At 35.5% G+C, this 252,558-nt stretch overlaps 5 protein-coding genes across 15 annotated transcripts; 3 read left to right on the forward strand and 2 right to left on the reverse strand.

Moving 5' to 3' along the window:
• The first annotated feature begins 3,991 nt into the window (after nt 1–3,991).
• Nucleotides 3,992–25,524, forward strand: LOC138705681 (general odorant-binding protein 84a-like). Its single transcript, XM_069834261.1, has 7 exons — nt 3,992–4,060; nt 5,288–5,363; nt 7,021–7,082; nt 8,871–8,906; nt 13,975–14,098; nt 14,835–14,893; nt 25,360–25,524. The coding sequence occupies exons 1-7, from the start codon at nt 3,998–4,000 to the stop codon at nt 25,384–25,386; spliced, it is 447 nt and encodes a 148-aa protein (XP_069690362.1). The 5' UTR covers nt 3,992–3,997; the 3' UTR covers nt 25,387–25,524.
• A 2,511-nt stretch (nt 25,525–28,035) lies between these two features.
• LOC138706243 (general odorant-binding protein 57c-like) lies at nt 28,036–49,948 on the forward strand. Its single transcript, XM_069835294.1, has 6 exons — nt 28,036–28,112; nt 39,866–39,962; nt 45,012–45,112; nt 45,324–45,432; nt 47,310–47,374; nt 48,959–49,948. The coding sequence occupies exons 1-6, from the start codon at nt 28,059–28,061 to the stop codon at nt 48,998–49,000; spliced, it is 468 nt and encodes a 155-aa protein (XP_069691395.1). The 5' UTR covers nt 28,036–28,058; the 3' UTR covers nt 49,001–49,948.
• A 63-nt stretch (nt 49,949–50,011) lies between these two features.
• On the reverse strand, nt 50,012–103,709 carry LOC138706242 (zinc metalloproteinase nas-13-like). 2 transcript variants are annotated; one of them, XM_069835291.1, is made up of 6 exons: nt 103,626–103,709; nt 66,616–66,768; nt 63,512–63,676; nt 61,476–61,781; nt 57,070–57,203; nt 50,012–55,076 (listed from the first exon to the last, which is right to left on the reverse strand). In XM_069835291.1, the coding sequence occupies exons 1-6, from the start codon at nt 103,627–103,629 to the stop codon at nt 54,975–54,977; spliced, it is 864 nt and encodes a 287-aa protein (XP_069691392.1). In that variant the 5' UTR covers nt 103,630–103,709; the 3' UTR covers nt 50,012–54,974. The 2 variants fall into 2 exon arrangements, with proteins under 2 accessions (XP_069691392.1, XP_069691394.1); XM_069835293.1 differs by lacking the exon at nt 103,626–103,709 and adding an exon at nt 92,780–92,890.
• A 6,974-nt stretch (nt 103,710–110,683) lies between these two features.
• Nucleotides 110,684–213,863, reverse strand: LOC138706245 (CXXC-type zinc finger protein 1-like). 9 transcript variants are annotated; one of them, XM_069835298.1, is made up of 13 exons: nt 213,709–213,863; nt 171,322–171,452; nt 153,332–153,460; nt 132,453–132,574; nt 131,545–131,635; nt 127,271–127,403; nt 124,038–124,201; nt 121,232–121,456; nt 119,325–119,462; nt 117,698–117,859; nt 116,555–116,713; nt 114,496–114,633; nt 110,684–111,483 (listed from the first exon to the last, which is right to left on the reverse strand). In XM_069835298.1, exons 3-13 carry the CDS (start codon nt 153,419–153,421, stop codon nt 111,268–111,270), a joined length of 1,638 nt encoding a protein of 545 aa, XP_069691399.1. In that variant the 5' UTR covers nt 153,422–153,460; nt 171,322–171,452; nt 213,709–213,863; the 3' UTR covers nt 110,684–111,267. The 9 variants fall into 9 exon arrangements, with proteins under 9 accessions (XP_069691399.1, XP_069691405.1, XP_069691398.1 ...); XM_069835304.1 differs by lacking the exon at nt 153,332–153,460; XM_069835297.1 differs by lacking the exons at nt 171,322–171,452; nt 213,709–213,863 and adding an exon at nt 162,634–162,779.
• On the forward strand, nt 164,413–243,411 carry LOC138706244 (probable G-protein coupled receptor Mth-like 3). 2 transcript variants are annotated; one of them, XM_069835295.1, is made up of 8 exons: nt 164,413–164,718; nt 167,398–167,683; nt 173,274–173,402; nt 174,747–175,044; nt 220,266–220,344; nt 236,434–236,621; nt 238,963–239,134; nt 240,323–243,411. In XM_069835295.1, the coding sequence occupies exons 1-8, from the start codon at nt 164,459–164,461 to the stop codon at nt 240,636–240,638; spliced, it is 1,728 nt and encodes a 575-aa protein (XP_069691396.1). In that variant the 5' UTR covers nt 164,413–164,458; the 3' UTR covers nt 240,639–243,411. The 2 variants fall into 2 exon arrangements, with proteins under 2 accessions (XP_069691396.1, XP_069691397.1); XM_069835296.1 differs by lacking the exons at nt 164,413–164,718; nt 167,398–167,683; nt 173,274–173,402; nt 174,747–175,044 and adding an exon at nt 197,797–198,767.
• The last annotated feature ends 9,147 nt before the right edge of the window (nt 243,412–252,558 follow it).

Genomic DNA, 252,558 nt, shown 5'->3' on the forward strand with positions numbered 1-252,558 from the left:
AGATATTGACAAATTGATCAGTTGTGTATTTATTCGTGCTATGTTATGTGATCACAAGAACCAATCACAACACAACGAATTAATATTATTTTTGGGATGAGAAACGGGTTTAATTTTGTACGTATTTAAGTTATATTAACCTTGAACTTAGCAGCTGATACTTTCTACAATCTTCTCTCATTAAGTGGATGCATAGAATATCTTCTACTGATAAATCAAAATGTTCGCTTCCCGCGTTCTCGTTGCTCCGATATGAACACTCGATTCTTTGATAATACCAAAGCGTCGCTAGATCGTTTCTCTTTTCGTTTATCGTTGCTCCAACGTTGGAGCGACGATAAACGATAAAAGAAGCAGCGATGCTATATCAGAGAGAATTGAAGCATGCATTGACATTGAGGTGTGCATATTGGAGTAACGATAAAAGCGAAGATACACGATAAAAGCGACGAAAAAGAAAAATTCCACTTTCTTCTCTCTTGTCGTTCATATGATCTCTGATTAAGATAATATTATTATGTATAAAGACCGGTGGTTATCAATATATTCGAGTATTAATCGATTTATGATTATTTCGGCATATTAAATTGATTATTATAGATATTGGCAAATTCATCAGTTGTGTATTTATTCGTCCTATGTTATGTGATCACAAGAACCAATCACAACACAACGAATTTATGCTAGCTTTGAGATGAGAAAGGGTTCAGTTTTGTACGTATTTAAGTTATATTAACCTTGAACCTAGCAACTGATATTTCCTATATATCTTCTTTCATTAAGTGGATGTATAGAATATCTTCTACTGATAAATCAAAATGTTCGCTTCCCGCGTCATCGTTGCTCCGATATGAACACTTGATTCTTTGATAATACCAAAGCGTCGCTAGGTCGTTTCTCTCATCGTTTATCGTTGCTCCAACGTGTACGTACCCTTACAGATATCATATCAGGTGTACCTATCCTCATCTTCTTTCCTCCATCTTCTGACCCCGATTTTTCTTAAATTACATTAATTGATCTTCAGAAATTGCCATTAGGGTTCGGTGTGATTTCTCTAATCGTATATTCCAAAGTAAGATTAAAGGAAGTGGTGGACAGAGGATCTCCTCGTCTCAAACCATTGCTTATTTTAAAAGATTTCGACAAAGCAATCTGTAGTCCATTCTAACTCTACCTTCATTATTCCTTGAGTGAAATTTTGGACAATCATTTATTTCCTGAATACAACTTTCTTTTGTATAATAAAGACCAGTATTCTTCAGTATTTCAGAAGAGAAACATGCTAGCGAGGGAAGAGAAACGGGACAGAGCGAAACTACGAACAAGGACAGAGAAAGATTACGGACTGGACAGAGAGACACTACGGATGTGTCAGCAAGACTACGAACGGGACAAATCAAAACTAAGGATGAGTCAGTGGGAGTTTAAGGACGTGACAGTGCGAGATTACAGACGGAACAGACCGAGACCACAGAAGAGACGGTTTGAGACTACATGCGGAACAGAGCAAGATTACATCCGGGATAATTCGAGTCTACATACGGGACAGAGCGAGACTACAGACAGACAAGAGCAAGACTACAACCGGGACAGAGGGAGACTATAAACTGGACAGAGGGAGACTACAAACGGGACAGAGGGAGACTACAAACGGGCAAGAGGGAGACTACAAACGGGACAGAGGGAGACTACAAACGGGACAGAGGGAGACGTCTACATACGGGACAGAGCGAGACACATACGGGAAAGAGCAAGACTACAGACAGACAAGAGCAAGACTACAACCGGGACAGAGGGAGACTATGAACGGGACAGAGGGAGACTACAAACGGAACAGAGGGAGACTACAAACGGGGCAGAGGGAGACTACAAACGGGACAGAGGGAGACGTCTACATACGGGACAGAGCGAGACTACATACGGGACAGAGCGAGACTACAGACAGACAAGAGCAAGACTACAACCGGGACAGAGGGAGACTATAAACTGGACAGAGAGAGACTACAAACGGGACAGAGGGAGACGTCTACATACGGGACAGAGCGAGATTACATACGGGACAGAGCGAGACTACAGACAGACAAGAGCAAGACTACAACCGGGACAGAGGGAGGCTATAAACTGGACAGAGGGGCACTACAAACGGGACAGAGGGAGACTACAAACGGGCAAGAGGGAGACTACAAACGGGACAGAGGGAGACTACAAACGGGACAGAGGGAGACGTCTACATACGGGACAGAGCGAGACACATACGGGAAAGAGCAAGACTACAGACAGACAAGAGCAAGACTACAACCGGGACAGAGGGAGACTATAAACGGGACAGAGGGAGACTACAAACGGAACAGAGGGAGACTACAAACGGGACAGAGGGAGACTACAGACGGGACAGAGGGAGACTGCAAACGGGACAGAGGGAGGCTACAGACGGGACAGAGGAAGACTACATCCGGGATAATTCAAGTCTACATACGGGACAGAGCGAGACACATACGGGAAAGAGCAAGACTAACAGACAGACAAGAGCAAGACTACAACCGGGACAGAGGGAGACTATAAACGGGACAGAGGGAGACTACAAACGGGACAGAGGGAGACTACAGACGGGACAGAGGGAGACTACAGACGTGACAGAGAGAGACTACAAACGGAACAGAGGGAGACTACAGACAGGACAGAGGGAGACTACAGACGGGACAGAGGGAGACTACAGACGGGACAGAGGGAGACTACAGACGGAACAGAGAGAGACTACAGACGGGACAGAGAGAGACTACAGACGGGACAGAGGGAGACTACAGACGGGACAGAGGGAGACTACAGACGGGACAGAGAGAGACTACAGACGGGACAGAGGGAGACTACAGACGGGACAGATGGAGACTACAGACGGGACAGATGGAGACTACAGTCGGGACAGAGGGAGACTACAAACGGAACAGAGGGAGACTACAGACGGGACAGAGGGAGACTACAGACGGGACAGAGGCAGACTACAGACGGGACAGAGGCAGACTACAGACGGGACAGATGGAGACTACAGACGGGACAGAGGGATACTACAAACGGGATAGAGGGAGGCTACAGACGGGACAGAGGGAGACTATAGATGGGACAGAAGGAGACTACAAACGGGACAGAGGGAGGCTACAGACGGGACAGAGTGAGACTACAGATGGGACAGAAGGAGACTACAAACGGGACAGGCGAAGACTACAGACGGGACAGAGGGAGACTACAGACGGGACAGAAGGAGATTACAAACGGGACAGAGGGAGACTACAAACGGGACAGAGGGAGACTACAAATGGGACAGAGGGAGACTACAGACGGGACAGAAGGAGATTACAAACGGGACAGAGGGAGACTACAAACGGGGCAGAGGGAGACTACAGACGGGACAGAGGAAGACTACAGACGGGACAGAGGGAGACTACAGACGGGACAGAAGGAGATTACAAACGGGACAGAGGGAGACTACAAACGAGACAGAGGGAGACTACAGACGGGACAGAGGGAGACTACAGACGGGACAGAGGGAGACTACAGACGGCACAGAGAGAGAAAGCAGATGGAACAGAGCGCGTTGGCAGCCAGGACAAAAGGAAGCGAGGTACGAGAAAGAGCACATCTAGAGGGAAGCATTCGAAATCCATAAGTTGGGTTTTAGATTCCTAAAAACTTATTTTCTGTCAATATCTGAGTATGATATGAAAATTAAAATTGGAAAAACCCATGCTCGCTGTTACATAAAATATCCTTTGTTACGTAAGGAAAAACTGGCTGCGTGCTCTAATCTCTTTCCACAGGAAGAACTAAAAATAGGGAAAATTGAAGCCATAATAACAGAGATATCGTTATTGAAACAGAGCAGCAGTTCAATAGAAATGGAAACAAATTACATCCGAAAACATTTAAGCAATTCATGCATAGAAGGTCAAAATTTGCATATAAAACAAGATGATTCTCGTCGAGGCGACAATTTAGCAAAATGGCCATGCTGTGGTTTTTGGTATTCGTGGCATCATCTCAAATATTGCTGGCAGTGAACTCTGTAAGTAGGTCAAGGTTGTGTAAATTTGGGCCAACATATGGAAAATATCATTAACTTTTTCTATAAGTTATGAGGTTTAGGAGTTAATCTGATATAAAACTTTATTCACAGATGTTTTATGAATATTTAATCAGTTAAGATCTCTTTAGGTTACGGATAAGATGATGCGATAATCATTGCCTTTCTTAAAGCTTCTTTTAGGTTACAGAACTACTGAAAGATGATAAAATTTTGACTACCCGTAGGCCTATATCCTTTCTATAGATTTTACTAATACTGTGGGACTGTATTTATTATTCTTGTCACGTTACAGGAAATCTTCAAAGATTATAATTTCAATAGCCTAAATTTGCTTTGAACTGCAACAGAATTTTTCATAGTCGATGAAGATGATGTAACAACATACTAATTTTAAATATCAGGAGTAACCAAAGTAATTCGAGAAACTTGATCCAACCTACTTTGTGTAACATAAATCTCAGGATATAGGCCTATCGTAATTTAAATGCTAATTATTTTAGTAGAATGCTATCAGAAAGTTGACTATTACATTCAGGCTGTAATTATTGTTCTCAACAGATAATTTAAATGAAAAAAAAAACTTATTGTGTTCTTAGCCATCACTGTAAAATTGTGGAATCAGTAGGAGAACTTCGTTTGATCCCTGGTATATTTTATAATATTTGTGGAAAATAACTTTTGAAGAACAGATTACTTCCCCTTTCCCTTTCCCTGCCGTTATTCAATGGTCAGACTTCAACCTGTTATGCAGGCGGTCCTGGTTCGAGTCCCGGTCAGGCCTGGAATTTTTCATCCAAAGTGACACTTGTGGCGGAAAAGGTCGCCGTTTTAGTTTTCCTCGGGGTTCTTTCGCTTCCCCATATTAGGCATCTGCATCATTTCGTCAACATTTCTCCATTCCGTCATCATTCCATAGCATTCCCTGAACGCCGGATGGCGACGCACGGGAGGGGGAGACTGGCCTAGAGATGAATGGTGTTACCTGCTCGAACCTGAGCACGCAGCGAACCTTAGTGTAGTCAGCCGGTGTGGGTTTCTGAATGTGCCTAGCATGCAATGCTGGGTCGTAGTGCCTCCCTGACGAAATTACATTCCATTCCATTTCCCTTTCTCTTTCTCTTTATTTTCATTTAACCATTATTCTACCTTCATAACATTATTTCTGTAGTTAAAAAAAGTTTCATTTACGAATATTATTCTTCATAGGCACCGGCAGCTGATGGAGAAATGGATATGAAGAATATAATGATGAAATGCAATGAGAGCAACCCTATAGATCCTGGTAAGTAGAAATAGTCTAAATCCACAATGGAATTTAGTCACAATTCAGTGATAATAATATCGGAACAAACAAAAAAGCAACCTTTTACAGTGCATACATTTTTTTTCCTCCGCTTGCGAATGTACTGTACGTAGAGCCGACGCGGTAGTGCACGTGAAGAAAAATCCTAGGACAGTTTTTCCAACAAATGCACGTTCTATAAAAGTATTCTGAACACAACATTCTCCGAATCAGAAGATTTTCTTTCTATTGAAATCATCTAATGGCAATTGGTAGTAAGCAGAATTGAATAGCAGCTTATAGTTATAAAAGAATATGAAAATTAGGTACATACTTCACCTTATAAAGTTTGAACAGGAAATTTAAAATTTAATAAATAGTCTGAGACAAACAAAAAATATTCCAACAAGTTAAGAAAAATAAAATTAAGTTTAATTAAAGTGTCATTTGAAAACACATTTTCAGTTAGCAAAATACTTTCGAATACTTGCAGGCCCCTAGGGATCCGTGAACCACAGTTTTCGAACCGCTGTTTTAAATGACTGTAATGGATGAAAGTAGATGTGAAACAACTGCTAAATGGAAGCATTACTCTCAAATTTTTACTTTGTACTTACTAAAGTTTGATGTCAGATCCTCTAATAGACCGGCAGACATCTAAGCGGTAATCCAATTCCTGCAGACGACCAAAAACATCCGGAGTGACGGATGTGATAGTTTCTCTAATTTGTACTTTCAAATTATTAATGTTGTTAATGGGTACACTGTGTGTCCCTTGCTTAACACAGTTTCATAAGTGAAAGTTCAAACATTGAGATCCGGAGATAGTGGTGACCAGGAATTCCTGTCTCTTTTTCGATCCATCTCTGTACGAATGAAAAATGTAGGAATTTCTTAACTAAGCCAGAAAAATGGGAAGGAACACCATCTTGCTGAAAGAATACATTGGAGTTTGGAATTTAGGTCACTGCAAACAGTTGAAACATATCAAGGTAATTACGTGTAATGTTACAGAGAATCCCGTGAAGATGGGACCAACGATGTGCTCTTGGAAGAGACAAAATCCAGCTATTACGATCATGTTCAACAATACCATATGCGATCTTATTTCAACGTTGTTGACTACAACAAAAACACTCGATCGTTAGTTAACCATGTCAAACATGATAAATAGAAACCTTGGAGAGTTGTTCTCTCATAACAATTATAACACTCGATAACAATTCATCGGTAATAATCATGGTAACCATAGTAGTACAAAAACTTGTAGAGTTTATTTTTTCATTTAGCGACTGTTTCGGATTACTATAGTGTTTCATTACAATATTGTATAACAATTTAAAACTTCACCATTACATTACGAACACAGTGTATTAATTTAGTGAATATTATTTGTATTAAATGCAACCATACTAAGTTTAGGTTATTTAAAAATAAGTGCACCTTCTTCTGAAATGAAATACACTTATTTAAATTTGTTTCTTTGCTTTTTAATTAATGTTGATAATAATATGTGAAGCCTTTATATATTTACCATCTAAATAACGGAATTTAACCTGACAATCCTAGCACTAATTCTGGAAAAGAATTATTTTATTATACTAACTGGCACTGGAAACTAATCGGTAATACACAATGTACAATTTTTATTTTTCAGAATTTCTAAAGCAACTGAATATGACAGGCAGTTTTCCAGACGAGTCGGTGAGAACTGCGAAGGTGAGCTGACGTTATTTAACACACAAGTCTATTACATCTTATTATATTTAACAGGCTTTATTCATATTTAAAATTAAATGAGATTAGAGTAACAAGCTCATTAATAATAATATTGTTTTACCTTTAGAATTTCTACGAATTTTCTTCAGGTGCACCAAAACACGAAAGTGACACAAATTTTGGGACTTAATAGGTTTGCTAAATTTTGTTCACCATTAATTTGTAAATAATTAATATAAAGTATTGGGAATAAATTTTAATAAGGAACGAAAAAAAATTTCCTTCCCAGGCAGGATTCGAACCACAAAAGTCTTAGGGCCGTATTCATAGACATTCTTAGCGCGGGCTTTCGGTGGATGATCAGCGAACTAACGTTTTAAGTATTCATAAACCAGTGTCAGCGATATGATATAATATGAATCCTCTAGATTCAAAACCCTCTAAAGACCATTTTGTTCACAATTGATTTATGCCCACATATTGCTTGCTAAAAATTAATTCTAATGAATTATATAATTTGAATTCAAAAAGTAATTAAATTTAAAGAAAATGGTTTGTTAAAAGTCACTATTAAGGTTGAAAATTCCCTTTATTTGCTACCAGTTACTGTTAAATTCTTCAATTTGTGAAAGTGGATATAGGGGATTTTGAAACTATAGGATTCATATGAATCCTGTTTAGCACGCTCGTAGCCCGGTCTAGCGAAATGTCTATGAATAGCACCCTTAGTTACCAGTCTATCGTGCTTTGGAGTGAACAAGGCTCTGAAATCAGCTACAAGGGTCGGTCCGGCTTTTTTTTGCCACTACTGTACATAGGCCTAGTGCTTATCAAAAGAGGAAAAGACAAAACAATAATGGTATTACAAATATGAAATCAGTAAAGCTAGAAAGTGAAGAAATCTGGGTGCGGCTGTGTCGGGGAAACGGCCGTGGGTTTATGTGATTATGTCCAGCTTAAATCGACAGAACTAGACGAGATCTTTTGTTTGGTATCAAAATTAGAACGCTAGCACGTCGAAGTAGAGAGATACACTATTGGGAAACATTCGACCTCGCCTAAAATGGCCGCCAGTCGCCGTGGACCCCACCCGACCTGGCGCATGCTCGCATCGTAGTCGTATACCTATCCAACGAGATCACATTTATTTCAAATATGTTATTAGTCACGAAGTTAGACTTTCGGAATAGGTCATCCTGCAAACTGTACACCGTCGTTTCCGTCCTGGTACCCCATACGTCTACCTGATTTTAAAGACGTATTCACATCAAATAGAGTAAAAGAACGTATGAGGCAACAAAGACAACGCAAATAGGAACGACTACCAATTTTGTAAGATGTAGCAGTTAACTTATAAGTATCATGTATCTACAGTATATTAATGTAAAAATTTTAGTCATTTTAATAAATATATATATACATATATATCATCTTTCATCATTTTAATAAATATTTCATTAACAAATTTGGTTACATTTGCAATGAATGTCTATGTGACGAGCTTTGGCATGTGTGTGAACTTAATCATACACTCGTACGTACCAAGAATAAAGATGTTTCACGCAATCCAAGGCATTCGTAAATCTACTGTCACTTTTTCTTATTGCATAAGAAAAAGTTCCATGGATGAAAAATGGACATGACCGAACAAAAACAATGGTTTCTATTGCAATAACGTTCTTTGTCATAAATATGGTTCAATTTTATTGCTATGTAGGCTATTTCATACGGTTGCATATTAAATTTGTTTATAAATATAACTAACGTTGGAAATTGTGTTTGTTGCAGTGCTTCATCCGTTGCATGTTCATGGAAACTAAATTGGTAAGTTCTTCCTTAAAATTTAACAATTCACGATTCTTCTAATTTTACTATTTATAGTGTAAAACACGTTATTAATTGGATACTTAACAGCAGAAAGGTTCTAAGTCCCAAATTAAAAAACAGTGACATTTCAGTAGAATGGTGCAAAGTGCCAAAGAGCATTACATAACAACTAGCTAGCCCTGAAGTACTATGGACCGTCTGCTACAGTGCTCCCTGTTTCCCCCTTATCTATTTATCTTATCTTAAAGCCAATTCCTCCCTTGCTTTGTCTACCTTTCAGTTCGGACGAGACCTGGATCTCGAGAATTTCACGCGGGTTATCTCAATTTTGTCTCAAGTGATATTCCGTTCAGTTTATTTGAAGCGGTCTCACAGATATATTATAGTAGTTGCGTGTGTTTATTTCACATACACGTTTTCGTTATTTCTTTTAATTTTTTCGGATTGTTGTGTGATATAACTGCCATCTCTACATGTAAACAAGACGGAAAAAGCAGGACATTCTAGGCAACGTGGTTTCCACGTATAAGAGAAAAAAAATATCCATGCTCTCGATGTGGAGTTCCTATTTGCTTGGAGTGCTTCAGGAAAATTTGCACGAAGATTGAGTGCTCCTATGAAGGAGTGAAGTGTTATAAAAAGTGTTGTGCTGTTTAATTTAAAAAAAAACTGGAGAGTGAAAAGTATGTTTTTCATACAGTAAATATTTTCCGTTCCAGAAAATTGAACAATAATTGAACAAAATATTTCATTGACATGTTGAAATGTAGTAAATATTAGCAATATATTCTTAATTCTTATTATTTTGACAATATAAAACATGATAATAGTTTAATAAGATTAAAAATGAAAACTGTGGGAAAAGTAGCAAGTCATTATTGCATTTTTTTGTTCTTTCTATTGTTTGTAACTGTTTTAGACTGTTTAATCTCTAGCCATGTATCAATGGTCAGTATTCTGGAGATGTTGTAGGTACATAATAAATTTTAATGTTATAAATACATAAAATAAACAAAGGTCTCATAGACCTCTCTATAGTAGTTATGTGACAATAGTTGTACATAGTACTCAAGGGCTAGGTCGACAGAAGATATTAAAGTGTTATTAGACCTAAGACAGTGCTAAGTTGCCAGAGCGTCTCATAAGAAAGATGCGATGTACCATTCGTTTCGAAGTCCCTCCATTGCTTATTTGTGATGTTAATGGTGAAGTTCAGGCAAAAGGCACTGTTGATTATAATACGTAGTGTTGCATATAACTTAATACACAGGTAATGTAGGGTTGTGAATTACATAGAAACATAATGTATTACCTCTAGATGACACAGCTGGTATGTTTTAAACTTGTTTAAGTTTTTCCATTCCTAGTGTTAAAAATTAAGAATATTGGGGAAATATAATTAAATTAACACTGTTTCTTTATTGTAAGCATATAAAAATATAGATAAAAATCCAGTAAACTGACGACTTAGTTGAAAATAGCTTTATTTTCTAAGTACTACGACCAAGATTATTTAACACAACATTTCTGACGGGTTTCTTTACTGTCATACCAGTACATCATTGTCGACATGGAATGTATGATAATCATGATGAATGTCGGCGATTTTCGGTTCCAAATATTGAGGATGATCTACTTCCAGTATGCAAAACCACTTTAATTAAAATATTGCAGTTGGAAAACAGCTAGAAATGTAGGTGCAAAAGGAACTTGGAAATACTACGTTCACTGTCCAACAACTTATAGTGAAGTTGATAGAATAAGTGTAAAACAGCACAAAATGTCATTTCCTTTGGAAGTTAGCCATTACAGCAGGGCGAAATCTAACAAAGTTTATTTAAACCCGGACCTGAATATATCCCAAATGTATTTACACTTCAGAAATAAATTTCCTGAGACACATAGTTCCATGTATTATCGTAGCTCAATTTTGAAAGAATTTCGTCACCTTTTATTTCAAATACTTAGGAAAGATGCCTGCAGTACCTGTGATCAATTGAATATTGGAGCAAAAGCATGCTCTCTATGTCACAAGTAAAATTAAAGATGCAGCGGTAAGGTTGGGAAGGGCCGCATCTTTGACTCAAGTGTTAGATCTTTTATCCATATGGCCCGGGTTCGATCCCCTGCCAGGTCGTGATGAAATTTATGGTCGGGAAAAGCAGACGTTGTAGGGTTTTTTTTTCGGAGTATTTCCGTTTCACTCTATAATTCCACCAACACTCTCAACCCCCCTACTTCTGTCATCTGCATTTGATTGGGCTGAAGTTTTGAAGTCTGATGCTAACAGAGAAAGGGCTTGGGTCTCGGGGCACTTGGGGCTTGTTAGGTTACTTGTCTGTGGATGTGACCTGGCTCTATCAGGAACTGAGGCAGGATGACCCACCTGCCAGCGTTGGTTTCAGCACTCGAAAACCAAGCCAAGGCTGAGAAGGCACATAGCCTTTTTTAAAGTGGCATCAGTCCATCTCAGCTCCCTGACAGTTTTGTGGTTCATGTCGAATGATTTACACCAAGTTATGTATGCACCTACATTGACAAACTCTGAATGTTCTATGGCCTCCAGTTATCTTGTTACAACTTCGTTGTATCTGTAGGTGATACACTGGACTCATATATGCATGTGCAAAGAGACGTGATTGGTAGGAGCGGAAATGTAATTTCATCATGCACTCTGAAAGTAATATGGGCATTACGAACAAGAAAAAATCTTATGGTTTGGAGTATGAACTAAGATGCCCAAAACAAAAAAATCTTTGATGGTGTAACTATTTTTATAGTGGCACTTGGGTTGTTTTAAAATATAGACTTGTTGAAACTGCATTTGTGAACCTCGTTTTAATCGTGACAAGGCTTTTTATTTTTTTTAAGCATTCTGATTGTGTTTCTGTTTTGTGATAGCCATCGGCGTGGCCCAGTCGGTTAAGGCGCTTGCCTGCCGGTATGAAGTTGCATTCGGGCGCGGGTTCGATCCCCGCTTGGGCTGATTACCTGGTTGTTTTTTTCCGAGGTTTTCCCCAACCGTAATGTGAATGCAAGGTAATCTATGGCGAATCCTCGGCTTCATCTCGCCAAATATCATTTCGCTATCACCAATCTCATCGACGCTAAATAACCTAGTAGTTGATACAGCGTCGTTAAATAACCAACTAAAAAAAGTTTTGTGAAGGATTTTAGATAAGAGCGCAAATAGTCATAGTAGCTGACGCGCCCTTTTTAAACCCCACTAATTAACTAAAATATAGGACAACAGTTTCTTGCTTCCTTGTGATTCTGAGTTTGCTTTTATAGAGAAAATGAAGACAGTCGGAAAGGTATATGTGAACTCAGTTATCTGTATAAAAAGTGAAGGAGATTAGGGTATAGGTATCCTACAAGCAAAACTCAGCTCGGACTCCTCGCGGCGCGCATGCTATACCCCTCTCACTCCCCTGCAGTAGGCGTGAGAGCATGCTAGGAACTGGAGGATACGTCATCTGCGCGAGACAGTCACGACCGCTGGTTTCTGCTCACTGAGTTTTCCTTGTTGGATGCCTATGGTAAAACCATTTAAAGTAGTTCCTATGAATGGTTGAAATTGCTATGATATTCAAACTGTGGCAGATCAGATCATCACTACTACCTGAATACTTCGAAAGCTGTCAGCATCACCTATGATTCAACAGATTTAATAGCATGTGCCTAGGTGAAAGAATCTTACATAGAGAGTGAGAGTATATTACTGTATAATATATGAGCTTTGAAAGAAGGGAAACACCTGAAAAATATACGATCAGCAATGTCTGACGTTTGCTTCTCTCCGAGTTCTACGTCGGATGATAGAAAGAAATATTTGAAGGCCATAATTCCATATTAGGCCAAAGAAGAAAGTAATAAATAATATTTGCAGATCTGTGGATAACAAATGGAACGTAGCACCTACGAAATGTTTATGGGACTTAGCACCTTTCATAAATTGTGAAGTTTGTTCGTTCCTCAGTAATTTCAGTAGCATCGTCAAAAGATTGATAAAAATTGGTCAAAAGTTGTCATATGTGCCTTTAATTTAATTCTGAAAAATAAATTCTCAAACTTGTTTAAGAGATAAAGCGTTTTATTAATAAATCACTGTATGTCCAGTATGTGCTCTACCAGGTAGATCTCAGAATGGAACCCACTGCCGACATTGTCGGAGTGAGAAAGCAACACTTGCTCACATTCTGGGAGCCTGGCCTCATGGAGAACTACTTAGGATAGTTCGTCACCACAAGATTCGATTCCTCCTAGCATCGGCCCTACGAGTAAAAAATTACCAAGTAGAAGAGGAGCTCCATGGTTTGTCCACAAATTGGTCTTCAAGGCGCATTGACATCATCGCTATCCCGACAAGATCAACAAGCGGATGATCCAACTGTAAGGATGGAAAAGTACGAAAATCAACCTACTTAGGTACATCAGGAAAAGTGCGACATATACGACCCCACTATACCATATTATAAGGAAAGATATCATCTAACGTCAGTCGAAGTTGCTGGATTACTGATTAGGGATAGAGGGACCACCACAAAAAGATTCGCGCATTTTTGCAAGCAGTTTGGTCTAGGACAAACTCTTGGCACTGAAGTATCTATGTCTGCAGTGAAGGGTTCTATAAAAATCCTAAGAAACCATCTGTACACTTAAATACATTGATCTCTTTCATATGGCGATCTGCTCACTTAAGTTGGGTCCTGCAAATAGTGCTAAATAGACGACTGTGATCAACTGATAGCATATAGGACAGGAAATTTTATGTTTCTTCTGGAATTAATGATGTTTTGTTTAGTCGTCGTCAATTATTTATAATTGTGTTATTTCTTTTTTTTTTCCTTCTCCATTGTTTTCTTTTTTTCCATTATAATTGTTTACCTACCATTTACTAAAACAACAATTTTATGGTAAGCTTTGTCTTCTATGCAGCCTTCACTTGGAGGAAGCTAAATAAAATGTATTCAAAATAATTTGTCACTTAGCACCTTTCTACTGTTGAGTATCCAATTGTGCTGAACCCCCAAAGAAATATCAGTTTTGTTATGGTCGCAAACAGATGGATGAGAATGGGCAGCTGCTTGCAGACAAACTAAAGGAAGCATTCAAGGGTTACCAAGGTCCCGCAGCTATAAAAGAAGCTGACTTGGACATGTTCGTGGATAACTGTATCGCAAAAGACGGTAAGTGGCACATATTTCCCTATTTATCTTTGTATATGGACGTTGAGGGAATTTTATTGTTTACATCCTGGAAGCCAATGTCATTATAACCTCCAATTAACTGTTTTATAAAACTAATTATTCTGTCGTCTTTCAAAATCATATAAAAATATGTTACACCTATTCTTCTGCCGCTCTTACTAAAAACAAGAGGCAATAAAAGCACGTGACATAATGTACTCCTCCCTAAGATGCCGCTTTCTATTGGCTTTTACATTCGCGCGCTATCGGAGTAAACATTATTATATACTTACTTACTTACAAATGGTTTTTAAGGAACCCGGAGGTTCATTTCCGCCCTCACATAAGCCCGCCATCGGTCCCTATCCTGAGCAAGATTAATCCAGTCCCTATCATCATATCCCACCTCCCTCAAATCCATTTTAATATTATCCTCCCATCTATGTATTGGCCTCCCCAAAGGTCTTTTTCCCTCCGGTCTCCCAACTAATACTCTATATGTATTTCTAGATTCGCCCATACGTGCTACATGCCCTGCCAATCTCAAACGTCTGGATTTAATGTTCCTAATTATGACAGGTGAAGAATACAATGCGTGCAGTTCTGCGTTGTGTAACTTCATCCCTCTTAGCCCCAAATATTTTCCTAAGAACCTTATTCTCAAACACCCTTAATCTCTGTTCCTCTCTCAACATGTAATAGCTATAACTATACGTAATTATATATTTATTTACAGCTGACGTGACTTGTCAATGTGAACGAGCATATCGCTTCTCCAAATGCCTGATGACAGAGGTGAGTACAAACAAAAAATAGGTTATATCAAAACCCTAATAAATAGTTCATCAAATATTTTCATTTAAATACGTATTTAAGAGCATTAATCCACAAACGATTTATTCTAATATCGGTGAAATTAAGATATGCAACATGAAATTAATTATAATAAAATTGATTTCATAAGACTATGAATTTATGTTAATCTTGAATTTTTTGTATTAAATCGTTGAACGATATTTATATGTTAACAATTCAAATAATTTTATCCCGACTCCATACAAAATTTCAGAATCTTACAATCTTTCAAGTTCTATGCGGCAGTTTCTGCGTGACGCTAGTCTCACAGATATAGAAATTCTCTATACTAACTGTGGCTAGTCTCGTTCTCGCTCCATATGTTTTCTTGGCCGTCAATATGCAGTAGTTTAAGCCTAGATCATATATATCCCAGATAGGTCGGCCTTATAGGCTTTGACGTTAACAACTTTTGTCAGGTTTACTACGCTGCCATCTAGTTGTTACATAAGGAGTCACATCATAATTCCCATTTGAATTGCATTAGCGACTGTACTGCCATCTCGTGTTCGTTTACGGCGGACGGGTGGCGATCCTGGCGGTTGTTCTCTTCAAAGTGCAAACGATTTTAACATAGCGATGACCTATCTGTTACATACATGATCTAGGGTTTAAGGCAGTGATTTTCAGCCGGGAGGTCGCGGCTATTTTGTGGTCCGAGAAGCAGTTGATGAGGGGGGCGATAAAAATATAATAAATTGTACAACAGTTTTTCTACGAAAATATAAACATGCAACCATGCTACGTTAAGTAAAAATATAGCCTAATTAAATTGTTTTTTTTTTTAGTTATACCAAATTTCATATTACTAAATTAAAAATGTTTAAGAATTACTGGTTTAAGGTGCCCTTCGGATTTGAAGGAATACGCTTATCAACAATAATCTCACTAGAGGTTTTGATTTATCTAGAGAAAATCAAAACTCGAGTGGGATTTAATTGACTATTACACGATTAGAAGAAAGTATATAAAGATTATAAGTAACGAAATACTCCAATACAATAAAATATTGACTTACGAAAATACAACTGCCTTCAAATGTATTATTGTACCATCTCAACATTACAAATATTACGCTAGATGCATGCTAGATGGCTGTAATGAGTTATGATTACTAGCAATGCCTTCTCGTCGAGAAGTTCTCGATCTATATCACAATGGCAGTGTTACTAGTCAAGAAGGCTTTGTTGATTCAGTTTCATTTTTATTAAAACAGTTGCATTCCACTTCAATTATCTGAATCCCAGTAATCAACGTCACTTGACAGATGATTTTCAATAAATCTTAATATTAAACAATCTCTGATACGTGACTATCCATAATATCACATAGCAGAAGGTATAACATAACCTAAATAATATACACAAGTGTTAGAAAAGTTTTAATTAACGACGATGACATAAAAAATAAATATGAATAATTTTAAAAGGAATAATTATTGAATGTACAATTTTCAAATTTGAATGTGGTTGGTGGTTCAATTGCTGTTATATTGGAAGTGTGCGTAATAGATGTGGAACTAGTTGATGTAGGCCTACATGGTGTATTCAACTTATTCAGGATTTCCGAAAGGTGCTCTTCATTTATTTGTAAATAGGATTTCAGAAGATGCATAGGTATGATCAGTGATTTTTATTAATTCTTGTTCTTGAATGCCAAAGCGAGTCATATTTGAAACTGCTGTGCATGGACTGGAGTGGTTTGTAATTTTCTATTTTTTTTTTTTTTTTTTTTTTTTGACGTCCAGACCAGCGCAGTGTGAAATGTTGGCAAACAAAGAAACAAATGCTAGGGACGCGATAAAATTAAACAAATGCTAGGGACGCGATAAAATTGTGCGATAAGCAGCTATGATTGGTTGAAAGACGTCCTTTCGTACCGTTTTATTGGTCGAAAGTAGTGTGACGTAGTAAAAGTGTAATACTCAACAGTAATCTCACTATACGTTTTGATTTATCTAGAGAAAATCAAAACTCGAGTGGGATTTAATTGACTATTACACGATTAGAAGAAAGTATATAAAGATTAGAAGTAACGAAGTACTCCAATACAATAAAATATTAATTGACTTGCGAAAATACAACTGTCTTCAAACGTATTATTGTACCATCTCAACATTACAAATATTACGCTAGATGCATGCTAGATGGCAGTAGTGTCTTTATACAGACACTGTAATGGTTACTATTCAATAAATCTTAATATTAAACAATCTCTGATACGTGACTATCCATAATATCATATAGCAGAAGCTATAACATAACCTAACTAATATACACAAGTGTTAGAAAAGTTTTAATTAACGACGGTGACATAAAAAATAAACATGAATAATTTTAAAAGGAATAATTATTGAATGTACAATTTTCAAATTTTAATATGGTTGGTGGTTCAATTGATGTTATATTGGACGTGTGCGTAATAGAAGTGGAACTCGTTGATTTAGGCCTACATGGTGTATTCAACTTATTCAGGATTTCCGAATGGTGCTCTTCATTTATTTGTAAATCGGATTTCAGAAGATGCATAGGTATGATCAGTGATTTTTATTAATTCTTGTTCTTGAATGCCAATGCGAGTCATATTTGAAACTGCTGTGCATCGACTGGAGTGGTTTGTAATTTTATATATATTTTTGACGTCCAGACCAGCGCAGTTTCAAATGTTGGCAAACAAAGAAACAAATGCTAGGGACACGATAAAATTAAACAAATGCTAGGGACGCGATAAAATTAAACAAATGCTAGGGACGCGATAAAATTAAACAAATGCTAGGAACGCGATAAAATTGTGCGAAAAGCAGCCATGATTGGTTGAAATACGTCCTTTCGTACCGTTTTATTGGTCAAAAGTAGTATGACGTAGTAAGAGTGTAATAGTCATTATAATAGCTTCAATATATCTGAGATTATTAACACAATAAATTGAATAATATAGAGTATTTTAAAAGTAATTCCTCACATTTTCTCCATTTCCTACACTATCTTTAAAATTCCGACACTGGCTTTTACACAAGAAAATGGAATTTTTGCATCACCGTGAAAACGAGTAGACTATCTTTGTTTCTGATTGTCCTGATGGTCGTATTACCAGATATTAACCCAGTAGATTATTGGTTATGGAACTATATGAAGGGAAGAATGTTCTTGAGAAAACATACGACAATTGATGAGTTGAACTCCATCGTACACATTGTGGCAGATATTCCAGAACACGAACTCATAGCTGTTGCGTACAGGATTGAAGAGAGACTGTTCCTTGTACAAGCTCAAAATGGTGGACACATAAAACATCTACGACAGCGGTGACCAAAACTCGAGCTGCAGTGATTAAATGCGACAGATAGCCTATGAAGTAAGGAGACGGAGGTAAGGTACTTGGCATGAAAACTACAACCAGTGGTAGTTCCTGTACTAACATCTTGATCAATCCCGCGGATAGAAATCTCAAGCTTTGCTGTATCAGTAATGTCACTGCTGTCATTAAGAGCCAGTGAATAATATACGATTCTTCTTGCTTCTTTTTCTAACCTACCTCTCGAATATAATCAGATAATTTCTAAATTCTTCTCTCGATACTTGGCCGAGAAATTCTAGTTTTTCAAAATTAAAACTTCTTATGGACAAGTTACTTAAGCTATTTTAATCATTACTCTGTCGAGAAATTCTGTTCTATTAAAAGACTTTAGAGCACGATATATTTCAAACCCCATTAGGTAGCTGATTTCCTTACATTTATTTATATCATCTTTCTCTTCCTGGCTATGATTTAAAACATGCCAATTCCTGGCGTTTAACAGTTCTTTGGCACATAATATTGAATCAGTTTTTCTACAATATTATTATTATTATTATTATTATTATTATTATTATTATTATTATACGAATAACTAATAAATAGTTACCCTAATCTAAAGATTAAGAAGATTGAAATTGAGATAAAACCTAATAATTTTATCCTTCTAGGGAGAAGGATCTAAAAATATCAGTATTCATGCACGTACAGAAGAATGATAGAAACACATACTTAGTGGTCAATAATAATAATAATAATAATAATAATAATAATAATAATAATAATAATAATAATACACTATACAGCGTGGCAATTAATGTTTCTATATACTCCTAATTGAATCATTGAGCAAAGTAAACATAGGTACAATTTGTCCGAGAGAACAACAAAAAAGTTCTCCTTCTCATTCTTTACGAAACCATCTCTTGCTGCTTGTAGAGACAGAGTTTGTAGAGCGACATGATACCGCCATTGCTTGGCTTCAGTACGTGAATGAAACACACAGCAATGTACAGGAAACTCCTCGTACCCGTTTGAATGTCTGTGATTACACGATGTAATCACGACACCCGCTTTGGTCACCGCTGATTCTACGAAGTTATAGCAGTCGGTGGTAATGCGAAATATATCATTTACTATGTAATATTCCAGTGCGAATCATAACCGAATAAGAGTCGTAGAAATAAATATATCATATCATATCATATCATATCATATCATATCATATCATATCATATCATATCATATCATATCATATCATATCATATCATATATCATATCATATCATATCATATCATATCATATCATATCTTATTCAGCAAGTTAATGAACACAGAAATATTTGGCTCAGGATGATAAATAATATTATTGGTTCTTGAGTGAAATATGACAAATAAAATTTATAATTCTTGATGACGACGATTTCTTAGCCCACATATTTGTTGGAAATTCAGAATTTGGTGTTATGTATGTCTCTATTATATAGGCTAATGACAGAACTGTTGAACTCTTCTGTCATTTGGTTGCATTGCCATTAAATCATCTGTAAAACAGTCGTTCACATCTTCTGGCGATGAAAATGGTAGTCCAAAAAATAACTTAAGGAACTGTCCTATTTCGGAATCCTATCTGTTTTCTTGGCCGGACTGAGTTGATATGCTATCTCATCGGTGGCACAGGAAATGGAACTGAGTTGAAGTGCTGTTATCCTATGCGCCGGGACTATAGAATTTGTTCCCATTGCATGAGTGTCCGCCTTATTCACGTTCCATCTTGAACGAGTTTTACTGTAATAGAGTAAATGCGACAGAAAAGGTTCATAGAGAGAGAGATAAGGACTTAAACCCGAGATTTATGAGAGTACAGTATTTATATAAATCATCATATCCAAGGACACGATATTCGTCGGGATGGAATGTTTTTGAGAGAAGATGACATGTTGACTGTATAGAAAGATAGGTCAAGATGGCTACTGGTGCTTCACAGCCGGAGATGTTCGGACGGCTGGAAGTGGAGAAAGCAGAGGACAGCATCGGGGAGACAATACAGAGCTTCCTGCAAGACATAGGTGCGACCGTGGCCAACATCGTGGACCAGTTCCAAAACGTGGTCGCTGCCGTGCTGTCAGGATGAAGACAAACCCAACTCTTGGCTTCGTTATAAATGGAGCTCTTATTCAACGCACTGGAATTAGTGTCTAACCGTGTTGCTTAATACATACTTATGAACCATGTTAGCAAAAATGTCCTATTCGCTCATATTGACACAAATTAGTAAAAATTAGCGATTCCAAAGCAAAGAAAATCTTATGCCAGAAATGTTCCCTGTTTTTAAATAATAATATTAATAATCATAATAATAATAATAATAATAATAATAATAATAATAATAGACAATACCATAGAATACTACTACTACTAACTTGCTACTACTACTACTACCACCAATAATAATAATAATAATAATAATAATAATAATAATAATAATAATAATAATAATAATAATAATAATAATAATAATTACCATTCATACGATGGGTTTGTAAGTTTGAATAACATTAATTTGAAAGAGGAAGAATGTAACAAAGAGAGAAATTAATATATTTACACTGGATAGAATCGCGAATATAGGTATGGAAAAATTCCTAACCATAATAATGGTAGTATAATAATATTAATAATAATAATAATAATAATAATAATAATAATAGTAATAATAATAATAACCGAGCACAGTGGATTACATTTAATATTGGTGAAAGTATTGAACCTTTGACACCGATATATGCCGTTCTTTGTATAAACATAATAGTTTTATTTCATTTTATATTCTTACGGATTGTAAACTTAAAAAACCTATCAGTATAAAGTACAGGCCTAACTTGTTTAAATTTATAAGTTATCTGGGTGCGAATTAACGTGGGGGGATGGGGGCTTTCCTCCCTCTGTTGGAAAGTTAGTCTCCCCTCATAAATTCATATTAACATCCCTGCCAGGGTAACTTCTATCCCTTCTCACAAAATATAATTTTTTAATACGAGTATATGTACTTTATAAAGTATAAAGTAAGCAAAGAAAATAATATTAATGTATTATCATCACCGGCAAATGACAACAATCAATAACATACAAATTACTCATCTTAACTTAAGCCTGCTCATGGATATAATTATTATTATAATCAAGATGCAAGACAAGCAACTCAGTGCGACCAAGCGTTGAGCCGTATCGAATGAGCATAATAATAATTTTATGTATGGTATTCTCTATCTAGGAATCTATCCCCACTCATCAGAAATCTTAATTCGCACGCTGTAAGTTAGTACTGCAAAACAAATTTCATTACATACCGTATATTCACAAAAAGACTCTCTCGTGGAACTGTGGTGCCACTAGCCAAGACTTTTTAAGTTGGAATTTGTGCATGAATTCTACTGTCAGCCTTGCGAACTAATGATTGTTTTCTGATTCCCGACAATTTCCCCGAAGTCAAATAATACTGGATAACTGTATACGATGTCTGTAACATTTGTGTGTGATAAATACAGTGAACCCTATAAATATTTACTATGCTATTAGTGTGCTCTGTAAGTGGAGTACTGTAGGCCTAAATACAGTAGAACTATTAAAACGGCATGTCACCGTGACATATTAAACACGTCAATCCAGTCTTAGCTGAATATGATTATACTACATTTACGGTATTTCGGGATTGTTGGAGGTACATTTCATATTTCAGAACGTAAACTAACAATTTTCTGTCACAGAAGTACGGCCTCAATATTACATCCAACTATGAATATGAAAAGTACACAGAAAAAAGATTAATGTCACAATGCTCTTAAGGGTGATTCAATAGATTACTACAAAGTTTAGTGATAAAAAAGGAGAATTATCATAACGGATAGTCACCATTTCCTTAATTTTTTAGTATGAACAGCAATAAATTTTGCATTAATATATTGAATCAGATCATTATCTCACCCTTAACAGCACTGGGACATTTATCTTTTTTCCACTGTACTCTTCATATGTATTTGTAATTACGATGTCGATCAAACTCTACAAACATTAAACTTTAACATGCATAACTATAATAGGCCTACTAACTCTTTGCTCCAATGTCCAATATACAACATAGACTCGGATCAGGGGAAGAAGGAAATATTAATACGAAAAATTACAACTTTAATGCTAAACTTACGTTTCATTTTAACTCCAGAAATATCACGAAATCCAGAACAAAACGCAGTAAAGGAAAACATGTAGCTACATTATACAAGACATGCCAAATTGAGAACCATAGTAACAAGAACAATGTGACTACAATACTTCGTAGGCTTGCCGCCGTCGTATAGCTCCCATGCAGTCAATTACCTTATAACTTTGCTATATTGTTATACACGGCTGAGATTTGAATTTTATTAATCATATTAAATTTGTAATGGATTGGATAAGCAATGTGTTACAATGCAATCGGAATGTAGAAGTAGAGTATCGGAGAGAGACATAGTAGTCATAATTTAATTTGCATAAGACGATGATAATGCTCTTTCTTGATGATTCTGAAGAGCTTATCGCATAATATCTCTTCACTTGAAGTCCTTTTATTAGGTTATTATCTAGCATAATCTGTCGCCATGTTTGGTTCGTTTAAAAGGTTAAGTAGCACTTTCAAGTCATGCCTGTATCATACTTATCATCGATAATGCATTAAGGATAATATGCATTTACAGTTAGCTTCAATCTTACACTTTTTTCATTATAGGTTATTGTACATATCGGCACTAACAATGACATCTATTGGAAATTCTAGTAACAAATATACGATGCAAACCTAGGGATAATTCTTAAAATCAAGGCGACCCTCTTCTTTCAAGAGAAAACTAGGTTTTCTTCGGCCTGGTATGATTGTGTACGATGTGATTTAACAAATTTCATAAACGTTGCAGGATAAAATAATTGCCTTTCAATCTAAGAGAAATCTTACAGTAATTCAGATTTTTTAATTCTCATTTTCACTAATATTTTGTAATATTGAAAATAATTTATATTTAATAATTACTAATACTGTTTAAGATAAATAATCTAAACAACGTTTTAACTTTTACAACAGTTTTACGGCTAAATATAGATATAGGCCTAAACATAAACTATGTCTCATAACCAGTCAGCGACACTTGTTGCCCGATGAAACAGATTTGCTGTTCCTTGACTGTAGATACGGGTTTGTTTACTTGCGCGTGAGTAGTAATGGTCAGCGGTGGAGAGGGATTGGTAGAGACCATAGATCTTCACTTAATGACCTGAAATGTAGAATGAATATTATAATTTCTGGTAATGTAAGAGAGTCGGTAGGTAAATTAATTAATCATTTCAGTTTTGACTTAAAGATTGAAATATAAGAATTATTTAAGCATGTCAGTAAACTACATAGTGATTCATAAAATTGAAAAATACGAGTTACAAGATTCATATTCATTGTTTCCAAATTTAAATTAATCATTCAACCCAGCAAATATTGTACAGATAAATGTTAATAATGTTAATGCACTCAAAGAAAGATTAAAACAATGAGTTACTTGAAGGATATAAAAAGTACTGATTGCAGTGCAGCGTTTCTTAAGTTGAAAGAAATAATTTTGAAACAAGCGTTTCTTACCTTGACAGAAATAGTTTTGAAATAATCATCCAATACTTTCAATGTTAAAGTTTACGTGATTGAGGTGTTACGAGCTCTCATGTTGAATTACCCTGAATTTACATCATCTGTGTTGAAATGTGTCTGGGTTCCTGTTGACGCAGAAAGGTTTATTTCAAAGTATAATTTAATTAATGTTAGTGACCGTAGGCTCAGATTGAAAGAAAATAATATTGTCACTTCTGCTACACTTTCATTCCACAAACAGAAACAGCAGATGTTACATAATACAAATAATATTTTTTTCTCAGTATTATAAAGTTGTGTTTAATTTTAATATGTACAATAAATTGATGTATGAAACCCTTTTGATCATTATTTTGACGCCTAATACGTGATATAGGGTTTTTGTTACGTAAAAATCTTTTTCCAATTTGTACGAAATTATTGCAATTATTTTACAACTAATTAGGCGATAAAACGCGAAATATAATATTTCTATCATGAATTTTTTTTCGGAATTAATACGAAATTATATGGTCTCTAGCCCATGTTGTAAGTTACCTGTCGCAGATGATAAAGCGTCTTGAAATAACTGATTTAAAAAAAAGTTACTCGTCGACTGCAGCACAAAGCAAGTGAACAGCGAACAACTAAGGCACAGTAGTTCAAGGTGGTACGACCCACGCCTCTTCTATTGCACACAGTAGAGGGATTCTAGAATACAGTTAACCAGAAACTACTCTCTCCCATCGGGCACTAAGTTTTGCTCCCTGATCACAACTATTGATGTGTATGCAGATGTGGCCACTTTACTGCAGGAAACAATACAGTTGCAGTAAACTAATATGCAATACTTATGATGTATTATATCAGCTAACTTTACAATTTTTTTTACAATGTCAGTTTTTATTTCCACCTATGCTTATCATAGCATAGGTGGAAATAAAAACTGACATTGTAAAATATTAAGCTTATCGGCATCCCCAAAATGAAACTAACTTTACAATGGTCTGTCTTATTAGTCTTACGCATTATGACTGGTACAATTCATTCCTTTAGGTAATAGGTAACTATTTTAGACATAAAATATGCATTTATGCGAGTATTATGAATTAATCAATTCTTAGCCGTTTATATTCAACAACTTATTTTTAATTTTGTTTATTTAAGACACTATATTTTACATTATTTCACGTTTTTGTCCATTTAGACGATATATACAATTTTAAGATAACGAGAAGGTAAAGTGACCATCCTAATCACAGAATATTCTATGACAGAAATACTAGCAAAATATCTTCTAAAATAATAAAATAAAAGGCATGACTTAAAAATATGTAACAAATCATGTTTACAAGCTGATATTAAAAATATATTTTACTGCTATAATTTGGCCACATCTGTAGCTATTTCAAAGTGAATATGTCTTCCTTCAACATTTACACATTTACCTTAACATTCTTTAACAGGAAATTGGAAGCGCCGGGAAGAAATAATAGTGCTGACAACACCTGACCACGACCTTCTGTATAAACATGGAAATGCAATGTCTGGAACCTGATAAATATTCATCACATTGTAATCAATATATTGTTGGACATTAATGTACTAATAAAATCATTTCATTCATTGTTCCTTGGTGTTATACTGTTTTACCTGAATGAAGCCGCTCCCACTTCAAAACTGTAGCACTTCTGTGAATTCACTCAACCCAGCATTTATAAAAATAGCCCCGTTAAACAACTAGGTCTTTGGTTTACAGAGAAAGAATGCATAACGAGATGGAAAACGAGTCTCTTACCTCTTCATGAACTATTTGTCAGTGTCCCACCACCCTCTCTAGTCCAGAAGCCCATTGTCAAATGTGCAAGATACAGTACAGTAAGCTCGTCATTCGTAACAGACTACTATAATATTTGTCACTGTACAGTAGTGACGAAAAAAAAGGACCGACGGAATAATAAAAGTCCCGGAAATGAGCCATTGCGCATGCCACGCCAGCATTCACAAGATAGCGAGTAATCTACTGAAATTGTTGTAGTTTCGACTGCTGACGTAGCCCATTTCGAAAGCCATTAGAAAATAAGCTGGTAAAATTCATGTTCTGGGAATAATAAGTTAATTAAATAGTAAAATATCGCTGAAATCGAAAAGTATTGGGAATAAATTTTAATAAGGAATAAAAAAAAGTTTCCTTCCCAGGAAGGATTCGAACCACTAAAGTCTAGTTACCAGTCTATCGTGCTCTGGAGTGAACAAGGCTCTGAAATCAGCTACAAGGGTCGGTCCGGTTCTTTTTGCCACTACTGTACATCAAGCAAGTCAAACTAGCGACTCACGGGCCACATCAGGCTCTTAACGTTTTATTTTGCTGTCCGTCCCGCATCCATGGAAAAAATAAATAAATAGAATTGCTACAGCTTAATTTCGTATTTACCGCCAGGACCCCAGTCAACCTATCGGAGTCGCTGTAATGTCACTGCTCTCATTCTGTCGATAAAAATTATTATGAATGAAAACTGAAGAAAAATTTATCTTAATGAATGAGATCCTTTCTTCCGTTTAGTTTTCGGTAGTAAGAATATTTTATTTAAGGGGTTAGGTACAGCTTACAGCAGTAAAATTTTGGAAATATTCAAATTTTTTTCCTCCATTACCGTATCTTGTACAGTAATGAAAATTAGTATGTGTAAAACACTGTCCTTCTGCTATAAAAGAAATATTTTTAAGATTTAAAAAAGATCATTTACATTTTTTTTTTTTTCAAAATTCATTTCACTGTGCAGTGATGAAGCATTTCTCACATAACTCAAAAACTATCCAACATTCTGTGATAAAATGTTTTGTGTGTATTTATGCATGTCATATCTAAAATGTGATGCAAGATCACTTCTCTATCTTTGATAGATTGTCTCATAAAAATAAATTCATTTAAAAAACTGTCAAATGTCAGTATTTTCTTCTAACACAAAATAAAAAAAATATTATTTATTAAGGAATGTAAATGAAAGAGCATGATATTGTAAACATGAGTTTCAGCAATAAAATAAAAGAGAGAAAATATGAAAAAGTTAACAAGTTTATGAGTTATGAGGGAAACACTTCTTCACTGCATAGTGAACGACCTACCACCATTATGAATTTTGAAAAAAAAAATATATATATATATATTTTTAATCGTAAAAATATTTGTTTCATATAGCAGAAGGACAGTATTTTACATATACCAATTTTCATTATTGTACAAGACACAATAATGAAGGAAAAAAATGTTGAATATTTCCAAAATTTTACTGCTGTAAGCTGTATCTAACCCCTTAAGGACGCTTTCAACGTGTGCGAGATGTGGCCGAAAAATGTTGTCTCTAGCGCTCTGTCAGAGAGAGGATTCTTTTATGTACACAAAATAAAGACATGGAAGTCAGAGCTTCGAACTTTGCTTCTCTTCAGGACGACTCCATGCTAAGGATTGCATTGTTCTTTAAAATCAATAGCCCTCGGCAGTGTTTGGACGTGTGAATCTCAGATCCAATCGCAAGACCACCGACGACGACTCCATTTGGTTACTAAAAAAAACTGTCTCCGATGTCCCTTGTAATTCATTTTTGTACACAGCATAACCATCTTGTAAGAGGCGAGGACATTACATATCATATGACTCATCGCAAGCACACAAAGCCATAAATCACATGTAGAAAGTTATTTAATCTATTTTCGACACAAACATTGTGTTTTGAAATCCCATAATGCTTTTAATTTACATAAATGGGCAATAACTCAGAAAATTCGCAGTAGTGCAACAGCCTAACACGATCGTCTCTTGTTTCGGCGTGCTATCTCTTCCGGCATTCCTGGCTATCTGGAGACTGTATTCATAATTCTATGATAACCTGATTCCATGTCAATTGCCGAACAATTAGCCACAATCACAGCTGCTCTGTCGCTCAACTACGATTATAAAATGTAAATGAACTTTATATCGCATCATTTCACATTTATTATTAAATCCAGTCGTTGACATCATGTATCCTGTGTAATTTTTTTCTTCCTGTGACGTCAATATATATATATATATATATATATATATATATATATATATATATATATATACTCGCATTTAATAGTCCATTTCAAGTATCGTACCATTTTGTCTTGTTGGCACTACAAAATGTCCACGACTCTCGTGTGTTTTGTTTGCTGCTTAGCAATGGGAATCGTCACAGTAAGTAATTGATGCACGTTAATAAGATTGTCATTTCTCGAATTTTTAGGGATATAGTATTTAATAATTATTTAACCTGGTAGAGATAAGATCATCAGGCCTTCTCTTCCCCTCTACTAGGGGATTACAACTATGATATTAAGAATACAATTAAAATTATAATTACAATTAATATTACTTTTACAATTAAAATCGAAGTACTAAAAGATCACCTGCTTAATGAAGGTTAGATAAATTATTGTAGAAGTTAAGAACAAAGAAAGATTTTTTTTTTTTACTGAAGCACAAATTAAGAACAGAATTATTATATATGGATGAAATTACCGGAGAATTAAATATTTTATTCTAGAATAAGATAACTATTTACAAGAACCATGTCTGAACGAATGTCCGAAATTGTATTTTAAAGCCTATTTTGATGATTCTATAGTCTATTTTATGTGTCTAAAGTTGACTTTTAAAGCCCTAAAAATTCGAGGTCTAGTTATGTCATGTACCCGATGGAGTGAAATAAGGAAACAATTTTATTTTATAATATTGATTAACGCCTACATTCACAATAGCTGCCTACTAGTTGGATAACTTTTTCTGCAAAATATGGTCTTGATGAATATTATAGCTTCAGGTGGCGTCACAGCAGTGAAATTAATACACTTAGGATTGAAAAAAACGTATGAATACAAAACAAAGTTTTTATTCTTAATTTATTAAATTCTGTATCTACAATGGCGACTGATCGTTTAAATAAGAAGATATGGTGTGTAACGTTTTACACCATTTTCACGTGGCGCTAAACCACTAGATTTAAAAGAAAAACAGTTTTTCTGTTTGTCTCAAATTGATCCTCTTTTTTTTTTTGTACGGAGGAGGGACCCGAAGCCTGAGGCTTATTGTGCTTACCACTCCTATTCTTGTGAATGATTGAGTAGCCAAACGGCCGCGCTCTTGAACAAGTACAGCATGCTGCACCGTACAATAATGAGATTTTAAACCCATACCACAAACGCTCGCTAACAGCGTATTCCGAATCTCACCGGACCGGTGGACAACAATGACGTCACGCTGCAGCGAAATAGGAACAAAACTGCTGGAAGGATCGATGGCTGTCATGGCGACTGTATAAGTTGTTGTCTGTGCTACTCTAGCAAAATTTTGCGAACTTTCCGTACTGCCATCTCGTTCAAAGATTTATTTCCTGAACCGGTAGTAATAACTGGTCCGTTGAGATGTTCTCTCATAAGCCACTAACATATTGCTTTTACGTTGTGCTCATTACAAACAATACAACAGAACTAAAGCAGAACACACTGCCATGACACAACAGTGCACGATGATATTTGTCTGCTAATTCCCGCCCTATACAAGAACCAATCAGATTCACTGATGGCTGCTGATGGAGACTGCCACTACCTCTGCAAGCTGATGGCACCAGTGTGACACCGGTGGAGCATCACTGATGCCATCGGTGAAATTCGGAACACAGTGATGCCATCAGATTGCTCAGCGCTGAAATTCGGAATACGCTCTAAGGCTTCAGTTATCATTTTTATAATGTCCCTCAATTGCTTGAAAGTGACCGGAAAAGTTGCCAATCTCCATGATAGATCTCAATATCATCATCCTTTCAAGTTCATCATCCTTCAAATTTTGGATAATTGGCGACTCGTTTCAACATTCATCTTACCAATTAATTAAGTCTAAGTATTCTTGTACATCAAAATTCAATTTTGACTCTTCGAATTGACGTATATTCGAGTGCTGCTCTCCGTTTCTTGGCTCTATAATACACCTTATTGCTACAAATTCTGTTAAAATTATTAAGTGTTCGGATGGATTTTCAGTGGTAGTAATTAGCCATCTGCAGTGGTCCTCTTTTGGCCACAACTGGTGATAACTTATCTTTTGAAATAGCAAGACAAATGTTGTAAATATATTTATATCGCTACTTAAAACCTGCAGGTCAACACTGGACAATTCTAGAGAGATTGCACTGAAATCAACCACTTTTAGGCGCTCACAATAATCATGATTCTGATCAAAATTCTTCCAGAAAACTGATTTGGACTTGACGTCTTTCCATCCAGCTCTTTAAATAAATGTCGGAGTGTGAATTCTTTGCAATTAACTAACAAATGAACTAACGTTCTTACGAAATGTTTTAACTTTGATATCATCTATTTTTTCGTTCCTGTATTGACTACTGTGTCATCAGAACCAGTCGCAACCAATTTACTTAGGATTATGTTATGGTGAAGAAAGGAGTAGAACGGAGAAAAATTGTCTCCGGCACCGGGAGTCTAACCCCGGTTTTCAGCTCTACGTACTGACGCTTTTTCCACTAAGCCACACCGGATTCCACTTCCGATGCCGGCTTGAATCCTTCTCAGTTTAAGTTTTACCTCTCTGTTCCCCTTTGGTGGCCTACCCTCATGTACTGTGTCACAGAATATGTGACAGTGGCACAATGTCCAACACTATGTACAGAGGTGCACTCATTACGAGTAACTAAGTGGCCGGGGTCCGACGGAACAACGCGCCGTCACGAAGTGATTACTTACACTTATCATATTTAATGATGTACTGAAGCACATATGATATTTCCGTGCATGAATTTTTCTCTGTTCTACCCATTCTTCACCATATGCTAACGCAGAATTCATCCACGGAAATACTGTATCATAGTAAATAAATAAATTAGGAATATGTGATTTTTCAGAAAATTAAGAGTGCATTTGCTAACGTTTTCGGCAGAACCATTGTACGGTATCATGCGGCTCATACAGAACGAACCAGGTTCCGATAAAAATAACCACGTATTCATCCTTCATAATTCTTCGATGAAAATGCTTTCCTCTATTTTCTTCTTCAATAGTATACTATCTTTTCTACCGTCAAAATAAATACTCAAGGGTTCTGATGGTATCGAATATTTTGTAAATTTTTCGCATTCTCTTCCGTATTGTTTCTCCACTAGACGCGCCGAGTAGAATGCTTTTAAAATTATGTATCACTTGTAGTGTCGTAGGTAACTTAGAATCTAAAACTTTAATCTCAATGCGCCACCTGAAGATAATATTTCCGATCAAAATCATTTTGGGGGATACATTTAGCTGTCCTTTGGCAACTATTGAACATATAAGCGATCAAAAAATTCAGACTTCAATTTTTCATTTCACTCTAATTTATACATACATTTTTGCTTCATTGCAGACATGTGTCGGATATTAGTATTTCTAATAATATTTTGTAGGCTATTTGTAAATTGTCTTACTATTAAAAAGTAACAATAGGTCTATATCAATCATTGTATTAATAATGTGCCTGTGATATTTTGGAGACCAATGCTGTCATTCAACTATGTAACGCACTGCAATCAAATAAGTAAATGGTGGTGGTGGTGGTGGTGGTGGTCGTAGCAGTAGCAGTAGTAGTAGTAGTAGTAGTAGTAGTAGTAGTAGTAGTAGTAGTAGTAGTAGTAGTAGTAGTAGTAGTAGTAGTAGACGTAGGTCTAGTATTAGGCCTAGTAAGTATGTAATTTTATTTTATTGTATTTGCAATTTATTTCATACAAAATTTTTCTACTTATAATGATGGGTTTTGTGTACAATTTACTCCTATACTATCTACTGTCTATTATGTTGTAAAATCAATTTATTATTGTCGTTAGGTCCGAAGACAGGTCCGAATCTCACAAATGATACCCACAAGGCACCACTTTTGAGGCAACTAGGCTAGGATATAATGGGATAGAGTGACTAGGTTTTTCCCCCCTCCATTGCATACATCGCCGATTAGCTACATATGACACTAATCAGACTTCAGATGGATACAAACAATTGTTCTTCCTCTGACACATACCGTCAAGTGAGATGTACTGCCTGATAATAGATGTACACATCAACTAGAACCACAATCAGACGATTTATTGTTGTTATTATTATTATTATTATTATTATTATTATTATTATTATTTTATATTGCATTTTGGCATTTCATGTGACAATTTTATTTTTCCATAGTTATGAATTTTGTATTCCATTACTGCTCTGCTTATCTGTATTTTATCTACATGCATAACTATTCATTATCCATCTCCGAATATTAAACTCGTCCCATTATTTCCAATACGGAAATGCAGTCCAACAGATTAAAACAACACGTAGTAAACCATATTTTCAGGTAAAAAGTGATATTTAGAACAATAATTAAAAATAATACACCATAATTATTTTGCGGAGTTTCCCTCCATTATGCAGAGAGGGAACGTTAAGGAAAGTAGGCCAGAATAGACTAATTTACGTGTTGCTAATACTAAGAACAATACTTAAAACACAAAATTACAGAGCAGCATTGTTTACTGATTCCATTGCCCCCTCAACGCATGTTAAATATGCCTGATTACCACAACTGTTATTAGAGAACTCTCTGCATACACGCATTTGTATAGCCTACTTCCTGCTGGCCACGTAAACAGCACATATAGCGAAAGAATGATGTTCATGTTGCCTTGTCAATACAGATGCCCTCATGATTCGATTCGTGTGGTGGTAATTACGTAATAGAATAAAAGGTTAAAAACTATTGATTTCAAGCCATCACAGGTGGCAGGTGATGCTAAGCAGCAGCTATAGAGCGTTCTGAGTTTAGAAAATGCCATTAGATATTATAGGCGTCTTCTCAGCGGACATCCCCATTCTTTGTAATATAACTAAAGTTATTTACATACAGTATTTCCTAATATATATATATATATACGAGGGTGCTTCAAAAAGTAACGCAACAAGAGCTCTCATGGACAAACTTTATTTCATAGGCAAATACACTGATATACGGTAGTATGGCACTGGTACGCATTACTTGTCCAAACACTTGTTCCAACAGTAGACTAAGGCATCGATGCCGGTATAGAAGAAATCTGCGTCAAGTCCCTGAAGCCACGTCACTACGGCTTGCTGAACGGCCGTATCGGTGTTGAATCGCTTACCACCCAGGTTCTCTCAACTTTGCCCTCGAGAAAAGTCACCATTATTTAAAATTCAGGTGTTCATTAATAACTTAAGAAACTAACTTTATCTAACTTGGTAAAAAAAAACACACATAAGAGCCTCTCAACATTAAAGTGTATGAGAATAAGGATTGGACAACTTATGTCAGTGATTGGGTGGTGGCAATTTAAGTAAATATGTCGAAGGAACAGGATGTTCAAATTTAAAGTTGCCTTATTTACGTAGCATGAAATGGTAAAGTCAATATGGTTCTTCTATTAAGAATCACTGATATGAAACAAAATGAAGCTTCCTTTATAATTTCCAACTTCAGGTCCAAATATCAAGAAGGTGTTTAATTTCTTTATGTAACTAAAGAAATATGCAAATAGAAAATTTGTTTATTGCAATATACGTATAATTATACAAACAACTAAATGTCTGTGAAAGTATAACTTAATTGTCAAAAAATTCAAATTTTATGCACGTTCGAATACATCACGTGTAAGGTGAAATTTTCAGGCCTCACATATTAAATTCGAACTTTAGTAGAGCCTACTAACTATAAAGGCCCATTCACAATGAAAATTAAACATAACCGTAACATAAATATAGAAGTTTGCGGCCAGACTACCAAATGGGATCATTCACAATGATTCACATAAACACTGACATTAACATTACCGTAAGACGTTAACATGGAAGTTTGCAAACTCCAAACTTTTATGCTTATGCTTACGTGATTTGCAAACAGAACACAATCGTGGAGCGCTGAAATATACGACAGAATATGAGGAAATGGCGTCGTTATGTTTCCATGGTTACTAAGTATGTTTGCTGTTATGTTTATGTTCCCAACGTGAATGATGGTATGACTTCTTGATTTTACCGTAACGTTTACATTCTTAAATTAACGCTTACGTTATGTTTAATTTTCATTGTGAACGAGCCTTAAAAGTTAAGTTTTAATGTGACATACAACTTGATAAATAAAACAGTTCAGAAAATAATTTCGAAACACAAACATCCGTGTAAATATTAAGCTTTAATAATAAATCTGAATTTTACTTTCAGAATTTCGATATGTATTGTGTATTAGACATAATGATAGTATCTTAATGATAGTACGCTGGTCTTCAATCCTACAGACTTGGGTTCGATTCCCGGCCTGGTTGTGATGGAATTTATGGTGGATAAAGCAGACATTACAGACGGTTTTTCTCGCGGGATCTCTCCACCTCCACCTTCTCCTCATTTTATTTATCATATTCTGCAATAGTAAAAATAAGCTGGGTTAGTGTTGGTGGTAGTAGGCCTACGGATTTCCGATGCTCATATAGGAAGAGCTTGGGGCTCAAGACCCTGATGATTATCGTCTTATTGTGAGAAAGAGACCTGGCTTTGTCAGGACTTGAGACAGGATGGCCTACTTGTCTGCATAGGATTCACGAATGCTATCCAAGCTACCTATCGCATTTGAACAATCATCGGATGTGTAGGATGCACAATGGATCAACGTTAATATAAGTGCGAGGAACCATTTCGGGTACGGCCAAGTACTGTACCTTAGTGATACCACAGTCTAGTATATACAGTCACGAAGCTTGAGTTTATGATGGTACTAGGAACAATAGACTATGCAGGTACTATTTAGCATTGTCTGTAACGAGGCGATAGTAGCGATCCTAGTGGTTAGCAGCTATCTATGAATGCATATTTACTACGTATTGAGCTTCGTTACTGTATACACTAGACTGTGGTGATACTGTTCGAAGTAAAAAATTTACATTTTAATGTTTACATTTCGAATGTAATCTATAAAGCCTCTGCATGAATAAAAACTTCACTATTAAAAATATGTGACTTCTGTCCCTTTAACACCCAGCGACTGAAATATCTTCTTAGTATACGAAAATTATGCAACACAGAATTCCATTGATCGATCAGGAAGACATTAAGCTCATTTCCTACTTTTAACACGTCTTTGTAAAACGCGGAACAGGTTCCGTGGTAATCCAGTTCCTCTACAAATTGTGTTCACACGGAAATGAGGTAATGTGATCATTCATTAACAACGTAAATTAGGCCTATTAACAGTAACATTAATAATAGTAGGACTATTAGTAATTAATAATAATTATTACAATATAATAATAATAATAATAATAATAATAATAATAATAATAATAATAATAATAATAATAATAGTAGTAGTAGTAGTAGTCTTCCTCCGCCAAAACAAGGATTTGGGTTAATTTCCATTCCGAAGTAAGTGGAACTGTTGAAGTCAAATTTCACTACTATTAGCTAAACTATGCATTCTATACAATGTTAATTTTAAACCTCTACTCGTGTACGATACTTTCCGAAATGTCTTTGTACGCATTCCATTTAACCTGTTCTATTTCTGTATATTTTCTTCTACGTCAATGCTGTAAGGAAATGGTACTACTTAAGTATTTGAATGTGTTTACTTGATCAATTATCTTATTATTGTCTATTATTGTTTTACATCTTTGTATACGTTTACCCTCTGCAGCCATAGATTTCCTCTTGTGTGAAATTCCTAAATCATAATCTTGTAGAATGTTGTTTACAAGTGTAGTATTTTTCGTAACTAATCTTCTGTTGCTGGAACATGGTAGAGAATTTATTACTACTCCATATCTCACTTCAGTATCACTTGGGTTCCTACTTCTCCAATCCCCCAATATCCTATTAATGTAGAGTTCGATATATTGATTTCCTTCCATTTTAGTTAATTTTTGGGTATTCCATATTCTTCCATAATTTCCCACAAATTTTGCGGTTTATTTAGTCATAAGCTTTATTGTAATTCAAAAGTAATAACAATAATAATAATAATGACAATTTTTACTTGGTTATTTAACGACGTTGTATCAACTACGAGGTTATGTTAGCGTCGATGGTATTTGGCGAGATGAGTCCGAGAATTCGCCATAGATTACCTGACATTCGCCTTATGGTTGGAGAAAACCTCGGAAAAAACCCAACCAGGTAATCAGTCCAAGCGAAATAGAACCACGCCCTAGCGCAACTCCGGATCGGCAGGCAAGTGCCTCAGCCGACTGAGCTACGCCGGTGGCCTAATAATAATAATAATAATAATAATAATAATAATAATAATAATAATAATAATGTGACTTATCACTAGGTCCGCTGGGCAAAGTAAATGAGTACAGTAAACTCTCAATTTGCCCTGGGTAATGAGTAGGAGATAGACTAACTTTCGAAAAACATGGATAATCCAATTTAATACTCATTTTTTTCCTATCCCTAACGTCCACTGCAGAGAGAGTCAAAAGTCAGAATCCATCGTGTTATTCATTTCAGCTTGCCTTGTTTGTTTGATAATGCCCTTCAGCAAGGCACATGTTCAGACGACGCTCCCAGTTCTTCAGAAAAGTAAGAATTATGACAGGAGGTATTTGCGCAGGCGTAGTCCATTATCTTCGCTTGCAGATGGCGTAGGCCACGAATCATTGCCTTCAGATGGCCCCATAGGTAGTAGGCCTAATCCATTGATATGAGGTCAGGAAACCTCGCGGGCCACTCAACGGGACCTCGCAGACCTATCCATCTCCCTGTACGATTAATCTATAATGCGGCGGCTTACCATTCTGCTGAAACATTACAGGGAACTCGCCGTCCTCATTCAGAACTGATGACAAGACACATTTAACAGTCTTGTACTCTTCGGCGATCAGGGTACCATCGAAAAAAAAAAATGACCAATGATCCTGAAGCACACATTCGTTCAGTGGTTCCTGACTTTTGACTCACCCGGTATTTCATAATATGCTGCCAGTTTAGTATATGATTTTCTAATCTCAGATTTCTCAATCACTTGTAACTTTATATTTTATTATTAGAACCGTTTCCTTCAGTTTCCAGCCATGACAAGATACATGACACCAGATAGAATTACAATCGTGCATACTGAAAAAATTACAAACAAAGAAGTATCAGTTTTCCACACGTGGAGCAATCGCCATTCCTTATCTTTCCAACCTGCCGAAAACAGAGGACTTGCGTGACAAGCGAATCATAATAAGAGTTATCATGAACTGAATGCGGGTTGTGTGTCCTATATATTGCGTTATGAAAGCTGCCGTTCGCGTTGCAAGTAAAGGCACCAGTAATCCTATATAATCGAGAGTTTACTGTATCTCTCATGGATGGGATAAATAAATGCTTTTTTTTTCGTGTCAGTCATCTGATCCGTGCATACTTGCAAAACGATTTTGTCAGTATTTCCTTCCATGAATGACAGATAATTGATAAATGATTAAATTGTAGCAGGGGATACAGGAGTGCCCGAGGAAACCTCCTCCAGTATCACCTTTTTTCTCCGCCATTTCGAATCGGACTCACCGAAATTTGAATTCATGTTTCTAGTGTGGGTAGATGAAGCGTACGTAAATAATAATAATAATAATAATAATAATAATAAATAAATAAATAAATAAATAAATAATAGCTAAAATTTATACAACTCCAATAGAAGCTAGATGTACGTTCCTTATATTGTTTTGTATTTATTGTCTTAGACTGTATTTTTATGCATTGCTAATCACATAATACTCTTACTTATGAAGTTCGGCTCTTTACAAACATCTGCTAGATTCAGAATAAACTTCACAGTACTGTGATGAATAATTCAATGTTTTAAAATTGATAGTGGCAATTATTGTTATTACAATAACAATAATAAGTTAATAATAATAATAATAATTTTTATTTATTTTATTTATTTATTTAGAATATTAACGTGCAAAAACAACAGCACAGGGCCAATTAGAGTTTAGCACGATACAAAACAGAACAAAACAACAAATGATGATGAGAATGAATGATAGAAAATGGCAATGAGATGAAATACAAACAATATAATAGTCTACATCAATCATTGATCAAATAATAATTATAAAATTATAAATTAGTACAATGAGATAATTGAAATAATGGAATAATCTACATTAATCAATTGACCAAATGCAAGAAATAAAATGGATAAATAATTATAAAATTAGATCAGTGAGTTAAAAACTCAAAGATATACTACACATTAAATGGATCCAAGTTGAATTCATGCAAATTAGCATATTTAATGCATCTGCAGACCGGAGAGAGAGATTTAGGATTCTTATTATAAAACAATTTATGAAATCTTAAACCATTAGCAGGAATACGAAGACTGATTTTGCTTATGAAAGATTCACAATCAATATCACCTTTAATGACTTTGCAAATAATAATAATAATAATAATAATAATAATAATAATAATAATAATAATAATAATAATAATAATAATAAATATAAATCAATTAGGAAAGCAGGCCCCGTGACCTGTTTCGATTCCATAATGCATCAATCTAGAAGTCTCTTAATAGATCGAATTTGACTACTTTTTCCACAGGGATAGTAATTCATTATTAAATATTTTAATCTGCCTCTGCCCGTTCCAAAATAAGTTGATTGTAATGATGAAGGAATTTATTTATTCTATCCAAAACTGGTCTGACTTTGAGTTCTGATAATTTATTTTTTGTAGACTTACCAAGTGTATTTTGCCCTTTTTTTTTCTTAAAAATGTAATCTCTCCTGTCCATACCTTGGATTTATATTGTTCTCTTATTGCCCAAATCTTACATCCATATAAAAGTGCAGATATAACCGGAGTGTTCTATATTTGCAATCTTCTATGTTTCTGAATTTGGGATGATTTTAGAATTCTGTTAGTCTAATAATAATAATAATAATAATAATAATAATAATAATAATAATAATAATAATAATAATAATAATAATAATAATAATAACAGTATTACATTACATTACAATTAATATTATATTATATTATATTATATTATATTATATTATATTATATTATATTATATTATATTATATTATATTATATTATATTATATTATATTATATTATATTATGTTATATGCTCGACCAAGCCGAAATGTTGTAATTATACACCTGGTAGCAGCCCTTTAATGGACCTCATTAAAGTACACCTATTCATTAAAGTTCAGGTTTTCCACCAATCAGACAGCACCACTGTACCAATATTAAAGCGCAATTATCGATTATTCTCGAATATGCAATCGAAAGACAACTAGCAAAACGTCACGGAGGCTGGAAATCCAAAACTGTACCAGAAGGTTATGTTCTGTTACTATAATAATTAGCGTTAATTGTAAATAATATTCAAATAAATTCAATTTGTCATCTCGTTTTTCAATGTCTAAATCAATTTCCAGGTTATATCAAGATTAATGGTCATTTTACTCTCTAGATTATATCAAGGTCAATGACATTATTTTGTTCCTCGGAAAAAATCAATACTTTCGCGTCTGCGCACATCTCACAATTTAAGAGATATTGCACAGGGTCACTTCCGCTCCCCAGTCAGATAAGAATAATATGAATACTTATGAATAATTTCAAGTTAGAAATATGGTCTAGCATAAAAAGTCGTATGAAACTTGCCTATAATGGTAATTAAGACGCTAGTATGAAAATTATGAAACTCACTTGCGCTGGTTTCATAAACATACTCGCGTCTTAATTACTGCCATTATAGGCTCGTTGCATAATGTACTAACATTATATTATATTATATTATATTATATTATATTATATTATATTATATTATATTATATTATATTATATTATATTATATTACTGGGTTCCTCCAATCTCCATTTTCACTAGAATATTTCTGATATTTCAGGGAAGAACAATCTACTCTGAATCACCCAGTATTTCCGACATGGACAACGACCTGGCGGTAATAAAATTCTGTAACATGACGTCGCCCATTAGCTTGGGTAAGTTGTGGCAGTAATCTACATTCATTTATCTGTCAAGTCACATGACGCAAATCAAACATCACCATCCTTCGGAACTGAAGAACGAGATAAGAAAGATGACGCAAATATTTTTTATTCTCTTACCATTTTCAGTTTTATTCTTCTCCTCCTCCTCTTCATCATCATCATCATCATCATAATTATCACCCTTTTTATCATTATATGAAGTGTAATAAAAAGGTATGTTGATGCTGTAAAATCATATATTTCAAAATTTTCGAGGCAATACGAGATTTTTATCATCTTTGATAACCTAAAAATTAATTTTGAATTCTGTCTGCCTTTATATAGGCCTAATCTATAGTTATTTCTTCTGAACTATCGGACGAATTTTATTCATATTGAATATTTACACGCTTAAATTCAACCCGAAATGATACACATTCAGTAAGTATAACAATAATTATTATTTATTAGCAATTTTACCATGAAGGCGTATCCTCAAATAACAATACAATTTTTTAATATTGTTGCTAAAAATTTTAATATGGAAATCTTTGTGGGAAAATCCAAAATAATGGCATTCCATGATAAAAATCCTGTCTAAAGCAAAATTTGCATTGATTATAAAATTGTAGAAGAAATTAACACATTTAAATACTTAGCCTATATCATCTATATGAACAAGAAAAAAGACAAATTTCAAAATTAGATATTTTGTAAAAAGAAAACATGAGAATTATTAGTTCAGTTTCCAGCGCCATACCAGATTCATTTATTCATAGTTTTCTACTAAAAGGCAGGTCTTTCACTGCAAATCCAGCATTCTCTAAACTTTTCTATTTTTCCCCTTCCTTTTAGTCTCCGAATACGATCCAATGTTAATGTTGTCTATCATCTGATATCTTTTCGGCCCCGAACTATCGTCCTTTCGAAAGACAATTTATTGAAAGACCCTTAAAAAGGCGGTATGAAACAATAGAGACCGCAACGAATCACTAGATCCAATACTTGAACTGGATGTCGATGTTGATAATTTATTGATGACAAATTTAACGAGTCCCTATTTTAAATCAAATCTCAAAAGCCAAATTAAAGCAACAATTTTCTTCAAGATTTGTTGTATTATTTATAAGAAATTGACAAATGGGAAGAATTATTATTTACTATACAGATGGTTATTTGTACTACTTCTTGCGAATTCATTGTAAGTTTTACGTTAGGGACCAGAGACAGGCACTGGAAGTGAATTTATTTTAAAGATACGGAAGAGTAGTAAAACTAAGGTGTTATTTGTGGGTGAACCAGTGAAGCAAGGACTTATAAGTTTGGATTTAAAAGAAATGATTCTCATTATGCCACTAAAATATCTTAACATTCTTATCCGAATTTCGTAAATGGAAGTAATTATATGAATTAATAACGATATGCCTTGACTTACTTTTTGTAAATTAAATTATTATTATTATTATTATTATTATTATTATTATTATTATTATTATTATGCGCATATATGTCCATAACTTGTAATGGCAAATATTATCGCTTCAGCGGTGCGGTCAAGAATTTGCGCATGCGTGCTAAAGTTCTTTATCCGCCACAGACGTCATTTGGAGACAATCATGTCGTGTTAACGCATTGTTATGGGACTTTAAAATCTTCTATTGTACACTGTGTAATTCAAAGATTAAAAATCAAACATTTTATGTTTTTAATTATAAATAATGTATTTTGTAGTCACTCTGAAGAAATAAAAGTCCATTATTTTATTTGGGTGCATTGAGCGATTTTAATTAAGTATGTATTTCAAATAATAAGCTTAGTGGAAGCAAATAAATTATAATTAGTAATATACCGTACTATATGCAACATATGAAGGATCTGAATTGTTGCCACAATCATAATACTCTTGTATATAATATGGGAATGAGAGACTCCTCCTTAACACTTATTTATTTCTTTTTAACGCTAACTTCGTCAGAATATAATTATTTTATTTCATTTCATTTTTTTATGTGGTATTCTGTTATATTTCATGGATCTATAGGAAATAATTTAGCTACAAACTACAATAAGATTTGTAGTAGTAGTAGTGGTAGTGGTGGTAGTGGTGGTGGTGGTGGTGGTGGTGGTCGTGGTGGTGGTCGTGGTGGTGATCGTGGTCGTGGTAGTGGTCGTGGTAGTGGTAGTGGTAGTGGTAGTGGTGGTAGTGGTGGTGGTGGTAGTGGTAGTAGTAGTAGTAGTAGTGGTAGTAGTGGTGGTGGTGGTGGTGGTCGTGGTGGTGGTCGTGGTGGTGGTCGTGGTCGTGGTCGTGGTGGTGGTGGTGGTGGTAGTGGTAGTAGTGGTAGTGGTAGTAGTGGTAGTGGTAGTAGTAGTAGTAGTAGTAGCAGCAGTAGCAGCAGCAGCAGCAGTAGCAGTAGCAGTAGTAGTAGTAGTAGTAAGTAGTAGTTAGTAGTAGTAGTAGTAGCAGTAGTAGTAGCAGTAGTAATAGCAGTAGTAATAGTAGCAGCAGTAGCAGCAGTAGCAGCAGCAGCAATAGTAATACATTTTCTATTTCATTTAATTTGCTTTTATTATTTAGAAAAACCATAAAGTCGTTATAAATTACAATGAGTTTTTAATTCACTGGTACCTATTAGCGACTATATAGTAATACATAACACTGAGTGCAAGCCTACTTCATATAGCGTTTTTCAATTACGGACCAATAGAAAATCATTGAAGATACAATAAAGAAATGTAACAAACTTTTAATAATATAAATACTAACAGTAAATTCATCACAACTGACCACTTCATATTTTCGAAATGTTTCGTACGATTTTTTATGTAATGTCTTTTGAAAATAAAATTTTATCATATAGACCAGGGGTCGTCAGCACAGAGCACGCTGGGGCTGGTCTCTCTTACCCGTGGAAAACGCAGTGCACTAGGCTGCACTCCGTAGCTGCTAGCGGGTAAGTTCTCTATCTCTCCCTGTTGCTCAACAGTGCACACGGGACAGTACCGCGTACCCTTTGCACATTTCAGCGAGTGCTGACTACCACTGATATAGACCTATTAAATTAATTTAATAAACCAAACTTTCCTAAGTCCTTCATTATTCAGCAAATAAACATATTTATTTCGTTTAGGCAGGAAGTAAATTGTGGACGATGATCTTTTTTTTTTTTTTCAAGGAACAAGCAATGTGTGGCATTTTGAAATAAAGTCGTAGACTCTAGAGCGATGAAAGGGAGATGGGAATCCTCAAGAGAACTTGTATTTTTCAACCATACATGCCGAGATTTCAACTTAAATGTCTTGTTTAATGAATCAGAGCAAATACGTGCTACTTATGTCGTTCCTGTATGCACTCAAACTCGTTTCTGGTCCCCTTTGAAATATGTAAATAATCAAGTTTGCCACTTCATGCACCGGATATTATCGGAAGGCTTTCCTAAAGTGTACCTAGCAACCAGGCCGCTTTCTGAAGGAAGAAGCACTTATTGGTTTAGTTTACACTGTTGGCTTGAGGCAAACATACTAATGATTCCATTTTGTACAATTTATCTCCAAAATTGTTAACAAAATATTTGCTGAGTAGTGTTTGCAGCTCCCACGTTTCGTGTACTTCAATTCCGACTCGTTTGTGAATATTCATCCGTTATCAGTGAAAAATATTGAGTTATTTCACATAAAAAAATCAGGAGTCATACTGATTCGATATGAAATTTCCTCGATGTCTATGTGATGTTCAGATTTTAGAAATGCTGAAAGAAGAGAAGGTCAGACACTGTCAAGCGAAAACAGACTATAAAGAAGTGTGAGACGAAGTAGAGAAATAAAGCGGGAAATAGAACAAGAAAAATGAGGAAAAATAAAAATAAATAAAATTTTGACTTCCTGTAACTTTTCTTGCTGTCTTCTTTTACTAAATATCTCAATAATTCTACGTTTTATATATTGCTAGATATGTTTAATTAAGTTATTATGAGTATTGTATGAACTTCATGTTCTTTAAGTTATTCTTGAAATTTCCTTTATTTCACGTTTTCATGTTCTGTTTTAAGAACGGTTGCAGTTTTCTCTACTACAAGCTTTCATGTTTTGTTTTAGTAGTTATTGCATTTTCTTCACTACAAGCTTTCATGTTCTGTTTTAATAGTTTTAGTTTTCTCTACTACAAGCTTTCATGTTCTGTTCTTAATAGCTGTTGCAGTTTTCTCTACTACATACTTTCTTAATAGTTTTTGTAGTTCTTTCTACTACATGCTTTCATGCTATGTTTTAGTAGTTTTTGTAGTTTTCTCTACTAGATGCTTTCACGTATTGATTTAATAGCTGCTGCAGTTTTCTCTACTACATGCTTTCATGTTCTGTTTAATAGTTGTTTCAGTTTTCTCTACTACAAGCTTTCATGTTCTGTTTAAATAGTTGTTTCAGTTTTCTCTATTACATGCTTTCATGTTCTGTTTAATAGTTGTTTCAGTTTTCTCTACTACATGCTTTCATGTTCTGTTTAATAGTTGTTTCAGTTTTCTCTACTACAAGCTTTCATGTTCTGTTTAAATAGTTGTTTCAGTTTTCTCTATTACATGCTTTCATGTTCTGTTTAATAGTTGTTTCAGTTTTCTCTACTACAGCTTTCATGTTCTGTTTAAATAGTTGTTTCAGTTTTCTCTACTACAAGCTTTCATGTTCTGTTTAAATAGTTGTTTCAGTTTTCTCTACTACAAGCTTTCATGTTCTGTTTAAATAGTTGTTTCAGTTTTCTCTATTACATGCTTTCATGTTCTGTTTAATAGTTGTTTCAGTTTTCTCTACTACAGCTTTCATGTTCTGTTTAAATAGTTGTTTCAGTTTTCTCTACTACAAGCTTTCATGTTCTGTTTAATAGTTGTTTCAGTTTTCTCTACTACAGCTTTCATGTTCTGTTTAAATAGTTGTTTCAGTTTTCTCTACTTCATGCTTTCCTGTTCTGTTTTAATAGTTGTTGCAGTTTTCTTTATTACATGCTTTCATGTTTTATTTTAACAGTTGTTACAGTTTGCTACATATTTTTACATTCCGTTGTTATTGTTGTAGTTTCAATGAACTCAGTGTTGGTAAACAAACGGCTGTCAGGAGTGGACAACGTAGAGGGCTTCAAGTGTTTCCTTCACTGTCTATATAATAAATATAATTGGGTGAGTGAAGTAACGAAAATATAATTGATATCAGCACACTTTGCCAAATGGCCAGCTTTAAAGTGAAAGAACACAGTCATTGAGGATGTATATTTGAATCACTGAAGCCTACAAATAAGTAATTAAAGTGCAATGCTTTTCCTATATCCATATTTGTTTCTTTTTTGCGCAGTTACTTTAATTTTCTAGCACAGTCTCATATTGTTTACAGATGGACATGGAAGGTGGATTTCTGTTGGCCAACATGAAGAGTTCCCTGGAAGCAACGCATATGAATGAGATCGTCTCCGATTGGGTCATCTACAAATGTTCCGCTGTCGGTCAGTAATCACAAGAATGTAGTTCGAAAATTGCATATCAGTGACCAGTTTGCTACATATTACCATTTTTGTTTCGATATTTTACAGATCCTGATTTCATGAATTATTTGTACTATGTCGGTTTGCTGACTAACTTCTTCTTTTTTTAAGATCCTTCAGTCGAAGTTCTTGTATTTAATAAAACAGTATTCTGTATTATCATTAAAGTATTGTTTACTGGCCTCCAGAAATGTATGATCTTCTGACGGACATATGAGTTTCCACTTGTTGTTAACATGACATTTGACAAAATTGTCAAGTCGGTTATCAAATTTGCGACATATCAATTGCTAAAACACTCTACTTTGATCTTCTGGTTATGTATACTGACGGTAAATTTATTTTATTATTATTTTAATTATTATATCTATCAAAAACGCCCTTTCGTCAATTTTTGTCCATTATATCCAAATATTTCACTTGTCAATATACTTCTATTCCAGGACACCTTTGCTGAATCATTTACTATAATCTTGCATGGATTATGTTGATCATGTAGTATTCATTCATTCATTTAGTGTTCTGCCCAAGGGCAGGTCTTCCACTGCAAACACAGCTTTCTCCAATCTTTCATATTTTCTGCCTTCCTTTTCGTTTTCTCATATGATCCATATATCTTAATGTCGTCTATCATCTGATATCTTCTTCGACCCCGAACTCTTCTCCCTTTCACCATTCTTTCCAGTGAATCCTTCAGTAGGCAGTTTCTTCTCAGCCAGTGACCCAACCAATTCCTTTTCCTCTTCTTGATCAGTTTCAGTATCATTCTTTCTTTACCCACTCTTTCCAACACAGCTTCATTTCTTAATCTCTCTGTGTGCACTTCACACATTCCATTCTTCTCCATATCCACATTTCAAATGCCATGTAGTATAATCGATTAATAATAAATATTTAAATGAGAAAATTTGGCTATCTTGTTATGACTCTATTACTTTATAATCAAATTATGTCATTGACATTTTAACATTTTATCTGGCGGTAAATGGAATTCCTAAAATTTCAGTTAGGAACGAAGACAGTAGGAGCAATAATAATAATAATAATAATAATAATAATAATAATAATAATAATAATAATAATAATATCAAAGAGTGACAATAACGATTGATTATAAATTGAAGAATGATTATATAGCCAAAGTTTCATTCTTTGAAATATTTTATGTTAACTAATAATATACCATGTAATCAATATAATTAATGCAATATATTAGAAAATGATTCAGTAGAGCTACTGGGAAACGACATGTGGAAACAACTGGATATAACAGACTAAAATTAACAAAAGTGTTTTTTATATGGATGAACGATTTCCTATTCAAAAATATTTGTTCCAGTCGATCGATTCCATATGTTGCCGTTATAAGGAAATATTTACAATATTAATTAATGTATCAATAATACTATTTACATTATATGATTGTAAATATTTTGCTACTTAGCGCAATATTAAATTGAGAGAAGTTAAAGCTAGTTCAGAACATACCTGAGGCAAGGACTTCTACCACAATGGTAGGGTTGGCTTAGTCTCACAAAGCCAGTCAATTCCTATTAGACATTTCTCTGTCGTACATTTGCTTATTACCGATTATACCTATACTTAAAACAAAATAATGCTTAATAATATGTTATTTAAGATTTATTTTGATAGTACTCTGTTCTAGCATTTATAGACCATATTGACTATCGTTTTAAATTCGTTAGACTATCTGTGTCTTGGGCGTCTCTTGTTCCTCTTCCTCATTCTCGGGTCCCATACAGATGACGTAGGTCCAGCTGTCACGTTTCATCCCCGGTAGCACAATAACTATATAAATAATTTTTCCTCCATTTCAGACTCTTCGGACAGATGTGAGAGAGCCTTCAAATTCACCGAGTGTTTCTGGGCGGAAACCAAGACAGTAAGTGAGACAAAACTGCTCATAGCACCTATATGAGTTCTACTACATTAAAGTAGATGTAATTCTTGTATTATAATGTGGTTGGATAGTCACTATAGCAAATACTGTTTACAGTAACAGTCATTCGTTCGGTATTCATTTAACTAAGTCTTTATAGAGATAATGTGACACAAATGTAAATATGAGTTTTATTAGTCATTACTAGACAGCGGAAAAAAAGTCATTCGGATATGAAGGCAACTATAACGCGAGTAGTTTGTCTCGTCAGAGGATTGTTGTTTACATAAGCACGATAGGCATACTAGAGGAGAGTGCAGGTAAGAACTGTTTTCGAATCGATGATTCAGAAGGTGCCTAATATACTTTTCTATAAACCCTTTAAAGTGAGGATTGTCCAGCGTTTTGAATGGAATATTGCAACTTATCATCATTCGACACAAATCCTGGCAAAAGTCATATTTCATATTTGAGGCGGAATTTGAACTTGAACCCTTATTTTCTTCTAACATAGAGCTACATTTTTCACGTGTTTATATGTATTACATTGATGTTCTATAGGTTGTTCTGTTATCTTTTTTAATGCAAACATATTTAACCCACATTTAATTCTTTCACCAGTATCACTGCTAAAAATGTGGACACCATATTCTTGTATTAAAGAATACACCCTATGTTTTTAACATCTGTCTTCGGCATTACTGGGTGTTCAGTTCAAAGTGTGTCATGGCTCGCTGTATGCCGTCATATGGCTAGCCGATGAGCCTAGGGAATTCAATATTCCTACACTTCCGCAAAGGTGTATTACCTAGGAGGCAGAGAAGTTGCCTAGCAAGTACGGCGTTCATTCTGAAGAGTACGAACCGATGCGTACGATAACGCCGGTAGTGGCAGGAATGTGAACTGTTTGGAAATACGTACTGTCGGGATATGGGGAGAGGGTTAAGACGATTACTTACGTATTTGATGACATTAACTTCGACGGTCAACATGGACACGGAGTATTTGATTTGTGTTGTGGAATGTTACCGTACGCAACCGATGATAATAAATACCCTGCGTACGACTTGCCGGCGCAAAACACAGTTCGAAAGAAGTTATGGTAGCACACAGACAGTACAGACCGCCATCTGTTGCTACGACGTTCAAGTTATACCGTACACGTTCTCAAGTTCAGATTGAAGAACGCCTTGAATAATAGGCAACTTCTCTGACATATAAGCTGAAACTCGCTTCAAATCGATGACTCAACAACAGTGACGTCATGACACACTTTGAAATGAACACCTAGTATGATCACTTTACCGAACACACGCTTATCTCAATGTTCTCTGTTCACGTACGGACGAAGACTGTCTGAGAACACAGAGTGGCAGTTGTTTTCGGTGTTCGCGCGGTGCTCTCTGCGGACGGTACCGTGTTGTAGCTACCTACTTGGGAAGCGTGCACACCTCATGCCATAGTCTATGCGTACAGTACTTGTAAACCGTTAACATGACTTTTATTTGACTTTTTTTCATGCTGTCTACTCATTACACTAATTACCAATGAAAGTGTATGCTCACTTGTTTTTTTTTTTTGTTTCAGTTTCCGGACGATGATGAATCCACATTGTACAACGCACATTAATTATTATTGGAAGCAGTTTGTTCATAATGCGAGTAAAGTGACACAATAAAAAATATTCGCACAAGGATATGGTGTAATTCAAATAAGTGAACAAATTTAAACAGTGTGTAAACACAGAGTGTTAGAGAAAAAGTTGAAGCAATGAACTATTTAATGGTATTTCCAATACTGTGTCAAGAAATGAACATCATTTTTTATGAAAATAATTTACAGTAGTAGCAATAAATATTTTTATGTGCCATTAAGCTCACAGAGCAATTAATTTTAAAGAAAATACATAAAATTATTTCCGAATATTGCTAACTACTTAAGTTTTGAAATTAATTTCCAAAGTGCAGACAGACAATTACTACAATATAATGTAGCCTACACAGTTGTTGTTTCAGCTAAAATCGTGATAATTCTGAAATTAAATATTATTTATTTTTGTTTAAATACTTCGTTTTATATAATTACTAAACCTGTCAGAAATTTGTTATTATGTGTAAAAGCATCAATAACATCCCCTACTACGCGTTCATTGCCACATTACCGCTGAGCACTAATGTCGCCACTGTGATTTTATACAAGATATCTTGGGCGATTGCGGAGCGAGGGGCATTGAGGGGATCAAAGTATTCGTGGAGGGATATGACGCACTTTGCTAGTTGGTGAGATTAACACCGGTAAATTTACAAGGGGCGGGTAGTAGTTTCTTATGGTATCAAAATATAAGCAATATTGTCTATTATGTTCAATCCAGCACCATAATCAACATCACTGCCGCCACTGTCACCCTTATGAATCAAGATTTAGACACCCATGCCAGTTTTGAATACATGTTCTTTGTATTATCTCTTTTCATAATTTTCATAATTTTCGGTGTTCTTTAGAATTAAATAAATATGTTACTTTCTCTCACTATATATGTACATCTGACTTTATAAATAAAAAAGTATATGTAATGTACATTGCACTGCTTCTTTTCTATACTTCTAAATTTCCTGATCACAATAAATTAGTTTTTCACAGTAAGAATTAATAATTCAATTTTTATTTGTGTTCAAATATCACAATGAAACAATATATAAAATATAATAAATAATAAGTAGGCTATGTTAGTATAAACTGAATAAACATTGTTACACAGGGAGTTTGAAAACATCACTTTCGTAACATTTAAATGTTTTATTCAAACACCCTATATAACAGTGAACATAATATATTATCAAATAAGTTAGTAATAAATAAGATTTATGAAATAAATACATTCAAATACGAAAACATTCACAGAGCAATAATACTCAACACAAAACACAAAATGAGATTTCACTACTATTAATTGCAAAGCTACAGCATGCAATTCTTTAATTACTGATCGGTAACTGAGACAACACTCAAATATTATGTAAATGGAAGAGAATTTCATTTCTTCAATGTTGGTATCAATGTTATAACTATTATCTCCTAACATCCTGAAGGTTAGATAAGCAAATTCATACAAAGTTAATTATTTAAGATCATTCTCATTTTACAAAACATTAAATAAGAATGAATCAACAGGTTCAGATGATCCGCAATTTCACACAATTTTCATAATTTGTCTTTTCTCATTGGACTGCGTCAGATGATTCTAATTCTACTTTTTCCTTCCTGTTTCTCCTTAAGGGTTCCTTTCTGTGTTTCTGCAATATCTGATGTTCTGTCCTATGGACATGTTCGATCCATTTTCTCTACTTAATCTCTCTCTAAATAGCATTTTGCGACATCATCTTCTACAAATACGTCTTTTAAACAGTCATTGGTTATCAGATTGCCATAAAGAATCTTAAGTATCTGTTTGAGTAAACTTTAAATGCCTTATTGATATCACTGTTGCTTTCCAACTTTCACACCCATGTAGTGAAACAGACTTCACATTAGTGTCAAATAGTCTCATTTTAGTTTTAAAAATATATCTGTATAGACTTCCTATGGAAACTAATTCTGAGAAGGCAATTTTTAATTTTGTAATTCCGGTCTTTATATCCTCACCCGACTTACATTTTTTTGTTATAATACTGCCTAAAAATATAAATTAATCAACCCCCTCTATTTATTATAACCAGCTGTAACCCTGCTTTTGTCGTGTTGTTTACTCTCACTTTTTAGTTTCATGTTAAATTATAGCCAAGCTGTATAGTGACAGACAAAATTGTGGTTCTGATGTCAATAAGTTATTACATGAACTCTAGTGAAGATATCATATTGTGAAATGAGTGTTTCGGAATGTAAACTCGATAAGTTCAATTTCCCTGCGTTGATTCCACTGTCTGCCACCAGAAACAGCTAAAGAAAATGGCGGCGAGTGGACAGTAAATGTTGCAAATCCCAACAGATTCCTCTAATTCCTTTTTAAAAATGTTAAATTCATGTGTCTGTACACATATCAATCAAAATTATCATGATCCCATGTAGAGAAACATAAGTTTGTCGAACTGTAAACTATTGAAATGATTAATGGAAATGATACTAATGAAGGCGAAATGAGTCCGAGGTCCAACGCTGAAAGTTACACAACAATTCTGCTTCGAGTGGTTGAGGAAACACCTCAGAAAAAACCCAACCAGATAACTTGTTTCGACCTGGATTTGAACCCGGGCCCGCTCGTTTCTTGGTCAAGAAAGCTAACCGTTACTCCACAGTGGTGGAGTACATAATTACTTTACATATTTTCTATAATTTTGACCTTCGAATTTGTTTTAACTTTCGCCATATTGCTTGTTTTTTTCAATGAATCATATGCATTGGTAAAATTTAATTAATGTTAAGTACGAACAGTTCACTAATCTAGTTTATTAATTTAGAACTATTATAATGGAATAGTATTTTACGTTATACTTCAAAATAATTTTTTGCCTATCACTTGGTCAGTGTTCACAAATGTACCAACATTCAATAGCGATTTCCACCTGTTGTTGCTGAGGTCCCCACGTCAGTATTATTTTCATGTCAGTTTTTTTAATTTAAGTAAAATTAAATTACTTAACGTTTCTTGATGCCAAAAATGTTGACACACGAAAAAATCACACACTATTTCGATGACGCAAAACAATTACCTACTAATGTTAAAAAGACGAGTACTGTGCTCGTTGGAAAAAACAAAATCAAGTGGCCACACCATAGGCTATTATATTGTTTGACAAATTTCTTAGCATACTGGTAGTGATAAAGATGATCATTTCTAATATCACACTGCATTACTTCACGAACTTCATTTTGCTGCGTAACAATGTAAGAGACCTGAGAGATCTTAGTATGGTGACTTATTTCTCAGAGGTTTTATCAACAGTAATCTCACTAGAAGTTTTGATTTATCTAGAGAAAATCAAAACTCGAGTGGGATTTAAATTGATATTATACGATTAGAAGAAAGTATATAAAGATTAGAAGAAAAAAAGTACTCTAATTCAATAAAATGTTAATTGACTTACTGAAATTCTATTTCACTAATGTTAGCTTCACCAAAATGTTTGAACGGATCCGCCATGTTCAGTTGACTGTCTATGCTGTAAAGAAATGACGATCGCAAAGCATGTTTTATAGTACCGTAAAGAATTTGCAGTTTGAAATATTCGCAAACAAAGAAATGCTAGAATAATGATAAAAACAAACAAATGTTAGGAAAGCGATAAAATTAAACAAATGCTAGGGAAGCGATAAAATTAAACAAATGGTAGGAAAGCGATAGAATTGTGCGATAAGCAGCCATGATTGGTTGAAAGACGTCCTTACGTACAGTTTTTTTGGTCAAAAGTAATATGACGTAGTAAAAGTGTAATAGTCATTCCAAATAACTATTACATGTTATATATATTATATTCAGAAAATGCTCGGTTGTCAGTCCAGTGTCTTCCGGTAAAGGAGGAAACACAAAAATAAAATTTATTGTATATCTGTCCAACTCATGGTTACCTTTTTGTAAAAGTTGTCCTACTGAAGTTAATAGAAAGAACAAAATATTATGTACAACAATTGTAATAAATACGTTGCAAATTATTTGAATTTTTGCACCATACGTTAGAAGCTACGTATGGGCTACATCACAACGAAAAACAAGAAGGAACCTATTTGTTGGATCCGTTAACAAAAGTTATTTCCTAGGGTAGTGCTGGAAAATATCCGTACTTTCCGAAAACGAACCAAACATATACGATTCTGTATATGAACTTTCGGATTTTCTTGTGAATATGTTTGGAAATATTCTTCTGGAGGATAAACTGGAAAATTGGTGTGTAACCGCCGTTGAACAGTGCAGTTACGATGGCGACCAAGTACATAACGCCATCAACATTAAGGAACATTATAGGTCTACATAGCCCTTATAATATTTGTGTTTCGATAACTGATAAACTTCGAAAGAGCGGTAAATATGGCCAGCTACGAGTATTTTCGTAAAAGAAGAGCTATTTTCCTTGGACCAAAAATACAACGCTAAATCAGTCATAATTATTGTTTACTGTTTTGGCGAAATCTGCTCCCAAATTTTCCTTCGTCGATTTTAATCAATATTCCCTGGACCACATCATATTTCTCCTTCATTTCGCTCTGATAACATATTATATATTTTAAAATCTATATTTCCATTTGGTGTATTCAAAAAACCGCCATTATGCTCGTTGAACCTTGCACTTAACTACTGCAGTCAATTCCTGAACAATACAGTCACGAACGTAAAGATTAATTTTTGGTTCTACAGAATATATATGTTATGGTAACATGATTATTAGAGGAGGAAAATTCGCTCCGGCACCGGGAATCGAACCTAGGTCCTTGGTTCTACGTACCAAGTGACCTAACCACTGAGCTACGCCGAAGTTCAATCCACAGCACCGGATCGAATCCCTCTCCCCTAGTGTTTTTCCCTTTGTGGCCTGACTCCAAGTTCGACATATATTAAGTCAACTGCCATTAATAATAATCTGTAGTAATGTCACGAGAGGTCTGGGATTTCCCGATAAATTCACGAGCGAAGCGACTGGCTTTATCTGGGAAATCTCAGACCTCGAGAGGCATTTATTAGGACTATTTCGTGAATAAAATAAAAATAATACATCCCTAAAATTCGCTCGCAAATTATTAATAATTGTATATTTACGAATACTTAACCTATTCAGACGTTGTAAAGTCGAAATTGATAGCGATAAATCTAGCTGCAGAAATAATTGCGATGTTAGACTGTGATTGGTTGGAATTCGAAATTGCATTACATTTCATTGGTCGAAAATGGAATGACGTCATATAAACGAAATAGTAATTGTAATCATCAAAGTACAGTCACGAATTTTACTAGCAATATAGCACTTCTCTTTTACGTCACTTGGCGCGGTACGGCCCGGTCATAAGTAGCGAGCATATTCGGTGCTGCTGTACCACATGCATTGTCCAGTTGTTCCCGTTTAGTTATTCCACCGTGTCCTTAAACAATATTTAGAATGTCTCGAAACATGGTCCATCATCAAGGCAAATAGGTAACACTTGAGGAGTTGCCTACTTAATCATGTCTGGCTAACCAGCCCAACAGAGTAGGCGACTTTCCTAGTCGTGTCTACTTACCCCGATGATGGTACCTACATGTAGCCTAGTTCCAAAAAGTTGGAAAAGTTAAATTCCAGAATACGATGGAATATACAAATGCCTACTTCTGAGGTACATTATTATTTTCTTGCCTTTCCAGTGGTGAGACAAGGCAATATATCTACGACACTGTTCAAACACCCAAAAAGTTCACACTACGCAGAACACTGTGAAATACTAAAAGAATTATAACGTTACAGTAATGAATTCTTAATCTAGTTATGAATGATATGTTGGTGAATTGTAAACAAATGTTCATGGTAAAAGTACAGCTAAATAAGCTACATAAAACTACAGTTGTTAATATTTAGAACATGCTTCCCCACATGGAATGGAAAACCTTCGTGAGAGTAGAGATGGTTTCCTTGAAGGCCTCATTTCATGCCCCGGGTCGGCGGACTTTGCAGTCGTACATGTGTCTGATCTTCTGGACGTCCCCACGGCTGAAACCATCCCGCTGTCCGATTTTTACGCCCGAAATCTAGAGCACAACCAAACAATTATGACTACCTGCTACAATAAGACGAACACAATCCATATTTTCTAAATACCGGTAGTGCACTTAATACTAAGGCTGAAATAAGTTTTAGAAACAAATCTACAATCTTCAGCAACATAGCTTTGCGTTCACCTCTGCATTTCAACGAATTGGCAAGCAGACCAGGAGGAGAAATTATAAAATATCGGAAGAAAAATGTACAAGAATGTAACAAAGAAGAGAAAAGCTGGAGGAGAAATAGAAATAATAGATAGTGGTGATGTTAAGTATAATATTAAAAAACAATGTCAGAACTTCGACCATGAAGAGGAAGATAAACAAGCCTGAATAAATGCAACACTATAAAAATGGGAGTAAATTAATGTAGGAATGTAAGAGGAATAAGATGTATAGGAATAGAGGAAAGAAATTAAACAGAAGCGAGCAAAGGAGATGGACAAAGTGTAAGTGAATATTGTGATTATGTTCAAATCGTGACTGACAAAGAAAAATAAAAAGAACAAAGAGAAAGATGGGGGTAAAAAACACTGACGGCGATTGTTGCATAGAGGACAGTAGCGATGTCTGTGTCATTGTGGGATGGTAGTTACTAGAGTTGAACAACGATCGAGAAAGCAATACTAACAGCGCCCGCAAAGCCGATAACCCGCACGACAATGTTGTCTACGTCGCGTCGTTAACAAAGACTGCTTGTGAGTGTTTCAAGACTTCAGGACTTCGAGAGTGATCAACTCTCTAACATCAAGCAGCCTTGAATAGTCACAGTTGTTTATACCAGACTGAACTTTTATCTACTTTGGCAACTGTTATATATGTATAAACAATTAAGTAGCCTATTTGAAACATCATCTCTACCTTTCAGTGTATAATAATTCGTTCCCCAATCTTTATTTAATTACTAGGCCCTTATTAAAAGGCTAGGAATTTCCTTTTCCATTATGTTTGAGATCAAGTATGAAATTTCAAGTAAAAAAAAAATTAACGCTTTATTTAACGTTGTTTCTTATTGTTAGAAATGCAAATTGATTTGAGATTTTTTTTTTTCTATTTATATAACCATAGGTAATGTCGTATAATAGAACCAGAACATTTTGATAATTAAGATACTGTTTTGTTTTGTGTTTTTGTATCAATTAAACATCTCTAATGTTATTTATTTCAATTATATATGTTATTCAAAGTTACGAAATCTTTCCAAGCCGACCAAATGCTATTTCGAGAATGATGAGCAAGACTCTAAGCGCACGAGACGAGACGAGACGAGACGAGACTCGAAAGACAAATGCAGCGAACACAGCGAGCGAGAGCGGCAGTTAGTTTTGTTCATCTCTAGTAGTTACACAGTAGCTGCAGAGATGATGGTGATGGTAAATATGATGATAAATGTGTTGATGGTAATCATTAATATCGCTGTGATATTGGTAGTGGTTATGATGGTAGTATTGGTGATGGCGAAAATAATTATAATGGGAATGGCGATAATAACGATACTGAGAGTGAAGCTAAACGTAGCGATGATGATGATGATGAAGGAGAAGAAGAAGCAAAAAAAGAGAAAACGGAGGGAGCAACGAAGAGGAGTAACATGGGGATAAAGAAGAAGGGAAGTAGTAGAAAGAAGAGGAGGAGGAGGAGGAGGAGGAGGCGGAGGAGGAGGCGGAGGCGGAGGAGGAGGAGGAGGAGGATGAGAACTATGAAAAGAAGAGTGGGAGAAGGGAAACGACGACGACGTGGACGACGAACAGCAGGAGAATGTAGAATGGCGACGAACAGGAAAAGAATAGTGAAGAGACGAAGATAAGGACGGTGAAGATAAAAAAGTAGAGTGAAGAAAATGATACAGTTGGAACAGGAAGAAGAAAAAGTGGTGGAGATAGAAATAAAATTAATAATAAGTATAACAAAAGAAAAGAACAGGTTGAAAAAATAAAACCTTTCCTCGTCCGCATATCGAAGAAGAAATTGAACTCCTCACCTTGGGCACGATGGTAGGTTTACCATTCTTGGAGAAGGCGTTAGCGGAGTAGTGCATGACACTGCGGTAGTCGTAGTCCACGCCTTGTCCGTCTGTCTGCCCCTTCTTGGCTTTTTCGAAATTGTTCTGGCGCCCTGCAAAATCCAGTTGAACGTATTCAACAACATTTAATGAAGATCCGTCCGGAACTGCATCTCCGGCGGTTTTATTTATAACTTAATTTTAACAATCCATTCACTAATGAGCCCTGCATTCACTGCAATCTACTAGCTTAATGCGTCAGCACTCATAAATTCCATATTATTGTATCTTTTTACATAGCTCCTCGTATCCCGCCAAGTAAAGAAATAAACACAGAAAGGTTGTTTCCCTATCCGCGGGGAATTCACTCTACCGTCTAGTGGAAGAGAGCTAACAATGGGAGGGCAGGTGATAGGACAGGCGAGCAGCACAAGTTATTCATAAACTATTAAGGCCCGGCACATGGAAGCAATATGAGGCAGTCTGGCGGCCAAACAGCTGTTTAGTACGTGTTATTCGCATTGATAGGAGCACAATGTATCATTCATATACTAAAAGTTGACTTTGCAGTCAGGATTGTCCTGTTGCAATTCATGCACATGCGTTGTCCATATGGCTTCAATTTAAGTAACTTCCTTGAGACTTCTGATGATTTAGATACACTAACCTCCTGCGTTAAATGTCTGATTTTCGCCGAAAATGTTCAAACCTAGCACCAATTCCATCAGTGAAAGCTCTACAGCGTGACAGAAGTTTCTTATTAGTTATTAATTAAGAAGCTCTTAATCCAAAAATATTCGCATATCAAAGCGACTTTCTCCATAAAAAAAACAATGCAAACTCAGATTAATTCGTTTCACATTCTTTTATTCATATAATATACAGTATAATTTACGTAAAATTCGATACAACAGTGCAACACAAATTACTTTACTGTATATTGTATTTGAGTGTCTTTCACATGTTTTACTGCTTGGTAAACTTATTGAACATTTAAAGAAAATATTTTCACTAGCCTATCACTAACGGAAACACTTCTAACTGCTTCACTGGAATCTTTTGCTTTGACTAAGAACCTATCCGATGACACATCTGCTTTTGTCTCGATTTGAGGATTTTGCGGAAATGTGACATTCCGTTGTCGTTAAACAGATTTATGGCACGCATTGCTACAACTTTATCAGGGTGGTGAATTTGAACAAAATTTTGTACCGCTTCCCACTTTTTACACATCTGTTTAATCTCATTTGAAGAAAGGAATTCGTCCATTCTTTTCTCCTCTACCTCCTCAGACGAGATCCTCTCCATTGTCTCTTGCTGTTGTTCGCAAGTGAAGCAAGTTACGTACAAATCGTGATGCTCGTATTGCAAGACATCGCTCGTTTATCAAACAAAAATGTTTCCTCATTGTTCGCTCGTTTTGCTAAATACTCGCAAACCAAATTACTTGTAATCCAAAGTTTTACTGTACATGAATTTTTCGGAATCTTCTTTTCGCTGTTGTTACAGAGATCGTTTACATAATATTATTGCAAATAAAAACTCGCTCTTTTAACATGCATCTGTTACAAGCCATCTGACAGTACAGTACCTAGTTAAGATGTAGGGCCAAGAACGACCTGTCAGTATACGAATAACATGTACAAAACCATTTACCTGTCAGACTGACTCATTTGCTTGTATGTCGTGAGAATTACTCTTTGAACAATATGTCCTGTTCACCCGCTCGCCCATCCATCTGTCCTCCTATTACTGCTTCTGTGTGGCTAGACGGGAGAGTGAATTCCCCGCGGGTAGGGAAAAACCGTCTCTGTAGTTATCTCATAGCTAGGAGTAAAGGGATGTTTTTAGAACATGTAGTGTGGGTTAACTGACACAGCTTATTTCTTTTCACATCTCATAGCACTCCCCAAACTCTGTAAACCAGTACTGTCAGAGTTACAAGCTCCAAAACCGGTTGTGGAGCTAGAGTCGGAGCGTGAACTTGCTTATGTCTGTGGAAACACCGGAGCACGCAACAAGTCATAGTGGAGCGCTCCGCTCCGTTTAGTCTCTGTCTGACAACGCTGCTGTAAACAATAATTACCGCACGACAACTGACAGAACGAATGATCTGCACTCAACCACATCCAAACGAACACAGTCACTGTCGCATTCGAGAATTCCCTCCAACGGCGGGTGTGTAGGAACCTATCGGATAAGCGACCGACCATTTCTCCGAACTTGATGTCTCAGACTAGTGTCGTGCAAAGTTCGAACATGACGAGGGGATAGATATTACAAACTTCGCCTTACTCTATAGGCATCCAACAATGCGTAAAAAATGGAGCACGTAAAGTAAAATAACCAAACTCGTAAAAAATCGGTAAGAGGCCTTATTTTCGGTTCGGTTTGCCTGGTCTCTGTAGAACCGATGTTAGCTTTGCTTTTGTTCAATCTTTTTCCTTCCTTATCTTCGGTGCCTTTCTCCTCTAGTGCGCTTTTATGCTTTAGCTTCATAAGGATGTCAGGCACATGTCTTGCGAAGTTATGAATAGTAATGAGTACAGGAAATTTTTGTTGTTATTAATATGACAAAACATTCACAAAATATATATACATAAGTAAATAAAAATATCTTTTAAAAAACGCGTACATTCGTAGTACCGACTACTATCGTGCAATTTTGAAACACGTGAGAGGAAACCGACATTACAAACTTCGTCTTAAACCATATGAAAAACTAGTTACAAATAATGTCCTCAGATCATTAAGGGGTTTAGAACATGAGGGACGGAAGGGAAGGGCAGCGGATACTTTCATAATTTGGTCGAACAAACATGACAGGCTTCATCCTGCAGAATGAATATCAACGAATTATCGAACTTCACCATACTCAACAAAATTAACCGAGCTTACTGTCTGCCATACACGACGATAATGTGAGTATGAAAATGAAATAATTTCATCATCTCTATCCAAGTAATCGAAGTACAGTCTATTCTATCTATTAGCCCCCCTTCAGGGGAGAGCATGGAAGAACTGTTCTCGCACGCAGGCCACTCGAGTGGGCCCAATGTACTCGTACTACCCGGGATGGAATAGTGTGCATGCCCTGAGGCCCCCCACGTGCTGCCTCCGAACTTCCCTACACCCTATATACGATCCCTTTAACTTTCCACGTAGGCCTCACCGCGGTCCCTCAACCCCGGTCTCACGAGTTACCATGAGCCCAGTGGAGAACCCACAGTGCATTGCACTACCACCAACAACGAATGGTCACATATCCATGGGGTCCAAGTCCGACTCTACATCGGAGCAAGCCGGAAGCCTAGGAAATAAACGGAGATGGAGATGATGATGATGATGATTATTATTATTATTATTATTATTATTATTATTATTATTATTACTTTAAAGTAGGTTATTGTACTACGCTTTATCAACTTCTTAGGTTATTTAGCGTCTGAATGAGATGATAATGCCGGTGAAATGAGTCCGGAGTATTATTATTATTATTATTATTATTATTATTATTATTATTATTACATTAAAGTAGGTTATTTTACGAAGCTTTATCAACTTCTTAGGTTATTTAGCGTCTGAATGACATGGTGATAATGCCGGTGAAATGAGTCCGGAGTATTATTATTATTGTTACTTTAAATTAGGTTATTTTACGACGGTTTATCAACTTCTTAGCTTATTTAGCGTCTGAATGAGATGGTGATAATGCAGGTGAAATGGTCCGGAGTATTATTATTATTATTATTATTATTATTATTATTATTATTATTATTATTATTATTATTATTATTATTATTATTTGTAATTATGATGGCGAAATGAATTCGAGGTCCAACGCCGAAAGTTACCGATCAATTCTGCTTCGATTGGTTGAGGGAAAACTTGCCCCAACCAGGATTTGATCCCGGGGCCGCTCATTTCACGGAAAGATCTTTTAATCGTTACTCCACAGCGGTGGACAATTCAAGTACAACAATAGTCTTCGAAATAACAGATGTGGATCCGGCCGCCATTTTGTTTCACTAGGCTTACTAATCACTGGTTACCTCCTTTAATCGCTCAAATATGGCCGGTTAAACATTACCACGGTTAATCTCCTGTTTAAGTCCTAACCGAGGTCGATAGACCGTAAAAATGCTTAATCAGTGGTTAGACAGCAATTTTAACCGGTGGTTACACTAACTGACGTTGATGCACGTGGTCATCAGTGGTGATAATCTAATGACTACCAGAACCGAACAACGCATACCAATGGGACGAAATAGAGGTGGAGGTCTGTGTTGGGGTGGAGATGTAGGTGGAGCTATTGCTGGTAACAACGATGCTTTATTAAAGATCTAGAGATCTCCATTCAGATACTACAGATAATGCTGGAGTACCTGGCTGTATGTTCTCCCAGAGGATGCTGACGTGATGGTCGCGCTCGTAGCGGTTCTGTTCGTGCACGAAGCCCACAGCGTGCATCAGCTCGTGCACGGGGGTTCCCAGCGTGGTCAGACAGCCGGGACTCTGCAGATTCACCTTCTGAGGTCCGCCCACACGTCCCACCGAAGACCAGCACCCCGTGTTGTCGCTCACAATGACAAGATAGTCCGGATTGTCACGCTTTCGGGGCACGAAGCGGATGCAGGTCCGCTTGTGGTACTCCTCCATGGCCTTGTGGATCGTCCCCAAGTCGGCACTACCTGCAAATGTTGGCGGTATTGTTTTATTACAATTCGTCGTGAACAAGGTGGAAATTTTTATAAGCCAAAAGTGTGTTCAGTACATGAAGCCAATCTCACTACGTTAAATTGTTTAAAACTAATTAGGTATATTAGCGTACAAAGTGTTCGCCAGGAAACGGGTTTCGCTCAAGTAAATGCCGTCGGCTTTTTACTGATACAGATAGAACGCGACCGCCGAGGAAATAGTGTATACACGTCCTCTGGATCAAGAGTGGGAAGGTTTTGTCACGTAGTACGAGCAAATAGCACAGAGTGAAGGGACGTCGTGGTTAGAGCATTGGTATACAGCTGACTTCCATTCAGTGCACTGAGGTTCAGTTCGTGGCAGTGCAAGACATATTAAAAAAGCAAATCTTCATCTATTATATGCATATTACGAAGAAATTCTACGAAAATAATATGCTCTTTTTCAGCAGTCGACAGTTCCAATATTTATTACTAGGTTAACCAATAAATTACATTTATAATATAATGTATAAGTTGCGAGAATTTATTGCCAAAAGCTGACGTGATGAATCACCGCTAGGCGGATTGTTACTTGCCCATGTTACTATCCGAACAGCGCCTTTGTAAGCGAAACCTCTTTCCAGGCGTAAACCTCTGATTTGATAGAGCTAAACATTTTCTGGCTGATTTATCATTTGGAGATTCTTTAAAAAATATTGAATGCAACTTAATACGATTTCTGAAAACTTTAACATCTAAAACTGTTTTAAGTTTGTTTAAGGAACATGTGATAAAATAAAAACAGAAATCAACTTAATTGAGTATTATAGCAAATCACTCTCAATATGCTTTGAAAATTAAACGATAAGCCACTTCAACCACAATTAATTAAACGAGATAGACTTCCTGTATACTCATTGAAGTATTCCTCATTCTGTTATTGTATCTTTCCCTGTACACTCATTGAAGTATTCCGCTCCCTGTTATTGTATCTTTCCCTGTACACTCATTGAAGTATTCCGCTCCCTGTTATTGTATCTTTCCCTGTACATTCATTTAAGTATTCCGCTCCCTGTTATTGTATCTTTCCCTGTACACTCATTGAAGTATTCCGCTCCCTGTTATTGTATCTTTCCCTGTACACTCATTGAAGTATTCCGCTCCCTGTTATTGTATCTTTCCCTGTACATTCATTGAAGTATTCCGCTCCCTGTTATTGTATCTTTCCCTGTACAATCATTGAAGTATTCCGCTCCCTGTTATTGTATCTTTCCCTGTACACTCATTGAAGTATTCCGCTCCCTGTTATTGTATCTTTCCCTGTACACTCATTGAAGTATTCCGCTCCCTGTTATTGTATCTTTCCCTGTACATTCATTGAAGTATTCCGCTCCCTGTTATTGTATCTTTCCCTGTACACTCATTGAAGTATTCCGCTCCCTGTTATTGTATCTTTCCCTGTACATTCATTGAAGTATTCCGCTCCCTGTTATTGTATCTTTCCCTGTACACTCAGTGAAGTATTCCGGTCCCTGTTATTGTATCTTTCCCTGTACATTCATTGAAGTATTCCGCTCCCTGTTATTGTATCTTTCCCTGTGTACTCATTGAACTATTTCCCTTCCTGTTGTATATTTCCTTGTACACTCACTGAAATATTCCCTTTTATGGTATTGCATCTTTCCCTGTACACTCATTGAATATTGCCCTTCCTGTTATTGTACCTTTCCCTGTATACTCACTGAAGTATCCGGCTATCTCGTATGGTACGATGCCTTTAGGCCATCGCGCACTTTGAGCTGTCAGGCCGTTCCTGGTGTTCTGCATCATGATGTCGCCCTCCGTGTAGGGACCTAACTCTTCGGGGTTTATCTCGCTGTCATTCTTCCAATTCGCCACACGAAGCCCTGTGCACATACATACTCATATATTCGAATAATGAAAACATGTAGCTTAGTGGATAAAGCGCCAGCACGTAAATCTGGAAATCCAGGTTCGAGTCCGGGTGCCGGAGAGAATTTTTCTCCGTTCTACCTATTCTTCACCATATAAAAAGCACAAAGTACACAAAATTAAATTCTACAAAATCTTAGCAACTTTGATGCTGATATAGCTGCGAGAACTGGACAGTTAAAAAAGATAAAAGAATAGAAACTACAGAAATGAAATTTTTGAAAGCAGTGAGTTGTTGTTGCCCATTTAAACAAGAACAGAAATTCAGATATCCATAAACAGCTAAGTATACAGGGTGAACGGAAAGTAATATCATTCATTTCAGGGAGTGGTTTTTTAGATATTTCAAATAAAAAAGTTTAATACAATTTTGCTCGTTTTTGCTTCCTTTTCGAGGTAAAATTGTTTAATTTGAAACATTTCATGTCGTGTTTCGGGAAAGCCATTGATTTAATTCCCAATATACTTAATAAATTTAAGAGAGCAGTCTATTATGATAATGAATTATTGAAATTATTTCAATTTTATTCCTTAAATGTGCAGAAATTTGATCCGGACAAATATAGCATTGTAAAATTCCTTTGCAGAACGAAAAGTTGGATTTGTTCGGATCAAATTTCTGCACATTTAAAGGACAAACTGAAATTCATTCAATGATTTATTATCATAATACTTTGCTTCCTTAAATTGACTGAGCACACTGGAAAATAAATGAATGACTTTCCCTAAGCAAACTATAAAATGTTTCATATAAAACTACTTTTATCTTAAAAGGGAAGGGAAAACGAGCAAAATTGTATTAAACGTTTCATTTGTTTAAAATAGCTCAAAGAACATCCCCTGAAATTAATGACGTTGCATACGGTTCACTCTGTACATAATTTACAAGAAACTCTTAAACAACAAAAACACAAATGGTACTAGTTCTTTTTAAAAATAGGCTGCGGAAAATATTATTAAATTACAAACCGCAAAAATACCGAGATATATGACAACCTAGATGAATTCATCTGAAAACGGAACGAGCCAAAGGCTTTGCATTTGTACAATTTAAAGTCTGTAAGGATTAAACCTTAAATCGCCACATAAAATGTGTCCAAGACTTCTGCGAACTGAGGACATTAGTTGGGCAGAACGGGTAAGACTATCACCATACCGACTAGCACATGCTCAATACCTACATATTCTCAGAAGTTCTGACAGTTTTGAGAGTGAATGTTGTTTGTTTAAAACTAGTCCAGTTGGTCGCCATCGTTGAATCCAGCGACGTATCGTTTTGCGTGAAGGAATTCTTACCATATCATCACCAAACTCTCTTCTATAAGTACGTTAGACTGTTGTTTTTATTACAGCAGTTATTGTCCTGCAGTGCCAAGTTAAGGGAAGGAGATAATGAGATTTTAACATATTTCCTAACCGATGTACAACTTTCATTTTCTTATTGTAAAAATATAGTTTTTGCAACAACTCAAATCAGAGATTAATTTCTAAAAAATAAACGGGGCGCAAATTTTGAAGAAAAAAAATACCAGAATACAGTAATTCACTAAAAGGAATAGGCATACATCTCACCATTTTTAAGATAAATTCAGAATTTCTAATTAGGACTTTTACTCCTAAAAACAAGTTCTTTAAAATCTCTGGATCACAATTTTTAGATTGGTTTTCTAATTTTCAGATAAACAATTACATTTTTAAGAATTAATCTTATAAGAATTTTATATAAATATGGAGACATATTTTCAAACGCAACAAAGTAATTTGTGTTCCAGAGAAAAGTTTCTTAATGGTCTGAAGAACGTATATATCAATAATACCATGCATGTAGCATTAATAGTTTCCAAGATATACAATGTAACATTTTGTATAGAATAAAGCAAACTACTAAAATTAGGGGAAATTGAAATAAATGTTGTGTCATTTAAAAACCCTGAGTACCAGAGCTTTAAAAATGGCGTCACAGCAGGTGACAAGACCATTAAAGCGCATTAAATTTTATGTAACATATTTTTTCAAATATAAAATTGTATCTTAAAGGGAAAAAATGGAAAAAGAAACTTACGAGGAAATGCAACCAAAGTTGTGTCATACTGTGCACCATAGCTTTAAAAATGGAGTCTGACAAGGACATAAATGAGCATTAAATGTTACATAATGTTATCACACATAAAAGATTATTTTAAAGGATTTTTTTATTTACTGGTTCTTCGCCATATTTAACTATCTTCTGCCCTTAAAATTGTATTACTGAAAATGCACCACTTTGTATATGTTAAATTATTTTATTTATATTATTGAAATTCTTTAAAATATAGGCTTACACGGTTATTCCAATGTTTATTACCTCCATGCCCCCCAAGTGCCTTCATGGCATGTTACGGGGATACCTTTTACCTTTACTGTCGTGTGTTATATGCGACAATATTCCATTCTTGGAAACGTCATTACTTGTAACAATCGGACTAAAGGCCGACATTAGAAATAGGCTACCTTCTCTTTCTTGTTTATTCGATTTTTGGAATCTGTAGAGTATAGAGGACGAAACAAGTCCTTTGCTCAAGTGGTAAGTGGAGGGGACAACTTCAATGACCACTCTGGGGGAAAGCATTGCTTGAAGGAAATGAGCGACTGCAGTGAGGGGATAATTTCTATCTGAATTCAACTGCAGTTTAAAATGCCACGCGCATATTACCCCTTAGCGATTTCGAGCCGATGCAGCCCGTAACACACTCCCGCACTGTTAGGGTCCGCCCATTCGCTTCTCTGTCTCCACCCAAATGCGCTGACAAACTCTACAGATTCCAGACACGGAGTTTAGAGTCACAGCATTAGTTTAGCCGGTGTTTACGTTCCACTAACGAAATGGTCATCTAGTCTTAGTACGAGTACATACCTGCTTCTCTGACAACTTGCTCATCGTACAATGTGGTTTCCCGAAACATGACAATTTCAGGTTGCAATGCATTTTCATCCTCCAATGGAAAAGAAAATGCAGACGATATTAGCAGTAGCACGTAGATTCCTAGTACTGCCATGACTGCGGCACCTGTGAATAGACGCAAGACGCCCACATAAATAATAAGGCATGTAAGTATTAAATTCTACAGAGAAAAATACAAAATGGAAAAGTAAAAATAAGAGGCAAAAGAAAACATTCACAATCATAATAAGGATACAATTAAAAGACAAAAAAGGTGCATTGAACGACTAGAGCGTCAGTTTTGTACGCTGGTAACCCAGGTTTAAATCCAACTACAATGTGTAGTGGACAAAGAAGATGCTTGATGGTAGGTTTTAGCAGGGCTTTCCCGTTTTCCCTACCGACTCATATGCTGTATGTAGGTATTCGTCTTAAATGGTGCATTGAGTACAACGCCTACTGCAGCAAAAAGAATTACTGCTACGGCGCACACAAGCATTTGATTACACGAGATAACTAATTTTCTATATCAATTTTGAAAGCTCGTCTGGCTACATATAGAAAAGAAGGAAATCCCTTCCTGTTGCTCCAAAAATGTGAAAGAAGCTGTATTACAATTGAAAAATATGCAAGTTTTGAGTAGTAAACGCAAGCAATTTCTGTGTATTCATATTAATAGTGAAATCGTTACCGTATGTTAACATCTCGAACTAATTTCCAATATTTGTCCAATGAACATTTAAAATGTATTAAATATAGTTTAAGTAGGTTATAATTTGAAACTTTAACGAAGAGGAATGTGTATTTTATTTATTTTCTTTGCTTTTTTATTATCACTGATTTTGTGCTTTTGTGTTATCTTTTATCTTGCTCTATAGCCTACATTTCTATTTGTATTATTTGAATTTCAATCAATTTCAATTCCATTTTGAACCTCAATAAATTTATAAGATAGAAGTTAGAATGATAGACTAACATTACAATTACAAAATAGATAAAAATGATGAAAAATGTAAAGATAGGAGAGACAAAAGATTATCATATGAAGGGGAAAGAACCGAAAAATATAAAAACATGCGAGGAAATTACAAATATTCCCGTATAAAAACGTAAAAAATGCTGAAATGTTAAATTATAAACGATTTTAAAACTAAAACCATAAAAGAGAGAAAAATTAAGAAATTGAAAGACTCAGTAAATACATTTATTCGAATGATATGAGATTTCTCATTTTGAAGTAGTGTCTTCTGGTATTCCAAAATAAAATAGATATTTCTCTTCTCTGCCTGAAAGTTCACATGTAAGCATGTGATACTATGTCATTGGCTTTCTTAATTCAGTTATATCCCAGATCACAACAGATAGATCGCTGCTGTGTTAAATTCGTTTGTACTTTAAAGAGAACAACCGCCAGGATCGCCACCCGTCCGCCGTAAACGAGATGACAGTACAGTCGCTAATGAAATTCAAATGGGAATTATGACGTGACTCCTTATGTAACAACTAGATGGCAGCGTAGTAAACCTGACAAAAGTTGTTAACGTCAAAGCCTATAAGGCCTACCTATCTGGGGTATATATGATCTAGGGTTATGCGTAGTAGAGCGAAAGAATTTACAGTTTTATCTAAAAATTCAACAAGACAGTCCATCCTACATCAATATTTAGGTTTTTTCTGTAATTGGGCTAAGATTCCCTTCCACTATAATAATGTGGACCATTTCTACCTGAAGATTTTCCGTTACGTTTCGTGTCTGATGCTTATCTGAGAACAGTTACATGACAAAATATGAACGACAGTAACCTCAAGGTATAATGTATGAGAGATAAAATGTTACGTGATGTAATATAAAATATAAAAACATGGAGATATATTAAAGGTGCAATATAGATCCTGCCATCAATGCAGACCTTTGAGCGATGCATTAAACAAAACACTGTAACGACCAGCGCGAGAGTGTAAAGGAGTTCTTTCGACAAAATAGAGTAATGTTACTATCTTGACTGCTGTAAATATGACAGTCAGAGCTGATAATAGACAATTCTACGTCTTTATTTACGGGACAGCACATTATTACTGTTTTAACTCAATGCTTGGAATATTTTTTAAACTTTCACAAAGATAACACAACGTAAGCATGGTGAAAAGACACTTGATTCCCAAGAGTTAGTAAGATGATTTTTGGTGAACTGCTTACATGAAAATATCAGTAATAATAATAATAATAATAACAATAATAATAATAATAATAATAATAATAATAATAATAGCAGTAGTAGTAAAGACGGTGACATAAGTGGTTGTAGCGGTATTATTGTAGCAGTAGTAGTAGTGTAAATAATGAAAGTATTAGTATTAACGGTAGTAACATCGATAGTAGGCCTATCAGTATCCGAAGTAGTGGTAGTGGACTTGAAGTAGTGATACGCCAGTACTACTGACAGTAGAATAGCAGTAAGAGAGCCAGCAGAAGTGGATAATGAAAAAAGGAATAGCTACAATCCTACCATTCCCTATTACCTCCAAAAATACCAGCTAAAAGAGCTTGAAGTAATCGTACTTCTGGTTGGAGCAAGAGGTACCGCTACTCTCTTCATGAAAGATGTGTTTAAGGGGATGCGCTACTGAAAAATGACAGTTTTTGAAGAAATGTCATGTTTTTTTTTTATTTTACTCTTCATATGCTAAATTCCAATGCTCCATTACCACAACCTGTGTTTCAGCTATAATATGCACTATAAAAAACATACAAAACTCTTGTTTTATATTCCAAAAAACGGTTTCCAAAAATAAACGTTATTTTCTAATTTTATTTTTAAAAGAGTTATTTCTTGACTTAGATCATTGAAATTTTCCTGATTAATTCATAATCATGATTATAATATGCTTTTAAAATTTCAATACATTATCTCTTAAAATGTAGAAATTAGAAAATTCAGTAGCGCATCCCCTTAAGAGGCTTGGAATGCCTACATCTATTATTCCGGTTGTAACCTTAGCTGCATTGAAAGGATCAATTGCTCTCCTGAAGCATCACCTATATTCGAAATCAAACTGAGTTCATTAGCATTCTTTACTTTTTGTAACACTTACCTCTCTAAAACAGGTATATTTCCACTAATCTCAAAATATATTTGCTGCTATGTACTTGTAGGAGTTTCATTGTTAAAACAAAATCAATGGTTCAATGAACTTGTAAACATTTATATGGTTAAGTACTCTTTGTCCCTTGTGACAGCTCACGAATGGTGAGAAGATTTATAAACTATTAATAGTGTAAGTACATTAGCACAGTCAAACTAGGTGAATTCGAAGTTGAAGGGACGAAAAAAAAATTTGAATTACCCAAGATTTCCAATAAGAAAAGTTTCAATTGTTTTCTTACTTTCTACGCAAAGGCATTTTGATTGAAATATGCCAACGTTTCTCGAGAGAAATGGTTCAAACCATCCAGCTCAATTTATGAAACCTCCATAGAAATCGTAACCGAAACTTCTTGCATAAAAGATCAATTCAGTATAGTAAGAACGAAAAAATGTATTCAAGATTTTGTACAACATCGTAAAAACACAAGACATTCAATTTTTTTATATAAAAGTTTCATACTTTTGTATGTTTCTTTAGCATTTAATCTTTGATTCATGCAAAATTCTTGGCGTCTTTTGAGCGATTTAAAAAAAGGTTTCACTCACATTTTGTTGTCCTTTAAAATACGTTGAAAAAATACATAGAAACATCTATTCCATGTGCCTAAAAGTCCTTTTATGACACTATTAAAACGTATTGATCACACTCATACTTTTCCAATCGCTCTTTTATTGTCATATCATTAACTCAGTGTTTAAAAAATTGTCTGCAGTTCAGTTATGGTTTCTACAAGCAATCTGTTCCTTCCGTCGCCTCTCCATCACTACTTCTTGAAATGTACATAAACACATTAGGCCTATTTCACATCTGCGATCTATATCTGACAGTAATAAAAACTCTCTCAAAAATATTTTGACTAAAATGGACAGAAGGGTAACCAAAGTATTCATGTTTTTTTTTGTGTACAGCTAATTATAGCGACTTATCTACAGTATGTAAATGCTTGTAATTATTTTACGATAAGGAATTCCTTGGCGTGGATATGTAAAGAATTTTCGGAGTGGCTCGATAGTTGCATGAGCTATGAAGCAAGGATAGGATTCATTAAAAAAATTAGGGAAGAAGCCAAAGGTATAACAACAAAACAACAGGTACTTCAACGGGAATGTCATTAGTGACAGTTGATGTTTTTCAAATACCAGAATTAATTTCTAAAATCAATCCTCATTCTGTAATTATTCACTGACTTCTTCGTTTAGTCGCCCTTTCTTACTCCTATTCTCGATTGAAAAGTATAAATCAGCATATCACTACTTCATGAGTCAGGGAAAAGCTATCATGTTTATACTGTAACTTTGTAGCTAAAATAAATGTTCATTTCATTTCAAGCTTGCATGTTCTTTACCATTTTCTTTCAATCTCAGCACATATGCTTCTTATTTTCTCTTTTCTCGTCACTAATTATAAGAGTGATTGCTAGAGATTAACAACGATCGAAAAAGCATGACTAACAGCGCCCGCAAAGCCGAAAACCCGCACGACAATGTTGACGTAAAGACTGCTTGTGAGTGTTTTCAGACGTCGAGATTGATCACTCCCGAAGTCACGAACATCAAGCAGCCTTGAATCGCCATAGTTGTTTACACCTGACTTAACTTCTATCTACTTTGGCAACTTATATATGTATAAACAATCAAGCAGCCTATTTGAAACATCTCTACTTTTCAGTGTATAATAATCCGTTCCCCACTCTTTATTTAATTACTAGGCCCTTATTAAAAGACTAAGAATTTTCTTTTCATATGTTTGAGATCAAGTGTGCAATCTAAAGTAAAAAGATATTAACGCTATGTTTTATGTTTCTTAGAAATGCAAATTTATTTGAGAATTTTTTTTTATTTATATAACCATACGTAATATCATATAATAGAATCAGAACATTTTGATAACTAAGATACTGTTCTGTTTTGTCTTTTTGTCTCATTTAAACATTTATAATGTTATTTATTTCAATGATGTATGTTATTCAAAATTACGAAATCTTTCCACGCCGACCAAATGCTATTTCGAGAATGATGAGCGAGACTAGAAGCGCACGAGAATGACGAGACGAGATTCGAAAGACAAATACAACGAACAGAGCGAGCGAGAGCGGCAGTTAGTTTTGTTCATCTCTAGTGACCTAATTTTTTTTACAATTGTCATGTTAACATTGCAGTTCTTCTTCTAATGTAAACATCTTTACACATTATCCTCCTCGTAGTAGTAGTAGTAGTAGTATTAGTAGTAGTAGTAGTAGTAGTAGTAGTAGTAGTAGTAGTAGTAGTAGTAGTTGTTGTTGTTGTCGAGCGGGTCCGAGTTCAAATCCTGGTTGAGACAATTTACCTGGTTAGGTTTTCTGTTCCCTAAATTTTCCCCCTCAACCAATTGAAGCAGAATTGCTGAGTAACTTTCATAATTGGACTTCGGACATCTTTCGCGTTCATTAATTTGAACTTCAACTTCAAACTAATCATACATTATAGTGAATCACGGCATCACTAATTTTTATCTGAAATTATGTGTTTTGTTTGAAGTTACTGCATTTAGGTTCGTTTAATAATCATATTCCCGGTCGGACAGATTGGAAATAATTGTTTTCCCATTTACTTAATTTTTAACAAATTTACTGAATGTTCTTTAGTAAAGTAGCAGTGATTAATAAAAAAGGTAAAGGTATCCCCGTAACATGACATGAAGGCACTTGGGGGGCATGGAGGTAGAGCCCCATGCTTTCCATGACCTCGGCACTAGAATGAGGTGGTGTGGTCGGCACCACGCTCTGACCGCCTTTTACCCCCGGGAAAGACCCGGTACTCAATTTTATAGAAGGCTGAGTGAACCTCGGGGCCGTTCTGAAAGTTTGGCAACGAGAAAAAATCCTGTTACCACCTGGGATCGAACCCCGGACCTTCCAGTCCGTAGCCAGCTGCTCTACCAACTGAGCTACCCGGCCGCCCGCAGTGATTAATACAAATATTATTTAATAGAAACATCTCATTAAACGTCAAAGTCACTAGCCAACTAGCATCTTATTTCAATGATGAGTTTACATAGAGATCAAGCAGTTTGCTTTGACTGCGAAAGTGAATCGCCTTCATTGACGTTTAAACAATTTTTGGTATTGATGACTCTGAAGTTTTCCTGGTTCGAAAGCCACTAATTTTCGGTATAGTATTACTGCCAGAGTTCGTATAGGTCAGTTTCTCTTGGATGCTCGTCCAATTCATTGCGGGCTAAAGCAAGGAGATGCACTATCACCTTTACTTTTTAACTTCGCTCTAGAATATGCCATTAGGAAAGTTCAGGATAACAGAGAGGATTTGGAATTGAATGGGTTACATCAGCTGCTTGTCTATTCGGATGACGTGAATATGTTAGGAGGAAATCCACAAACGATTAGAGAAAACACGGAAATTTTACTTAAAGCAAGTAAAGCGATAGGTTTGGAAGTACATCCGGATAAGACAAAGTATATGATTATGTCTCGTGACCAGAATATTGTATGAAATGGAAATATAAAAATTGGACATTTATCCTTTGAAGAGGTGATATTGACACTTCGTAGATGTTGTATGATTATTCTTATATATTTCTATTTACTAATGAGGAAGATTGCGTGTATTTGTAATTTTAATTAATTTTTCTGTATTTAATTATATTTGGATTTCTATTAGATTAGTTGGTGGCGTAATTGTTAGTTTACTTTGTTCCATCTTCCATCTTTCGTCCATTCTTTCCTGAATTCATTCACCGATTCCTTCCTTAGATCTTGCCTTCTCTTTTTTTCCTTTCTACATGCATTCATTTATCCACTCATTTATTCATTCATTCAATCAATAATTCATTTTAAAATATATATTTTTCCCAAATTGTTTTTGTTAATTTGCCATTACCTCAATCAGACCTTCTCAAAAAGTTTATATTTTAAACATAAGGAAAATAATTTTATTCAGGTCTATAATAAAAATTAGAACACATTTCAATGTAAACAACCCTGATTGTCTCCTCCCTTCGGTGGTGGATTCACGCATGAGGAACGGGACATACTAATATTTTTAAATTATAATACACCCGAAGACTTCAAAAATTGTCACATAACCTCATCTGGAGAGATTATGCTGTACGGTGAGGTAAAAGGAAGTGGTTGACATCTAATCGCCCATTTCTCTGTGTCAGAGCGGAAGTAGTTGTGATACGAAAAGGTGAAATTGCGGTAACGTATGCTTTCTTCCAGGAACGTCAGAGTCAAGTATAAGTGAGAGTGAGAAATTACTTTCTGTGATAAGATAACTCACTTTAAAACAAAATTTTGTTTATGCTTTTACTTTCGACTTCGTTTACATATTACAATTGTTTGGGTAATGCAAACAACTTTTCTAACATGACTATATAATAGGCCTACGCTTGCTTCGTATTTGTGAGGTCCGTGTTTTGGCCTCAGAGTTTACTTTTGTCACCTAAATTTCTGATGTTGTTCAATTCAAATTAATTCCAGTGTAGTATTTCGATATCTTAATGCGTACTTATTCTTCAAATACCTTTTATTTACAGTTAGTTGCTCATTCCTTTCTCTTTCTGTAGCACCTAAAGTCGAAGAGATTTGGCTTATATCCCTGTACATTTGTGAACTACTTCGAGATCTAACATATTTAGAAGGAACTTTCGGTTGGACTCCTGTAATGTGAAGTCAACACGACACCGATTCTTTAAGTCAGCGTTTCTCAAACTATGGTCCGCGGACCACCTGTGGTCCTCGAGGTCTGCCCTTGTGGTCCTTCAAAAAAGACAGAAGAAAAAATAAAATTCAATCGAATTGTGTATCACACTATAGCTGAAAATCTCAGAGTTTGTAAATGATACATGGCAATCGCCTTTCACTTTTTCTCCCAGTACTGACATTTTATGAAATTTATTTACCCTACCCGTCTATCGCCTTCCCACTCTATTCTCAGCAACAAAAGAGGGATTTAAAACACTATGAAAGTGGTGTTTCTCGCCATCTTTTCCGTGCAAATCTGGCGCTGTGCCTGTTACCCAGCTAGGGACCACCCGAATTCATAACAGAACCAAAATACCGAACCTTTTCATGTATTTGTGACTTTCTTAATAGTTTCGCACATACCCAGTCTGCACATTCAAATGGTCACATACTGTACGTCGTACACCAATAATAGAACATGCAAAATTGCATCTTTACTTGTTGAAAATCGGATATGTTTCTGCATTAATTTTTTTTATTTCTGTTTTTGCAAATGACGATATAAGAAATTTTATTCCATTAACATTAACTTAATTAGTTAATACTAATATAAAATTAATTGAATTACATTAATTTCAATTAATTATTTCTACATTAAAATGTAAGTATACTGGTATTAAAATATGCTACATAAATGATAAATTTGCTTTCGAAGGGAACAAGAATAAGGTGGTCCGCGGAACTGTTCTGACTTTAAAAAGTGGTCCTCACTTTAGAAAAATTTGAGAAACGCTGCTTTAAGTTAAATCAACACACAATGTCACATTAAAAAAAGAACAGTTGAATTTAGACCTATTTCCCAGGGCGGATTTATACTATACTGGGGAGTAGATGGAACCGACAGCAAAAGAAACAATAATTCAGAATGCTATCTATGTTGTGATTATTTGTTATTGAGCAAAGAGATCGCTTTAAAACTGGAATTATACCTCAACGTCTCGCAAGTGCTTGCCTCTATATACTTGTTTCATCTCCGGACATAGGCACGGTTTCTTTTCAGAAGAAAATGGTGAACACTGCAATATCTCCTATTGCCATCTGCTCAGCTGCAACCTCACGCCAATGACAACAACATAATCGTGTAAAACATTCAGGTGTGATTCCAGCAACGGACTAGTGGCAGATGATGCTCAAGGAAGTAACGGTAGGCCTGCTAGAGTGCAACGTTTCCTGTTTGTCTCTGTGCCGAGAACGGAACTAATGATACCTTTGCCGTCATATGCAAACACTTTCAAATTCCTTGGTTTTGTCTCAGTTCGTTGGTACTTTGAGATGTTGGCTGGTGCCATTCGTTACATTGCCTTTTTACCCTCGTTTTTTCTTAGGATATGGTCCATGTTTCATCAATTGCAATGATCCGATAAATAAATGGTACTCTCACGCTCCTAACGATCAAGATGAATTGACTGGTTCGGAGGTAAAACATGGTAAGTGACTTTTAGTGTTTTGGAGTTATTAGGTAGGTAAACATTTATATACTCTAAGCAATAGTTTTTATAGTTACCAGGAAAGTAAAATCTATATACTTCTGGACTCTTCTAAACTAAGAGTATACAGTGCGTTTCAAGAGTCACGCATATTTTCTGCTGTAGCTAAATGGAAATGTTTCTCGAAAAACGCTCGGAAACGTCAAAGAGTATATATTAAAAGATACTTTTTTACAAAAACAAACCATTCTTAATAGCATTGTTGTGCGAGTTGTGACGTCATCGGAAACATTTTTAAACGACACCCTATATTTTTCTGTATATCATCTGAAAGATTTTATTATTCTCCAACTCTCAATAAAATATCATCGAATGCCTAGTCTGTACTGATTATTTTCCAATCACAAATGTTTAACATTTGTATGTCCTTTTCTAAATTATCTAGGCCTAAATATCGAAGTTTTCGCTTTTTTTTATTTATTTTGGTATTTTATTTTACGACGCTCTATCAACATCTTAGGTTAGTTAGCGTTTGAATGAGATGGTGATAATGCCGGTGAAATGAGTCCGGGGTCCAGCACCGATAGTTACCCAGCATTTGCTCATAATGAGTGGAGGGAAAACTCCGGAAAAACCTCAACCAGGTAACTTGCCCCAACCGGGAATCGAACTCAGGCCAACTGGTTTCGCGGCCAGACGCGCTGTTACTACACAGGTGTGGACCTTCGCTTTTTCAGTGGCCTTTGTCCATATGGTAGTTCTTCAATCTATCTTAATAACTCTGTTTCCTTCTGGGGTTCTCACTACATGTCCTAAACAAGTTTAGTCTTTTAGCTTATATTTTTACGTGTATTTTGAATTCCCTGTAGCACCAAATGTAAAATAAAATAATATGCGTTAATAATCTATGGCTTATGTATTTTATTTATGAAAGGAAACCTCAATCATATCCTTAATAATAAAAAATCAAATACAATAAAATATCAAACAATAAATAAAACATATTTCTAACGTTCAAAATATTACAATAAAACAGAAAATAATGAAACAAAGACGTATTCAGACAATTATCGGGATTCTGAGAACCCTCTATTAGTTTTTTATATGTATTTTGGTGAATATCTAAATTTTAAAATATGTAACTCATTTCTTTAATATTTTTATTATAAACCTACTTATATACAGACAACTAATTTCTTCCAGTCTATTTTTTGTTACTTTTCTGCAGTTGTAGGAAATGTCGTCCAGAGGCATCAGACGTCTCTATCTAAATTATGATTTGCAATGCCTTCAAAATACAGTTGGCGACATGAGAAATAGCTGGCCAGTGACTTGTTGAAAGTTATTTAAGAAATATTGCGTTTGAAAACAAGCTTCTAAATCCACCCAACTGTTACTTTGATTGACGTATGTGATAGTTGTTTCACCCTCAATACGTCTATTTATTCCCGTTACGTAATTTGTACTGAATATGTTCTACATTATCGTTCAGCAGGTTTCAACTCACTGTAACGACACTTCATCACCTAAAATAAGAGAAGATAATGTCTATAATTCCATGCATTTGAGGGACATAAAGCGGCCATGTAACATATTATGAAGAAAGTTACAAGCCAGTAAGTCTTTTCATATTTCCTCATGTTTTCGTTTCCCCCCATTTACTACCGTTAGTAGTTTTCATTGGTTGATTTACTGGTTAGCATACTCGCCATCAAATACAAATTATCGGTATACGGTGAATTTTTAAGGGGATTCGGACCGCCCTATTCCTGCATGTAATGTTAAATTTATTTCACTCCATGACCAATTTTCTCAACCTCAAATTTTTATCAGATCTTCCTACAGCTATTTTTCTCAACTATAGCAGAAGTGTTTTTAAATGTATTATAATAAATTATGGGTTAATTTTTTATTAACTGTTGCAAGTTAAGAAGAGAATTATTCAGTTCATAATTCTTTATATCGGCTATAAGAGGAAGTCCAGTATTTTAACTATTTAGATAATGACATTACTTTAATTATAATAGAGGTGTTAATATTAAACTTCAACGATATCAATGTGCACAATCATTAAAGCAAACTCGTAAAGATACAAAGATTAAATTTTATAAAGTAATGGTTGCGCCATCAAATTAAATTTGTATGGAAATGAAATGTGAATGGCATATAAGGAAGACTTAAGCAATATCCAAACTTATGAAATGGAATTCCTCCTATCAGTAAAATGCTGTACTGCACTTGATAAAATACGAAGTCAAATTTGAGAAATTAAACTAAATACATTCTCTATAAATTATAAAATTCAAGAATATAAAAATAATTGCAAAGAACACTTACGGAAAAGGAATTCTCCAAGATTACCTAAAAAGATATTACTAAAGACCTAAAGCAGGGCTGGGCATTACGTGATTCTGAGAAATGAGCGCTGTGTGCTTTAAAGAGCGCATCTTGGGAGCGCTGTGACGTAAGCATACTGTACGTCATTCAATGTCGGTGCAGTGTTGACTGCAGTGTGAGACGAACTTTGAAGACGGAGCTTCCGCTCATACACTAAAGCGGCCCGCTACTCCCAATGCTTTTAATGTATCATGGGAGGAGGAGTTCTTTTTGGTAGAGAGCAGTGGATTAGTGAAGTGTTAAATTTGGCATAAAACACTCCAACTGATTAAGAAGTTCAATATCCAACGACATTATTCTTTACAACATGCTACTGAATATGACAAATATGTTGGTAATGAACGCCATAAATTAATACAACTTATAGAAAATGTTTCTCAGGTACATTATATTAGAGTATCTATTTGATATTTACATTGCATTATAAGTTATTATACATTTAGTAATATATAATTTTAAATTATACAAGTATTATGATATATCATAGTATAGTATATTGCAGTTCATGATATATCATACATCATATTATATATCATGAACTGTAATATACTATACTATGATATAGGCCTATCATAATACTTGTATAATTTAAAATTATATATTACTAAATGTACTATAATAACTTATAATGCAATATAAATATCGAATAGATACTGTAATATAATGTACCTGAGAAACATGTTTTTTAAGTTGTATTAATTTATGGTCATATCATATCATATCATATCATATCATATCATATCATATCATATCATATCATATCATATCATATCATATCATATCATATCATATCATACCATATATTATATTATATTATATTATATTATATTATATTATATTATATTATATTATAGTATATTATATATTAACAGGATGACAATAATGCACTTAGTGAATTGGCTATGAGAATTACCTACAAAATTTGCCACGAAATTGCAAAGGAATTGAAAACGTTCAACGAAGGTGAATTCATCAAGCGATGTTTAATTATATTGGCAGATGAACTCTGTCCACAGCAAGTAGGGGAAGTGGAAGCCATACGCCTGTCTCGTAGAACCGTGGTGAGGAGATTGCAGTATGTGCGTATGGGTTATGTAAATAAGCCTAATGATTTGTGTGTGTGCATAGAGCGAAGTTTATTTAATTAAATTAATAAGAGTGTTATAAATTCTGTAATGTACAATGGATTGATGTAATATTCTTATAAACTATTATGTACTGACAGACTGAATGAATAGAACAACCGTGGCTCCTGTTATATTAATGCAGGGAAGGTAGCTGTAATGTGAGTCCGCCACTGATTGAGCGTTCTGCTCTGGCTTGGAATTGAAGTGCCTTGCGGAGCGAGAGCAGCTCTGGCCGGCTCGACTGAGCCGCTCTCATGCCCGGCCCTGACCTAAAGGAAAACGAGATGAGGGACGTCCAAGGAAAAGGTGAAATTGAGGCAAAAGAAAAAGAAGAAACTTTTTTATCAGAATTGAGAACAATCAGTGAGAAACATGTGGTGAAAAATTGCTTAATTTATGTTTGACACAAGCTTATAAAATAGGGTATAAATTATCATTACAGAGATAGGATATTCCGACCAATTTAAAGCAATAAAAATCCTTTTTACAGCTCAATTCGAGTATATATTTGTGCGTACTGTTTTTCAGATTTCTGTAAAAAATAATACCTATGAAACGATTTTTGGAAACGTGAGACCGGTACAGGTTAACAAATGCCCTAACTCCTTGAAAGCTAGATGATGATTATGATGAAGTCCACACCTGTGGAGTAACGGTTAGCGCGTCTAGCCGCGAAACTAGGTGGCCCGGATTCGATTCCCGGTCGGAGCAAGTTACCTGGTTGAGGTTTTTTCCGGGGTTTTCTCTCAACCCAATATGAGCAAATGCTGGGTAACTTTCGGTGTTGGACCCCGGACTCATTTCACCGGCATTATCACCTTCATCTCATTCAGACGCTAAATAACCTAAGCTGTTGATGAAGCGTCGTAAAATAATCTACTAAAAAAATTATGATGAAGACGACGACGACGACGTCAAAACAATAACTTTATCTAGAAATGTGAAATTAAAAATAAATTATAAAATGTAATAAATCGGTTTTGCAATAAATAAAATGGGTAATAAATATGACTCAATACACAAATGAAAACAACTACAATAAATACAGTGACTAATTTATATTTTAATAATTACTTTACACGCCCAATAGAGAAGATTAAAAATTCCTCTTCCACGAGTTACCACTCATAACTGCCCTGAACTTATTTTAGATACATTTTCCATTGTTTAACACTCACTTCTAACTTTCTTTCTCGGCTATGAAGTCCGCTGTCGACCTTGGCCTAAGGCCATTTCTGAACTTTCTCTCGACCTATAACTGCACGGACACACGACCCTTTTTAACAACAGAGGCTATTCGTAGGCAACGAAATGCCATGCATAACGGAGCAATGGTGAAGAAATGATAAAGTATCAGAAGTTCTCAGGCCAACATTATGTCGAAACTTTAACCACTACAAATCTCATAAAACCTCCTCGGAAGACGTAGGAGTCAGGTTCGAATCAGAAATGAGTGAGGACAGAAAAGTAGTTGAAAGGGGGAGGGAAGAGACTGTTCTATAGGCCGCTTTATACATGATACGTTTCATAGAATGTGTCCAGAATTGAATCCCGGTACGGGAAAAACCAAAGCTCACGAACAAAAACTGCCCCACAATTGGTTGTTCACCAAAAATCTCACAATATTTTACTCTGGATTGAACCTGACTTTATGAAATGAGAAGTCGTGAGCAGAGTAACTTGGATATGATAGAGTTCAAATTAATAGTGACTCACAATGTATTGTAGCTAGTAGTAGCGAGCTGGACTCCTAAAAAAGTTTTGCTAAATTTCCCCAGCTGTGGCGAATATCAGGTAATCCCAAGGCAAATTCTCGGACTCATCTAGCTATCAGCAGTTCCACAGAAGCTTAGATAACAGCGCAATTGACAAAGCAACAGATTTTAACAAATAATAGCAGAGAAAGAAATGTTTGCTTCTATCCGGTTTTCAATCTGTATACTTCAAATTCATATCCAGCACAGGCACTGCTAAATTGGATCCTTTTACTATCACAGCTACCAACTTCGCCGGGCTAAAATGTGAGAGATGTACTTTATGTGTGTAGGTATGTGTGTGCATATCTGTATCCATGTACAGTCCGCATTTCACGAGAAGATCCGCGCAAGGAATGCGAGTTTTCCCCCCACTCTTATAACTTACCCCCGACACGGAACCGGTCGGCCATTGACCGAGTCTTGTTTGTCCCAGCCGGCAAATGACATCACCCCCATCCACCAGCTCCTTCAAGAACGCCGAGTTACTGGCTTACTCTCTCCTCTTACCCCGCAAGAACCATACTCCCCTCGCAAAGATCCTCTAGTGAAATTTGGACAGTATGTATCCATCTACTGGGTGTTCAGTTCAAAATGTGTCATGGCTCGCTGTATGCCGTCATGTGGCTAGCCGATGAGCCTAGAGAATTCAATCTTCCTACACTTCCGCAGAGGTGTATAACCTAAGAGGCAGAGAAGTTGCCTAGCATGTACGGCGTTCATTCTGAAGAGTACATACCGATACGTACGGTAACGCCGGTAGTGGCAGGAATGTGAACTGTTTGGAAATACGTACTGCCGGGATATGGGGAGAGGGTTAAGACGATTACTTACGTATTTGTTGACATTAACTTCGACGGTCAACATGGACACGGAGCATTTGATTTGTGTTGTGGAATGTTACCGTACGCAACCGATGATAACAAATACCCTGCGTACGACTTGCCGGCGCAAAACACAGTTCGAAAGAGGTTATGGTAGCACACAAACCGTACAGACTGCCATCTGTTGCTATGACGTTCAAGTTATACCGTACACGTTCTCAAGTTCAGATTGAAGAACGCCTTAAATAATAGGCAACTTCTCTAACATATAAGCTGAAACTCGCTTCAAATCGGTGACCCAACAACAGTGACGTCATGACACACTTTGAAATGAACACCCAATATGTATTTATGCATCTACTGTATATATGTATGCATCTTTGCATGTGAAATGGAATGAAATTTCTGGGGGGATACTACGGTCCAGTACTGCGACATTTCAAGACCTATTGCGTTAACCTTAAATTTCCAAACCCACACCGGCTGACTACACTAAGGTTCGCTGCGCACCCAGGTTTCGAGCAGGCCACCCTACCCGTTCCTAGGTCAGCTCCCTCCGTGCTTCGCCAGCCTACTTATTATCCGCTTGGGATTTTTCCGAGATTTTCGCCAGCTGTGAGGCGAATTCCAGGCAATATCTTCGGAAACTCTCAGACTCATCTCGCCAAATACCATCTCGCTATCAGAAATTCCAGCGATAATAGGTAGCCGAGCAGTTGATAAACCGTCGTTAAATAATATAATCGATTATACTCGTAAAATACAACGTATGTCCACAACTGTGTACATGTGTTTATATCGTTTATTACGAAATATTGTCAGACTGGAAAATTCATAGACATACAGGAACATTTCTCATATCGTCACTGGTACACATATTTGTGTCTTTAATTTATGACGCTTTCCATTTGTCGTGTCGTGTTTCTGTCACTGTACGTGAATAATTACAATTAGAGTGCGGATTGAGAGTGTCGTCAAGTTGTCACTTGTGTTTCTTCCCTGTGTGCTGTCAAATGTTTTCGTGAAATATCATGTAAAATACGAACTTAATGAATTAACTTACTCATGTTCTGTATAGATTGCGTGAAAAATCATTTCGTTAGTGTGTTATTTTGTGATGATATGATCATGAAAAAATGTGTAAAATAAAATTATGGTAATCAATAAATTTATTATTTACACCTTCGTTCTTATCTTATAATATGTTATTTCTAACTAATAATAAAGAAATATAGGATTATTATGAAGTAACTACAGTAACACAGTTGGAATTAACATTGCTGCCAAACAAATTGAGCAATCATGATGAACTAAGCGGCTTTAAAATGTGCTAAAAATGGTAATTACTTCGTATGTGCATGTGAATTGTCTGTTGTCCATATTCGACAATTTGAGTATTGACTCCACCATTTGAGAGTAAAGTGGGCCTTATCCGTCCACAGTATTCGAGATAACCATTTACTTACTCACTTACAAATGGCTTTTAAGGAACCGGGAGATTCAATGCCATCCTCACATAAGCCCGCCATCTGAGCAAGATTAATCCAGTCTCTACCATCACATCCCACCTCCCTCAAATACATTTTTATATTGCCTTCTCATCTACGTCTCATCCTCCCCAAAGATCTTTTTCCCACCGGCCTTGCAACTAACACTCTATATGCATTTCTAGATTCGCCCAAACATGCTACATGCCCTGCCCATCTCAAACGTCTGGATTTAATACTCCTAATTATGTCAGGTGAAGAATACAATACGTGCAGTTCTACGTTGTGTAACTTTCTCCATTTTCCTGTAACTTCATCCCTCCTATCCCAAATATTTTTCTAAGCACCTTACTCTCGAACACTCTTAACCTCTATTCCTCTCTCAAAGTGAGTGTCCAAGTTTCGCAACCATACAGAACAACCGGTAATATAACTGTTTTATAAATTCTAACTTTCAGGTTTTTGAGAGCAGATTACACGACAAAAGCTTCTCAACCGAATAATAACAGGCATTTCCTATATTTATTATGCGTTTAATTTCCTCCCGAGTGTCATTTATATTTGTTACTGTTGCATTGTATTCTTCACCTGACAATTAGAAACATTAAATCCAGACGTTTGAGATGGGCAGGGCATGTAGCACGTATGGGCGAATCCAAAAATGCATATAGAATGTTAGTTGGGAGACCGGAGGGAAAAAGACCTTTGGGGAGGCCGAGACGTAGATGGGAGGATAATATTAAAATGGATTTGAGGGAGGTGGGATATGATGATAGAGACTGGATTAATCTGGCTCAGATGGAGGGCGTATGTGAGGGCGGCAATGAACCTCCTGGTTCCTTAAAAGCCATTTGTTGTTGTTGTTTGCTCCAAGATATTTGAACTTTTCCACCTTTTCAAAGGAAAAATTTCCAATTTTTAGTCTATTTTTCCATTTCGTAGTATGTTCTGGTCACGAGACATAATCATATACTTTGTAGTTTTAGGATTTACTTCCAAACCTATCTCTTCTCTTGCTTCAAGTAAAATTATCGTGTTTTCCCTAATAGTTTGTGGATTTTCTCCTAACATATTCACGTCATCCGGATAGACAAGCAGCTGATGTAACCCGTTCAATTCCAAATCCTCTCTGTTATTCTGAACTTTCCTAATGGTATATTCTAGAGTAAAGTTAAAAAGTAAAGGTGATAGTGCATCTCCTTGCTTTAGCCCGCAGTGAATTGGAAAAGGATCAGATAGAAACTGGCCTATACGGACTCCGCTGTAAGTTTCACTGAGACACATTTTAATTAATGGAACTAGTTTCTTGGGAATACCAATAAAAATATTATATAAAACTTCTCTTTTAACCGAGTCATATGCCTTTTTGAAATCTATGAATAACTAATGTACTTAACCATTACAGTTCAATTTCCATATGAGCTAATAAATGTGATTGAAAGTTGTATATCTTTTCATAATCAGTTTCCTTCAATTCAAACATAAATTTGCAGTTCATAAGGATACACTTTCAAAGTCTGCGTTAATTTTTCAAACGGTGCTTTATGCTTAATACATTAACACTGCTTGCTGACTAACAACGGATATTCTCTGTTCTGGCTTTCATGAAAAACCTCCGCAACGTAAATAATATTAATTCTTGGTCTTCCAGATTTCATTTTGTCATGACTTGAATCTGTTTCTTCAAACTTCTTAATTAATGCACTTTAAGCAAGGTACAAGGGCCATTTCTCGGGTGAATTTTTGTCTGAAACCATATCAATTCGGTAGTGAAGTTTCTACCACAATCACAATAATATTGCACCAAACCAACTCCTGTTCGAAGGTTTAAAAACATTTTCTCAAACTCTGAAAGTATGTGTACTAGCAAACCAAATGGCAAACAAACTCGTGTTTATTTTCGAAGTTTAAATTGTTCCACAACTAAATCCCATTCTTCATCCGTTCCATACCACCAGTTTAGTGCAGCTTCATTGCTGAATTTGTTTAGAAACTATATAAAGGATTAACCTAAGTTATGTCATAAATTTTAGGGTTTTTTTTAGATATTTAAAATAATAAAGCTTAATTTTGCTCGTTTTTTTCTTCCTTTTCGAGATAAAAATTGTTTTATATAGCGTATTTTGGGAAAACCATTGATTTAATTTCCATTATGATCAACTAATTTAAGAGATCAGTGTATTATAATAAATGGTTTAAAGAATTTTAGTTTTGTCCTTTAAATGTAGGCTACATAAATTTGATTCAAACAAATGTAACATTTAAAATTTTTTCAGAACGAAAATTTACATTTGTTCAGATCAAATTTCTGCACATTTAAAGGACAAAAATTAAATTCTTTCAATCATTTATCATAAAACAATGCTCTCTTAAATTGAATTCAGAATATATTATTTACCTCACTCTGATCATTTGCACCACTAGCAGCCATTTATTACACAATTCTCGCGAATATTTTGAAAATGATCAAAATTCTTATCTTGTTCGAATGGTCCAACGATTATTCTTCCTTACATTCCCACTGAAATAGGGCCTACCACATTTTTAAAATATATACAAATATAAATGGCAACTACAAGATCATTCTACCTAAAAATTGTTCACAGTTCTCTTCTTTGAAAATTACAGTGGCATTTTATAATCAGAATAATGTCCTACTGCCCTACTTCTCTCTGTAAATGTTTGCGAAGGTTGGTTTCCGTTTCCTTCATAGTTGTGGTCTATAAGAAATGCATGATCTTATATATGTATATGCGACAAACCATGATTAATATTAATTGAAATATCTGGTGCATCCGGCACACACTTATTAGGCCTTCCCCTACATAGTCACAAAATGCAGATTCATTTTACTTCTAAGTATTCATAATAAGCTTCTATCAGAAATATCGACCAAAAATAACAACTACAGTGCCGCTCTAGATTTTCATGTTAGTCATTAGGTTCAACTTTCTCGGGTCGAAATGTAGAAGGGGGCAATGGATTTTAAAGACTATAAAACTTTCTTAGTATCTTAAGAATGTAATTAATATACAAGCAACTTACTTATGAATCATATGCTTCCAAGAAAACTATTCCGGGCGTAATGCAGGTTAAGTTACCTGCCAGTTACCTTTCTCGCTTATAACCAATCATCAGAGGCAATAAAATACATTCCTATCATACTCCACATCAACTAGCAGAACGTAGCTGAAGTTGGAAAACAGTTAACTAACTACAAATTTGTTACATTATTATATTAACATAAGAGTGAACAATCTCGTCAATTTTCCAGGACTAAATATAGAGCGTTCAGCTCGGATTCCGGCAAGGAACACGTGCATCAGACATTTTTACACGGCCGGCATACACTGTGTCATTATACAGGGACATCATTTATTTTTACTGACACTTCTAATATTAACCTGGCTTTACCTTTGGATTAACGGTTGAGAACCGGAAACACCGTTTGCTAACTCCTTCCACGACTGGAGTTCGATGATACTTGCGTAAAATACAAACAAATCACTTTACTAGGTATAAGAGGGAAGAAAAGTAGTTCATCCATTTACGTAAACTAGGAAATATCAAAATTTTGAGTTTGATAATTTTCATTAGGTTTTTGTTTAATCAAAATACAGTACAGTATTAACAATAAGTGTTTTTACTCGCGAACTGATCTATCCATGCCAACGTATTCATTATACAGTGTATATTATACTGTCTACAGCACATTAGCGTACGATATAGAGAATGAAGTAAAATTGAAAAATAATCATAATACGGATATTTAAACACATTTTTCAAAATGGTGGCCGTTCATTTCGATACAGGCTTCAGTTCTTTTGTGCATATTATCGTACTATAGACTATTGCATCTAATTCCAGTTACCAGTTTCGTCCTTCGTACTAGTAACTCATGTTGAAATAATTCTGTACCTACTCTATAAAAGAGTACCTTACATACTGTAAATTCAATCTTCACTTCTGCCCGACCCGCACAGATAAAATTACTCAGACATGCTATATACCGTCCGTCCAAGTGGTTATGTCGCAGGATCGTAGAAAGGGGGGAAATCACGTGACAGTTAATTACTTAAAGAGACCCTTTTATTTAAGTTATTTTAAACAGTTGTATAATATTACGTAGACGTCAAATTCATAACAAAATTAATGTTTTCAGAAAAGAGTTAAGACATCCCAGTCATTAGCCTTTACAGAGGGGCGAGCAGAAGAGGGTGGGGGGAAATCGGGATGCGACGTAGGCAAACGGACGACAGTACCTGTGCGAAAATATTATTCAATATTGAAGCTCTTTCGTCACTGGAAAACGCGAACGTACTATACTCACTAACTCAGTACTGTTTACTATATGCGGCCTTGGTTCTGTGTGGAGGACAGTTGGAACTTCATTAGTAGAAGGGGTGGGACTGAAGTACATTAAAAAACTCAGATACAATAAAAATCGAAGTAAAATAAAATGATGTCCCTGTATATCCGTTAACTTCCATCGTATTTTTACTCATACCTCTCATTAATCATAGTTTCCACATACTTATATTTTAATTTCGTAAGTGACAATCTGTGTTACAGAAGCTGTTAAAAGTAATTCGATGGCGTTCGGGTGGTTTTTAATTGGTTATTTTATAACGTTTTACCAACTGGTATCTAGCGTGTGAATGAGATAAAAATGATAATTCCAGAGAAATGAGTCCAGAGTTCAACGCCAAAAGTTACCCAGCATTTACTCTTTATGGGTTACGGGAAAACCCTGCAAAAAATCTCAACCAGGTAACTTGTCCCAACCAGGATTTGAACCTGAGCCGTTCGTATCACGTTTGTTCGAGTGAAGGGGATTGTCATGTTTTGTGCAAGTGGAGTTTTTTCCCCTCATGTGAATACACAAGTTAAATCTTACAAGAAGATGTGCAAAAATAATAATAATAGTGAATGCTGAACAGTCAAATATTGGCCATTAATAAAAAAAGTTATCTGGATTTAATACTACACTCGTAGTTCTAAAATAAGTTGTTGTAAGCCTAGCTCTGTGATATCGATATCAGATGGACTTGGAAAAGATTCACGTGAATTTTTCAAAAACTTAATGAAATGTTAAACTTAATTTTAATTGAATAAAAAATAATATTCATTAACAAATATGGGTTATTAATAAATGCGGGGATAATTTAATATATTCCAATTCTAAAGTACTTAACATTGGTATTTAATATCTCCAAATGAATCCAATTCTCAGCAAAGACATTAACTTATTATTTATTATAATTTCAAATAATTGATGTGTGATTCGTCTTGATTACCAATTGCATTTTTGTTTCGAGACTAAGCCTAATGGAATAATGAAACGATCATGAATTAATTAACGAGAAGGCTCCGCCTTGTTAAATTTAAGTACGGGAAATACGAAGACATAAATGAAAAATATGAGAATTTCATTTCAAAACCCAAAAATCCTTACAACTCCAACCTTGCCCTCAATAACAATCACGTACAACAGTTTTAAGGATTAGATGAATTGCCTGTCACTTTGCATTAATTTTATTTTGTGGGCTAATTCACACTCTTACAGCACTGATTAATAGTTACATATTCCTAGAGCAATAATGTATATAGCAGTGTATTAGTAGTTACCTCAAGTTCTGTAACAAACTTTCACAAAACGTCAAATCACAGAACCTGTGACATTAAAACTGTGTAGCCGACACCATTCTGTAAAATAGACTGACACAAATCCAACAACAAAGCTTGCGAACGCAGCAAACATCTCACTTTCATTTATGTATAAATAGGCTTTTCGTAGTTCCGTTACTAAAATTCATTTCTGCACTAGAATTTATAACGGTTTGTTTTCACAGTTCCCTCACAGTCTACGAGAAGCAATGAAAAGTTGTATTAATATGAAGCCAGTAACTCAGTCGGTATCGGAATATACTATAATATATTTTTTGTACTAAATTTGTCTTTTGTCGACAAACACACATTCAAAATCTACAGAAAACCCACAACAACAACACACATACACAATACATCCAATCACCCAACACAACTACAAACAAGCTGCATTCAGAACAAGGGTACACAGACTACTCAACATACCAATGAGCCAACAAGACTACAAAGAAGAGCTAAACACAATCAAATACATAGCAAAAGAAAGCGGATACGACCCTAACATAATAGACAACATACTAAGAAAGACAAAACATAATCAAAAAAAGCATAAGAATACAACACAAACACAAGAACATAAGAAATACATCACACTAACATACGAAAACAAAAACACACACAAGATTGCAACCTCATTCAAGAAATTAAATTACAACGTCGCATACAGAACAAATAATACTCTACAAAAGCATCTCAACACACAAACAAACAAATACAACCACACAGGCGCATACAAACTCAAATGCAACACCTGCAACAACTTCTACGTAGGACAGACAGGCAGATCATTTAAAACATGTTACAAAGAACACATCACAGCCATAACAAAACTACAAAACACTTCCACATATGCAGAACACATTACAAATGCTAATCACACCTACAGAGACATAAACACAAACATGGAAATTCTACATATTCAACCAAAAATCCAGAAACTAAACACATTAGAACAATAAGAAATATATAGACACACAAAAACACATCCAAATGAAATTCTCAATGCACAACTCAATTTCAGAACACACACACTCTTTGACTCCACATTACACTACACAAACACACTCCCACAAGAAACACAAACAAAGGCGACAAGACCAGCACCACCCAGTTCTGAAGATGGCCCATAACAGGCTGAAATATGTTAACAGGTACGGTAAAAATTTAACACGAGAAAGACATATAATATATATTCCGTGTGATATAGTGTTAAAAGTTGTGTAATCAAGATGTATAAAAATCGTGTTTCCTACAACGGTTTTTTTCTTCCCATTCTTAGTTGTATGCATTACCTACTTGTCCCAATATTTCCCGAGTTGCAATACAACACTTAATGCCATTTGCATCAGCATACTTCTGTGAGAGCGCATTTTCTGCTTTGTCCTTCTTTAAGAACATAGAAGTAAATTTAATGTTAAGGTACACAATCACCGTACAAGTCTAAAATCTCATATCCTATAGGTATAATTCACAATTTTTGTTCCTACGTAAAATTCCTTCTCAGACCAAATATAATAACCTAAAATTGTAAATGTAGATGAAGTTAGAATATTAATATTGTTAACAATATTCAATAAAAATAACGGTACCACTCGTATGTACATAAATGTAAGTATTTATGAATAGCAACACAAAATCATCAATAATAAGGGGTGTACGCCTGGAAAGAGGTTTCGCTCAGTAGGGCGCCGCGCCGTTCCAAAAGTGACATGGGCAAGTAACAGTCCGCTTAGAGGAGATTCAGTGCGTCAGTTTTCGGGAATAAAATCTCGCCACTTACAAATTACATTACAGATGTAATTTATTCGCTTACTTTATAATATGTACTGGAACTGTCGGCCATTCTTTCTAATGAGCATTTCACATACTTTTAAAAGAATTCCAGACACACGCTGGGTTTCGTCTTTATCAATAGGTTTGAAACCTAGACACATGGTCCGTCACATTCAATTTATGAACGGCTATTATTTATTATATAGGCTTTAGTTTAACAAATTCGTCACTTTTTAAGCTGATGTCTCGTATACACCTGCCTGTTTAGCTAATTTTCTTAATGATTTTGTTGGAGACTGTTCTAACCTAAATAATAGAATTTTTCTTCAGTTAGAACGCGATTTATACGCATTCTGTTTTTATTTGAAAATGAGCCGATTTCTCTCACTATTTTCACTACAATTGGATTGTTGAATCAGATTGTTATTCAACGCCAAGATACTGTCGTAGAAATATAACACGATATTTTTGTACGATTTCTTCGTTATACGTCTTTACGAGTAATTCAAAAATGAAAATTTGGTGTTATTATGTGTACAGCATTGCCACAAACTAAACTGAAGCAAACTGAATTGAAGTCAGCTGTATACTAATGCTCTTTGACATCCTTTCAGCATATATCTGTCCACACTACGCAACACAAAACTTTCCCATTCTTGATTAAGGAGAAGTGAACACACTACTCCCTCGGCAGTCGCATTCTATGTATAACAGAAAAGGATAGAAGGCATTTTCCTGAAAAATGCTCTGCACATACAACATAATATAAAAATGAATGCAAATATACTATATGCTTTTTTTAATATCTCCTAAACTGAAGGAAAAATATATATACTTTAATTTTTCAGAGTAGACCCTATATTTATGCATGAATTTTTCAGCTCTAAATTTTGTTATTAAAAGTTGTAGTTTAAAGACATGAAGATAATAATTTTCTTTGAAGAATAGCTCTACACTATTTTGTCACTACCTAGGGTTCAATTCTATCGATAAACGAAATCCAGTGTGTATATAGAGATTTTTTCAAAAGTTGTTAAATGTGCTTGGACAGGATGGTTAATAGTGCTTGTTATTGCACTTGTAATAAGGCAAGCCAATAAATTACATCCTGTAATGTAATGTATAAGTCAGCGAGATTTTATTGCCGAAAGCTAACGCACTGAATCACCGCTAAGCGGGCTCTTACTTGCCCATGCCACTTTCGAACGTCTCCGTACTAAGTCAAACCTGTTTTCAAGCGTATACCTGTTAGAAAACATTACAGAAACAACAGTTATAGAAAACAATACAATAAAAAAAACCGGTTATTTTATGAGAACATGTAGCCAGTTCAGATAATATCAGAATGTAAGAACTGAATTATGATACTCTTACAAAAACTTATAAATACTTATGCAGATAAAACAAAATATATACATATTCTATACATTCTTTATGTTCCTATCGTCTTTAGACAATTTGACAGAAGCTGATTGGACTCCAGGGCCGTTCTGAAAGTTTTGGCAACCCGTCACCCGGGATTGAACCTGGAACCGTCCAGTCCGTAGCCAGTTTACTTTAGCAACTCAGCTACCTGGCCACAAAATGTGTATATATAAAAATATATATGCAACTTTTAATTATAGTAATAAAATAATTTTAAATATAATAAATATATTTTTTCAACATGAATTCAAGTAATTTTATTTGAAGTTAACATAAAACACAACTTTAATTTAAAAAAAATGTAATATTGCTGCCACGCTGTCCTTGTGTACAGTTTTTAGATGAAATGTGTTTTAAAAATCACTGACCTAGTCAACTAAAAGCTGGAGGCGAAGAGCTGTTTCCGCTGTAGGCTGATCTGCTTCCTTGGCTTTGAGTGTAGCGTGTTGGGTGGTTTCCTTTATACTAAAACACTCCGCGGGAGTAATTGAGGACATAACTGATAACTGCGTGATTAACACCGCAGGGGGACAGCTAATAGTCTCTCAGGCTACAGAATACAAAATTCTTAACAAGGAAAAAATAAAATACTAGAATATGACAATTTGGTTTCTTTTCCGAAAAAAACGATAAGTAACAATGCTAGAAGTAATAATTTACTGTCATCAATAAATGTCACGGTGTTTGATATAAGAAAAAGTAGAAAGTAGACGATCAACACAAACTTTTGTTTTTAACGCCACACCCATAGTCCCATTCTTCGTATTTGCATAAGCATACAATATCAGAACTACATAATATGTTTGCGAATTGTCAACAAATCGTCATTTGAAACCTACAATTAACAATTGTGTAAGCTAAATATTACATGTTGATTATTTGAACTAGCAATCTTCTCAGGAAGTTGTATTTGTTTTGTTTTTTTTTTTTTTGTATTTCCCTCTCTTTCCCCCATATTCAATCATTGTGTCAGGCAAGTAACGGCAGATAAAAGTATATTTTCACCGAGAAACTCACCGAAGTTCGTCCATTTGTAATCTGTATGTATTGACACACTATCACAGCCAATACTCTTATCTTTTCTTCCACGAAGTGTTGCGTGAAGATATTTCCCATGTTTTTACTTGTGGAAACCTCTGATAAGTGTAATCGCATGGTGAGTTCTAACAATTTGTTTTAATTTACTGGAAATTGTCATGTCACGTCAATAAGGCGCCATATCTCTCACGTAAAGGAGACTTTTTTTTATCTATTTCTTAACAACACTTTCTTCTAGAGAAATTCTTACTAATTTCATCTTCATTCACGCAAATATTCCAACTTTAAATTTTAAACAATACTGTGTCTTAGTATTAACAAACATAAAATGAATCAATAACCGTACCGAGAAATACGAAAGTCTAGATTAATTAAATAATAAAAAAGTTGTAAAATTAAAAACCACACAGTTAGAAAATGAGTCACGAAATTAACACGTACAGTCGTCCCAAGAAAAACTGGCCGGACTATTGTTCGGGTCAAAATCGAAGTTTTGAAGCGCGGTTCACTCGTTGGCGCTTTAAAGGAAAACGGGTATGTGGTCTCCTAATCGATAATAGAGGCTTAATTTTTTTTTATGTTTAATATTGGTCGACCAGCAAACTTGCTCTACAGACCACTGTTAAATTATGGAATATCACATGCAGAATATCATGCTGAGGTTGGCTCTAAAGGCTCCTCTAATTAATTTAAATTAATTAATTGAACATTTTTGTGAATTATGTGAACAAAAATATGATGATTTTCTGTATTAAATTATGAAGAGTCGTCAGCATCACTAAGAAGGATGTCTTGAGGAAGTTTCCTTTTAAGTCGAGATGGCTGACAAGATCTTGCTCCAATGTTATATGTCACAGCTCCAGGAACACCAGGAAGTGTGTTGAAGAAAGATATTGACATTGAATGGATGTACTGTTCTAGTGGAAGAATTCCCAATTCTTGATGCAGTTGTTGATTTCTTACAAACCAGGTGGCATTTGTTGCAGTACGCAGGAACTTGTTCTGGAGAACTTGTAGGCGATGCATGTGTGTCTTATTTGCAGTCCCCCACACTGGCGCTGCATAAGTTAAAAGAGGTCGTACAAGCGAGGTGTAGAGTAGCATTGAACAATCCAATCCAATTTGTGAACGTCTATTAACCAAATGCTATAATTTTCGAATTCTAGAAGAGGTTAGTGCAACAATGCGAGTTATATGGGCATTCCATGTAAGTTTCGTGTCTAATAATATTCCCAAATATTTGACAGCTTCTTGACTAGAGAACCATGTAACTTGTTCATTTAGAAGAACCAAAGGAGGTGGATTATGAATAGGCCTTAAAGAGAAGATTTTAGCTTCTGTCTTGGTAATGTTGAGTAGTAATCTCCAGTCAGAGAACCATTTAGACAGCTCCTGTAAGGATGTCTGAAGAGTGCTGATTGCAGTATTTAGGTTACTATGAGAAGAAAAGAGAACTGTATCGTCAGCATACATAGCTATATGTGACGGTTGTAAACATGGAATGTCATATGTGAAGATATTGAAGAGAAGTGGTGGCAGTATAGATCCTTGTGGTACTCCGGCTAAAACTGGACGAAGCGTTGATTTAATGCCATCTATACTGAGAACTGACGCTCAGATAAAAATAACTTATCAAGATGCGTGTGAGATAGTCAGGAAAACCAATTCTATATAATATTAGCATTAAACCATCATGCCAAACAGTATCAAATGCTTGGGCAATATCCAGAAACACAGTGGCAGTATACTGTTTTTCTTCAAAGCCTTTTATAATGGATTCAATGACTCTTTGCAATTGGTGTGTTGTAGAATGTTTTGGACGAAAGCCAAACTGAAAATCTGGTATTATCTTGTTTTGGAACGTAAATTTACAAATGCGATGATGAATAACCTTCTCAAACAATTTCGATAGCGTGGGCAGAAAGCTAATAGGTCGATAACTTGATGGCAAGTGCTTAGGTTTGTTAGGCTTATGAAAAACAATGATTTCAGCAAGCTTCCAGGCTCGAGGAAAGTACCCAATTAAAAGGGCAGCATTGAAAATTATCGTCAAGTAAGTAAGAGCTTTGTTGGAGAGCTTCTTCAGTACAATGTTGGGTATAAGATCATGGCCTGGAGATTTTTTATTTGGAAGCCTTTGAATGAAGTGAGACAATTCTTGTGGAGTAGAGGCTTAATTGAATGTTCGTCACTCGGATGATCTTTGCTACGCCATCTATGGTCTAGTGGATAAAACTCTGCTCTCATATATGCAGGAAGCTGATGTTCAATCCTTGCTGGAAAAGTTTTCTTTTATTGTATAAATTGTTCATTCCCTGTGATATATCGTTTTTAAGTTTATACCATTTTTTGTTGTATGATACACGACAATATTTTTAAGAAAATCTCTAGAACTAAACTACACTGGTAAAGTCTTTTCAAAGACATGAACATCTACTGAAATGTCTGTATATGTTAAAACGGTCCTCCTCAACGCCTTGGAAGAAATGGCCTGCAACACCCTATGAATTATGGCAACTAATTGAGAATATCTGTGTGTCCTGGCAGAAAGGTCAGATTTAATTTCAAATATTGTACGGTTCATATCTCAGTGTCCCAAGGATTGCGGGAAATCATCCAATGACATGAAAGATAAACTTCGTACTAAAAATGTAACCTTTTGAAAGTTTGATAAATGGGAAACAGCTGTAAGCCCACGTGCTTAAATATATAACACCAGTAATTGCCCATTTATCAATCTTCTGTAATAAAGTGTTAAAAGTAGTGTACGCAAGACTCAAGATGGATTTTTAAATTTATTTTAAGTTATATATATATATATATACAGGGTGTTTAAAAAATACGGGGCATAATTTCAGGTATGTATCTCCCACATGTAGACAATCAAAATAGTTCATTACAACATGTGTCCGGAAATGCTTCATTTCCGAGTTATGGCCTTCACAACATTGAAATTCACCGGAACGGTTTTCTTTCCGCAGGTCGTTGTCATTACAGAAGATGTTCAAAATGTCCACCTCCTGCTTGAATACAGACCTCACATTGATGTCCCATTGACCTACGAACACGATCCCAAACTCCAGGAGTATTGCGTATGTCCTCAGAACATCCCACAATTCGATTCCGAAGGGATTCCAAATCAGGCACGGGAGACGAATAAACCAATGATTTTAAATGGCCCCACAAGTAGAAATCGAGAGGGTTCAGATCAGGTGAGCGTGGAGGCCAAGCAATTGGGCCACCTCTACCTATCCATCGATCAGGAAACCTTCGATCCAAGTACCGGCGAGCCGTACGACTGAAGTTTGCAGGAGCGCCATCATGCAAGAAGGGAATGTGTTGACGATTGATCAGTGGAGTGTCTTCTAAAACATGAGGTATGGTGTTTTCCAGGAAGTTTGTGTACGCCTGCCCCGTAAGTTTGTTTACAAGTACATGAGGTCCAACTAATCGATCACCAATGATACCGGCAAACATGTTGAGGGAGAACCGCACCTGATGATGAGATGGAACAGTTGCACGTGGGTTTTCATACGCCCATACATGCTGATTGTGGAAATTTGTTATGCCATCTCGTGTGAACTGTGCTTCATCTGTAAATAATACTAAGGCAGGAAAGTTCGGATTTACACCACACTGCTGCAAGAAACACTGACAGAACCCAACTCGTGCAGGGTAATCTTCTGGTGACAGGGCCTGTACACGTTGCAAATGATAAGAATACAATTGATACTCTTTCAACAGTCTCCAGACAGTCGTATGAGGAACATTGACTTGCAACGCTACCCTTCGTGTGCTGATAGAAGGAGTCATGTTCACAGCCTCCAGAATCTCCTCCTGTACTTCTGGAGTTGTAGATCTTGGTCGTCCCCTTCCCAAACCAGGAGAGTTAATTTTTCATACTCGCACAGACGGTAATGGAGACGTACAAATGTCTTCCGATCTGGACATTGTCGCTGTGGGTACCTCTCCTGGTACAAACGACGAGCCATCGCAGCATTGCCGTCCTCCTTACCGTACATGAAGTGTAACTCTGCCAGCTCTTGATTTGAATACATGTCGCACAGTCTAACGCATACACAACACTGAATGTAACCTTCGCCTCGGAATGAACTGTCAGAGTGCCCTCTTAATGTCTCCTTTGACGGCAACGACCTGCGGAAAGAAAAACGTTCCGGTGAATTTCAATGTTTTTTTTTTTAGTAGGTTATTTTACGACGCTTTATCAACAGCTCAGAATTTCAATGTTGTGCAGGCCATAACTCGGAAATAAAATATTTCCGGACACATGTTGTAATGAACTATTTTGATTGTCTACATGTGGGAAATACATACCTGAAATTATGCCCCGCATTTGAAGGGTACACGGGAAAAACGATCAAGGTCCATCAAAAATCTAAATTGAGTTAATATTACCATCTTATAGTGGAAAGGAAGTACTATCATGTGGTCTAGCTAGTAATAAGAAATAACTGTTCTTGACATTCCACTACGTCAATTTCTATTAAATACACACATAACAAAGTATCAAATGCTTAAACTTTAAAATTCGTTTTTCTCGAAACTTTCTAAAATGGACCTTGATCGTTATTCCCGTGTACCCTTCATTTTTGAAACACCCTGTATATATATATACAGGGTGCCGTTCTTATGTCTGCACTTCTCACTCTGTCTCTTAGAGATACTTCTAGTAGCCGCCTCATAAATCTCATTTACGAGCTTTCAATTTTGTTTTGTCTTTTTTCCTCATTATCCAGGTTTCACCACTATAATATAGTATCGGTTTTGTTATTTTATTATGAAATCTGATTTTGACCTCTTCCCTCATTGAATTTCCCGAATATCTGTTAATACATCCATTTATTGAATTATATTTTATTACATTATTTTCTAGATCTTGGTTCAAATTATATTTTGATTGTCCGCATCCCAGATATTTAAAATTATTAACCTGTTCTATTAACTAATCCTTTATAACGATTTTAGCTCTTCTATTATATTGCAAAATAACGCTCCGGTAGGTCTAAATTGTAACGCGGGAATTAAATGGCTCAGGTCTGAGAGATTTTAACCATCTACAATCAATCTCTTCCCACATGAGAGGTTAACGTCACGGGTGTGATTGTATTTCCTAACAAGATTGCATTTGACACCCCTCCCATTTGTAAATAAAGGAAAATAAACACCGCGCGAAAAAAAAAAAAAACACAATGAAGCTGTTTGAACAAAAAATCTTTTACTTTTCACTCCCTTCCGGTTAAGATTTTCATAACCGATACGTCTTCAGAAAACCTGCCTTTGTTACGCGCAAGAGTGCAGTTAAGTTTGATAAAATTTGTCCTCAGAAAAGTTTCTCGATATAGAGGAGCAAACTTGACGACGATGTTGTGTTGCTGAGTAGCGTCATATTATACTTTGTGTGTCAAATGTAAAAATCGGTTTATTTATATAAAATTTAAGAGGTACAGTAGTTATCTTTGGTGTCGATATTACACTCACCTCGAGTTCAAGTTTCAACGACTCTTACGCATTTCAAAATCCGCTATTATAAATTCTGTAAAATTATATGAAACTATAATCCCATTCAGTCCTTCTGTTAAATATCTAGGTGTGTACATGGACGAGGGCCTCAAGTGGAATGTCCAAGTCACACACACACACGCAAGACCGTCTTCTAGATTATTCATTAAATCGCCTGAAAATTTTTCTACCCTTTCAATTAAAAAGAATTCTCAAACAAACATTGATGCTGCCACATTTTGGCTATTGCAACATTCTACTAATAGATTTAAATTCTAATTTAGCCCAAAGATTGCAGCGCGTTCATAATGCCTGCATACGTTTCATTTGCAACATTCGCAAATACGACCACATTACACCTTCCCTTGAAACGCTCTAATGGGTAAGATTACAGGAACGAAGATATATCCATTCACTAATTTTCATATATGGCATCATCAATACTTCTTCGCCTATCTCTCGGTGCGTTTTAATTTCTTGTCCTCTTATCACAGCCTGGGTATGCTACTTTGTATTGTATATATTTATATAGTTTTGGCCGATGAATTGTATATGCTTTAAATTGAATAGCAATCTATATAGCTCTATTAATAAATTGTTTGTGTTTGTAATTTGAAGTAGTTTGCATGATATGTATTATCAATTTCTGTATATCACAACTGGTTGAATTGTTTATGCCTTAAATTTAATTAACTTACTTGTTTTGTATTATACATATAGCTCAACTGATGAATGATCGTTTGCGTTTGTAAATTTAATAATCTGATTGGCTATGTATTGTATACTTTTAGTAGAGCCATCGATGTAGCTCAGTCGGCAGACTCGCTGGGCTGCTGATCCGGAGCTGCGTTCGGGCTTCAGTTGGATCCCCCTTTGGTCTTTGGTTTCTTCCGAGGTTTTCCACAGCCGCGGGACTGAAGCCGGACGGTCTATGGCGAGTCCTTGGCATCAACCCCTTTGATTTGATTACCCCCCTTTGATTTGATTACCTGGTTGGGTTTTTCCGAGGTTTTCCCCAACCAAAAGGCAAATGCCGGGTAATATTTTGGCGAATCCTCGGACCTCACCTCATCTCACTACATCTCGCCAAAATATTGTAAAAATTTGCACAAAATTGTAAAAATTGTAGAAAGTTACTAAATTGTAAAACTATAAAAAAATTTGTAAAAATTGTAATTGTAATACTGTAAAATTTTGACTTGTTCCACATCTTAAAGCTTCATTGCTCGTGTAAGATCTATGAAATAAAATGAATGTATGAATGATACTCGTTCTAAAAATGACTCTTTATTATCAATTCCTTGCCATAAAACAGCTCACTATTCTTCCTTTTTCGCAGTACGAGTAATTCGTTTCTGGAACTCCCTACCCAGCACTCTCAGGAACTATCGAACGATATCACAATTTAAAAGTAAATTGTTTAAACATATGACCAGTATTCATATTTAATTTTCCTTTGTGAGTATGTGTGTGTGTGTATATATATATGTAATGTTCCTCAGTGTTGTATAGTTAATTTACATTTGAATTTGTTATTCTTGTAATTTGTAGTAATGGTTCACTTACCACTTCCATATTCATTGAATGTAACTTCTATTCTTATATTATTTTGTAATTATTATTTAGTATGTTTGCATTATTTTACTCAACTTTTGCTTTTGTGACTATGTAAATTTGTTATTAGTGTTCTTTAAATATTAGTCTGTAAAATTGTACCAGCTTCTTTTGTTTCTGGCTGAGTGGAAGAGAAGGCCTGATGACCTTAACTTCGCCAGAATAAATAAATATTATTATTATTATTATTTTTATTATTCTGTCAGGGGATGTATTTTCAGATAAAACAATTAACAGCACGTATTCCTTGGAAAAGGAAGTAAAACTGGGGTTACAGTTAAGCACTGCCATTATAGGCCCCGAAAAGATTTTACGGTAAGTTTGTCATATCACGAGACAATTAGCACTAATAGCAGTAGAAATAAAAGTATTTCCCCCAGGGAAACAACACTGGTTCTCTTTTCTGTTAGAATTTGAGTGAAGAATCCTAGGGAACCGGAAGAATTACATAGATCAACGTAATATACGCGAAACCACACCTTTCAATTTAACCGCGACATTAGGCCTACCAAGCGTCTTGAGATTGACGGTTCTGTATTACATCAATTTACTGACATATGCACTGTGTTTCAGGATGAATGTAAAATACTTCAGTATAATGTAGTTTGGGTTAACCTACATCGATTTAACCTGATATATCTATGTCCGAAATCTAACGGATGAGGAGAAATTAAGGGGAGAAATGTTGGAACGTCTTGCTTTTCTGTGTACTACATTTGACGTGTTACTCCAGTTCTTTTGTACATTGTAGCATCTGAGCACCGCAACACACACAACTTAATACACGTTCATTGACACTTAATTCGTGTATCCGAATAGTGAATATGCAGACATGCTTTTTGTTTATGCATTTTGTGTTTGCAATGCATTAGCTGCTGTTGAAGAACACAGACGATGTTTTCCCAATCGAAGGGTTCCATCTAGCTGTGTGTTTACCTCATTGAAAATGAAAAAACTTCAGTTCCAAAACATTGTTCCAGCGGTTCACATTTGCTGTGAAAGCATCTTGTAACAAGTTTGCTGTATTGCCCTCAACTGCGCATCTCAAGATATTGTTACTGCATAGCTTCAGTGAAGAGTACAGAGCGTCTCTGAGAGCGTGTTTAGGAGAATACTTCACTGTAGCGAGAATTGACTCGCAATTCGCTCTCCGCACCATGAGAAGCTAGTATGATCGATGTACGCCTAACTTGTATTCAAAGTAATCAAACGCAGGACTCCACCTATAACTCAGCGGGCCGTGTAGGCAGCTGCGCAGTGCACTACCGCTTCCACCCTACTTCCGCGAGCATAGTCAAATAAAAATGTACCACGCACCGCACCATATCACATTAAGTTCATATGTTGAATCTGAAGAATAATGTTTCATGCAATCCATACATTTCATAAATTCTCTGTCACTTTTTTTATATTAGGATATGATGGAAACTTTTTTTTTCACAGACAGTACCTATCTGTCTATCAATCAGAAAGTGTATATGCAAGACAGGCATATCAAAAGCCTGAACAAACCAAACCTAAAGGCACGGTCACACGTCGCTACTTTTGCCGCGCAACTTTTGTACTGCAGCTGCAAAAGTTGCGTGTCGTGTTCACACGTAAGCCAAAAGTAGCGCGCTGCACGCTACTTTTCGTGCTGCGCAACTCGAGTGCTGCAAAAGTTGCAACTGGAGGTTGCGAGTCTGTTCACACACAAGGCGCTACTTTTGCAGCCGCAGTCATGTTGCAGGTTTCCACCTCCGTGTTGACTTCCCAATATACATTTTGTGGTTATGTTCGCATTATTAAGAAACTCATGCGAAAGCTTCCTTATCTATTATTTGCTTTTATGTCGTATCTAGTATTCAGAAATTGACATTATTTTTACTATAAAGCTTTTAAAAACGCCTATATACTTAAATGATAACCAACAGCATATTCACGTAATCAATGTTGGCTACCCTCCTGTTCGAAACTACGCTAAGGAAAATTTAAAAAATGAATTATGTCGTCAGCAATTATGCTCAGACTGTGTTGCGTATTTAATAACTGTTACAATTAATTTATTTTCATCACATTTAACATTAAAATATATCCAAACAATAAAAATATCATTGGCACATTTGGGTGGTAACACTGGTTGCAACCGCAGCAAAAGTTTCAACAAAACCGATATCAAAAATGCTGCGGCTGCAACCCTGAGAACCCTGTTCACACGTCGCTACTTTTAAGCTGCGCGCAGCATGGAAAAGTAGCGGGCAGCAGGTTCGGCAGCCGCTACTTTACGGGTTGCACCGTTGTTCACACGTCGCAGTACAAGAGTTGCGCAGTTTTTTCTACTGCAGCGCTGCAAAAGTAGCGACGTGTGACCGTACCTTAACTTGTCACTGATTCTAGTCCTTACGAAAACTCACTTCTGTCTTCGTACCTACCGAAAAGCGTATATGCAAGGCATACGAAAAGCCTCAACTAACCTAACCTGTCACTGATCGCTTATTTTTGTTTCTATATATTGGCAGCACTGCAACACCCTGTCGAATATAACACTATCAACTATGGGCGACAATAAGCAACTGATTGTGACTGAGAAACTTTTGAAATTTTTATTCAGTGTAATTGTGCAAATGCAATGTATGAAACGTGATATATTTACAATTTGTGCCTTGGGTACATTTCTGAACTTATTCCTTCTCTCAGTTTAATATACCTACTGTAATTACCTAATCAGTAAAAGAAAAAAACGCGTGATGTGTAGCGAGATCGGAGATTCAATTTTATTACTATTTCTGTCGTAATGCAACCTCATAAGTTGGTGAAGACTGTTAAATAAATCTACATAGAAATCTCTCAATTGACAGTATTGCTAGGTCACTCAGTGTTTATTAGCTCATAAGAAAAGAAAACCTCTTTTTATTTATTATTACTATTTTATTTTGTACCCAGGGCAAGCGCCCCTGTGACCTCCCCATGCTACGCCACTGTTTCTAGATAAGCATTACGAATGAAGTAATCAGAACATTAAACAATATCAGTTCAGAAAATGCAGAAATTTCAAGTACTTACCCATCTTTAAGTTGCTCGTAAAAAAACTAACCACAAAAATTAAAAAGAATTGTACACATCACTTTGAATTCACAAACGTATTCGTTCCGTCATTAATATTCACTACACAAACGCATGTAAGTAGGCTACGCGTAGTCGTTCACATTAATATCTACTACAACCCCACGTAACAGTCGAGTCCAAACTAAAGATTAAAAAATATGGAAACATCAGACGACTGCAGATCACCACTGATTGGTCAACAGATGCACATTGGGAACTGGCAGTCAGACAACCAGTGGAGTCTGAAGGATCGTAGCATACTCGTAGAGTGACAAAGAAATACGAGTATATTGCAGAAAGAGTTCATTTTAGAAATAAATAAAAAAAACCTGATCCTTTTGTTTGATTTCCTTTTTATTGCTAATCAGGGCCCAGATTCTGATGTCATCTTTTTTTCCTTGTATCGGAGACATTGCTCGTTTGTTTATAAATCACATTTGTGACGTCCACATTCTAAAAATCTATAAGTTATAGGTCATTCTTTATCATTATTTGCCATTTTCTACTTTTATGTCATTTTTAAAAGCTATATGTAATTTTTAAGTCATTTTTCCAGTTTTGGGTCAATATTTTCAACATTAATGGGATTTCATAATCGCAATCTGCTTTCTGCATTATATTTTGTCGTATTTACATTGATCTCATGCAGGGGTCGTCAGCACAGAGCACGCTGGGGCTAGCCTCTCTTACCCGCAGAAAATGCAGTGCACTATTGTGCTCTCGTAGCTGCTAGCGGGTATGCTCTCTATCTCTCCCTGTTGCACGACGGTGCGCAGGGGACGGCACCGCGTATCCATTGCACATTTCAGCGAGTGCTGACGACCACTGATCTAATAGAAGAAACGAACAGAAACATACGGTAATATATAAGGTGGAAGTAAAATAGCCGTGCAGATTTTCACAGCAAATAGCTCATGTTGTATGGCCATATGTAACAAAAAACTATACTATCATATTGGTATAAATTTTATAGTTTTTCAGAAAAAAAAATGTTTTTTCTCTCAGTATCTTAATCGGTAACTATTGCGAGTAGGATCGTGATTTTTGTCCATGTCGATAGGAAATCTAATAAGTAATAATTTATTCCTCTGACGTATTTCAGAATTTTCGTGTAAATTTAATTTTAAAAACCCCTAAATTCAAACCATTGCAAGAAGCGAACGCGTGACAACGTCTTGGCAGCTTACATACGGAAACTTACTGAGTTCGTTCACATCTTACATCTGTATACGAGTAGAGTGTTTTAGCGACGATGTTGCCAGACTGCTGAAACTTCAAACTTAATTTTCTAATTAACCGTGCATTTAATCACAAAACGCAATATAGGTTTTCTCGTAATTTACGTGTACCCTATAGTCTATTTCAATTTGCAAGGTTATTTCACTTCCACCCTGTATATCACATCGCGTCGAGCTTTCGTCTGCTTGCTGCAAACGAAAACGAAAGAACAAAAATGATGACGATTATACCCAGTACTTATCGAGCCTTAGGAAGTGCATAATTACATCAACAGCGAATGACAAGACGCAGGCGTTTAAATGTAGCCGATTTGCAACGTGATTGGCTGCCGGAAATAAGAGCGACGCGACTATAATACACGAATTTTTCTTTGTGATAGACTTTGCAACAATGAAATTTATAATTCTAATTTATAATTTACAACAATGAAACATTTCTTGTTATGAGAACACGATTATGAAACTGTTTAACCTTCAGTTACAATAAAGTTTTCATTGAAGAAAGTTCCAATCACAATATTTTAATTACCAGTAATGTTAAAAAAGAAAAGTATTTTAAAAACTAACCCGTTCCAATATTAACATTATTATGCCTAAGATTAAACCTTCCAAAGCATGGCATTTAAGACAACTTGTTTCAGAGTTCGGTGTGGAAATATTCTCTACAGATGGTGAAATTTTATTTTGCAAAGTGTGTCAAGTTAAAGTATCGGCGGATAAGCGATTCACTGTGCTGCAGCACATTGGCCGCGATAAACATGTACGCGCCATTCAGAGCGCGAACAAGAAAACGTCTTGGCTGCTAATTGGACAAAATGTATCAGTAACTACAACTGTATCTTCCGTGTTTTTCACGGATTTGTGCAATGTTCTTGCTTCAGCTAATATTCCTTTATGGAAATTAATCGAACAGTAAATTCTAGAACTTTCTGGAGCGACATACAGGTTGTTCCATCCCTGACAAATCCACTTTGAGAAAGAACTATGTACCTGTATGGTACGCTAAGACTCTGACAAGAATCAGGGACCAAGTTCACGCATAAGCGGAGAGAGAACAGTTCCCTTGGGGGGGGGGGGGGGGAGCAAAGCAAAACCGTACAATCCCGATATGGGTAACAACATCATTTACCTTCTCCCCCCGTTATAGCTTAACCGTGGTAGGTACAGTATATCGGAATATGATCATTTAATAAAGATATTTTCGAGGGAGCATATTTCTTACAATGTTACATCCATATCGAACATTAAAACCAGACGTTTGAGATGGGCAGGGCATGTAGCACGTATGGGCGAATCCAGAAATGCATATAGAGTGTTAGTTGGGAGGCCGGAGGGAAAAAGACCTTTGGGGAGGCCGAGACGTAGATGGGAAGATAATACTAAAATGGATTTGGGGGAGGTGGAATATGATGGAGACTGGATTGATCTTGCTCAGGATAGCGACCAATGGCGGGCTTATGTGAGGGCGGCAATGAGCCTCCAGGTTCCTTAAAAGCCAGTAAGTAAGTTACATCCATATCTGCAATGCTTCGGACCGAGTTGTATAGGACTTGAACTGTAGGTCTACTACAAATTATAATAGGGAATATCTTAAAACAATCTCCATATTATTCTCTCTCATACAAAAACACATATATACATCAGTAACACTACGTAACAGTGCTAACAGAAACTTTATCTGAAGCTCACCTTCCTGAAGATATCATATGAAATATAAATTCTAATTATTTTACTTAATCTCTCGTATTTAAGTTTACACTTTACACCAGGATCACTTTTCTTTTTTTCTGCATTGTTCTGCAGTATGTTATTCATATTTCTCCAAGTGGCGGCCTGAACACCTGCAGACATCTAGCACATGAGTACAGGTTATTACAAAAGAAACATTACAGTGCTTCATTCCTCAAACAAATGAGGTATAGAAATTCTTAAACATTTAAAAATTTAAAATAAATATTATAGTCCAGACACATGGTCTGAAGACAATCATCAATTTAAGCACGGAAACTTAATCATAAACAAAAGGAAGAAAAATCTTTTGAATTCAATATTTTCTAACGTTAATAGAAAAAAAAAAAAAAAGAGTTGAGACAAGTTTGGGGGAACAGTGCCTCCCCATAGCTCCGCCTATGAGTTCACGGAAAGAAGATTTTTGTTTCCATCGACGAGACACAGGACGTCGAGACCCAGTGCGTAGCTGTCATTGTAAGGACACTAGAAGTTGAGTTGCTCACAGCAGAGTCCGTCAACCATTCCACTATTTGCTGACTTTTTGACAAGTCCAGGTTTCTCCTATGGCCTGATGATATATGGCACGACAATGTCCTGCTCATCGTCACTGATGCTGCGCCATACATGGTAAAAGAAGCCAAGTCCATCATGTCATTTTATCCTAAGAAGATACATGTAACATGTTTGGCCCATACGTTGCAAAGAGTAGCAGACGAAGTGAGGGGACACTTTTTTGAAGTTGATGACCTAGTCTCAACACAAAAAAAAAAAAATTTTGTGAAGGCCCCATTGCAAAGGTAACTCTTTAAATCCCTAGCGCTGAACGTTCCTCTGAACCCGTGATCACATGTGGGGTATTTGGATCGATGCCTGCATTTATTATTGTGACAATTTTTAAATTGTTAAAACAGTTGTCGATGTTCTTAAATTGGAGAACGTGGTCTATTCGAAATGCTCAAGAACTGTATTCAAGCAGTGAACTGAAGGGTAAATTAGCATACATCGTCACATTTTGGGTCTATATCACCAGCTTCAGAAAAAAGGGATGGCTCTAGTGGATTCAGTGGCACTTGTAAAGAAAATAGAACTAGATACGGACAGTGGATTAGGTGAAGTTGGAAAAATGGTGGCAAGTAAGCTGAAGCGTGTCCTTGAGAAAAACCCAGGTTTCAATACATTGTGCAGAATTTCAAAAGTGCTATTGGGAGACGTGTTTGACACATCAGATATTAAACAAGAACTTACCCCCAGTAATCTAGTGTATTTCATGTACGCACCCATTGTTTCTTCGGATGTGGAGAAGAGCTTCCCTATGTACAAAAGTATCCTGGCAGACAATCGACTGTCATTCACCTTCAACCATCTCCGTATGATCACAGTGATCTACTGCAATGCTGAATAAGGTATGATTCATATGCTTATTTTTTTCATAAAACTGTAATCCCAGGCTACTATAATCCAACATTTCATGTCCTAATTTTTTTCTTTCTTTCTTTATAGAAGTTCCAAAGAGGAAAATGATGCTCTGAGACTGTAGATTTTTAATTAATTGTTCAAATTACCTAATTCAATTAAATCTTCTTGTCTCCTGGCTGATCACAGTAAAATTAGATCGAAATAAAGACAACAACAACAACAATAATAATAATAATAATAATAATAATAATAATAATAATAATAATAATCGTGGCACAAACAGCCAAGAAGGGCTAAGGCCGACAAGCCATCTGCTGGTGTCACGTTCACATGCCTGAGTAGAGATGAACGATCATCCAATCAGAAAGGAGGTATCATGTGATTAGTATGATGATTCTCCCAGTCGTTTTAGCTGATCTTTGTAACCAGTTTTTGCTACCTATCTTAGCTCCCCAAATTTATCTCATACATGGTAAAAGACACCGGTTCCATACACTGACTGAAATTTCATGAGAAAACATACCTTCCCCATAATGGCTGGAACCAGAGCATACTCTGTAATGCGAATACTAGGCAGGATGCCTTGGCTTGACTTTACGAGGGCTGCACCTGGCTTTTGGCCATTGTGCGCTCTATATAGGCCCTATGCGATAATTATCCAAGTCTGACAAATGGGTCCAGTATTATTAGTAAATTCTGACATATGGGCCATTCTGCCTCAGCTCCTGACAGATCCAGGTTCCGCTTCATGCCTGACAAATCCCAGGCCCTAGAACCCCAATCCCTTTCTGTCATCGTTGGCTGACAGGTGGGCCATCCTGCTTCAGGCCCTGATAGATCCAGGTTTCATCTGCACATGGCTAGTCTGATAATCCCCAGGGGTCCTGAGCCTCAAGCTCTTCCTATATCAGTTCTGGAATGCCTCCTTTGTCCATTACAAATTCCATCATGACCTGGCCAGGGATCAAAGCCGGGCCACCCGGATGTAAGACTGGAGCACTAACACTTGAACTACAGATGCGGCTAGGTGCAATGTCTTAGACGACGACACTATGGCGCGGGACGAAATAAAGGTAAATCTTACCTTATTATAGCCCTATAGTACGTATTGGTTTTTCCGAGTAGACTCTCACCAAAGGTAGGCCCTAAACGATAATATTATGAAGTCTCGATTGAAACAACTGCCAATAATGGAAAAAATAAAATCCTGCGTCGTCAATTTTACAAACATTATCTATCTAGGGTTAATCACGCAAGACACAGTTCCTTCAGGGCCTCACAATACGCTGTGAAGTTTATTGTTCTGTATATATTCTTGTTAGAGAACTTCGTCGTCTTCTACTGAATGACAATGACTTTATGTAGTCATTCAACATTTAGATACTTATTAGCGGAGAAAAATTCGTTTTGGCACCAGGAATCGAACCCAGGATACTTAGCTAGGCGCTGGATCGGATTCCAGCATAGCTCAGATGGAAAGAGCACTCTGCGCAGCAAGCTGAGAGTCCTGGGTTCGATTCCCGGTGCAGGAACGAATTTTTCTCTGCTAAAGTATCTATGTGATGGCTACATAAAGTCATTGACATTCAACAGAAGAATAATAAGAAATAAATTGTTCTAGCAATTTTGAAGATATCATCCCCAAGATGATATGTCTCTGGAATCAGAAGGTGTTAGTGAAACCTATTCAAATCATGAAAGGAAATGAAGGGAATGAGATGTGAGATTACCAAGACTTTGCTCTGAAGAATATGCTGTTGGTCTTTACTTTATAGTCGTCTTTCATAGATAGAAATACTTAGGAAAAGTCCTTTAGGTAGGTAAAGAAGGCCCAAGAGTGACCTGTATGGTGAAAGGATTACGATTTTGGAGATGGTCAGAATGGGAAGACTCATAAATGTACGACTGGGAAAATATTTTGTGCAAAATCCGATCTCCAAAGCAAGTGTCTAAGAGAAATCAATTTTCTATCAGAATTGGAAGATTTTGTATAATTACCCATTAATCTTTCATTCGTTTTGTATGCCTTCTTATAAGCATATCTACCTACCTTTGCAATGATGTTTTTTTTTCTAAATAAAAAGACATATAAAAACCAATTTCTCTCTATTTTTATAATTTCTTCTCGTTAAATTTTACCTTAGTAATTAAGAAGTAATTGAATGGCTCAGTACCAGAGTTGCCTAAGCCACAATTACACTCAAAAAAATTATTTAAGTCTAAACTCAGACCTCGTTTTTTAAAACTATATGCTCTCAATTGGAAATTATTTCTCATTTACTCTAATCTAATATTTATCTAGTACCAATACATCTACTTTGGCACACATATAAATGATAATTTACAGGTCATTTTATGCAAAAATCAGAGGCTAAAAATTTGTGGTTTAGGCAACTCTGGCACTAAGCCACTCAATTAATGTGGGAAAATTGGGTCACAGACACATGACTGGTCTCAGGATATACCCCCGAAGTGTCCTGGAAACCTTGGCCTTCTCTCCCCCTACCCCCAGCTGCCCAAAACTTACACACACTAGCTAGAAGTGTTGCTGAAAAATCTGAAAGAAACAAGGTGAATAAATGATATTGCCCTGTTTCATTCTGTGATGTTGGTTAAGTGAAAACACTGGTATCAAATTTAAATTATTATTATTACGTAGATTTTAATATATTACACTGCCTGAAAGAAGCATAAAAATGCGAGTTTCAAAGAATGTAAGGAACAATACGAAGAATACTGAAACAGAAAACTTTGGAAAGAAAACAAAATTCTCTAAGATAATAGCTCTGCCTATATTGACTTATGCAACTGAAATGGACATTAAATCCAATAAGCAAACGAAAATTAAGTTAGCAGAGATGTAGATCTTATTTTTAAAGTTGGGGTAACACTTTTAGATTAAGAAAAAAAAAACTGTAAACTCATGGGTAAAAGATTAAGAGAAAAAAAAAGTGTAAACTCATGGATAAATTCAATAATTGGATGATGACAATTTATCCACTTATCTCAGAACACCGATTAAATTTTCAAAGATACGACATAAATGATGTTTTGTACTGCATAAACTAGACAATAATGGTTCTGATAATTTTCGTGACTTGCTCCAACTGTTCTAACCTTTTCTTCAGGTTGTAAAGAGACAAAAATCACACTGTAGACTGAATACAAAACAGCTTCATAATCCAAATTTTTCCCACTATTGGGATCTACTGTTGCTATTGTTGTTGCTGCTGTTGTAGTTGCTGATCGTATCTTCGTTGCATTTCCTCCTCCATTGCTGCCAACTGCTGCTGGTCTTGAGCCGATGTCATCTGCTCCATGAGATCGTGGTTGTATGTGGAGTGCAGCATTAGAGCCAACACTCCAGCCCTGCTTGCCATCAGATGGCGAATCTGTCGTTCTTGTTCGATCAACTCGTCAATCTTCAACCACTGAAACATGTATATAACAGTGCAATAAATTAAACAGCTCACCCTTTCCTCTTCATGCATTTTTTGCAGTAGCTATTAAATACTTTACTTCGAAATGTTAGCGACTAATTTTTTCCAATGCTTGAACACTTGACAACTAAATTGCTGGCTCTCGTTGACTGGTTCCAGTAAGGTTATTTCCAATGGGGGGGGGGGGGATCTGTGCTGTATCAGGGATGCACCGGCACGTAGAATATGTCACCCAGTTTCAGAAATGAAACTACAATTGTGTTGATTTGAATGCTTTGTTTTATTTTGTGAATGCAAAGTATTGACACAGTCTAGTATATATAGTCACGAAGCTCAATACGTAGTAAATATGCATCCATAGATAGGATCGCTAATATCGCCTCATTACAGACAATGCGAAATAGTATCGGCACAGTCTATTGTTCCTAGCACCCTCACAACTCAAGCTTCGTGACTTCGTATATACTAGACTCTGGTATTGGTCTATGAAAAGAGAAGTAATTACTGAAGAACATGCAATAATTTCTCTTCATATGAAGCAACATTTCGAAATCAGTTCCAGTTCACAACAAAGTTTACACTATGATTTACTCAAAGTGTATTGTATATGTCTATTATCAATTTATCACTTTAAATATTGCAGAACTCGCGAGCAGTATGAAATGAGGGGTCACTCTCGATGCCGAGATATTACTGAGAGAGAGCCATGCAGCAAGTCTAATTTTAAACGCAACTTTGGCACCCTCATACCCATACCAAGGGGAGGTGGCATCATTAGGCATAGTCACAAAATATAATATAACATAAATATTTATTTGTTATTCAGTCTAAATGACTTACCAGTGTTTTAAAAAACATCAATAAAATTTATAAACATAAATATTCATTGAAGTTTAGGTTAAAATAATGCTAACGTTTTCACCTATTGGCATCTTCAGGCATTTAATCAAACAATATCATGTGATACATTAATTAATAAATATTTATGTCTGTTGAATATATACATTAAACAATCTTAAAACTAACATATTAAAATCATGTGTACAAAATAAATGATAAACTATAGTTGAGTTAATTATTGTTTTGATATGTGTGATAGTTGAACTAATTATCCCATCTCTACTTAAATTTACGACAACAATAATTAACAACTATAGAACAAAGGTTAAATTGTAGACGTTAAAGTGGATTCAAATTATATAAAACAGTATTTTAATATGTTAGTTTTAACCCTGATTAATGTATATATTCAACAGTCATTGCATTCACTGTAAATTAATGTATCACATGATATTGTTTGATTAAGTGCCTGAAGATGCCAATAGGCGAAAATGTTAGCATTATTTTAACCTTAACTTCAATGAATATTTATATTTATAAATTTTTTGACCAGCCTCATGGTCTAGTGGTCAGAGCTTCTGGCTATAGTTCATGAGGTCCCTCATGAGGTCCCGGGTTCGATTCCCGGTGAGAGCACAGGAATTTTTCCTTAAAGGGGATTATTCCTGTGTTCGTCCATGGTCTGGAATTTAGGTTAAGTTTAGATTTAAGACCTCTCCTGGCACCACATTATCATAATCATCCTATCACATCATCGGGGTAATGTAACTCCACCTTCCAGGTGCCCCAACCTCAGAAGTGGGTTACAACTAAGCCGCGGCCAGGAGAGAAGACCAGAAATGTCGAAAAGACAACCTGGTGGCATTGGATTTAAAAAAAAAATATATTTATAAATTTTATTGATGTTTTTTAAAACACTGATAAGTCATTTAGACTGAATAACAAATAAATATTTGTGTATTATTATATTGTATATTGACTTGTCCGAAAATTAATACTACAATGCTTACTAAGATAATAGTCACACAAGTTACACTGGTTCATGGCCTAACTGTTAATAGCATTTGGCTGTGGTCCATAGTGTTTTCACAGCAAGCATTTGAAGTTCTGTCATTTTTTGTTTCTCCATGAATTCTGTAATGGGTGTCCATACTCAGTGCAGGGAAAGACATATTCTACATTAAAAACGAAACCGCAGTGGGCATATGTCGAATTAACAGGGCATATCTTTATTTATGGATATTTATTTACATTTAGACATAATCATCATCAATATCAGTATTACTATAAGTGTCTGACGGACACATCATGCTTTGCTGAATGTTGATAATTTCATAACCTGTTTTGAAGTTACAAAGGTTAAAAATAGTAGATGATAAAACATGACAGTCTTCCCTTATACCACTCCATTACACCCTCATCTATGATTTATGAAGACTGACACCCATAAGGCATCACTCATGAGACAACTAAACCAGGAGATATGGAGGAGGATGGCGAATTGCTTTCCCCCTCTATTGCATACATCGCTGACTAGTTACACATTATACTAATCACACTTCAGATGCATACAAACAATTGTTCTTCCTCTGACACATCGTCAAGTGATATGTAGTGCCTGATAATAGATATACATATCAGCCAGAAACTCAATAAAAAGGGTGTGAAACCCACAGTGAAATGTTTACAAAAATAATGCAGAGGTGAGCATTTATGACCTTCCTTCCAGGAGAGAAGGCAGTTACGTTTTGTCACGAAGTATAAAATAACAGCCTAGATAGTTTATTTCAATACACGATTTTTGAAATAGAAAAATCCTTGACTGTCTCAGTCAATATTGATTGTAATGATTTTTATACGAATGAAGAAAAGGGATTTGTTGATTTTAATTCAGTTTAAATTTAATTTCAAATCATTCATGAACAATTTAACTGAAATAATCCAAATACACCTGAAAACTTCAGGCAAGATTCTCCACCTCCCCAAGTCATTCAGGTATTCATGAATATTCTGCATAACAAACAATTCCGGCCTGCAAGAAACTATCTCTGCTTGAAGGAAAGTTGGATGAGGACTTCAAGACACCACCTAAGGAAAGCACCGCTCTGGGAGGTTGTTTTCTACATCATTTAATATTAAACATTCATTTAGATTGTATTTTACCTGCCGCACTCTCTCCATGTCAATTTCAGCTCTGCGCAGTTTCTCCCAGCAGTAGTGCTTCAAGCAGCTTTTCTTGGGTGCCCTGCAGAACTCTCCTGTTAAATCGAATACATTGGTCACCAGGGGACATCCACACACCTGTAAACACAAAATAACATCTAGACTATCATGCTCTTTAAATCTAAGAGTTATACCTTTTCGTATAATAAATGAGTAAAGGGTCCAAGATTTGATTTCCTACTGATACTATGGATAGGAAAGAGTGGTTGTGAGGCAGGATCTTTTAAGAAATTTAATTTCTGCACCTGTTCTTATTTAACATCATGCCATCTTATTAACTGTGATTACATTATGTAGTTTAATAAGGTCGTTAAAAATAATATATTAACACTTCAGCTCATTTTATCTGGCAATTATGGAATTCAGTTCTGAAGGAAGGAAAATAAAAGAGGCAAAAGACAAAGAAGGAAGAGAAAGAGAGAAAAAATAACGAAAAACAAAAGAAATAAAAAAACAAAAAAGGAAACAGGAAGATAAGAATATAAAGAAAGGAAAGGAAAAAATAAATACAAAAAGAAAATAAAGGAAAGGAAGAAATAATAGGAAGAAAAAAATATAAAGCAAAATAAAGGAAAAGGAATAAGGAATAATGAAAGACCATAGGAAGGAAGAAAGCAATAAAGAAAGCAAAGAAGAAAGTAATGTACTGTTGAAGACACTAATCTTGGAGCCTGACAGGAATGCAACATGACCCTAAAGTTATCAATAGTGACCCCTATTAGTAATGCTAGCCTGCTACCAGATGTCTAAAAATTGTGTTCTGTTCCCACCTCACAGCGGAAGCTGTTGAGCAAGTCATGTCAACATCGCATTCAGGTGCAGTGTCACTGTTCTCACTATCCCTACTACCATCACCGTCATCAATATTACTAATGTTATCACTATCACTACCACTGTCGTAAGCCCCCTTAAATTTATAATAATTAGGCTTGTAATGTTGGGGACTGATAAGGTGCATTACAGTGGTTTCAAGTTGACTATCCATTCACCACTCAGTACTCCAGCATGCATAAACAGTGTACCTGCTGAATAATAATGCCGAAGGTTAAAGGTGCTCAGGCGCATATTTTTGCAGCGGAATTTGGTGAGACTTTTGAAGTGAATGACAGGAACATTACATGTAAATTATGCAATAGAAATATACGAGGTTACAAGCAGTATTATATACAGAGACATTACAGCTTAAGAAAAGAAAGGAGGAAACTCAAACCCACGAATAATTCTATGATAATTCTTCTGCACATAACGAAAGGTACATAAAAATATGTCTTTGTAATGCTATGTAGCGTATATTTACTTTTAGACCTGTCCAGATTTGTTTATGTGCACCCTGTTATTCGTGTAATCGATCGCAGAACCAAGTCCATGTCCTCGTACTAGCTCACGTCTCCGGCCTATGTACCATACTGCAGTCAACTCGTATAATCGGTTCCCAACATTACAAGCCTAATAATTTTATTAATCATATATGATTGGAGTCCATGTTCTTCACAGTACCCTATTGTTTTCCTATATTTTCAATGTGTCTACAGAATTCTTCTCAGTTCGTGTGAACACGTACTCTCTCATTTTGCCAACATTTTCGAAATATCATATTGCTAATCACTCAGGTCTCGTCTATATAAAAAACTGATTGTCCTTCGCTCCAGAATTCATGTATTTGCACCGGATAGTACTTCCATCTCGAGTTTACGATGGGTGAAATTATTTTCAGAACGTCTTGTAATATTGAACACATACAAAGATGATACACAAGCCTCAGTATGTTATCTGTTGTTTTTTGATTCCCTGCTTCACTCCGGTACTTCACCCCACAAGTTCCAAGATTGGAGTCTTCAACAGTACGAATTACATATGGATAAAAAAAAAAAAGAGGAAAAATGGAAAAGCAAGAAATGCAAGAAAGTGTAAAAAAAAGAGAAGAGGGAAAAAAAAAATGAAAAAAAAAAAAGCATGTTGGAATTTCCAAATGCCACTTTTCATAAATGAGGAAACTCACCTCTGTGTCGCTCACTTTGGGGTCCTTGCTGTGCTCAGGGCAGAGCACTCTGAGACGCTTACAGTAGGTGCGGCTCGTAGGATTGTAGTAATCACAGAACATGTTGTTGCCCTCAATCCGTGTCTTGTATATCGAGCCAAATGAAGACTGACTTTCGTACTGTAAACATAATTAAAACAGTCAGTACAGCAAGGACCGAAGTCCATAGAAATACATTTTTCAGGAGACAAAAAAACACCACAGCTCCTAAATCATTAAATCAACCTAACAAAAATTTGCACAGTTGTAGGTCATGGTGCACCACTATGACTTATAATGAATACTCACGTGAGTGTTTAATAATATTGGTAATAGGTAGGATGATAACCAGTGGACTTCGGTCCTTATTACATTGTTTTACTATGCAAGTGTAAAAGACAAGCACAATTCATTGAGAAATAATGAATTTATTGAAGAGTTGTATTTTTGGAATAAACACATCACTTAAGCTAATTTTCTAGACATGATAGGATACCAATACTATTATTAATAATACTTATAATAAAGAAACTATTTCAATGTAATTAGAAACTGCCTTACATAATCTAAACCTTCTGTCCTTCGTTTTTTCGAACATTACAAGACCATAGACTCTTGTTTCTTTGTCTTTTTGTTGAAGTCTGATTTCGATGCACTACCACTGATAGCACAGTGAATATTCACAGTCTTAAGTGACGCGCACGCACGCACGCACGCACACACACACACAAAGTGTGATCTACCAATATGAAAATAAGTTAACTGTTGTTTTGTAATAAATATATAAACAAATAAATACACAACATTTTTTGTAAAAATATTAGTTTCACTCTCTGTAAATTAAAGAATATTTTTTTACTATTTATAAATAATTTCTTAGCGAATTTTCGGCCCTCAAAATCCCAGTCCTGGTATTAAATCTTTTAAATAAATCAACTCATGTACAGCATGGCCTGCCGAAGTGGTGTGCAACTAGAAAATGAATGTCCTGCCATCCATCCGCAATATGTGCAATCCGAATCACGTAAAAAAAAACACACACACAAAACACACACTCACATACACACAAAAATACTTTTATTGGAGGAATTTCTTTCAAAATAAAAAAATGCAGAATTAACAGACCTTGTTGAAGCATTTTTCCATGTGCTTGATAGCCATGCGGGAATGGATCTCATGACCACATGTGATGCAGTACATGCTCATCTCCCCCTCATCTTCAGAGTCTTCCTCACTGCGCAGTTCTATTGTGGCCGTCTTGGCACGTTCAATAATAGCATCCAACTCCTACAATCAAATTCACATGCACATCAATATTATAAAACATGCAGAAGTATGATACTTAAATTATCAATACTTCAGTATAAGTCTACTTTGTTATAAACCAGATAAGTTTGTGAGTATTCTTCAGTGGTCTTGTACTTATCATGGCTCCACTGTATCCAAAGTTTCCAATTTCAAATCCGGCCAAGAATAAAGTATTTTTATAGTATGGATTTTTTCGGAAGACAAATAAAAGTAGAATGTTCGTGTCATTAATTTACAGCACATAAAAGACCGCCATCTGCTACTTCAATCTGTATTATAAGTTATATGATTATTATTTATTTAATCTGACAGAATTAAGGCCATTAGGCCTTTTTTCCATTATATCAGATAATACATACAAATACAAACCGTAATAAATAATGCTAATTACATGAAAGTCGAAGAGAGGATTAATAGGATCAAAAGAGAACACTAAAGAGCAGTTATAACACAAATACACGAAAAAGAAAACAGACAAAGAAGTAATAATAATAATAATAATAATAATAATAATAATAATAATAATAATAATAATAATATACATAATATTTAAAGGATAAAACTGACAATGTTATTTACAGGATAGTTATTATACATATTATGGCTTAAACCTAAGTTGTGCAACACAACGGGTATTAGTAAGCAATTCCATTAAGTACAATGCAGATTCTTTCATTTACACTTGAATTTTTATATTTTCTGACAGTCTCTGGCATAGTCAGAGGAGAGAATTCCAGAGACAAGGAAGCGATATACTGAAAGATGACGAGTCAAAGGATGTTCTGTATAGAGGAATTGGGAGAAGGTGTGTTCCAGTTTAGAGGTAGTGAAAGGTAAAGATAAACAAAACAAGATGCTAGGTAAGTAGGTGTGGGGATATGAATGATTTTAAATAGTAATGAGAGAGAACTGGAAAGTCTTCTTCCATTATGGGAATCCCAACACAACAATTCTAGTGACAACATTGCATGATCGAATTTTTATTTGTTATTGATTTACTTTATAACACTTAATTTTTGAAAATAATAAAAATCTAAAAACTTAAAATTATAAAAATTTCACTGTGTTAAAATTTGTTTTAAAAAATTGAAAAAGGTAATATAGGCCTACTTTATTTGCCATATGGCGTTCAGAGTAGAATTTGCTAATGTTACAAAGGATATGCAGTTCCTAAGGATAAAAAAAAAAGGTAGGGAGAAACAAAAGGAGGAGGAAAACAGCAACAATGAAACATAGACACAAAAAAAAGTAGAAAGGAAGAAATAAAAAATCAGCATCATGAAGGCAACATGCATTCAATTTTCAACAATTCTGTTCAAATGATACAATTGTTTATAGATTTTTTAACTATTATTCAAAAAATATACAAATTAAATAATTTGTTATTCATTCAAATAAGAACAGATTTATATGAAAAAGACAAGAATTCAGTTTTCTCACGCACTTTATGCCTCTTGTCCAACTCCTGCAGGATCATCCGCACCTCCAGTTGATGTTTGCGCACACTCTCCAGTGCACGCTTGTTGCTCTCCTCAGCTGAACAGGGGGACAGTGCCCACTCCTGAATCCTCTGTGGTAGCACCTAGCAGAACAAACAACAAACGAAGTGCCATCATTCTTTATTGCCAACAAATAATAATTTCTTAGCTATATATCAAAATTCTATTTAAGGTTAAGTCCAGATTTCACAAGAACAGAGTTGGAGGGTGTACATTTCTTCTACACTACTCTTCAAAGAATATAAGTAGTTTCAAGTTTTATTCCAAAAATTCTTAACTTTTTTGCTAATTTTAACAAGTTTTGTGTCAACAATTTATGGATTATAACCATATGGCTCAATATATAAGTTTAATTAACACAATAATAATTTTTGCTATCTCATCATTCAGTTCATGCCAATGAATTTTGTGTTTTCAAAAGTGTGTGCTTTTTACTGGAAAAAAAAAAATACTAATTTCTAGGAGGTGTGATTTTTTTTATATTAATTAAATAAGCAAACTGTTTGGAAACTTAATTATATTCACAAAAAACACAAATCTCACTAAAATAGCCTAGAAAATGAATGATATTTAACCGTGAAATGTCGCGAAATCTAATGATTTGAACAAAATAACCTTATACTCGTAGTATTCATAAAAGTAGTACTTGAAAACATTTTTTTTCCAAGTAATACTCGCAAAAACAAACAGATTATCCTTTAAAATATAATAAAAATCTGAATCTGGGTGTCTTCTGAAGATTTGCATCAGCTGTAAACAACGATCCTACAACATCTTTGCAGAGACTGAAGAGTGCATGCTGGTTTTAATTTACAAGCTCTTAGAATCAAACGAGAATCGCAATAGTTTTGCTTCAGCATATCTTCGAGTGCTGTGGTTTTCTATCTTAAACATTGATAGTGAGAGGATTTTCGACATACAAAGATATTCTATCTGATCGACAAGTTTCAAATTTCAATTACAACTTAAATAATAATCAAGTTAACAGAATAGATTGTGTCAAAAGACCTTACAGTATTATTCGGCAGAAAACTTCATTTTCACAAGTATGTAAATTTCATATATAATGAAGCAATTAGATTAGATTACTCCTTCTATATGCCTGATTCACTTTTAATATTTTACTTTACATTAATGAGATCCAAACATCAATATGCATCTGTATTCTGGAATTCTGTTACAACTGATTGTGCTAAATTAAAAAGTATCCAACACAAAATTCAAATCATCATGTTCATATAAATGTCTGCCTGTGAAGTGACTCCAAAAAAATAGTTATGAGAAAAATTATGATTATATACCTCTTTACAATTGAAGAGTCCACTGCAAGAATGATGTCGAAAATGAACCAAGACTGTCAATGCATAGCTTAAGACATATAGAATGTACATAGAGAGTTATAGGCTACGGCATTAACACTGATAGTCATTGTCCAGTAATGATCGGAAAATCACAGTTAAGCTTTGAGCACTAAGCATTTCAAACTTTCAATTGCTTCTCCTGCAAAATGTATTCCAAATGACATCCATCATTCTTGCAGTGGACTCTTCAATTACAAGCATGGATATGACACAATTTTTCCTGTGTATTTATGCAGCAATTTTCCAAAGTTTACATTAAGTTTAAGATTATGATAAGATCAGGTTCTTCAACAGAGTTAATTCATATGTTTAATTTCATTTTAAAAGAGTTTTGTGCTATTTCAGGCAGATTTTTATTATGATCCCAACCACAAATAATAAAAAAAAAAAACAATATTTTCCATTTATGTTATCAAGATTATGTCCCATTGAAATAAACCATACTATGGTCAAGAAAATAAGAACCCTGTGACTTTCATTGGCCCACATACCTGATAGATCCTGTTAGTAGCCAACTTCAGACCGCAGTCATCACTGCAATACTTGCTGCCAAGGCGTGCTGCTCGGACACAAGCTGGCCCATAGCACTGCCTCGGCTTGTCGGACTGCAGCCACCTAGATCCTCCTCCCCAGCGTTCACCGCCATCTGAACTTGAATCCTTCCGCTTGCGACGTATTGATGCTGACTGTCGTACTTTTCGAGATGGGTCCACATCCTGCAATTCCCAGATAAGACACCACTAAGACAGAAGTAACTTCACTTCACTGATTACAGAATAACAGTAGAGAAGACTAGAATAGATTAATGAGTGAAAGTAGTGATAGATTTTCTCTCGAGTTCTCTTGTTCAGAGATAGAGTTTTCTTACTTTCCTTCCAGAGAAAGGCATACCAATTATCATTCTTAAAGTCACTGACCTTAGTAGAGTTTTAACTTGTGAACCTCTAATCTACTGGTGATTAATAAGGATGGCTTATTCTTGCAGTTAGGTTATTTGGAAGAGGAGTTAATGAAATTACTTCCGACCATTTATCAAGTTTTATTTTACTTTCGTCAACTTACTGCATGAAGAAATCAAGATTAATTACAAAATATTCATTGAACACTCTCAATAGGGTAACTTTATGTTGTGCGTATTACAAAATTACATTTGTGTCTATAATCTATCATTTCTTTTGAATGTTTCAGTTGTACACTAAGTCAGACAGATTTTTACTTCAGCATAACTTCAAAATCGAACTTCTGTCTACCAACAATTTGACCATTAATATGTTTTATACATATCTTATAAGTAAAATATTTTTCTTATAGAAGCACTAAACTTTTAAACTGCTGAATTCTGAAGCAAGAGGGCTATAATAGGAGAGGGAGATACAATCCAATCTTTTTCCTGTTAATCGCTTTTAACTATAAGCAGCCTCCGCTGAGAGTGCTAACAAAATTTCTTACTAACAATTCCGCCACTGAATTTAGACTCCTGGAAATGGAGAATTAACATGCATGTTCTTGGTGTAAGTTGTCAGTCCTGGAAATACACTTCAATTTTTTTTATTTTAGTTACAGAATTCTTGTTTATGTCTGTTACATTGCAATGGCTGCATGTATTAAATGCGAGTATCTCGATTGCGAAATAGGATGAGTAGTCATTCACAAAATGTTTCTTCAAAACACCGGAGATATTGAGAGTTTTCATTTACAATATATTGCAATGTTAACACATAAAATTAATTTGATATACTGGTAGATTTTCCTAGCCACGTGCATCATTATAAATCATATGTTATCAGAACAGCAAACAGTTTAATTGCTATAAAGATCTTTGTATATTTATGTACAAAATAAAATATTGTTACTAAATAAATCTGATGCATTCTAACACAACAGATTTGGTTGGTCATGTCTAAATCATTTCAAATTTCACAGCTCATTTCCTATCTCTACTTTGTGAACATCACATTCTGAAAACGCTGATGGTACTAACTCAAGATTTTTTTTACAAAAAAAAAAAAAAAAAGAGGAAAAAAGTAAAAAAAATTGTAATAGGGATGGTTACATTTAAAACATTGATGTAAATATGGAGATTCAGAGAAGTCGTTCGAAATTCCCGCCATTTATTGTGCATGTGACACTCCACTCGTGGCTGCGAGAAGCTTGTTGATAAATTACACTTAATCCGGCTTATGAGCCCCTCTTTCCTATTATGGCTCTCTTGGATTGAAGTGAATAATCAACTACAACTATTATTTATAGGTAAGGTTTGACATGACTCCTATAAAATGTCTAGCAATGATCAGTCATTCAAAAAGTAAAGAAAATGGCACAGGACAAGGAAGAATACAGAAGATGGATAGTAAGACCCGATCCCTCACCCAGAAGCTGATGACCTTGAGGTTGGTGGGAGGACTTGTGTGTAACCTATGAAGTGGTAAACTGTGCTGATAGAGATATTCATACCAGGGAGGTCACAGTAGAGGTACCAAAGAAGCAGTTTACCATCTAAAAATCCAATCCAAAGATACTCGCAGTTGGAAAACCTCAGCAGGACTCCCAGAAGGAGTACTGTCACTATATCAGCTCTAGTCTATTCAAGCCAAGATGTAAAAATGCATCGTGCCGAGGGTTGTGTGGCACTGGGATATTGGTAGCAATATCTGAGTCCTTGGTTGTTGGCCAAAGTGTAATGTCATCCATACATGTAGCTTCCTGTGGAAGATGGCTGGATAATCATTAGTGATATTATTGAAAAGAATAAGACATATGTCAATCCTTGACGTATTCTGGTATTTGTTTCGAGGTTCTTAGAGTAAGATTTGTTCATCAGTGTCCAAAGCGTGATGTTATTACATCTGTACATATTTTCTTACACACATTTTCTCATATGTAGACCTACTGGAATACGGTAATGCAGTCAGCATCACACTCCAGGCACCATTTACAACACTAAAAACATGGTACTTCATTTTATAAGAAACTGAATGAAACCTGGAACTGTTCTGAAGTCATAACAAGATGAAAAATTTCATCTCCATTCAGGATGGAATGTGGGCTTTACGAATTTGTAGACTATCCCTTTACCACTGCCCTAGCTATCCCTTCTTATTCCCAAGAAAGATTTGTTAGTCAATTTTATAAGAGTTCAGTGGATGATATGGTCATTCTAAAAGAATTTATGAGTAAAAAATCTTGCCTGTATCCAGCTTCTTCCACATAAACATATACAATTCCCTATCTTAATTCAACTGAGTATGTTTACAATACTATACTGAATTCTACAAAAAGTATGTAATGTGAACACACCTGAAGGATGTTGTTAAGGCACTGACGCTGTCGACATTTGTGCCGTGCTCTGTTGGCTGAACGGCAGCCATCACAACGTCCACAGTCCTCTGTTCGATAGCAGCCGGGGCATTTCCCACAGCGCTTTGAGGACGACGTCAATGGCGATTTTATTTTGTCCTCCACTGAAACAACGCAAAAATTTAATAGATTAAAATGGACAAAATTAAATCCTTGATCATAACCCAAAATTACATGGTAAAAGATTTAAATTATATTATCTTCCCCTAGAATTCTGCTACATGTTAACAAGCTCAAATAAGTAAATTCTCTGAAATTTTATCCGATATGAAAAAAAAAAAATTCTTCAGAAATGAGATGATAATAGTGATAAAGAGTAATGTGGAATGAAAATAGCAAAAAAAAAAAAAAAAAAAAAACATATCCCAGCCACTGGCGTACCCAAGCAGAAGGTGTGTTTGCCTGTTGAGCTGGAGCACTGCTTGGACATATGTTTAATTCCCAGTTGGGCTGATTACCTGGTTGGATTTCCTCCGAGGTTTCACCCCTTGACTGCAAGGTGAATGTCAGGTAATCCTATGGTAAATCCTATGCCTCATCTCGCCAAATATCATCTCATTATCATCATTTCACAAAGCCGAAGTTAGTTAGTGGAGTTTAAAAAGGACGTGTCAGCTACTATGGCTATTTGCGCCCTTATCAAGGCTGAATAACCTAGTAGTTGATACAGCGATATTAAATAACTGACTAAAAAATAAAATTACCTAACATCCAATAGCAATGTTAATAAACAGGTACAAGACCATAAAAAAATTAAAAAATTTCAAATAGGTTCCTTTCTGTATGTTATTAAAATAGTTCTATGAACTAAGTAAATCAAATTGCATCTTACTAACAAAATTATTATTATAATGATATTCATAATCGACTTGTAGAATGAATAATTGATAATGTTGAACTCTCCTAAGTTTGAGTTGAGAAGAGTCAAAATATTTTTCTTTGAACACTTATGGCAATGTGCATCAACCTCAGTTAAGAATGTAGTAACCATGGGTAACAAAACCACGATTAAAAAGTAACCATGGTTAAAATGTAATTTCTATGCACCATTCATGATCACTAGTTACTTATATACTTATACATGGTTAGCTGACTCCTCATTTAACTAGAGTAAGATCTATGATGGTACACTGTTTCTACAATGAAAAAAATAAAGCACCCATACCTCTGCAAATGTAATAGACAACGTCTAAAACCGATTTCGCTTACTTCATTTTGTATTGAAATGAATGTACTTTATTCATTTGTTTGCCTTTGGGCACCGTTATGTTTCCAACCTCTGTGTTGCATTTCTTTGTTTTACCTTAAAATATTGTTACGTTAAAATATTACAAAATATATATACAGCTCTCCAAATTGTGTACTCTACAATGAATCAAATTCTATGATGGACAGAAGTCACCTCCTATAATGCGGTGCCCTTGGAAATACATTAGATGTAACTTCACACTACTGGGATGCAAGATGGCAAATGGAAGTTCTCCAACAAAGTATGCAATAGCAACTAACCAACTATATTACAAAATGGAAAATAAAAAATGAAACTGATTACATCTCAAAGTGAGTCTTAAGTAATAATGGACTTAATTACTAGAAAAATATGTAAATATGTAACAAAAAAAAAATGGAATAGCCTATCCATAAAGGAAAATCCATAAAGGAAAAGGATGAAGCATCATAGATTAACACGAATGTGTATAATCCAGGGTCCCAATAAAATTACACCAGAGAACTGTGCAATATTCTAAAACCAATCCATAACCTCTCTTCGTTCAGCCTGCAACACAGGAAAAGAGATACATAGAATCTCTCTTATCTGGCACCAAAGGGACCAGGCTAGTTCCGGATACAAGATTTTGTCGGATAATTGAATAAATACCAGTATGTACAAGAAAAAGTTCGTATTTCATGGTGCCTAATATTAAAACTGCAAGCATGTGAAGCTTATTTCTTTATCACTGGCTCATAACTGAATAAACATAAAAACTGTGTGGATTTTCTTTCTTAAAACACATCACACGACACAAATAATACACTAATTTTAGGTTCGAATATTCACTGAAAATGAGAGTTCGTGCGAACTTCCTAATGTGGCAAAACTGACGGCCCAGATTGTGGCAGATTTAAACTTTTTTTTTCCCCAGCCAAAAGTGTCATTGTTTTGGTATTGCCGATTATTTGGATGCCAGTTACTAGCGATTTTACTGTACTCTTAAAATACTAAAAATATCAGTTGCATAAGTTATTGTATTGTTGGTTCATAGGAGAAACAGTACTGTTTCTGTTTGTAGGTTATTCCAAGTAATCACTCTGTTAAAACAGAAATTATAGGATAAATTTTTATACAAAATCTCCCCTGAAATTTTATGTCACCTAATTCATCATAAGAATTCTCTCTTTCCTCTATCACAACTTCATGCTCACCGTTATCCCTAGCCAAGTAATCCAAATACAAAAATTCGTTTCTAAAATCATAAGTTGTGAATTTGGCTGTAATTTTACTTTACTAGGACTACTAATCACTGGTTATTCCTTTAACAGCTGGAATATGGCTGGTTAGTGATTACCATGGTTAACAGAGACTTTTTTTTTTTATTTTATTGGGTTATTTTACAACGCTGTATCAGCATCTAGGTTATTTAGCATCTGAATGAAATGAAGGTGATAATGCCGGTGAAATGAGTCCGGGGTCCAGCACCGAAAGTTACCTAGCATTTGCTCGTATTGGGTTGAGGGAAAACCCAGGAAAAAACCTCAACCAGGTAACTTGCCCCGACCGGGATTCGAACCTGGGCCACCTGGTTTCGCAGCCAGACGTGCTGACCGTTACTCCACAGGTGTGGACTAACAGGGACTGATACACCTTAAAAATGTTTAACCAAGGATTAGTTGGTAATTTTAACCAATGGTTACTTCACTAACTGATGTTGATGCACGTGGCCATTACTCTGTTAACAACAAATCACAGGTTGTCTACTGGGTACAGAATACCTATCAGTTAGTGTAATAAACTACTAACATAGTAACAACATAATGTAAATGCAACAAAAAGAAAACAAAAATTCAGAAATGCTATTAAAATATGCTTGTAATCTTCTCGCATGTTATTCAAAATGCTAAAGCTAATTATGTGATCCTACAAAATTTAGGATATAATAATTATAACAACTCACGTATATCACATGACTCTAATTTATCCTTCCTCTTCTTCACCTTGCGTTCATCTGCTCCTGGTGTGGTTCGCTCCCCTTCTCGCTTTCTTGGTTTGTATTTTGTTATCAATGTTGGATCTTCTTCCCGACAACGCTATAAATAGGAACAGATGAAAATAACAACTACTCTGTTGGCAATTACAATTAGGGCTTTAATTATCTCAATGCCTTCTTTTTTATTCACCTAACAATGCAGTTGAGTGTACAGTAATTATTTTACATACATAATCTGATTTATTATATCACAAAGGAGTAATAACTTTGAATGAAAGATTTCAGATTAATTCGTTTTCTTTTTCCTTTCATATATTAAGCCTAATGGCCTGTCATTCTACTTTTTGGCGGATGGCCCAAGTATCTTTTTCCTCGTGAATAATAACTGAAGCAGAAAATACTTTGATTACAAATACCAGCATTTAAAATGCAGTAAACAAAGCAAACAAGATTTCATGTTAATATTACTTATGCTGGTAATTGCGTAGAAGCTGCCTGCTTTTCACAATGCCACTTTGGACTAATCTTACATCTCACAGACATTAATGTTAACACTGATAATCCTGAAACTTAATCATATTATGTTTATTACGTATGCCTACTGTGTCGGTTTTTGAAGGTTTAAGCATAATGTAGAAGGATTACTGAGAAATTATGTATAATGGAGGATTATGGGGGCTGTCCTCCATAGTATTGTATATGAAATTAATATCGTCTTTGCTAGTAAAGCAAGTATTAATACACAAATATATACATAATGTAATTTTAGTTATCTTATTAGCTGCCTTCACTCATACTATTGTCCGTAGCTGCAGTGTATTTCTTTGGTTCCACATGCATAGAGGTTTTTTCCTGGTAATAATTTATTCTTCACATAAAATTGAATACTATTTTTAGAGAGATACACTAACACACAATTCAATGATGTTTAGTGCTTTACTTCGAATGTCAGTTTGTAAAGATGTGGAAGGTTCATCCACCTTACTGTACACATGTATAAAGAGTAAAATATCAATGTGAAGTTTTGAAGTAATAACCTATAAAGATGTCCGTAAAATTTAAATTGAAATGATTTAGGCTACGTACAGCTCATGCATTTTGTCAAGACATTCCCCCACTCTTCCTACAGAGCTGTGCACAAGATTGGATGAGTCTACTTACGAATTATAAGGGAATGGGTTAGCCTTTGCCTTGAACTCGGTAGACACACGCCCGACCTTCCCTTCTACTCCTACCCCCTCCACTGAAACGTTGTTCCCATACTGCACATCGCGAGTGTCTTGACAAAATGCATGAGCTGTACTGTAGTACGTGAAAAGATTAATCTGTATCGATAGTTGAAAAAGATTATCGAAGGTAGGCCTATGTCTTGTAAACAATTTAATCTTGAACTTTCAACAATGTTGTGGTTTAATGGTTAAGTTGTGAAACAACCAACCAGAAGATCACTGAATCGATTACCGGTGATTCCAAAATGGTAAGTAAAATTGAAATATATGGGCCTATGTGTTTATATAAATGTGCAATGAAGGTAGTAGAAAGTACAGTACGGGATGGAACTCACCGGCCCTCAGAGGAGAGGTATAGCAGATGAGAATCTAGTGGATGGAGAGAGAAGCTTTATGAGCTGACCACAAACAGTCTGCAGGAATGACATAAGCTATTAAATGCGTGTAATGTCATGAATTAAAATGTTGAATTGATTTTAGAGACATTAATATTTCAATATAAAATGTTACACGCAATCTTGTACAGTATATCATTTATCTGATAGCATAGTCCCTACGGTGTCTAAGTGGTCTAGAATCTAGACCAGGCATATTCAGCGTGGGCATTTCTAGCCTTTAAACGAGTTGCAACAGTGACATAGAATCTCAGAACTGCATGCACGTACATGCTTGAAAGATATTCTACATCACTGTTGCAACTCATTTAAATGCTAGAATGACCCGCACTGTACATGCCTGATCTAGTCCTCCTGCCCATCATGTAAGTGATCTTTATATAACAAAGTACAATATTACAATTTCAAGCTAGTTGGCAAACTAATTAAGTCGAAATGCCTAGATAAGGTTTATTTTATACAAGCATCATACTGAAAGTCATGATCAACCCATTGATATAAATCTTAATTTTTATTTTTCACACAAACCAGGTACATCATCTTAATCTAGAGACTTTTCTATCACTTTTCAACATAGTCTCCATTTCTTTGCACACATTTTTCCCGCTGTTCTGTAAGTTTGAAAATTCCCTTGCTGTAGAAGTCCATTTCATCTGACCAAAGACACTGATGCACTGCTTTCCAGATGTCTCATAGCATTGGCCTCACAGTTGCTCCTTTACAGAACTGAAAAGATGGTAGTCGGAGGGTGCCAAGTCGGGATTGTAGGAATATTGCAGAAGAGTTTCCCACCTAAATGTTCTGATTTTTCCCATGGTGACATGCTCAGTGTGAGGCCATGCATTATCGTGTTGCAGGATGATCTTCTTTCCAGATTGTTTCTAGAGCAATGCACAACGGAGCTTCAAAACTGCCTGAATATAGTGGGCAGCAATTATAGTCTGTCCAGGTTCAAGAAATTCTACCAAAATACATCCCAGAACTCATCAACTCTTTTCTTGTTGCGTTCCATGGAGCCAGTTCGAGGACGACCACTACAAGGCTCATCTTGGATGCTCGTGTTCCCATCTTCGAAATGTTTCACCCATATCCTAACACTGCTGGCACCCATGCACACATCTCCGTATGCACGCTGAAGTCTGAGGTGAATTTCAGCAGCAGATTTTTCTTCTTTAACAAGGAATTTAATGACACCATGCTGTCAAAACAAACCATCATTGTCGATCATTTTGCAAACATTGCCTGTGGTCACATGCTAGAAGTTAATAACGTCACAATATGTTAATACATAGTGTAAAGTCTGTAGATTATGATCATATAATCGTTTTTGTTACATTGTTGAAATTGAAATTATAGCAATGTGTTGCTCACGACTTTCAGTACTACCTTCTGTAGATAATGATATGAAGCCCACTTTAAAATTGCTATGGAAAGAATTCCATTGTAAGTACGAATTTAAATTTTTAATAATAAGATTAAAACAAGACTGCATAGAAAATCTCTTTTCTATTGTTCGACCTAAGGTGGAAACAACGTGACAGCAGGCTGCTCGAAGTTTAGAGCTACAATTAGACAACTATGACGAATCATTTTCTAAGCCCTCCTGAAAGAAGCAACTATGAAGTTGACATTTCATATGTCTTACTCCAGAAAGGAGACAGTGAGGCAGCTAAATAGGATTTTTGCAATTCTATTTGAACGAATCTGTTAATGATGTACAGCATACATGTAAAGAAAAATCGTATTGCAAGAGAATACAAGAGCGAATGTTGCAGGTTGGGTGTATAGCTGAGTGAATCACGAAATCTGTCGAAGAAATCTTTTTTCGGTCAGTCCAAATGATGTAACAACATACATCGTAAAAAAAAAATACTGTAAAGATTCGAAAATGGTTTTCTTTAAGAATATTTGTCTCATTAGAAAAAATTGTTTTCTAACGTCTTTTTTTAATTAATAATGTTCTTTGTAAAACTAGAACTAGTGTTAACAAAAAGAACTATTTAAAATGGTACTGCCTCTGTTAACATTTCCGTTTGCAATGACTGTGCCAATATCTTCAATGATAAATATTTCACTGTGCTAATAAACTGTTAATCAGAAATAAAATGGACAATCAGAGAGCGAGGAAACAAAATAAGTGATGTATGAAAGCTGCTAAATCAGGTACAACTAAATTATACGTATAGGTACATTTGAAAATATGAGAATTGTGCCAATTCATTTCTATTCTAATAACTTTGTAACTTCTTATTAATTTAAAATGTTGAGAACGACGAGACTCTTATTATACTTTGAGTTTTCTTATCGACATCAAATGCACACATTCTCCACTTTTACTCACGTAACCCAGCATGCCGCAAGGAGTGTATCAACATTTCATGCCGATAGATGGCAGCACAGTCACATTTCGCCACTGTTTGCTATGCTAAACAGGAAAGCTTTCCAATATTATTGTTAAGAGAGTATTTGCTGGCATAACATAGGCCTGTGTGAAAAGCAAGTGGCTTCTACACATTTAATAAACACAATGACGTGTGTAACACATAGACAATTAGCCTAGGCTATATAATTCATTCATTTAGGTCTACTCAACAAAACTGAATTGGAAGCAACTTACTACACAGAAGAACTGCTTTATGTACTTTGCTTCCCGTTCTGTAATACGAATACAGTCACCATGATACCATTCTTCACAGTTGTCACATCCTCTGCAAGTAAATTATCATGCATCAGTACAAGATAATAAATACATACATTCTCCATGTCCTGACTCACGACAATAACAAAAATTTATTATAACCCAGTACGTGACCATTAATTAATCATTAGTAGCCAATATATATGATCATGAAATTAGAAATAGTGAACAAATAAATATTCCAGACTGTAGATTATATAAAACTAGCACAAATTTTTCTGTCATGGGGGTGAAATTATATAATAAGCTTCCCAGTCAATATTACAAGTTACCAACCAATAATTTCAAGACTAGATTTTATAATTGGCTTTTAATTAATCCTTTTTACTCTGTAGATGAGTTTCTTAACACAAATTCATAGAAACTGTTCATTAATAAATAAAATTATTTACATTTAGTTAGGCCTATAAATAATACATTAAGAGTGAAGTGTTTTCATTAACTTTTAGAGTTTCACCCAAAATGTTTCGTGTTTTCATTCATTAAACTTTAGGCTCCTGTTTTCAATTACCTATGTACGTTTTCAAATGTATGTATTTTTTCCCCTTCTGTATTTGTGACGAAGCCTATCACTGTATGTTTAATGGCTTAATAAACTGAATTGAAATGAATTAGACCTAATAAAATCGTAGGCTACTCCTGATTTCACTTAACGCTAACCATGCTACAATCCAACACGTCTTCTGTAATATTACATCATTTAATCTAAACCAGTCAATAATACAACCGAAAACATTATCATTGTAGTTATGCATCAATATGTTATAATGTGTTAAAAACACAGTGACATTACCTATCGAAATGAACATAACCTTTCTGCTACTTACATCATGAAACGTGAAGAATCCGAAGATCGACAAATACAATAAGCCTGACCATCTTGTTTCAGAAGTGTAGCAATCTTAGACTTTCTTTCTGGCAGCATGAACTGCCTAGCAATCTCTTCTTTCTGGAAATAAACAGAAATCAAACATCAAATTTCGTACAAAACTAGTTACACAGCAGGAGCAGACAACAGAGCTTCGACCTTCCATCTACTGGTACACGTACCGATAAGCCCACATATTCCTTATCAGTCATATTAACGGGGATATAAATGATTACTTAACGGCAAAACATTAAAAACACGATTTAGATAAGACAACCACCAACAAAGCAGTTGCCATGAATTTACGCAGGTTGGCAACACATTTAGTGACAATCTTAATATCCCTAGAGTTTTGTTGGTATTATAATGGCTGACTGCCACGCTCCTATATGGGAAGGAAGTTTCTCATAGAAAATTATCGAATAATGTTTGTGATTATAAAAATAGTACAAATAACGAGTAATATTCTGCAAATATAAGGAATTATCTAATTTAATATCATAAAGACGCAGGAAATAACAACCCTTGTTTTACTTACGTGTAAAATTCGCACTTGTAAGATTCCCTAAGTCCATCGAATGTTTACCGGTACACTGTTTTATCTAGGTCAAATTACATCTACGTACCGTACATTATTGACTTATCTCTTACGTATTGCTGTGGCGGGCTTTGATGAAATACAAACGTGTATAATATACAATGTTATAAAGTCAGTGAATACAGATATTGTTTATAGTCAACAATAAAATCTCAAAGGAAGGACGCATATTCATTTATCAATTTCGGCAACATTACGAACGTATGTAACTCTAATAATTATTGTTTAGCTTGAACAATCAGAACTAAACTCAAAAATAATATGTACACTACAATGTTTTAAAGCATGGATACAGACTCTTTGAGAATACTTTCGCTACTATTTTAAGTGGTATTTAAAAATATAGCCTATCGTAGTAATAACGTTTCTTGGATTTTCTTGTAGCCCTATTTCACCGAGCAAATGAATTCCAATGCTGACCACGGAACTGTCGAATAAACAAACGTATATAAAAATATCACTTGAAACAACTTTTAATCATTTATCCATCCATACAGTGTGTTCAAAATGATTCGCTGTCTAGTGATTGAATAGAAATCGGCAGCCCCAAGCCCCCAAGTGAAACAAATCAATTGCTAAATAATTTGAGATGGAAGAAAAATCACTGGCAGTGATTTCTCACCGGTGATTAAAAAATCACGATCACTCCAATGAGTGAACTGTTCATTAAGGAAACACTATACTGAAATTGCCAAGTTCCATAGTTTTAAGGGTTCACAATAGTGAAATCAACACCTACCATACTTATGAAGCAGATTCACCAAATTTTGATCATTGGTATATCTGATTTATAATGACAAAATTTCATCCGCCTATGATAAGTGGTTTGTATTTTATTAATATTTTATTAAAATATTGAATTGCTTTTTATAAAAAGTCTCTTACGACACAATTTACATTATTCTTAACTGATATTCACTTACATGGATCCTTATATATATGGTATCAAAACTTACTATAGGGTCTTGTAGTAAAATTAATCAGTAAATTACTAGAATTTTTTATTATAAAAGAATAAGAAATAAAAATATTAATAATCATAAAAATTCCTGTTAATTTGCAGATTCACTGTACAACAAAATCCAATATTAATCTTGAAATGTAGGCTTTCACGGCGGATAACATCGATCCCAATATGAATGTTTGTTGTTCCAATGTAGCCTATATAAAGAATCATATAAGTGAATATCAGTTTAAAACAATGTAAATTGTGGCGCAAGGGACTTCTCATATAAAGCGATACAATATTTGATTTACATATTAATACAATTAACCACTTATCATAAAGGGATGAAATTTTGTACATGTGTTACTATTAATCAGATATACCAGCGATAAAAAAATTGTGAATTTAGCTTTAAAAATATAGAAGATAGTAATTTCAATATAGTGTCTCCTTAACCCGTGAAACAGTGATCGAATCATAATCACATTCACCAGCACTTCATAACCGCTGATTTTTCTCCATCACTGACAATCTGAAAATCGCCCCAATCACTGTATCACCGGTATCGCTAATTAAAATCACAGATATCGCTAATGAATAGTCACTGCTTCATCGGGGAACGCAAAATCACGTTTTAGCCTATCTCTAAAATAATGTAGGCTACGTCGGTACATATTTGTTTCTGTATATAGCGTATGTGTAGGTGTATGTATAGCCTACAATGAAAAATACTTATTGAGAAGTCCTAATATTTCTTAAACATCTTACAGGTCTTAATATTGTGTCAGACAAATATTTAATTATTTATTTACGTCGTTCTAGTTTCTAACTTGATTAAATTATTTAAACCGGAAATACATGTAGGCCTATGTAGACTACTGTATCTGTACATAACTTACAGTATATGATGCATACCGTACGTAACTTATATACATACGTGTATAAACGGTACACAACTTACATACATACATACATACATACATACATACATACATACATACATACATGCATACATACATACACACATTACATTAGCCATTAGGCATTAGGTACTTCATAATAACTCATTGCTTCTTATAACTTTATTGTGGATTTTACGTACGCATTCTCCCATTCTTCATATAAAAATTATCACTAAAAATATATTTTACTCCATGTATCATAATATTATTTTGAAAAGTATACTCATCTTCATATATACAAATTAGTTTTTAACAGACCCAGCCTCTCCGATTGAGGTTCTGGCTGATTAAAAATAAATTATGCTCGCAACTGTAGAGGTTATATCAGCGTCTCCGGTGTGCCGAAATTTTGTCCCGCAGGACTTCTTTTACATGCCAGTAAATCTACTGACTTGAGCCTATCGCACTCAAACACACTTAAATGCCATCGACCTGGGCCAGGATCGAACCCGCATAGAAGGCCAGCGCTATACCAACTACTCTACCGAAGCCGACTGGTTCTGGCTGATATATACATCTATTTTCAGGTACTACATCTCACTTGACGATGTGTCAGATTGTTTGTTCACATTTAAAGTCTGATTAGTGTAATATATTAGTCAGCAAAGTATGCAAGTATCTTCTGGCTTAGTTGCCTTACGAGTGACGTCCTATTGGTGTCACTTATGAGGTTCAAACCTGTCTTCGGACAGTTGACTAAACAACAGACTCAGAACACATTATGTACGTACTTACTGTACATTCCGATGTATGAATAGTTAATGTATGACAATGTATATAACAACACAATCATGTAAACTGTAGGGCTATAATGTTATAAATAATAATTACCGATACCGTACCTATTGTAATTTTCAACACAAAATCTGTTTCAGAAACTCGATGAATCTATCAAGAGCTGTTCGGAGTCCCAGTATCAAAACTTTTTGTGAACGAACGATAAGTTTTATAGTTACAGTTTAATCTCTGACCTATGTTGCCAGATCACTTAAATGTTTTTGCACATTATTCATTTCATACAATCAGAATAGACATTAGAACAAATAAATGGTGCTCTGAAAAATACTACATTCATAATAAATGTTGCATAGAAGGTAATTAGCATACATATCCATTAGGATGATCATTGATCACGCATTTTGTGTATATAACACACTGTATTGTTATAGGCCTATTATTAATCCTGTCACAGTCTGTTATCCTATATCAAAATCGTTACAATTATGGAAGATAGACTTACATAAATGATATTATATTTTCCATACAATGATTTTCATACCGAATAATTTTGACAGGAATAATGAATATTATAATACCGAATGATATTTTTACTTTATGATTATGTCTATAATTATAATAAGAATGTTGAGGGGTTGTGAAGCACGTGTAACTCGCGATTTTGAGGGAGAAAAAATTGTCAAAAGTGTTTTTTTGTCATAAATGGAAGTTTGAAGAGCGAGGATTGCAAAAATAATGAAATTATATTAATATTGCATGAAACCTGGTGATGCATATGCCTATCTTAACCTAAAAACACGTGAAGTGATTATTTAAACTTGAAATGAAGAAGGAGAACACTTCAAAATGAAAGCGAAATGCACATTTCACTTCACTCAGTATATGCAAGGCATACCAAAACCCTAAACTAACCTAACCTGTTACAGATTTTTATAATGCAAAGCATACCAAAAGGCTTTTGGCAAAAGCCGCAAGTATTTGGGTGACACGTCCTTCAGAATAGCCGAAAGTTTTAACGAAATTGTCTATATAGAACAATAAATATAAAATAACGAAAAATTAGTAATGCCTCACCAATAATTATTACTAATGTATATGATGTCAAAATCAGCACATATCTCTTTCCCTAGCTTGAAAAGTATCATAAGTGTACTAGTATCAAATACCTTTACAGTATTGTTTAAAAACTAGTACTGCCAACATAATTACTGAAAATTTAAAAAAGCGACGGAGATTCATTGAATTCCTATAAATGAGCGAAATATTTATCCTATCCGTGATTGTTGTTGTGAGCATGGTTGGGATTGTAAGGATGTTTGGGATTTAAAATAAAATTTTGATATTTCTTTCATTTCATCCTTATACTCTCCGCAATTAAATATAACACAGTGAAATATCCTCCGTTAATTACTTCATAATTGTTTCCTCATTCCATGAGTCTCGAGACAAGAATGCAACAATGCAAATGGACAGTCGAAACGATTCAGACATCAATATCACCACAGTCTAGTACATAGAATACGAAGCTTGAAGTGATTTTTTGCATTTCTTGTGATACAATGCTCCAAGCGGTTAGCAACTGAGAGTACTAGGGACAATAGCCCGGCCGACTTGATGTGCTCGCTTCGCTTCTCCTTTACCGGCCTTGACAATTCATTTTGATCCCTGTGTTAAAGCTGTAATCGAGAAAATATGAAATTCCCGCTAGATGGCACTGACTCCCAAGGTTCACTGAGGAATGTGTGTATGGTTTCTTGTACGATTACAATTAGTAATATTGCGCTTCTTTCTACTGGTATGTGAGTTTATTGTGATATGATTCAAAATGACGTATTGTTGTGTACTATTGTGTACTTCGAATAGAAAAAGAAGAGTGAAGGAGCAATATCATTCCACGAATTTCCGAGTGACAGGGAAAGATGATTACATTTCGTGACCACAATATTGCACGAAATGGAAATATAAAAATTAGAGTTGTATCCTTCGAAGAGGTGGAAAAATTCAAATATTTTATTTTATTTTAGCATGTTATTTTACGACGCTTTATCAACATCTTAGGCTATTTAGCGTCTGAATGAGATGAAGGTGATAATGCCGGTGAAATGAGTCCAAGGTCCAACACCGAAAGTTACCCAGCATTTGCTCATATTGGGTTGAGGGAAAACCCCGGAAAAAACCTCAACCAGGTAACTTGCCCCGACCGGGAATCGAACCCGGGCCACCAGGTTTCGCGGATAGACGCGCTAACCGTTACTCCACAGGTGTGGACAAAAATTCAAATATCTTGGAGCAACAGTGACAAATATAAATGACACTCGGGAGAAAATTAAACGCAGAATAAATATGGGAATGCCTCTTATTATTCGATTGAGAAGCTTTTGTCATCTAGTCTGCTGTCAAAAAATCGGAAAGTTAGAATCTATAAAAACAGTTATATTACCGGTTGTTCTGTATGGTTGTGAAACTTGGACTCTCATTTTGAGAGAGGAACAGACATTAAGGGTGTTTCAGAATAAGGTTCTTAGAAAAATATTTGGGGCTAAGAGCGATGGAATTAGAGGAGAATGGAGGAAGTTACATAACGCAGAACTGCACACATTGTATTCTTCACCTGACATAATTAGAAACATTAAATCCAAACGTTTGAGATGAACAGGGCATGTAGTATGTATGGGCGAATTCAGATGTGCATATAGAGTGTTAGTTGGGAGGCCAGAGGAAATAAGACCTTTGGGGATGCCGAGACGTAGATGGGAGGATAATATTAAAATGGATTTGAAGGCGGTGGGATATGATGATAGTGACTGGATTAATCTTGAACAGGATAGGGACTAATGGCGGGGTTTATGTGAGGGCGGCAATGAACCTCCATGTTCCTTAAAAGCCACAAGTAAGCAAAGATGCGAAAATGGCTTAAAGTGATTTCACGCCGAGACTTTGTTCCTAAAGCAACTTCCCATCTTCAGTCGTCTGTAGTTTACATTTCAGGGAAGAAGATTATTCTAATAATGTAATAATGAGAAAGTTAGACTATTAAAACCAAATGCTGTGCCAACAATATTCCCTCATTATCCTAGGTATAAGTGATAGATATCAGAAGACCATGACGAACAGTTACTAAAACTGATCTCCCTCCACCCAAGAAACGCAAATCTTTTAGTAATATTGGTTTTTCACTATTCGAACAAGATGTTCCGAGTGCCTCAGCATCAGTTAATGACATTCCCTTCTTGCCAGTTCAAAATGACCATAAAGCGACGCAAACAGACATTGTCAACTTTGTGGAGCTAAAAAGAAATAATTAACAGATTGCATGTGAAAATTACACAACTTAATCAGGTGTTACAAGAGAAGCAAGATGAGATAACGAAAACAACCGAAAAACTCCAACTAATTGAAAGAGATCCGTTACATAAAGAACAAGAAAATGTATGGAAAGAGGCTGATGAAGGCAGTATTCATGCAAAATTTATTCTAGATAAGCTGCTTAATCATCGAAAGAGAATACCATACAAGAATATATTAGAAAATTTGTGTTCAGAAATTGAACCGTTACTGTGTAGATGCCCTCTCTTGCAATGCAAATTTGTGATGAAGACGGCCAAAACGGACTTGCTAATATCATTACTGTGAAATTTGTTAGACCGCTTCTAGATAACATTGCAGCAGCTTTAACTGAAGAGCTTGTTTCTTCGAAGAATGCGGCTTATAATCCACTGAGTCGCAAAATCTTGAAACTATGATTCTTGAATCTGCAATATCAAGTGGAATGTATGAGTGCAGTGAGTGAAATTATAAAACTCAGTACAAGTTATGGTAAATAATTACCAAAGTGATTACTTTGAAACATCGCAGTTTAGCCTAGGGGTGCTACTCAGCAAATGAACTACAAAATTACGCCTCTGTTATCATGTTACTTAAACTGAACAGGTTATTATGTGGTACCTTCCCTGCTTTTAAACTTACGCTTTTACCATAATTAACAGAACTAAACATAATAATATTTATTATTTTCTTATTTATTATTTATAAGTGTTATTATTACTCTTTAATAATTTATTTTAATTCATACTGAATATTTCTTCTGTGGACACCAGAGCTTGGCAGACAGCGCTTCGTGGTGGAATTGAGAAATTATCCAATTTCAAGAAAATATTACTATTGTCAAGGCCGTATACAAAAAAAAAGCGAAGGGAACATCAAGTCGGCCGTGAATAATAGAATGTGCGATAGTAGCGATCTAGTGGTTAGCAACTAAAGTTCAACTGTCATTGTATGCATATTCCCTACGTATTGAGCTTCGTGACTGTATGTACTAAACTCTGATACCACGCCAATGTGTAGAGTTGCCAACATTTTTGAAGAAAATACGGAAGATCAAGAAATCGACAAAAATTTCACATAGAAAATTGGCAAATTATTCAGTTCAGTTACTAAAATGCAACTTTATTCTACACTTCGACAGCTAGGCTTAAATTAACAGTATTTTGAGGCAGATCTTGTCTTGTGTATTAGTTGAAAGTAGTTTACAGCTCTCATTTGATTAGATGTGTTGTACTCCTGTTTCGAACATCTGTCCAATTACTGTTCATGAGATATAACATCCTCTTTGTATGAGCATTACTACTTGGTATGCACAGAACAAAACTAGCCAGTTCTTCCAAAATTACAATATCAGTATTGTTTAATTTTAAACAGGTGTCCATTAAAACCCATTTCCGGCAAGCTTACATTCAAAAAGACTGCACATTTCAATGCATCTCTTGAACAACAAAATTCATCATATAGGCTAAACAGTCATCATTCACGGCAAAATCAGATGTTTAGAATATTGATTTTTACATTGAAAAAATAAGGGAGAAAAATGCTCGAAGAGAAGAAAATAACGGATCCGGGAGGATGTTAAAAATTAGGGGCAAATAAGGGAGATCCCGGGAAATACGAGAAGGTTGACAACCTTACCAATGAGTAATTTAAATGGTAATGACTAATCTGTAGCTATATTTGCAGAGAATGAGATTCATTTGGAAATTAATGCAAGTACTTTAGAATCAGACTATGTTAAAAGCGTACTAAGTCTCTATCTAACTTCTTGAGGATTAATATTAGAGGAACTGAGAAAAAAATTGGGTCACCCGAGTCACCTCACTGTCGCAGTGGAAATTGATCATGACACTTGAACACACAGAAGCCGGTCCAGCACATCAGAAGATATGAAGGAATACGAAATGGCTCCACTTTGTATTTATCCACAACTAATTATGTTTGTGAATAGTATAGTCAAGTAATGGCTCAGAAAGTCATAAATGGAATAATTAATAAGACAAAGCTGGCAAAATATTACTCAACAGTTATCGATCCATTTCAGATGTGGTTCATGTAGGTCAGTTCTCTTTCATAGTGAACTATTTCTCAATAGCTGGAGTATCAGTGTAACGGTTTCTGAAATTCCTTTCAAACTGTAGACATAAAACAGACTTCACAGAGATAATTATGACCTAGAGATTAAAAACTGCCATACAGTGTCTTATGATAATGCTAGCAACGTGTCTGAACTATAATAATAATAATAATAATAATAATAATAATAATAATAATAGTAGTAATAATAAATGTCACTCCGGCAATTTTGGTGCCGATTTGTGAAGTAATAAAATTTCTTAAAATAAAACTACTGACAAAATACGTCGTCCAAACTCCACATAGAATTGACGCTGCCAAATTAATTTAAAGTTCTGCGTATCCGTCACTTGACAAAACGTGCTGTGTGTATCGACACCCTAGATCATATCATATATACCCAGATTGCTCGGCCTTACAGGCTTCGACGGTAACAACTTTTGTCAGGTTTACTATGCTGTCATCTAGTTGTTACGTAAGGAGTCACGTCGTAACTCCCATTTGAATTGCATTAGCGACTGTACTGCCATCTCGTGTTCGTTTACGGCGGACGAGTGGCGATCCTGGCGGTTATTCTCTTCAAAGTGCTACCGATTTTAACATAGCGATGAGCTATCTGTTATATACTGTATATGATCTAGGTTGACACGCTTCATGCACAGAATCGCGAGCGTGATATTTAATTTCATATTTGCTACATATCCCATTTTTTATACATTCTTCTCATGATGCCTCGCCCTTAACTTTATGCAGGTGACAATCCTAGCTCATCCGGATCGGTCAAGTTACCAAGGATCCAGAAGAAATACAAATTGAAGAAATATTTTAATAACCTCAACGAAAAGACGACCGCCAAGCATATCTCAGCTAAGATACTCGCTCTATATAATGCATTTAGAAACTCATTAAAAACTCGGCAAATTACAAATTAGAAAATAATTTTCGAGGGCAAAAAATCTTCGAACTACATTGTAAACTCGGCAGGCAAGAGCTTTCGTAGCTTATAGTCTACTGTTCTGAAATAATAAATATAAAAACATTAGATAATTTAAAAGAGTATGATATGGTTCAAGTCAAAATTCAAAATCATCAGTATCAGAACGTAATTTAATTAGACCAAAAATTATAGGCCTGTTAGATGATGAAACGAGTGAACAGGTTACAAAATTTAAATACCTAGATGTATTATTTCATGTCATGATATAAATGAATATTTGAAATAAAAATTTACAAAAAATATATTATAACAGGTTAATATTGGCTACATCAGAAATGTTAGTAAAAGTATGATGCAAGAAATTCAACTTTAAATATTTTACAGAAATTTTATACGAACAAATGTAACTTTTCATTTTGAAAAGGAATTTTAAAATGTTACATTTGTTCGTATCAAATTTCTGCACATTTAAAGGACAAAACTAAAATAATTTCAATCACTTATTATCATAATACACTGATGTCTTAAATTGATTGAGCATAATGTGAATTAAATCAATGGTTTACCCGAAACACGCAATGAGATGTTTGATATAAAGCAATTTTTATCTCGAAAAGAAAGCAAAAACTAACAAAATTGTGTTGAACTTTTTTCTTTGAAATATCTCAGAGAATAGGCCACTGAAATTAATGACATTACTTACTGTTCACTCTGTATAAAAATGGCTCCTGAAGATAAAAAATGACGTAAAAACAAAAAAGTGTTTACTACCACCTTCGTAAGTTCCCTAGGAATATTTTTGTACAGACCCAGAAACAAAATTTAGGCCATCTGAATTTTCCAAGTTCCAGTTATAACATACTGCGCATGACCAGTTGGTGGCCCAAATTTTGTTTCTGCGTCTGTACAAAAACCAAAAAATGATATTTTGGTCATTTTTTTGTAAAAACTGAGTCCTAGTGTCACTTAAGAGCGAAAGATAGAAGACATTTGAAAATAGTCCAAATGAGATTTTCTCGATCTACCGGTATTCGTGGAGTTACTTAGAAGACAAAATGCGGAGTGAAGAAATTAGAACTAAATTAGGAGAAGAATATACAGGAAATTAAAACTATCATAAGAAGTGGCGGAATCATATTTTAAGAATGTTCAGGTACACGTAACAACGTAAACCTTTTGGACTACAGACCATGCGGACGAAGAGACACTGAACGTCCTGAAACAATAAGGTCTGATCAAGTTTAGCCTCGAAACGGATCATAAGCCCAATCCTTAAATGAGGCTTGATAATATTATTTATTTTTTCACTCATGCCAATAGTAGTAATTCTTTACCTGGAGTCAGGGCCGTAGTAGGCCCTAGGGTAGGGCGGCAACTTTTGAAAGGCGGCTATTCAACGTTTATATTTCCTGCAACGAAACGGTAAGTCGCACTAACAAGGGAAGGGTTTCGGCTCGAACAGGAATTTTTGGTTAACAATTTGTACAGACGCTTACCTCACAATAGTGATGAAGACCGTAAAAGCATTCATTTGTGTAACTCTCCGTTTGGTTGGTATTGGTCAATACACTTCTTTAAAAATGTACATGAGGATTCTCTATAAAATGCATGAAACAGCATGGAGCAGAGCAATAAGCACAACACCTGAACAATCTTCTGAACCACACTCCAGTGCTGAAAAATCAAATGCTACCTGAACTACATTTTTGAAGTCCGAGGCTTGTTCAGGATTCACGTAACCAGCTGACTGCCAGGAATACTGAAGCATAGGGCGGTATACTGGAGCAGACAACTGGTTATAAATGAATAACAGAATGCATTTTCATTATAAACACTCGATTTCCCAAGTTAAGTTCTGGATTCTCAGCAAGAGTCCTTATGTAATCTGGTATCCTCCAGGCATACATTTTGTATTGTCTAAGCAAATAGATATCCAGAGGCTGGATATATTTAGTTTTTATAGGTGGAATGATCATACATTCTATGTCCTAGTCGTGGAATGATTAATTTATTAAGGTTGTGTCCTTGTGAGCATTCAATGAATCACACAACTGTGTACACTTTTGATTAGCTGCAATATTTTCAGACAGAACGTTGGAGAAAAATGTTCTTAAATGGGCTCTAGACATTTTACCACTCGCACTAGCTTCTAGGCTAGGCTAGGCTTACGGGTAAGGTGTCCCATTCTCTTAATTTGTGCAGTGCTCTCCCCACCCCTCAACATGTACAGTGCTCTAACAGACAAACCACACATTACACAAACGAAGGCTTTTGGGAGCTTTACAGAGATGTAAAGATGGGCCTGTATACAAATTTTAGATACGAAATTCCTGTTCGAGCCGAAACCCTTCCCTTGTCAGTGGTTAAAGCTAGAGTGATGAAACTTGTCAAACCTATTCATTAATACCTCTACTGTGAAATGAAGCGTTTGATTGGTTGTATTCAGCATAGTTTTATTGCTTGGGAAATTTACGTAAAGCAGTATTATATTTTATTAATGTTTAAAAATTGTGAAATTACATTGATAAGTTAGAAAACAATTTGTTTGGCATTACCTTTTTGTACGTTTTCTCATTGAAAGAGTAGGAATTGGTAAAAACGTTTCCTATGAAAGTTGTTTGTTTTGAAGAGCTCTATCAAATCGTGAAAATTTTATGGCATAAAATCAATATATTAAATCTACAAATGAATTTGGTAGAAGTTGTGTTAATGCACGACTTATGTGTAACAAAAGCTTTAAATCTAATTATATAAAAAATGAAATTTTCTAATTTTTCGAGAAGTACTCATTTTATTTCTCACAAGGGAAGGGTTTCGGCTCCAACAGGAATTTTTGGTTATAAATTTGTGCATAGGCTTACCTCACAATGGTGATGAAGACCGTAAAAGCATTAATTTGTGTAACTCTCCGTTTGGTTGGTATTGGTCAACACACTTCTTTAAAAATGTACATGAGAATTCTCTATAAAATGCATGAAACAGCATGGAACAGAGCAATAAGCACAACACGCAGAAGAAACACCTGAACAATCTTCTGAACCACATTCCAGTGCTGAAAAATCAAATTCTACCTGAATTACTTTTTTGAAGTCCGAGACTTATTCAGGATTCACGTAACCAGCTGACTGCCAGGAATACTGAAGCATAGGGCAGTGTACTGGAGCAGACAACTGGTTATGAATAACAGAGTGCATTTTCATCGTAAACACTCGATTTCCCAAGTTACGTTCTGGATTCTCAGAAAGAGTCCTTATGCAATCTGTTATCCTCCGAGCATTTATATTTTGCATTGTCTAAGGAAATAGATATCCAGAGGCTAGAAATATTTAGTTTTTTTTTTTAGGTGGAATGATCATACATTCCATGTCTTAGCCTTCGAATGATTCATTTATTAAGATTGTGTCCTTGTGCACATTCAATGACTCACACAACAGTGTACATTTTTGATTAGCTGCAATATTTTCAGACAGAACGTTGGAGAAAAATGTTCTTAAATGGGCTCTAGACATTTTACCACTCGTACTAGCTTCTAGGCTAGGCTAGGCTTACGGGTAAGGTGTCCCATCCCCTTAACTTGTGCAGTGCTCTCCCCACCCCTCAACTTGTACAGTGCTCTTACAGGCAAACCACACATTACACAAACGAATGCTTTTGGGAGCTTTACAGAGATGTAAAGATGGGCCTGTATACAAATTTTGGATACGAAATTCCTGTTCGAGCCGAAACCCTTCCCTTGTAAGTATAAACAGGGACGTCTATCTTCGCACAAGACAAAACTGCAGCAATAGCAAGCCACGTACAATGTATTAATTTACTATTGTTGCGACAACGAACTAGGGCCTAGGTATTCTTGGGAGAGCGAGAGATTGTTGAAAGTGAAATAAGTCTTCCAGTTTTCTAGCAGAGTTATTAGTATAGTCCTGCGTTTGGTTACCTAAATCCTCCAAGCAACCTGCAACAATGTATAGGTATCCTACAAGCAAAACTCAGCTCGGACTCCTCGCGACGAGCATCCTATACCCCTCTTACCTCCCTGCAGTAGGCGTGAGAGCATGCTGGGAACGGAAGCATACGTCATCTGCGCGAGACAGTCACGCCCGCTGGTTTCTGCGCACTGAGGTTTCCTTGTCGGATAGTTTATAGTATGTATGGAGTATAGCTCGGCGGCATCCAACGCTGCTTAGTTCAGGTTTGCTGTTCAGTGGACATACTGTACATACAGCAAAATAAAACAAAGGTAGGCGCTTGGAAATGAGTGCTCCAATAGAATAATTTGATATTCTCTCAGAAAGAAGGACAAATTTTTCCTTTGAAACATTTAAAATGTTTGCTTGTAATGTCTATTGCGTCTTTCTATGGATAGTGGATCGGCTTCCACTCGCTCCTGCAAGATTTGGAAGAATAAATTAGTGAATGGAGTAAGTTGTAATGAATGTAATAGCAGTTTCCATCTAAGCTGTGCAAAATTATCAAACATTGTAAAATTTGTTGATGACATCACTATTAAATGTTGTGATGGGGACAAAGAAAAAGTTGAGAAAAATGAATTCGCCGGACTATTTGAAGTTTTAAGCGTATTCAATGAATTTTGTGTCCTTGTATGTAATGTATGTTCTAATTGGTTTTCGTACTGTTTGTAATTAATATTTACATTTGGAATTTGCATCTTTTTCGGACTTTTTTCAACTAAATTAAGGCACCTTTTTGCACCCTTATAATCAAAATTGTTTACCTAAAATTTCTAGCTCTAGTAATCACCGTCAGCTCGAAGGTCTGGGACAAAACCATCCTGTCAGAGACAGAATGTCCGATTCAGTATGCTGCCGGCTTTGAGTGGCAACTCCACCTCAACATTAAATTTACTTCTATATTTGTTCTTCAAAAACGACCAGAGCAGAAAATGTATTCTCAAATAAGTATGCTGAGGCAAATGACATTTAAATGCTATATTGCAATTTGGGAAACATCGGGATATATGGGTGGTGCATGCAACCAACAGACACGTTGTAGGAAACACGATTTTAAGCTCAAATCAGGGGATAATTCCAATAATTCTAACAGAATTTCCCCCCCCCCCGCGAACTATTATTTGTCACCAAGAAGAGATTTTTCATATAAATGTTTTTCATTGCAGAAAAGATAATATTCCCTTAATTCTAATATCTATCAATGGAGTCCACACCTGTGGAGTAACGGTCAGCACGTCTGGCCTCGAAATCAGGTGGCCCGGGTTCGAATCCCGGTCGGGGCAAGTTACCTGGTTGAGGTTTTTTCTGGGGTTTTCCCTCAACCCAATACGAGCAAATGCTGGGTAACTTTCGGTGCTGGACCCCGGACTCATTTCACCGGCATTATCACCTTCATTTCATTCAGACGCTAAATAACCTAGATGTTGATATAGCGTCGTAAAATAACCCAACAAAATAAAATAAAATCTATCAATGGAGATGTCTCTCTAATTTACTTCTAAAGATAGCGAACGAGAGTTCATAATTATATGCCGTTAGAAAGTCGCTGAGAATGAGAAATGAATCAAATTCTCGATTGATAACTTAGCGAGACCACGAGTTTAATTTCTTTACCGTTGCTTCAGTCCTATCCTGAACGGTGAAAACAGTTGAAGTTGGATCCTGAAGAGCAGAAATGAAGAAGCTAAAATTGTCAAACAGATAGTCCTATGCAAGATTTGCAAGTGAAGAGAAGTTCCTCAGGCGAAATCATTCCTGTTAAAACTCTACTTATGTCTCAAAAGTATGAGATAAATTAAAAATGTTCCAGGAAGCTCAAAAAAATCAGTAAAAGTGATGAAGTTAAATTTAATTAAAGTACAGTGTCTTGGATCAGTCGCGGACTCCCAGGGGTTCGCGGACCACAAGAAGGGAACTGCTGACGTATTCCATAGATAAGAAAACAGTCGATACAGCGTCGTTAAATAACCGATTGAAAACTAATATTTCAACAGTTTCAATTTTATTTTTTATAACGTTTGTTTTCGAAAGAATTACAATAACTTACCTACATATAAGCATTGTAAGTTATTCCATTTCTATTAGGTACAGCTGACAGCAGTAAAATTGTTGGATATATTCAACATTTTTTTTCTCCGTTACTGTATCTTGTACAATCATAAAAATTGGTATGTGTAAAACACTGTCCTTCTGCTAGATGAAAAATATTTTTACGATTTAAAAAAAAAAATATATATATATATATACTTTTTTTTTTTTTTTTTTTTTTTCAAAATTCATAATGGTGGTAGTTCACTGTGCAGTGATGAAACGTTTCCCTCGTAACTCATAAACTAGTTAACTTCTTCATGTTCTCTCTATTTTATTTTATTCCTGAAACACATGTTTACAATATCATGCTCTTTCAACTACATTCCTTAATAAATAATATTTTTTTTTTATTTTGCGTTAGAAGAAAATACTAATATTTGACCATTTTTTAAAAATGAATTTATTTTTTATCGGAAAATCTATCAAAGGTAGAGAAGTGATCTTGCATCATATTGTAGATATGGCATGCATAAATACACACAAAAAATTTCATCACAGAATGTTGTTATAGTTTCTGAGTTATGTCGGAAACGCTTCATCACTGCACAGTGAACTGAATTTTGAAAGAAAAAAAAAAAAGTAAATAATTTTTTTTAATTGTAAAAATATATTTTTTTTCATCTAGCAGAAGGACAGTGTTTTACATATACTAATTTTCATTATTGTACAAGATACAGTAATGGAAGAAAAAAATGTTGAATATTTTTCAAAATTTTACTGCTGTAAGCTGTACCTAACCCCTTAATTATTATATTCCAGCCTCACTGAATGTAAACATTCGATGTGTAACCTACTCAGTTTATTCGAACTACTGTTGCCCATCTTGGCATGATTATTATTATTATTATTATTATTATTATTATTATTATTATTATTATTATTATTATTATTATTATTATTATTTCATTTAGTGTTCTGTCCAAGGGTAGGTCTCTCACTGCAATCTCAGCTTTCTCCAATCTTCCCTATTTTATTTTCTACCTTCCTCTTCGTTTTCTCATATGATCCATATATCTTAATGTCGTCCATGATCTGGTATCTTCTTGTACCCCGAACTCATTATTATAATTATTATTATTATTATTATTATTATTATTATTATAAGATCAACTCTGATTATCCTGTTTGGCTAGAAAGGGTCGTTAAATTTGAAAGCTCACCTACCTTGCCTTATCCAACGTGGAACGTGACTAGCCGCATGGTGACTGCAGGATTGGCTATCGCTTCACCCGAAGCCCAAGGTTAGTTAGCGAGGCAAGTAAAATATTTGCTAGCATACAGAGCTGCTTTGTGACAGCTGACAGCTAGATTAGCATCCACCCACACTATAAAAAGGGTACAGCGAGAATATGAATACACCTAGTAGGGTTTACAGATGGAACTCGTCACACAGTTGTAAAACACGGGCTTCAACCAAGAGTGAGCTCCTTGGTCAAGGTTTTTTTTTTTTATTTTAGCTGCTATTTCATTGAATCTTTTCTATCAGCCACGTCGTAATGATTTTATATTTCATACTGAGATGCAGTGTAAGAAAAACAATTTAAATATTACAGCGTAAATATTTCCATCAACTGGAATAAATATAGACGAAATCAAAAGTATTTGAGAGATTTTACAGCTATTGTGGCAGTTATGTCGTCCTTGGTGGCCTATAAATTTAGTACAAAAAATTACTATCGAATTAAATATTAATAAAAACATTTTTGTATTCTTCCGCTTTGCTTATGATAGGGTTATCCCCCTCATAATATCTCCCTGGTTGCTCTTTCTTAAGCCTAGGTGATAAAAAATTGCCCGAAAATGTTACACATATTAGGCTTTTTTCGGCTTATTGATCTTGCTAAGTTATAATCTTTTTTCTCTCTTGTACGGAGGAGGGACCCGAAGGCTTACACTGCAACCTGAGGCTTATTGTGCCTATCACTCCTATTGGTAGCCGAACGGCCGCGCTCTTGTTCAAGTAGGCTACAAGCACGCTGCACCTGAACTTAACACGGGTTATTTTACGACGCTGTATCAACATCTAGGTTATTTAGCGTCTGCATGATATGAAGGTGATAATGCCGGTGTGGACACTATGGTATGGATGATGATGATGATGATGATGATGATGATCTGTGAATTAATGATGGCGAAATGAGTCCGAAGTTCAACGCCGAAAGTTATCCAGCAATTCTGCTTTAATTGGTTGAGGAAAAACCCCAACCAGGTAACTTGTCCCAATCAGGATTTGAAACCGGGTTCGCTCGTTTCACAGTCACATGCGCTGACCGTTAATCCACAGCGGTGGACCAAGTTATAATCCTATTGATAAATTAGAAATTTTGCCGAAAATGTTCGCCTTATTAAGCAACTTTTTATCGCATTGATTTTCTAAGTTTTACAATAATTTATACTGGCATAATTATGTATTTTCCTGATCCCTAAGTGAGATGCGACTATGACGAGGGTATCATACCAGAAGGGCGTATCAAAAGAACTGCAAATTTACATTAGACATATTTAAATGTGGAGTGACTTTTCCTATCCTTGCCTACAAAAGAAGTACTTTCTTTGATTCTTTCTCATGTCCATTGTAATTCTCAAATTATTGTTTTGAAATATAAATAGGTTCCATTAAAGTATTTCAATAACGTAAAATTTATTGATACATCCTTCTGGTATGATACCCTCCATGAGAATCAAGGTATGACTAAAATTATTGTTGTTTTAAAGATTACCGCCAGTCTATAATAGAATAAATATATATTATGAATGAAACAAAATTATAAATATTTAAACATAGGCTTAATATTGTTTTGTTTAGTCAACTGTCCGAAGATAGGTCTGAACTTCATAACTGTGATATCAATAAGGAATCACTCATGAGACAACTAGGCTGGGAGATAATAGGGTAGGGTGACCAGTTCCTTTCCCCCTCCATTGCATACATCGCCGATTACCTACTAAACATAATATTATGAAAACTAAAATCCATTGCTACAATTAATTCGACTTCGGAGGAATTCCCAAATTTCATTTAAAATAAACTATTGTTTCTGATTCATGATCAATTTACTAGTTTTATTTAAGAGTACTGTCCACCAATTAGAAGATATTCTATCTGTCTGCGTTTGCATACAGTAAGCAAAGGTCGAACTCGGTACCATAGCGTTCTAATCAGAATGTGTAAAGTGGTGAAATATGACGAATAAATTGTAGGTTTCGTTTTAATTTCCAAGAAACATGCGAACAAGACAATTTTGTTATTATGACTAAAGGTAAAATTCAATGCTTCAACTGTTCAGTAGAGATTTATATACTATAAAACATTACAATATCGATCTTGAATATCAGGATTTTGGTGAACATAAACTTATAGGTAAGAGTTAAAAAATAAGATTTTTTCTTCCATTATTAAATTCTGAAGAGTATTGAATATAAAAGACATGTTAAATTTAACCTTAATTCGATGGTATTCGGGTAAATGGAGTTATGTCTCTTTTTGTGCAAATGGAGTTTCGTTTCCCAGGTGAATACACAAGTTAAATTCTACAAATGAGAGTGCAAAAAACAAAAGAATAGTAGCATTTTATTTGTTTCATTTGTGTAGAAAATAATTTGCAGTAAGTGTCCGAAGTTTAATTTTCATTTATCTCAAAACACATTTTTATGACTTATCTCCCTTTACCCAAACACCATCGAATTTATCGTCTCTCGTTCCATGAAGATTTAAGAAGATTACTACACATTTACAGCTTAAGAAGTTTCATTTCTGCAACGCGTAGAGACTACACAGAGGGCCTGATTTAGGCACGAGTCTATGGTGCCTCTGCTCAGGGTCTCATGATTCTGGAGGCCTCAAAATCCAGGAACAAGCCTTTTTTATTTAATTATTCAAATGGAATGGACAATAATTCTGACGACTGAAAATCAGAATTGAGAAAATAAGTAATTACCTAATTAATTATTATGTTAGAAAACACATAAAAATCACTTTATTGATTTAAGTTTAGAGTCATAAATTGAATGCAGAGTTTAATGTGTTCAATTTGTAAAAGTTGACTACCATGTACAGTTTATTCAAATTGTATTTAAATAATTAATAATGAATTCAGCAGCCAAAGTCAACATTTCAGTTCTTATTGTGTTGAGTGTTAAACCAAGTTCCTAGTGCTTATGTTCCTTACAGCTTATCTAATTTCTGTCGGTATAGGACCTTTATCGGTGTGTAGTGACAGTGTTAAAGTGTTTTTGTAGAAATGTCCATAATTAAAAATGGAATTCCCAAGCAAATTTGAGTTAGGAGCCATTAAAATAAAAGGAAAGCTATTAAAATTAAACAAAAAAAAACGCTGCTCATTGAGCAAGTACTGTATGTTCGTAGAGATCTCCAGTTTCAAAAAAGTTAAGAATGTTTTAACGCAGACTAATGAAGATTTTGTCATACAGAGACAACAATCCGCCACAGCTACTAAATTGTGGACAGCCAAGGTATTTTTTTTTTTTTTTGTATAAACCTAAGCCAGAAATTAGGAAAAATGAACATTCCTTCTAAACTCCTGGCCGATACTACAACCACTGCAATCAGCTTTGATCTGTCTTGTGGCCACACATAACCACTGATTACTTTAAGGAACCACTATATTTTTAATTATTCTCCTCAAAATAGAGAATTAATAAAAACCTCTGTGAAATAATTACATGGTGAAAGGAGATAGGTGATAGAATATAAATATAATAAGATAGGCCTAGTTATCATATAAATTTAAATTATGGTTTATTTAACGACGCTCACAACTGCAGACGTTATATCTGCGCCGCCAGTGTGCCGGAATTTTGTCTCGCAGGAGTTCTTTTACATGCCAGTAAATCTACTGACATGAGCCTGTCGCATTTAAACACACTTAAATGGCATCGACTTGGGCCGGGATCGAACCCAAACCTCGAGCACAGAAGGCCAGCGCTATACCGACTGCGCTACCCAGGCCGACTAGTTATAATATGAATATATCATAGCCTATATTATATGAAAAGAAAGGGCCTCAAAGAGAATTAAGCTCCGTGCCTCTGAAATTGTAAATCAAGTCCTGGCTACACACGCTTTCTTCTTCTTCTTCTTCTTCTTCTTCTTCTTCTTCTTCTTCTTCGAAGAAAATTAGTTTAACCTGTAGAGGATTTAACTTACGAGTAATTTGAGTGGAAGCATTATTACTTACAGGGGACCAGGTAACTCTGTTGGTGGAACAATTCGCCACGGACTGAAAAATCCAAGGTTCAATCCCGGATGATGGCAGGATTCTTCTCATTGTCAGACTTGTAGAACGCCAAGAGGTCCACTCGGCCACCTGTTAAATTGAGTAGCTAGGGTGAAAAGGCGATCAGAGCATGGTGATGTCTACACCCCATCATCCTAGTGCCGAAATCATGAATTTCTAAGGTCCTCCAAGCGCCTTCATGGCGCCGTAAAGGGGAATTTTTTTTTTTTACCTTATTTCCAGTACATCTGACAAGTGACAGTTCAGCTTCGACAGACAAATGAACTGTAACATGTATATGTTTACATTCGTCGCTTATCTAATCTTACAAGGCTGGGAAATCCGACTGTTTATGCACATGAAAACGAGAGTTAACTGTCCGACGATAGGGGCACTCATCAAGGTCGCAGATCTCTAGCAGACAGCATTAGTAAATTCAGAACTTTTTCCCTGGGGGAGGATTTATACTACATCAGGGAGGAGGTGGAACCGACAGCAAAAGAAGCAAAAATTCAGATCTTACCCAACAACAACGACGACGACGACAATAACAACAGAGGCAGTCTATGTAAAAGGGAATATAGAAAAAATTGAGAGAGCAGGGAAAAATCTCAATTGGATTGACTCGTCAATTGAGAGTGAGAACCTTGCCGTAATGGGATTTCATGGGCTGTTCTTATTCTTATTATACAAATTATACTTTTTAGTTAAAAAATACTCTGAAATCTCCGGGGGTACATCCTGAAATTCCCCCGGGCCATACCCTGAATTCATCACTGTTTACATTACATTACAATGTAATTACATGTCCACCGCAGTGGAGTAACGGTTTGCGCGTCTGACCGTGAAACGAGAGGGAGGGTACGAATCCGGATTGAGGCAAGTTACCTGGTTGAGTTTTTTCCGAGGTTTTTCTCTCAGCCAAATGCTGGGCTCATGGTAACTCGTGGGACCGGGGTTGAGGCCTACGCGGAAAGGTAAAGGGATCATGTAGGCCTTAGGAAATGCACACCATTCCATGCGGGGTAGTACAATGGACTCACCCAAGCGACCTGCATGCGAGGACAGTCCTAGTCCGTGCCTTTCCCTAAACGGGGGACAGACAGACAGACAGCAGATCGATGGATGGATGGATGGATGGATGGATGGATAGATAGATAGATAGATAGATAGATAGATAGATAGATAGATAGATAGATAGATGGATGGATGGATGGATGGATGGATGGATGGATGGATGGATGGATGGATGGATGGATGGATGGATGGATGGATGGATGGATGGATGGATGGTTGGATGGATGGATGGATGGATGGATGGATGGATGGATGGATGGATGGATGGATGGATGGATGGATGGATGGATGGATGGATGGATGGATGGATGGATGGATGGATGGATGGATGGATGGATGGATGGATGGATGGATAGATCGATGGATAGATAGATAGATAGATAGATAGATAGATAGATAGATAGATAGATAGATAGATAGATAGATAGATAGATAGATAGATAGATAGATAGATAGATAGATAGATAGATAGATAGATAGATAGATAGATAGATAGATAGATAGATAGATAGATAGATAGATAGATAGATAGATAGATAGATAGATAGATAGATAGATAGATAGATAGATAGATAGATAGATAGATAGATAGATAGATAGATAGATAGATAGATAGATAGATAGATAGATAGATAGATAGATAGATAGATAGATAGATAGATAGATAGATAGATAGATAGATAGATAGATAGATAGATAGATAGATAGATAGATAGATAGATAGATAGATAGATAGATAGATAGGCCTGGGCATAAATACCTCAATTGAGGTACTGCAGACTACCCCTAAACTCTCCACTCCACATTCCGCGGCAGACAGTTATGTATCGGACCGACTAGCTTTAATTAGTCAGATAATCTTTTCGTACTTTGATTTTTATTGTAATTGTAATTGTAAATTTACTACTAATTGTAATTTTATTTGTAATATTATAGTTGGAATCTCCTGGTAGAGGGGCAGAGAAGGCCTGACGGCCTTATCTCTACCAGGTTAAATAAATAAATACTAATAAATAAATACTAATACTAATACTGAGTGATGGATTGTACAGTATAAGACATGCAAGCAATTTGATATAAGGAAGGCAGGGTCTTCGGCGGAAAATAATTTCGTTATCAGTTGTTAAATTTGTTTACATTTGATACTTATAATCCAGTATTAAAATAAAATAGAGCTGTGGAATGATATGCGATGGTTTCGGATGTTATTAGGGATTGCATGAAGCCCAACTGTTAAGAACTAATCAATAGTGTTTACAAAATTTAGCCTTCACAGAATCTGTAAAACTACCGGCAAATAATGAGACAGCACGCCAGTGCACTGCTTAGTTTACCCTCATACGTTTTCGTTATTGCACCTATTTTAGAATAAACTACGAGATGAGACTTTGCTATAACGGACAACGCGTTAGACCTCAAGTCGGAAGGTAGCATGTTTGAGTCTGATCATGATAATTTTTTAAAATCAAAATACCTCATATTTATTATTGAAATAATGGTGGTAGTTCACTGTGTAGCGATGAACCGTTTTTCCCTCATAACTCATAAACTTGTAAACTTTTTCATGTTCCCTCTCTTATTTTATTGCTGAAACTCATGTTTACAATATCTTGCTCTTTCAACTACATTCCTTAATAAATACTTTTTTTATTTTGTGTTAGAAGAAACTACTGATATTTGACCATTTTTTAAGGAATTTATTTTTTATGAGACAATCTATCAAAGGTAGAGAAGTGATCTTGCATCATATTGTAGATATGACATGCATAAATATATATAAAAAATTTCACCACAGAATGTTGGATAGTTTTTTAGTTATGTGGGAAACGCTCCATCACTGCACAGTGAAATGAATTTGGAAAAAAGAAATGTAAATAACTTTTTTAAACCGTAAATATATTTTTTTCATATAGCAAAAGGACAGTGTTTTACACATATTAATTTTCATTATTATACAAGACACAGTAATGGAGGGAAAAAAAATGTTGAATATTTCCAAAAACTTTACTGCTGTAAGCTGTACCTAAGCCTTAAGCCGGAATAATTGTATTAATAAACGTCAGAAAAAGCAGAGCCTACTTAATTTGTTACAGGAAAATACTGTACTTAAGGCAGTGACAGTGAGTAGTGAAAGAATAATTTGTTTTTTTTTATTACAATATACGTATGTATTGTTCTGTACTGTAATTATTGAATATTGTTTACTTCCTCTTCTAAGGAAGACGGAAAGGGAAATTTCTTTCTTTTTTTTATTTATTTATTTTGTTAAGATATTTCCTATTAAATAGAATACTGGTATGCATAATTTGTGTAAACTAGAAGTTAATTAATAAAAAAAACTGTGATTTGTCCAGTGTAATGGATATACATTTCTCAAACTACATTCCTTCTTCACTCTTCTAAACAATTATTGTCATTATTACGTATATTTCAAAATAACTAGTGCTGCCTTATTAATGTTACAACAGTAGTTTGAAGTTACATGTCTTAAATTAGAAAAAAAAAATACTTGCTGGTTTGAACTTTCGACCTAATTCTCCGACAGAAACCATATACAATGTTTACCGCTTGTGGACAGATACATAGCAATATTGTATCCAAATGTATCGCTATGTCACATGCAGGTTCAATCAGTGGTGCAATGGCTCAAAAAATATTTCACGCCATTATGTTCAAGTTTGAACCCGCGGACACCAAGTTCCCCATCTCAAAATACTTACCTAAGATCCTTCTACAACCCCTTAAATTTCTTCGGTTGAATTCTGAAACACCCTGTAGAAAGACAGACAGACAGACAGACAGACAGGCAGGCAGGCAGACAGACAGACATATGTTACACTTGATTATATATTTCATACAAAATAATAAAATTGTACTTGAAATAGCTTTGTTGTACTTTTTTTCCACTGCATATCTCAGACTTCTATGACGCAAATGACTCCAGAATCCGCCAGAAAAAAATTGTCTCCTCGAAGATGCAACGCTTCGCAATAATATTAAAGGGAACAAGTTTCGATGACATCGAGATTAGTAGATTCGCAATTTCAGGGGATTTAAAAACAAACGCTCGCATGAAAAGGAATCTTCAGTTATTCTTATATGTTTCTAGAAATGTAAATGTTATTGTTTTTCTCTTTCTACACTCTATATGTGATGCTGAAGAAATTCTTATACCCTCTAAATAGGCCTAGCCTATGTCTTAATAGTGAATGTATGTGAATTGTAAGGAAACAATATAGGAACAAAGAGAGTGGTTTTATTAACGGATTAAAATGGTGTAAGAAGGAAGATTAGAGTGATTAATAGGAAAGTCACAGACAAATATGAGACCGAACACTACTTAGGTAAGACTGATAAAAGGACTGTTACAATTGAAGGGTTCAGAGCGACAGTGGGCCAAGCGCCATGCATTAAAAACGTAGGAAAGAAGGGTTAAAATTAAGTGAGAACCATAATTTAATGAAACATATAGCAAGTAATATAAAGTATGCACATTAAAACTAAATGATATGTCAATCTACAGTAAACTATGGTATTCAATTAACTTTAACCCTTGCTTTTTCCGTTTTTAATAAATGGCGCTTGGCCCACTATGGCTCTGAACCCTTCAATCATACGTGGAGAAAAGGAATAGCAGATATACCAACGAAAGATCGGAAGTGTGTTATGAAGATTGATAAAGAGGCTTACGGGATAAGAGGGTTATATTGATGTTATTATTTCAGGTAGGAAGGAAGAACTATAGTAAATTATTTTCAGTGAAGGATATCAAGGTTTTATTAGCAGAAGTATAGTTGAGTGTGTTTGAAGTGTGCAAAAAATAATTTAAAGAGAGTTGTAGTGTAGTAAAGTATATTTAAAATGATCTAGAAGCTTGTGACAGATAGCCTACGAAGAAAATTAATAGAAAATGGACTAAGATAATAGGATCAGATTATTTAAAAAAAAAGGAACATTAGTTAAGGTTAAATGGAGCTTCGTGTGGAGACATTTTCGTGGGACATTTCTTTCCCAACTTCCAATATTCTCCAATATTTTCCCCCCTAGAAATGGCTGTAATCTTTGTCAATAACTTTGCCGCTGCTTCGTCATCTTCAGCCAACAAATTCATTTCCGCTGCATAAGACAATTTTTTAGGTGTTACATTCTTCCTCAATGCTTATATTTTTCTGCGTCTTTCAGTCAATTCTTCAAATTTCTTATGAGTGGCTACATATTTCAAGAATAGAGAAGAAGGTGGTAATATGGGACAGTCTTTTACCACAGTATCTAATTTGAAAAGAACGAAATAAAAAATGGGATCTGAAGTGGTCCTTTATAGGAATATAATTTCTCCTTGCAAAGTCATAACATGGTTATATCAAGGAATCAGGTGTTATGTTTTTTTTAGAAAGTTCTCTTGCCGCATAATTGGACTTCCAGAAAATAAGGGTGCAATATGGGACAGACAAACTGCATTCGTAAATTCTAAAAATTAAGCCTGGAATCACATACAATGTTTAATACATGAATACTGGTAACACACTAGACACAGAATTCATATGGAAGTCAATATCTTGATAGTTATGCCTATATAAAAATATAAATCTCTCCGTTTTCCATAGCATCTTTTATGCGCGTATATCAGTACCTTACACACAAATTAGAAGATTCTAAGACTCTAGTTTTGTCCAGAACATCTATTTTTCTCACATGAATAGTAATGTTGTAATATGAGGTAACCCTGTTCCATAGGCCTAATACCACCACTCATATCAAAGCATAAAACCTTGAATAAATTTAATTTACAATGGCATTTGATTTTCATGATGCTGAGCACTACAAATCTATACATTCTACTTTTATTTTTACTCATAAAGATAATTTCTATACTTTAATTTTGTTACTGCGAAACAGCCGAGAAAAGCACCCTCTGCAAGCACTTAACACTGACGTAATGAACATGACCCTTCTCATGCATAACTCTCACTCGATGGACTTACTGCGTACAATTGCAGACAAAGACTAACCGAGGAGGAAAATATATCGCTATACGTAACAGACAGTGCCACTAATTTAAGAAAAACAGCCGTGTCCCATTTTACAACTCCGTCCCATATTACCACCTTTTCCTCTACTATATACGCCTACCACGTAAGGATGAAATGCACGCTTTCCGTTGACGTTGGTGGAGTTTAGACAACCAACGAGAGCCGAAGCTATAATGCACATCTTATAAAATCTGTCACTCAGCAATACTCGCCTTCAAGTCTATTCTTATCGGTCCGATACATAACTGCCTTTGCCGGAGAATTTGGAGTGGGGAGTTAAGGGGTAGCTGCAGTACCTCAATTGAGGTATTTACGCCTAGGCCTGCTATAGATCTCATTTGTTAAGTCTGATTAATCTTGTGAAGAGTTTTGTGAATAAAAAGAACATTTACATAGGCTACATGGAGAAGGAATTCAGGGTTGTTCGAAAGTAGGTTGACTTTTTTTCTGAAGTGAATGTTACAAAAGTTCCAAATTTTGCAAAAGTAATTGGTTTTCTGTTCAGTATAGCAGGCTCGAATGCCTATGTTGAAAGAGCTTTCTCTTTAATGAAGTTTAAGTAGTCAGATGTAAGATATGTGTTCTATGGACTTGATGAAGTTTTAACTACAATATTATTTCCCAACTTCAGTCATGCAGAGAATTTATCTTTGAGAATAAAAATAATACAATACTACTCGTACGTAAAGTTATTAAATAATCTGTTAAATATGACTTATGTCAGCAATACTTTGTGTTTTCCTAGGCATGGCTTCATGACACTTCTGCTGCAATATACAGAGGCTGTATATGTAGGCCTAACATAATGTAAATGTATGTTATAATGTTAAATGTGCAAAATAGAGTTAAGAATAATAATTACTTTATACCTTAAAACAATAAACAATCAATTATATGCTATTAAGTCTCTGGGAAGTTCGTATACATTTTTGTGTGTGTGAAAATCTTCCTCTTTTTCCTAAAACAAATCTTGCAGCTCTAATCTTAATATCTCTGAAAATGAATTTCCTAACATAAAGAAAGGATAGCAACTGAGAGAAATCCTAAGGAAAATATGTTTTTCTTCATGGTGTCAACTGCCGCATAAGGGTAAAGGAGTCAGTTTTTATGCGGAATGTTCTAAGACAAATTCCTTGATATTCAATAAAAAGGTCTGTCATCATCTGAATTATTAATGCGGTGAAGATGTCATGCAACCTTTCTGCAGTACGGTCAGTCCCAGGTAGAGTATTCAACACAACCCGTTGCCGCCACCCAGGCTGTGACGAGACAGAAACAGACATGTGTTGGGTTTCTGCCGAAAGACTGAGTTACTGCGGAACAACCGCCATCACAAGGTAAGGACAATCCTTGCTGATATCCTAAGACAACAAGGATTAGAAGTCCATGAAGAAGTGCATTGTATCTCGGAAGATGATTCAACAAGACAGCAGATATTGTTGTCATTGATTGAAAATACAACACAGGAACAATACTAGACCTGACTATCAGGTTTGAAAGAGATGCACAACAGCCAAAACTTACTGATGATGAAAAGAGAATCATCTATGAACCTTTGCATTCCTTATTTTAGCAAGCAGTATAACATCATGGCTAGTCGTTGGTCAGTACACGGATTTCTTTTTGGAGTTCGTGGTACCATCTCCAAATATACCTATAACCTTTTAAAATCCAAGGGATTCACATTTTACAATGTTGAGAAAATCCTTAGAGAAATTCTAAAGGAATAAATTCAGATTTTCCAATTTAATCTCTATTTCAAGTAACATGATTTCACCTTCACTTTAATTTTCTTTTGAAATTTATTGTATGTACAGTATTTTCATTGTTTTGTTGTAAACTTTTATATATGTATTTTAAATGATTGGTTGATTGGCAAACTTACTCGTGTTAAATTACATAAGCAACTGTGGCTTACAGCTATTTCGGTGCTTCTTTACACCATCCTCAGAGCCTACTAAATCTCGGCATCATCTCGAACTTCGCTGCCTGTTGTGGGGGTGCGTTTTCGTGTTGAAAAGTGGAGTCAAATAGTGTGTGTGTTCTGAAATTGATCTGTGTGTTGAGAATTTGAGCGGGGTGTGCTTTAGTATGTGTGTATATTTCATATTGTTCTAGTGTGTTGAGTTTTTGGTTTTTGGGTTGTATGTGTAGGTTTTCCATGTCTGTATTTATGTTATTGTATGTATGGTTAGCATTAGTTATGTGTTCGGCGTAGCCTATGTGGATGTATTGTGTCCTTTGTTTAGAACTAGAACAATATGAAATATACACACACACTAAAACACACCCCGATCAAATTCTCAACACACAGATCAATTTCAGAACACACACTATTTAACTCCACTTTTCAACACGCAAACGCACCCCCACAACAGGCAGCGAAGTTCGAGATGACACCGAGATCTAGTAGGCTCTGAGGATGGTGTGAAGAAGCACCGAAATGGCTGTAAGCCACAGTTGCTTATGTAATTTAACACGAGTAAGTTTGCCAATCAATCAATCATTTATATTTAAGTGTTAAAAGTAGTGTACGCAAGATTCAAGATGGATATGTATTTTGTTTTCTGGATCCTTGTGGTCACTTTTTTGAGGGGCAGATGGTTTTATTTTATAAATCATATATATATATATATATATATATATATATATATATATATATATATATAAATTAATGTTAAATATCAATCTTGCATTCATTGCTTGAATGCATAAAGTTGAAAGAAAAGTTGAACCGTGTAGCTGCACCTGTAGGGTCTTAGACCCCAACTTTTCCATTGCATTTTTTGTTGTGTTAGGCGCGACTGCTGTTTCATGAGACGTTCTGCGTATCTCTGCTCTCTCATCTCAATAGAAATATCGACCTGAAATGATCTGGCAGCATAAACAAGGGAGTTTAGTGTGTAATACCTGGCTCGTAATTTTGCCTCGTCACGGTTTTGAACGCCATGGAACTTTCAGTTTTACTTCTCATCCCTGAAGACTCAATGTTAAGCATTTTTTATCGCTTCCTTAAAAGTCAATTTCAGTTTAGCAGAATTTAAACCTGGTTCAAAGACGAGCATGATAATTAGATACAATCGAGGTTATGAAAACGTACGATAAAGAAAATATATTATGTATACAATGCACAATTTGTGTTAGGTAGGTACTTACAATAATTTTCTTCTCTTTCGCGCACGCGTAATTTTCTAGAGCCTCCTGAAGTCGCAGTATCACTGCATTGTGTGGCATTATAAAATCATTGGTCATAACTCCAGACGTTCCTTTGTTTTATTATCGCTTGCAGATTGCGTACAAGTCCACGATCTCGCTCAAGGGCAAGCCTGTAAAGCGTAAAACAGGAAAGACGATTCAGGCGGTATGAAGGCTCGCAGCTACAACGACAAGAAATATACAGTATATAGTAAAAGTAGTGCTGTGTTTTATATTCTCATATCAGGATTTTCATGGAAACAAACACAAATATGATAGTATTTACATGCCATCTGACAGCAGCTTCTACTTTAAAACAGAGAACAAGTTTCACTGCTGATTAGTCTATCATTAGGAACCGTACCTTGTCCCACGAGGATGAAGTAGGCCTAATGGAATGAAATGGAATTTTCGGAAGCGAGGCACTATGACCCAATACTGATACCTTTTACGATCTATTGCGCTAACCCTCAAGCTAGTTCACCGCTGTGGAGTAACGGTTAGCGCGCCTGACCGTGAAACAAGCGGACCTGGGTTCAAATCCTGGTTGGGACAAGTTACCTGGTTGGGCTTTTTCTCGGGGTTTTCCCTCAACAAATTGAAGCAGAATTTCTGGGTAACTTTCGGCGTTCGACCTCGGACTCATTTCGCCATCATTAATTCACATATCATCATCATCATCATCATCATCATCATCATCATCATCATCATCATCATCATCATTCATAACACAGCCCGGGTTAAGTTCACGGTGCGACGTGCTGTACTTGTACAAGAGCGCGGCCGTTCGGCTACCAAATCATTTACAGAATAGACTGGTAAGCACAATAAGCCTCAGGCTGCAGTGTAAGCCTTCGGGTCCTTCCTTCGTACTTGAGGAAAAAAGCCCTCAAACTATAGCCGCGACGCTGTTATTCCCGGCGTGACTCCTCCTCTTTGCTTATGTCTTAGGAAGTGAAGGCTCTATAATGTCTAGGTAGGTAGTATCGTTCGCCATTTTCGTTCTTTCGTTGCCGAGCTACCAGACGAGGAATCTATTTTCCACACTGTTAAAAATTATCATGTCGTAGCTTCTATGATAATAAATCAAACGCACTGTAATTCAGCAAATAATTGAGCGGCAAATAACATCCTCGTGTGCTTTCTGCGAACGCCAACGAAAGAGTCAAAATGGCGGGCGATTATATTAAGTATTTATCCAGCCTTAGTAAATGCATAACATCTTCATCAGCGAATCACAAGACGCACACGTTTAAATGTCGACCTGTAACGTGATTGGCTGCCGGAAATTAGAGCGACGGGACTATAGATGCATTCCCAAACCCTCATCGGCTGACTACACTAAAGTTCGCTGCGTACCCTGGCTTCGAGCAGGCAACTCCCCCCCCCCCCCAAATGACACCTATTATATTGTGAAAGAGCGTACCCATGCATTCATTTAGTGGAAGACGAAATGACGTCGAGATTTACTGGAAAAAGCAAATTATAGTGTGATACGATCGCTCTTCATCTGTTCGCGTGAGCATATGGCCACAGATTCTTGTTCATTCGTCTGCCTTCTGAGCACGCGACACCTCAAGATGGCCGACTGGATGGTTGTGTGGTTTTACGCGAAGAACAAGATAATGAGGTCTTTGCGTTACTAATGCTTCTGTCAAGGCTGCAACGACGTATTTCCAGCGTTTGGCTATTGCCAACACCTCCCGCATGCTTCCCGGATACCAGTGTCGTCCGTCCTATAAACAGCCGTTCAAATACGCCATTCTGTTTCTATCTCCCGTGGACGATGGCCGTCATGTGGAAGTGTTTTCCCTCTTGCCTAGCCCTGTTTCTTTGTACAGCTGCGGGGAACCTGGTGATCCCGAAGTGTTGTCCAAGTGGACAGCAGTTTAACCGCGCTTTGAAGTGCGAGACTTCAGACTCTGTCCCCGACAACTGGGATTGGATATTAAATACCGCTGTATTACCAGACGGTCAAACAGTTAATTCGACAGAGAGTCCAACTGTAATGGCAAACACGACGCTCAACTGTCCTCATGACTCTCGGTAAGTTTCAATAACAATAAGCCCTTTAAGAACGTTTAATTAACTTCTTAGAGAAACCTAATATAGCCTATTGCACATGAATCAATTTGGCTTTCGTAATAATCTTAGTATTAATGATGCTATCTTTAATGTAACCAAGAATATTAGGCCTATTACTAATTTGGATTGTAAAAATAAACGTTTAAGTGTTTTCATTGACATTAGAAAAGCCTTTGATACTGTGGATCACCTTATATTATTATAAAAATTAAATAAGAAAGGAATTAATGTTGTTTTGAAAGTGTTTGCTTCTTACCTTAGTAACAGAACACACGTAACCAAAATTGATAATGACTTTAGTAGCAATCGAAATATTAATATCGGTGTTCCACAGGGTACTATCCTTGGTTCTATTTTATTTTTAATATATGAGGCTATCAAATGCAAAACTCGCCTTATCCAGGTAAAGTGATTTGTCAGAAAACAGTTTTGCATTTGATAGTAGTTTTCTGAGCTCTATGGAAGAGGAATTAGACAAGATTTGCACAAACCGACTATATCAGTAGACAGGGAGCTGCAAGAAGTATGTAACTCATTTTTTTTTTTAATTTTGGATAAGGTAGAGGAGAAGAGAAGGCCTGATGGCCTTATCTCTACCAGGTTAAATAAATAAATAAATACGTGAATAAATAAATAAATAAGTAAATAAATAAATAAATAAATAAATAAATAAATAAATAAATAAATAAATAAATAAATAAATAAGGTGAGTTTTGCACTTGAAAACCTCAATATTAATGATTTTGCCTACTGGCAATTAATTTAGAAAAATTAAATGGTAAAATATTTTCTTATGCGGACGACACAGTTGTTAATATAGCAGGTAAAACTTGGGATGATACTTACCTTAATGCAAATAATGGTATCACATTGATTAAAAATTGGCTTGATTCCAACCTAGTTGTCTTAAACCGTAGTAAAACTACAGTTGCACCATTTTCGTTAACTTTTGTTGGTATAAAATCTCCTGATTTGCTCTTGTATTTAAAAATTCTTCCAATAATTGTAACTGTCCTATTCTAAATGAATCTCCTTAAGTATCTCGGTATAATAATCGACCAACACTTACGTTGGGATAAGCATGTTCCGTTTCTTTGCAGTAGATTAAGAAAAATTATTCACTATTGTTATCCTACGAAATTACTTGACATCCATATTTTACGACTGATTTATCTCGCATTAGTACAAGCTATGACTATAACAATGCGGTATTATAGGATGGAATTGTGCTTAAAGTACTTCCCTCATGCAAATAACACTGCTACAGAAAAGAATAATAAAAATATGTCTTAATAAATCTCTTGACTATCCCTCAAAACTGTTGTATTCTGAATGTAAAGTATTTGATATCCGTAACATGTATAATAATGTCTTATTGAATTTCGTACATAAAAACCGAAACATACAGGATGATTCAAAACCTCTGCGACAAACTCTGAGGGGTGATAGATCTAACAATAAGGAACTCTTTTTGTTAAACAACCTATGTCTTTTGACGCATCGTTTCGAAGTTATCGTTGAAAATGTTATGTGTAGGAAAGACATTCCCGATATTTTGTCCCTTATTGCTCAAAATGTTATGTTTTATTTAACGACGCTCGCAACTGCCGTGGTTACATCAGCGTTGTCGGTGTGCCGGAATTTTGTTCCGCAGAAGTTCTTTTACATGCCAGTAAATCTACTGACATGAGCCTGTTGTATTTAAGCACACTTAAATGCCATCAATCTGGTCCGGGATCAAACCCGCAACCTCGGACATAGAAGGCCAGCGCTATACCAAATGTGTCAACCAGGCTGTCGTTGCTTTATGCAACAGTAAAATTTTACAAGTCTCCTTTCACAAATATTCCAAATGTTTTCGATGGGAGTCAGGGGAATACCGTGACAAGATGCCTAAACGAAGCAAAAAAGAAAAAAAAAAAAAAATGAAAGGAAGAAGTAGAGAAATAGCAGGTACATGACTAATTGACATTTACATTTATAGATTAAGTACCACTTTTAAAATTCATAAACAACAGATCATGTGACGAACATTAGCTTTCCTTTTCCCCATATTAATGTTATCTATGTCTTTTGACGCGTTGTTTCGAAATTATCGTTGAAAATATTATGTGTAGGAAAGACATTCCTGATATTTTGTCCCTTACTGCTCAAAATGTTATGTTTTATTTAACGACTCTCGCAACTGCCGAGGTTATATCAGCGTTATGTTATCCTTATTAGGTATTATTTCCTACGTAGGGTAAAGTTGCTTATTTCCGTGATACCCCTAATCCCGTGATACTTTTTTTAAAATTGAATGTCAGTCAAAGCTTTGCCGTTCGACCAAAGCGCCAGACATCTTTCTAGAAAGAGTGCATCTTTCGCCTACTTTTGAGACATCGGTGAACTTCATAGCAAGATACCCAAACCTGTGACATTCAGTGAAAAAAAAAGTATTACGGAATTAGGGGTATCACGGAATTAGGGGTATCACGGAATTAGGAGGATCACGGAATTAGGCAACTTTGCCCTATATATTTTTTTTACATCTTAATTGCTTAATTGGCACGATAAAATTTATATGTGTGTCACATTTTACTTTGCGTATCACTTATGTAATAGTTTCCAGTGTTTTACACATTCTCTGTGGGTTGTCAGGGCCTTCTTAGTGCACGAGATGTCAGACTTCCGCATGATTGTCACACAAAGTGGACGTCTCCATCTGGAAGTGCTTGTAGACAGTCTCAGAAATGAAGAGCAGGCGGCGAACTACACTGAATCCTTCTGCATGGACGCCAAAACTAGGATAATAACCTTTTGTCCATGTATGAAGGTTCCGTGCCTGCGAAAGTGCTGCCATCACGGACATGCATACAATGTCTCCCTTGGGAAATGCGTCGACATGGAGGACGACGATAGAGGCTTCTGGCAGCCGAATTTTGAGGTAAGTTTTACAGTGTGTAAATGATGACATGACTGTATCAAACTGTTAAAACTAGGACTGTGGTTATTTGTGAAAGAAATACGAGTAAACCAAAAATTATAAACAGTGTCACTACATTAAAAAAATATATTGCCTCATAATACATACAAACGCATTTTAAGTAACGGTTATTAAGTAAAAACTTGCGATATTATTCACGGTTACATTCTTAAAAATGTATATATTTTGCTAAGTAACAACATTTGTAGCATCATAGTGTTGTATTATCTGTTCTTACTTTTAGGTCTTTATAGTAAAATACCAGTAACTACAACGAAATCCTACGGACCTCTCAAATTCTTCGTTATAATTAAATTTTGTTATTACAAATACGTTATTCTTCTACAGAAAAAAAAAAAAACATACTTCTTCATGTACCGTTACTTACGCCATAAATTCTGCATATTTTACATGTAAGCCTCAAATAAAATAAAAAGCTGAACTTGCATTGCATTTTAAAGAAAAAGTTAAAAAAATACATAAGAAAAGTACAAAATTCAAGCGTTAATAAGCACTTTGTAGGACAAGAGGTGCCATGTTTTATCAGAAGCCATGTTATGAGATTGGTAAGCAGTAATTGGCAGAAGGAAACTAAATAGAGAGAACAAGGGAAAAACTGTATGAAAAACCTAACATAAAATTCAGAGACATCTGCATCATAGTAGACATACTATAGGATCCATTTTTTTACGTGATTGTTCTTTTTCTTCGCCCTCTTGTCCTATGTCCCGAGAAGTATAATAGTGTCGCAAAATGTCCAGTTCTTTTTAATGGTATCCATTTTCCTATTTATCTTTAAAAATAATTGAGGAGTCCACTGCTAGAAGGAGTTATGCCACAAAATTCTGATCAGTGAAATTTCACGTGTTATAGTTAGTTCCTACAATCTGTTGTCATTTCCCTAAACTATATAAATGTGGCACTGCTCCAGCCAATGCTAGAACACTCTGACAAATTCTAGGATACGGACATTTTCATAACAATCTTATTTTTCTCTCTTTATGGTTGATGTGGCATAGCTTCCTCTTGCAGTGGACCCCTCAATTTGTGTTCGGAATTTCGTTATCCCGAAACTTCTTAAAATATTCGAAAAATAATATCGCTAGAGAGTTTTCGATATCACGGGAAGATTGATAAACACTTTTTATGTTTTCCACCAGGTGACAACGTACTTCATATTTTCTTTCCCAAGATGAATGTCTCAAAATCTTGAAGAACTTTTTCAACAATCCACAGTCCGTTCGTCATTTAAAATTCATTCATGATCAACTTAAACTGTGCACTAAATCCATTAAAAATATGAGAGAAGAATATAATTATGGTTGTGAAGTAATAGAATAACTAAACTGTTAAAGGAACAGATTTTCAATAGAAAGGAGTAATAATTTTTAACATCTGTTGTCTTGGAAATAAATAATCAATTGGTGGAAGATGATATCTTCAAAGAAACTTATTTTTTCCGATATCGTGAACAATAAAATTGTTATGATATCTTCCTGAAATACCTGGAAATCTGGATCAGACCTTTTGAATAACTACAATAAGAGAGCACTGTTAACTTATGATTCTACATCTGGTGCGATATTCAAAAGTATCTCCAGAGTACTGTGAAAATTGACACAAATATTATTTTAAGTTCAATGAAGTGAACCCTGTAAGGAATGTATGTACAGCCAATTTTATTGTCTTTACTTGGTTATTTAACGGCGCTGTATCAACTACTAGATTATTTAGCGTCGATGGTATTGATGATAGAGAGATGGTATTCGGCGCCGTCTTGAATCATTAAGTGATTATTTACGCATATCATATTATTAAGTGCATATGATATTTCCGTGCAGGAATTCTGCGTTATCATATGATGAAGGATGGATTGAGTCACAGACGCGACTTGATATTATGGCACTCCTTGTCCTGTATTTTATTTCACACTGAATCCTAATAGTACATTATCCAACGAGCCTATAATGTAGTAATTAAGACGCGAGTATGTTTATGAAACGAGCGCAAGCGAGTTTCATAATTTTCATACTCGCGTCTTAATTACTATTATAGGCAAGTTTCATACGACTTTTTTATGCTCGACCGTATTTCTAACTTGAAATTATTCATAAGTATTCATGTTATTCTTATCTGACTGGGGAGCGGAACTGACCTTGTGCAATATCTCGTAAGTTGTGAGATGTGCGCAGACGCGAAAGTATTGATTTTTTCCGAGACACAAATGTCATTGACCTTGATATAATCTAGAGAGTAAAATGAACATTAATCTTGATATAACCTTGAAATTGATTTAGACATTGAAAAACGAGATGACAAATTGAATTTATTTGAATATTATTTACAATTAACGCTAATTATTATAGTAACAGAACATATCCTTTTGCGACAGTATTGGATTTCCAGTCTCCGTGACGTTTCGCTAGTTGTCTTTCGATTGTATATCCAAGAATAATCGATACTTGCGCTTTCATATTGCTACAATGGTGTTTTTTGATTGATGGAACACCTGAACTTTAATGAATAGGTGTACTTTAATTAGGTCCATTAAAGGACTGCTACCAGGTGTATAATTATTACATTTCGGCATGGTCGAGCATAAAAGAAATATTCGATCTTTGACATATTTTTGAATAGCCATCATAATCCCAAACGAAGTATTTTTTTATATATGGTGTATATTCTTTTCATTTACCACTAAATTTAAAATTTTCTGATTTTATATCTGACCTCCTTACCACTTGTAAGGTTTTGTTTTATATGCGTAACATTCGAATAGTTGTATCTCCACACGCATTGAAAAGTGGACATATGTTTAAACCCACCCTATGCTTCTTTCCACGCGACTTACAGTAATTCATGGAGGTCGCGACTTTTTAGTCTCCCAGTACAATACGAGCAATTCGTGCTTAATCAACGTTGCCTAGTTGTAATGTTAAGGCTCAGTCACTGTTAGTTATAGTTAGTTAAATATTACATACGCTGAGACAAAATACTGTAGCCACGAAGAAGATAAGATGTATAAATTAAATCATGTGAAAAGCATTATACAACCCTTAAAATATTTACTATTCCTCCTGAATAACTCTGTGTATTTTACATTTTACATCTTAGACAGGGGGCCGCACGAAAGTAATGTGAAAAAAAGTTGAGAAACATTGGGCTACTCGATGGACAGTACGAGGTAGACAAGACATTAAACGACCAAAAGAAACGCTGAAAAGATCAAGAACTTCTTTAGACTCTTTAACAACAGGGCACTGATGCTACAATTTTGTTTGTCTTTTCTTTTAGTAAAATTATACCGCGGGGTTCCCTACCATAAAAATATGTTACTTGTGATGCAACTCTGAAGAATTGATTGTAAACACACAGCATTCGTACCACAAAGTCTTGTCAGAACTTTGAACAGAGGAAACGGGGAAACCCTGACTTGGAAAATATTGTTACGTATGCCGGATGTGTGGCATAAAACACGAAGTCAAAGGAGTAACTAAGATGTGCAAAAGAAGACACACATAACTAATTATTATGACTATTATTATTATTATTATTATTATTATTATTATTATTATTATTATATGTCATGATTAACATACCTGCCTTGTATTTGGGGGATGCGGGGTTCGATCCCAAACGCCGGCTATCCTGACTTGGGCTTTTCGTGTTTTCCCAAGTCTCTCCAGAAAAATTCCAGGATGATAAGGGCCATGACCGCCCTTACTCCATCCTATAACAGTATAACCCTTAATTACCACGCTATGAGCATTATAAAGGCTAACGACACTGCTCTCTATCGGAAGACAAGAAAGATTCGTGTGGGGTCAAATCTTGGAATAAACGAAAAATGAGGTCTTATTTTTCTTTAATAATTATTTAACTGTTTAACAACTTTACAAAAAAAGTCCTTTCAAAAATCGATCAGTTTTATTGCTATTTCAGATTGATGTTAATACTAAGAGTAATATATAAAAAATTGTATGGAATTCATTTTAGAAAACTCCTCAACATTATGCTCACAATTAGCATAAATTATTAAATTGTATCAAATTGTTTAGAGAACCAAATCTTTGAGAAGTAATTTTTTTTACCAAGATCATAATGTTGAGCACCAGTAACTTTATGAAGGGATCCCATAGAAATTTTTCGCTAAGCAGGAAATGTATTTAGAAACAGGCTGAACTTCTAAGTTTATTTATGCAGCTGATTATTTCTAATAAACCAAGGGGCGTTGACAGCGAAAAAGAAATGTCCTGTTATAACAATAAATAATACTCAACATTGCAAGAATCTCCTTTATGAATTGAAAATAATCATGTGGTTATTGTCAGTATTCGCTACATTCCACAGAGTGTCCCGAAATGATTACCCTGATTTCAGATTGTTATTGCTTTCCACTGATGTGACTCATTTTTTATTTTCCTCTGTAAGTGAGATGGTTTATGTGCTCTTAAAGGCTTGGTGGATATGAGCTTCAGTTCTCAATCCAATCGCTACGAGGCTAGAAGCGCTGGCGCTGTAGTTAATGAATATGAAAAATGGCTTCGCTACAAGAAAAGGCACAGTCTGTACTGCCTGCGAGGGGAAAATGGTCGTATTTCAGATCCGAGCGAGGAATGCTAGTTTCTCCCCCCCCCCCACTCTTACAACCAACACCCGACACGAAACCGGCCGGCCAATGACTGTGTCTTGTTTGTCCCAGTCGGCCAATGACACCACCCCCATCCACCTGGTCCTTCTGAAGCCCTGAATTACTAGCTTATTCTCTCCTTTCATCTCGCAAGAACCTACTCTCCTCGTAGGAATCCTGCATGTTTCCCTTGAGCTGTAACTTGCAACATGTTTCAAAAAAAAAAAAAAAAGAATATACTGTAGTAAAAAAGACCCAGTCTAGAGATATTCCCAAAAAATCTCCCGGAAATATTCTCAGATAAATTTCTCCCTGCGGTAATAGTACCACATTTCAACACTAGTGATAACAAGATGATATTTAGGTGACACGAGTCCAAGGATTCGTCATGAGAATACCTGTCTTTCGCCTTATGGTAGGTAAAAAATAGAAAAGTGTCGATTCAAGTACACAGCCCAAGCGGGAATCAAACCCACGCCCGAAAGTGTCATAAGGTTCCACAATATTCTGTATCGTCGTTGTTCCTGAAATAACTCCTATGTGACATATTTATCGATTTTCAGATTTTTGCTCTATTAAATAACTTAAATAGTGATACAGCATATAGTAAAATCTCCTATATGTAATTATATTTCTTTCCTTCGAAAATGTAAGAATTCAAAATCCCCTATGTACAGCTGCCATAGGATAAATATGTTTTTTCTTCCTACTGAAAAATTTTATATTTTGCACAAGGGAGTTATTGCAGGAACAACGGCGATGTGTAACATGCATACATATCCGGACCCTGACAACAAGACAGGGAAGCGGATTACGGACATCTAGTGTATCACGCACCTTTTTACCATAATGGGCATCCAGAACTTCCGTAAGTCATGAACATGACGTAACATTTCGTTATCTGTGCTTGTTTGCTTGTAGTATGGAGCGGCTCAGGAAGGATATTACATTTTGTCCAATATGATACCAACTTGTGAGGCGCGAACTGCTTCCGTGGTTCAGGCCAGTGACGACACAAGATTCACAGTCCTCGCAGATGGCAGTGTACAGGTAACAGTTTACTTTTTTTTTTTTTACACACAATGCGAAGTACATAGACAGTAATTTTATATTGTAAAATATGTTAAATTTTCAGCACCCGTGATCCCATAAATATCAATTTCGAGTGTTATTTGTGTACCGGATCAGACAGACAAGGGACAATCAATAAGTTTCCGGACTTTCCTAAATGTAGGCAACACACAGAACATGGAAAACGGAGAAGTTATCTGAACCAGGGAAACGCCTGGCATCTATACAAAATACATCACTAGAAAGGCAGGGAAGAAGTCTAGTCACAAGGCTTATTTGGAGAGATTCCAGGAAAAATCGCAATAGGTCCTTGGCATGTTTGTATAAAATCGCGTGTATAAGCCCTGTTCTTTAAGACAAATTGACGCTGTTTGAGAGTCTGACTCAACAGGCATGGAAGCAATGATCTTCAGTGACACGCACATGTACGAGTATGTTTAAGGTGCAATGAATACAAGGAAGTACAGTTCGGAAATATATTGATTGCACCTTGTATTTCCACCATAATCTAACCATATATAATTCATCCGTTGTCAACAACTTATTACGTCGCCGATTTCGAACGTAATTTACAGTTTCATCTCGCATATTTCTCTTACTTTATCATTTCTTCATTACTGCAATATCAAAATGTCATATTCTCTCCGAATAACACCTGGAAATGTCTACGAATTCTTCAGTTTCCTTCATCCAACTACAGGACGATTCAAAAGTCCGTGCAACAATTTAAGAAATAGTAGAGGAGAGCATTATGAACATATTTTGTCGAACAATATGGGGACGGCGTCGCATTCATAGTCTGATGGGCGATGTTAAATTAGGAAAAGCCGCGCCCCACACAGCAAATCATCCTGCCGGACACAGCTGTTGCTACCCACTCGATGCGCAGTAACAGGAGGTGCTCGAAGTGGTGACCACTGACCTGTAAACAGAATTTAGAACGGTGAACCATTGACTGTCAGAACCTCGCAAAGATCGCAAGTAGCAGGAATCATGTCCGTTGCGGCCACAGTCTTGTTCCTCAATAAATTATTGACCCTCGTTACTCACGGGGTGGCGTACACTAACATACTCATGTGACCTCACAGGTAAAAGTCTAGGCTGGTGAAGTCTGGTGATCTTGATGGCTAAATAATAGATCCGTCACGACCAATCCACCTACGTGGAAAAATTTTAAGTAGGAACTCACAAACGAAAGACATTGAATATGATGAGCAACTATCATGTTGAAACCACATGCTTTGTCTCACTCCCAACGAAACCTCCTCCAAGAGCGAGTACTGTAGTCTTATTTCGTTCTGTAATTGAGCTTCATTCTCGCAGGTATCCGGATACTCGCAATCCGTCCCGTCGCAGAAGTACTGCGGAGACGCAGGCATGCTCCTGGTGTGTCCTGGCCAGCTAAGGAGGTCGAACACTAAGTACTTGGTATATGGCGGGCTGCTGGTGTTGGCAGGCGTGCTCCTGCTGGCCTCTGTGTACACCACGGCGTGCCTGCTGCCACGCACCGTGTCCAGTTACTTCCACACAACACACAACGCAGTCATGGCCGTCGCCTACGTTGGCACCGGCATTGCTCAGCTGCTACACCAGAAGAAGGACCTGGCTTGCGTGTCTCTAGGTAAGTTATGTGGAATCACATTTCCAGTTTATTACCTTACGGTGACACTTATTCTATCGAACGTGTAGTTACTTTCTCATTTTAAGTAAGCATTGTGATGTTACAAAAAATATATTCCCATATTTTCGAGAAAATAGGCTACATGTTTAATGTACACTACGTAAAATACATTAAAGGTGATATGTTACAGTTGTATGAACACTAATAAAATAAGATTGTTAAAGATATTAGTTATAGTCAGACATGTTTCGGAGATGCTTCTCCATCTTCAGTGACTATTTACCACGACGGGTGGTTCAGGTGATCGAACCGTGTTGTTGCTTGGCTTAAAGGAGACTTTAAGACGCACGTCGTAGTAAAATTTGACCAATTTTTCTTCACTAGCTTTTTTCATATTTAAAGATAAAACACACATGTTAGGTCAATAATAGAGTAGCCTTTAAGCTAAGCAATAACACTGTTCGATCACCTGAACCACCCGTCGTGGTAAATAGTCACTGAAGATGGAGAAACATCTCCGAAACATGTCTGACTATAACTAATATCTTTAACAATCTTATTTTATTACGGTCTTACTAATAAAAACTCTATATAAAGACGTTTAACTGTCTTATACTTATACAATGAGTAGCTCGTTTATAAGTCATGTGTAAATTCCTTACTAATAATCACTACATACGTCGTGTATAACAGTATAACTGTTACACAGCTACGTCATAGTTTCGTCATTACTTCGTTACGAAAGGTAATAGAATATCTGAGGTGCTCTACTGGATCCGGTAGAGCGCTCTAGTGTGGCGTGTTAAATATCGATAATACAACTGGCTCTAATCGATTACCACACTACATTTTGGTCAAAGAGTACAAGCTACAGCAATATTATTCTAATAATTCTATGATCTTTGGTTTGTTGTTCTGTGGTTACAAGGTAAACATCATCATAAAATGACAGTCGATACGAACAGCTGTTAAAGGGGCGGCCATTTTTTTCCTATATACAACGCTTAAACAAGGTGTTTCGTGTACATAACTACTGCAAAGCAATTCCCATTGTATAGTTACAGCCTGTTTATACGTCCATAGCTTATTCATTTATTTATTTATTAGTAACGTTTTCTGTCTCAACTCTGCATAAGTCTCGTATAAACACTATACACGGTTTATTAGTAAGACTGTTAGTGTTCATACAATTGTAACATATCACCTTTAATGTACTTTATCAAATCTATGAACACTGTATTATTGACCTAACATGTGTGTTTTATCTTTAAATATACACTATGTACTTCAAATAATTTAACAAAATAATACAAGAAATCTATTAAGGTAACCAGTATAATTTTATTTTGTTTTTGTAAGATGTTGCCAAAAGTTGGATATTGGAAAGATACTAGGAGGACAATCTCTCTGAGGTAGAAAGGGCCATCGGGCTCATCGTGAAGTTGATTATTATGATGATGATGATGATGATGATTATGGCGGTGGTGGTGGTGATGATGGTGGTGCTGGTGGTTGTGGTGATAGTTTACTCCTACTAAACTTGCATTAGAATATGGTACAAGTAAAAACTGGCCACCGGAATAGTGTTTGTTTCATTATCTAGAGCTGCTCAGCGTCGCGTAAGTTTTAGTGCCTCTTAGACCAATTAGCAGATTGGATTTTTCCCTAGGTTTTCCCCAACCATAAGGCGAATGTCAAATAATCACATGGCGAATTCTCGGCCTTATCTCGTCTAATATCGTCTCCCTATCACCAATTCCACCGACGCTAAATAACCTAGTAGTTGATACACCGTCGTTAAATAAAAATTAAAAAATTAAATGAAGTTGTTGCGTATTTCTTCACTGTTGGCATCACTGTTACGCACTCATACGTGAAGACAGTGCAGCACCTCACTGGAGCGGCAATTTCTCAGATTACCTTGCAATGCTGATAGTGGCAATGGCAAGCGATCGTATAAAGGACTTGATGATGATGATGATGATGATCATCATCATCATCACATTGTTAATTTTTCCTTCTTCCTCATCTTCCATCTCCTGTTTTCCTTTTTTATCTACTCCTCGGACTTCTTTCTCACTCTGTTCTATTTCTGCTCTCTTTTTACGTTATTCTTCGCCCTACTCATCCACTGATTTTGTCGTTTTCCTTTTTCTTCATTTCTCCGTCTTATTTCCCTATTTTTCTTCTTTTTCTTTCTCCTGTAAGTCTTCATGTTCTTGCCCTTCCTCCTCCACTTCTCCATTTCCTTGATATTTTCTTCTCTACTTCTCCATGTTCTTGATTTCTCCATCTTATTGCTCATCCTCCTTCTCTACTTCTCCATGTTCTTGCTCTTCCCCATTTTCTACTTCTTCATGTTCTTGACCTTCCTCCTCTACTTCTCCATCTTCTTGCTCTTCCTCCTCCACTACATTTCCATGTTCTTGCTCTTCCTCCTCCACTATCCTGCCATGTTCTTGATCTTCCTCCTCTACTTCTCCATCTTCTTGCTCTTCCTCCTCCACTACACTTCCATGTTCTTGCTCTTCCTCCTCCACTATCCTGCCATGTTCTTGATCTTCCTCCTCTACTTCTCCATCTTCTTGCTCTTCCTCCTCCACTACACTTCCATGTTCTTGCTCTTCCTCCTCCACTATCCTGCCATGTTCTTGATCTTCCTCCTCTACTTCTCCATCTTCTTGCTCTTCCTCCTCCACTACGTTTCCATGTTCTTGCTCTTCCTCCTCCACTATCCTGCCATGTTCTTGATCTTCCTCCTCTACTTCTCCATCTTCTTGCTCTTCCTCCTCCACTACATTTCCATGTTCTTGCTCTTCCTCCTCCACTATCCTGCCATGTTCTTGACCTTCCTCCTCTACTTCTCCATCTTCTTGCTCTTCCTCCTCCACTACATTTCCATGTTCTTGCTCTTCCTCCTCCACTATCCTGCCATGTTCTTGATCTTCCTCCTCTACTTCTCCATCTTCTTGCTCTTCCTCCTCCACTACACTTCCATGTTCTTGCTCTTCCTCCTCCACTATCCTGCCATGTTCTTGATCTTCCTCCTCTACTTCTCCATCTTCTTGCTCTTCCTCCTCCACTACACTTCCATGTTCTTGCTCTTCCTCCTCCACTATCCTGCCATGTTCTTGATCTTCCTCCTCTACTTCTCCATCTTCTTGCTCTTCCTCCTCCACTACACTTCCATGTTCTTAATCTTCCTCCTCAACTTCTCCATGTTCTTGCTCTTCCTCCTTCACTACATTTCCATGTTCTTGCTCCTCCTCCTCCACTATCCTGCCATGTTCTTAATCTTCCTCCTCTACTTCTCCATATTCTTAATCTTCCTCCACTGCACGTCCATGTTCTTGCTCTTCCTCCTCCACCACACTTCCATGTTCTTGATCTTCCTCCTCTACTTCTCCATGTTCTTGCTCTTCCTCCTCCACTACACTTTCATGTTCTTGCTCTTCCTCCTCCACTATCCTGCCATGTTCTTAATCTTCCTCCTCTACTTCTCCATGTTCTTGCTCTTCCTCCTCCACTACACTTCCACGTTCTTAATCTTCCTCCTCTACTTCTCCATATTCTTAATCTTCCTTCACTACACTTCCATGTTCTTGCTCTTCCTCCTCCACTATCCTGCCATGTTCTTAATCTCCCTCCTCTACTTCTCTATGTTCTTGCTCTTCCTCCTCCATTACACTTCCATGTTCTTAATCTTCCTCCTCTACTTCTCTATGTTCTTGCTTTTCCTCCTCCATTGCACTTCCATGTTCTTAATCTTTCTCCTCTACTTCTCCATGTTCTTAATCTTCCTCCACTACACGTCCATGTTCTTGCTCTTCCTCCTCCACTACACTTCCATGTTCTTGTTTTTCCTCCTCCGCTATCCTGCCATGTTCTTAATCTTCCTCCTCTACCTCTACTTCTACATGTTCTTCATCTTTCTCCTCTACTTCTCCATGTTCTTTCTCTTCCTTCTTTTCTATTTTTTCGTGTTCTTGATCTTTCTCCTCTACTTCTCCACGATCTTGCTCTTCCTCCTCTACTTCTCCATGTCCTTGTTCTTCCTCCTCCACTACACTTCCATGTTCTTGCTCTTCCTCCTCCACTATCCTGTCATCTTCTTAATCTTCCTCCTCTACGTCTACATGCTCTTCATCTTTCTCCTCTACTTCTCCATGTTCTTTCTCTTCCTTTTCTACTTTTTCATGTTCTTGATCTTTCTCCTCTACTTCTCCATGTTCTTGATCTTTCTCCACTACTTCTCCATGTTCTTGCTCTTCCTCCTCTACTACACTTCCATGTTCTTGCTCTTCCTCCTCCACTATCTAGCCATGTTCTTAATCTCCTGTTCTACTTCTACATGTTCTTCATCTTTCTCCTCTACTTCTCCATGTTCTTTCTCTTCCTTCTTTTCTACATTTTCATGTTCTTGATCTTTCGCCTCTACTTCTACATGTTCTTCATCTTTCTCCTCTACTTCTCCATGTTCTTTCTCTTCCTCCTTTTCTACTTTTTCATGTTCTTGATCTTTTCCTCTACTTCTCCATGTTCTTGCTCTTCCTCCTCTACTACACTTCCATGTTCTTGCTCTTCCTCCTCCACTATCTGGCCATGTTCTTAATCTTCCTGCTCTACTTCTACATGTTCTTCATCTTTCTCCTCTACTTCTGCATGTTCTTTCTCTTCCTTCTTTTCTACTTTTTCATTTTCTTGATCTTTCTCCTCTACTTGTCCATGTTCTTGATCTTTCTCCTCTACTTCTCCATGTTCTTGATCTATCTCCTCTACTTCTCCATGTTCTTGCTCTTCCTCCTCTACTTCTACATGTTCTTCATCTTTCTCCTCTACTTCTCCATGTTCTTGCTCTTCCTCCTCTACTTCTACATGTTCTTCATCTTTCTCCTCTACTTCTCCACGTTGTTTCTCTTCCTCCTTTTCTACTTTTTCATGTTCTTGATCTTCCTCCTCTACTTCTCCATGTTCTTGGTCTTTCTCCTCTACTTCTCCATGTTCTTGATCTTTCTCCTCTACTTCTACATGTTCTTCATCTTTCTCCTCTACTTCTCCATGTTCTTGATATTCCTGCTCTAGTTTTACTTGTTCTTGTTCTTTCTGCTCTACTTGTCCATGTTATTGCTCTTTCTCATTCTCAACTTCCTATATTTTTACTCTTTCTCTTTCTCTACTACTACTACTCCATTTTATTGATTTTCCTTTTTCTCGCCTTGCTCTTTCTACATTCTTTCAGTTCTATTACTCGTCCTGAACTTCATCCCATTTTTTCCCCCTCAACTTTTACCGTCTTATCTTTATCTATTTCACATCCTTATCTCTCACTTTTTTCTTTATTTTTATACCATTTCCTTTTTTCGTATACTTTTTGTCGATAATTTATGTATACTAGAGGAACTTTCTTCTAGTATAATTTCCCTACATATAATGGTGCTGCCAGACTCAGACCTTCAGAGAGCGTTGAAGCTACGTTAAAGTCACGGTCATGAATTTGAAAATCGTGTAGTGTACAATATTGTTAAAACTCTACCTTTCATCACTATTAATTTTACCTATTATAATCATGTAAGTCTATGTATGAACTTGTATATTGTGTTCTAATTAATTGAATCTTTATTGACACCTAATACTTCTTTGAATATGGGTATAGGCCTAAGAAAGCATGCAGAATTAAGTACAGTACATTCTCCTTTGCATTTATTAATAAGGGTCGAGAAATTAATAACTGAATGAATATGCATATTATTACGTCCTCTAGTCTAGCACATGGTAGGCTTTTATTACCTTACTAGAAATTTAAAAATAAGGAGACTTGTAATGATTATCGTTATCCATTTAGTTCGTAAACAAGCCTGAGTTCTGGACTGTTCTTTAAAGACGTAAAAAGATCTGTGTTGAAATTTCAAGATGAATTATATCCAAGGTCAATTTATTTGCAGTTAAATATGCATGCTACTGTTTTTGCTCCACTTAATTCACTCAAAGGTATGTATCCTGACATTTAGAAGGACGTCCAGTTTGTAACAAAACATGCTGAGTTTGAGGAAATTAGTACGTCTGAATCACACTGATCTACGCTTGAGTACTTAGATATCAACTGATTTGTCGGTCTCGTGTTAGTTACCTAGGAAACTTAAGAAACTTCAGAACAAATATATGCTGTAGCTCGTCTATTGTATATAATTATTTAGAAAATATATCTCAAACTCCATTAAAAATATGTCGTTAAAGTTTTTCCGTATTTGTCTGAACATTTGAAAATGAATGCGTTAACAATTACGGATAATTTCAATTTACAAATTGGTCTAGAAATGTGCTAGATATGGTGAAGAATGGGTAGAACGGAGAAAAATTCTCTCCGGCACAGGGATTCGAACCCGGGTTTTCAGCTCTACGTGTTGACGCTTTATCCACTCCCGATGCCGGATTGAATCCTTCTCAGTTTAAGTTCTACCTCTTTGTTCCCCTTTGGTGGCCTACCCTCATGTACTGTGTCACAGAATATGTGACAGTGGCACAATGTCCAACACTGTGTACAGAGGTGCACTCATCACGAGTGACTAAGTGGTCGGGGTCCGACGGAATAAGGCGTCGTCTTGAATCAGGAAGTGATTACTTACACTTACACTTATCCGGTGTGGCTTAGTGGATAAAGTGACAGCACGTAGAGCTGAAAACCCGGGTTCGAATCCCGGTGTCGGAGAGAATTTTTCTCCGTGCTACCCATTCTTCGCTATATGGTAATGCATAATTCCTACACGGAAATATTATATGTACTTCGGTACATCATAGTAATGTGCTAGAAATGTCTTAATTATTTTCATCCTCCATTTTGGACACGCCATTTTATTGAAAGAAAGTAATAATGATCAACACTAAAACTCTTAAAAATTAAGTGTAATTCAGAGTTCCATATAATTTCTACCCTCCATTTTAAAATATTTTCGTTATTCATATTTTTCGAAATTTCTTTTGTGTTTACATTTCAATAACCATGGTCAAATAACATTAACAACTTTTTTTGCTAGGACGAACTTTCTTCGATATATTGTAAAGAATTCAGATCTAATCAACCATTTGGTACTGGAAATAAGTGAACAAATAAATAACTAGAAATAGGATCGGAATCGGTTGGAATTTTAGTATTATCTGCTGGGAACGTTTTCATTTCTGTCTTTGATTAGAATTAAGAAACTATCCTCAGATTTGCTCGAGTTAAACGAATAATATATAAATATTGAATTTCATTCCTATCGAATAAAAGATGAATATATAAAACTTTTCCTCCGAACAATCTACATATTTGCAATTTTTCACTTTTCGAGACACTAAAGACAGCTAGTTACACAAGTAGGCCTACAGTAAAAATATTACTTTTCCCACAAAAATTTTCACTGCAAAACCAATTGATAACACAATGTAATTTCTAGAATTGTCCGGCTCTACTAGAAATCAATAAATCTCTCTCATTACCTGAATAATTATCTGTTCTTCATTCGTATAATATTTCGCAATGCTTTGACGTCACTAGAAACAACAGATTTTTCAAGAATGGACGATTCGAGACCATTTTCACACCAGAGAGAATTTCGTGATGAACTAATTTGTTGACAATTGACGAATTTATCACCAATCTTCCTCGAAGGTTGTGCGCGCAAGCTAGTATCAATACTAACCCGCACATATCGCTCATATCCAGTCCGGGCCGGTATGAGCCTAGGAAATGAAAACGAAACTAGCACGGTTCATTAGCTATCAATGAGAAAGCAGAGAGCAAGAGAGAACGGTGTAGATCTCTGCTTTATGTAGAGGTCATACGACTAGAAATTCTCCCTCAAATTTGGTACCCCCAACATTTCGTCATAGTTGTCAATTTCGTTATCATTGTCATTGTGGTAGTACCAACAAACTTACCAAATTTCGTCATTGCTATTACTATTTCACTTATGAATTGTGCCTGGCAATAGATTTACCATTTTCAATTTCATTAACATTATAATTTCGTTAACTAATGCCTAATAATAAATCTCCCAAATTCAATTTCAATGCATTTCTAATTGTAAATTGCTATCTAGCAACAGACCTCCCAACTATTTTCATCGTCATTAAAATTATGGATTGTGTCCAGCCATAGATCTCTCAATGCTGTTTTCATCACATTGTCATAATTATTTTGGATTCCATCTAGCAATAGATCTACCAAATCACTTCACATTTATTACCGTAAAAACTATGGGTTAGTGTCTAGCAATATACATCCAAATTTCCTTCATTTTTATTTCCATTGTGATTCTGAGTTAGTGCCTAAATGTAACTCCAAATTCCCTTCATTTACATTTCTATTGTAATGATGAGTTAGTACCTAGCAATATAAGTTAAATTGAAATTCTCTTCATTTTCATTTCTATTGTGTGAGTTAGTACCTTGCAATATATCCCAAATTCCCTTCATTTTCATTTCTATTGTAATTGTGAGTTAGTGTCTAGCAATATACCCCACATTCCTTCATTTTCATTTCTATTGTAATGGTGAGTTAGTACCTAGCAATATACCTTCAAATTCCCTTCATTTTCATTTCTATTGTAATTCTGAGTTAGTACCTAGCAATATACCTCCAAATTCCCTTCATTTTCATTTCTATTGTAATTCTGAGTTAGTGCCTAGCAATATACCTCCAAATTCCCTTCATTTTCATTTCTATTGTAATTCTGAGTTAGTGTCTAGCAATATACCTCCAAATTCCCTCCATTTTCATTTCTATTGTAATTCTGAGTTAGTTCCTAGCAATATACCTCCAAATTCCCTTCATTTTCATTTCTATTGTAATTGTGAATTAGTGCCTAGCAATATACCTCCAAATTCCCTTCATTTTCATTTCTATTGTAATTCTGAGTTAGTTCCTAGCAATATACCTCCAAATTCCCTTCATTTTCATTTCTATTGTAATTCTGAGTTAGTGCCTAGCAATATACCTCCAAATTCCCTTCATTTTCATTTCTATTGTAATTCTGAGTTAGTGCCTAGCAATATACCTCCAAATTCCCTCCATTTTCATTTCTATTGTAATTCTGAGTTAGTGCCTAGCAATATACCTCCAAATTCCCTTCATTTTCATTTCTATTGTAATTCTGAGTTAGTGCCTAGCAATATACCTCCAAATTCCCTTCATTTTCATTTCTATTGTAATTCTGAGTTAGTGCCTAGCAATATACCTCCAAATTCCCTTCATTTTCATTTCTATTGTAATTGTGAGTTAGTGCCTAGCAATATACCTCCAAATTCCCTTCATTTTCATTTCTATTGTAATTCTGAGTTAGTGCCTAGCAATATACCTCCAAATTCCCTTCATTTTCATTTCTATTGTAATTCTGAGTTAGTGCCTAGCAATATACCTCCAAATTCCCTTCATTTTCATTTCTATTGTAATTCTGAGTTAGTGCCTAGCAATATACCTCCAAATTCCCTTCATTTTCATTTCTATTGTAATTCTGAGTTAGTGCCTAGCAATATACCTCCAAATTCCCTTCATTTTCATTTCTATTGTAATTCTGAGTTAGTGCCTAGCAATATACCTCCAAATTCCCTTCATTTTCATTTCTATTGTAATTCTGAGTTAGTTCCTAGCAATATACCTCCAAATTCCCTTAATTTTCATTTCTATTGTAATTCTGAGTTAGTGCCTAGCAATATACTTCCAAATTCCCTTCATTTTCATTTCTATTGTAATTCTGAGTTAGTGCCTAGCAATATACCTCCAAATTCCCTTCATTTTCATTTCTATTGTAATTCTGAGTTAGTGCCTAGCAATATACCTCCAAATTCCCTCCATTTTCATTTCTATTGTAATTCTGAGTTAGTGCCTAGCAATATACTTCCAAATTCCCTTCATTTTCATTTCTATTGTAATTCTGAGTTAGTGTCTAGCAATATACCTCCAAATTCCCTTCATTTTCATTTCTATTGTAATTGTGAGTTAGTTCCTAGCAATATACCTCCAAATTCCCTTCATTTTCATTTCTATTGTAATTCTGAGTTAGTGCCTAGCAATATACCTCCAAATTCCCTTCATTTTCATTTCTATTGTAATTCTGAGTTAGTGCCTAGCAATATACCTCCAAATTCCCTTAATTTTCATTTCTATTGTAATTCTGAGTTAGTTCCTAGCAATATACCTTCAAATCCCCTTCATTTTAATTTCTATTGTAATTGTGAGTTAGTACCTAGCAATATAACTCTAAATTCCCTTCATTTTCATTTCTATTGTAATTGTGAGTTAGTACCTAGCAATATACCTTTCAAATCCCTTCATTTTCAATTGCATTGCATTTATGAGTTACTAAAGCATTGAATAAAATCAGTTTTGGGATTTTACAGCGTGTTACAGCACGGTAGCTTGTATTAAGGAACCACCATTGTGACTGGCTATGCATCTGCCAATTATCTTAACTTGCATTTCTATTATAAGGAGTAACTGTTAGTGTCTAGCATTATATCTCTCAGTTCCCTTCATTTTCACTTCCATTGTAATTGTGAGTTACTGTCTAGCAATAGCTATACCTCCTTATTTAACTTTATATTGTCATGATTTCATGTTAACACCAAGCAGTAGATCTGAGAACATCCGGCATTATTATAATCGTTGTGAATTATCGGTTAGTAATGGACTTCTCAACTATAATCATTGTTATTACCATTGTGAATAATGCTTATCAATAGACCTTGAAACTCCTGTCACTGTCCTTTTGATTGTCATCGTGATTTAAAGTTTAACAACAGAATTTCCAACTTTCGTCATTGCAAACGACACAGTCACATAGCTACCTAAAAATAGCCCGACTAGAAATGGTCTTGTAAAAGTATACGTTACCTATACGAAGTAATTAGTAAAATGATAAACTATATACCAATTACTGTGAATATATACTTCTAAAGGCGGAATTATTAACTCTGGGTTCAGATTCCACTGCAATATATGCAGGTCATTCTTTATTGAAAGACCACTCAGACGCCGAGTCTGTTTAAAGTCCAAGTGACGATATTGTAATAATGAAACAATATTAAAACGATGGAGGATACAAAGATGTTCGGAGAAACCCGCACTAGAGCAGTTTATAGCCAGCGTATTTCACAATAACTATCGATGTTCGAGTCTCGGGGCCCATGGGTGAAAATGAACCATGGAGAAATACAGAAGAAGAGGCGAACCTGGCATGTGAGCTATGCGAGAGCGGAAAGATTGAGCTATCAGAAATAGAGTTTATTTTCATGATGGTTAATATTATACGAATCTACCGACACGGAAGTTGATCTCAGACTAAAACCTATGTTCTTCCTCCATACACATTGGTGATAGAGCTACGGCACATTTTAAGGTCACAGGAGAGGTCTTGTCTCCTCTACTGTATAATAACCGACTTTGATCAAACTTGGAATAGAAAATGCTAAAACAAGAGTCCGGCTTCGTTACATAATAGCAATAATAGCCTATTTGAGATTTCACTGAAATGATCTTATTCGACAAGATATATACGAGTATAATGTGAATTTAGGAAGGGAAAAAGAAATTAGCTGGGTCACTGGCTAAGAAGAAACACTACTCAAAGATGCACTGGAAGGAATGGCGAACGGGAAAAACGTTTGAGAATGCTGGGCTTGCAGTGAAGGTCATGGCCTTAATCAGGGAATTATAATTGCAGCATAGGGATCTTTATTCATTCATTCATTCATTCATTCATTCATTCATTCATTCATTTATTTATAGTTCAAAAGTACATAAACTTAATTAATAATTAAAACTGATATATGTACAAATAGTGATTATACACAAGAAATATACAATTTAATAACTAATTTTCTGTCATATAGGCCTAACTATTAAATTTATGTTGGTTTAACTTACACTTACTAAAATTATAATTGAATGAATGAACGTGAATTTTTTTGGAAATTCATTTTCTTCTACAAACCAAATTTACTTAATGCAGCAATATTTTTGTTACGATATACCAGATGAACAGTTGTGGTAGTGAAAATTAATTACAAAAAAATATTTAGCGCAACAATATGAAATAAAACACACCATGCATGGCATAAGTCGCTATCTCGCTACGCTCGACTGTTTTAATTGTATTATTTTACGAAGTGTTATCAACTGAGATGGTTATTTAGCGTCTGAGAGAGATGAAGGTGATATGCAAGCGAAATGAGTCCTGGGTCCAGCCGTGGTCACGGTCCAGCGCCGAAAGCTGCCCAGCATTTGTTCTTAATAGATTGAGGGAAAACCCCGGATAAAACCTCAACCAGCTAACTTGTCCCAAACTGGATTCGAACCCGGGCCCGCTCATTTCACTATAGAGTTTTATATTGTGGTCTATAATAACTATAGGTCAGATGCATAACTGGCGAGAAAGGGGTGAAAGCATTTGGAGAAAGCGTTGGTTCACCGTCCACAGTCCACCGGCGTTGAATGACGTATCTGTGGCCCGTACGCAATCACATAAGACAGACACTGAATAAAGATTCCCTCCCTTCCAACTCAATGACGCGGGGGAAGAAGGAAGGGATGAGTGACGTATTCCGCTTTATGACGTACGTCACAATTGGCGCCCACTTCTGCAAGCCTGCTATAGGTTAACACAGGGGTTCCTAACCGGTGTGTCGCGCAGCCCCATGAAGTGTGTCGCGAAATTTTGGAATTGAAAAATAAATTTTATGTCATCCAGAAAGCCTCTTTACAACGCATTTTTTAATTTACGACAAAGTTTGTTATGGTACATTTATTTTGAGACGGACTTTACCAATGAAACGTGAACACCTGCAACAATTCTCAGTTTCAGTATATACATGTGAGCGGTGATAGTGCGACTATTTTATCAAAAGTGCTTTATTTAGATTTTATCCTGGACAAATTTTTAATTCGAAAAAGGTAATCTGAATCAAGTTCTGGGTTAGGTGACAGCAGTGCTAATTCAAGTAATGTGAGTGAAAATTTCCTTCAGGGTTCACAAAAACGTACTGCATTTCGTAAATATAATGAATACTTGCAATATGGTTTTACGTGGTGTGGAGATGAATATAAACAAAATTCCGAATGTCTTATATGCAGAAATGTTTTGTCAAATCAGTCCATGGTGCCGAATAAACTAAAAAGACATTTAGAACTGCCATTTTCAAGGTCATATTTGTGGGAATCAACAATTTCTACCACAAAAATAGTGAAATCTAAACAAAGAAACAGACTGCTGCATCTTGAAGGTGATTTACGTGTTAGCATGTTAGGCACAAGGCCACATATAGAGAAATTCTGTACAACCCACCAAGAGATGAGTTTTCAAAAACGATAATGAAAATTTTTTTCACCGTTCCGGCACCTTTTTGTTGCATTTTTCGTCATGGAATCGAAATATCTGTGAATAACTACGTTTTTAATATAATTTTTCTTTGAATTCCGCTTAGATCTTGAAAGTCTTGGTTGGACGAAAAGGAGGTTAAAAACGACAAAATTTCCGTGCAGTGAACAGTAATCATCTCCCCGTCCGCTATAAAATATTCTAAGTTACACAGAGTTTCACCAACTTTTTCTCCAGAAGAAAAGCACTGATTATTATTATTATTATTATTATTATTATTATTATTATCATTATTATTATGAGGCTAAAAAAACAAATAGGTGTGTCGCGATATCGAGGGCGTTCAATAAAGTGTGTCGTCAGTTAAAAAAGGTTGGTTAACAACTGGCAACCTCCGCTGAAGGAGGTTACTACCTGGAGGCGGAGTCTTCCTCCATTAATCTGAAACATTTTCCCATACTGCTATCACTTATACTTCTAACGAAATTATTCTGTCAGTTTCACTGTCTATTACATTAGCACTAGAAAAATATTTTTCTTTGTTATTTTTAATGTTCTCAACACATTTCTTCCACTTGTCTTTTCCATATTCTGCGAAAAAGCGGCGACACAATTGTTCCTTTACTCTGTGGGGACCAAATTTCTGTTAACAGAAATCCAATTGAAAAGACTGGAGACAACCGGCTAAAAATTTTAGTCTGGCTCTTAAGTAAATGAAACCAAAAAAAATAATAAATGCTTATTTTTAAAGCACTGTTGGGTTTTGAAGACAAATGATGTTTATGCTATCAGCCAAGTGTTCTCAACTTCAGAGAAAGGAAGGAAATGAGAATGTGTTATCCCGATTCATCAATGTTCGGGAAGTAACCTGTACAGACCTACAATGTCCTTTACATTTACAGTATATATAAAATATTTATGCTTGTCACTATTTATTTATGCATGTAAGAAAAGAAGTAACCGCAATGTGGTAACGCGTCCACCGTCCACTTCCGCTTATCGGCCGGTTCTTCACGGCTACAGAAAATCTAGATAACTCCAAGTTGTGGGAACCACTAGAAATAGCGAATACCTTCCTACGTAATTCAAAAGTTCAGAGTCAAAGACATGTAATGATTATAATGATTATATGTACATCACCTGACAACAGATAGAATATTTCATAACAAACCGCAGCAAATGACGCATAAATTTCTATTGAAAGAAGCACCCAACCTGCAGCGAATAAACACAGCAAGTTTCACCACGACAACACGTTGAAGACTTCATTTGTCCGTTGTTCAGACCTAGCATGATTCGATCCCCCAGCTTAGTCGTGATGGAATATGTGGTGAAAAAAGTAGATGTTTCATAGAATTTTTATCGGGGTACTCCCGTTTCCTTTTATCACTCCACCAACACTCCACTTGTCCCTCATTTCATGTACTCAAATTTAAGCGTTCACAAATCGTAGCCTTGGGTTTCGTGTGCTTTCGAGAAATTCTGGATGAGCTAATTTCGCCATCCACTTAGTCTATGGGAATCGCTTCCCTGATTGGTGAGAAGTGTGATGTGCACCTCTCTAAATCATGAATAATATTTTAGCCAATCCTGCCCTGTTGCTATAAAACCTCCTTCATAGAATGGCACCACACGTAGTGAGACAAATAGCCTACAGGCTTCGAGCTCACATAATTTCTCATCCGCAACTCCAAATCCTCTTTCAAAGATGCTTACTCGCGTATCTTATTAGCAGTTTTCTATCTTGTATCATCATTAAATCATCACCATAATCGCCATCGTAGTCAGAATGAGATTTCAATTCGTATACTAATTTGTCAAGAAATCTAAGATACTATAAAAGCATATCGCTCAAGAGAAAAAATATTTAATTTTTATATGTCCAGGTTAAATAGTCAATAAAAGAAATAACTGAAAATATATACGACAAACATAAATAAATCTACCGAGGATTGGCAGTGCACATCTTGCAATGTATATAACAATGACGTGAATGAGATGAAGGTGATAATGCCGGTGAAATGAGTCCGGGGTCCAGCACCGATAGTTACCCAGAATTTGCTCATATTTCATTGAGGGAAAACCCCGGGAAAAACCTCAACCAGGTAACTTGCACCAATCGGGAATCGAACCCATGTCAGCTGGTTTCGCGGCCAGGCGCGCTAACCGTTACTCCACAGGTGTGGAAAGAACTGCTGTTAGGGTAAACGTCACCAGTGACAATCAACATCTCTTCTTTCAAGATATCCAGAAAACTCAGTACATTTTCGCTGTGCTGAGACTCTTGGGAGTAGCCATTTTGTATACATTGAGAGTAAACATATCGGTTGCTATAGTAACCATCGTGCTCTATCATTTGCTACCCATTTCTCCTAAGCCCGCTCCCATTTTGAGCTGCATATACCTCGACATTGTGAATTTTCTCTATTCACTCAACTTCACTCGCGATTTTTTCCAATTTAACTTCTCGACTTCTGATTGTTGCTTAATTGAGATTTAAAATGGTTCGTTATGTCACCATTGCTAACGTTCTATCGATTCGAATTCTCGAGTTACACTGCCTCGGCTGCCGCGCGACCAGCCAATTTATACCTCAACTTCTCCTCTCCTGCGTAACGCTAGAAGACGTCACAGTCCCCAACTCAAGGTCGAGTTGGTTACATTGATCCTTCGTCTGTCGATTGCCGTTTACTTCATTGGAATATGAAAATGTGTCGATCGACTTTCTGAGCCGTATTCATAGACATTCTTAGCGCGAGCTTCAGGTGGATGATCAGCGAACTAACGTTTTTCGTATTCATAAACCAGTGTTAGCGATATGACATGATATGAATTCTGTACAAGTAACCAGTTGATAGCCGGGGCTAGTTTAGCACGCTCGTAGCGCGGACTAGCGAAATGTCTATGAATAGCACCCTCTTACTGGTACGAACTTATAGACGTATTCACGTCAAAAACTTCAGAGAAGAAAATTTATATGAATAGCCTATTTTGGCAATAATGCGACGCCAAGGATAGCACACGAATTAACGCCAAAGCTTCAAGGTCAATGTAAGATAAATTATTATAGCTACTACAGTATGCTGTAAAACAAACAAAACGAACTATAACTCGTCTGCTGTCCATGTTTCCCCAGCAATCAAGCATTTCTTTATTTTATACGATAATTTGACATATTGTATGTTTAGTGTTGGGGTTAGTGTTGCAATTATGGTTCTCACAACAGAGGAGAAGGTGTTTATTGTCGAACATTATTTCCGGTCAAATGGAGTATTGAAATTACAAACACTCTGAAAATCAAGATGTCATTATAACATGCAAGGTGACATAAGACTGATCCCTTAGACGGAACTTCTCGACGACAGCTAACATTGTTATGTTATTTGGTGCCGCATTGTTAAATCGCTCCTGGTACTGCTTTTTAACGTGGCGCAAACTCGGCCCATTCTAACGCCCCACTCCGTAAGACCGGAAATAATCCTCGACGTTAAACACTTTCTCCTCTGTTGTGAGAACCATACTTGCCTAAATCAACACAACACTGAATTCACAATAAGTCAAACTATTAGGTATCTGTACTAATAATAAATCTGTAGCCGAAATTTTTCTGCTAATTTTCGATTTTCCAAAAATAATTGGTCCTAACATATATAATTAACCACCCTGAAACCGAAAATCGCTTTTTTGAAATTTTAGTTTGTATGTCTGTCTGTCTGTCTGTATGTTTGTTACCTTTTCACGCGATAATGGCTGAACGGATTTCGATGAAAATTGGAATATAAATTAAGTTCGTTGTAACTTAGATTTTAGGCTATATGGCATTTAAAATACATTATTTAAAAGGGAGGTTATAAGGGGGTCTGAATTAAATAAATCGAAATATCTAGCTTATTATTGATTTTTTTGAAAAATGTTACATAACAAAAGGTTCTTTAAAAATAATTTCCGATAAGTTTTATTCCTTGAAAAATTTTGATAGGACTGATATTTAATGAGATAAATGAGTTTTAAAATTAAAATAACTGCCATCTAAGGCGGTGTATTGAAATAAAAAACAAATGATTTCGTTTATAAGGGGCCTTGGACACAACAATCGAAAGCTATGAAAGATAGCCTACATACAATGTTTGTGTGTTTTATGAAGTAATATCGGAAGCTAAATTAACCGATTTGTATAATTAATTATTATTTCATCATTGGAAAGTGTAGTTTCTCTGGGTGGACATAATGCTATAATGTTATTACAGTAACTTGTGAATGAATTGAGGACAGGTAAGATTAAAATAGCTTCTTATGCACAGAAAACTTGATAGGTTATTCTGTATATTCATTTCCTGTATTTCTGAAAATAATGTTTATGAACATATTCATTTTTATCTCAGAGAATTAACGAACAACGAGAGTGTATTAATTTAGTATGCAGTAATAGTACGTTAGCTTAGCAATCCATTATTTTATAATTAAAATTTTAACTATGCTCAATTGAATCGTGTTAAAATACATAAACTACATATGCAATAAATGCAATACAAAAAAATTGGGTAATGAGCCAAGCAGATTATGTTGTGCTGTTGTAAAAGCTGTTCCTCCTGAGATTCAAGAGCTCCCACAACAAATTAAAAACTTTCTAATTCGAGTACATCCGTTATCAACACACTTTTTACATAATATAATATAATATAAACATAATAATAAATCTGTAGCCAAAATTTTTCTGTTAATTTTCGCTTTTCCAAAAATAATTGGTAATAACAATTAAGAAACATGTTAAAGGAATTGTTATTGCACCAAATGAGTGGTCTCTGGATTAAAATGATCGCATTTTAATATTTTAAATACAATTTAAATTAAGTAAAATATTAAACGATTTATCCTTCAATCAAACACGAATGTTCCATGGATCAAATGTCCTATTTTAGTTATGTAATTACTTTATATTTATTTCTAACGGGTGCAGCGGAGCGCACGGGTACGGCTAGTAGCCTATACAATAAATAAATACTTCGTTGCTAGGGAAACGTGGACAGCAGATGAGCAATAATTTCACTGTCATTTGTTTTGCCGCATATCGTATTTTGTTACTGAATCTTATGTTCTCTGATTATTTTGCTAAATAAAACATAAATTTGATAGTCAACTGAGTTTTCACATCGCGAGTTTATTCACCTTATCCTTCTCTATGGTAACAGAAACAAAACAACGTAAAAACTTTCTCCAGCTGTATGTAAGAAAAAGTCTATTTCTGTGGTGACCTTAATCAGCCCAGTTGTCTCGGACAGCCGCTAGTCCGGGGAAGCCCGGCTCCAGTTGCTACGGGCAGCTATGACGCATTGTTAGGCAACGTTCTTCCGCCATACAATCACCTTCAAAGAAAAATGAATCGAAACAACAAACTAAGATGTAGGTTGCGTATGTTATTGTAAGTCGCTAAACGGCTTTGCTAATTGGCATTTCTTTACGTAACATTCCCTTTAAACTATTATTTAGGGGCTATAATATGACAAAACTGTAAGCTAAATTATTTAACGTATCTTTTAAACTACAGAAGCTGTTGGAGATAACGAGATTATAATGTGGCAATTTTTTTTTATTTAGTTTGCAGCATTGTTATAATTTACGTAAATATTGCTCCATTGGGATCGGATTATAAACGACAACACTGTAAATTACAGCCACTAAAATATGCCGATATTACGTAAATTAATATCAGACATCACAATAATAAAATTCAAATGCAAAAGCGGAAATATTTATTAAAAACGTAATTTCATAAACCATACAAAAATTATTAATAGCAACGTAGAAGAAGCGAAATTTGTGCCAATAACTGCATCCAATGTAACTATGATGTGAAATAATGATCTGTGCTACGTTTGATAAATACCTACTGTACATGAAATAGCTGCTTACACAAATTTAATCTCCTTGTCCTCTGAACACGTCATATAGTGCAAAACTTCCTACTGCAGGCTACCACTTGAATGGGAAGAACTCTTCAGCTATGAGTCAGCTACCATATTCAAGCCTGTATCTCAATTTAAAAAATAAAAGAATTAACTTGACTCTTTTTTGTAACAAGTCGACAAATGAGCAAAGTCAGTAATAATAATAATAATAATAATAATAATAATAAAATTAGTAGTAATAATAATAAAACAGTAATAATAATTCTTTTCACACAATGGTTTTCGATATGCACCCTTTTGACGTATCCCATACTCCGCATCGAAAAATACCTGCGAACGGATGAAAGAGTTTTAAATGCTAATGCGGAAATATTTATTAAAAACGTAATTTCATAACTTACTTACTGGCTTTTAAGGAACCCGGAGGTTCATTGCCCCCTCACATAAGCCCGCCATTGGTCCCTATCCTGAGCAAGATTAATCCAGTCTCTATCATCATATCCCACCGCCCTCAAATCCATTTTAATATTATCTTCCCATCTACGTCTCGGCTTCCCCAAAGGTCTTTTTCACTCCGGCCTTCCAACTAACACACTATATGCATTTCTGGATTCGCCCATACGTGCTACATGCCCTGCCCGTCTCAAATGTCTGGATTTCATGTTCCTCATTATGTCACGTGAAGAATACAATGTGTGCAGTTCTGTGTTGTGTAACTTTCTCCATTCTCCTGTAACTTCATCCCTCTTAGCCCCAAATATTTTCCTAAGCACCTTATTCTCAAACATCCTTAACCTATGTTCCTCTCTCAAAGTAACAGTCCAAGTTTCACAACGATACAGAACAACCGATAACTTTTTTATAAATTCTAGTTTCAGATTTTTTGACAGCAGACTGGATGTTAAAAGCTTCTCAACCGAATAATAACACGCATTTCCCATATTTATTCTGTGTTTAATTTCCTCCCGAGTATCATTTATATTTGTTACTTTTGCTCCCAGGTATTTGAATTTTTACACCTCTTCAAAGGATAAATTTCCAATTTTTATACTTCCATTTCGTACAATATTCTCGTCACGAGACATAATCATATACCTTGTCTTTTCAGGATTTACTTCCAAACCTATCTCTTTATTTGTTTCAAGTAAAATTCCTGTATTTTCCCTAATCATTTATGGATTTTCCCCTAAAATATTCACAGCAATGTAGAAGGAGCGAAATTTGTGCCAATCATTGCATCAAATGTCACTATGATGTGAAAGAATGATCTGTGCTACGTTTGATAAATACCTAAGTGGAATAGCTGCTTGTCTTTGTCCTCTGAACACGTCATATAGTGCGGAACTTCCTACTGTACCACTTGAATGAGAAGAACTCTTCATTTATAAGTCACCTACCTACTGAAAAATTATAGAATTAACTTGACTGTTTTCACAAAAAGTCGTGAAATGAGCAAATTTAGTAATAATAATAATAATAATAATAATAATAATAATAATAATAATAATAATTCTTTTCACGTAATAGTTTTCGAAATGCACCCATTTGACGTGTCCCAGACTCCGTGAACGGATGATAAGATTCTGAAATGCTTTTTTTAACAGAATCTGTTAATAAAATTGAAATTCTGTTAATATAAAATAAACTTCAACTTGGTAAACTAATGATATGGTTCTTGAGACAGCCATCAGAGGGTTCATAAAGTTACAGAACTCTGTTCCGAAGAGAGCGATTTCGGAGTAATGGTTCCAAAATATTATTCCGTACATTCAGATTGTAAATATACCTAATAATAATTCTGATGATGGTAACTGAATATTTTATGGGTTACTCGGAAATAAGTTACTTTAATTTATGGGGTTAGGTACAGCTTACAGCAGTAAGTTTTTTGGAATTATTCAACATTTTTTCCTCCATTACTGTGTCCTGTACAATAATGAAAATTGGTATGTATAAAATACTGTCCTTCTGCTATATGAAAAAATACTTTTACGATAAAAAAAATTATATATATTTTTTCAAAATTCAAAATGTTGGCAGTTTACTGTACAGTGACGAAGCGTTTCCCTCATAACTCATAAACTTGTTAACTTTTTCAAGTTCTCTCCCTTTTATTTTATTGCTGAAACTCATGTTTACAATATCATGCTCTTTCAACTACATTCCTTAATAAATAATACATTTTTTATTTTGTGTTAGAAGAAAATACTGATTTCTGACCATTTTTTTTAAATAAATTATTTTTATCAGACAATCCATCAAAGGCAGAGACGTGATCTTGCATCATATTGTAGATATGACATGCATAAATATACACAAAAAATGTCATCACAGAATATTGGATAGTTTTTTAGTTATGCATCACTGCACAGTGAACTGAATTTTGAAAAAAAAATGTAAATAATTTTTGAATAGTAAATTTTTTTTTTTTCATATAGCAGAAGGACAGTGCTTTACACATACTAATTTTCATTATTGTACAAGATAATTACAGTAATGGAGAAAAAAAATGTTGAATATTTCCAAAATTTTATTGCTGTAAGCTGTACCTAACCCCCTAATAGCCTAACTGAAAACAAATAAGAAGGGCGAACATACTGTATCCCTCAATTATTATTTAAAATTAATTAATTAATTAATTAATAATAATAATAATAATAATAATGTAACTCCTACTTCTTGAGGTTAACTTTAAAACATCTGTTATTAAAATTTCAAATTTTATAGAAACTTAACAACTTTAAACGTGTTAAAAATAAATTGTATAAGGTACATTAACCTTTTAAAATAATTTTAACATTTTTAAAGATTTAAAGTTTTCATAAAGTTTATATTTTAATAATTTATATTTATTTTTTTCTACATTTTAAGTCTGATTAGTGTAATAAGTTACTAATCAATGATGTATGCAATGGAGGGGGAAAGAAACTGGCCACCGTACCCCACTATCTCCTGGCTTAGTAGCCTCATGAGTGTTGAATTATTGGTATCACTTTTGAGGTTTCAACCTGTCTTCGGACAGTTAACTAAAGAAATAATTACAAATAACCTATCTAATGAAAATGGGATATGTAATACGAATTACATCTTTATCAAAATTTGTAATTCATGCAAGAAGTATCTCAAGAAAGCGTACGTGAAGTTTTAAGTATAAGATTTCTAGATTTGGGGTAGTAGTAGTAATAGTAGTAGTAGTAGTAGTAGTAGTAGTAGTAGTAGTAGTAGTAGTAGTAGTAGTAGTAGCAGTAGTAATAATAATAATAATAATAATAATAATAATAATAATAATAATAATAATAATATGTTAATGAGGAAGTGCCGTTATATGCAATTTTTAGAATCGCTTAACAGAAGACTGTCGTTTTCACTGAACTCGTGAGAAAGGCGACAAAACACGATTGGTCCACATCGCCACGCCGAGCTGTGAAACAGAAAGTCTGTGGGCGTGACCTCACTGACAACAGAGAAGAGCTGCAGAAGTGTTTCCTCACTCACTCGCGGTGTGGCTTCAGTGTCGGAAGCATGCTCCAGCTGGCGCTTTTCAGTCTCGTGATCACAATGGCAACCGCCATCACGATCAACAAGTGTTGTGGCGCGGATGAGGTTCTTGTACCGGGCTTCACGTGTCTCAAGACCACTATTCAGCCCACAGCCTGGCTACCTCCTGATGTCAACACATCGCGAAATACAAATCTTCAAATAGGTGCCAAGCCACAGTGTCAAGGACGTCAACACTTCGTGTTTACCGACGACAGTGAGTTATTTGATGTGACAGAAGACGGGCGACTTATTCTGTACGACGAATACAGTGAAAGGAACACAAGTTTCAGAGATTCTTCGTTCTGTTTTGACAATCTGTTAATTCCAGGAAGACAACTTTTAAATATAATACTTCTGTGTCCTTGTACTACAGAAACATGCATCAGAAAGTGTTGTCTTTCGGGAAGCTCTCTAGACGAACACCAAAGATGTAGGTCAGATGACGAAGCAATCTTTCAACATCCATCTGTCAAAGATAGGGAATACTTCCAGTTAAATGGCCTACCTCAATGTCCGGACGGCACTGCATATCTATTGAACTCAACACCTTCAAAGAATCCTCTCCAATACTGGTTTTTAAATGACGGCAGAGTGGATTGTGAAGAATTCAAGGAACCGATTCCAGTCCAGGAATATTGTTGGGATGTTACCAAAGTTAAAAACGGAAGTTCCAGTCTGAATTTGCTGTACTGCAAAAGATGGGAAAAACGTACAGACAGAAGATTATTCTACGGAGTGATGTTGCTGATAGACTCCACGTTTCTATCGGCAACCTTGATCGTGTACGCTGTGTTACCAGAGCTGAGGACTGGCCTCCACGCCAGACATCTGATGGCGCACACAGCCAGCTTCTTAGTCGCCTATTTGGTTCTTGGAATCGGACAACTTCTACCAGAGATCGCCTACGTTTTCTGTTTACAAATAGGTAAGCCATGCTACGCTATGCTCTGTGGATTTCATGCTATGCTAAGCTCTGGGGATTTCCTACTTCACTTGTCTTGTAGATTCATAGTCCTTTTAGATAGACAGTAGTGCAGTAGGCCAACGTTAAAATGACAAATACAACTTTAAATATTTTCATTCTCATAATAATTATCACATCATACGTACGTGTAATTTTAACAGACATTATGTTCAACATGTTCGTATTCGCCTTTATCATTCTCGTCATGTCCACACCTGTGGAGCAACGGTTAGCGACATGAAACCAGGTGGCCTGGGTTCGATTCCCGGTCGAGGCAAGTTACCTGGTTGAGGTTTTTTCCGGGATTTTCCCTCAGCCCAATATGAGCAAATGCTGGGTTACTTTCGGTGTTGGATCCCGGACTCATTTCACCAGCATTATCACCTTCATCTCACTCAGACACTAAATAACCTGAGATGTTGAAAAAGCGTCATAAAATAACCCACTAAAATAAAACAAAATTCTCGTCATCATTAATATAAGCAATTTCATTTCCCTTATTTTCATCATCGTCATAATAATGATCTCCATTACCTTAAATTTCATCACAACCTTCTTCTTATTCATAATTATAAACATAATCATCATAATTTACAACATTATCACATCCATCTTCATCATCTTGATCATGAGATTCATTACATGTTCATCCTATTCATCTTCTTTCATAATCATCATTATCATCGTCATTTCTGTTATCTTGATCATGATCTTCATTAACATAATCTTATTCACCATCCATCATCGTCATTAACATCGCCATCTTCATCATCTTGATCATGATCGTCATTAACGTTGTCATCCTATCTATCATCCTTCATCATCGTCATCGTGATTATCATCGCCATCTCCATCATTATCATGATCATGATCATCATTAACATCCGATCTTATTCAACATACTCTTCTTATTAATTATACTTCATCATCATTATCATCCCCATCTCCATCATCTTGATCATGATATTCATTAACATCCTTATCCTATTCATCATCCATCTTCTCCATCTCTATAATCTTGATCATGATCTTCATTAACATCCTCATCCTATTCATCATCCATCTTCGCCATCTCCATCATATTGTTCATGATCTTCATTAACATGCTCATCCTATTCATCTTCTTTTATCATCATTATTATCGTCAACTCTATTATCTTGATCATGATCTTCATTAACATCCTCATCCTATTCATCATCCATCTTCGCCATCTCTATAATCTTAATCATGATCTTCATTAACATCCTCACCCTATTCATAATCCATCTTCGCCATCTCTATAATCTTAATCATGATCTTCATTAACATCCTCACCCTATTCATCATCCATCTTCGCCATCTCCATCATATTGATCATGATCTTCATTAACATGCTCATCCTATTCGTCTTCTTTTATCATCATTATTACCGTCATCTCTATTATCTTGATCATGATCTTCATTAACATCATCCTATTCAAAATCTATCATCATCATCATCATCATCAACAACATCGCCATCTCCATCGTCTTGATCATGATCTTCATTAACATCGTCATCCTAGCTACCATCCTTCTTTATCGTCATTATAATCGCTATTTACATCTTTATCATGATCATCATTAACATCCAATCTTATTCATCATTCTTCATCATCATTATCATCATCTCATGATCTTGTTCATGTTCTTCATTAACATCTTATTCAAAATCTATCATCATCATCATCATCAACATCGCCATCTCCATCATCTTGATCATGATCTTCATTAACATCGTCGTCCTATCTATCCTCCTTCTTCATCGTCATTATCATCGCTATCTCCATCTTTATCATGATCATCATTAACATTCGATATTATTCATCATCCTTCATTATCATTATCATCATCATCTCATGATCTTGATCATGATCTTCATTAACATCCTCATCATCATCCATCGTCGCCATCCGTACAATCTTGAACGTGACCTTCATTAACATCTTCAACCTAATCACCATCACGTAAGTCCAGATATGGACTTACGCTCTTTGCTATTAATCTAGTTCATAAGTGTGACAAGCCAGTGTCATTGTGCAACGAAAACCTTTCATCCGTTTAATGATGCGGGTTGTAAGACCCTTTTTTTTCCTAGCAACCAGCATTTTCAGTTTATAAACCTACATTCAGGTGTTTCAGGTTTCTGATAAACAAGTAGCAGGGCAGGTTTCTTTCTATTAATTCCGTTCTACTATAACTTTAATTTTACCTTTGCTCTACTCTATATCATTATATAAATTCATATAGTCCGCAGCTATAAGATAATCATCTGGCAGTTTCATACCGAAAATATAAAGATTCTATGCACGAAAATTCTATTGTGTTTACTGTGTACCAAGATACTCTCTCAGACAGATTCACTGTAATTAATTATAATAATATACTGTATATTATCATTTCCTATTAAGATCGAACCATTCTCACCTTATCTTAATCTTGTTCTGAATAACAGGCCTATATATTTGAACAGAGATATGAAATGAATTATGATTAATATTATGTTATAGTTTATGAATAGCCTCTGTACCTAGTTCAAATGCGACAAAAAACAAAGACGAATTAAAATTATCGTATCTGAGGACGGAATAATAAATACGTATAATTAGAATAATTATCTCATTGCCTCTAAATAGCGTCTGTAGTTTAAAAGCAACGTTGATTTTAAAAATTACAATTATTATATTTATCATATAATTATATCATACCATAAATAAATAAATAAATAAACCTCATCGTCCCTGAATATCTTCTGCAATTTAAAGTAAATACTAAGTAAACAGGCTAATTATAGGCCTAATTAAAATTATCGTCTCATCGTCTCTAAACAACTCAGTAATTTAAAGCCAATTGAATAAGGAATTACAATTTGAGTTATCATCTCATCGTACCTGAATATCCTCTGTATTTAAAAGCAGTATTAAATAAATAATTACAATTACAATTATTATTATTATCGTCTCAATATCCCTGACTATCATCTGTACTTTAAACTGAATATAAAAAAATACAATTAACATTATCTTCTCGTCTCTATATAGGATCTGTAGTTTGACAGTAACGTAGAATAAAGAATTACAATTATAGTTATCATCCTATTGTCCCTGAATATCTTCTGTATTTAGAAGGAATATTAAATAAATATATTGTAATATTATCATCTCGTATCTAAATAAACTCTTCAGTTTAAAAGCGACGTTGAATACAGAATTATAACAAAATTATAGTTATCCTATCGTCCCTGAATATCCTCGGTAGCGTAAAACAAATATTAAATAATTACTTAAATTATCATCTCATCATTTCTACATAGCCTCTATAGTTTAAAAGCAATATTGAATATATGATTACAATAAATTATAAGTTACCATCCCATCGTCCCTGAATATTCTCTGTAGTTAAATGTAATGTTGGATAAATAACTACAATTACATTCATTATCTAGTCGTCCCTGAATATCCTCGCTAGTTTGAAAGGAATATTAAAATTACAATTACAGTTATCATCTAATAGTCTGTAAATATCCACTGTATTTTAAAAGCAATTTTGGACAAATAATTATAAGTGTCACTCCATCGTCCCTGAATATCATCTGCAGTTTGAAAGGAATATTAAACAAATAATTAAAATTACAATTATCGTCTTAGTGTATCTAAATACTCTCTGTAGTATTTTAAGAACAACTTTGAACAAAGAATTATAAAAATCATCCCATCGTCCCTGAATATCCTATATACTGTAGTTTAAAAGGAATGTCAAATAAATAATTATAATTATCATCTTATCATCTCTATTTATTCTCTGTGTTTTAAGAGAAGCTTTGAACAAAGAATTATAATTATCATATCATCGTTCCTGAATATCCTCTGTAATTTAAAAAGAATATTAAATAAATAATTAGAATTACAATTATCATATAATTGTCTCTAAATACCGTATCGGTATCGCCTATAGTTTAAGAGGAATATTAAATAAATAATTACGATACGATTACAATAATTATCATCTAATCATCTCTAAATATCGATATCTCCTGTAATACAAAATGAACATTAAATAAATAATTAGAATTACAATTATCATCTAAGTGTCTCTAAATACCGTACCGGTATCCCCTATAGTTTAAAAGGAATATTAAATAAGTAATTACGATACAATTACAATAATTATTATCTAATCATCTCTAAATATCGATATCTCCTGTAATACAAAATGAACATTAAATAAATAATTAGAATTGCAATTATCATCTAAGTGTCTCTAAATACCGTACCGATATCCCCTATAGTTTAAAAGGAATATTAAATAAGTAATTACGATACAATTACAATAATTATCATCTAATCATCTCTAAATATCGATATCTCCTATAATACAAAATGAACATTAAATAAATAATTAGAATTACAATTATCATCTAAGTGTCTCTAAATACCGTACCGATATCCCCTATAGTTTAAAAGGAATATTAAATAAGTAATTACGATACAATTACAATAATTATCATCTAATCATCTCTAAATATCGATATCTCCTGTAATACAAAATGAACATTAAATAAATAATTAGAATTACAATTATCATCTAAGTGTCTCTAATTACCGTACCGGTATCCGCTATAGTTTAAAAGGAATATTAAATAAGTAATTACGATACAATTACAATAATTATCATCTAATCATCTCTAAATATCGATATCTCCTGTAATTCAAAATGAACATTAAATAAGTAATTAGAATTACAATTATCATCTAATCATCTCTAAATATCAGTATCTCATGTAATTCAAAAGGAATATTAAATAAATAATTGCAATGGAATGGAATTTACGGAGGGGGCACTATGACCCAGCACGGCGACCTGTTGAGATCTATTGCGCTAACCCTCTAGTGGCGCATTCCCAAACCCACACCGGTTGACCACACTAAGGGTCTCTGTGTACCCAGGTTTCGAGCAGGCAACTCCCTCGTCCCTAGGCCAGCCCCCTCCATGCGTCGCCAGCCGGCGTTCGGGGAATGCTACGGAATGATGACGAAATGGAGAAATGGTGACGGAATTATGTAAATGCCTAATACGGAGAAAAACGGGAGAACCCCGAGAAAAACCCCAACTGCGACCTTGTCCACCACAAGTGTCACTATGAATTTTTCAAAAGGAAAAATCCCAGACCTGACCGGAACTCGAACCCGGGCCGCCTGCGTGACAGGCTGAAGGTCTGACCATTGAGCCACCGCAGAGGGTAAATGAATAATTATAATTACAATCATCATCTAATCGTCTCTAAATACCAGTATCTCCTGTAATTCAAAAGGAATATTAAATTAATAAATTACGATACAAATACAATTATCATCTATTCGTCTCTGAATATTCTCTGAATCTTAAGAGAAACTTCGAAAAGGAAATAATTATCATCCCATCGCCCTGCATATTCTCTGTAGTTTAAATGGAATATTAAGTAAATAATTATATTTACAACTACCCTACGTATAGTCTCATCGCCTCTGTAGCTTAAAGTACCTGTAGAGTTAAATAAAACATAATTACAAATTATCATCCCACCACCACTATTTAGTTTCTGTTGTTTAAAGGGGCGCTAATTAAATAGTAACTTACAAATAAAATGAATTACCATTTTATATACTTTAGAAAGAACATTAAATAAAAAAAAATACAATTATCCTATCATCGTCCTGGAATAAACTTTATGGTTTGAAAGTAACGCCAAATGAATAGATATAATACAATTATAGAATCGTTTCTGGATAACGTAAGTAATTAAAATAGGACGCCAAATATATAGGTATAAGTACAATTGAAGACTAAACATTCAAAATGGTCAATATATTAAAATGTATTAAAATTTATTATTTTCAAAAATATTGTTTTATTCATCGTGTAGATCGAAAGATATGAGTATTCATTTAAACATTTATACGCACAATAATTATTCTGAACACAATAATTGTTTTAATCCAATCATGAATGAGCTAACACTCAACTGAAATTGAAAATTGTAAAAATGGCTATGTCCAAACACTATTGTGATATGTAGTAAAATCAAAATCAACACTGATATAATAAACTTTCTAGCAAAAAATTCAGTGAATAAGTAATTCACTTCATAAATACGTATAAATATAAAATTTTCTCTAATCCTGAAATACGAGTATGCACTATGCCTAGCTTCAGAGATACCTTTCTTCTCTTTGTAAAAATCCTTAACGCTTTTGCTTCATATTCAACCTTCTGAAAGACACAATTGTTTTACCTTTCTTACTAAATAAGTTGACACTGTATCATTTTTAAATATAATTAGAACTTCTTTGTAGCTTTCAAGGACTGGTGTTCAGTTTCCAAAGAAGTCACAAACTAATGTCTAGAATTCAGGGAAGTCAAATGCATATATTTCACTGTGAATGGCTGTGTATGTCGTGTTGACTTTATTACATTTCTGAGTTTTCCTAGGGTAAAAAGGAAATATTTCAATATCCACTTTCTCTTTCCTACGGCAACAAAATTTCAATGACATGCAAGGCATCCATGTTTGGAAACCAAATAAGAGCATAAGCATAAACAAGCTAGAATGGTATTAATAATATAGTTTTCGTTTCACACAAAAAAAAAACTTTCCTTTCGTGGTGATAACAGCCATTATTTTGTTGATTGCTGCAGACCGTATAATAGAATTTAGCTCTCATCTATTTTCAAATAAATCTGAACTTATCACCAGTACAATTCATTACTCGTAACAACAATATTACACTAGTAGCACAGTCTACTATATACAGTCGCGAAGCTCAATATGTAGTAAAAATGCAAACATGGGTAGTTGCCCACCACTAGGATCGCTACTATTGCCTCATCATCGCAGATCTCTCTCCTAGCAGACGACAAAATATTAAATGCATAAAGTTAATTTATTATTTTAATGAAGTATATTAATTTCCACCATAAACTCGAAGATACCTGCAAGAAATAAGTTAATATAATTTTTGTTTGTGCAAAACGAACTGAAATTTACTATAATAGCTTCACTCATTCAAGATTATAGCGATAATTAACTGTGAAACCAATAAATATTAATTTGCATTTCTCTTTACAACAATAATAATGGAAATATGAATTAATGGAGTAACTTACGTGTACCGGTACTTGTAGTGTAGGCTTACGTAGTTAACAAAGTGGGATGAGGTTAAGCAATAATAATCACACCAGAATTGGAAATAAAACGTGATCAATAAATTTTATTGTAACAGACTTTTTCTACGTCTCTAGTAAAGCAACAAATAAAAATAACAACAAAATTAACAGCTATAATTAAAAACATATCCTTTGAAGAAAAAAGTAGGCCTAAGCAATAATAATCCCACCAGAATTGAATATAAAACGTGATCAATAAATTTCATTAAAACAAACTTAATTTTTCTACGTCTTTAGTAAAATAACACATAAAAATAATAACAAAATTAATAGCTACAATTAAAAATATATCCTCTGAAAAAAAAAAGTAGACCTAACCTTTATTTCTCTGGAAATTTAGCAGCCTAAGTGACAGAACTTTAACCGGTATCTAATGTCCTTTCGGTTAGACTGAAACATTTCATTGTGAAATTTAAGGATATAATGTATTCTAACAGTCACAAAGAACTTCAAATTAACAGTTTTGTTCCTGCACAGCATTCTTGTGGAAACCCAGGAACCTTTCTGAATCTTTCGGAAATCGGAAAAAGGATAACTCTGGCCTCTTTCTCTTACTGTTGCTACAATTTATAGCACTACAAACGTCTCCTCCTTGTCCCATATTATTATTCCAATTATTATATTTTAGCCATTAACATTTTCATTATAACCAATAACGAACATTTCACAAGCATCAATGTGAAATACGCAACGAGCTAGCACTCGATAGAAATACGACACAGTCCAAAGTCGACCATGGACAGTCTATTGTTTCTAGTTGCTAACCGCTTGGAGCGCTTTATCATGAGATTTGCAAAAAAACACCTCAAGCTTCGCGACTATATATAGTAGACTGTGCTAGTAGAACAAAATATTCCTTAAATTTTCACCCTCCAATTATTATTTCATAATTTTTATATTTGGAGACCTAGATCAAGAAATAATTGTATCATGATAAACCTGAGTTTAAAAGCGAAATCACATTACCGGTGAAAACTATTTTGTAAGTGTGAAATTCGACTATTTCCTTACTGCACGAGTACATTAAAATATTTTTTCTGTGAAAGCAGAGATTATAAATACATAGAAGCCTCCTGCATACCTGAGTTCGAACCCCGGACTTTCCAGTACGTTTTATATGAGTTATTTAAAATGATATGGATGTAATTTCTTTAATTTCATTTGCATAAAAAGTCGTATAACTAAACGGAGCAATGTAATAGATATTATAACTAATAACTACATTTAATCAACCACTGAGTGTTACAATATACAGAGTGATTCACTAGGATTTACCATCACTTACGGAGCTTATTTCCGAAGACATTCTGAGCAAAAATATTATATAAACATTTGTCCTAATCTCAAAATGTAAAGATCTCGGGGAATACATAAAATATTTATAAACATATATACAGACTAACTAAGAAAACAAAATATTAGACTCATGATTATATTATTATTATTATGCCGCTAATAATTTTGCAACAAATCATCACTTTGCAAAAGGTAATATTTAACAAAATATCACGAAAAATAATCAAATATCACCGCCATATTGTTGTTATTATATCATGTGCATGCGCAAACCCACGACGTAGAGGAGAAAGTTGTGAGAACGTCACAGAATCACTGCCCTAACAGATAAGAGTGCTTCGATCACAAGTGACAGAAATATTAGTCACAGAGTACTGAATATACAATACTCTTTCTATTACGGAGCAGATTTCAATAGCGATATTTTGTCACAGATATTTCGCGTCATCAGTCACAGGTTTATAAGTGACAACCACGTACCTATGACAAAATATCGGTTTTTGAAATATCGGCCATCTCTAATCACTGTACGTACAGTATCACTCACTTGCAAACTAAAAATAATGCTATACGCGAGGACAAATTGTTATGCACTTCGTATACATACGCTTGACGGCATCAATCGTAACGTATCAGACCAGACACTTGCACGTCAAAGATGGCATTAGTAGCCTATATCAGTCATGTCAACTGATGTCGATAGGCGCAAGCGCGCACTTTAGAGCTCAGGAGAGCCTGAGCGCTTTACAGCGGAAAGGAAAGAGACAGACGAAATAGATAGTATATGCCGCTTGGTCGAGCTATATAGGGTGTTTCCAAGGTGGTGTTACAAACTTTCAGGGATGATGGCGAAGAGCACATGTATCAATTTGAGATAAGGAACCATGGTCCGGAAATGACTGAGTCGAAAGTTATAAGCAAAAATAGTTGTGTGGAAATGGAATTGTAATTTGGCACCACGTGGCCTCCTTCCCTTAACTTTTGGAACAGTCGTGGAAAGATGGTATGGGCCGGATGTCTCCTACGTGGGTACTTAACCCCGATACAATCTGTGAGCTTGTCTACTGTTCCCATTGGCTCCTCCGTATTCGAAAATCAGGTCTGCTTATTCCGCTCTCGTGTACTCCTCCATTTCACTAGGACTGATCGACTGGACACTGCAACTTGTACACATACACTGCTGTCTACAGACGTACATATCAGGACCGACCATGTCCGTTACACATTACGCTATCTGCATTGCTTTAGTGTAGTTTCCTGTCCCCATCTCTCAGACAGCGCATTGACAGTAGACAACGTAAACAACGTCAGATGAATACAGTATGTGTAAGATGTACAGATAAATACACATAAATAAGGTGTACAGAGGAATAAAATTATTTCATTTCCACAGAACTATTTTTGCTTGTAACTTTCGACTCGGTCATTTCCGGACCAGAGTTCCTTATCTCAAATTGATACATGTGCCCTTCGCCATCATCCCTGAAGGTTTGTAACACCACCTTGGAAACACCCTGTATAGCTCGACCAAGCGGAAACACCCTGTATACAGGGATAGCCAGCACTGATTCAATGGATAAAGGGAAGAGAACTTATTAAAAATGTGTCTATGTTAATTTTTAGATTTGTCTGAGAAGTAGCCTACAAGTGCATTATAAGAATGCAAGTTTTAATTTTAATGCTAATTTTTCGCAAGCTTACTTTTTTATTCAAAAGGAATATTTTCTCAATTTTTTTACAGAAAAGTGAAATTATCAGATATGTTTGTTTAGTAGCCTTACAGTTACTGAAACAATATTTTCGTAAATCTAATATATCGTAAATATGTATTACTGAAGTTGTGTATTACAAATTTTGAAAATATTCGCATGGGAAATATTTGTAAGGAAATTAATTAACAAAGAAACTACTGTTACATCGTAAGCAAAAGATATGTGCCCATGCGTTGTAAGAATGTCAGCTCTATAGCTTCAGCAGATTTCGAGAAAATAATTTAATATTCTGATGATAGGAAGTTGCGTACCAATATCACCTTAAAAGCATTAAGCGATAAGAGTTTTGTTACGTAATTCTAGTTACAGTTAAAACATATACCTAGGTAACGTTGCTTTGTACTATAATATTGTTTTGATTATTTTATTGATTAATTTTATAACGCTAAAGGTACCATCAATATCAATTTCAACTTATCATGTCATACTCAGTCTCTTTCTTTGGGATATAACTTTCTTATGAATGATGTGTTTCATTCTCTTAGTGTAGTATAATTGTACTACTATGACATTTATGTGAATATTCCCTCTTAACTCTTTATTGTGTTATTAACGCTTGAAACACAACTAAAATATTAAGAAATTGGTGTTAGTAATTTTGTTTTACAGACAATATAGATAATGAAAGAAGCCATATAAAAATAACGACATAAAATTTTACGTTCCGTTTGAAGTTTGTGCACCACTGTTTTCTTAATTCAACAGGATGCTTATTTATACACATAATCCTCTCTCCTTCCATACCTAGTGCTTGATACCCGCGCACGACGTCAAGGTCAGAAAAAATGCGCTTGCTTCGACATCACTGGCCTATATATAAGAAATGTATATATGGTTTAGCATATCCTAACGTTAGGTGGAACACCCTGTACTTATATCCTCACGGAAGTATGAAATATTGATTTTAAAACGTCTGTGTACCAATAGATCAATATTCACACAGCTTGTCAAAACTTTTCTCTGTGAGTTTACCAATACAGTAAGTTATTCTATTCTTGGAATTTATTTCTTTAGTTCCAATTCAGAGTCTTCTTTTACTACTCCAAAGATGGACTCAGACTTGTAGTAATAAATCTGTCATCCAACATACATTATTACTTCTATTTTCAATATGACATTTCAAGTGGGACAGATCCCGCCAAATCTGCGGGTTAATACTGTCGTGATCATTAAAATGCTTATCATAACTTAAATAATACTCCTGTCCTTTTTATATTACTTATTTAACATCGTTTACAAGTGAAAATCTTACTGGGATGAGATGATTATATAGAGATGGAGCATTGGTGAAATGAGGGGGTAGAAAAAATGAAAATATTTACTCTGAGAAAACAGACCAGAATATAATGCAAGATATGCCGGGTATTAAACCTAAGGCTCTTAGGACCTTCAGGTCACTAGTATTGTCTGGTTTTGCCAATGATGAAATTACTCCTAAGCCCTCTCCGTTTCAAGGAACAGCCGTCAGTCCTGCGTGACTCAGTTGTCCTTCGACGCTTGTCGGTATGGCAAACAGCTTGATCCGTGAGCCAGTTTGTCAGACTGCACCGTCTGTTGTTTTCATTTACAATAATTATTCATCTGTCTTTGGCTATTATGTAGGCTAGTATAGAGCTCTATGCACGAAAACACGCACAGTTTTCAATGATACATAAGACGACAAAGGGTGGGTTAAACTTCCGGATACGATTATACACGTTAAAACATATTCTGTATGTATCCTTTCCCAAAACCTTCTGGTTTTATTGAAGGGGGTTAGTATGATATAGTCCTAGACAAAATTTTACAGGAGAACGTATTAAACGTCTAGAGTCCAATGCTATTAGGTGCGATATCATCATTTCTTTGGCAAATACTTATCCCATTTGTTGAGTAATTTTTATAATATTTTACTATAGGGGAACAACTTAGAAAACTCTGTTGATCTGTACATGCGTCAATCTTAAAGAATGACACAATATACTATTCATTTCCTCCTTTCTAATTGTCAGCCAATAGTATCATGTACTGTTAGCAGTGATGCGTCTACGGATCATAACAATATGCGGAAACTAAGAGGAATGCAGAAAATAAGAAAGATTCGAGAATGCTGAGTTTGCAGAATACTAGGAAGGAATAATAATAATAATAATAATAATAATAATAATAATAATAAATAATAATAATAATAATAGTAATAATAATAATAAATAATAATAATAATAATAATAGTAATAATAATAATAATAATAATAATGAGAGAGAGAAATAAATCGTCCGGCCTTAATTAAGGATGACCACGAGGATCCGGAAATTAATAGCAAATAGAAATAATTAAATATAAATATTGTTATAAAAATAAAATTAATAATTAAGCACCATTGATTATCAATTATAAAATAAAATCTTATAAGATGACTTTAAAATTATACTTATAAATAAAAGATTTTATTTAAAATTAACATATCCTTAATTAAGACCTTCTGAGTGGTATAAATGAAATTGTATAATGTGCAGGGAATCTTTTAGAATTTGCGAGATGATTTTTCGAATTTCAGAAGATGGTATTGATAATTGTTTTAAAAAATTATATGCAAATTTTGGTAAAGAACTCCGAGGATCAAAAAATAAACCTGTCACTGACCAATTGAAGAGAGGCACAGTCTAGTATATACATTCACGAAGCTCAATACGTAGTAAATATGCAAACATTAGATAGTTGCTCACCACTAAGATCGCTAATATCGGTTCATTACAGGCAATGCAAAATAGTACCGGCACAGTCTGTTGTTTCTAGCACCCTCAAAACTCAAGTTTCGTGACTGTATATAGTAGACTGTGAGAGAGGGATGTTATACTTGGCACTGAGGTAGGGAATACAAGGTTCATAAATGACCCTCTTTTCATGATCAACCTGATGAGCTTGGTTTAGATCTCTTTTCATGCGTATAGTTGGATCTATGATAATAGCCTTTTGTTGTTGCCTGTTTATTGCTATTATATCCGCTCTTCTGTGAGAGTAGTCTTCAGAAATACAGTGGACCTCTTCATGAACTTCCCAACCCTTGTTCCGAAGAAGACAGGCGATAGCTCCACGGACTTTATGATGTCTGTTGTTACGCAATAATTCTCCTTTCCGACAAAAGCCCAACACGTGGCCAAGAGTAATAATAATAATAATAATAATAATAATAATAATAATAATAATAATAATAATAATAATAATAATAATAAAATTTGCCTACGTATTATTTTAATAACGTATTAATGAAATCATAATTAATATACGGTAATTGTAATTGGAGGCCTCAAGTCAAAGATGAACCAATATGCCATGCCGCCTCTGCGTTGTGGAAGTTTTGTCTAGTACTGTAAAGTAATTTTTTCTTGAATTCATGAAAGAAAGTACGTTTCTGGACATGAAATAATAACAATTTTTAACTGTCGTATCATGCACTAAACAACGAGAGCGTATTGATCCGTGTTACTTCTCTTTTACTTTCAGATACTTCAAATTCAACTACAAGTTTTAGACTACATATAATTAACACTGTTCTATTTATTTTCCGCAAATGAATTTGGCCAACATTAATAAGTGAAACATAATTTGTGCGCTGAGGACAAGAGGAACTTCACTGCTCGAAATGTGTAGGCCTAATAAGAAAATACGTGCCATTATTTTCAGCCGTCTTTGGCTATTGAAAAGTATTTGATCATAATAATTCAATATTTCTAAAACACAGAAAAAATTTTCCATTTACCAATCACGTATCTTAAGAATGATACGAACTGCGGTAAGAGACGTTTAGGACATTAAAATTAACCCCGATATATAACCCTTGCTTTATTTTCAATGTGGACATTTGCTGACCTATAAATGTAATAGCAAAAATTGAGGTATCTCAGCCGGTAGAGCAACTGGGCTCGGAGTGCAAGATTTTCGAATTCTATCTCGGACGGGGACAATAATTACCAAGTCTCCTGCAAAATAAGCACCCGTTCAATCTTCCGGGACAAAGATATCTAGAGTGTAGTGCTAATCACTCACCCCTCATAGTTCTGAAGTTAAAACATAGCAGTTTCATGGCCATTTACTTCATTATTGCTAGAATAAAAGAGGAATTATTGTTCCGCTTTTGGAAATTCTCACGGAAACACATTCAGATCGTTTCCGTCTCTTCATCCATCCTTCGATCCGTCCGTCCGTCTCTATATGTGTATAACGTTTTCTTTGTAATGAATAGTTGTTGTTTGTATTTCGATACTTACGAATCGATTCTTACAAGAGGAATGCACGTGAAATATACAATTTTTACTCGAATTATAGTATTGGTTCACGTAGTAAGAATCCATTCGAAAATGACTGCAACAATTTTAGTTCTGTCACATTAATATGTACAGCAAACATTAACAACGTGAATTTAAAGTAAACTTAGTGTGAAATTTAATTACTAGCAATGTAAAACATGAACACTAAATAGTAACTAATCATAAAATAAGTAGCTGATAAACAAAAATAATGTCATTAGCCTTTCCTGTGTAATTGTACTTGCCTCGTGCATGCATTATTTCTCTTCCTTTGTATTAAGGGTTGATTTCAATTGCAAATTGAGTGTACTTCGTTCCAACTTACCGTCACGCGTCCTACCGACCTGCACCTCGCGGAGACACTGACTGATCAAATATAAATTCACAAATTGCTTCGAATAGACAGTGACAACAACCGTCGCGGGATCATTACGATGTCCTGCCTTCACCGGCAGCCACAGATGGTGTTGCAGTGCAATTGATGTTTCAGTACGGGACAGGGTGTCTAAAAAGTATTGACAAAAATACTAGAATATGTGTTTGTGTGTGCGTATGTATGTATGTATGTATGTATGTATGTATGTATGTATGTATGTATGTATGTATGTGTGTATGTATGTATGTATGTAGGCTATGACTTCCTGCGATAGGTAAGTTGTCTAGACCAGTAGTGTCAGAGTTGTAAGCTCCAAAACCGGTTGTGGAGCTAGATCGGAGCGTGAACTTGCTTATATCTGTGGAAACACCGGAGCACGCAACCAGTCTAGTGGAGCGCTCCGCTCCGTTTAGTCTCTGTCTAACAACGCTAGTCTAGACCTTCAGCCTGTCACTCAAGCGGTATGGATTGAAGTCCTGGTCGGGCCCGGTACTTTCCACTAAGGCTGCTATTACACTATCGAAGTTCTTTGACAAAGATATTTTATAAAATATATATTATAAAATGTATGACAGGGTAATGGATTTTCTTTTATGAAAGATCTTTTATAAAATGTAAGTGCATCTTGTTATCTTTGATAAAAGATTTCTATACCTTGAAACAAATATGGCGGAACGCAAATATAACTGGACTGTTGCTACCACAAAAATTCTGATATCGGAGTGTGAAGGAAATTAAATGTTGTAAATAAATAATTTGTATAATATAATAATATTTTATAATAATCTGTATAAATTTTCAAGTCCTCGCATTGTAGCTCTTCCAGTAAGTTCTGATGGATATCTCTCTTATCACGTTTTGCAACCACGATTTAACCCACAGGCTTTCTTTTTCTGTTTCTTTTTCAGTAAAATGTTTATATAGTATTTGGACTAATCGTAGCTAAACAAGCATAATACTGCTCTTACACACGGCATATTCTGATGACATTCATTTTGCATTTTGTTGTTGTTATTGATTAGGAAGGTGATATTGTGATACAGTTTTGAACTCGTCTTAATGTGTGTAATCAATGTAACATGATTAAAGCATGTAGTGCTATTTGAAAAATGGATGATGTCACGTGTATCTTGTACCATAATGTAGTTACACGGACCAAATCTCCACAGTCATGTTAGCCCCTCGTTCTAACATAACGCTCAAAAACAAAAATTCCAATACCCATCCAAACAAAAAAGTTATAATAGGTGCACAAGATAAATGGGACACCTTGTATACACGCACGTACGCACATGTGTATATGCATGCAAATAGCGTAAATAAAAACTTACGTGTAAACGTTCAGATTTTAAACATCCCTGCATCGTGCTGGTTACATGGTCAGGAAGGTCCTCATTGTAGGGTAGTCTAGTCTAGTGTTAGTCCAAATATATACCATAGAGAAAAAAATCATTTTCTCCATTGATATAAAAATAAATTATGGTTTATTTAACGCAACTGCCGAGGTTATATCAGCTTCGCCGGTCTGTCGGAATTTTGCCCCGCATGCCAGTAAATCTACTGACATGAGCCTGTCGCATTTAAGCACACTTAAATGCCACCGACCTGGGCCGGGATCGAACCCGCAACCTCGAGCACAGAATTACAGCGCTATACCAAATGCGCTACTGAGGCCGACTCTCCGTTGATATAAACGCCTTTACACCGCATTGGAGTCTAAGTCAGTAAAAAAAAAAAAAAAAGGAGGGATTAAATAAGACAAAGAAAGAAAAAAGAGGCTTTCAAATACAAGGGGGATTCATCAGATGACTGAAAGCAAGTAATGTGCTTTTAAACTAAGTTTTAATAGCCTACATTAGAAAATAATTCTAATCAGAAGTATTAGCTAAAATAGCACAAATCATGTAGCTTTAATAACTATGTTTGCTTACATTCATTCATTTATCTGTTTTAGTTATAACTGTAGTTTTTTATGAATTCGTTTAGTTCCTCTATCAAGATCCCTAATCCAAAACGACTGTAATAGATCTTCTCTACATGTTCAAGAAGTTTCCGTCAAACATTTTGGAACACCCTGCATCTATGTATTATGTATGCATGTAAATGTGTTTGCGGATATGTATGCAAAAATCTTACGGAGAATATATGGACCCGTCAGGGAACAAAACGAATGGAGAATACGAATCAATCAAGAGCTGCATATTCTTATTGGAAGACAAGACATAGATTTGTAAAATTCCAAAGACTGAGGTGGCTAGGACACCTATATACAATGCCGGATAATAGAATCCCTAAAAGAATGCTACAAAGGAGAATACACAATAGGAGGAGAGAATCAAAATTAAGATGGTCAGAGGGGTTACAAAGGACTTGGAAACTATGAGAGTAAGAGAATGGAAAGAACTAGTGGAGAATAGATCAAGATGGAAAGCTGTCGTCCAAGCGGCCAACCCCCCCCCCCCTACCCAGGGTTGTAGAGTGAAAAAATAAGAAGATGAAGATGAAGAAGAAGAAGAAGAAGAAGAATAGTATTGACAGTATTGTGTTAACAATTACTGTAAAGATTTATTGGCATGTAAAATAACTCCTGCGGGACAAAATTCCGGCACACCGGCGACGCTCATGTGACCTCTAGGCCTACAGTTGCTAGCTGTTAAACTTTTGCAAAGACATTGTACGGAGCAGAAATTTATGGGGAACGACACGAAAGCACATTATTACACAATAGCAATATCTCGAAATGGGGTTCACTGGCAGGGTTAGTAAGCTTATCAGCAACTGAAGTATTTATTGGTTCTAATGAGCAGTGGCGTATACTGGTTAAAGGGTTTGGGCTACCACTGACCCTATTATTACACAAAATATATTTTAAAATCCCTATAATAAAATTCCTTACATATTTATGTGAATTCCAGACGTCTTGATTGGGACGAAAATACGTTGATAACTTCGTCCTTGAAATTACAGTTGGGCCACTTGCAAAGTTTCTGTAGAAATGACTTTTCAATGGATATTAGTGCCAAGCCGGATAAACGTTCTTGCGTATGAGTTGATCTACAGTAGGATTTTATTCTCTTCAACGCAGAAAATGTTCTTTCTACCGATGCTGACGTAGCTGGTATTGTCACAATTAATGTTGCCAATTTAAGGACTTCAGGAATAACTTGGTTCAGCTGGTTTTCATATATGGCAGATAATATTTCATGGATAGGTTTGTTCGAAAAATCAAAGACTTCTGCTGAATATATTACACTTAATTCATTTTTCAAACGTACTTGATCAAAGTGACTGTTATAGGACTGAAATAATTTGTTTAGTGCCTCATTCGGGAAGTTTTCTCTATAAGCAGAACATTTTTGAGAATTTAGAAGATGTGTGAACTGAAGCTTTCCATAATCAGAAAATCTGTCAGTAATTTCCATGTGCATACGATCTAGTATGCTGTAGTACAGCTGCCTGTATTTCAATTCATCATCTCCCTTTCTTCGCTTTAATGGTGGTTCCTTGTATTGGCTGAAGAATTTTCATTTTCCATATTACTCCATATGGACGGAAACCCACTACGTCTGAACTCGGATGTAGTATTTTTTTTTAACTTTGATACCTCTTGCAAGTAGTATGCTATGTCTAGACTTTTTGCCTGAAGAATATTGTAGAGCACATCTGTATGTGCGAACACTCTAGCATAGACTTCAAGAAGAAATATATTCTGAAACTGTGTGAAAAAATTCAAATATCCTTGAGCCTGCACATTTACAGCATCATCCCAGTTTTCTTCAGAGTCATTACAAATGATATTTTTAAAGAAAGCAGTCCGTTTTTCTCTGTATTCCTTTACTGTACTATTTACAAGCCGAGATGTAAAATTCAATGTAGTTGGTGCTACTTTTGGGAGTTTCTTGTTCATAAATTCCGTGAGTTTTCTGATCTTTTAGGAGATGATGAGAAAAATGCAGCTAAACCCGACAGTGTTTTGAAAAAAATGCGGCATTCTGGAATGGATGAAGTAGTTTGTTGCAAAACTAAATTGAGAACATGGCTGTAACAATGGACAAATAGTGCTTGAGGATACTTTCCTTGAACTTTCATTTTTAAGCCAGTAATATTTCCCGCCATAACTGAAGCACCATCGTATGTCTGTGCAATTAACTTATTGCCGACATTGTATTCTGCTATAACACCTTCCACATGCTGAAACAAAGCAGCAGCAGTTTTGTCCGAACTGACATTTGTGAATCCTATAAACCGTTCTTGAACATTGGCAGTACTGTCGACGTATCTTAAAACAGTGGACAATTGACTCTGATTAGAGCAGTAACTTGTTTCATCAACAACAATGGCCACAAAAGGTTTTATGTTCTTTATCATAACCCCACTTATAGCAAATATTAAGTCATTATGAATTGCGAGAGAAGTACCACGAAATACTGTTGAACTCTCAAGATGATTGGCCAGTAAATGGTCAAATTCACTTAAGGAACTTAAATATTCAATATAATTTCCTATATTGTCTGATTCCACACTATCATTATGACCCCGAAAAGCCAATTCTTGTTTTCCTAGAAAGCAGACTGCGTTATAAGATGCAGTAAAATCTCCCGATTTTTTTTTCACAAGAGCATTGTGTTGGTTGATGTGTAGAGCTTTTTGCTTATCTAGCTGTAAATCAATTCTTGTCTTCCCAAAGTTTGCAAAGTTCATGCTACTACAAATATGAGCTTTTGATTTGTCGTATTCTAGGACTGCCGTTCGAAGGGAGTTCATATTAGAAAACCCCTCTTTTGACCACACATTAGTTTCGCGGCTAAATAACAAACATGGCCAGCAAAATAGTTTAGACAGTTTAGAAGTACCACACAACCAATTCCACTTACCATATGATGTTGAAGTGAAATGGCGTGTGTACTCTCGCTGTTTTTCTTTTACGTCCATGGACAAATTTAACTCAGGAGTTGGTTTTCCATTTTCACAATTTCAACTTTCTCGTTGTTATGTACGACGGTTAAAAGGCACTTTTAATAAACTTTCTATTACACAGTCATTTTCAACAAAAACCTCTCCAGAAACTTGTTCTGCCATATTTTTCACAATATCACTTAATTTGGAAATTAAAAACTTAATAATTCACAATTAATATAACTCTTAGACACTCGAACAAATCACAGATTTAAAATAATGCACTGCAAGAACACAATCACATTCATGAGCTAGCGTACTAAGCGTATTGCTGCTTCGCGCCTGCGAAGAAACCGATCACGAGAGCGGTAACTCGCCCGGCCTACATTGCACGATGGAAACAGAAGCGTGAGGGGGGGACGGGCAGTTGTGCCACAGAACAGCGTGCGCGGTACGGTCACAGGCTACCTCACGTAGCAAGCGGTTTCTCCAGCGATGCCGCCTTGACAACTTGTTTCTTTTCGAGAGCAGAGAGCGCATATACATCTAACAATTATTTTAATTTTAATTACTATGGTAAAACTAATAATACAAAATTATTACATTATGTTATATTATAAACTTTTCCTTTTGTAATTTCCTTGGGCTACCGCCGGTAGCCCCGGTAGTCCTCAAAATACGCCCCTGCTAATGAGTGTATCTTGTTTATGTTCCCTGTATTTATTACAAGATTAGCTCACTTGAAGGCCAAGCGCACCCAAATAATGGACATGCTTGTATACGTAATAGATTATTTATTTTAGTTAGTTATTTAACGGCGCTGTATCAACTGCTAGGTTATTTAGCGTCGATGAAACTGGTAATATCGAGATGGTATTTGGCGAGATGAGATAGAAGATCCGCCAAAGACTACCTGACATTCGCTTTACAGTTGGGGAATGTTATAAAAGCCAAAATCAGATAATCAGCCCAAGCCGGAATTGAACCCATGCCCGAACGCTGTAATAATTAAAAGTTTCATTTTAACTACAGAGACTATTAATGACAATGAAATTAGGACACGGCAAAAATGGAGGAACTGTGGCACAAAATACAGTGAATCAGATAATACTTTCCTCATAGAGCTTTTGCTGCCCTTTGTGATACAATCTATTCCAGAATATAACTGGGATCTCTTCATTGAGGATCCACTAAATAACGCACTGATCTACAACTGAGTGTATGAAAAATGAATTAATAAATTAATTAAATGACTATAAAATATAGTGATATATGCGTGCATATATGATGTTTAAAATTTGTCTCCATTTGGATTTAATAATTATTTATTTATTTTGTAATTTATTTAATGCACGCCCTCATTTATACGGCAACAGGATGATAAAAAATAATTTGCGAAAATTGATGTATTTGAAAGAATATTATCGTGGTCGATTTTAAGGTAAGAATGGAGGATAACAAATACCGAATCCTGAACTTCCAGAATACTAAGCCAGAAAGATACGCTTCGGTCTTCTTATTCAGTTTGTTGCTTTTTTGTTTCCAGTAATCTAAAGACAGGATTACTATGACACCGCCAAAATCATTCTTTTGTTTTTTTTTTTTTGCAGCCTTCATCATACAGTTTGCATTCTTGGCCGCCTTCTTCTGGTTGAACGTGATGTGCATTGACATTGCCTGGGCTTTCAGGTAAGTCCCGTGTTTTTCTTACGATTCATGTTTTAGCTACAGTATTAGCGGTTACATAAGAATAGAAATGAAGGCATTTCAGTGCATTAATTTCAACTAGCCTCTATAGTTTGGAATCTATACTAATAATGAATCTGTAACTGAAAATTTTCTGGTAATTTTCGCTTTTCCAAAAATAATTGGTGTCAACATATTATATAATTAATCATCCTGAAACCAAAAATCGTTTTTTCTTTTATTTTTGTTTGTATGTCTGTCTTAACTCTTAACGTCAGTAGTAAATCCGAAAACGTAATGCTAATTGACTGGTCTTCACCAAGGGCGTTTTATTTATAATGTTGCGGATTTTTCGTATTTTTTAAGCCCAAAGAAGCAATAGAGTTGACTGTTGAAACACAACACAACTGTGTAAAGTCTTATTTGTATGTATGTATGTATGTATGTATGTATGTATGTATGTATGTATGTATGTATGTATGTATACATTATAGCCTATAGTATCCTTGAGGTATTGACACGTCACGTTCTAAAATCAATTCTTGTAGGCTATTCCCCTCATGTACCAGTTCACTAATGGAATGTAAGAATCCGTTGAATTTCAACAAATCAGAGCCATCTAATAATGGAATATTGTCGGTTTAATATTGTGTTTTTGTCCTGTTGCTGATGATTCGCGTTTTTTAGAACTCAGAACATGTGTTTATATTAGGCGATCGTCACAGTGGCCATGACTAGACCAAGATAAGCACATGACTTCGATTCTCATCGTAGCCTGTCTTTCTCATTAGCCATGGGCACTTCATAACCTACGTAATAATAATAATAATAATAATAATAATAATTATTATTATTATTATTATTATCAAAGTCAGAAGTAATCAACGTCAATTTCCTAAGCATTAACCCTCCTGCTACCAAGAGGGGTGATAGGATTACCCCACTGACGATTTTTCAATAGACTATTATTTTCATTTCTCTCCATATTTCTTTTTCAAATTCCACATATTTGTCCGTTACATGTCTACTAACACTTTTAATTGAGTGGCTCAGTACCAGAGTTGCCTAAGCCACAATTACACTAAAAAAGTTATCAAAGTCTACACTCAGACCTCGCTTTTTAAAACTACAAGCTCTCAAATGGAAATTATTTCTCATTTACTCTAATCTAATATTTATCTAGTACATCTACTTTGGCACACATACAAATGACAATTTACAGTCATTTTATGCAGAAATCTGCGGCTAAAAAATTTGTGGTTTAGGCAACTCTGGCACTAAGCCACTCAATTAAGAATAACATAAACAATATTAATCTACTTTAAGATGTAATTAACATTATTCATGCGGGATGATCTTATTACCCCCCTTGGGTAGTCTGTGTCATGAAAATTCCGTGATATAAAATTCAATCTGTAGCTTAATATTCTTCATTTATGAGTTTGTCTGCTTCCAAATGACTTTTTTTTTTATTTACAACAATTTTTACATTTGTTATTTATATTATCAAGACCTATTGTTCCAAATGTTTTATTTTTTATTTCTGTGTGTTATGGTTTTCCTAAAAGCGATTTTCTTAGAAACCTTTTTTCGAAATGCTCGTTGTAGTACAAGTGGAGTTCGAATAGTTGAATTTCAACAAAGAAATAAAATTTATTTTATTACGTTTATATATTTATTTACTTTTAGAACGCAAAAGAATGTTTTTTTTGTTTTGTTTTGTTTTGTTCTGTTTTTTTATTTCATTTTATTATAAACAAATATTTGTTAAACCCTCATTGTTGTATAGAAGGTACCGTATTCGAATATTTAAATTTTAAGATTCAACTGAAATGGTTTCCAACTTTTTATATTACTGTGGCTTTCTTTCCTTGCAAATGCGTTTTTCACCATATCAGAACTATATAGCTTTGAGGAATTTGTCTTGAAATGAAAGGGAGACAAATTTAAATTTACTCTATATGTTACCTCATAGTATCAGCAGTGACATATCTAAGGTTCATTAAATTTGGTGTATGTTTTCAACTACATGAAACAAAAAAAAAATTGTAATCACTCTGTATTTTTAAAAATAGGATAATTATTTTATGTTTTTACATTTTCTGTAAGTCTATAGTCAATAATACATAAATTGTTTATATTCAAAATGCTTAACAAAGATCGGCATATGATTTTTATGGAGATAATCGTATTACTCCCCTTGGTAGTAGTAAGTTGTGAAAATCCTTGATAGCAGGAGGGTTAAGTACGTCATGGAATGTCACTTCCATATTAAAATTGCATAAATTTTCATACTTCTAAGCTTTATTAAGTTTATAAAAAGAATGAATATTTCAGTTATTCTGTTTTTCTTTACAAATGCGAATTAAATATTATACGATAGCTTATAAGTAAATAATATGGTTATTATATATTTTATTAATTGTTTATTTATTATTCTATTTGCGAAATAATCATATAAAATATCAAATGAGATTTTAATTTCCTTTATATCCTCTTGTGACGCCACTTATGATAGTACTACAGTCTAGTATATACAGTCACGAAGCTCAATACATAATAAATATACATCCATAGATAGTTGCTAACCACTAGGATCGCTGCTATCGCCTCATCACAGACAATGCGATATAGTAGGCCTACATGCACAGTCTATTGTTCCTAGTACCCTCATAAACTCGAGCTTCGTGACTGTATATACTAGATTGTGATAGTACTATTGTGAATTTAGAACATGTGGAAGCCACCGGCATATCTCAGTCGACTGAGGCGCTTACCTGCCGAATCGGAATTGCGCTCTGGTGTAGGGCTTTTTTCTGAGGATTTCCCCAACCGTAAGGTGAATGTCAGGTAATCTATGGCGAATCCTCGGCCTCATCTCGCTTTTATCAATTCCATCGACGCTGAATAATCCAGTAGTTGACACAGCGTCGTTAAATAACCAAGTAAAAAAATCATAAAAAAGAACACGTGGATTGGAGTAAACCTGATAATAATCTAGAAGTATTGAAATTAATAAATGAATAAATAAGCGAAACTGTCAAAATCAGAAATTTTATACTTTATGTTACTTTCTATAATGTTGCTGTTCAATTTATTTTTGGACATTCTCTTTTAGCAAGATGGTTTTTCAGTGAATAGGTTTTACTTTTTACTGAATTCGGGTTTCGTTATACGTTAGAATCATTTTTATTGAATTACCTGTATTTAATTGTTGTGTGTTCTGTGCGCTTCTTATAGTTAGTAGCATTAATTATTAATTTGTGAACTTCATGTCGTGAATACTGCATGGCTTTTCTGAGAAGGGGAGACGCTAGAGTATGGGGTCTTGGAAAATAATCAATATGTGATACCACTCAGCCATCACAAGGTGCATGTCATGCAAGAATTAGGTACTATTGGATTTCCATGTATTTTATACTATTCATTACAAGGATTCTATTATTATTATTATTATTATTATTATTATTATTATCATTATTATTATTATTATTATTATTATTATTTATTATTATTATTATTACTCAGGGCTTAGCAAGCTGGATTCTTGCTCCGAGGTTGCACTTAAACTTGAGTTCGAACCCCGCATGAACTGATTATTTGGTGATTTTTCCAAGATTTTTCCCTACTACAAAGCGAACGTCACGACAAAACTTTTGACTCACTCGCCTTATACCACTATCACCAATAAAATGCCATGAATGTTACATAACCGTGAAGTTTTGATACACCACCGCGTCGTTAAAACCGATTAAAAAAAATAATAATAATAATAATAATAATAATAATAATAATAATAATAATACATTTGTATGAATTGTAATAAAACAAAAATAAACTTGCAGAGTTGAGCAATTTAACAAATTACTTGTAGTCATGGTGACGTTTTAAATTATTATAAAATTGCAATGACATAATATGGCAGGAATCTGAAACAGCCACTACATGAAATAATAATTCTTCAAGCTTTTGTCTCGTCATAGTTGTCATGGTTACCTACCGATCGATTGCTATGAAATGCAATTTATGCAGTTGACAACGTGGGAATACGGGCTCATGAAAGTTCACATGCCATTCTTCGACATGAGTGCAATATGTGATGTACTCTTGCAAGAGACTAACTAATCGATCACTTTTCTTTCCTAGAAATACTTCCATATGTTGAAACTCTCTGCAGCACCACAGATTTTCAACGCCAATATAGTACTTCAACAAGGTAATACTCCTCGTCACTTTTTAGGCGGGAAATTTTAAATTAAACATCTTGACAGAGATGGATCGGTAGAGGAAGATACGGCCACCACGCTCTCCGGACCAAGCAAATTTTGCACAGTTACTCATTAACAACATTAACAATATGAAAGAGCGAATCAATTAAGCTATCACATCACTCACTGCCGGTGTTTGTGGTCGTGTGTGACAGGAATTGGAGTGCCGCGCTGCCAGAAAAGTCCATACTGAACTCCAGTAAATACACGGTAAAAGTTTGGAGAGCTCTTCTTGCATTTAGTGGCTATTTCACATCTCCATCATGTTTCGTTACAATTTTATTACATTATTCTTGAAATCACAACCGTGACTTTACGGAGATACTGTCTATACGTGCTTCAATATCTCTTGGTCACGTGGGCTGTCGGGTTTCCTGCACGCGTCATGTTCACGTCACGCGTCTAACCATCTTCGGAAGTCAAGTTGGCCGAGCACGACTGGACAGAGTCGCGACAATCTCAGATGAGAAGCGGAGACCGGAAAGACACGTGGCCATGGTCTGACTGTCAGTTGAATTATTATTCACACGCGTTCTTGTTATATCGTTACACTTACCTTCTTCGTTACTTATTCACTGTTTAATACGCCTTTTTTTTCTTGAATACACACTTTGTAACACAGTTTACTATACTTAGGGATTTAACATGGGAAATCAGTTACTGAATGTTTTTTTTAGTAGGTTATTTTACGACGCAATATCAACATCTTAGGTTATTTACTGTCTGAATGAGATGAAGGTGATAATGTCGGTGAAATGAATCCGGGGTCCAGCACCGATAGTTACCCAGCATTTGCTCATATTGAGTTGAGGGAAAATCCCATAAAAAACCTCAACCAGGTAGCTTGTCCCAACCGAGATTCGAACCCGGGCCACCTGATTTCTCGGCCAGACGCGTTAACCGTTATTCCATAGGTGTGGACCCCTTATGTTTCACAGGGAAATTTTATAAGGGAAAATGTTGAAGGACTAAAAAATACATGGAAATGCACTAACAAATATTTTATTTTCTTGATAACTTCAGAGGAATTAATTAAATAAAACTCTAAAATATAAGTTCATTTGATTTATTTAATAGTATACTTTTTGTTTCTTCTACAGTCGATTTATTTATTTGTTTATTTATTTATTTAATTATTTATTTATTTATTTATTTATTTAACATCAAGTTACACGGAAGTTGTGGAAATAACACAAAGTTAAATAAAATTGTTAATACACTATATAGGAAAAATTCAAAAGCAAATAATGAAGTTAGGTAACTGGTGTAGCTCAGTCGGTTAAGGGGTTAGGTACAGCTTACAGCAGTAAAATTTAGGAAATATTCAACATTTTTTTCCCTCCATTACTCTATCTTGTACAATAATAAAAATTAGTATGTGTAAAAAACTGTCTTTCTACTACATAAAGAAAATTTTTTACGATTTAAAAAAAATTATTGACATTCTTTTTTTCAAAACTTAATTCACTGTGCAGTGATGAAGCGTTTCCCACATAACTAAAAAACTATCCAACATTCTCTGATGAAATTTTGTATGTGTATTTATACATGTCACATCTACAATATGATGCAAGATCACTTCTCTACCTTTGACAGATTGTTTGATAAAAAATAAATTCATTTAAAAATGGTCAAATATCAATATTTTCTTCTAACACAAAATAAAAAAATATATATTATTTATTAAGAAATGTAGTTGAAAGAGCATGATATTGTAAATATGAGTTTCAACAATAAAATAAAAGAGAGAGTACATGAAAAAGTTAACAAATTTATGAGTTATGATGGAAACGCTTCATCACTGCACAGTGAACTGCCACCATTTTGAATTTTGAAGAAAAAAGTATAAATAATTTTTTTAATCTTAAAAATATTTTTTTCATATAGCAGAAGGACAGTGTTTTACACAAACCAATTTTCATTATTGTACAAGGTACAGTAATGGAGGAAAAAAATATTGAATATTTCCCAAAATTTTACTGCTGTAAGCTGTACCTAACCCCTTAAGGCGCTTGCCTACCGATCCGGAGTTGTGCTCGGGCGCGTGTTCTATCCCCGTTTGGGCTGATTAGCTGGTTGGGTTTTTCCGAGGTTTTCCCCAACCGTAAGGCAATGATCAGGTAATCTATGACGAATCCTCGGCCTCATCTCGCTGTCACCAATTCCATCGATGCTAAATAACCTCGTAGTTGATACACCGTCGTTAAATAACCCAGTAAAAAATTAATAATGAAGTTACATTTTATAATTGTATTTAATTAATTCTTATGAACTTATTAAGAAAATAAAATAGTTTGTGTATTTCGATGTATTTTTAGTGCCTTAAAACTTTTCCTTATATAATATTTTCTTGTGAAACACACAAGGAAGATAGGATTTAGAAATAATTCATTCCCATATTAAATACCATGACTGAGCGAACACAGTATAAACAGGGTGATTCGAAATACTATCGAGAGAACAAACCGATCATTTTTTAAAAGAGGATCCAAGTCCGGAAGCACATACTGTAGTTTGAGCGCTGTGGGGTTTCAAAATAATATGACAACGCTCCGGATATGTTATGGGAGTGCGTTCCAGTTTTATAAAGAGCATGAGAATGTACATTAAATTACAAAAAGGGATTCCAATTGTCGACCTCCAACTTGATTAAAAAAAACCGACAACGCGCAAAATGTGGTGCGGGCACCGAACTGACTGTTTTACGAGAGGGAACTCATGTCCGAAAATACGCAGTTTGGCCGCAGTGGAACGTCAAAGTTTGTTAAGACTGTTTTTGGCGTCGTTATACAACTCATTAGCCGTCAGCGCAAGGTGGATATAGTTATACAGTGCGTTTCAAAGTCACGCATATTTTCTGCTACAGCTAAATAAAAATGTAAAAAAAAAAAAAACATTTCCATTTAATTGTAGCAGAAAATATGCGTGACTTATGCAACATACTGTAGCCTTTATCTGCAATACAGTATATCAGTGATGTCAAAGCAAGCGCATTTTTCTGACCTTGACGACGTGTGCGGGCAGCAAGCACTAAGTATGGAAAGAGGAAGGGTTGTGTATATGAATAAGCAACCTGTTGGATTAAGAAAACAGTGGTGCACAAACTTCAAACGGAACGTGAAATTTTATGTCGTTACTTTTATATGGCTTCTTTCTGTTTAATATTATCTATATTATCTGTAAAAAAAAAGTACTAACACTGATTTCTTAATATTGCACTTGTGTTTTAAATCTTAATAACATAATATTGAGTTAAGAAGGAATATTCACTTAAATTCCATAGTAGTATAATATTATACTGTATTAAGTGGATGAAACACATCATTCATAAAGAAAGTGATTGAGTATGATATAACTTGGAATTTAAATTGATGGTATCTTTAGCCTTACAAAAGTAATCAATAAACTAATCAAAACAATATTACAGTACAAAGCAAAGTTACCTAGGTACTGTATCTGTTTTAAATGTAACTAATATTACATAACAAAACTCTTATCGCATTATGCTTTTAAGGTGATATTTGTGAGCAACTTCCTATCATCAGAATATTAAACTATTTTCTCGAAATCTGCTGAAGCTATGGAGCTGACATTTTTACAACACATGGGCACGTATCTTTTGCTTATGATGTAACAGTAGTTGCTTTGTTAATTCATTTGCTTACAAACAATTTCCATGCGAATATTTTCAAAATTTTCAATACACTATCTTCAGTAATACGTATATACGGTATATTAGATTTATGAAAACATTCTGTAAGGCTACTAAATAAATAGGCATATACCTGAAAATTTCACTTTTCTATACGAAAAGTTGAGAAAATATTTCTTTTGAATAAAAAAATCAAACTTGTGAAAAATGAGCATTAAAATTAAAACTTACATTCTTATAATGCACTTATACTTCTCAGGCAACTCTAAAAATTAACATGGATACAGTTTTAATAAGTTCTCTTCCCTTTATCTATTGAATCAGTGCTGGCCATCCCTGAATATAACTCGACCAAGCGGCATATACCACCTCTTTCGTCTGTCTCTTTCCTTTCCGCTGTAAAGCGCTCAGGCTCTCCTGGGCTCTAAAGAGCGCTTGCTCCTATGGGCATCAATTGACATGCCTGCAGTATATTATGTACTTATATTATAATCCCGAATTAATAGCAACTTTAAGTAAATTTAAGGTTGTCAAATAGTATTTATATTAATAAGGGGTTCGCCCAATTCAGATCTTTGTGAAAGAGGTTCGCGAGTCGAAAAATTTGGGAACCACTGATCTAGATCATAATCCTAGACTAGACGTCCGATGTACGGTGTTGGTCAGGCCGTGATGTTTCATTGTAACATTCATAGCAACAGTTGTGGCAGAAAAGGTCGCAGTTTGTTTATTTCTCGAGGTTCTCCCTTTACCCCAATATAGTCATGATTCATTCCGTCATTTCTTCATACCATCATAAATTCTCCGATCACCGGTTGTCGAAAGTGCGAAGGGGGCTGGTCCACAGGGCATGGGACCTTGGAAACACTGCGGACCTTGGCGCTGTCGGCAGGTGTGGGTGATCATGCGCCTAGTTGGAGGTTAGCACAATATGTGGGCAATGGCTGCAGTGCTGGATAATAATCACTCCCCTATAAAAAGTGTATCGTCGTCCTTCTGGCAGAAATTACTAAGTCCAAAATTGTTGTTTTGAGTTAGCGATTTTAAAGTTTTATCAAATTTTAAAAATCTATTTTGCCATAATTTAACCTATTTTTTCTTTTGGTTACACCACCTAGTTAATTTTATCGGCATAAATGTGAAGTTGTTGTCATGTAGATACGCATTATTTCTTAAAATATCCAAAATAATGGACTTCGTCTATTTTGGACTTAGTGACTTCTGCCTGAACGACGACGATATATATTATAACAAGAAAAAAACAGTCAAGTCGATTCAGAGTAAATAGCCATTTTGTATAATTTAAACAAAAAGGTTTCAAACAGACTACAAAATAATTATTACTCATATTTAGCAAGAATTATTACTTTTTATGAGCAGGCATATTTCTATGGGTTCCGCGCCGTAGCGTCGTGGTCTAAGGCATCCTGCGTTAGGACTTGCGTTACAGAATGCGCGTTGGTTCGAGTCCTCATGGGGGAAGACATTTTCTCATGAAATTTCGGCCAGTGTATGGGACCGGTGCCCACACAGCATCGTGATGCACTTGGGGAACTACGATAAACAGCGAAATCCGGTTACGAAAGCCAGCTAACCACATGGTGCCTCCATTCCTCTTGGATGATCGTCCATCTCTGCTTCGGCATGTGGCCGTGAGGTCAGCAGTCGGCTGGTGGGCCTGGAACCTTAAAGGGCTGTAGCGCCACGGATTATTATTATTATTATTATTATTATTATTATTATTATTATTATTATTATCATTTCCGGTTTCGCAAACCAGCTATAACGGCTGGGAAGATCATCGTGCTAATCACACGATACCTTCATTCTAGTTGGATGATCGTCCACCTCTGCTTCGGCATGTGGACATGAGGTCAGCAGCCGCCTGGTCGGTCTTGGCCCTTCATGGGCTGTAGCGCCAAGGATTTAGTATTATTATTATTATTATTATTATTATTATTATTATTATTATTATTATTATTATTATTATTATTATGGCGACTCAATCGCAAGTTTTGGGTAGAAAAAATCCTTGTACGTTTCTATAAATAAGATAGTTCCGTGTGAGCTATGCTTCCTCGAGCTTCTGTAACTAATTGAGTCTTATCTTATATCGTCAAATTTCTACGCCGGTGCTAGAAGTTTCGAAGCAACCAAGGCTAACGAAGTAATTACGAAATCTGTTACTGCGCAAACAAACAAGCAACATCAAATCTGAATAAAAAAACTCAGTGAGGAAGGGAAAACAATTCTTTAATCTGTAGTCCCGATGTCTACTTTTTTCCTCTTTTCATTCTTTTCTTTCGTCTCCTTTTTCGTTCCTACCTTTTTTTCCAAACTTCTTTAAGTCATTGCACACCAGTGTTGCATGTTTCTATTTCCTTTCTTTCATTCTCTCTTAATTAATTTTTTTTCCTATTTTCTTTATATCTCCCCTCATTTCTTTCCGTCTTATTCCTTCTTTTCTTTCTCTCTTCATATTCTATCTTATTTTCCCCTTTTCTCTTTTTACATTTTTATCTCTCCCTCCATACCTTAAACTTTTCTCTTTTCTTTCTTCTATTTTTCTTCCTATTTTATTTCTCTCTTTCTCTTTTCCTTTTCTCTATCTTGTAACTGTTTTCTTCCTTCCAAATCTTCGTTCTTTCCCCCTCCCTCCTTTTTTCAGTTGTTTTTTTCTCCGTTTATTTAGATTATATAATCTCTCTTATACTTTGTATTTTACCTCAAACACGTAGCTTCACGATTGTCACATTCTTCTCTGACACCATATTTGAATCGTGCTATACGTCACACCTTGCACCCTTGAGACCCACTCAGGCTTTGAACAGAATCGAAACGCGTCATCGCACATGCGCACTCCACTTGCTGATGCTCGTATGTTTACTTTGCTTTGCGCAATGTACTTCAAGAATGCTACAGCTTTGCGACTCTTGTTAAATTAATAACTGGTTTTCTTCGAGTTCAGTATTCGTAGAATTCCTTCTCGAGCTCAGTGCTTCACCTTTTATCGACTTTTTTTTATTAACGAAGAATAACTTACGCAGTAATATATTTCCTTTCAGTAGATCTGTTTTCATCTGAAATAGTTTGTCAGTTATGAAGTCCCTATTCACGGTTTTGGGATATTATTCCAATGATAATGAGAGCTGTAAAATGAAATTAAAGTAGCGAAAATGAAATATTGTCAAGGCAACATGAACTTCCAAACATGCAATTTTCGCCGTGAGTTCAATGTTCAGAGACACGGTAGGATTCCTTCGAGGAACACAATAGTGAGTTGGTTTAACATGTTTAATGCCAGAGGCACTTTTCATGATAATGGGCGTTATGTTCGTACTCCAGAAAATACCCAAGGAGTGAGATTGGCTGTGCAACGAAGTCCGTCAAGATCTGCAGTGCGACATGCTGCGGCCTTGCGAATATCTGACAGGACAGTTCGTCGGATATTGCACAAGGCCCATACTGCCAGAGACACGCTGCGATTGTTGAGAAATCTCTTCCCAAGACGCATAATTTCTCGGTTTGGAGATATCAATTGGCCGGCTCGATCCCCAGATCTAACAGCTCCTGACTTCTTTTCGTGGGGACACCTCAAAACAAGAGTGTTTCAAACCAGACCACACTCTATCCAGGATCTGAAGAACAGGATACAGGCTGAAGTGCAAGAAATCAACGAAACCCCAGGTTTATTGCAAGTGTCATGAACAATTTTCGTGTAAGATTACAACAGGTCATAAGATACCATGGGGATCACTTGAAGTGTGTAATTTAAAAAAAATGAAGACTTTGCAATAAATTGCATTATTCAAGCTACATACTGTGTTATTTTTTTAATTTTAAAACCTTATAGTTCCTTTACAACAGCACGTTGAAACCTTCGGAACCAAATGCCGGACCCTGTATAATGTACTGTACTTATTTTTTCCTTTAAAGTCTCTTTCGAAGTACATAACATTTCAGATTATGTGGCAGTAAAAGAAATGGAAGCATGGGAAATTAAGAGAACAATAGAGCACAAGCACAAGATAACCGACACCACAAATCTCCCAGAATTGTTGAAAATCGAATTGAGATCCTTAAGGTGGGGATTCACCAGATAATTATTATGCCATGGATAGATCACTTCGCTTTTGTTATTCCTTTCGGAAATGTCTTGCTTACTGGTTACTAATAAGCTTTATGCAACAGTTTGAATTTCACAGCGAGTCATTTGTTAGCGTCTCCTTGGACACGAGTCAACATCTGCTAAAATCGTTAGCATCTCTGAAGTAAACTTTAAATCGTTTTGTACAAATATTTGCGTCATTCTGTTACTTTTTTTTTTTTTTTGAGCAAACAAAACATTGGCTCGAAGCAGTTTCCCCGAATGCCTGCGAAGGCAATATATCCAAAACATTCTGATTCGAATATCCCATGGAATCTCTTTACAAAATAATATAGGTTAGCTAGACGTTTTCCTCTTCCGAGACCCCGTGTTCTTATTTCGTAAATACCAAACAGATCAAGTTTTCTCTAAATTTTCCAATTTTCTCTTGCTGTCATTACACAATTTCTCAGAAAAATCGCTATCTATTCCATTGATGCAGAATTTAACGGAATACTGCTGCATTTTGTATCTCCCAATAGGTTCATCAGGGGCCCCTCACTGTAAAACATCGTACAAGACTATAACAACGCAAAGGAGTCCTCAAACAATTAATTGCTGTACTGTAGCTACAGAAGCAAATGAAAATATCCCGTAAATATTATCATTTATCCGTCTGTATTTAAGTAATGTCAAACTTGCATTAACTTGCTAAAGTTAGTACACTTGTATTGTGCACCAGTCTGTTTTGCGTCCGTATTAAAGCGCTACTGAATAACATTATTTTATATGCATATTCCAAATCCTCTCATGGATTATAGTGAACTATTCAAAATAGGTATGGGACTCCCCTTGTGTATAGAAGTTGATTCGTTCACATTGCCATTTTATCGGACATGGTGTAAGCATTTCATGGAGACCGAAGCAGAATTTTCGTTCTACAAAATCCTTTCATTTTTTCTGTCAATGTAGGTCGAATATTGTGATTTTTGTAGATCAAATGTTTAATATTTTAATAATGTTTCCTAGTGTGTTTAACCTTCCTGAAACCTCTACCAATGGTAATGAATGTGAGTGTAGGTAGGCCTGTTATTTTTTCTGTCTTATCTTGACTGACTTTGCCAACATTCACCCATATTGTGGCATCACTAGAACGATTATTTGGTTGAACGTTGAATTTATATTAAGTGAAAGTCATTTTCCAACAGTACTGTGGCAAAATACGGTGTGCAATTGGATAAGCAAGAGATTTTAGGAGATGAAAATCAGTTTGTAACACTTTTCCATATTACACTCATTGACTGTTCCATCTTGCCCACCAGATGAGGGCAAAATGGAAATAATACACTTTCAGCAAATTAAGCTGTTTGGGAGAGAATTATTTATTTGATTTCTGTAAAATTTCATACAAATGTAGTAGGCCTACTGATATTAAATTTAATGTAATGACAAACGAATTGTTTCAAAGTTGATCTTGTGCTTCTACTGTTGAACTCAACTTAACCTTTCCATCTTACCCCCCTCTCCCCTAACCGCTTAATTTAAGTGATAATATCTTGAAAGTATTTCCCTGAAGAGGATGATATAAAAAATATGAAGATATATTTTCCTGGCCTAGTCGTAACAATAGATGGCGCACCTGTGGAATGTAGTGCGGAACTTAAATAAGATATCAGTGTTTTAACTTTCAAGCGTTTTAGAATATTTCTTTTGATTGTATAAAATGAAGGACAAAATACGTTAAGCTTATATGCTAAATTAGTACCTAATAGCTTTTATTCTCATTAGTTTACATACAAAATAAATACAAACTATTATAATTTTTATAGTAAACATTTCAAGTATTTGAGAAACAATACATGTCCACGAACTTTAGAGCACCCCGGCGCTCTGAAATAGGCCTCATATTAAAAGTTGCTTTAAAATATCTAGAAATATTGGAATTCAAATAAAAAATTACTTTAAAAAGATAAGAGCGTAATCCAAAATTTATAAGCTGCAGGGATTTTTTTTTATTTTTGCAATTTTCTGAAAACGTATAATATCTATGTGTGATTTTTCAAATAACAGATTCAATTGTGGGTTAACATCAAGAATAATCCGAAAGAAACACTCCAAAATATCAGTGGGGTGCCATCCTATGGAGATGTCCGCGAGGTTTCAGGCATAGAATTATGTCAACAAATTCATATGATGAGAACGGAGTAGTTTTGGCTCATGATAGTTCGAAAGAAATAAAGATTTTGAACAAGTTTTCAAATTTTACATAATTCATACACGGCATACGGTTCACAGAGACATCATATGTTAGGTTCGAAATCGATTGTGCTCGGAAAGACATGGAAACTATGGTCACATAGCCGCGCAAGTACTGGTTTTTATACCCCAAAGTGAGTCCCTACCTCTTCCGCTATTAACGCAGCGTGCGATCGAAACTTTCACAGTCGTGTACCCACATCCTTACTTTTCCGAACCGTAAGCTATATTATGTCATTCTCGGTTTTCACTTCGTCCGACTCCGTGACAAAGTTTCTGCGTTACACATTTTTCGTTACACCCAACTCCTTAATATCATTTCTGAGGAAAGCTAGGATAGATTTAATTCTAGAACAAACGATTTTCTGTTGAACGGTACTTATCCGACCGTCTATGATGCGTACATTTCGAGTTATGAGCGCTCGAGCACGGTGCGCCCCAAATCACTTTCGCTAGGAACGCAGCACGCCATCGAAACTTTCACAGTCGTGTACCCGCATCCTTCCTCTTTTGAATCATTACGGCGTTCGCAGTTTTCACTTCGACTCGGTGACAGTGATGTTTCTGTGTTATACATTTTCATTACTCCGATATGTCACCTCTGAGAAACGATCGAATAGATGAGCCGACTCTACGTGACACTCTTGGAAATTATTTTAATAAATTGTACAAATGCAGTTCTGAGATTTTTATCGAATACAGGACTTGACAGATGACTAAGTTTTGTAATGACCAGTTTTTACTTATCCTCTGGACCCTTTATATCCGGAGGTTACATTTGTTTAATATGATATGATATATTTATTCCACCAGCTTACATCGGTCGTGATGGCCCTTCACATTTCTGTATACAGTGCCATCACTCCCTTGGATACATAACATTCTGCTTACGCTTTTTCTAAACCTCCGGCTATTACATATAAATGATCCTGATCACTTTTCTATCGCGTCCCTCATCTCTGTTTCCCTTCCCTCTTCTTATATTTACCCTTCCCTTTCCTAGTTATCTATCTTATTCTTACTAATCTCATTTAACTAAACAATGACTTCTCTCAATCTCTTATTAATTGTTCCGAACATTGTTTATATTTGTTGAACTCTTCAATAGTTGTTAACTTATTTATTCACTTGAATCACTCACATTCACTAACCACTAATTCCCATTAATCTAATCTGTATATTTTCAGACGAAGTAGTTTCTACAGTTTATTTGTTTAATATATGTTTTTAACAAATTTGACATTCGGACCTTTTATATCCGAGCATTTTATAAATGTGCCACATAATTTATTTCGGGTGGCATTTGTTTTACTGTTTCTTTTTAAATACTAGCTAGGGTGTGAGACCTGCTCACTTTTATATTTTTTATGCATCACCGTGTTGAAACTGCATTTGTGAACCTCGTTTTAACAGTGGCAACGCTTTTTAGATCTTTTAAGCATTCTGGTTATTGTTCTGTGTTTCTGTTTTGTGAAATATTTTAGATAAGGGCGCAAATAGCCACAGTAGCCGACGCGCCCTTTTTTAAACCCCACAAATTCGAATAGATGTAACTTAATTATACTTCAAAATGTTGACAAGGGTATACATGTTGTTAAAGATGAAATATCGTTAAGCTCTAAAGTCTATTTATTTTAATTTCGCAATTCCATCTGTCTTATTCTTTCAGAATGCTCATTTCATAACATTTTTCTTTTTCTGAAAAATACTCATATAGAAAGAAGTGCATACGTTCCTCGACAATAAGAAGTCCATGACCAAGTCTATATGAAAGTAGCCACATTATTTCAACTATTATATATTATGTCGTCAATCACATCTTGTTTCAGCGGACTGCGTCCTCCCCAAGGCAGCGCTCTGGAGCGGGACCACAAGAAGTTCATCCTGTACTCTGTGTACGCTTGGGGCACAGCCGGCCTGATATCCGTCATCACGGCAGTGGTGGAGTTCGTGCCGGGTTTGGCTGATGACTCTCCCTTCAAACCCAACTTCGGTCGCCGTTCCTGCTGGTTCGAGAGTAAGTTTTCATCTGAATGTTTTAACTTTAATCCCCATTGGACTATTTCAAAGGTTTCCTAGACCCATTGTTTAACTTCTCAAGTGTATTACATTTCTTTATAACGTTGTTCTTTATTTGTATAATCCCCTCTGAATGAGGTTCTGGCTGATATGTAGTCTTAGAAAAAAAATGACCGGCTGCCATACGCTAAGTCCTCTTCGGAAAACTTCGATTGATTCCGTGAGAGCGTAGGTTTACACGTGAAGGAATTTCTTATGCACGACTTCACTCTGTATAATCCGAGCGTTTAGTACTCAGGGGTGTCAAAGAGGCGTTTTCTTTTCAAGAGATAAGATAAGAGTTTATTGATTAGACCTTTTCAGATGCCGCTCCAATCACAAGAAGCGGTAACATATGTCTATAGCTCGCGCAAGGAACAATTACCGAAAAACAGTGGTGGCGTTACTGTCTGTTTTACGTGTGTATGTAGGCACGCCGAGGGAGCGAGAGGTACGGGGCGATGGAAGTACTGCCTCTTCCAAGAAGATGAATGGATGGGGACATCGTCTGTGGAAATGAAGAGCGTAGCAAGAGAAAAATTCGAAGCGAATTAAAGGCGCAACATTATGTTTACGAATAAAATAATGATACTCTGCGAGGGGAACGCTCCATCACTACATAATAAAATAAACGCACTTGGAATAAGACACGTATTCACATGCAGTGGAGCTGAAACTAAAACCGTAATGTAACTATCACAATACAAGACTGATTCTATCGATGTCGTTTCTCTTCCGACTGTACTCTTGAATATCATTCAAGTTATCTAGTAACTTTTCCTGTCGCCCGCTCTTCCTTATCGAATTGTTTCGTTCGCATTCCTATCGTCGGTAATCCCTGCTTGCGAGACTATACCAATGATGCGTTAGCAATTGTAATTGACGTTCTCATATCTACTCCACGTGCAGTAAAACTAATGTTATCATATCTGGAGTTGATTGATGGCGACAAAAAAGGTTAGAATTTTAATTAAAAGTAATCTTATAACTTAAAATTTATTCACTGTGAATGGTTATAGTAGACATCAATGTAATGATGTCGGTATAAAAATAAATTGTAACCAGGAATAATCTTTGCAAAGAAAATGTGTCAACACCGCCTGAAATTACTAGTATTGATGTGTGCAATAAAGATACAATATATCCAACAGGAAACCTTCCGCCTGGATACTAATTGCACGCTAGGACTATAACGGTCTTCAATTCTGTGTGTGAATAATATAAACTAAGAGACATCGGGAAACATTTCAACTTTATATTTAAAAATAAAGTCACTCGAAATCCGGTTTGGATTGCATTCAAAATCCTCTATTGAAACAAGGTAAATTCAGAGTTTTGTACATACATAACTATCTTTGGGCGCTTTAAATTGAAATTTTGTAAAGAAAATTAAAACTCTCTCTTGAAAACCACTCATTTCGAATAAATTCGTACAAAGAACAAAAATTTCACGAGTTTAACTTTGCGATTTTTTAACGTGGAAGAGCTTATAACATGATAGTTTTGCTTTTATCAGCTTAAAAACTATATTTCGCAAATCCATAAATTGGGTGGGATTTCCGTCCATGACCGTGGTTTCCAACTAATTGGTTTTCGTGCATATTATCATTCTAGTAGGCCTATAGCATGGCGTTCAGATTCGAGCGTTTAAATCACACCGAAATCAAAATTGCGACTCCGGTATCATACATTTATAGCACGTAAATGATCGTTGTCTTTGAATGGGAGGTTCCAGAAAAAAATGACGAAGAGTTTAAGGAAATTCCAATGATTGCGTAAAACGTCTATACTCGAATTAAAGTAGTAAAATACAAAATATACTTTAACATTAAAGTGTACTTTATTTGATATTCATTTATGTACATAATCCATACTCAATACTTCCATGAGTATTGTGTGGCAATGAGAATGACAAAGAAAGACGAGAGAGGAGAAAAAATTAACTTCCAAAGAGGATTTAAGGGTGAGAGGAAGTGTCTGTGTGAGCTCCAAGCTCCACTTGTCTCAGTCAGATTTTCAGCGTTCCATTGAAGGAACATACAGTAGGACTAAAAGAATTTTGAAAGGGAAGACGAAAATGGACAATAGTGTGAGGAAACAGATCGCTTGGGGAAACTACAAGGCACGAAGTTAATCTTACACTTTTGTTTCCACGATACTATAAGTGATGTCAGAGTAAACCTTTTATGTCAAAACGTTACGATTTTTTTTTTTTTTTTTTAGATTTAGGGTTCTGGAATAATATCGGTAAGGTTTATTTACGAAAACAACTACCATTATTGCACTCTCTTGTTTTCCAGAGCCTGCTGCAACCCTGGCTTACTTTTACGGGCCAATGGCTTTTCTGATTCTGGCGAATCTGATATTGTTCCTATACACAGCTGCCAGAATCATCTCAGTGAGGAGGGACACGGCAATTCTCAACAGTGCAGGCAACACTTCGGGCTCAGCTACAAACAAAGAAAAACAGAGGTCAGTCATGATTATTAACTGACGATTCTTTATCCGATCTATTTCTACAGAATCTTTGTAGATTAATCTTCAAAGAAATAATGAAATTGTGCATCAAAATTATTATGAAATAAATGCTAGTTTCCAATACCAACCACTCGACAATTAAGTACTTGACCCTTTGATTTGTTTCGGCTTGTTACACATTCTCAATTTACCGCCTGTGGCCGAGTGGTTGCCCTCTCTGCCTTCCACCATGGCGACCTCGGTTTGATTCCCGTCTGGAGTCCTTGCCAGGGAATTGATAAAGATACTGAAGAAGCGTCGTTCAGTATGGGTTAGGAATTGGATTAGTAAGAGAAATATATGACTATTACAAATAAACTAAATTAAATTATCAAGCAAAGGTTTGTTGTTAATGTAACTTAGGTGCAATAAAATAAATAGAGCCAATTTACAATATCTAAAAATGATTTTCTTTAAGCTGTTACAGTTTCCAAAAAAATTATCAGTCATACTGAACCATGCCAGTTTCGGCCGATAAATGTCATCTCTTTCAGCACCATAATTTACAATATTTAAAAACGATTTTCTTAAAGCTGTTACAGTTTCCAAAAAAATTATCAGTCATACTGAACCATGCCAGTTTCGGCCGATAAATGTAATCTCTTTCAGCACCATAATTTACAATATTTAAAAATGATTTTCTTAAAGCTGTTACAGTTTCCAAAAAAATTATCAATCATACTGAACCATGCCAGTTTCGGCCGATAAATGTCATCCTTTTCAGCACCATTCTTCTTACTTCTATCTTCATCACTTCATTGCATATAGTCTTGATGGTTTTAATTTTCTTTTGTATTTCATCCGTGTCCACATTAAAGTATCTCCTGTTTAATTTCTCCTTCAGGACCTCAATATTCCACTACTTTTTTTTTCGCTTGTACGACAGAGAAAAAAACAATCAGCTATTAATTTACCGCGCTTAAAACAGCCGTTAATCTAAATTCGCGCAGTTTTTTCCTAGCACCCAAATTATCAACTTCACTTGAAACCTGAAATCAAGCTGCTACGTGACTTGAACTCAACTTGAAACAGTTCACTCTGTTAAATCAAACTATTTGAAAAGTGTGAACGACCCTTCACTTTTCCAAGAAGACACACGAATAGGCGGAAAGCTCGCTATAATTCTGACAACTCTGTTCGCAGGTTGGTGCTGTATGTTAAGCTATTCTGCCTCATGGGGTTGACGTGGATCACGGAGATCATCTCATGGGCTGTGGGCGGAGCCGACTACTATTGGTATATCACCGACGTGGTAAATATGCTGCGGGCAGTCTTTATATTCGTCATCTTTTGCTGCAAGCGTAGTGTACTCAATCTACTGAGGGCGCGCCTGCCTTGTTCAGGAGTCAAGCGAATCATGCACTCCAAGAGTGGCACGTCATTCTCCGTACCAACGAGCTCACTCAAGCTGACTACCAGTTTTAAGATGAGTACCAGAAGACTCAGTCAAGAAACTTGAGCAAAATCTTCCATCATACAAGACGATTTGGTTACTGGTATTGTAATTTTGTTTGGATTAGTTTTCCTCTCAATGTAATACAATCAACTGGTCTATGTACAAAAATTCACCACTTTTGAGTGTCTGCTCAAAGCAAATATATTTAAATGTACGGAACTTGAACGTGATTATACTGGGGAGAATCCTCCCCCACCCCCAATATGTGCTGAAATATTATTTTTCTGTTTCGTAACTAAGAAGTTCCATCGACGGAATTTTATTGGAGAAAAACTGAAAGTGTTACGATATTAATGACGATGAAGCCTGCATGTAGCATATGAGAAAAATCAATATCATCTTAATATTTGAGAAAATCTAAAAACCCTCTTCTCAACACAATCACTGTGAAAGACTGAAATTCATGTAAATGAATATGCTTCAGTGAGACAATTTACATCAGACATAAAAAAAAGTAGAATGTCGGACAAATTAGAAGAAAGTGAATTGAATTTGGAAACAAAGAAAATTGTCTAGCTGGATTTTAAAGAAAACAATGTTGGTCTAAAATACAGTTTAATAATGTTCTTTATGGATGAAAATATTATTTCATGGGCATATAGCCTATGACCCATACGACCAGAGAATTCAATTAGTTCTGAACGTCTAGTGTTAATAATCATCCTAAGAATGAGGACAGAATGGATCGAAGGGACCAATCTATGAAAGTTGTTGATGACGATGACTATTTTCTAGATGAATATAAGCAAAATAGTCCAATAATATACCGGTATAATAAATTTAAAATAGGCGGGTAGTAAAGTATTTAGGTATCACAGCACTTTCCCGTACTTTCTATAATAAGAAATTAGAAAAAGGAATTTGTTCTTGAAACGAAGTGATTCTGATAAATAACAAGTTATAAATAAAATTAAGAACAAAATATACAGATTGTCCCGAAATTCGTGCACGTGTATTGGACAACACTGCACAACACAGAATGTCTTACTAGTCAACCATAATTTAATGTTTACTGTGTTTAAATGTATTCAAGAAGCAATAAAATGACGAGGAATGAATAAATATTGGTTTATTACAAAGTTGTGAAGGAACATAATGCAACACAGCAATAATTTGTACCGATACATCACAGGAAGCTAATTAAAACAAGAATTTAAAATTAAGAGGGGAGAGAAAACTAAGATATGATTTTAACCATGAACATTTAGTTTTGAAGCACCATACGGACTGCTTGATCTACGACCATAGTATAACATTTTATTTTTGCACGATCGTGTTTTTTGTTGTATTTATAACTACTGTTGTTAGGCCTTGAAAGTTAGAATTCCCACACAGAAATTTGTTGCTAGGGAAACCATTCTTCATAACATAAAACTATAGGCCTAAGTTACTGAAAGAGACTAATTTCAGTGCACTTATTGTTACTTAATTACCATTACAGTACAGTTTTGTGAAGGCTTTGGAATAATATTGCTCTAAATTGTCAATGTAAAATATATTGTATTTGCAATTTTAAAAATATGATCGTGCAAAAAATACTGTACAATATACGTTTGTGAAGTGCATTACAAAATCTCGAAAACTGAAAAACTCGCTTTGTTCGTTTTTCAAATTTTTCTTCGATTTTGTAAAAAGCACTTTCCAACCTTGTCTCATTATATACGGTACTGTTGCAAAATAGTGTTGTCACAGTGTGCAATTAAAAATCCTTCCGACGAAATTTTGTCACTATTACTTTCGTCTTTATTTTCATCCAAAATTCACACTATATAGTTCTTACACGCGAATTTTGGGGCATTTTATATGTAACTTTTGAATCTTGTCCAGTTTTTTTTCCACGTAGTTTTGTATGAAGCAAAACTAAAATCGAAAGAATGAAAGAAGAAAAAAAGAAAAGAAACAAACCACACTGTTGTAAGTCAATTTCATTAAGAATGAAATTCGAGTTCACAAAATGAATTTGGTAATATCAAGATAGCACTTTTGCCGGATACATTCAGTAGAGAGCTTTAATTATGCAAATTTGATGCACATTAATGTTACCTAAGTTATTTATTTATAAATTATATTATGTTGTATATAGTGTACTAAAATTGAAAACATACGTTATTCATTTTAAGTTGGCTAAATGGAAACAATTTTATACATACAATGTGTTTTACTGGGTATAGTACTTAGGGATTTTACATTGCCATTAGAAGTCTATGTATAAAAACATTGAAAAAATAACAATCAGTGGGCCATGTTTAGAAATTAGCATAATTTGACAAGTAAAACAAGAGATCATATATGGTTACAAAGTCAAAGCCTGATGTTCTCGTGTTTTACAAATTGTCAAAGCCTGCTAATTTTTAAACATGACCACTGGTTAAGTTATTTCTTCATTGTTTTTTTACGAGAATATTAAATCCCTATGTCCTATACATAGAAAAGCACACAGTATAAATGTTTAATCCAGAACATATTTTCGTATATTTCAGTATCATGAATTCAGATTTTAAGTAATTTATAGATGTATTTTAAATAAATTATAGAAATATAATATTTCTTGTCTGCATTTTCAAATATAAGGTATCTGCCCATTTTTTCTATGGAGAATTTCAGCAAGTAACTGATTATAATAAACATTACAATTGAATAGGAAATATATATTTTAGAATGTAAATAATGTTATATGTATATTACAATATACTTCCCTTGTATACAATTATGTTATGTAAATATAATATAAACATTTAATAAACCTTTTCTAAATAAATACAACAAAATATAGTAATGCTTATATTTAATTAAAACATGCACTGAAGATAGATTATCAGTTGATCCTATTTATAGCAGATTCACCTTATGGTTGGGGAAAACCTCGGAAAAAACCCAACCAGGTAATCAGCCCAAGTGGGGATCGAACCGGCACCTGAGCGCAACATCAGACCAGCAGACAAGCGCCTTAACCAGCTGAGCCACGTCGGTGGCTCAACAGTTCTACTCGCTCTGTCCCCAGCTCTAATTTCAGGTCTGTCACCAGCAAAGGTTTACTGTAAACATCTGGGCTGGAATTGTTGACTATCATTTTGTGGGAGGGTGGAAGGGGTTGAGGGAGGAAACATTACGTCTTACAGTGCTCGATGGTCGCAACTCTGGTTTGCATTACAACTCACTAAATGGACATGTCTGACTTATGTGAACCATGGAAAGTGAAGTACATCTAGGATCGTATGATGATGATTGATGGAGCAATGGTGGACTTTATTTAGGGGGAAACAGGAATAATCCACGAAAACCTATACCAAACACAGTTTTTTCTTGATTTTTCCATTTCATCCAGACCAGAACCATAATGGTGCCTCGGTCTCCTTTATTCAGTGTATGGTATACTGTACTTGAAAATTGGACAACATATTTGCAGTGCAGAAACAGGAAAATGGAATTAACAACAGGAAAAATACAGGGTGTTTAAAAATACGGGGCATAATTTCAGGTATGTATTTCCCACATGTAGACAATCAAAATAGTTCATTACAACATGTGTCCGGAAATGCTTCATTTCCGAGTTATGGCCTTCACAACATTGAAATTCACCGGAGCGTTTTTCTTTCCGCAGGTCGTTGTCATTACAGATGTTCAAAATGTCCACCTCCTGCTTGAATACAAACCTCACATCGATGTCTCATTGACCTACGAAAATGATCCCAAACTCCAGGAGTATTGCGTATGTCCTCAGAACATGTCACAATTCGATTCCGAAGGGATTCCAAATCAGGCACCGGAGACGAATAAACCAATGATTTTAAACGGCCCCACAAGTAGAGATCGAGAGGGTTCAGATCAGTTGAGCGTGGAAGCCAAGCAATTGGGCCACCTCTACCTATCCATCGATCAGGAAACCTTCGATCCAAGTACCGGCGAGCCGTACGACTGAAGTGTGCAGGAGCGCCATCATGCAAGAAGTGAATGTGTTGACGATTGATCAGTGGAGTGTCTTCTAAAACATGAGGTATGGTGTTTTCCAGGAAGTTTGTGTACGCCTGCCCCGTAAGTCTGTTTACAAGTACATGGGGTCCAACTAATTGATCACCAATGATACCGGCCCACATGTTGAGGGAGAACCGCACCTGGTGATGAGATGGAACAGTTGCACGTGGGTTTTCATATGCCCATACATGCTGATTGTGGAAATTTGTTATGCCATCTCGTGTGAACTGTGCTTCATCTGTAAATAATAATAAGGCAGGAAAGTTCGGATTTACACCACACTGCTGCAAGAACCACTGACAGAACCTAACTCGTGCAGGGTAATCTGCTGGTGACAGGGCCTGTACACGTTGCAAATGATAAGGATATAATTGATACTCTTTCAACAATCTCCAGACAGTCGTATGAGGAACATTGACTTGCAACGCTACCCTTCATGTGCTGATAGAAGGACTCATGTTCACAGCCTCCAGAATCTCCTCCTGTACTTCTGGAGTTGTAGATCTTGGTCGTCCCCTTCCCAAACCAGGAGAGTTAAATTTTCCATACTCGCACAGACGGTAATGGAGACGTACAAATGTCTTCCAATCTGGACATTGTCGCTGTGGGTACCTCTCCTGGTACAAACGACGAGCCAGCGCAGCATTGCCGTCCGCCTTACCGTACATGAAGTGTATCTCTGCCAGCTCTTGATTTGAATACATGTCGCACAGTCTAACGCCTACACAACACTGAATGTAACCTTCGCCTCGGAATGAAATGTCAGAGTGCCCTCTTAATGTCTCCTTTGACGGCAACGACCTGCGGAAAGAAAAACGTTCCGGTGAATTTCATTGATTGTCTGCATGTGGGAAATACATACCTGAAATTATGCCCCGTATTTTTTAAACACCCTGTATATGATTTCAAGAACAAAAAATCTGAGCACTGTTTATTCAATATAGCTTCTTCCTGCATATCAATCACAAAGCAACTGAAAGGTATGTCAGAAGGCTCGTCACAGCCCTTTGAATGGTATCCATGCCATAAACCAACGTCCTTTCAGTGGTCTTTGAATTTTGAGAACAAAAGGAAAGCACAGAACATGCCAAAGGGTTGCGACCTTGCAGCCACACGTTGGCCATACACTGAGTTTCGTTGTGTTACGATTGTTGTACATGTTGTAAAATGAACAAGAAAATAGAGAACTCTGCCAAGTGTGAAGTGAGGTCGGTGATTAGATTTCTTAATGTAAAGAAAGATCTGCTCCTTGTCGAATGAATTCATGCCCCAAGGAGCCACAATAACCCCTGATGAATACTATGCAACATTAAAATGATTATGGCAGGCCATTAAAAATCGCAGGAGAGGCCTATTATCTAGCAGTGTAATCATACTTCATGATAACACCCAGTCTCACGTTGCCTATAAAACAACCCAACTTCTTCAGTTTCAAGTGGGAAGTTTTCGACCATTCAGCCTACAGCCCGAACCTGGTACCTAGTCAGTTTCACCTTTCCACAAACCTGAAGGAGTTTTTGAGATGAAAATACTTTGCAAGAGCTAAAGGAATCAGTCATTACTTTTAATGGACTGAAGGCAGAGGTGTATGCTGAGGGAATAAAAAGAAACGTCACAAGCTGTGTCTAAAGTCTATGATGATTTTGTGGAAAAATAGTGTAAGTTATGTAATGTCCTATAAAAAGTTTGTTCAAAAAAACCTTTACTGGTTAATTTTTTATTCTAAAATGGACCTACTTTCTGAACAATCCTCATAATAGGAATACAAATAAGATGAACATCATTCTCATGATCGCATATAAAAGGCATTCTTTATAATCCTATAAGCAAGATATTTAACTTAATTTATACTGTTCGGTTTAAGTACAATTAGGTTCAAAAAGAATGCGCTGACACTTGGTCATTTAAATGTTAAGTTTTAAGTCACGTTCAAACGAATAAACCCACTGCGTCCAAAGGCAATGCTGTGATGTTTGTTCAGGTTGATTCTTTGACAGTGATCCGTCTACAATGCAGCAAATGCTACGAGGTGGTATAGCGTAGGGATAAGGTTTCTGATTTCAGAATGAGAGGCTGTAAGTTCGCTTCCCAGCAGGGTTGCTTTTTTATTGTATTATTAAAATTTTTAATGACAAGTGTTAGTGGAATTTGTTAATAAACTTGGTTATTCAAGTCTTGCAAACATATTATAGCCCATCATTCGTGGGTTATTATTAGGCATGACCTGGTCTGTATACAAAATTAATAGTTTATTTGCTTCCTCAAAAATCAGAAGCACATCAAATATAAATAAACAAAAACTATGCAAAAAAAACATACACAAAAAAAAAGTCATGTGGTAGGGACTAGTATTTCACCCACAAACCACCTACATCATCAACTGCCCTCATTCTGCGCGGCATGGAGTCCACATCCATGGCCACCTCCGCCCACACATCTAGTACTCTGTCCCACAATTCGTCTACTGTTCATACAGGTGGTTCTGTCCAAATAGAGCGTAGGATCCTTTTCAATGTAGCTCACACATTTTCAATTGGATTCATATTCGAGCAGGTCGACATCAGACCTCCTTGTAAACCATCTTTGAATGCGATTGGTGATGTGTACCAGGTAGTTTTCCTGCTGGAAAATAAGTGTTCTGTTTGGATACCATTCTCGGGCAGAAGGAATCATTACATTTGCCAAAATATGTTCATGTACTTCTGCCATAAACCGACTATGGATGCGTTCTAGAGGCCCTGCTCCAGTGTATGACATCTACCTCCAACACGCAATGCTCACATGACCCAACCTGTGAAGTTATCCCGTGAAACATTCATTGTATAGGTGGCCATCCATATGATACATACAGGCAGGACCGTAAGTGCTACTGGAGACAACTATCTTGTCGGAGAAAATGAAATTTCTCCAGTTGACACCCTGCCAGATAGTAGCATAAGCTAGACGGTCCAAGAATGATCCATTTTCAAATATTCTTTCTCTGCAGTTCGATGAGACCTTTTACCACACTCTCTAAAACTTCTCCCAATGGTTAGTGGGGAGCTGGGAAAGTTGGACGCCATCTTCAATTCAAAGGCACTTAGAAAAGAGTGGTTTCTAACTTCTCTGATTAAGATGGCATCCTCTTCCCTTGTAAAGATGCGCAACTGACCAGGAATTGGACGATTCGAAATTGAGTTGTTGACGCTGAAGGAATGTAGGTGAACAATAAGTACAGAAAACTAAACTTCAATATGAACTGAAGAATGGTAAACAGTATCATTTAGGTACTGTTATTATTAAAACAAGTAGAACTAAATTGTACTTTTACAATGGTAACATGTTTTAGTGTTGTAATTAAACATATTTTTAAAAGCTCTAAATGCAGACTGTTTTATTAACAGACAGGATTGTTGCCCGGGGGAAAGATTGTACTATTTACTAAACATTCAATCGACTCCCAGACGATGTCGCCACTTTGTACTTGTGTAAATGGTGTCCATAAAAACTTATTATGGTAAATTAAAAAATTAGGACTAACGGAGATTCGAATCTACTACAACCAATGCTATCTGATTTAGACCCATTCTTAAGCCACCTGCACTACAATGGCTCATATTTTAATTGGGCATATTATGTAGCTTTCTTGTTCATCTTTGTCTCGATAAATGTTGTACCCCGTTTCAATTGATTTAGTGTTTATCAATTTTATTGCTATATCACTTTTCAGAGGCCCTGATGCAGCTAGAATCAACCCTTCGTTTTATATTATAACATATTTTAGAACAAAATACAGCACATTTACATGGTTTGTGTCATCTTGTGAACTGGAGCTTCAAGGAGATGGGCATGCACACTGTTCTGTTTATGGAACTTTGACTTTTTCGCTGGCCCATTTTTTAACCTTATTGTATATATAATTTCTTTTCACAAATTTACATCAAACAGCTACACATATTGTAAAATTTTTTTTATGAAAATATGTATTTAAAAGTGATATAGATACTAAAAATGTATTGCAGTTTATTAGACTTTGCATTTTTCAGACCTTGCCTCATTATTTCTCTCACATGTAAAAAATATTTCTTTTACTAAAAATGATAATCCTCTTAACAACCAGTAAGAAGCTGTCCTTAGAAAAATTCGAAACAAATGTCAGAATTTATTATAATAATAATAATAATAATAATAATATCTTTTATAAAGAAATGTTCAATTGATATTAACTAAACTTCCCTCATTTATCACTTTATTCCACACAACACAAAAATCGTGTGCCAATTCTTGAAGTAGAGCACAACTGCATGTTTCTGATTTCAAATAAAGGCCTAAGAATTTTCGTGACTAAAATTACATTTTACACATATCAAGATCAAATAAATCGACTTGTAGATAAAGAATATAAAATTCGTCCGTTTCCAGAAACTACTTCTTTAGTATCAGAGATGCTAAAAACGTATATTCGTGCAAAACATTCTAAATATATCTGGTGTTTAAAGAAAAATACAGGTAGACCTTGTTATTATACATGGTTTCGTTATCCGCGTTTACATATACACGCGATTCATATTTGAATCCCAGTGGTGCCATCAAACTCTATGTGGAAGCAATAATACGCGATTCAAGTTATTTAGCGTGCTTTAAGACTTTGTGAATCAACTGTTAGAACTATACGTGACAATTCGGAATAAATTCCAAAAACTGCTCATTCATCAACCAAGTTAGGTGTAACTACTAGATGTGATTCAAGTGACAACCTTACCATCAAGTTCTTCTGGCAACAGTTTAACATTCGAATGCAATTAGAGAAGTGTCGAATATTATCACTTCTAAATGTATGAATGGTGTACAGAGGATATTGTGGCCTATAACTGTATCAGTTCCAGAAGATGAAGTGGACAGTGATATCAACGGTGCAATGAGAGAGTTAGAGGTCATGGCACGACATAGAGAATGTGTGTGAGGTTCTGAACTTTCATTCCAAGGATTTGAGCAATGAGGATCTGATGCTATCAGTAAGGGACAATAACATGGAAGAAACAGAAATCGAGGAAACTCAGCTTCCAAGAAAGCTTACAACAAAAAATATGGCCAAAACATTCGGAACGATCCACGTTGCAATGACAATTTTTGAAGACCGTGATCCTGAGACGGTGATAAATGGTAAAGTGAAGGGAGAGGTTGACCATGTTCTGAAATGTTACGAAGAGCTGTATAGCCAGAGGACAAAGAAAACTACAAGTCGACAATTAAACATTTTGTCACAAAACGACTTGGCACTTCAAACGAATGTCAAGCCTTCGCAGGAACACCTAAACCACAACACTGATATGGTACATCAGAAATCCATCAGAGAGAGTGGGCTGACTCCAACATTAGCAGAATATACTGATGTAGACGAGCCAGAAGATATTTGAAATGTGGAGTATGATTTTCAAAAAATAAATTTGTGTATTATTTTTAGTTTCAGCTTTAAAATATATTGTCAGTGTATTATTTTGAACTAGCCGTACCCGTGCGCTCTGCTGCACCCGTTAGAAATAAATATAAAGTAATTACATAATTAAAATAGGACATTTGATCCAGGGAAGATCCGTGTTTGATAGAAGGATAAATCGTTTAATATGTTACTTAATTTAAATTGTATTAAAATAATTAAAATGCGACCATTTTGGTCCAGAGACCACTCATTTGGTGCAATGACAATTCCTTTAACATGTTTCTTAATTTTTATTACATGCATCCATACTTTAATGAAGACTGACATATCATTTAGATTTAATGTGTATACTTTATTTTACTTGCTATATGAATTATAACTTAATTTTAACCCTTGTTTTCTATGTATTCAGTAAATGGCGCTTGGGCCACTATAATTCTGAACCCTTCAAATAACTTAAATTATATTATATAAAAAAATGTGTTGATGACGGATTTACACCGATAAGTAAATTTTTAATTTGTTATGGGGGCTCCTGAATCTCAGGAAGAACAAATTTTATTTTACAACAGCGCAACATAATCTGCTTGGCTCATGACCCAATTTTTTTGCATTGCATTTAATGCATATGTATTTTAACACGATTCAATTGAGCATAATTAAAATTTGGATCATAAAATAATGGAATGCTAAGCTAACATATTATTACTGCATACTAAATCAATACACTATTGTGGTTCGTTAATTCCCTGAGATAAACATTATTTTAAGAAATACAGGAAACGAATACACAGAATAGCCTATCAAGTTGTTTGTGCATAAGAAGCTATTTTAATCTTATCTGTCCTCAATTCACTCCGAAGTTACTGTAATAACATTATAGCATTATGTCCATATAGAGAAACTACACTTTCCAATGGTGAAATAATAATTAATTACACAAATCGGTTAATTTAGCTTCCGATATTACTTCATACAAACACAGAAACATTCTCTGTAGGCTATGATTCATAGCTTTCGATTGTTGTTGACCAAGGCCCCTTATAGACGAATTCATTTGTTTATTTCATTACACCGCCTTAGATGGCAGTTATTTTAATTTTGAAACTCATTTATCTCATTAAATATCAGTCCTATCAAAATTTTTCAAAGAATAAAACTTATCGGAAATGACTTTTAAAGAAATTTTTGTTATGTAACATTTTTCACAAAAATCAATAATAAGCGAGGTATTTCGATTTAATTCAGACCCCCTTATAACCCCCCTTTTAAATAATGTATTTTGAATGCCATAGAGCCTAAAATCTAAGTTACAACAAACTTAATTCATATTCCAATTTTCATCGAAATCGGTTCAGCCATTATCACGTGAAAAGGTAACAAACATACAGACAGACAGACATACAAACAAACAAAAATTTCAAAAAAGCGATTTTCGGTTTCAGGGTGGTTAATTATATATGTTAGGACCAATTATTTTTGGAAAATCGAAAATTATCAGAAAATTTCGGCTACAGATTTATTATTAGTATAGATTTATGCATTAATATTACATTTCAGAAAAGCAATATTGGTTGTTTCTAATATAAATACTATATGTCCCTATTATTTTATGCTAAATTTGTGAATATGTGAGAATCTAATCCTTTACTGTGCACATAAAATTATTCCTGTTTTACACGGCAATTTTACACCTGTGGAGTAATGGCTAGCACGTCGGCCGCGAAACCAGGTGGCCCGGGTTCGATTCCCGGTCAGGGAAAGTTACCTGGTTGAGGTTTTTTCCGGGGCTTTCCCTCAACCCAATATGAGCAAATGCTGGATAACTTTCGGTGCTGGACCCGGACTAATTTCACAGTCATTATCACCATCTCATTCATACGCTAAATAACCTAAGCTGTTGATAAAGTGTCGTAAAATAACCTAGTAGTGTAGTACACGGCAATTTTGCAGAACATATCACGTATACCGAGATCCATCTGTATGGCATATTTTAACAGCCGGTAGTATTGGTCAATACAATACAAACAAATATCTGTTGACATACGGGGCCTTTCTTTATAGTGGCCTATTATCGTCAATCATTTAAAAACACAAAACAAAGGTTTGTATATGTTGAGTGGGCAACATTTCTCAACTTAATGTAAGCAGGGTCTAGTAAATATTGGTCCTAAATTTAATACACTATCTTCCAAGATAACTTCTTACTTGTGTAGAATACTGAGTGGTGTAGGCTGTCTTTCTGTCTCAGCTCACTGATTTTTTCTTATTGGTTGAGTTTAACTCTGTAATGTAATAATGGTTATGGTTCATACACAAAGGGGCACCATCTCATTTTCCACACATCATGCGACAATACCTAATGCAGACATTTAATGACTGATGGATTGGTAGAGAAGTCCAGTAGCATGGCCTGCCCGATCATCTGAACTTGATCCCTTGGATTATTGGCAATGGGACCACCTAAAGACCTTGATGTATGCCACACCCATCGACAATGTACAAACACTGCAGGAGTGTGTGTACAATGCA

The sequence above is a fragment of the Periplaneta americana genome, chromosome 9 (genome assembly GCF_040183065.1).
Source record: "Periplaneta americana isolate PAMFEO1 chromosome 9, P.americana_PAMFEO1_priV1, whole genome shotgun sequence".
Classification (NCBI taxonomy): Eukaryota; Metazoa; Arthropoda; class Insecta; order Blattodea; family Blattidae; genus Periplaneta; species Periplaneta americana.

What these genes read in the sequence shown, in the direction of transcription:
- LOC138706244 (XM_069835295.1), top strand. Translation starts at nt 164,459, where the DNA reads ATGGCCGTCATGTGGAAGTGTTTTCCCTCTTGCCTAGCCCTGTTTCTT. An exon ending in TCTGGCAGCCGAATTTTGAG is followed by an intron (nt 167,684 to 173,273) that starts GTAAGTTTTACA and finishes GTTTGCTTGTAG; the next exon opens with TATGGAGCGGCTCAGGAAGG. An exon ending in CCTGGCTTGCGTGTCTCTAG is followed by an intron (nt 175,045 to 220,265) that starts GTAAGTTATGTG and finishes TTTTTTTTGCAG; the next exon opens with CCTTCATCATACAGTTTGCA.
- LOC138706242 (XM_069835291.1), bottom strand. An exon ending in GCAAGTTGTCAGAGAAGCAG is followed by an intron (nt 63,677 to 66,615) that starts GTATGTACTCGT and finishes GTATGTGCACAG; the next exon opens with GGCTTCGTGTGGCGAATTGG. An exon ending in AACCTACCATCGTGCCCAAG is followed by an intron (nt 55,077 to 57,069) that starts GTGAGGAGTTCA and finishes GTTGTGCTCTAG; the next exon opens with ATTTCGGGCGTAAAAATCGG.
- LOC138705681 (XM_069834261.1), top strand. Translation starts at nt 3,998, where the DNA reads ATGGCCATGCTGTGGTTTTTGGTATTCGTGGCATCATCTCAAATATTG. An exon ending in AGTCGGTGAGAACTGCGAAG is followed by an intron (nt 7,083 to 8,870) that starts GTGAGCTGACGT and finishes TGTTTGTTGCAG; the next exon opens with TGCTTCATCCGTTGCATGTT. An exon ending in CCAAATGCCTGATGACAGAG is followed by an intron (nt 14,894 to 25,359) that starts GTGAGTACAAAC and finishes ATTCTTTAACAG; the next exon opens with GAAATTGGAAGCGCCGGGAA.
- LOC138706245 (XM_069835297.1), bottom strand. Translation starts at nt 162,729, where the DNA reads ATGACCAATGATTTTATAATGCCACACAATGCAGTGATACTGCGACTT. An exon ending in ATTAGAGTCATGTGATATAC is followed by an intron (nt 124,202 to 127,270) that starts GTGAGTTGTTAT and finishes GCGTTGTTTCAG; the next exon opens with TGGAGGACAAAATAAAATCG. An exon ending in AGTTGGACAAGAGGCATAAA is followed by an intron (nt 117,860 to 119,324) that starts GTGCGTGAGAAA and finishes ATTTGATTGTAG; the next exon opens with GAGTTGGATGCTATTATTGA.
- LOC138706243 (XM_069835294.1), top strand. Translation starts at nt 28,059, where the DNA reads ATGTCCACGACTCTCGTGTGTTTTGTTTGCTGCTTAGCAATGGGAATC. An exon ending in GACGTCGCCCATTAGCTTGG is followed by an intron (nt 39,963 to 45,011) that starts GTAAGTTGTGGC and finishes TTATTGTTGTAG; the next exon opens with TTTCAATGAACTCAGTGTTG. An exon ending in TATATAATAAATATAATTGG is followed by an intron (nt 45,113 to 45,323) that starts GTGAGTGAAGTA and finishes TATTGTTTACAG; the next exon opens with ATGGACATGGAAGGTGGATT.